The following is a 259,250-nucleotide window of genomic DNA, read 5'->3' as shown; positions in this document are numbered from 1 at the left end:
ACTATTTTCTCTATAATTGTAGATATATACCCACACACTCATACATTCACACATACATTTACCTCGTATTGTAGTTTTATAACACACTCTCCCTCCTACACACACACACACACACACACACATTCATAGAAACAAACGGACAAAAACTCTTAGTAAATTGTGCTTCATTTTCTAATTAATACTCTTATGTATTAATATGTTGGTTGTTTTGCAAAAACTTATCTCATTGATTACGATTAATGTGGACTTTGGAACAATTCAATGAATAATCTCCTCCAACTTGATTGTATAATTAGAATCTTGGCTTAACATTTTTATGATAGCATTTGCAACAACATGGATATCATTCCTACCTATATTGTGATTGGTTGTTGCACATTATAATGTTTTTCCTCATAATCATTTCTTGCAATGTATTGTTTGGTACTAACATATTGTACAGTTGTACATATTTTTAACTGTCTCTAGTGTTAGCTATCATATGGACCCATACATGTCTCTCTAAGTTTAGTTATACATACATACAATACGGATGACTAGATGAATGCAATTTTTTCTAGTATACTTTGATGACTTAGTTTACATTAGCTTTTCCATTGATCCCTGGCTGGTTTTATCAAATTATTAAGTTTTGATGTTTAGTCATCTTATCTTAATAATAATAGGATGACTATCGTTTACTAATTAAATAACTAATCTTTTAATTAATAAAGGGATAAGGTATAAAGTAGTATGGGCCCTCCTATTATTTCAATATGACAAACTGGTGCACCGCTTGGCAATTTATAGGATTTTCACTTAAAGCATTTCTTATTCGCAAATTGTTACATTAATCCTGACATAGTTTGGTAGTGTGATTAGGTGGGATCATTACCATATTAATAAGCTTTATGTGTTAATTAATAATTATACTAAGGTTTGCGCCTATAAATACTAAGGTTTGCGCCTATAAATGCTAAGGTTTGCGCCTATAAATACTGCACTATGCTACACATTTTTTACCTTCTCTACTCCACTGCTGCAACTTAGGTTGAGCCGCCTACTTCCATTTCATGTTATTTTGTTCGTTGTATATGTTAACAACTCGTGTGTATCCTTGCTATATAGTAGCGTAGATGTACAGTTTGCATGTTATCTCTTCATGGTTTTCAATCGTTACCTTCGCTACACTAATCTGCAATGGTAAATGTTGAGTTTTACACTAATAGCGCTACTTGACATTTCTTTAATTATGTGTTTTTTATATGCCTTCAAGATTATAGCCAATTACATTAAACTCTAATTTGCCTCTTTAATATCATTAGAATATAATTGTTTTCAATCTAAATGCTAAGTATTATTATTTTTTAACTAACATTATGATGTTATCTTAGTGGTGGTTATTTATTAACTTTTATACATAATACTACTCTTAATGAGTAACTAGGTAATGTTTTTCTTGTCCTCCCTAAGATGTTTCAATGAAATACTAATTAGCATAGGTATTTTTTACATTATGTTCTCTAACATTTGCATAGTATGGAGACCTTGATTGAGTTTCATTCTAATAAACCATTGGTTTCCAAGTATGTGTCTTTGCAAAATGGTAAACTCATTGTTAGTTAGGCATATTTGGAAAAATCTATTCCTAATGGTTATCAAATGTCAAGTTTCAATGCTATGTTGGATGAAGGTAAGGACACAACTATGCATGTTTCGATGGTACGACAAAGTGATATTGAAGGTAACCTCCATTTTGTTCTTGATGCTACCTTGTCCAAGAAGTATGTTGTTATTGTTGGTAGGCAGTCAAAGGAAGCTAGCACTTCGAAAACCCCTAATGTTGTGGATTTAGAGAGTCTTAAAAAAAACCACAGTAAGTCTCCTTGTCACCAAAAATTTCCTAGTGGGAATGAACAGAAAAGTATAGTACCTGTGATTTTGAATCACAAGAAAAGCAGCATCCTTAAAACTCATTTATCTAGCATCGATAAATGCTTGAAGGTGTCAGAGCTACCACATCATTATAATGGGAATCTCATTTTTTTAGTTTCCCGCTACAATGGGCAAAGTGAAGTCCACATATGGAATGGAGCAAAAGTATGATGGGCATTTGTGGACTAGATCAGCTACTTCAAACATGTCTATTGACTGCACTGTCAGAGTTAGCTATTGTGTTGGATCACTACAGTGTCACAGAATAACATGCCCTTTCTTTTTAAACAATAAGCAATACAACTCAACATTTTTTAAAGGTACAGTATAGAGAAAACCAGCCTTGGGTCTCATGACAGATATGGGAAGATGCGGATTGTTTGTCATTATTGTGAGAAACCTGCATATTGTATGGCCACATGCAATTGTTGTGTTTACTATGTTTTGCCCAATGATGTCTCTCTTACAAGGTTGATGATAAATATTGGGGAGCATAAGCATCCAGTACAACCAGGAACATTAAGAAGCAAGATAGATAAGACACGAGATCTTGTTGCTAAAGTTTTGGATGTAGACAAAAATGCACAACCAAGGAAGATCCAAATGACAGTAGCCAAGGAGTTGATCATGAATTCTCTGATGAAGGATTTGGAAGAGGACCAGTCTATACCATCAACCCAAGTTTGGAGATGCAGATCTTTCAAATTTCTTAGAGGAGTTAATTCCCCTAGTTGAAAGTCAAAGGTATGCACCATCATTGTTTCTAATTTATTGTTTTGTTTGAAAAGGGTCCATGATTTTAAAAAAATAGTATTAAGGGTTTTGAAGAATTGTCTCACAAGAGAAATCAGCCAAAATGCCTGCTGGAGAAGGAATGGACAGCCCACTATTATTGAAAAGAAGATCCATGTACTCATTCTTCCATGGAAGTAGATTTCTTGGTCAAGGGTATGAAGAGGATAGGCGTTTTGTATTCAAAATATCAATGAAGGGGCCTACATCTGGGATTGATTTGGTTAATCACATGAGGCGCACAGGCAATGGTGACTTAAGATGGTCGTAGATTCAATTTGACCACACACACACAGGGTGAATAATTGGTGTACTATGGCATGTCATGTTTATGACCCAAGGTAAATATGGGGTTCAAAAATGTCTACTAATTTGTCATGTCATGTGACATCTTATGTATTATCATTATATGAATCCTTTCAATGTGCAAGAACTTATGACAATTGTTGTGTGTGAGATGAAAGAAGAGGACACAAAAAACCAAGTTTTATTTTGGGAGATGTTGAATCGGGCAATGATGGATTCTAGCCACCATGAAGCAGCAGATTTTTATGGCTTTATGCAGATGAGGCTCAAGCTAAAGGGCAGTATGTCAAGTCTTCAATGGGTGCCCCTAATAATAAAATGGAGGATCAGGAACGTTCATTTCTATTCCATTGGAAGCAAAGCTTGCAACAACACACAAAGAAATACATCAAGAAAGACTTGCAACAAGAGCATACTACAATGTGTGATGCATGGAGAAATTGTAAAAATACAGAAGAAGCATTAAAGCAGAGAAAATTGATTAGAAGTTGGTGGAGAGATGGAGCAGTTAAAGATAATCAAGTTCTTGCCATGGATATATGGATGTCTTGGTGGGAAGTCCGTATTGCACATTGGGGTAACTTAATGACAACGGTATGTTGTACAAATTAGCTCATACTATTTTGTTCAGTACTAAGGGTTATTTTTATTGATGTCATTTATATGATACAAATTGCTTGCTTCATTACTAAAAATTAATTCAAAAGTTTTGGTGTGTGAAAATTTTAGGTTCAAAAGATTCCAGTTGAGGAAGCAAAAATGCCAAAAACAAATCTGGCTGAAAGTATGCATGGTAGTTGGCTTGTTGTGGTGGTGAGGGATATAAACACAAGATAAACCTATACAATGCATGTGTATCAGATATAGCAAATGCCCTTCTCTAAAGTGCAAAAAGCAATATGCATACATGGTTGGCAGACATGTAGGAGATGGACCAAGTTTAGCAACATTACTCAATAGGCTATAACTAGGAACTCACCCTTAGCTCCTCACATTGCACGTCATTCATAGTGCTGTTGCTGGGACACCAATGTATAAAAAAGAGCAGCCCCTACATGGAGATAAAGAAATGGTGCAACGCAAGCGGCATTCCAATGGAGTGATTGATGTGGAGGAGCTTGATTCACACCGACCAGGATATGTTGTGGAAAATAGATATAGGATGCAAAGAGGACGCAAGACTCTTCACTTCTCTTCACTTCTCTACTCTAGATGAAAACATAAGCAAGGAACCCTCTAAAGATGGCAAGCAACAAGAAGGCAAAATGGGAGCCTCTACAGATCTTCAACAACCATCCACAACACAATTTTCTATCACTGAGCAACATGTGAATCGTACCTTTTGGGCTATTCATAGAACCCCTTTGAATTCAAAGTTGAAATGCCTTGGCTGGATAATAGATAAGACAAAGTGCAACCGTTACATCCAAAACTCATCAAGTGGAGGAGTTGCTCCATGTTTTTTTAATGAGAGAAAACATCCTGGACCTAGCAGTGCCAAGGCACAACTAATGTGGTTCTATAATGATGATGTCGCCCACACATGGCACCAAGACAACAACATCATTCATAAGCCTCAATGATCCACCGAGTGGCCTGTGGACATTGGGATAAAAATCACTAAAGCCAAAGGCTGACATGCTAGAAGTAGCTGGGTTTTGTCTAAAAAGACCCATACAGTGAAAGTCAAAAGTCAAAAGGCCCATGTACAGTGAAAGTCAAAAAGGCCCATAGATACATAGCCATAGTCAAAAGTTTGGTGTATGTAGAGGCAACAACACTTCCTAGAAGAATTTACATGCTAAACTGTAATACATGGACCTTTCTATGTTTAGCATGTAAATTGTCTATATCAATCTGTTTTTATTCATAACCATTGAGAATGTTCAAATAAATTGCATGTATAAGCATGTAAATTCTGTAAGTCATGGGAAAATTATGTCAAATTGTGAAAAAAGCTCGCAAAATCTTCTCAGATACCAAAAAAGCTCGCAAGGGAATGCTCACAAAAAAAAAATCCCCAATGTTATGTCATATCTAGGATGTAAAAAATCCCAAAGATGCATGGGATACATTGGTGAAGATGTATGACACGAATATAAAGGCAAGGAAGATCCAGTTGAAACAAAAGATACATAGTATAGGAGTGTGCATGGTTATGTACAGTAGATCAAAGAATGTGTTGATGTATTGGCATCTATCAATGCACTAATGGATGATGATGATTTGGTTGTTGTTACATTAAAAGGTTTAGGCAAGGAGTACAAATCATTTAACACTTCTATCATTGTGAGAAATGGTGACCCCCCAAACTTCAAAGAGTTAATTTCATTACTTATTGTGGAAGAGTTGAAGCTTGGATTAGGTACATTATCAAGTAGCAGTGGGCATACAAGAGATGAAGCATTTTATACATAAAGAGGTGCAAGAAGCAAGGGGAGATTCTTATTTAGAGGACATACATGTGGACATGGTTGGTAGGAAAGATTGCCACAACAACAAGAACAAAAAATTTAGCCCTCATATGGTACACAAGAAGTTAGAGAATCATACTCTCAAGGCAAGGGGGGATAAATTTCTACAAGAAGATGTAGATGGCAACCTCAATAATAGTATGGGAGTGGCATTGAGTGTCATTATTATGGTAAGATTGGACCTATGGCCAAGGAATGGTACAAGAATCACAATGATTTACAAGGTAGCAAAATTAAGCATTGTAACTATGCATCCTCTAGCAATGCACATCATGTAAATGAAGATCATTTATTGTAATGAAGCATGTGATGGTGGGCACTATGAATTCACGTAGTGAAGAAGATGATAAATTATGGTGCATCAAAGCATATGACATGTCAATGACAAAACATGTCCTTATTAGTCGTGATGTGATATATGATGAGATGGCTAGTTGGTACAAGGAAAGTGAGAGTGTCATGGTTGATGAAATTGATGCCAATGTGGATGTGGACTTACCATTAGAGGAGTCTACTAGTATGTCTAGGCCACATGAGATATCTAGCAGTGATAATGTGAGTCCATGGTCAAGGAGATTGAGACATGATCAAGCATTGAGAGTAGTGCATTAGACAAAGGCAAGAATAAGATTGAAGGCATTGGCTTTGGAAATGCACGTTATGAATCATCTAGTTCAAAGAGTCTTGATGATGAGTTGGAAATTATAGTTATGAGGACTCCAGGTGTAAAGCATGATAGGTATGTATCACCACACATGCTAGAGCTCATGAAGCTTGTAGTGACCCCCACATCCATTGAGGATGTCAAAATGGGTGGGATATCGAGTGCAGAGGTTGACATATATAGGATATGTTATGCATTATGAATATATGACATCTATGGTGAAGCATGTGGAGCCTACCTATTTTAATCAGGCTATTGGAAAAATAAAGCTATGGATGAAGAGATGGATACATTGACTCATAATGACACATGAGGTTTGGTTGAGTTACTAAACGGAAAGAATGCGATTGGCTACAAATGGGTTTATAAGGTCAAATGTAAGCTGGATGGATCTATAGAAAGATATAAGGTAAGGTTGGTCATCGCCAAGGGACAAACTCATGGACTTGATTATAATGAGACATTTAACCCAGTGGTGTCTCAGATGACTGTAAGATACATTTAAATGTTGGGAATTACATCAAATGGATGTCAATAATTCTTTCTTAAATGGAGAGTTGTAAGAAGAGGTGTTTATGGAATAGTCAACAAGGTTATGTATACCCAAATTTTCCCACACATGTATGTAGATTGAAGAAGGCATTATATGGGCTGAAGCAAGCACCGTATGCATGGAGTGACATGATTAGTAGATATCTCATTAGCATTTTATTTCATGTGGAAAATTTAGATTCATCATTATATGTAAAGAAAACACAGAATGGTATGGTTGTGATGAGTTGGATATTATGTAGTGGGACTAGTTAGTCAGTTTATGCAGAGTCCTAGGAAGCCACATATATCATGGGATATGTGAAGACCACCACCCATTATGGTTTATTTTATGATCATGGAAAGGATGTGATGGTGTATGGATGCATTGATGCAAATTGGTAGAAAGTGCTTAACAAACGATCTACTAGTGGGTATGCATTTACAATAAGAAGTGTTGCAGTGAGTTGGAGTAGCAAGAAGCAACCCACAATTGCTTATGTGTTAACAATCCTAAAATGGGATTGATCATGGTGTTAGACATAGATTAAGCAACATAATTAAGGTGGATTAAACCATACTAAGAACTCCATACGAGAGAGAGAGAGAGAGAGAGAGATTGCACACTCAACACTCAATTCTATTACATTTTACAAATGAACCATACAATGATATAGGCTTTCTAGCCTTATCCCACTTTACACATCATCATCCATGTGGCAACTCCTTTTTCACTCTTTTAGTTAACACTCACACACCATACAATATCACATGTGGCATTCTTATCTTACCACAATATCTTGCACCCCTAGGGTGCGTTCCCACACTCAACCAAATAACCCATTCATTTTACATTGCACATTTCAACACCCCTCCTCAATGTAAACTTGGGTGTGTGCATACAATCTCTCCAACCGATTTGATCAACTCACCTCTCACCCCATCAATTTGGCATTACCAATCTCAACACTCCCCCTCAATGCAAATTGGAGTGTTCTAACATGTGTGTCTTGTGCCTAGCCAACCTAGACACAAAGTCCATTTTGAGCCCACTTGCTCACAGCGGAACCACTAAGTCCAATTTGAATATAAATGTTTAGGTGGGAACCAACCCATGAAGTGCAATGCCTATGTATGCACAACTCAACGCACACCACAATCATATTCCTTTTTAAGTACCCATGGACTCACGCATGGGACCCTCATAAAATCTAGGTGAGGGAAAATACAATCCTTTTTATACGTGCAAGCAAGGGTAGGGTACCCACAAAATCCAAGTGGTCAAAACAATTTCCACGGCTTTATATTTACAAGCCAATATTTGTCCGCTATTTTAGGGCACTGGGAGAGAAACACATACAAGTCATTTTGGCCATAACCGAGCAGCGAACCCATTGAGAAATATTAACCATAACAATCCTAAAAGGGGATTGATCATGGTGTTAGACATAGATTAAGCAACATAATTAAACCACACTAAGAACTCCATAAGAAAGAGAGAGATTGCACACTCAACACTCAAATCTATTGCATATTACAAATGAACCATACAATGATATAGGCTTTCTAGCCTTATCCCACTTTACACATCATCATCCATGTGGCAACTCCTTTTCCACTCTTTTAGTCAACACTCACACACCATACAATATCACGTATGGCATTCTTATCTTACCACAATATCTTGCACCCCTAGGGTACGAATCACACTCAACCAAATAACCCATTCATTTTACATTGCACATTTCAACATTATGGACAAAATATCTACTAGTGAGTATGCATTTACCATAGGAAGTGTTGCTAGTGAGTTAAAGCAGCAAGAAGCAAGAAGCAACCCACAGTTTCTTTATCTAGCACACAAAGGTAGAGTATAGAGGAGTAGCTATGACAAAAGATCTATAGTTGCTTTATCTAGCATGGAGGCAGAGTATAGAGTTAGCTATAATAGAAGATGTACTGCAGTACTTCATATGCATTTAGCATAAGAAGTGCTATAGTAAGTTAAAACAGTAAGAAACAACCCACAATTGCTTTATCTATAGCATGAAGACAGAGTATAGAGGAGTAGCTATAAATGCATATGAAGTGGTATGGCTGAAAAAGTTACTTTTGGTAATTTGGGACATCATCATGATGGAGGAATTATTATCATACATGAGTAGTATTCACTTGGCTAGTAATTCGGTTTATCATGTGAGGACAAAACACATTGAGGTCCATTATCATATCATTAGGGAGAAGGTATTGGATAGATAGGTTAACTTGACATATGTGAAGATAGAAGAATAGGCTACAGATATCTTTACTGAATCACTTGGTAAAGAGAAGTATGAGTACTTGAAGTACATGAGATGGACATGGTGAGTTTGAGGGGGACTATTGAGAATGTAAGTCCATTGACAAGCTGGTGGATAGCATTAGATGTGTGGATAATAATGGCCAACAAGTGTGTGTGGACATTAGTACTAGGGTATGCTATGTGTGAGCTTATCACTTGTAGAATGTGCTAATTTTGGTAAAGGAGAATGAAGCTAGATCTTCTCTACATTGTGAGAGATGGACTAATGATAGAAATTAAGGTTTTTGTGTGTCTCCTCTAGTCTCATCTATTCTCTTTTCACCCATCGTCTGGATTTTCCTTTACAATTGCAAACAAACCTCCTTATTAAATTCTTTGAGCTAAAATCAAATTTTGGAGAGTCACTCTCGACTCATCTGAATTACATGAAAAGTATTCTCACCCAACTAGCGAAGAATATCGAAGAAGACGTAATCATAGCCATCCTCTTAAAAAGTTTACCTCAAGAGGAGTATGGTCACATAGTTACTACTCTCACTAACTTGCTAGCACTAAAGCTTATGGATATGGAAGCATCCCTCTTAAAAGAAGATGTAGGAAATGACTAGGGGTAGGGGTAGGGGTAGGGGTAGAGAGGATCATATTTTTGAAGAGGATTAGGGAGCTACTGATCAGGTAAATTAGAGATGTGCCACGAATTCTCATCTACTTCAGAGGATTAATAATCTAAATTTGTATATGATGCAAGTTTTGGGACAAAGATAAGCTATTCTAAGGGAACCAAATAGACTAATTAGGAGGCAACAACAACATGAATATGTATGCTACATTTGTAGAGGTCATGTAATGAACAATTTTCCATATCCTAGAGGAAATTTGAGGAGAATACTTCTTACCCAAATTTAACTAGGCATATTACAAAGACCGAAACAAGTATGAAGGGTGTTTAATCAAGAGGGTGGGCTACCCCCACCACTTGTGCAAGAAAGAAGACCTATGGAAGTAGGAGGACCAGCCCCAGTAAATCCACCTGTTCAACTAGTTCAAGGAGGTGACAAAAACATCAACATCAACATCATAGAGGTTGAGGAAGATGAATTGGAAGATGATGAGAAAACAGATGAAGAGGTTGATCTCATGCTAGTGCAAAAGAGGAAACTCATATCAAGTAAAAAATAAGGATAAAGAAAATTTTTTGAAGATTATGTAGTACGAAGGAAAAGGGGAAAGGATGATAAAGGCAAATATGTGGATATGCAAGAGGAACGAGAAACAAGTAAGGAGAAGAAGAGGATCAGAAGGAAGGTAACCCTTATTGATTTTCCATTAGGACATGGTCAAAGACCCTACAACATTTTACAAGATTTAAACACAGGAAAAGGACCAAAGATTACAGTCTCAGCTTTTAGAGTTAGTACCCAAGATGAGAAGGCAATGGAGTAGCGATGTTGGCATCATATTACCCAAGAAGAAGAGAATTGTTCATTCAAATCTAATCAAACTTAAGCCACAAGCTGATGTGGAACCCACCTTGGATGCTTGGATAAAAGAACATAGGATTTCAAAAGTCTAAATAGATGGTGGAGCACAAGTTAGTATTATGACTGAGAATATGCATAAACTTTGTTTGAAGACACACTTATCCTCTCCATTCAAAGTCAAGTTGGGCAATAACTCTAATGTAAGGTGTATTAGAGCTATACAAGCTCTGAGAATTACAATATGTGGTATAGAATCTAAAGTGGATATGCATGTGGTGATGCTAACAAAGGGAGATGGCTACCCCATCATACTTGGAAGGCCATGGTTAGCTATGAGAGGGCTATCCAAAAATGGGAAATAGGTTTGTTTGTACTCAAGCCAAAGATGGAAGAAAACAAAGGAATCCTAGTCATCCTATGATGTGAAGCAAGGAAAATAGGTTAAGATGAACTATGAGATTATAGTGAATGAAGAAAGTACAACTGTAACATGAAGCATGGAAAACAAGTTAAGATGAACTATGAGACTACAATGGATGAAGAAAGTACAACTGAATACATCACTACTGAGATGAAGAAGAATCTAACATTTCAGATGAAGAGGATTCTAGTGCTAAAGTATATGGTATAACTCTATGCAACCAAGAGGAAAGAGGGCCCCCAACTCTGAAACAAATTCAAAAATCAGACATAAAGAGAAAACATAAAGAGAAACTAAAGAAGATTATTTCCAAAGATCTCACCCCAATGGTGTAGGAGCAATACCTAGCCATGCTTAAGAAGTTCCCATATCTATTTATTATTGAGTATATTGAAATCAAAGGAGTTCATGGATTTTAGATCCATATAGATCTCAAGGAAGGAGCTAAGCCTATTGTTTAAAGATTGACGAGATTGGGAGTCATTCAATCTGAGGCTCTGTTGAAGGAAGCGAACAAAAATTGTTAGCTGTTGGATTCATCTATCTTATAGAAAATTCTGAATGGGTGTCTCATGTCGTCATACCACCAAAGAAGAATAGAAAATGGAGAATATGCGTGGACTTTAAACCCTTGAATGTAGTAACCACCAAGAGGGATCATTTTCCTCTCCCATTTCAAGATGAAATACTCAATGAGGTTGCAGGTCATGAATTATATACTATATGTGATGGATACTCTAGATATTTTTAGATTAGAATAGCTAAAGAAGATCTAAAAAAGACAACCTTTGTGACACCTTGGGGATGTTTTGTATACAGAGTAATACCTTTCAGATTGACAAATTGCCATGCTACCTTTCAGAGGTTTATGAACCATGTGTTTGAGCCTTTTTTTGGAGCTTCTATAAGGGTTTTCATGGATTATTTTTGTATATACAATAGTAGGTCTACACATTTGGAGAAGGTGGAACAGGTTTTAGAAGGTTAGATCAGTTAAGAGGTCAGCTAAATCTTGAAAAAATGTCATGTTGGAGAGAGGAAAGTTACTCTTTTAGGGCATGTGGTGTTTGAACAAGGTATATAACCTAATCCAAAAAAAGTGAAAGCTTTGAATAATATGCCTTCTCACAGAGATACCAAGCAACTCATGAGTTTCCTTCAAAAGGTAAAATATATGGCAAGGTTCATAAATCTTCTCTCTCATTTAGTCTTTGAACTTCAACAAATGGTGTATTTTGAAAATTCTCAATGGGGACATTATGAAGAAAATCAATTTAAACAAGTCAAAGAGGTGTTAGCAACTCTTCCTACCATCATGCCACATGATTGGAATGCCATATTCTACATAATACCAAGCATAGGATCTAATTTAGTAGGTGTAGTGTTGATGCAAAAGGATGTAAAGCAAGGGTACATGAAGACCTATCTACTTTGCAAGTAGAGTACTTCATACTAATGAAAGACAGTATTCTGAAGTGGAATAGATGATGTTATCTCTATTTTTTACACTCAAAAAATTTAGATCTTATATCCTTCCTAGAGATTTTGTGGTTATCACATATGACTCTACATTTCCTTTTGTGGCACAACACATGAACAATTCATCTAAAGTAGCTAAATGGATCATAGGGCTTTAGGAATTTCATTATACCTTCATGGTGGAAGATAGCACAAGAGCGAGCCTTTGACATTCTAACATACAAGTATCATAAAGAAACAAAACGGAGAAGATTTGAAGTCAAAGAGGAAAGTTTCATATCTGATTTACCTGATGCATATGCCACGTATTTTGATGGAGCTTATAGGAGGGCAAAAAGATAGAGTAGAGAGGGGATTATCATCCTTGACCCAGGTGGAAGAAAAGTAGTGGAAGAAACACTTCATCATATAATGAGGCACAAGATGCTACTCTCAAGGTAGGATTATAAAAATGTAAAGCAAGAGTACCTCTGAGGCACCTAAGTACTTGCATCCCTTGCTTCTAGTGACTCTCCCATGGCTTATTAGAAAACTTTCTCAAAACACCAATTGTGAAGATGATATCAACTCTAGTGTTAGTGAGAAAACTTAAAACTCCCCCACCAGCTTCCTGTACTTCTTGATGTCTACTAATGGTAAAGGATATTTTGTAAAAATCTTCGCATTCACCTCTATAGGCATTAACACAAGTTTACAATCAATCATCCTAGATGCACTATGAGAATCTCCCAAGCATGCTTTTGTTATGATACGAAGATCTTGCTTAACTCTTACTAGATTTCAATCCCCAAACAGAAATGCATAAGACCCAAGTCTACTATCTCAAACTCATGGCTCAACATATCCATTGTCTGCTGGATCATTTCTTCATTGTCACCTATGATGTTTAAGTCATCTACATATAAGATAACCAAAGCAATCTTGCCATGCCTTTTTAGAACATACAAGCTTGCATCAAAAACACTTCTAGTAAACCCAATCTTTTTGAAAAACTGGTCTATCATGTGATACCATGCCCGTATAATGTCTTCTTCAGCTTGCAAACTTTGTTTTATAATCTGGGCATCTTAAATCCATGAAGACTTCAAGGTGCTGTTCTTCTCATCAGCCTGCTTCTTTTTGCAATCTTTGATAGCGTGACCCTTCTTATCACAGTAAAGTAGCTCCCTTGAAACTTCTTCTTCTTTGGCTTCTTCTTCTTGTCAGTAGAAGATGTCGCACCTTTGCCTTTAGCATTTGCCAAAATGCATCATCGCCACCATCGCATAGGTCTTTAGCCGCATCTCCTCCTCAAGCAACATAGCACTAAATTCTTCAAATGATAGAGGTGGTACTCTAACCTCCACACTTGGGTTGAGTCATATGTGGCAAGATAAGAGACAACTTAAGTACGTTTGGTATAAAAGAAAGCAACCTTAATGTTACCACATTGGTTAACATGGCCACATACATTGGTGTACAAGGTGAACATGGCCATGCATGATGATCAACATAGATATAAGAACCAATGTCTACTACAATGGGTTATACAATGGTGCCCAAGGGCATCGTCCATCATACCAATTTAGGCATCCACAATGATAAACATAAATATAAGAATTTGTGTACATAATGGGTTTTACAACAAGTGACCAATTTAGGCATCCACAATGATAAACATAAATATAAGAATTTGTGTACATAATGGGTTTTACAACAAGTGTCCAAGTGGTTAAGCTGTCATCCATAACAATTTTGGCATCCGTAAAGCATTTTATACAAGTTGTTTCCAAATTATGTATTTCAAGGATTTATTATGAGAAAGCTTTATTATAGGCTAGGATATAAGGATGGACACTACAATGGGTTGTTTTAACTCAAGTATGAATAGAAGGCTCTTGTATATAAGTGACTATTCTCATAATGCAAAGGAGAACCCTTGCGAGAGAAATGAAATCTCTTGCTCTTTTACACTATCCTAGATAGTGTGGAATTGTTCTATTGGGTAGGATTTGGGGTATGCATTGCCATTGCCATTGCCTACTTGCCTTCTTCTTCTTCTCCCTTTTCTCTTCTCGCTTCCTATCTTTTTGAGTAGTTAGGCATTGTTATGTCTCTCACAAGGACTACCGTTGCCTGCTTGCCTTCTTCTTCTTTTGCTTCTTCTTCTTCTTCTTCTCCTTTTTCTCTTCTCGCTTCTTATCTTTTTGAGTAGTTAGGCATTGTAATGTCTCTGACAAGGACTACCATTGCCTGCTTGCCTTCTTCTTCTTCTTCTTCTTCTCCTTTTTCTCTTCTCGCTTCTTATCTCTTTGAGCAGTTAGGCATTGTAATGTCTCTCACAAGGACTACCATTCCAAAAGTCTAGTAGAAAATAGTTGCATTACCTCTTGGTTAAGGAGCCACCTTGTTGTGATGAGTTACAAAAGAGGGTAAAGCTCTTGAAGCATAGATTGACCTTGGCATTTTGATTAGTTCCCCATGACACATAGAGTTCTTGAGCTCACTTGTTGGGACCCTTCCCTGGTAGTCACTAGCTTGGAGACCCAGGCAAAAGCTTCTTGTGAATTCAACTCACCTGGGAAACCCTTTGTTCAAGGTGTGTGTGTCGAGGGCCCTTAGATTATCAAAAAAGTAGCAGGAGGGCATCAATAAGTTCCATGCACACCTAGCGAAGGAGGAGGCAAGAAGGAAGCCCTTTATCGAAGAACAACCTCATATTCATGGAAAGTGCTATCTTTAGTTGAATCAGGTGCTTCTGGATCAGAACTACCTTGCAGCAAGGCTTGAGAGACTCAAAAGAACATTTTTTTAATCCTGCGCAAAAAAACTTACAGTACATGCGATGTTATTCTTCTTGTAGTCCCTTGAACCTGCTCACTCACTTAGCATGAAGAAAACTTCTTTTTTTGAGAACTCACACACCCACTTAGCCCCTAATGAGCTTTTTTATGATACCATGTCATGATTTGTGGCAGGTACCATGCACACATACACACCGACATATCAATGGAGAGGTAGAGTCCTTGAGCTTTGCTATGATTATACTTAGTTTTCTCACATGATCCACCTATTCGTGCTGAGTTGCTGTGGATAAAGTCTTGAAACATCTCTAAACATCCTTTTGCCATTGTTGGGAGTGTCACTTTATTTTATTTTGTTGTGTTTCTCATTCCACGGCATTCCATAGTGGTGGTGTCTTGCAAAATAGTCACACTACCAATTGGATAAGGAATCACCCTGGTTTGACACAACAAGTGCAATGAATGAGCTGTCTCCAATAGAAGATAAAGAGCTCTTGGAACCGTGCTCTCGAGCTTGGCATTTTGGTAAGTTCCCCACAACATATAGAGGTAATGATTGGAATATGTCGTGGTATGTTGAGGGAAGCTAGAAACACTATTAGTGCAATGTTGGACAATGCAGAGAACCTCAAGCTTAAACTATATATGGAAACATTTATTATGAGATAATAAACAAATTCCATGGTAATTCCTCCCAATTAAATAAGGACCAAATGAACTTAGAACTCTTTTCAGAAGTCAAATGCTAAACCTGTGCTATAGAAGTGGACACCCAGGTAGTGTTAAGCACATAAACACTCAAAGGTACATACAAACTTGACACGGTCTCCGGCTGAGTTGATGATGATGAATCTCCAGACGACCATGGTGATACATGTCCTCCCTAAGAGAAAGAACCAAACCGAAGTCCAGTACTGGCACACCGGCTATAGGCATGTATCCCCCTTTGGAAGCGAAGTCTGATAAGCTCAGAGAGGAAGGACGAGATGCCAAATGTGTGAGTAGGTGTAGAATGCAAAATAGCCCCCTCTGGAAGCGAAGTCTGATAAGCTCAGAGAGGAAGGACGAGATGCCAAATGTGTGAGTAGGTGTAGAATGCAAAATAGGCAGACATAAAAAACCGACAGCAGATTGTTTTTTGGTTGGACGTCCGCCCAGTGTGAAGCCAGACACTTTTACGCGGACGGCTTCCTAGACCAAAAACTCCACGATGCGCCCGTTTGTGCGTGATGCTATGGGAGAGCAGGAGCTCGAGCTAGAGATACGCAGTCTGGATGGGCAGAGCACCAGAGTGCATGTGGAACCACATGATACGGTTGGAGGTCTCAAGAAGCTGCTGCAGGAGAAGCAGCAATTCACACCAGCTCTCCCGTTCCACCTTTTCCTCAGGGTACACTCAGCCTTCCACAACTTTAAATTCATGCAATGCTTACGTTGTTCATTTCAGCCAGGCCACCTGCACCGAGTGCCGAGCCTTATATGATATATCCCATCTTATGGATTACCTCGCCAGGTCCTACACCTGCACCGGGTATTAGTGGCTATTTTGGGGTACGACCTAACGGTACCAGCCATCCTGGACCCCACCATCTCCTTCCCTCCATGTTTACATGTCCAGAAATGCTTTTGCAGAAAAGACTCATTTCAATGAGTCTAATTACACCACCTGGGCTAACCTTATGGAATAGGTTTTCACGGACTTGAACCGAAACCCTCCTGAAGTCATCCACTATTGGAAAGCTAGGAATGCCACTGCCATAGTGGAGCTCATGCAAGGCCTTCTCCCGGAGTTTCATTCACAACTCCAGCAGTTCATGTATGTCTCTGACAGATGGGCGCACCTTGCAGAGAGATCTGTAGCACGTGATCACATGCGTCGCATTGATCTCGAGCATCAAATCCAAAAATTCTCTATCAAAGAGGGGGATGACTTGAAAGTCAAGGTTTCTGAGTACCGGCACCTTAACGTGAAGCACATCACCACTGGCTTTACCGAGTCTCAGGAAGACCAGGTCATCACATTATTAAACAAGTTGCCACCTAGTTTCTTTACTTTTGTCACACAGACCGTTAGTTTAGAACCTATGCCTAACCTGTATGAGTGTGAGTGCCAACTCCTACTCTCTTCACAGTTGCATGACCAGTTTCACCCTAAGAAGTCATCTTCTTCCTCCTCTACCCAAGAGGGTACCCTTGTTTCCGATACCACCTCTACCCACAAAGGGTAGCAAGGGAAGGGGAACAACAACCCAGGTAATCAAGGCAAACCACAAGGCATTGCAAAAACACTGCCTCGACACACTCTCCCTATTGGCAAAATATTCCGAAAAAGAATGCAAAAGTTTTTATATAATGGGTAGAATGTCACATGAGGGAGACCACCATATATTTTTGCAGGTAATCGGTCACCTGGTAGTGGTGATCTTTGGTTTGAACAGTAAAGAATACGTTGATATCACCTTCAACCATGAAAAAATCTAACCTTTAAATTAGACTTACAATAGTGAAAGTTTGTCAGATCCGTTTTGGGATGGTGTATTGGAGACACCATCAGAAATGCCAAATTGGAGCTGAAGCTTCAAGGTTGTTCTGGTAAGCACACTTCTACAGTTTCACCTTTTGTGACAAAGGATAACATTTTTGTCATCGAGTTCTTGCATGAACAATCCAACAACTGATCGGGTACATGGCACTATCACTGTTAGTGAGGTGCTTCTTGCTCTGATACACATGGTGTTTCCATATTCATAAATTAGACACAACAGTTTACTCAGGATCTTCAGCAACGGCTATCTCAGTTATGGATCTCACCTGCTCCATTGGCTCCGGACATGACAACACAGTGGGTGTGGCACCTCCAATAGAGGACCTAGCTTCTACATCTTCCTTCAGCCACTTGATCCCAAGCTTCTTAAGTTAGATTGGTCGAGTCTAGACCATCCTTTCACCAAGGTTGGTTGTACCTCTTCCCTCTTCAAAGTTTGGATTCTGGAAGATAGGCTTCTAAGCTGCTTTTGTCAAGCATACTTACAAGTTTGTTCTACCACCTTTAGTAGGCCAAATAGTCACAAACACCAAGACTCAAGATGCAACCATACCATATCCAGTCCAAGCAATCAACTGAAGACAAGTCAACATACAGTTCTAGGAAGAGCTGCAGCTGCCGCCAGCAAAGATATCAAGTGTATACTTGTACACCATCTCTGCCTCTCATGGGTGAAGACCCCAAGTGTATACATGTACATCATCTTGAGCATGAAGCTATGTGCATACACACCTAGACCACATTGCATTTTCAGACAGGCAGTTACTTTTCATTTGTGATGTTTAGAATTGTTATTGGTATCAACAATAGAATCTATTTCACCTTCTTGTTAGATATAAGCTATGTTTTTTTACTGCTTTTCTAAGGCTTGCTTTCTATTTGAAATTTGAATGATGCTTTCTATAAAATTTCCTGGTGGCATGCTAGGGATTGAAGCTCAGCGTGGGGAATTCCATACAGTCCCTTGGTTTGAGGGAAGGTGAATTTGTGGTGTTAATGCCATATTCGAGGAAAAAACAAACCTCTGGGGTTTTGCATTTCAATGATGGTTGTGGAACATTAAAGAGGGCCAGTTCTGAGGCCAAAATTTTGCCTGGTGAAGAATTTTTTTTCACAAGAGGTCTTTCAGATGTTGGGTCTGGGAATGCTAAAAGGGTCTCTCAAGAAGAAGCAATAGGCACGAAGAAGCATTCTCAAGAAAACCATGCTTTCGATTCAGCTGTGGATGTTTCAGATTCTGTTTGGAATGCAATTGCAGCTGATCTTTCTGCATGGAAACCTGCAGCTGATGAGGTAGTTTCTGTCATTGATACTGATGCTGCTCCAGATCTTATCCACGAGCCTACAGAGGAAAGAGAACCTATTGATTCCAACACTATGAATACATGCATGCCTATAAGTATGGTTTCCTCCTCCAACAAGAAGGAAAGAAAAAGGCCTTTGGATCAGCAAGTAAGTTTAAACTTGGAAGGTTGTGTCAAAGCACACACTTGCTCTGAAGAATCTGAAATCCTTACCAAACACAAACAACCTGGACTAAGCAAACAGAAGAGAGCTAGGAAGAACTGGTCGTGCCCTACAGTTCTGGAAAGATATTATCAAATCTTCAGGGCTCTTAATCTGGTTTATGGCTTTTTACAAAAGCAGCACATGCAGGGAACATGGCAGAACATGAAAGCAGCACTTCAGCAGCTTTGTGGAGCATCTGGGGAGAATATTCAAATCAATGAAATAGAGACACTTGTTTCTCTTTTCCCTAAGGTGATGTCAAACTAGGTGACCTTATCTTACTCTTCAACGCAATCTCCATGCCTTTGGTTTGACACTCTTTAAGTTGTGCATGTTTGCATGGGATGGGCAGCTGCTCCAGATTAGTTGTCGAGTTGGTGAAGGAGAGAGCGAGTCCTTCAACCTTGACTTGCTGGATCCCTCAAAAGTCCCTCATCAGGATGTGCCACATTCTCTGCACGAAGTGATGCCATTTGAGCTCCAAAAAAGAATTGGCCCATCTGACCACTTGCCAACTGCAGGTCTGCTCTCCATTGCAACTTGCAAGGGAAGTAGATGTTGCTGTCCAACGAAAACTTCTGGAAAAAGAATGATCTCATTGAATCGATTTCTAACCTTCAGGCTTGTTGCTGTCTGTCTGCTGATAATAGGTGTGAAGCAGATATCTGACAGCCTCATCACGAGCTCTATTAAAAAGCGTCTAACCGCTTTTGAGGCAGCAGTGACAACTTTGATGGAGCAATTCCAGGCAGTATTTAGGAAGGTTTGTTTCTTCATATTTGTTGTTTTTGAAGGCTTTCAACTTTTTTAATATTGAGCTTTTGGGCAGATTTTTTGGAGGGGTAGGGGTATGGTGACATGTGTATACATTTGGGGGGGGGGGTGGAGGGGGGGGGTTGAAGGATGCAGAGCTAGAGAGAGACTTTTCTCTACATGCTGTGTATGGCTTTGCTTGGATACGCACATGTTATTAGGCATACCTCTTTCATGCTAATTCGATCATTATGAGGATTAGGTCACTAAGGAGGCTGAGCAAAGCAAAGAGAAATAACAGAAGCCAACCATGCCCTCACCACTCAGGTCGAGGCACTACTTGAGCAGCTAGAAACCTAGAAGCAAGAGGTGTTCGCGGAAAAAACATGCCGGACACAACTACAGCTCCAAGTAGATAACCTTACAGAGAAGCACAAGACAGGTGGCTGAGTTGCAGGCAAGGGTGCACACTCAACTACTGGATGTACAGACAAAGCTAACCAATGAAGAGGATGATCGCCAAGCCCTGGAAAAGCGGTTGGAAGAGAAAGGTAAAGAGCTGAAGGCAACAAAGACGGGGCTCAAAGCACAAATGGCCCAACCACGTACTAGTGTGGAGACACCTTTCTAACACCTTTCAGGTCGATTTGCACTAGTTATTATTTAAATGGCACCTTTTCACATGTGGCACATCAGGCTGCCCGCCTACTGGTGGCTGGCCGACTGGTGTCTGGCTGCCCAGAAGTGGTCGACTATGGCCCTTCCCATGGGTAGCCGACCAAGGCCTTTAACCCCTATGGGCTGGCCGCTTTATGGTCCAGGCCCCTAGGCCTGGCCGGCTAGAGTGGCCCACAAGGGCTGCCCAAGGCAAGGCCCTTAAGGCCTTTTGGGGTGGCCTATAGGCGTGCCATAATATGTGTGCTACAAGACCTCTAAACTTATGACTGGTGTCCCAAGCAGAGCCCGATGCACCTCTATATCATTCTAGAGGGTGACTCACATCACGGACTGGCACTGCATTGACTGCAACATGTGTGGGACATGCACACCTGACCATGTACGGGACTTGTACACTTGACCCTGGACGCTTAGAGTGGAACTTTGGCTGACTCGTCTTGGACTAGGGCTCACAAGGAACCAGTTACCACTCCAGGTTTTCCTACACGTGTTGTACATATAATGTCCACATGACATCCAAGTGCGGGATGCACATGACATCCCCTTTTGCTTAACTTGATGCAAGCTACAAAGCCTCCTAGTAGTCCCTCAATAATGCTGGATAATCTTTGAAAAAATTCTTGTCAAGCCACATTGCTTCATGTGTTCCTCGGTCTTGAAACTTCGTGAGGAACTATCTTTCTCTTCGGCCGGAGCCATGCTTGAAACGATGTAAGAGAATATGTTTCGGAACTGTAACTTCAGCTTCGTCCACATTGTCTGGTTCCAGGGCTTGGAATTAGAAGATTGATTCCTTCTTTCTCCGGACTGGATTTCAGAGATCGGTTGCAGATCCCAACCTGTATCTCTTTCGGGAATGCAACATGGTTACGTTAATCATCCTTTATGTGGATGATCTCATTCTCACCGGCGGTCATGTGGAGCACATTGGAGTGATGAAGGCTGCCTTGTCAAAGGAGTTTGAGATGACCGACTTAGGCTTACTCCACTTCTTCTTGGGATTGGAAATTTGGCAGACCCAAAGGGGTTTTTTTGTCTCTCAGCAGCGGTATGTTCATGAGTTGCTTGAGGCCTTTGGGATGGAGAACTGCAAGCCTATTACGTCACCGATGGACCCAAACACAAAGTTAACAGTGAATGATCCTTGTGAGCCAGTTGATGCCTCACTGTGTATTGGAAGCTGGTTGGTTTATTGATCTGGTTGCTGAACACCAGATTGGACTTGAACTTTTCTGTGGCATTGTTGAGCTCATTCATACAAACGCCGCTGAAGTCTGATTGGGACGCAGGATTGCGGATCTTGCGGTATCTCCAGAGTACGAAGGATCTTGGACTCTTCTACACAGGAGGGGGATTGATGGATGGAGTCAGACTCCAAGGTTGGAGTGACTTAGATTGGGGAGGAGATCCAGACACGAGGAGATCTACATCAGGCTACAGTTTTACCCTCGGCTCAGGAGCAGTAAGAGGCAGCCAACTATTACCTTATCATTGACAGAGCCATAGTACCGGGCTGCTTGTGGTGTTGCTTGCGAGGTTGTGTGGCTGCGGAGGCTGCTAGGCGAGATAGGGTTTCCACAGAAGAAGCCCACAATCATCCAGTGCGATAACCAGATGTGTATAACTATTACTCGGAACCCGATCTTCCATGCCCGGACCAAGCACACATAGAGATACAATATCACTTTGTACGTGAGAAGATCTTGGCTGGTGACATCTTGCATCTTTATTGTTCGACAGAGGACAATGCGGAGGACCTCTTTACGAAGTCTCTACCTCAGGCTATGCTCTGGCGGCACTCCAGCTCCCTGGGGTTGGTTCCACATCCAGGAGCTGAGAGGGGGTGTTAGCAGTCATCTCCTGTCTGTATATTTACACCAGGGCCTTTGTTGTGGGTGTGCCCGCCCGATTTAGGTGTTTTCTCATTTTTTCCCACTCCCTATTTTTTCCTTATTTTTACCAGGTGTGGGAGGCTGTCCTGAGTGGTCCAAGTGATAGCCGACTGGTTCTGCTACTCCTTATCTTTCTCTGTAGCTAGCCGACTCCACACATGTGGTGACTGACAGACTGGAGCTGGCCGACTGCCATTTATGCAAGTCGGGTGTTATTTTGCTGATGTCGGCTGTCCTTGCTGTAGGTCGACTGGACCATAGGGGCCATATAAAATGGCCCCTTGCCCCACACATGTATTCATTCAGTCACACCGGGATTTTCTTGTGTATATATAGCAGAGTTACACGCCTCTCTCTCTCTCCTTCTCTATTGCTGTATTTTTCTGCAGTGCACTTGCTCTTGTGCTCTCAAATTTTATCTTCATCCCCGCTACATATTCTGACAACAACATCGGAAGGCCTTTCCAAAGAAGGCTACATAGCAAGCTACTGCACTGCTGGGATTGGTTCATGCGGATTTGTGTGGCCCAATGCGCACTCCGTCTCTTGGTTCTGCTAGTTATGTTTTTCTTTTGGTTGATGATTTTACCAAGTATACTTGGGCCTATTTTCTTAAATCCAAAAACGAAACTTTCAACAAATTCCAAAGATGGAGAACCTTAGTGGAGAAATAGTCGGGACACTCTGTCTTGACATTACGAGCCGACAAAGTAGGCGAGTCTACTTCTTGCCAGTTTAACCAGTATTGTGACCTCCATGGTATTCAAGGGGAGTTTGCCAACACAGGTACTCCTTCAGAGAACGGCATAGTGGAGCGGAAAAACTGAACGGTGATTGAGATGGCTCAGACAATGTTGGAACATCGGAGTCTTCCTCAAAAGCTTTGGGCAGTGGCAGTTGCTACGGTTGTTTACATTCTCAATCGGTCTCCTACTACAGTTGTTCGAGGGCTGACCCCCTTTTAGGCCTACGTGGGAAGAAAACCCTCAGTTTCCCATTTTCGGGTTTTTGGGTCAGATGCATTTGTTCATGTACTTGATGGCGATAGGGGGGAGCTTGACGCTAAGTCCAAGCATCATATTTTGGTTGGTTACAGCTAAGAATCCAAAGGTTATCGGCTCTACAATCTTGCAACCTCGAAGATCATCGTTAGCAAAGATGTGGTGGTTGATGAGACTTCATCTGCCACTGCATAGGGGGCTTCTTCATCTGCCACTGCATAGGGGGCTTCTTCATCATCAGGGGGATGATTCGACTCAGCCCCTCCTTGGTTCCTTGTTGGATCCTCTTGTTCCTCTTCCTCAACTTGTCCTCCAGCACCTCAAGCGGAGGAATCATCCAACAATGATCAGGAGGAGGAGATTTCAGTGAATGCTCCACAGTAGGCTACACCTTAGGAGCAGGGTTCGACTTCTCGGGGGGGGGGGGGGGGGGGGGATCTCGTATTCCCAATTCATTGTACCATACATTGCAGGACTCACGGGTAACACAATTGCTTTCACCTACAATAGGAGTCCCCGTCGAATCGGAGTGATTGTGTACCACGACATCACCTCAAGAGAACCTATGCGTCGATTATGCACTGATGTCATGCATCCAGGACTCGGAACCTACTCATATTGGGGAGGTACTCTCCAAACCAACTTGGAAGTAGGCCATGGAAGCAGAGCTTGAATCTATTGAACAGAATCAGACTTGGAAGTGGTTCCTAGACCGGCAAAGCGGAAGGTGATTGGTGTCAAATGGGTCTATAAGACCAAGTACAAATTGGATGGGACTTTGGATAAGCACAAGACCATGCGTGTGGCCAAAGACTATTCTCAGAAAGCTGGCGTGGATTTTGATGATACTTTTGCATTGACTGCTCAGATGGTGACCATACAGATAGTTCTTGCTGTTGCTGCCCACTCTCATTGGCCCATCTTTCAGATGGATATCAAGTCGGCATTCCTCAACGGGGAGCTAAAGGAGGAGGTTTATGTGGAACAGCCCCTGGGATTTCAGGTTCTTGGCTCCAAAGGTATGGTCTATAGGCTGAAAAGGCCTTGTATGGTACGAAACAAGCCCCTAGGGCTTGGTATGAGAAGATTGATGCATTCTTTCAACAAAAGGGTTTCAAGCGACGGCTGATCCAAATCTCTACATCTTTCCCGAGAAAGGATTGTATACTCTTTATCATTCTCTATGTGGACGACTTGATCATCATAGGCAGCCATACAACGCACATTGCTCAGACAATGGTTGCCCTCACTGAGGAATTTGAGATGACAAATGTACTTACTTCTTTCTTGGATTGGAGATTTTTCAATGCTTAGATGGCATATTCATTTCTCAACAACGGTATGTTTGTCACATGCACCCTGCACTGTAGTGCATGGTGACAAACTGGCTTATCATCAGCAGTGCAACATTTGTACAGTATTAGTTCCATTCAGGATGATATTTGTCGTACGCCGTGACCCCATTGTATATCCTCAGTCCAGGATAAGTCAGGCACGAGCTACGTAGGTCATTCTCACCCATAGTCAGTCAGTCAGTCAGTCAATCTAAGTCCCTTAACCCACTTAAAGAGACGCATTCATGCATATACAGTCAATAGAAACCTTAGAGTTTGCATCAGAAAGCATCCTGCATATTGCACATCATTCATGCATAACATCTAGACCATTGCAGGAACCTCAGATAGCATCCAGGATTTATCGAGGATTTTTCTGGTAATTTTCCCAGCATTTTTAGCATTTTATACACCATTGAGACATTTAGTTTGGATCTTGTCCATATAAATAGAGGCTTAGCATAATCATTTAGTCATTCATCATATTCAGCAAGAGAGCCATCAAGCGCTTACCATCCTCAGCCCTAGGAGCATAGGCGATTGCAGTTTCAGCCATCTCTCTTCAGCGTTTGTCTCCTACAGTGCTAGGTGCCTCAAACGCATGAGCATTCAGCCATCTACATCAGTAAAACGCAACAGTTCAGCATTCAGCCTTCAGTTCATCTTGCGTTTTCTGCATCCATACAGTTTTCAGCATTCATTCATTCATCGTTTTGCTCCAGCCACTCGGTGAAGGTAAAACGCAGCATTCTCATTTCATTTACAGCATTCATATACAGTCTAGAACAGTCCCAAACAGCCCCTCTCTCAGCCCTAGCTTTGCATCCCTCCCTCATACCACTGGGAAGAGTGCATAGGCTCGAGATTGGACATCTTTGGTACTTCTACAACAGTGTACAGTTCAGCCCAACACTTGGTCTTCAGAGGTCTTGCATTTGGCTTATCGTCAGTCACACCGTTAGTCTCTTTAAAGATAATAAAGCAAATACTATCTCGGTAACGGGATAGGGGGCCCTTCAGTGGGTAATTCGGGACCCCATACGGTGTACAATTCTCATCTCTCTCTCTCTCATATCTCTCTAAAGTTTGAAGTATTAAAGTGGATTGCAACTCAGGACACAGAAGATGGTGTGAGCATTTGTGTGACAGGATCCTCCAATACAAAGACTTCCGCTGCATATTACATTGGTATCAGATTCAGCTTGTACACACACATCGTATCCTAGTGTGAGGGCATCCTTGGATGGTCAGATTGCGATCCGGCACGACCACCGACTTCAGCATCATGTCTATAGAGGAGAGTACTCATCAGCTGGAAGACGTCCCCCCGAAGGAGACCTTGCTCTTCCGTCTACCGAAGACACCATAGCGCTTCTTAGAGCTCAGAATCAGCTGCTCATGGAGGGTCTCCAACTCTTGGAGGTAGCAGCAGCACGTTCTTCTCCGTCTCTAGCAGCACCCGACTACATTTCCCTCTTCTTTCAGATGGAACAACAAAGGAGAGAGGATGAGGCCCATAGGAGAGAAGATAAAGCCGAAGCAGAAGCTAGAAAGCAACAAGAAAAAGCAGAAAGATGGGACTATGAGGAAGCCCAACGCAGGATCGACGAAGACCGGCGCCAGGCTGAACTCGTTGCTAGGGAGAACCAACGAGAGCTCGATCGAGAACGTATGTTACTCGAGCACCAAAGGGAAAAGAAGGCCATTCATCTTAGATACCAGCACCTCTTTTTAGTATCCCCAGTCTCAGGTGCCACTAGCCAACAATCCGCAGCATCAACTACCGTCATTCGAAGTCAACCTAACTTTAGTAAGTATAATGGTAAGTGTGATCATTTAGCAGTGAATCAGTTTATTCTCAGGATAGAGTCCACGTAGCGGCTCCCCATCTCATTGGTGAGGTAGTCACTTGGTGGCAGCGTTGGTCTATTCTCTATACAGACTAGACCACAAGTGTCACAGCTTTCAGGTGGGATACCTTTGTCCATGACCTGAAGACGAGATTCCTCTCGGCCCAGTACATGACCGGTCTTGCAGATGAGTTCTATGGACTCAGACAGAACGGATCTCGAGTGCTTCAGTTTTCCGGCAAGGTTATCACTTTAGCATAGCAGTTAGGGTTATCTGCACACAGGCCAAGATGGAGCAATTCATTCGTGGATTGGATCCCCAGTGCTTCAGTTTTTCGGCAAGGTTATCACTTTAGCACAGCAGTTAGGGTTATCTGCACAGGCCAAGATGGAGCAATTCATTCGTGGATTGGATCCTAACATTCGGTTCATTGTTTGTAACTTTGAACCTAGTACATATGACCGGGCTTTGACCCTCGCTCAGAATGAAGAAATGAAGATGAACGGAGGCAAGCCCAAGCAGTCATCTCAGTCCAGTACCAAACCCCAGCAGCAACAATCCACTGCACAGTCGGAGAAAGGTAACGCATCTTCTAAAGATGCTAAGAATGACGGCAGTAATAGCTCCAGTTCAGGGGGTAAGAAAGACAAAGAATCTAAGCCTAAGAAAACCCCCTGATGAAAAGGCTAAAGCAGGCATTACTGGAGGTTATCTTCCTCCAGAGGAGCAAAAGAAGTATCGGTCAGAAAATAGATGTTTTTTCTGTCACGTCATAGGGCATGGTAAGAAGGATTGCCACAAATGGCAAGCGGAACAAGCCGCTAAAGCCCCTTCTGCCACAGTTGCCACAGGCTCCCAAGCTCCTCCAGTCCCGCCTACTACCACCAATGCGGTTCAACTTTTACCTTCTATGCATCCTATGCCATCAGTGGTATTTGATGCTAAGCAGGAGGGTGAGAGCGATGCTGCACAGAAGAGCCTCATTTGAGCTTATGGCTCTGCCAAGGGCTGCCAGTTTGTAGTCCTTTTCAATATGGCTAGTTCTGAAGATGCCATCTCTCCCAAGTTGGCTAATAAATTGAACTGCACATTAGTCCCATATCATCTGGATGTGGACGGGTTCACACTTGTCTTCGCACCCACATTTCCCAGGGGCCAGAAGGCACAGCAATTTGCCTTTCAAGTTCAAAAGGTCTCATTCCAACGAGATTTCATCGTCTAGCCTCTGTTGGGGTGTGATATGATCTTAGGAATTCAGTGGTTCCGTCAGTATGAGCCTATTCCCGATTGGGGGCAGGACACTTTTACTATCTGTAAAGGTTATCCTGAGCCTGTCATGATTCGTGGGGATAGAAGCATTCTCGGCATCCCATTGATTTCGCATCTCCAGGCTAGATGAGCTATCCGCAAGGGAGCAGAAGGAGCCCTACTTTATGTTCGTGCTCAAACAGCCTCTACCTGATTGGTAGCATCCATTTCATCTTCGGTCCCTCAGTTAGCAAACCTCCTGTCGAGACATCAGGACATTATGCTCAGGGATGATCTCTTGCTCAGTGTTTGTTTCTCAAGCATTGGTATCTAGTTTGTGGTTTGCCTAGCACCATAATATCAGATAGAGATTCCAAGTTTACCTCGCATTTCTGGAGGGCATTATTTGAAAACTTCGGAACTAAGTTGCATTTGTCCAGTGCATTCCATCCGCAAACAGATGGCCAAACAGAAATTTATAACCAGTTGGCCTTTGATGTTCTCAAGTCATACTGTCATGACCAGCAGTCCAAATGGGAACATTATCTTCCATTGGTCCAAGCTATCTTGAACGACACTCATTCATCCAGTGTCGGACGGACTCCATATGAAGCAGTCTTTGGTCACCGTTTCTCTTCTGTTTTGACGAGATTGGTGTCTCCATCTCTAGAGGCCAATAAAACCACGGAAGCATTTTCCGAAATCATCGAGTCAGTCAAGGACCGCTTGACCAAAGCACAGGAAGCATATAGTAGACAGGCGAATAAGTCTAGACAAGATGTCCACTTCAAGGAAGGGGATTGGGTCTATCTGCGTATCATGAAACAAAGATTGAAACAAGTGGGCAAACGTTGTTCCAAGCTTTCATTCCGTAGTTTTGGCCCTTTTCCAATAGTTAAGAAGTTAAGTGATGTCTCCATGAAGTTAAAGTTGCCTACCAGTTGGACAATGCATGGTGTTTTCCATGTTTCTTGGGTAAAACCATATGTTGGTCCAGAAGTGTTTGATGTTTCAGATGAACAGCAGCCAGACGTGGTAGACGAAGCAGAAGTCATTGAGCCCGAGCAGATCCTTCTTCATCGTTGGAAGCATGGTTCCGGTCGACGGATACGTCAGTTCTATACGGAAATTCCGAGATCGAGGTACCCACGAAGCCGTATGGCTAGACGAGCAGTTCTTTCAAGAGTACCCCTAGTTGTTGGCAGACTACTTGGAAGCCATGAACCTGCCGCCAAGCTAAGCAAGAGGGAATGTCACATGCACTTTACATTGTAGTGCATGGTGACAAACTGGCTCATCATCAGCACTGCAACATTTGTACAGTATTAGTTCCATTTAGGATGATATTTCCTAACCCATCTCTTTAGAGCTCCAACAATTAAAGGAGATTGGTACCTCAAAATGCTTCTCATCAACATATTTAATTAAGACTTTGAGGATGTGGACATCTCAATAATCAAAAGGGGTTTTGTTTTTTTATACTCCATTTTAACTAGAGAAAATACACTTTGGCGGTGGACTTATCAACACACGCTACCAAAGGCATTCCAATAACATGCTACTAATTTTTCATCAACCTTATTTATTTACACGGGCTCTCTCTCTCTCTCTCTCTCTCTCTCTCTCTTTGTGTACCATGCACATTCGCATGCATGCATCTATACACACATACACATGTGCACACGTGCACACACACACACACACAGAGAGATGTGCCCGCATTGTTTTCTTACGATTTCATGATCTTTAATGTTCAACCCCCTAGATTTTTCTACCCTTGTCAATTAAAATACTTGCCACTTTCACTTGTATTTTCTTGTGAACTTTGCGAAATTTCCAGGATAAGTCAGGCACGAGCTACGTAGGTCATTCTCAGCCATAGTCAGTCAATCAATCGATCTAAGTCCCTTAACCCACTTAAAGATACGCATTCATGCATATACAGTCAGTAGAAACCTTAGGGTTTGCATCAGAAAGCATCCTGCATATTGCACATCATTCATGCATAACATCTAGACCATTGCAGAAACCTCAGATAGCATCCAAGATTTATTTAGGATTTTTCTGGTAATTTTTCCAGCATTTTTAGCATTTTATACATCATTGAGACATTTTATTTGGACATGTGCAGTCGGCCAGCTTTGTAGCCAGCCGACTGGCACATCTTGTCCATATAAATAGAGGCTTGGCATAATCATTTAGTCATTCATCATATTCAGCAAGAGGCGCTTACCATCTTCATCCCCAGGAGCATAGGCGATTGCAGTTTCAGCCATCTCTCTTCAGCGTTTGTCTCCTACAGCCCTAGGTGCCTCAAACGCATGAGCATTCAGCCATCTACATCAGTAAAACGCAGCAGTTCAGCATTCAGCCTTCAGTCCATCTTGCGTTTTCTACATCCATATAGTTTTCAGCATTCATTCATTCATCGTTTTGCTCCAGCCACTTGGTGAAGGTAAAACGCAGCATTCTCATTCATTTACAGCATTCATATACAGTCTAGAACAGTCCCGAACAGCCCCTCTCTCAGCCCTAGCTTTGCATCCCTCCCTCATACCACTGGGAAGAGTGCATAGGCTCGAGATTGGACATCTTTGGTACTTCTACAGTAGTGCACAGTTTAGCCCAACACTTGGTCTTCAGAGGTCTTGCGTTTGGCTTATCGTCAGTCACACCGTCAGTCTCTTTAAAGATAATAAAGCAAATACTATCTCGGTAATGGGATAGGGGGCCCTTCAGTGGGTAATTCGGGACCCCATACGGTGTACAGTTCTCATCTCTCTCTCTCATATCTCTCTAAAGTTTGAAGTATTAAAGTGGATTGCTAAACTCACGAAACTCAGGACACAGAAGACGGTGTGAGCATTTGTGTGACAGGATCCTCCAATATAAAGACTTCCACTGCATATTACAATGTTACAGAGCAGTTAGAGGCTTTCATGATGACAAATTGTAAGCCCATGACTTTCCCCATGGATCCCAGCATCAAACTCTCCTCTTCTAGACTCGATCCAACGCCAGATACAGTTCTGTATAGCCAAATACAAAGCCAAAGATAACTCTCAAGATTCTGATAAGAACAAAGGCAAGGAAAAGGCGAAGGACGAGGGCAATGCCAAAGTGTTATATATAGCAGTTACAGATTTCCCCCTACCTCTCCACATGATATTTTCCTCGTGATCACAGATATAACTTCTTCCACAAAGGTTAGTGACACACCAACAGAGGTTGAGTGGGTCAGTGACAGCGGTGCTTTCGCCCATATGACCAAACATTCACATATTTTGGAGGATTACTAGCTGCTCTCTTCTTTGGTTCACATTGGAGATACTCTTCCTTACCCGTTCTTGGTATTGGTAATGTTTCTCTTGGTTCCTCTACTACTCTCCATGAAGTTTTACATGTGCCTCAGCTTTCAAAGAACTTGTTCACATGGCTTCTCGGAAGGGACTTGGAGTTTATTTTGATGATGAGGTGGTTGAGATCATTGACAAAAAGACACTCTCGGTTGTGGCCATGGAGTTCATGATGGAGGCCTCTACAAAATCACCAATTTCTCCTTAGATTCCCTCATCCAACTCTCATATCCAACAGTTATTCTCTCCTTCTCATGCCTTAGTCTCTGTTGATGAGACTTCTTTGTAGCATTCACGCTTTGGTCATGTACCTTTTTTTGCTTTGGAGAAAATTTCTTCCCAGCAGTTGGTTCTTGGTTTACCTAAGCTCCGACAACTACCACATATATGCTCATCTTGCATGACGGGCAAACATCACAGAGATGCTTTTCCAGTGGAGGCTACACATCAAGCTACACGAAAGTTCGAGCTTATATATGCAGACTTGGCTGGACCTATGGAGCTTGAGTCCCTTGGAGGGGCTAAGTACTTCATGCTTTTGGTGGATGATTTTACTTGAAAAGTGTGGGTATGCTTTTTGGCTCGGAAGTTTGATGCTTTTGCTAGTTTTAGGACTTGGATAGCCATGGTTGAGAATCAATCTCACTCTACAGTTTCATTCTTGCGGACTGACAATGGTGGTGAGTTTGTACCCTTTCATGAGTTTCTTGCAATGGTGGTGAGTTTGTACCGTTTTATGAGTTTCTTGCATCGAAAGGTATTCAATGGCAGATAACAGTTCCTTATACTCCTTAGCAGAATGGAGTAGGTGAGAGGAAAAACCAGACCGTGAAGGAGATGGTGAGATCTTTATTGCATCATTCTGGTCTTCTTCCCGCGTTTTGGGGAGAAGCTGTGGCTACTTCTGTTTATCTCATAAACCACTCGCTCACGAAGGCGGTTGACGGGTTTGTTAAAAGTAGTATCTCATGTGGGAACATGCCTTAACAAAGGGATAGGTTATTTAATTAATTTATGCTATTTGGGTCGGCCATTTCCAGCATGAGGGTATAAATACCCATGCCCACCATTGTATTATCTCATCTATTCATTGCTAAAGCAGTTCAAGCGTTGTTCGCCAAACTCTCTCTCTCTCTCTTTGCGTCAACTTCTCTCTCTCTCACAACGTGTATTCAAGCTTCCGCATGCACGATTCTGACATGGTATCAGAGCTTGAAGGCTTCTGATCCTCGGACACACACAAGGCACGAGGGAGGAGACGCACGGCAGACTGCGTCTGCATCAAGGCTAGAGCAAACCTGCGTTTCTTCTTGAAGCAGCCAAAGCACCCAAGGCCAGCAAAAGCGGGTATCTCAAGGCAGCGCACTATGCATGGCGGCTAGCAAGGGCAGCGTTTGCATAGCAGCCAGCAAGGGTGGCGCACATTGAGCGGGCAGAAGCAGGACTCAAGCAAGGCGGCAAGAAAGGCACGCAAGTGCGCGAGGCAGAGCAGCAGCAAAAGCTACGTTTTCTTGCAGGCGGCAGAGCAAGAGGAGGCCAGTGGCACCGCTCGTGCAGCAGGAGTGCAGCCGCAAGAGAACCGCCGGCTCGGCTGGGAGAAGAGAAGGCGAAGGGAGGAGACGTGCGTTATCGAAGACCAGGTCGACTGAGTAGAGGTGGACGGAGTTTTCGAGATGGGACTCCCGTGTTCGAGCAAGGATGACAAACTGAATGGCGACAATTATGCGCATTGGAACTTGATCATGAGGCTATGGTTTAGCAGAAAAGGCTTATGGGACATTGTTCAGGGCTCGGAGGAACGTCCCCGAAGGGATAGCAATCGGTTCACACGACTTCAGGAGGAGGAGTTTCTCAAATCTCTTGTGGATTGGGAAGCTCACAATGCGAAGGCGATGTCGGCGATTGCAGAATCTCTCACCAAGGAAATTTCCCCTGCCATTCAGACTTTAAAGACTGCCAAGGAAATGTGGTCAAAGCTTGCAGGAATGTTTGATCGAGACTCAACAATGCGAGCAGTAACCCTTCTCGGCCAGTTATTTTCCATCAAGTTTGAAGCCGGGACCTCTATGCAGTCATTTCTAATGAAGGCAAAGGTTATCCATGATCAGTTATCGGCTATGAATAGTGCATTAACTAGTACCCAGTTAGCTGCCTTGGTTCTTACGAAGTTGCCTGAGGAGTACGAGATGGTCTCGAGGGCATTACGCTTACAAGTCACGAAGGAAAAGCTGGAATTTGATGATCTCAGCTCTTTTCTCATTGAGGAGGAAGCAGTGCTCATTTCCCAAGGCAAGATTCAAGTTCCGAAGGATGTAGAATCGGCACATGCTGCATCGGAATCCAATAAGAAGTCTAGGAGCCGTTGTTATAAGTGCGGAAAGCGAGGGCATTTGGCTCGGGATTGCAAATCCAAAGCTAAAGCTCAAGGCTCGACGAATGACAAAGGCAAAGGCAAAGCTGACGAGGATGATAGTGACAATGATTCTACTAGGGATGCTACGGCGTCTGCCGGTGTGGCGAGGACTACACTGGCACATGCTCTAGCATTCTAGCTTGGTGGATGGATGCTACCACGTGCTTCAGCCAGAGAGAGGCATGTGAGTGGCAGAGAGGGGCAGTCTGTGCTCCCGTTTTGGTGATTTGGACCCGTGTGTCGAAGTTCAAGGCACATGCATCTGGCATGGAACAGCTTGACAAATCTAGGGACGTGATGTGTTCGTAGTTCATTGGTAGTAGACTATGGATGGGATGAGTTCCTGGTTCATTGTGTAGCAGAATTTTGGGCGTCGTGTGTGACAGTTCAAGCATTCAGAGATTTTTGGACGTGATGTGTTCTCAGTTCAACGAATGGGGGATCATGGACGTGGAGTCATCTGCAGTTCATTATTCTATGTGGCAGCTGAAGCTCAAGATGGCATTTTCTTGTGGAGACAGGTTGATTGGTGCATTATCCAAGGTGTACCTAGCAAAGGCCACGCTAGGGTGTCCATGGTTGCATCTGCATCGACTTGGTTTCTTCATCTATGCCCACTATGAGCTACAGAGAGGGTGTTAAAAGTAGTATCTCATGTGGGAACATGCCTTAACAAAGGGATAGGTTATTTAATTAATTTATGCTATTTGGGTCGGCCATTTCCAGCATGAGGGTATAAATACCCATGCCCACCATTGTATTATCTCATCTATTCATTGCTAAAGCAGTTCAAGCGTTGTTCGCCAACCTCTCTCTCTCTCTCTGCGTCAACTTCTCTCTCTCTCACAACGTGTATTCAAGCTTCCGCATGCACGATTTTGACAGGGTTGACACTGGAGGAGGCATTTTCTGGACATCAGCCATCTGAATCACATCTTCGTGTCTTTGGTTTGTTGCTGTTGTTCATGTCCGCAATAAGAAGCAGACTACACTTGCTCCTAAGTCCAAAAGGATGATTTTCACAAGCTATAGCTCGAGATCCAAAGGATACCGGTTTTGGGATCCGGATGTGGAGGATATTATCATATCTCGAGATGCTCGGTTCGATGAGACATTGGCTGGACTTGATTCTTCTTCCATGTCTTCTTCTAAGTAAATTTTGGACCCATTTCCACCTGATATTGGAGAGTCTTCTCATCTACCACTACGAGGTTCTTCTCCTGCAATGACTCCGGTGTCTTTAGCACCAATTCAGCCTGCTGTACCCTCTGTTTCAGCCCCTGTATATGCTGTGTCCAGCCCCTTACATAGTGCTGGATTGCCTCCTGCATCTTCTCCTTCAGTATTTGAAGCCTCTCCATTATCTTCTCCACCTTTGGCTGCCTCTTCTCCAGTGCTGGATGCATCCACTTTTGCAGCAGTACCTTCTTCTTCTTTCAAATTTGAAAGGTGGTCTCGTCCACCCCAGTGGGTCCAAAAATTATTACAAGACTCTGGCCTTTCTGACAGCCAATTGCATTCTAAGGCATCTGCTCCGTCTTTTGGACCTTGGAGTTCTTCTCGGCTTGCTTCTTCTGGTCATACCATGAATTATTGTCTTATGAGTCCCCTACAGGATATTGATGAGCCCGAGTCTCCAGAGGGGGCCCTTGCTTTGCCGCAGTGGCGAGACAAGCTATGGAAGTCGAGATGTCCTCTATCGAGTGGAACAAAACTTGGGAGTTAGTTTCTGACAGCCAATTGCATTCTAAGGCATCTGCTCTGTCTTTTGGACCTTGGAGTTCTTCTCGGCTTGCTTCTTCTGGTCATACCATGAATTATTGTCTTATGAGTCCCCTACAGGATATTGATGAGCCCGAGTCTCCAGAGGGGGCCCTTGCTTTGCCGCAGTGGCGAGACAAGCTATGGAAGTCGAGATGTCCTCTATCGAGTGGAACAAAACTTGGGAGTTAGTTCCATGCCCATTACATCAAAAGGTCCTCGGTGTCAAATGGATTTTCAAAGTCAAGTTTCATTGTGTGTGATGGATAAGTACAAAGCTCGCCTTGTTGCTCGTGGTTATGCTCAAAAAGCTGGCGAGGACTTTGATGAGACATTTGCACCTACAGCCAGTTATACTACCATTCGGATTGTTTTAGCCTTGGTTGCTCATTTTGGATGGCCTGTCTTTCAGATGGATGTTAAATCTGCTTTTTTGAATGGAGGTATATGTTGAGCAACCTCCAGGATTTGAGATTCAGGGACACACAGATCATGTTTATTTATTGCCGAAGGCTCTATATAGTCTCAAACAGGCACCCCGTGCTTGGTATTAGAAGATTGATGCCTTCTTGATTTCACTTGGCCTTGAGAGAGCTTATCCAGATTCAAACCTTTGTCTTTCTCTCTAATGGTGATATATGTATCATTGTGCTATATGTGGATGATCTCATCCTCCTTACAGGATCTACTTCTCAATTGGCCACTCATGTTCAGTCTCAGCTTTCAGAGCAGTTTGAGATGACTCATTTTGGATTACTTCATTACTTTTTTGGTCTTGAAGTATGGCAGCATGATGATTGCATTTTTATTTCTTAGGAGAAGTATGTGCGCAAATTGCTTTCTCTTTATGGTTTGAGAGACTATACTCCGCTCTCTTGTCCCATGGATCCTAGTTCCAAGCTTTCAAAGGACGATGATTCTCCTTTGGTTGATTCTACTGAGTATCGATAGTTGGTTGGTTCATTGCTCTACCTCAACAACACTCGTCTAGATATCTCTTATGCCTTGAGTATTCTTAGCCAGTTCTCCTCCGCGGCTCAACGATCTCACTAGCAAGCTGCTTTGCAAGCTCTTCGGTATCTTCGTCAGTGATTCTGATTTGGTGGGATTCACGGATGCTGATTGGGTTGGTTGTGTTGATTCTCAGCGATCTACTTCTGGATATTGTTTTCTGCGAGGATCTGGAATGGTTTCTTGGAAGTCTCAGAAACAGAGGACTATTGCTACATCATCTACTGAGGCTGAGTATAAGTCCTAACTTCTCTCCACGACTGAAGCTTTGTGGATTCATCGGATTCTAGAACATTTATGCTGTGCATAGGATTCTCCTGTCACAATTTTCTTGGACTCTGAGAGTGCTATTGCTTTGGCACAGAACCTGGTGATTCGAGGACAATCCAAACATATCTAAGTGCATTATCATTTTCTTCGAGACTGGATCGAACCTGGTCTTCTTCGCTTGGTGTATTGTTTTACCAAGGACAACCTTCCATACCTCTTCACCAAACCGCTCCCTCTGCTTCTTTGGAGGTCTTACTTTAGCAGGCTGGCGTTGGTCCGTCCATTTGGCGCTGAAGAGGAGGTGTTGGAAATATTATTCATCCCCAGATAGACTACTTGCATGCTTGCACCTGGCCCATTTATGAGGCCTTGCACTACATATTTTATCTGCTATTTTGCACCATTTTTAGTTGCCTTAAAAAAAAAAGCATTTTTCAGCATTTTATGGATTTTTGTCCAAGTCGGCCTGTAGGACTTGGCCGACTAGTGCATGAGGACCTATATAAATAGGTGCTTCATTCCCACATCATTTTATCTCTGATTTCAGCACTGCCTTGTACATACCAGCACTCACGGGCCTCCCTCGTGCTGTACCTTCATTCATATTCAGGTTCTTGATCATTTGCAGTCTGTTGTCTACACATATATGCTGTTATATATTCTTTGTTTTCAGATTTACAGCAGTAGCATAGATTTTTTCCAAGAACAAGCTGATTCTTGAATATAAGATTAAGTGGAAAGATTAAAGAGTGTGTGGGGAGAGAGAGCTTGAGTTCCTTGCAAACGAACACACACACACACACACACATAAGAGAGTGCAAGACCCAAGAGAGAGATGGATGGCTGAATTTTTTTCTATCTTCTTCTCTTCTTTATAACCATATAACTAAAAGATAAGAGTATATACATAAAGGGAAAGTACTCTCCTATAACATACAAAATAGTCGGTCCATAGTGTGAAGTTTGAACCGGACTATATGAGCTGGCGCTATAACTATGCCGTAACTCTAGTACTCCAAAGTGGCTGTTATACAGCCTGTCATCCACTGGTGGCATATTGACTGTAATCTCACCAACCATGCCAGTGGCATAAGTGCGGAAGCTGTTACCCAGGCAGGTCATCTGTGCCCAATGCCTTCGTGAAGATGTCAGCCACGTGATCCTCTGTGCTGACATATACCAGATCTACATCGCCCGCTGCTAGAACCTTCTCTCTCACAAAGTGATAGTGCACCTCAATGTGCTTCGTTCTAGCGTAGTATACTAGGTTACTAGCCAACTGTATGCTACTCATGTTGTCACAATAAATGACAACTGCTCTATCCATGGGCTCACCCATATCACCAAGTAGCTTCTGAAACCAAGCTACCTCACAAGTTGCCATAGCAACACCCTTGTACTCTGCCTCTATACTTGACAAGGCAACTGGCTGCTTCTTACTGCTCCAACTCAAAGTAGCACTTCCAAACGAGAACATAAAACCACTGGTAGATCTCCTGTCTGCAACACTACCAGTCCAATTAGCATTTGTGTACCCATGTAGTTGTATCTCTATACGAGCCTCATAGAAAATTCCATAATCAACTGTGGACTTTATGTACCTGAGAATCCGTCTAGCTGCATCCAAGTGTGGTTTCCTAGGGGCCTGCATAAACTGACTCATAAGTCCAACAACATAACTCAAGTTTGGTCTAGTAATGGTCATGTAGATCAAGCTACCCACTATGCGCCTGTATGGTCCTCCAAAAGCTCATGTGTATCTGTGGAAAGCTTTGTGTTCTACTCTAATAGCACTGAAATAGGCTTATAGCCTATCATACCATACTTGGACAACATGTCTAAGCCATATTGCCTCTGCAATAACAAATTGCTATGAGGTGATCTCACCGCCTCTATGCCCAAGAAATACCGCAGCTCACTTAAATCCTTTATCTCAAACTTTTGCTTCAAAAGCCTCCTGACATCATGTATGTCAACATCACTATCACCAGTGATAATCAAGTCATCCACATAGATGACTAATAGCATGATCCCTCTATCTGTCTTTTTCACATAAAGTGAAAAATCTGCATTGGATATGTGAAATCCAATACATTGGCCAAACTTTATGGCGCACTGCTCGAGGCAGAGTTGAGCTCATATGCAGAGAAGGGGAGGGACTGCGAGCACCAGGGCGGGCTGGATTCCGATGAGCTTTCTCCACTATTGACCATATATTCACTCTGAGATGTCTGATTGACCAGGCTAGGGCGCGGGAGAAGAGATTATACTGCTGATTTGTGGATTTCTGCAACGCATTTGACACGATGCTACGAGAGAGACTCTTCCAGCGCCTAAAGTCATTGGGGATCCCATCAGAGATGGTTTGGGGCATCTATGCTTTATATGAGCAGGTCTTTGGGCGCATACGATGCCCTGGGGGGCTATCTGATGTTATTGCTAGCACCATAGGTGTGAAGCAAGGATGCCCACTCTCTCCTACACTATTTGGGCTATACATCGATGAGGTGGTTGACATCATTGGTCATGGTAGTGAGGACGGGGTAGACATCTCAGGTACCACAGTCCACATTATGCTATATGCAGATGATATTATTCTGGCCTCTGAGTCGCGGATGGGACTACAGCACCATCTCCATGCACTCGATGACTTCTGCACATAGAGGGGGCTTTTACTACCTTAGATCACATACTGACACTTCGGGCATTTATTGAAGAGGGCAGGGCACAGAAGAGAAGGGTATACTGCTGCTTTGTGGACTCCCGCAAAGCCTTCGATACCGTACCATGTGCTAGGCTTATGCACAGATTGCATGACATTAAGGTACCTGAGGATATGCAGTGGGGGATATATGCTTTGTATGAGTCTGTGATGACAGGCAGAGTCCGAGCTCCAAGCGGACTATCCGATATGGTGACCAGCACGATAGGGGTGAAGCAGGGATGCCCGCTATCACCCACCCTCTTTGGACTGTACATTGATGTGGTCTCTGATTATGTAGACAGATTGGGAGGCCCAGGGGCATGCCTGGCAAGGGTGTTGATACCCATCTTGTTATATGCTGATGATATTGTTCTAATCTCAGACTCTCCGGAGGGATTACAGAGACACCTCAATGCATTACATGCTTTTTGTGCGGATAGAGATCTGACAGTGAACCTTGGGAAAACCAAGGTTATGGTGTTTAACACCACACAAGCATGGGTGACGAGATGAGAGCCTCAGTTCACTTTCCAAGGGGAGCTGGTTGAGTACGTCAGGTCATATGTCTACTTGGGAGTTACCTTCGCAGGACCACGTTTCTCCCTGAAGGAGGCAGTAGTAGCTAGATTAGCTCGAGGGCATGCAGCCTTGGGGGCACTTGAGAGGCAGTGTGCACACATACAGTTTCAGGAGCCACGCATCAAATTGTGGCTATTTGATACGCTTGTCACACCGACCCTCCTGTACGGAGCTCCAATTTGGGGGCCCAGCATACATCACAGATCTCAGAGAGGGATGGATGAGGGATGGATGCAAATGGAGAGAAGTAGACTCCACTAGCTGGTAGAGCACTACAAAAGGTTCCCTTGCTGTGCTCATAGCATCAGACCCCTATGAGCTCAAGAGCTTAGCTAGCAATTAGGCTGAGAGAATCATTTAGTCTTCTAGTGTCATTACTCTTTCTCTCTCTTCTCATCTCTTACATTGGCAATTTACTACTTTAAAGGGTCATGATCAACGCTTTGCACAATTCAACTCTTGCTTATGCAACTGTGAGAGAAGGTTCAGCAAGAAGTGATACACCAGATCTTGCCTGCTGGATGATTTGTGTTTCTATGACGATGTCTGAATGGACTGTGTCTCATAACCCATGAGTCCATAGTGGGGCATTAGTGTGATGCTTTAGCCAAGAGTGTAGACTGTGATCATGCAGCTTTGGATTATGATGATTGCCCGCATGATTCGGAGCAAATCATCAGTACCACATGAGATTGTTCGGGCTGAGCTGGGTGCCCCACTAGTAGTAACCGAGGCCCTATTCCAGGCAGTTACCTTTTTACAATGGCTATGGGAGCTCCCTCAGCAGAGGTACTCCCGATTGGCATTGACCTCATCCATACAGTTGGCAGAGGATGGAGATGCTCATTGCTGGTACGCTCAGATGAGATCATGGTTTGACCTACATGGTTTGCGGATAGAGGCACTACCACCCTTTCAGTACAGTCTGGATTGTCCATTTTTGGATCTCACCCGCTCGGCGCAAAACCGTGTGATCAGGATGGATATCATCAGAGTGGACACAAAGAGGACATGGACTAGCCTCCTTGAGCCCTTAGGCACGAAAATGGCTCATTACAAGAGCCATTTTCTACACCTCTCACGAGAAGATTTTATCACCCGCTCAGCGTACATGGATGTATACCTATCACATGGGATACGTTGTGCCATTGGACAGATCCGGACCTCATCACACCATCTGCGGATTGAGACAGAGCGATATGTGCATCAGATCTGTAAGATCCGTGTCCCCACCGCGCAACAATTCAGGGGTGCTAGCAGCGGAAGTAGCACTTCTTTGCGGGGTAGAGTCCCACACTCGGGGCCTCACCCACGGATATCCGGACGAGAGACTAATCCATCGGTTTTTCCAAAACCGAACTCGGAAAAACTTCCTTTGCCCGGAAAGCACGGGCGATTTCACCAGGATAACTTTTCCCTAACGTAGTCAAAAGCCTTAACTAACTGAGCTTATCTGACCGAACCCGTAAGTCCCATAGTCAGATCAGGGAAAGAGATTGTACTTGGATCATAGAGACCAACACTTTTTTCCTCATTGAGAGGCACAGCCGTTGATTCTTTTCCATAGAATAATTTTTGTCTGGAATTTAATTCATCTATCGAACTAAACAGAAATTGAGTCTCGATTTACGGATCCATCAGTCCAGCCTAATCCCATCCAGTCCCATGGGTTAGCCAATCACCTAACCACCGTAGTGATGGGATCCAATTAGGAATTTGGTTAGGTTTTGTCCCGGGTACCAGGGAAAAGAGTTTCCAGGCCCCCTAGCCGGATGTTCATGCAAACATAAAACTAGTCACACCACTTACACACCCAAAATTGCCTTTTTCTCAGCATCAACTATCTTTAAAACAATCCTTTAATGAAACCATTGTGTCACTTATCACAATCCTCAAAATCTTTGGTTGAATCCTTGTTTCCAATCATTCCTTCATCGGTGTACTTATGGCATCATTGGCAACCAGAACGCTCACCATCTGTTCACACAGGGGCCTTTTCGATAGTTCCTAGCTCATAGTAACCGGTAATATATTCACATAACAAAATGGAATCTCCGTGGAAGATCAGCAAGATCACCCAACAGATCCATATAAAAGAGTCATGGACTCATCCGTTGAGGACTAGCAAGGTCAATCAACTAGATCCATGCTCGGTTTCAGAAAACAACTCTTACTCCTTGATTCAATATCTTCCACGACGCACGTGTGGATATCTTCGGCGACCCAGAGCCCGAGCACCGTATGGTTAGCACCCTCTAGGATCCTTCGCAGGTCACCTAGCGCTTCACTCATAGGCCGCTTCCTTGGTCCCTTATCCACCGTACCAGAACCAAGATTGGTCAAGACCTCGGCCGACCATGCTACGCGAGACGTCCTCCGTTGACTCTCCGTCAACTTTTGTAACTTTATCAGTTAGGTCTCCACGATCTTAATCACAAGACGGTCAAAATGCTTCCCAAGCATTCTTGACATAAAACAATCATTTACAAACAGGTCACAAATACAGTTTTTATAATGAACTCTCGTCTTTCCACATTATCCCTCATCAGTCCACATTACTTATTCCACATTCCATTCATATGTGTACTCATTGTCATCCAATCACATCATTTTTCATCTTATCACCTCCGATTCATTCACATCACATATCATTTATTCACATCCCAATTCACATGTCATCACATCTCATCCATTCACTCATATCGACGTCACATCATTTCACATACACATTTGCATTCATTATTCTACACACACATCCATATTCGTACATCCACTTTCACATCCGCATTCATACATACACATCCATATCCACATCCATACATCCACATTCATACATCCACATCCACATCCACATCCATACATCCATTTTCACATCCACATCCACATCCATACATCCATTTTCACATCCACATTCCCATTCACATTCATACATCCACATCCACATCCATACATCCATATCCACATCCATACATCCATTTCCACATCCATATCCGCATCCATACATCCACATCCACATTCATACATCCACACATCCCCATTCATATTCATACACCCACATCCACATCCATACATCCATTTCCACATTCACATCCACATCCACATTCATACATCCACATCCACATTCACATTTATACATCCACGTTCATACATCCACATATCCATTTTCACATCCACATTTATACATTCACATTCACATCTACATCCATACATCCACATCCTTCAACCCACATCATTCACACATCAAACCACATCATCTATACATCCATCCACATTAATCTACATCATTCACACATCAAACCACATCATCCATCCATCCATTTAGATCAACCTACATTATTCATACATCAAACCACATCATCCATACATCTATCTATATTGATCTACATCATTCATATGCTAATTTACCGGACATCACATCCATTCATCCATTTACATTTATCTGATTCATATCACTTTCATCCATCCATTCATAGAATGTAAGAGAATTCTATTTTTTTTTTGATATAAAGATTCTTTACGCATCTAATTAGGCATAAAGACAACTTTAGTAGGAATAACACTTTTATAAAAATCCTTTTATGCATCTATTTATGCATAAATTCGATTTTAAGAAAAATAGCACTTTCGAATTAAAAATAAACCTTTTATGCATTTTACTATGTAATTTCATTTTAATGAGAATAACACTTTCAAAATAAAAATAAATCTTTTATGTATCTATCTATGCATAAATTCAATTTCAATGAAAATAATACTTTCGAAATAAAAATAAATCTTTTATGCATCTTTCTATGCATAAAATCAAAATTGATAAGAATAACTCTTTTGGATTAAAAGTAAAATTCTTTATGCATCTATTTATGCATAAAATCAAAAATAACGAAAATAACTCTTTTGATTCGAAAATAAATTTCTTTATGCATCTTTCTATGCATAAAATCAAAATTGATGAAAATAACTCTTTTGAATCGAAAATAAAATTCTTTATGCATAAAATCAAAATTGATGAAAATAACTCTTTTGAAATAAAAATGGATTTCTTTATGCATCCTTCTATGCATAAAATCAAATTTGATGAGAATAACACTTTTGGATTAAAATAAATTCTTTATGCATCTTTCCATGCATAAATCCAATTTAGTAGGAATTACACTTTTAGAATAAAAGAATTTCTCTTTGCATAAAAACTAAATCCAATGAAAAATAATTCTTTTAAAATAAAAACTTTCTTTTATACATCTATTTATGCATAAATTCAATTCTGATGAAAGTCACACTTTTATAATAAAATAATTTCTTTTATGCATCTAATTTATGCATAAAATCCATTTATGATGAAAATCACTCTTTAAATATAAAAAAAATCTTTTATGCATATGTTTATGCATACAAATCATTTATGATGAAAATCACTCTTTTAATATACAAAAATCTTTTATGCATATGTTTATGCATACAAATCATTTATGATGACAATCACTCTTTTAATAAAAAAAAATTCTTTTATGCATATGTTTACGCATACAAGTCATTTATGATGAAAATTACTCTTTTAATATAAAAGAATTTCTTTTATGCATCCATTTATGCATAAAAATCATTTATGATGAAAATAATGTAGGCATATGCTCACTTATGGTAGTGCTATGTGTGAACAGGGCTTAACCAAGGGCACTTTTTCCCATGTGGTTTTTTCCCTTGGACATCAAGTGTGAAAGGACACATCTAATATTTTGTAGTTCTATATTATATGGATGTGGCACACATGCAAGGGTTGACTTGCATTTTGTGGATACCACACTTTTGGCTCTCTCTCTCTCTCTCTCTCTCTCTCTCTCTCTCATTTCTGTGTGTGAGCTTCTCTACCCTGCACCTAACCCTAATATGCAGGTTTGTGTGTGTGAGTGTGTGAGTCCAACACCCAACATTTGGTATTAGAGCTGGGAGCTGGGAGCTGGCCTTGGAAAACTGCTGCTGGAAAATTTTTTGTGAAATTCCGTCCACGGGCTGCCAAATTTCGTCGCCTGCGTTTTTCCGTCCGTCAGATTCCGTCGCTGTTGTGTTTCCGTCCGTCGGAGCTCAGCCGTCTGGCCGCCAGAGACGGGCGGCACTAGTGGGGAGCCCACCACCTCCGCTCAGCTCGCGGGCGGTTCTGCCAACTCCAGCCGGCGCCTGCTCCTGTCACCGCCCAGGCCTCCCCTCCGCTCCGTCATAGCACCCGCTGGCCAACGTCGTCTCGACCTGCCATTCTGTTCCGGCCGACCACTTCCGTCCACGCCTCTCCGTTCTAGTCGCCGTCTGCTCACGTCCGGCGTTTCCGTCAGCGCTCGCTGTTCCGACCAGCGTCGTCCCCAGGCACCGGCGTTTCCGTCAGCGCTCACTGTTCCGACCAGCGTCGTTCCCAGGCATCGGCGTTTCCCCAGCGCTCGACGTTTCTGCTCCGGCCGCCGTCCATCCTCCACCAGTCGACTTCAGGCATCCGCGTTGGTCCCAGCCCGCCGGCACACCCTGCCCGACTCCTACGCGTCCGTCTGCTGTTCGCCGCCAGCGACCTCAACACCTGCCGCCAGCGCCTCGTCGCCTCTCGCTCGCCCGTTACAGGCCATTCGCGCTAGCTCACGACTCCAGCACGCCTAGCCGACGACAACGCTTACCTCCTCGCTAGCCCACGACTCTGCCTACCTCTTCGCTAGCGACTCCAGCGCTGGCCTCTCTCTTGTCCAACTCCAATGCCCAAAGCCCGCCTCTGCTGGTCCGCCACCGCCCAGAGCACGCCTCCGCCAGCTGCCACGTGCATAGGTGAAGAATCACCTGCAGCTCAGTGTGCTCTCCAGCTGCATCGACTCCCTCCAACGCCTTCACTTGCAACGACTCCCTTCAACAAGGTCTCTTCCCGGCTGCCCAGGTACCTTTGTTTCAGCAAACAGAAAAATAAACATTTGGTTTGCAGGCAGATTTTGCCAGGAAGATTTGTAAGCTTGCAGGTGGTACAGGATTAAGGCAAATTTGGGGGTTTTTGAAATTGAGGTCAAAATCAGCAAATTGAACCTCTCTAATTTGCAGAAATTTGGGGGTTTTCCAAATTGAGGTCAAAATTGGCAAATTGAAGCTCTTATATTTGCAAAAATTTGGGGCTTTTGTGAAAATTGGCCAATTAGATGCACATTGAAGCAATTGGAGTGCATAAAAATTGGGGATTTTCTGATTGGAGCATGTAATTGGGCATTTTTGCTGCGATTTGTCGCGTATGTATACACATTGGGTGTAATTGGACAATTTGGTGCAGGTTTACACTTGCTTTGGTTTGCAGGCATACATTTGCACAGGACATTTGGTTGCCTGGCAGTGCACATTGGTGCTTGGTTTGCTTGCAGTTATACTTTGTTGACATGGCACAGAATGCTACAGATGTATTTGGTGTGCTCACCCAGGAGGACAAACTGGATGGATCTAACTACTCCCTATGGAGTTTTATGATCCGTAATTTGCTGGTAGCCAAAGGGCTTTGGGGCATCGTGTGTGGTGATGACACACGCCCACATACCATTCAGCCAGCCACGCCTCAAAGGGGAGGTCCTGATGTAGATCCTGCTCCCACACAAGAGCAGAAGAGATGGGACTCTAGAGATGCACATGCCATGTCATTGATAGCCCTTTCAGTGAAAAGGACTATTATTCCGCACATTCGTTCATGCAAGACATCGAAGCTTGCATGGGACACATTGGAAGCAATGTATCAGGTACGCAACGAGGCAAGAGTTGCCTACTTGAAGAGGCAATTGGATCTTCTTTCTATGGATGAGGGTGACTCCATGGCAGATTATCTCACCAGAGTGAAAGATTTGCAGGAACAATTGCTCAACATTGAAGAGGTTATCCCAGACAGACAGATGGTCACCAACACTCTTCATTCTTTACCGCCTTCCTACTTGGGCTTTCACACCTCTCTCAACCTCTCAATGAGAGGAGGTGGTGATCCCGTCACTTTTGAAGAGCTCGTGGGTTTACTCTTGCAGGAAGAGCAAACAAGAGCAAACATATCGATGCAACCGGAAAAGGCATTTACAGCCAAGGATAAGGGTAAAGCAAAGAGCTTTAAGCATGGGGGACAACAGTCTAGCAAGGCTGGTCATGGACAGCCCTCTTCTAGTGGTGAAAAGTCTGACAAAGGGGATGCAAACAAGCCCAAAAAGAAGGGCAAATGTCACTACTGCCATAAGCCTGGACACTACATCAGTGAATGTAGGAAAAGGATTGCAAAAGAGAAAAAGAAAGAAGCAGGCAATGCAGTAGCAGACTCTTCGGATGACAAAGCACAGCAATCAGCTAATGTAATCCAGGAAGAGTACACTTTTTTGGTCACATGCACTAGTGACACACCAGGTGCTTCAGACACTAATATGTCTTGCATTGCATCTGACAGACAGAATGCATCATGGTATTTTGATAGTGGTGCTTCGAGCCACATCACTTCACGCAAAGATGTATTTCAACACTTGGTTTATGCTTCAAATGGCCGCACTGTATCATGTGCAGATCATACCACATATCCAGTAAAGGGAATTGGTAATGTCATACTTATTGCAGCCAATGGTGCCAATATATGTATGAAAAATGTATTGTATGTTCCAGGAATAAAGAAAAATCTGCTCTCCGTCTCAGCCATAAACGACCAAGGTTTAAAGGTTGAATTTGAAGACGGGAAGTGTTTGGTAAAAGACCCATCAAAGGGTTATGAAATAGTCACTTCTGGAACACGATACAAAGGCTTGTATAAGCTGGACAGCCATGACAAGCGCACTTATGATGCAAATACAGTGGCTGCCCACACTCCTGCTATGCATGATGCACAGCTATGGCATGCTCGTTTTGGGCATGTAAATTTTCAGAGTTTGATGCTTTTGCAGAAGCATCATATGGTTGATAATATGCCGCCTCTTGAGTCTCCACCAAGACATGTATGTGAGGGGTGTATTTTGGGAAAAATGCAACGAAAACCATTCCCCAAAGATGGAGCTGTTAGAGCTGAAACTAAATTACAGCAATTTTGGATGGAAGCTATAATGTGTGCAACTCATGTGTTGAACAGGTGTCCAACAAAAGCTTTGAAAACCATAACACCATTTGAGGCTTGGTATAGCCGAAAGCCAACAGTGGATTATATGCATACATTTGGGTGTTTGGCATATGCACATGTGCCAGAACAACTCCGAACAAAGCTTGATGACAAAGCAATTAAATGCATTTTTGTGGGCTACAGCAATGAAAGCAAAGGATACCATCTTTATAATCCAACTACACGAAGGATTTTTGTGAGTAGAGATGTGGTATTTGCTGAAAATTCAGAACAGCCCATGGTCAGCTTGTATAAAAGCAATGATACAGGCTTACAGGACATGTTTGATGGACTTTTACCCATTGCAATTAGGGGGGATTCAGATCAGCCAGCCCCTACACAAGAAAATACACATGTAGAACATGTGGAACAGCCAGCCATTCAGCCCCCTTCTGTGGAAGAAGTGGAAGATCTTGTCAGGGAAGAGCAAACAGCCATAGACACAGCCAAGTCAGTGCCAAGATGGTTGCTGAAAACTTTGCAAGAAAGCAAACTTGCAGCTCCACTCACAGGTAGAACAAGGGCTAGTTCCAGCCATGCTTTGAATGTACATCGTGGGGAGTCTGCATTCGCAATGGGTGGTCTCTTTGATTCAGAAGAGCCTTCTTCTTATGAAGAAGCACATGAGAATGAGCATTGGTTGCAAGCTATGCAAGCTGAAATTTCTTCTATCATGAAGAATAATACATGGGATCTTGTGGAATTGCCTAAAGGCAAGCATGTAATTGGCACAAAGTGGGTGTACAAAGTCAAAAGAAAGTCTGATGGTACTATTGACAGGTACAAAGCAAGACTTGTGGCTAAAGGCTACTCCCAGAAAAAGGGAATAGATTATGAAGAGACTTTTGCTCCTACTTCGAGAATGACCACAATAAGATCTGTGATTGCATTGGCTGCCCATAAAGGATGGAAAGTGCATCAATTGGATATCAAAACTGCATTCTTAAATGGGGATTTACAGGAGGAAGTATATGTAAATCAGCCCATTGGTTTTGTAGTTCCTGGTGAGGAACATAAAGTATGCAGGTTGCACAAAGCATTGTATGGGTTAAAGCAAGCTCCAAGAGCTTGGTATGATAAGATACATGCTCATCTAACCAGCCAAGGTTATGAGAATAGTCCAGCTGAAGCTGAAAGCACATTGTATGTGAAGAAAACCAATGCCGATATTCTCATAGTCATCTTGTATGTAGATGACATGCTCATTACAGGTACAAGCAAAGCACAAATTTCAGATTTCAAAGCTGATTTGAAAGCTGAATTTGATATGTCAGATTTGGGGCCTTTACACTACTATCTCGGCATACAGTTTATGCATACAGATGATGGCATTGTTATGCAGCAAACTAAGTACATAAAAAGTTTGCTAAAAAGGTTTCACATGGATGAATGTAAGCCCATTTCTACTCCGGTAGAACCAGGTATACGGCTTACTATGCATGATATTGGAGAGCCTTTTGACGCTGGCCTTTATAGCCAGGCAGTGGGATGCCTCATTTACTTGTGTAACACGAGGCCAGACATATCTTTTGGGGTGTCTTTGTTGAGCAAATTCATGCACAGCCCAGGCACAAAGCATTGGCAAGCAGTCAAACGCATTTTTCGATATCTTAAGGGTACCCTGGATCTTGGTTTGTTCTATCCCAGGGGGGACAGCTTGCAGCTTTATGCATACAGTGATTCAGATTGGGCTGGTGATTACGATACCAGGCAATCCACCAGTGGGAATTGTTTTTTTCTTGGCAGCTCATGCATATCTTGGTTGAGTAAAAAGCAACCCACTGTTGCTACATCTACTTGTGAGGCTGAGTACAGGGCAGTCTTTACAGCTACAGTAGATTGTGTATGGTTGAGGAGACTATTGGCTGATCTTCGTGAGTGTCAGGAGACACCCACCACCATTCTCACTGATAGCCAGAGTGCTATGGCCGTGGCACGAAATCCAGTATTTCATGCATGTACCAAACACATAGAGATTCATTATCACTATGTCAGAGAGAGGCTACATGCAGGGGAGATCAATTTATCTTATTGCCCTACACAGGATAATGTTGCAGATCTATTCACAAAGGCTTTACCTCGAGAAAAGTTTGAAGCTTTCCGCAAAGCGTTGGGCTTACTCTCATACAGAGAGTGATCTACTTCCTTGTACAGGTGCACACTTCCACTACAGGGGGGATTTGTAGGCATATGCTCACTTATGGTAGTGCTATGTGTGAACAGGGCTTAACCAAGGGCACTTTTTCCCATGTGGTTTTTCCCCTTGGACATCAAGTGTGAAAGGACACATATAATATTTTGTAGTTCTATATTATATGGATGTGGCACACATGCAAGGGTTGACTTGCATTTTGTGGATACCACACTTTTGGCTCTCTCTCTCTCTCTCTCTCTCTCTCTCTCTCTCTCTCTTATTTCTGTGTGTGAGCTTCTCTACCCTGCACCTAACCCTAATGTGCAGGTTTGTGTGTGTGAGTGTGTGAGTCCAACACCCAACAAATAACACTTTTATAATCAAAATAACAATTTCAATATGCTTCCTTCTATGCATAGAATTTAATTCTAAAGAAAGTGACACTTTTTTAATAAAATATTTTTAGTATGGATTTTTCTATACCTAGGATGAAAAATAACACTTTAAGAATACATATACGATGGGAATTACTATTTTGAAATAAAAAAAAGTAAAACTTATTTTTCACAATTTTAAAAAATTTCGTCATAACTTCCTTTGTATGGTTGATCATTTTTTAATTTTTAACTCTCTAAAATTAATTAGAAATTCACCAAGAGTATTTAAATCATTCTAATATAAATATTTTCTACTTTATCAAAGAGAAACATTATGAAAAACTTGATTTTATTCATTAATCATTCATCTAGGATAAAGAATGGTTGGATTTACTAAAGAAGAGAGGGGAATGCCTTTTTTCAATGAGGCATAACATCATATTCATTTTAGAGAAGACAAAAATCATAAAAACTATAAAATGAAATAGAAAAGAGGAGAATCTCCAACTTACAAGGAGAATTTGAGAGCTTTCCTTTGGCTTGATGGTTTGAGGGATCTACTCTTGTTTAAAACAAGAGTGGCCACCAATCTTTAGAAGAGAGAAAGGTTAAAAACTAATGAATTATGAGTAAATTCACAGTTTTTGGCTCTTGGGAGAAGCAGGGTAACAGTGCAAAAAACACTATTAAGCTTCAACAAAGAGGAAGGCTTCTATTTATAGGAAAAAGTGAGCTTCTAACCAAGCCAATTGATTCTAGAATTTTCCAGATCAGTTTGGTCAATTTTTGACTATTTTTGGGTCAGTTTAGTCCACTTTTTGGATCTAGTTGAAACAGGAGAGAGGAGAGATAAAAATATCTCATTATTTGGGAGTTTAAAACTCTCCCACACATGTGAAATAGGTGCCTCATTCATGAGGGGAATTCCTCCATACGGAGGTGTCAAAAATGCATCATTTCTTCTAAATATCTCTCTTTTTTAACTATCAACATTGTCCTTTAGTCAACTCTTCATCTTATATGAGTATTTACTCATTTTTGGAGGATTTTCCTTTTATTTTTCCATTTATCTCATCCTTACATTTGGATGAATCTTATTGGTCCATAGGAACCTTAATTTAAAATTTCAAAAAAAATCTTGACTCCTAGGATAAGGCCTCTTGAAGAGATTATACTTGATTTCTAATGCACTTTCTGAAAATCTTTTTGAACTTTTGTTTCGGGGAAACTTATTTAAGTACAAAGAGATATTTTTTATCCAAAAATATCCAAAATCTGAATAACCTCTTTCTAGAATATTTTCTCTCTCTAGGCTAAAATAGGTAGAAACAAGATCTTTTATATTTCTGAAGAGGGATTTGACTATAGGGGAAGATATTGGACATCTTGAGAGGCTAGGGAGGAATCTTACATTCTACCCCACTTAAAAAACGTGAGATGTCTTCATCTCGCAGGTGGAGTATGATCTCTTTCATCTTCTTTTTCTTCTTCAATCACTTTCAGCGTTACTGCCTTGGAAGTGGACGGCCGATTTGGAAACAACTCTCTTTGACTTCTGCTATTCTAAGGTGGAGGTCTTGCATTACTTTGGATTGAAACTGCAGGTTGGATAGAGGGTCTACCTCTGGGATATCCCTGATTTTGGCAGATAGAACCCTGATTGCTATGGACGAAAGGGACTGGAGTCTGGAATCTTGATCCCTGATTTTTTTGCCTTGAAAACCTTGATCCAAAAGGAGTTGGGCAATCCATACTGCGATGTTCAAATCCTTGACAGTTATAGTATTTCACTCTCTTGTTCAAGGGTGGAACTTCCGAAGTTGAATTCCAGGGGATTGAGTTTCGGAAAAACGACATTTCTTCCATTCTGGATAGAGGGTCTACCTCTGGGATTTCCTTGATTTTGGCAGATAGAACCCTGATTGCTATGGACGAAAGGGGCTGGAGTCTGGAATCTTGATCCCTGATTTTTTTGCCTTGAAAACCTTGATCCAAAAGGATTTGGGCAATCCATACTGCGATGTTCAAATCCTTGACAGTTATAGTATTTCACTCTCTTGTGCAAGGGTCGAACTTCCAAAGTTGAATTCCAGGGGATTGAGTTTCGAGAAAAAGACATTTCTTCCATTTTGGAACTTCCCATATCTTGGGTTTGACCCTGATATCTCTTAGGCGGAGGAAGGTTGGAATCACCTTCTGGGAATAAAAACCTTTTGAAAGGTGATGGTGTTGGCTTTGGCGGGACTTTGACATCAAAGGCTTTGGCGAAATCCTTTGCCATCCGAACTGCTTCGGCCATGGAAATAGGTTTGTCATTCTTGACTAAAGTATCCAATGGCTCGTTCATTCCCCGAATGAACCTGGCTATCAGCTGCTCTTCATCCAATTGAGGGGAATATTTAAGGAGAAGGGCAAAGCTTGATGGTACTCTTCAATTGTCCGGTTTTCCTGCTTTAGTTCCAAGAACTCATTCATCTTAGTTTCAAGAAAGCCTGGGGGACAAAACCTCTTTCTGAGGTAAGCCTTGAGATCGGTCCAGGTTTGGGTATTTCGGTCGAGACGGTTTGTCTCGCAGTGGTTTCTCCATGCCACTCTAGTTGTCTCCACTATCTTCAGCCTTGCAAGAACCATTTTGCTCTTCTTATTGTACCCGGTGACATCGAAGTATTCTTCCATTGATTCGATCCACTTCTCCACAGCCTCGCCCAAGTTTTCCCCTTCACCCTTGAAAGGTCCAGGCTGCGAACTATGAAGAGTTTTACGAACATCTAGGTCGAGCTCTTCTTCATCGAGTTGGGGGTTAACATTTCTACCACGACGACCTCGATCCATATTCCTATCAATACGGAAATTCTTGTTAAGTCTCTTTATTTATGATTCAATCCGATTTTTGATTCAACTGATTCTGGGGTTTCCTAAATAGGTCGGCTCCCCACAGAATCAAGGGATAAAGATACTCATATAGAATGCATTATCAATTAATAATTCATTCAGAATATCTCATTCATATCTTTAACACAATAATGGTCCATTAGACTGAATTTTTCCATCTGAATAGTCCTCCATGGGGGATTTCAATTTTTCAGATTTTTAATTTATCATCCCTTAACTTGATCCACTGATCAAAAGTTGACAGTAGTAATCTGCCAGCACAATCCACTAATCTCAGTGTGATTTGCTGAAGTCATTAACGTCATTCCAGTTATGAACACCATCACAGGGACTCGTCCCATTCATCCTCATTGTGGTTTTGCTCAGTTTATTACATTTCAACCAAATTTTAGGGATCATTATTTTTCAATCAAAATCCAAATCAACTCATCAGTTCTCAATCAGAATTTAAAATCATATCAACCACATTCGAATTCATCATCTAGATAGTATTAATACTTATAATTTCAAGTCTTAGATATACTCGTATATCCTGCCAGTAAAGAGCTGCAGTTATACCCTCGGTATATACTGCCAGTAAAGAGCTGCAGTTATACCCTCGGTATATACGGGTAGTCACGGGTCTTGGAACTATAAGGTAAATCCCATCATGTCTAGGCCTCAATCAAGCAAGTTAGGGATTCCATACAATTGCGGTACTTCCATCTGAAGACCCAATTATCATTTATGAATTTCAGTTTGAATATCAAATTGTATGAATTTTATTACACAATTACAACCTTTTAGTGCTTCTTGATAAATTTTTGACATATTTGGCTTCTCGGTTGATCCTCATTAGCCAAATAGCTCTGATACCAACTGTAAGATCTCTTTCCCCACCGCGCAACAATTCAGGGGTGCTAGCAGCGGAAGTAGCACTTCTTTGCGGGGCAGGGTCCCACACTTGGAGCCTCGCCCCACGGATATCCGGACAAGAGACTAATCCATCGGTTTTTCCAAAACCGAACCCGGAAAAACTTCCTTTGCCCGAAAAGCACGGGCGATTCCACCAGGATAACTTTTCCCTAACGTAGTCAAAAGCCTTAACTAACTGAGCTCATCTGACCGAACCCGTAAGTCCCATAGTCTGATCAGGGGGAAAGATTATACTTGGATCATAGAGACCAACGCTTTTTTCCTCATTGAGAGGCACAGCCGTTGATTCTTTTTCATAGAACAATTTTTATCCGGAATTTAATTCATCTATCGAACTAAATAGAAATTGAGTCTCGATTTACGGATCCATCAGTCCAGCCTAACCCCATCTAGTCCCATGGGTTAGCCAACCACCCAACCACTGTAGTGATGGGATCCAATTAGGAATTTGGTTAGGTTTTGTTTTGGGTACTAGGGAAAAGAGTTCCCAGGCCCCTCATGCAAACATAAAACTAGTCACACCACTTACACATCCAATATGAAATTGCCTTTTTCTCAGCATCAGCTATCTTTAAAACAATCCTTTAATGAAACTATTGTGTCACTTATCACAATCCTCAAAATCTCTGGTTGAATCCTTGTTTCCAATCATTCCTTCATCGGTGTACTTATGGCATCATTGGCAACCAGAACGCTCACCATCTGTTCACACAGGGGCCTTTTCGATAGTTCCTAGCTCATAGTAACCGGCAATATATTCACATAACAAAATGGAATCTCCGTGGAAGATCAGCAAGATCAACCAACAGATCCATATAAAAGAGTCATGGACTCATCCGTTGAGGACCAGCAAGGTCAATCAACTAGATCCATGCCCGGTTTCAGAAAACAACTCTTACTCCTTGATTCAATATCTTCCACGATGCACGTGTGGGTATCTTCAGCGACCCACAGCCCGAGCACCGTATGGTCAGCACCCTCTAGAATCCTTCGCAGGTCAACTAGCACTTCACTCATAGGCCGCTTCCTTGGTCCCTCATCCACCGTACCGGAAGCTCATCATTTAAATCGAACCGAGGCTGGTCAAGACCTCGGCCGACCATGCTACGCGAGACGTCCTCTGTTGACTCTCCGTCAGCTGTTGCAACTTTATCAGTTAGGTCTCCACGACCTTAATCACAAGACGGTCAAAATGCTTCCCCAGCATTCTTGACATAAAACAGTCATTTACAAACAGGTCACAAATATAGTTTTTATAATGAACTCTCGTCTTTCCACATTATCCCTCATCAGTCATTTACAAACAGGTCACAAATACAGTTTTTATAATGAACTCTCGTCTTTCCACATTATCCCTCATCAGTCCACATTACTTTTTTTTTTCCGAGAAAAGATCCTTTCATTAGTTATAAAAAACGCCCGTTGGGCTACAAAAAAAACTCTCCTGCACATATGAAGGCAGAGCAGAGATTCAATCCAGGCAGCTAGGGAGACTCTCCTTGTACAAATATCAGTACAAATAATTGAGAGGCTATATGATACAATAGGAGGGGGGAAAAGCCAAACAGGTGGCCTGTAGTGCCAGCGGGGGTACCCGCGTGTAGTGTATAGAAGGGGCCGCTGCGCCAAGTGGTGTGAAAGGCCTGGCGCCGCAAGATCGCCGCATCCGAGTCGCCTTGGATGCGGTCATACCCTCCTCGCAGGGTGTGGATCAGCTCCTGCCAAATCCCCCGAACAGTCTCTGCTGGTGGCTCCAGTCTCCCCTCAAAGGCCCTGAAACACCGGACTCTCCAGGTGAACCAGATGGTGAGGCTGCTGAGGAGCTCCCATCGTAGATCCCTCTCCTGTGTCCAGTCGTCGGCGGACGAGAAATCCGGTGAAGGAACAAGGCGAGGTTGGCCCCTAATGAATCTGATGGCCTGGCTGTCCTGCTCCGTCTCGTATCCCAGAGCAGGCCATGACGAAGTCGACCAAGCAGCGGCACCCCACGTATACATGCCCTCTGGAGAGAGGGGGGCCAAAATGCGCAGCATCCTGAGCCAAATCTGCTGCGCCTGTGGACAGTCCCATAGGCAGTGTTCTTGTGTCTCCAATGGGTGGCCGCATCGGACGCAGGCTGCCGGAAGACCACTGTAGACAAGCCAGTGCCAATTGCAGAGCCCCTGTGGGCAACCAGCCACTGGAAAGTCGAGATCCTGCGTGCTTGTCGACTAGCCCAGAGCCTGGCCCAAAAATCCTCCAGGAACTCCTGTGTGTAGCCGCCAATGCTCCGATGCAGCTGGAGAGACCATCCTCCTCGCAGTCAAAATATGCCTCCCCAACCGAACAGTGTACTGGAAAAAGGTAACCTCTGTGGCCTTGGGGGACGCATAAGGATCATGCCACTCGTACTCGCCAGGGTCCCACTAGAGCCGGGTCAAGGGGCGCGCGGCATATGCCCATATGCGCCAATCAGAGTCCACATCTGCAGGGTCTGGATCAATATGCCATTTGCGGGAAGCGGCGGCCACTACCCGTATCCTCTAAAAGATGCACTCTGCAACCAAAGGCGACTCCGCCTCCACTCTTTGAAGTCTGCTCTCATCCTGGATCTCATAGTAGAGGCATCTACCATCCTCAGTGCAAGCTCTGACAGCAATCAGGATCTCCAACTATGTAAAGGCTCCCATCCACCGTGGGGCTGCTGGCTCGAAAGGCGTGAACCACTCCTCAGTGAGTGCCTCCTGAATGTCATCCCTCATAATCAGCCCCCCTCTGAAGTGACTCAGCCTCTCCACCTGGACCTCCTCTGGGAGACTGCAGAAGGCCTGCCAGTCTCCAAAACTGTGTGCTGGGCCTGCCGCCAATGGTCCCCAGGCTAGATGAGGCTGAGAACCCAGCATATGATCCTGCTCAGTGCGTACCGCGGGGCTCCAGATGAGCGGCTGTCTGGCCCGCTCCTCATCACAAGTAGGAGGTCTGTGAGAAAGCCCCGGTCTCAGCAGCTCCCAAGCTCGCAGGATGCTCAAGGCAAATCTGTCCTCCCATCCTCTACTGAGGCCTGTCCTCCTCATCTCTATGAAGACCCATCGTACCTCTGGTGCCCAAGTGCCCCCTGCTGGAGGAGCCCTAGCCTGCAATCGCTGAAAAAGAAGCTCCTTCCAAGGCTCAACGCCTGGAAGCAGCCCCCGAACAATAAGCTTCCCCAATAAGGCTCTACTCTGATCAACTAGATCTATAATGCCCAAGCCCCCCCTGGGCCAGCGGAAGAGTAATAACTGCCCAAGCAACCTTAGCACGGGCTGGCTGACCATCCCGCCCAGACCAAAGAAAGTTCCTGATCAGCCTCTGTACCTGGCTGATGCAAGAGCTCGAGAAGATCCAGCAAGACGTGATGTACCACATGGTCGCTAAAAGCACCTGATTTGTCACCACCACCCTCCCAGCCAAGGATAGCCGAGCTGTACTCCAATACAAAAGCTTCTTCCGAATGCTCAGAAGAAGCGGGGCGATCTGCTGCTCAGGTGACAAATCAAGTCCAATCTGGCATCCCAAATACTGCACTGCTGTGCCAGGAGGAATCCATCTAAAACCCGGGTCTGGGCTCCATGCCGGAGTGGGAGCGTTAATGATCCAAAAGGCCGCTGTCTTGCGCCAATTGATCAATGCTCCCGAAGATGCACCAAAAACCTGTAGCGCTTGCTCTGCCCTCTGAAGATTGGCCTCCTGGCCATGCAAAAACAATCCCGTGTCATCAGCAAACTCAGAATTGAGCAGGTCCTCACCCCGGACTGGGAGCTGGAGTCCTCTCAAACCAACCTTCTCTGCTGTCAAATACATGCCTATAGCCTTAGCAAAGAAGAGAAAAAGAAACGGGGCGAGAGGGCACCCTTGACGGACTGATCTGGTCAACTCAAAACTCGACCCCCGTCCTCTTGCCATCAGCACCTGGCTACGAGCTGTGGAATATAGAGCCGCCACTCCTCGAATCCAGACTGGCTCAAAACCCAGGCGAAGCATAGTGCCCTCTAGGAAACCCCAATTGACTCTATCGTATGCCTTCTCAAAATCGAGAAGCATCACGACCAGGTCCTCACCGAGAAATCTAGCTCGGGCCGTCGCCTCCCAGAAGGTGAAAATGTTGTCAAGGATACTGCGCTCCTTGACGAATTCTGTCTGGGTAGCATGAATCAGCTCCCCAAGGAAGGGCTGGATCCTCAAACTCAAGGCCTTGGCCAGGACCTTGTAGACAGTATTAGGGATCGTAATAGGTCTCCAATGCCGAATATCATTAGACACTCCCTCCCCCTTGGGGATAAGAAAGATCAAGCCCTCTGAAAAGCTCTGTGGCATCACCCCAGTGTCCAAAACATACTGAAAGCCCCTGCGGAGGCCTAGCCCCAAAATGTCCCAATAGCGCATAAAAAAGGTAGGCGTCAATCCGTCCTCCCCAGGGCAACTATGGCGCGGAAGGACCCTCAGAGCCTCAACAAGCTCATCCTCCAAAAGAGGCTCACCCAAAACTGTGCGCATACGATCTGTGACCCTCCTCTGCACATGGGCCCACACAGTCTGTCTGCAAGCATCACGTGCCTCCGTGGCTGGCTCCGTTGAAAGCAGGTCTCTATAGAACTCAGTGGCAATGCTCTAATCTCCCCGGGCTCAGTGGCTAACGATCCGTCCTGTCTCCTGACCTGGCGTACACTCGCTCGAGCATGGCGGGGTCCGGTAATCTCAAAGAACTCCCCAGTCACTCTATCACCAAGCTGCGTCCACTATGAGGCCTGGCAATGATAGTAGAACTCATGTCTTTGCTCCTCTGCCTCTCTAACCTCCTGGCGTGCCTGGCTCAGTTGCTGGGACGCCACCCACTCACATGTAGGCTGCTGCTCCTGAAGGCGCTGGAGCGAAGCAAGGCTACGTCTCAAGCGACGCTCCCGCTCTCGTGTCTCTCCCAGCCGTGTCAAGGCTACAGTGTGCAAAAAAGAGCTGAGCTCGATGAGTCCCTGGGCACACTGGCCTGCTGCATCCAGGTCAGAGCTCTGGCTATCATGCCATATCCTCTCAATGTCCTCAGAAAGACTGGGATATGTAAGTATCCTCTCTGGGATCCTCAACTGCGAGCTGGTCTCCCGTGTCCTCTCCTCAAGTGTCAAAATAACTGGCGCATGGTCTGAAAAAGAAGTGCCAGCGAGAATGCCAACGGAGCCCCCACGCTCCCCGAACCTGTCGCCCACATAGAAGCGATCAATCCGTGATAGATTAGTCCCTCCCTGTCGGGCATCCGACCGAGAAAAACTAAGATTGTCCTGAGAGCGGGAGAAAGCCTCATGCCGCCATGCATCAGTGATCCGCAGTGTCATGCAAAATTGCTCCCAAGCTGCAAGCTCCGTGCCGTGCACTGTAACATGACTGCCTCCCACCCTATCGGCCGGGTCCTCAAGCATGTTGAAGTCTCCTCCGACACACCAATGTGCGGCCTCGGGCAATGCATCTGTAACAAGGGTCCAGAACTTTGCTCTGGCACTAGCATGGTTGGGCGCATAGACATTGAGCACACCAAAGAGCTCATTGTACATACTGTGCTCTACGAGGCACAATGACCCCGCAATCCACAATGGCCTGCCGCCATACATCCGCAATGACCATACATACTCCTCCCTGCCCACCCAAGGAGCCAAACCCTGCAGAGACCAAAATGTGTCCCATCTACGAGGCATCACCGAACCATATCTCCGAATCCTGCTCTCACTCAAATGGTGCTCCTGCATCATCAGAATATCAATACTGCCCCCAACCAGGCATCTCTGAAGCTCCTGCCTCAAGCAACCACGATAACGTACATAGTGTGCGCCGCCGAGGCCCTGTACATTCCATGAGATGATCCTCATGGATGACCTGCTGAGGTGGAGGCTGTCTTAGCCGTACGGCGGGCCTTCGCAAGCGGCTTAGATGGAGAATAGTCCCCATCCGAGCGGCTACGAATCTGCCCACCCGGTGTGCTGCAAGAATCTCGGATCAGGCGCGCGAGTGGCTGTGTCCCATGGCGACTGCCTCCCGCTCAGAGAGAGCAACCTCGTATATGCATACATAACCAGGGTCGCGTGCTAGGTCTGCCACTATGCGAACCACCAAGTGTCGAACCCCGGAGGCATCCGCACTCCCGGAATCAAAGAAATGAGCCAGCTCCCAGAGTCGGCCTATCACGTCTGTCACCTCTAGATCGCTCACATGGTGAGAAATCTCAACTGCCTGAGTCTTCAGAATACTAAGAGCGAGATCCAGAGTCCACTCCCGGTCGCTAGTGCCACAGAGAGGGAAGGAGAAGGCCACCCGCTGAATCAAGTGCCTCCTCCCCTCGGGCCGGAGGTATCACCACATGAACTTTGATGGGTGCTGGCTCATGGGGGCCCTCTGCTCCAAAAAGCCGTGTGAAGGAGTAGTCAAAAGCCTCCGAGCGCTGTCTAGTGTCGAGACTACTCAGCCGACTGCGGATAGAGGATATCCGTGAAGCCCGAATCGGCATGGTAGGTCTCCTCTGCGGTGCTCGATCAAGGTCGGTGCTTAGTGCCCGTCGGACAGCAGGTGAGCGCCAGGGTACTGCCAGGGCCTCCCGAGGAGCTGAGGCGAGCGGAGGGGGAGGGGGGGGGAAGGAGCCGCTGACAAAATGGGAGCGGGAGCGGGAGCGGGAGAAGGCGAAGGTGGAAGCGAGGCGGGAGGGGGGGACGGGGGAGGGGGGTGGGGGCGAAGGAGGGGGTGCTGGCATCTCCTGATCCTCGGTCTGCGCTGGGGTCTCCTCCTGGAGGGGAGCAAAGCTGTTCCTCACTGGAACTCAGTGATGCTGAGACTGTGACTGCTGCTGCATCGGTCTCTGGGCATGCTGCTGTGGCTGTCCCCCCCTACGGCGCCCTTGTCCAGGCTGTCGATCCAAGGTCTCTGTGGGCTGAGCAGGCGTCCCGGAGGCTGCCTGCTGAGCCGCATCTGTGGGCGGGCCATCGGGGGCCTGCTACTGCTGCGGCGGTGAAGGTCGGGGTCTCCTGCGAGGGCAGGCCTTGGCTAGGTGGCCGACCTGCCTGCATATAAAACACTGGTTCGGGAGCCCCGAGAACTCCACTCTCTGATCGATCCATCCCCCCCCTATCCTAGGTAGCTGAATGACCTTCGGAAGGGAGGAGATGTCTGGAACCAAAACTCTGACCGAAGGCAGGCCAGCTGCTCTAGCCACCACTGAAGCTGCTATGGGGCCAGTCTCAAGCACCGAGCCCACCAATGCTCCTATCCTAGAAAGGAGCGGAAGGTACTCGCGGTGGAGTCCAGGGAAGCAAACTGTAACGTGGAATAGGCGCTCTCCCTGCTCGGCCGCTGCTGGGTCGAAGCCATGCTGCCAAGGTCTGAAGAAGGCCCGAGCGCCCCTGATGTCAAGGGGACTCATGGCTAGTACCTGGGCCACGCTCTGGGCTGTCTCGAACTCAATCTGGTAGTGTCCGCAGCCCAGTAACTGAACGTCCAGAATCTTGCCCACATCTACAAGAAGGCAGGCCTGGAGAAGATCCCGGATCTCCCCTCTGCTGGGGCGAGTGCCGACTATACGGCAGATGGTGGAATGTGCCTGGAGGCGTTCCACCTCTGCGGCGAGGCTCGCTTCCTCTTCTGGCGAAAGAGAAAGCCAGATGGGGGTATCCTCAGGGGCGGGCAAGGGGCTGCGGAAGAGTCCTCTGAGGTGGGGCGGGAGGAGCCTCCATCAGTGTCTGAAGCTTAGTTGAAGGCAAAGCGAAAACGGAGTGTCTTGCAAGAACCGAGCTGCATAAAAGGCGGAGCGGGGAGGAGAGGCGGCGAAAAGGCAGGTGGGGGCGGAGGAAACATGAAAGGGGGGGGGAGAGGGCGGAGGCAGGCGGAGGGGGCGGGTCGCGGAGGAAGGGGAGAGGGCGAAGGAAAAGCGAAAAGGCGGGGGGGAGAGGGTGGAGGCAGACGAAGGGGCAAGGGGGGGGGGGGGGGGGGGGGGGGGGGGGGGAGGAAAACGCGACAAGGGGGGGAGGGGGGGGGGGGGGGGGGGGGGGAGAAGGCGGAGGGGGCGGGTCGCGGAGGAAGGGGAGGGAGCAGGGGGGCGCGAAGGAGATGGGCAGGGGGCGGCGTGCGCTAAAGAGAAGGGGCGGAGGCGGGGGGAGCAGACGCGAGGGTGTGGAGGGGGGTGTGCGTGCAGGCGGCAGCGCGAGCAGGGGGGGGAAGCGAAAGCTTTCACATTCAACAGACTTGATGAATTTGGTGGGTTCCGGCTTATATTTCCAAGACTGTTGATATCTAGTAGTACATGATGCATATCAAGTACACAGTGATGTTAAGATTGTCGTTTGAAGCAATGCATGGCTAAATCCGATCTTTTCTCAAGAGAGAGAATGAGTGATTTGTATTAGTGTGTTGGTAAGCTGAAACATGCCCTTGGATTTCAGGGAAAACAGACATGTAGCAAAGGTGAGATGAATGATTTCACATTGGATGACTTGTTGCAATTTACAAATGAGTTGCAGGATTCAAAATCAAAAGAGCAGGCAAACCACAAGCTACACATGGCTTTACCAAGGCCACCACGGCAGCATAAGAAGTTAGCTCGATGCATGGTCCTCTATTATCTCCTGTAGTGTTGTAGTTGGCAGAAAACTGTTCTTATTTTCTTTTTAGTTTTCCTCTTATGTATCTCAACTTGCAGGACACGACTGATCTCTCAGCTGCAGAGATGGTTGAGCATCTTAGACAAGGACTGGGCTCCCTCGGCCAAGTACTCCTCAAGCTTTGCGTCCTTGTCCCTTTTTCCATGTGCCTGCCTCAAAGCATTCTGATTATCGTTATTATTGTTGCAGATAGTGCATTGTGAGGTTATAGAGCGAAGAGAAGCAGGCTATGGTCAGCTCACAGTCACATTATCTGATCCTACAGCAGCTGCACTCCGAAGACTGCATATATCAAAGCTTTACAAACATCAGGTTTCATAACTGTTTGGGTCTCTTCAATTAGGTTTTATACATCAAATTTCAAATGTTGACTTTTGGTCTGGCAAAGCAAGGCTATGTGATGCTAACTTGTTTTGGTAGATGTTTGACAAAGCATTTGACACTCTGCTGCCAGGCGGAAGCCATTAATGCAGCTGTTACCAAACAGAACGTAATCATTGCGACATCCACGGCAAGTGGCAAGTCAGTTTGCTATAACATACCTGTCCTGGAAGACTTGTTTTCTAACACAGAGTCGTGCTCTCTTTATCTCTTTCCAACGAAGGTACTTTTTGATCTCCACCGCTACTATCACATTCATTTTCTGACAAGCTTTCCAATGGCTTCAATCGTTTATTGGTAGACCAATGTTGAACGTGTGTCTTGTTTGCAGGCATTAGCCCAGGATCAGCACCGTTCACTACTTGAAATGACAAGTGGATTGGATCCTCCCATCAACATAGGAGTGTATGATGGTGACACTCCTCAGCATCAACGGTTATATCTTCGTGATCATGCACGGCTTGTAAGAGGCTAGCTCTAAGCATGCCTTGTCTTCCCATGAACTAGTCTCTTATGCCACATGTAGGAGTTTGAATCAATGTATGTGTGCTGCTAAGCATGTCAAGCTATGAGCAATTGATGATCTTCGAATCTTGTGCAAACAGCTCATTACGAATCCTGACATGCTGCATGTCTCCATTTTGCCATCCCACAAACAGTTTGAACGTTTGCTTTCCAATCTCAGGTACAATCGAAACCTCTTTTCTATCACTATAATGTTGGTTGCACAATCATCTTGGCACCGTGAATATAGCAGCCGAGTGATGATACATTACATGCGTCCCACAAGAAAAACATGTTCGAGAGTATTACCTGTCCTGAGGCCTTCAGTAAGTGCAAGTATGTTACCCTCTCCTAAGGTTTCTCAACAATGCTGCATCAAAAGAGAGACTTGCTGGTGATGATGGTTGTTCGAAAGTGCTTAACCATCTGCCCATTCTTACCATTTATCTTCTTCATGACACCTGGTACATGTGAGCAATACATGCTGAAATGATCACTAGAGCACGTGATGAAGAAGCTACTAGACTAGATCGCACGAATGCTGGTGTGGCATGAATTAGTATCCACCTGAGAATAAGCAGGAAGAACCTTAGAAGACATGGAATCACTGTGAGGATGCGAGTAAATCCACAACCTTTGGATGAACATGCATTGGATCCTGTATCCATGAAAGAATACTTGACAGGAGGACTACTGAAGCACCACCATTATCATCTGATGACGAAACTCAAACGGAGTGATGTCTCTAGATTGGATTGTTTGCACCCTCTAGTGGATCTGAAAGCAATCGAGGAGAATTTTAAACACTTCTCATATAACACTCTTTTTCATGTCCTCGTATCCTTCCTCAGCAGCGCTCATGTTATATGCAACAATTAAGTGCTCTTATTATCCTTTCCCACTTGATGGTCATGACACAAACAACAGCTTGCCGTTGCTCAAGGAGAGTCTTTCATTACCATCTTAAATCTTTGTGTTAACTTTCTCTAGTGTGGCTTTGTCCTTGCACATCAGGTATGTTGTGATTGATGAAGCACATGCCTATAGAGGAGCGTTTGGTTGCCATACAGCCGTGATTTTGAGGCGGTTGCGTCGGTTGTGCCATCATTGTATGTGCTAAAATACCTCCATGGATTTATTCTATGCCAAAGGAAAGGTTTGTATATAAAGTAATTGACCTTAGTTTCTTGTGCAGTGTATGGGACAGACCCTACATTCATTGTTAGCAGTGCAACTGTAGCGAATCCTCGTGAGCATGCAATGGTATGGACCGTTTTCTATTGTTGTTTAACTTGGCTATCATGAATCTATCACTCAAGTGGAAGTCCAAGGTTGAGGTAGCATAAAGTTCTAAATGAGGGGCTCTCTCTCATCGCTAGCTGAGAGTCTTAGCCATGTGATTGAATCTAATTATCAGTGAAAGGCCTTCCTTCGCTCCTTAACTGACTCAATGATTTCCAAAATGTTTCGGTCGTCTTGTTGGCCTCTAGGGATGATGATACTTGTCTCATCAAAAGAGATAAGAACTGCCGACCAAATGCTTCCTTGTACGGCATCCCTGTCCAATACTCGATGAGTGAGTATCATTAAGGATTGCCCATACCAATGGAAGATATTGTTCCCATTTCGACTAATGGTCATGGTAGTATGATTTAAGAACGTCAAAGGCCAATTGATTATATATCCCAGTTTGGTTTTTTGTTTGAGGATGGAATGCACTAGATAGCTGTAACTTAGTCCCAAAGTTGTCAAACAACACTCTCCAAAAATAGAACGTGAATTTAGGATCTGTCTGATGTGATTGTTCGTGGCAAACCACCAATGGGATACCAAAACCGAATGAACAAGTGAGCTCTGTCCTCGGCTGTGGCTGTTTGCTTGCATGGAATCAACATGCAGAACTTACTAAATCTTTCCACAATAGTTATGCACTGTGTTTTTTAGATCCAAATGATGCAAGAAGAGGGCCTACGAAGTCCATACTGATGTCGTGAAAAGGTCCCTTTGGAATAGGCAAAGGCTGAAGTAACCCTACCCGTTTCATATGTGGAACTTTCACCTTTTGACATATCTGGCATGCTTGCACATGTTGGTAGACATCCCGTCTCATTTTGGGCCAATAAAATGACCTCTCTAACTTCTCCAAGGTACTATTGATACATCAATGACCTCCGACAAGAGAATCATCGGCATCATGGAGAAGGACTCGGCGCTTTTCTTGAAGTACACATAGGCGGTTCGTGAAAAACAACCAGCCATCCTTTATATTGTAGTGGCTTGGTTCTGAATTGAGGACCAACTAATACTGAGTCCCAAATTCGAATAGAAGAGAAAGTAGACAACACAGTATTGGGTCCCAATTACCCATTGAAGCACCCCCCCCCCCCCCCTGCAAGCAAGAGTATTTTCTTATATTACTTCTTTGGAGAACTGTTGCAATGCTTGAGAACAAGTGATATGACTGCCCAACGCAAGGACAAGGAAGACCGTAGTCGGTTGAGAATTCACCAATCCAAGGGCACTGCAGACCGTAATCGGCTACGAATTCACCAATCCAAGGTCACTGCACATGACTCTTCGGGGCCACTTCTGCAAGTCGAGGATACCTTAGGATTGCACATATGCTAGTTGAATGTGGAAGAGAAGCAATGTTTGCTTGAAGGAGGAGGAGAAAATTTGCTGACTTGATGCTTGAAATCTGCTTGTAGACTTGATTGTTGATGAATGATATGTGTTTGAATCTAGGCACATGCTTTAATATGATGCTGGGCTGCTGGTCGGCCAGTCAACTAGCAGTTGGCCAGATCACTTTGGACATAAAAATGTTAATTCAGCATTTAATGCTGCGCCTACAGCATTTAGTGCTGCGCCTACAGCATTTAGTGCTGTACACAGGTTCTGCTGTCCCTGAGATACTGTCGGCCAGGTTGTTGATGCTGGTCGGCCAGGCTTAATGCCCACAATGTTGGCCGACAGGAGCAACAAGGCTCCTTCTTGCTGTCGGCTGCCTCTTATGGAGGTTCAGGGCTGTAAACAGCCCCAACCAGGCTGCCAACTGGGCCACTAGCCATGGGCTGGCCTTTGGCTAGCCCATGGGCATGCCTTCCTAGCTTCCACATGCTTAGTTCATATGCTAATGCTTCTGATGCACAAACCCAATACTAAGGTTGACTATTACATGAACTTATCTAATGAATTCTCCAAGTGGGTTAAGAGAACTGACTCCAAATTGACCTCTATGGCTTGGAGACTAACCTACGTAGCTCGTGCTTGACTGTCCCTAGACTGAGGGCTCACAATGGGGTCACAGCGTACGACAAATATTCCTAAAAAGGTATTACTTCTGTACAAATCTTGCACTAATGATGATGCCAGTGTGTCACTATGTACCTCAGTGCAGGGTGCACGTGACAATCCAACTAAAGAATGTCGCAACTTTCAATTGATCCAATATATCATGACCCGGAAGAACAAAAGGAGAGAGACTTCAAATATGCAAACAGAGAATATATAGCAGGAAGCCACGAGAAATAAATAGACAGCACACTGAGCTAGAACAGCCGGCCCTCCGTAGGAACTTCTTTATCACGTAGAAGCTTTTACAAAGAACCCAAGGTGAGGGTGCAAACAACACCAAATTTCCAGAGTGTACTGGTCAGCTTTTCACAAAGCACAAATGAGACTCTGGCCAAGCTCTCTTCCCAGAGCCAAGACAAAACAGTCCCAAAGCAGCCCCAAAAACTGTCCAAAAACAGCCCTATAGGCGATTAGTAGAAGACAGGTTCTACGCAGCTGCAACCACCATCTTGAAGGCAGCCCGAAGAGAGAGAGAAACTACCAGTTTCTGCCCTTTCAGACAAGTTCTACTCACTGTTGTCAACTCGCTCAAAGACGGGAGAAGAAACAAAGAAACTAGGCCCTGTACGGCCAATGTAGAGCAGAGAGGTCAAAAAGCTGCTGCCTGCCTGTAGTGTTGGTCATGTCCAGTCCCGGCTAGTTCAGGTGTGAACCCAGCTTACTCACGGGCACTTTTTCCTTGTGACTGGACACAAGCTTTTCCCCCTGTGAACACACTTATGTGTGTTGGGCACTTAGCCGTAGGCCTTTTAGTACATCTTTTCCAGCCGTTTCTCTGTGCTTGAGGTTGTATGTGTGTGTGTGTGTGTGTGTGTGTAGAGGCTAGCTTCCCTCCTACCCAACATTGGTATCAGAGCTTGGTTAGGGTTAGGGTTTGCCTGCTGCTGCCCTTCAACCCTTGAGCTTCAGCCTATTGGCATTAGGGTTTTGCTGCATTAGGGTTTTGTTGTTTAGGGTTAGGGTTTTGCCCTCAGCCGCCTCTGCAAGTGGCCGCCCTTAGCTGCCCGCCGTTGTCGTCTTCAGATCTGCCGCTGCCCCTGTGCGCCGCCAGATCTGCCTTCGCCGCCGAGGAATCTGCCTTCGCCGCCTCTAGATCTGGATGAGTCGCCTCTCAGACTTGTGTGCCGCCGCCTCTGCCATCGCCCTCATGGGTAGCTGCCGCCTGCGCCGTCTTTGTTGACAGACCGGTGCGCTGCCGCCTTTGTTGTCGCTCTCACGGGCAACCGCCACCTGCGCCGTCTTCACCAAGGCATATGCCCTGTACTGCCACCCTGTACCGCGCTTGTACCGCCGTACGATTGTACCTGCGCCACCATACGACTGTATAGCAGCTGCCTCAGATCTGTCAGATCTGCATGTCTTGCCTCAAATCTGTACACCACCTGCCTATTGCTGTTGCCCAACTGCAACTCCAAATCCCTTACAGATTTTAGGTTTGTGGGATTTGTAAATTTTGACCTAAAATTGCTAAAAAATAGCAAATTAGTTGCATTAATTTTGGGGCTTTTCACCATTGAGCTTGCAATTGCAACATTGGCATTGATTTTAGCAGATTTGGTGCATAATTGCACTAGAAATTTGGAGATTGTGTAGAAATTGGCACTATTTGCAGACAATTTTGGGTATTACAGGCACATTTGGTTGGCATTGGGACATTTTTTCCAAATTTTTTGGGTATTACAGGCACATTTGGTTGGCATTGGGGCATTTCCTCCAATTTTTTGGGTATTACAGGCACATTTGGTTGGGATTGGGACATTTCCCCCAATTTTTGGGCATTGCAACATTAGGACAAGCTCAATCGGGATAACTACCCTATGTGGGCTTATATGATACGTCATGTATTGGTTGCCAAGAATGTACGGCTATATGTGGATGGCACTGAGGAGTGTCCTCTTGCACCTGCTCCAGCGGAAGGTGAAGTGATTCCCGCTCATCCTCTTGTAGGTCCACCTCCTCTTCTTCCTCCTACTCAGTAGCAGCGTACTTGGGATGCTAGGGATGCTCAGGCCCATGCATTGATTGCTCTCTTGTGCCGTAGGCATATCATTCCGCACATTCGTTCCTGCACCACTGCAAAGGGTGCTTGGGATACCTTGGCGGCGTTGTATTCAGATCGCAATGAGGCTTGTGTAGCTTACCTTCGGGGCAAGCTTGTGATTGACCGCATGCTTGAAGGTGACTCTATCGATCAGTACCTTACGCATGTGAAAGACCTACGAGAGCAGCTCATTAACATTGATGAGGTCTTGACAGATAGCGATCTTGTTCAGACAGTTTTGCGTAATTTGCCCGACTCTTATGAGACATTTGGCACCACTTTGCGGTTGTTGGCTAGTAATGCACCTAATGCGGTCACTTTTGACAACCTTGTGACTCTCTTGCTCAGTGAAGAGCAATCTCGTTCCAATAGGAACAACATGATGTCTGCTGAGTTAGGAATGGCTGCTCCCTTTCGTGGGAATGGATTTGGGTCTAAACCTAGCCCATCGAATCCTCCCAAGACAGAGGACAAACCTGAAAAGAAAAAGCGCTATAATTCATGCAGGAAAACAGGGCACACCATAGAGGAATGCAGGAAGCGTATTGAGAGTGAAAAAAAGAAGAAGCTGGCACCTTCTTCCATAGGTGCAGATCAGGCCAATTTGGCTACACATGTGTCAGCCTTGACCCTTACATCTTCATCCAACATGTAGGTATAAGCGCATGAGAAATGAAATGAAATGTTATATTAACGTCTTCAAAAGGCCAAAGTGACCTATGAGACCAAAGTTACAACCATGTGACATCTGATATACCAAAGTTAAAAGCGCATGAGAAATGAAATGAAATGTTATATTAACGTCTTCAAAAGGCCAAAGTGACCTATGAGACCAAAGTTACAACCATGTGACATCTGATACACTGTTTGGAAAAGAAAAGAGATAGCCCCACAATACATCAGTAGGGGGGAAGCTAATGCTACTAGTCAAAATGGGGTACATGAGTACATGGATACCTGAATACATGAATATGGGGGAGTACAAAAGTGACAATGAGTACAACAGTATATGGCTGGAGTCGTAATCATCCTAGGAGCTCTAGCATGGGTCCTGCCGGATGGCCTGGATATCTGCCATAGTGAGATGCCTGGTCGGATGAGCCCGATGCCTCGCAATGATGCTCTGAATCCTCCGGTGTAGGCACCATCTCCGATGTGAGGATCCACGAACCCTCGGGCGTCTAGATCTGCCCAACTAGATAGCTCTCTCAACTAGAGTCCCACGGGGTGCCCACTGCTGGGCTGTCGGCTGTGTCCTCTCCCGGGTAGTCCCTCTAAAGAAGTCAGTAATCTGTCTCTGTGTGGACTCCCTGCCAGTCGGGCGTCTGCTCTCCTGATAATGGACTCTCTGAGCGTGCGGATCTCCAGGAGATAAAAACCCAAGCATCACTGATCACAATAGTCCATGACTCTAGCCAGTGGTCCAAATCCCTCTCTGAAAAGGCAATGGTAGCGCCCTCGAATCTCATAATATGCTGTGCAGCGACAGATGTAGTGCTCCTCCATCTCTGGCTCTATCCAACAAATCTGACAAATCTTGTCCCTTCGAGGTATGCCTCTAAATCTGCCTGTCTCTATGATGTGAAGAGGTGCGGATGTGCCCAATGGCGCACCTCAATCCATGAGACAGATGGGTATCCATGTAGCTCGGTCTAAGTATAAAGCCATCCTCAGTGGTGTGGAGAAGATGGTCTCTATAGAAAGCCATCTTCGTCTCCCCAACTCATATGAGGGCTCTAGCCATGTCCTCCTAGTGTCCAACTAAATGAGGTCCTGTCTGATGACTGTACTCATCTGAGAATGTGTCAAGGTGAGAGAGGGTGCCTCCAGAGAGTTCTGGAAGGGTGGAAGTCTGTCTAAACTGAACCCGTGGAGGTCAAACCAGGATGCTATCTGCGCATACCAACATGAAGCGTCTCCCTCCATGGCTAGCTGATGAGAGGACTCTAAAGCAAGTCGTGCATACCGGTGTCGGGGAAGCTCGCAGGTGCTATGAATGAAGGACACTGATCTGGCAAGAGCCTCAACTACGATCAGTGGTGCTCCCATCTCGGCTCTAATAATCTCATGGGGTACCGAGGCCTTAGCCCGAATCATCCTGGAGATCATGGACACAAGTGGTCTCTCCATCGATCTCCATCCATCGTATGTGCGTCCTGATCGACTGTGACGATCTAGGCTAGGCCCCCAGATTTGTACTCCATATAGCATAGCCGATGTGACCAGTGTGTCAAAAAGCCACAGCTTAGTGCGTGGCTCCTAAAACTGTACCTGTGAGCACATCCTCTCTAGACCTCCTAGTGCTGCATATCCTCTAGTCAATCTGGCCTCTGCTGCCCCCCTCATGGAAAATGTGGGCCCAGTGAACACCACTCCAAGATATGTGTATGAGTCAACATACTCCACTGCTCCTGCCCATATGTGAAAATAGGTGCTGATCTCCAAACCCACTGAGCTGTAGTGTTAAACACCATAACCTTGGTCTTACCAAGGTTAACTGAGAGCCCACTGTCCTGTGCATAAGCATGTAAAGTATCCAAGTGCCTCTGCATACCCTCTGGTGAGTTTGCTATAAGCACATATCATCAGCATATAAGAGCAGGGGTATCCAAGTGCCAGCCAAGTGGCTTCTCTGTCCCCTCGTGTCCCAATATAATCAGAGATCTCATCAATGTATAGTCCAAAAAGAGTCGGAGAGAGCGGGCAGCCCTGTTTCACCCCTATAGTGGAGTGTACTGGCTGGGAGAGACCCTCTGAAGTCCGCACTTGCCCAACTACTGTCTCATAAAGTGCCATAATACCCCAAATGAGCTCACATGGAACCCTCAAGTCTTGCAGCCTGCGCATCAGTCTAGCTCTGGGCACTTTGTCAAAGGCCTTGCGGAAATCCACAAAGACACAGTAGATCCTCCTCCCATGTGCTCTGCCCTCCTCAATGATAGCCCTGAGGGTAAAGATATGATCCAAAGTAGAGAATCTCCTCCTGAAACCAGCCTGTCCCTGAGCTCGGACCCCTTGTCTCTCTGCCCATCTGCTCAACTCTTGCTCATAGAGGCATATAGCTTGGCCAGCGAGTGACCAATCATAATGGTGCGGTAGTTAGTCGGCATGCTCGGATCTCCAGACTTGAGTACCAGCACAATCGTGGAAGTACTCCAAGTCCTAGGAAACCCCTCACACATGGCTCTATTAAACATGAGAGCTAGCAAGTCTACAATCATATCTCTAGCATGTATGAAATGCTCGGCTACAATGCCCTCATGATCCTGTGCCCTACCTGTATGCAATCTGTTGATGGCCCTCCTCATGATCGCTGCTGTGAAGAAGGTAGAAGTGGGTGGACAAGGCTCTGGAGGGTTCGGTAGTGGTGGCTGCGATGGTACTGTGTAGAGGGAGGCTGCATACTTGCTCCATGTATCTGGAGAGGTAATGGCCGGAGGCGGGGGGTGCTCTCTAAGCAATCTCCAGGCCTCCCCAGAATCCTGACTCAAAAACAACTGATAGATGTCTCTCTCCAGCCGAGCTAAGAATGCTCTCTTCTTCCGCCGAATGAGGGATTGGAAGATGATGCGTGACTGTCTATATGTAGTAACACCTGTGGCCACCTCTCTCTGTAGCCGGGCTCTGAGCTCCGTACAGTCATCATCATACCAACTATTATGGGGCATGCTCCCAGGACGTGGTTGTACTATGGGCTGCGTGTGTGGGAAGGCCGTCGCTGCAGCTGTATGTAAAGCCTCTGTCAAGATCTGTGTGAGCTCTGCTAATGGCCTCTGTGGATCCTCTGCACTCAACAAGCTGTAGATCTCTCCTGTGTATACTCCATCAATCTCTCTACAGAAGGTATATCTCGGGTGATAGGAGGACTGCCCAACCTGGCGGGTACTGTAGTGGAAATCCACCGTAAAGGAGAGAAGTGCATGATCCACCGTAACTCCGATGGGCCTAGGGCCAATCGCAAAATCCAAGATACTCGGGATGAAGGTTGGCGAGGCTAGAACATAATCCACTGTGCTGGCCCTATGTCTGTGTGGAAAGCAAGTAAAGCCAGTGGCAAGTGGATACCTTTCTAGGCCATTTGAAATGGCCAGCCCATGTGCAGTCCCCATCTCCAAGAGGTATCTCCCATACTCAGTACACTCCACCTCATCCTGTGATCTCCGAGTCAAACACATCTCCTCCACATCTATCTCTCTCAACATCTCCTCCGAAGTGTCAAAGAAGGAGGTCTGGTACTGAGCCGTTCGAGCATTAAAGTCCCCAAGTATGATAACATCTCCCTCCCTGGAGAACTCCCATATGTCCTCATCTAGAATCATATATGGAGATTGCCCCTTGGGCGTCATATAGCAATGTATAGGGGTCTACCCTCATCTGCCCTCACTCTGACCCACATGTACCTCGCGATCTCATCACGGCGCATAACATGGATGAGTGGCTGAAGCTCCTCTCTAAAAAGAACTGCAACTCCTCCAGATCCGCGACCACCATGCTTCGAATGGGCCTCCTGTCTACAAGTCGTCTCCCATCTGTATCCCGCCACTCTCGGTAATGTGTTGCCTGGGGCCTGATGTGTCTCCGAGTAGAAGATGATGTCCCTATCTCTGAAGCTGTCCTCAAAGGCCCCCACATCCAGTCTCAATGCTCCGTTGCAGTTCCATATTGCAAGTCTCAGACTGGTCCCATAGGTCTTGCACCGTCAGGTGGTGCGTCTCTCTAGTATCACCACTCTGCCGCCTCTGTAAAATGCTAGCTCCCCTTTTTCTCTGGCTGCCCTAATCTCCGGCATGCACTCCCTCATATGTGCTAGAAGCTGTGCCAAGGTGAGGTCATCTCCTAAAAAGATGCCCGTTTTCTTAAGGGCGGAGCGCTTGGCCAAGAAATCCTTCTTGGCCTCCAAGGTGGGAAAGCGTACATGCCCATGTGTGCGTATAAGTCTTTGGCTTCCTCCTCTACATTGTCACTATCCTTAAGCCCCGTGATCCGCACATGAAGTTCCCTTGTCTTTCTTCTTTGTTCCTCCTCAATGGTTAGGTTGATAATCTTCGAGGTAGATGTGCTTTCGGCCTCCTTGTTCTTACCTTTCTTGACCACTTCTATCCATTTCTCCGTTTCATCTACTTGTTTTTGCGCCTTCGTGAGCACCTCCACCCACAAGGAGGTCTCCCGGGCCTTCTTTTCTTCTCCCTCTTGAAGTGTACTCACTTGGGCCTTGATGGTGTTCAGCTCCTCCATCATGACGGGCTGAATTTCACCTCGAGCCTATGTTGAGCACGTGCTTCTTCTATCTCTATCTTGAGATTTGCGATCTCTGCATCTTGGGCTGCTATCCGCGCTTCAAGTTTCTTGACTTTGTCAAGAAGGCTCCGGTTGACCATATTAATTGCATTGTCCGTCTCTTTCTTGTGTTGTTGGATGGCTGCCTTGATCAGGTGTTCAATGTCAATCCTCTCCATCTTGTCTTGGGCTGAAAAAGGCTGGTTTCGGGTTAGAAATTAATTAACCCTTGGCCATAGGAAGAGCTCTGCGTGTGTCTGCAGCGCTTCCCACAGAGAGAGAGAGGCTAGAGGCGGCTACACGAGAGAGCGAAGGACGCGAGGCGAAGGAAGCGAAGTGAGAGAGAGAGAGAGAGAGAGGGGCAGCAGGCGGGGCAGTAGGCGGGAGAAAGAAAGAAAGATTTTATTAACGTCTTCCAAAAGACCGAACTCGGCCTATGCGACAAATTGGTGTACCTTTATGGGGTATCCTCTGTCATCCCAACAAAATGAAAAAGTACTGAACTAAAAAGTTGAATCTGGGTGTGCAATAAGTACAATGAGTGGTAGAGGGGATGGAGCTCTACTACTAGGAGAATGCAAAGCTATATGCATGGAGTATACAATCATGATATGCAACCTAGCTAGCTCCATCCTGTACCATACTGGGGGTATAAAATGGTATACATCAATGAAGGGGGTGTCCACAGCTCCTTGAAGAACATGCCTGGGTGTGCTCTGAAGCGAGCCAGTCGCTCCGCACCCTCTCTGTGAACCTGAGCTCTGATCTCTGTCATCTCTCTCTGGTATAGGCGTGGTGTCCGAAAGCCAGGTGTCCTCTGTCTCCTGCGGGCTCTGAGTGTCTCTGCTCTCTGGAGAGTAATTCCCTGCCGTGTAGGGGTTGGGAGTGGGATGGATCTCTGAAAAAATGTAGTAATCTGTGTCTGTCGTCCCCCCTCTGGAGCTGTCTGAGCCTGTAATGAGTTCTCTCTGTGGCGTTGTATGTCTAGAATGAATCTCCCCAGTATGCGCTGGTCTGCTGCCTCAAAGATCTGGGGTAGGGAATGTGGCTCTCTGAATAAAATGGGATATCTCTCTCTCATGGCTGTATATGCTCTGCATCTGCATACATAATGCTCCTCACTCTCCACCTCCTCTCTGCACAATCTGCATACCCTCTCCTCTTGGGGGATCCGTGCTGCTCTGCCAATCTCAATCTCCAATCGGTGTGATGAAACTCTAAGCTGACCAATAGCCACTCGGGAGCCATGTGGTAGAAAGCCCTCCATGTATCTAGGCCTCTCTATAAATCCATCATCAGGGATACTCATGAAGTGATCTCTGTAGTATAGCATCTTCGGTGGAAGAGGCTGTGTAGGCGATATCCATGTCTCTCGTGTATAGAGCTGCCATAGATCCTGTCTCAGTACTTTGTTCCTCTCACTATGAGAGAGACGGATATGTGGTGCATCCCTGTCATACTGGAATGGTGGTAGATGATCCATGTCTAGGCCATGCTGTGAGAACCAATGTGTGACCTGTGCATACCATGATCCTCTGTCTCCTGCGCCTCAGCCAGCTGTCTAGATGCCTCAAAAGCTCTGTATGACAATCTGTCCTGTGGCATCTCTCTGAATCTGTCTAGCAGGCATATAGTCTGAAATATGGCCTCTACCATCATAGGAGGCGCAACAAACTCTGCTCGGATAATGTCATGGGGTACTGACGGTTTGCTGCGTATCATGCGTGCCATCATGAGGGCCTGTGGTCTCTCTATCTGTGTCCACCAATGGGTAGCAAGGCCTGGCGCCCATACCGCTGCTCCATACATCAATGCCGGTGTGACTAATGTGTCAAATAGCCACCCCTTTCATGCGGGGCTCCTGAAAATGCGCCTGGTGGCACTGTTTCTCTAGCATAGCCAATGCTGCATATCCCCGTGTCAATCTAGCTCTGGTTGCTGAACCCATGGTGAAGCGTGTGGCTGCTGCAGAGAAGGTAACCCCTAGGTACACGTATGATGTCACCACCTCCACCTGGCGTCCTGCGTGAGTGAATGTCAGCTGACTCCTGCCCTGTCTCGATGTATGAAACACCATAACCTTGGTTTTCCCAAGGTTCACAGTTAGACCCCTCTGTGTGCAGAAATCATCGAGTGCATGTAGATGCTGCTATAGACTACCTGGAGACTCAGACACTAATACAATATCATCAGCATAAAGCATAATATGTACTGAGGTACCTGCTAAATCAACTCCATCTCCGCCTCCCCGTGTAATGAAGTCAGCCACCTCATCAATGTATAACCCAAATAGCGTGGGGGAAAGTGGGCATCCTTGCTTCACACCAATGGTGCTAGCAATAGTCTCGGACATACCTCTTGGACATCTGGCTCGCCCAAAAACCTGCTCATAAAATGCATAGATGTCCCATGTCATATCTGCTGGTATGCCAAGAGATTGCAGGCGCTGAAAGAGCCTCTCTCGTGGTACTGTGTCAAATGCCTTGCGGAAATCCACAAAGCAGCAATAGAGCTTTCTCTTCCTCACTCTGGCCTGATCAATCATACATCTCAAAGTGAATACATGGTCAGTGGTAGAGAAAGCTCTCCTGTAGCTGCCTGCCCTGATGAGCGTAAACCTGCTCGCTCAGCATATAAGCTAAGCTCTTGCTCCAACACTGCACCATAGAGTTTGGCCAGCACGTGGCCAACCATAACCGTCGTGTAGTTGCTCGGGTCGAGCATATCCCCTGTTTTGTGAATCGGCACAATGGTGTGCATCGTCCACTCTGCAGGTAAACCCTCTGCTAGTGCCCTGTTAAACAGGTGTGCAAGAAAAGGAGCCAAAGAATCTACTGCATATATCAGATGCTGACCCTGCAGGCCCATATGGTCGGCGGCCCGTCCATGCTGTAGGCAGCGGATAGCTTCCTGTACCATCAAGTGGGTAAAGAAGCTAGCTGTGGTAGGTCGAGGCTCCTGTGGTTGAGGTATAGGTGGCTGCTGTGGGGCATGGTATAGGCCCTCTGCATATGTGTGCCATGTCTGTGGGTCTGCAATAGGTGTCGGTGTCCGGGGCTCTCTGAAGTGCCGCCATGAGACAGGGCTATCTCTACTCATGAAGAAATGAAAGATCTCTAGCTCCTGTATCTCTGCGAAGGCACGCCTTTTGCGGCAAGTAAGTCTCCTCATCTCTCTCCTCGACTCCTGCTCTGTGATGGCTCTCAAGGCTCTCTGTATACGGAACCGTAAGTATAGGGCTCTGCACTCATCATCATACCATCTGTTCTGGGGCATAGTCCCAGATCTCGCAGGCTCTCCTGAGTGGACACGATGTGGGAAGCTCTGTAATGCAGCCGTGTGTAGGAGTGATGCCAGCTGGGCTATAATGGTATCCATAGGTGCCAGGGGATCCATGAGTAGGAGCCCATCCTCTACTCTGCCAGTGTATATGTCTGCCATGTCATGTGTGAAGTAGATGGTAGTGTGTGGCGTCGGTATGTGGGGGGCTGGTGATACTGGTGATCCGGCTAGTGAAAATGCCAAGTATGTATGATCTGCCCCAATAGGACGAGGTGGAATGGAGAATGAAGGCCTCAGATTCTCATGCTCTCACGGATGATCCGCAGTAAACCCTCCGTCCCACATGACATTGTCTGAGCGGAGTTTGCTGCACCTCCTATTCTAGTAGAGGCCCTCTTCCAAACGATCTGCTTCATACAGAGGATCAGAGATATGCCATCAGATCGACTCTCACATAGAGCTTTTGAGGCGTCCAGGCAGCTCACAGAGAGTGGAGATAGGTGATCATGGTATTCACAGATGATACAGTGCCTCACTCAGCATGGTCTTGACATAGATCACCTGCCACCTTTCCAGTATGATATACATGCACCACACATCCAGCTCTCTCACAGTGAGGAACAGTCTCCTTCGGCAGGATTTACACCCATGAGACTTGGATTACACCCAGTCAGCCTCTATCGCCGAAGATGCTATACTACAGAGATCAGTTTATGCGTATCTCAGCGGATGGATTCATTCGGCGACCCGGATATATGGATGTGTACATACCTCACAGTGCCCGAGTGGCGATTGGCCAACTCAGAGTGTCATCACACCAGCTTGAGATTGAGGCAGGTAGGGCAGCACAGATCCCCAGAGCAGAGAGGATATGCAGACTATGCCAGGAGGAGGTTGAGAGTGAGGAGCATTATGTATGCAGATGCAGAGCATATAGTGTCATTAGAGAGAGATACACCACCATCTTTAGTGGACATCCCTCACTCCGCTAGATCACGGAGTCCGCAGATCAACGCAGATTTGACGAGTTCTTGCTGGAGACACAGCGCCACAGAGAGACATTGCTACAGACTCATACCGCAGCTGTGGTTCACTTGGGCTGTGAGTTCTTCAATCCTGTTGTTCTTTCCTTGTATCTCCTCGCGGAGGCCTTCCAACTGTTTTTCATGTTGGTTCAGAACCCTATCCAACACCTTCTTTTGTTCGCCTAGTAATTTCTTGGTGTTGTCCTCCACTGTTTTGGTGTATGCCTCCAACTCCTGTAGGTTCATTGTGTTATTTCCCCTAGTTGCTGCCTTGGGGGCTTGAGCAAGGGTGGGCGGGAAAGCGGTGTGATTGCTCGCTTTGGCCCATTCCACGGCCACCCAAAACGAGCAAATGTTATCGAAGGTGCTCCTTCCGTGTAAGAATCCATTCTGAGTATCATGAATGACATCCTGCAAAATTGGCTGCAGTTTGATGCTCAGAGCCTTAGCAAGAATCTTGTATGCAGTCCCAAGTAAGGTGATAGGTCTCCACTGGCCAATCAATGTCTTATCCCCCTTCTTAGGGATAAGATAGATAAGCCCCTCGGTGGGAGAAGAAGGCATAGAACCTGTGTCCCACATCTCCTGGAGAGCCTATGTGATCTCAGCCCAAATCTCATCTCAAAAAGTAATGAAAAAAACAAGGGAGAAGCCATCCTCCCCTAGACACTTACCATGAGGTAAGGCATGAAGAGCATGACAGAACTCTTGCATAGAAAAAGGGGCATCCAGAATGGCACGCATCTTCTCAGTGATAAAATGAGACAATCCTCTTACCTCTATGGTTAGGAGCATAGAGGTTGAGAATACCAATGCGTGTACGGTGTAGTACATTGCATAAGGAGGATCCACTGTGCTCTCGCAGGCGGAATGATACCATGTCCAATGATGCAAGGCAAGATCAAAGTTGAAACAGAGATACAAACACCACCTTTGGTACCAATAGTTGGTGACCAAAAGGTGTGTCTTGAGAGAAGCTCACCTGATCTCCCACACTGGCTAGCATCCAGTTTATGCTCTTGCAAGAGCAATACATCCATAGGTCCACCTCTAACTGCACGATGAAGTTGAGTTTTGACAATTTGTTTCTGCCGATGTGGAGAAAAGCCCCCAAGACCCTAAATGTTCCAAGACACAATCCTCATAAGGACTTAGAGTAGGAACAACCAGATCTCGTGGTCAATGAAGGACCCCCTTTAGAGACGGAAGTACATCTTGCATAGGTAAGGGAGGGAAAATCTGACGATGTAAACCTTACCTCTCCTTCCCACTCCGGGGAAAAGCCAGGGGTGGTCCTCAAAACATGGACTTCTTTTTTGACTTGCTGAAGTCAAATTTTGGGAATGATGGTATTTGGACCATTGTGGGATAGCTTTAGTAAGCAAGCTCATTTCATGGTGGGACAGCTTTAGTAAGGAAGACCATCGAGGTAGACCACATGGCAAGGGTTTTTCTGGCACATGTGTTCAAGCATCATGGAATGCCTAAGTCTATCTATCATTGGTGATTGAGATCCCAGGACCACTAGTTTGTTTTCGAGGACATTGTTTGAAAATATGGGATGAAATTAGAATTTTCTTCCTCGTATCATCCACCGATGGATTGCCAGAGTGAGATAGCGAATTCAGCCATATTGGATTTGTTGAAGTGCTATGTGTGGTAGAACAGAAAACGGAGTGGAAGAAATATCTTCCACTAGTAGAGTTTGCCTTCAACAATACAATGCATAGTTCCATAGGAAAGGCACCGTTTGAGGTTGTTTATGGCAAAGTTGTACTACCACCACTTCTAAGGACTAAGGATAAGGTCTTTGCACCATATGAGTATGTCAGAGATTTGGATACAGCTTTTGCATAGGTGTAGACAGCCATAGAGAGGTCAAGGACTAAGTAGAAAAAGGTTGCGGATAAGCATAGAAGGGTGGTGGAGTACAAGGAAGGTGATTGGGTATTATTGAAGTTTGAGAAAGCAAGGCTTCGAAAGAAGAAGGGCAAAGAGAAGGTTTATCCTAAGTTGTCCAACAGGTACTATAGACCTTTCCAAATATTGGAAAAGATCAATGATGTGGATTTCAAACTAGCATTACCCGATCATTGGAGGATTCACAATGCTTTTTATGTGAGTTTCCTAAGAGCTTATAAGGGTCCCGAACCTTTGGAACTAGTGAATGAGGATCTGCCAGAAGTTGAAAAGCTAGAGGAAGTTCTTCAAACAGAGCAGATTGTCTTTCATAAGGAAAAGGGGATCGTATGGCAAGATTATTGGAAAGTACCTTGTCAAGTTCAAGAATTATTTGGCTATGGATGGCAAGTGGGTGGATGAGAACTTCTTTGCGGAGTATCCATAGGTTTTACAGGTATATCAGGAAGCTTTTTAGTTGAGTACAACTGATTAGACGCCGAGGGGATGTCACCGGCCTTTGTATTTTGACATCGAAGGAACCAGGAACAAAGGAGAATGCTCAAGGTTTTTTTTTTTTCCGAGAAAAGATCCTTTCATTAGTTATATAAAAACGCCCGTAGGGCTACAAAAGATCTCTCCTGCTCCTAAGAGAGATAGAGCAGCGAATACCGCATGGCAACCTGGGAGACTCTCCCTAGGTGCTGCAAAATACAAACATCAGTACAAAGAACTGAGCGGCTAAATCATACAATAGGGGGGGGGAAGAGCCAAACAGGTGGCCTGTAGTGCCAACGGGGGGATCCCGTGTGTAAGGTGTAGAAAGGGCCACAGCGCCAAGTGGTGTGGAAGGCCTGGCGCCGTAAGATCGCCTCATCCGAGTCTCCCCGGATGCGGTCGTACTGTCCTTGCAGGGTGTGAATCAGCTCCTGCCAAATCCCCCGTACAGTCTCTGCTGGTGGCTCCAATCTCCCCTCAAAGGCCGAAAAGCACCGGGCCCTCCAGGTGAACCAGATGGTGAGGCTGCTGAGGAGCTCCCATCGTAAATCCCTCTCCTGTGTCCAGCTGGCGGACGAGAAATCCGGTGCCGGAACCAGGCGAGGCTGGCCCCTAATAAATCTGATGGCCTGACTGCCCTGCTCCATCTCATAGCCCATAGCAGGCCCTGACGAAGTCGACCAAGCAGCGGCACCCCACGTAAACATACCCTCTGGAGAGAGGGGGGCCAAAATACGCAGCATCCGCAGCCAAATCTGCTGTGCCTGAGGGCAGTCCCAAAGGCAATGTCTCTGTGTCTCCAGAGGGTGGCCGCATCGGACGCAGGCCGCCGGAAGACCGCTGTAAACAAGCCAAGTGCCAACTGCTGAGCCCCTGTGGGCGACCAGCCCACCACTGAAAAGTCGAGATCCTGCGGGCTTGTCGACTAGCCCAGAGCCGAACCCAGAAATCCTCCAGGAACTCCTGTGAGAGTCCCTGTAGTAGTCGCCAATGCCCCGCTGCCGCCGCTGGAGAAACCGTCCTCCTCGCCGTCAAAATATGCCGCCCCAGCCGAACAGTATACTGGAAAAAGGTGATCTCTGTGGCCTCAAGGGATGCATAAGGATCATGCCACTCCTACTCCCCGGGGTCCCACTGTAGCCGGGCCAAGGGGCGCGCTGCATATGCCCATATGCGCCAATCCGGGAGCACATCAGCAGGGTCGGGGTCAATATGCCACTTCCGAGAAGCGGCAGCCACTACCCGAATCCTCTGAAAGGTGCACTCTGCAACCAAAGGCGACTCCACCTCCACTCTCTGGAGTCTGCCCTCATCCCGAATCTCATAGTAGAGGCATCTGCCATCCTCAGTGCTAGCTCTGACAGCAATCAGGATCTCCAACTGTGTAAAGGCTCCCATCCACCGTGGGGCCACTGGCTCGAGAGGCGTGAACCACTCCTCTGTGAGTGCCTCCTGTATATCATCCCTCATAATCAACCCCCCTTTGAAGTGACTCAGCCTCTCCACCTGGATCTCCTCTGGTAGACTGCAGAAAGCCTGCCAGTCTCCAAAACTACGAGCTGGGCCTGCCGCTAAAGGTTCCCAGGCTAGACGAGGCCGAGAACCCAGCATATGACCCTGCTCCGTGCGAACCGCTGGGCTCCAGATGAGCGGCTGTCTGGCCCGCTCCTCAACACAAGAAGGAGGTCGCTGAGAGAGCCCCGATCTCAGCAGCTCCCAAGCTCTCAGAAAACTCAAAGCAAATCTGTCCTCCCATCCTCTACTGAGGCTTGCCCTCCTCATCTCTATGAAGATCCAGCGAATCTCTGGTGCCCAAGTACCCCCTGCTAGGGGCGCTCGAGCCTGCAGCCGCTGCAAGAGGAGCTCTTTCCAAGGCTCAGCGCCTGGAAGCAACCCCCGAACAATAAGCTTCCCCAATAAGGCTCTACTCTGATCGACTGGATCTATAATGCCCAAACCGCCCTGATCCAGCGGAAGTGTAATAACTGCCCATGCAACCTTTGCCCGAGCTGGCTGACCGTCCCGCCAAGACCACAGAAAGTTCCTGATCAGCCTCTGTACCTGGCTGATGCAAGAGCTCGAGAAAATCCAGCAAGACGTAATGTACCACATGGTCGCTAACAGCACCTGATTTGCCACCACCACCCTCCCAGCCAAGGATAGTCGAGCTGTACTCCAATACAATAGCTTCTTCCGAATGCTCAGAAGAAGCGGGGCAATCTGCTGCTCAGGTGACAAATCTAGGCCAATCTGGCATCCCAAATACCGCACTGCTGTGCCTGGAGGAATCCATCTAAAACCGGGGTCCGGGCTCCATGCCGGAGTGGGAGCACTACTGATCCAAAAGGCCACTGTCTTGCGCCAATTGATCAATGCTCCCGAAGCTGCACTAAAAACCTGGAGCGACTGCTCAGCCCGAATAAGATTGGCCTCATGGCCATGCAAAAATAAACCCGTGTCGTCTGCAAACTCAGCATCAAGCAGGTCCTCCCCCCGGACTGGGAGCTGCAGTCCTCTCAAACCAACCTCTTCTGCCGTCAAATACATACTCATAGCCTCCGCAAAGAAGAGAAAAAGGAAAGGGGCGAGAGGACACCCCTGACGGAGTGATCTGGTCAGCTCAAAACTCGGCCCCCGTCCTCCTGCAATCAGCACCTGGCTACGAGCTGTGGAATACAAAGCTGCCACCCCTCTGATCCATCCTGGCTCAAAGCCCAGGCGAAGCATAGTGCCCTCTAAGAAACCCCCATCAACTCTATCGTATGCCTTCTCAAAATCGAGAAGCATCACGACCAAGTCCTCGCCAAGAAATCTAGCTCGGGCCGTCGCCTCCCAGAAAGTAAAGATGTTGTCAAGGATACTGCGCTCCTTGACAAATCCCGTTTGAGTAGCATGAATCAACTCCCCCAGGAAGGGCTGGATCCTCAAACTCAAGGCCTTTGCCAAGACCTTGTAGACAGTATTGAGGATCGTAATAGGCCTCCAATGCCGAATGTCATCTGATACTCCCTCCCCCTTGGGGATAAGATAGATCAAGCCCTCTGAAAAGCTCTGCGGCATCACCCCAGTGTCCAAAACATGCTGAAAGCCCCTGCGGAGGCCTGGCCCCAAAAGGTCCCAATAGCGCATAAAAAAAGCCGGCGTCAGTCCGTCCTCCCCTGGGCAACTATGTCGCGGCAGGACCCTCAAGGCCTCGGCAAGCTCAATCTCTGACAGAGGCGCACCTAGAACTGTACGCATATGGTCTGTGACCCTCCTCTGCACATGGGCCCACACAGTCTGTCTGCAAACATCTCGATCCTCAGTGGCTGGCTCCGCTGAAAGCAGGTCACTATAAAATGCAGTGGCAATGGCTCTGATCTCCCCGAGCTCAGTAGCTACCGATCCATCCGGTCTACCAAGCTGGCGGACTCCTGCTCGCGCATGACGGGGTCCAGTGATCTCAAAAAACTCTCCAGTCACTCTATCACCAAGCTGCGTCCACTGAGAGGCCTGACGACGATAGTAAAACTCATGTCTCTGCTCCTCTACCTCTCTAACCTCCTGGCGTGCCTGGCTCAGCTGGGACGCCACCCACTCACATGCAGGCTGCTGCTCCTGAAGGCGCTGTAGCGAAGCAAGGCTGCGTCTCAGCCGTTGCTCCCGCTCGCGAATCTCTCCCAGTCGTGTCAAAGCTGCAGCGTGTAGAAAAGAGCTAAGATCAATGAGTCCCTGGGCACACTGGCCCGCTGCATCCTGGTCAGAGCACTGACTATCATGCCAGATCCTCTCAATGTCCTCAGCGAGACTGGGATCTGTAAGTACCCTCTCTGGGATCCTCAACTGCAAGCTGGGCTCCCGTGTCCCCTCCTCCAATGTCAATATAACTGGCGCATGATCTGAAAATGAGGTGCCAACGAGAATGCCGACGGAGCCGCCTCGCTCCCCTAACCAGTAAAAGCGGTCAATCCGTGATAGATTAGTCCCTCCCTGCCGGCGATCCGACCGAGAGAAACTAAGACTGTCCTGAGACCGGGAGAAAGCCCCATGCTGCCATGCATCAGTGATCCTCAATGACATGCAAAACCGGTCCCAAGCTGCAAGCTCCGTGCCGTGCACTGTAACATGACTGCCTCCCACCCTATCTGCGGGTCCTCAAGCATGTTGAAGTCTCCCCCAACACACCAATGTGCGGCCTCTGGCAATGCATCTGTAACCTGAGTCCAGAACTCTGCTCTGGCACTAGCATGATTGGGCGCATAGATGTTGAGCACACCCAATAGCTCATCATGCATCCTCAGAATGACATACTGTGCTCTACCAGGCACAATGATCCCTCGATCCACAATGGCCTGCCGCCATACATCTGCAATGACCATGCATACTCCTCCCTGTCCACCCAAAGGACCAAACCCTGCAGACCAAAAAGTGTCCCATCTACCAGGCATCACCGAACCAGATCTCCGGATCCTGCTCTCACCCAAGTGGTGCTCCTGCATCATCAAAATATCAATGCTGCCACCAACCAGGCATCTCTGAAGCTCCTGCCTCAAGCAACCACGGTGGCGTATAAAGTGTGCTCCGCCAAGGCCCTGTACATTCCATGAGATGATCCTCATGGATGTCCTGCTGAGGTGGATGCTGTCTCAGCCGTACGGCGGGCCTTCGCAAGCGGCTTGGATGGAGAGTAGTCCCCATCCGAACGGCTGCGAATCTGCCCACCCGGTGTACTGCAAGAATCCCGGATCAGGCGCCAGTGGCTGTGGCCCATGGCAACTGCCTCCCGCTCTGACAGAGCAACCTCGTGTATACACACATATCCAGGGTCGCGTGCTAAGTCTGCCACTATGCGCACGACCAAGTGCCGAATCCCTGAGGTATCCACACTCCCGGGATCCAAGAAAAAATGAGCCAACTCCCAAAGTCGGCCTATCACATCTGTCACCTCCAGATCGCTCATGTGATGAGAAAACTCAACTGCCTGAGTCTTCAAAGTGCTGAGAGCGAGCTCTAGAGTCCACTCCCAGTCGCAAGGGCCACATAGAGGGAACGAGAAGGCCACCGCTGAGTCTAGTGCCTCTTCCCCGCGGGCCGGAGGTATCACTACATGAACTCGGATGGGTGCTGGCTCATGGGGGCCCTCTGCTCCAAAAAGCCGTGTGAAGGTATAATCAAAAGCCTCCGAGCGCTGTCTAATGCCAAGGCGACTCAGCCGACTGCGGATAGATGAAATCCGTGAAGCCCTAATCGGCATAGGTCTCCTCTGTGATGCTCGAGCGAGGTCAGTGCTCAGCGCTCTCCGGACTGCAGGTGAGCGCCAGGGAACTGCCAGGGCCTCCCGGGAAGGTGAGGCGGGCGGAGGGGGAGGAGGGGGAGGCGAGGGAGGTGGAGAGGGAGCCGCTGCCGAAACCGGAGCGGAGACGGGAGGAGGCGATGGAGGAAGCGAGGCGGTGGGAGGGGACGGGGGTGGGGGGGTGAAGGTGGGGGTGCTGGCATCTCCTGGTCCTCAGACGTCGCCGCGAGGGTCTCCTCCTGGAGGGGAGAAAAGCTGTTCCTCACGGGGACCCAGTGAGGCTGAGACTGTGGCTGCTGCTGCAGCGGTCTCTGGGCGTGCTGCTGTGGCTGTCTCCCTCGGCGGCGCCCTTGTCCTGGCTGCCACTCCGAGGTCTCTGTGGCCTGAGCAGGTGTCCCGGAGGCAGCGTGCTGTGCCGCATCTGTGGGCGGGCCATCAGGGGCCTGCTGCTGTGGTGAGGGTCGAGGTCTCCTGCGAGGGCAGGCCTTGGCCAGATGTCCGACCTGCCTGCAAATGAAGCATTGGTTCGGGAGCCCCGAGAACTCCACTCTCTGATCTATCCACCCCCCCTATCCTAGGTAGCTGAATGACCTTAGGAATGGAGGAGATGTCAGACACCAACACTCTGACCGAAGGTAGCCCAGCTGCTCTGGCCACCACTGAAGCTGCTGAGGGGCCCGTCTCTAGTACCGAGCCCACCAATGCTCCGAGCCTGGAGAGGAGCGGAAGATACTCCCGGCGGAGACCAGGGAAACAAACTGTAACATGGAAGAGGTGCTCTCCCTGCTCCGCCGCTGTTGGGTCAAATCCATGCTGCCAAGGTCTGAAGAAAGCCCGAGCACCCCTGATGTCAAGGGGACTCATGGCAAGGACCTTGGCAACGCTCTGGGCGGCCTCGAACTCTATCTGATAATGTCCCCGGCCCAGAAGCTGTACATCCAGGATCTTGCCCACATCTGCAAGAAGGCGGGCCTGAAGAAGATCCCTGATCTCCCCTCTGCTGGGGCGAGTGCCGACTATACGGCAGATGGTGGAATGAGCCTGGAGGCGTTCCACCTCTGCGGTGAGGCTCGCTTCCTCTTCTGGCGAAAGAGAAAGCTTGATGGGGGTGTTCTCAGGGGCGGGCGAGGGGGCTGCGGATGAGTCCCTCTGAGGCGGGGCGGGAGGAGCACACAGAGAGGCGGAATACGGAGCGAAAAATGAAAACAAAACCCCCAGGGGGCGGAAGCAAGAAAAGGAGGGAGGGGGGGGGAGAAGGCGAAGGAGATAAAACCTAAAAAAAGGGGGGGGGAGGGCGGGGGCTGCGCGCAAGAGGGATGGGAGGAAAAAGCGAGCTGGCGGAGGGGGGGGGGAGTGAGTCGCTGCAAGAGGAGGAGGGCGCGAAGACAAGGGGGGGGAGGCGTAAGGGAGAGGAAGGCGGCGAGTAGAGCAATGGGCGGCAGCGAAGGCAGGCGGAAGGGGGGGGGCGCAGCAGCGAATGCAGACGGGGGGGGGGGGGGTGGGGCTAAACGCAAGGCGGCGGGGGTCAATGAAGGCGGCGGGCAATGCAGGGAAGGCGGGGAAGGAAGAAGCGAGGAGGAAGCGAGGGGGCGAGCAGGCAGGGAAGGCGATGGGCGCAGTGCAGCAACGCGAGCAGGGAGAGGGGGCGGGAGCTTCGAGAATGCTCAAGGTTTATATTCCACTATAGAGAATTGAGTATTCTAGAACTCGAGGGTTGTTGTCCAAGTTGTATCCAAAAGGAGCAACTTTGAGATTGAACAACACTAAATCTTTTGTACAAGAGTCATGGGACTAGCCATCTCATGGAGGCACTGTTTTGTCAGTGAAGGAAATCAGGATTGAGTACATGAATTTGAATACTGTTAGTCTACCATAGTCAAACTTTGACATGGGTAGTTGGACTACAGTAGGAATTGGTGTAAAAACCAAGGAACTATTTGTGCATTCATTTGTTCATTTGATTTATGCTTGTGAGTATATTTGTGTATGTGTGCCAAGGGTCGGGGATGTCCGGTTAAACCCAAGGACGAGCACGTGTGCACGTGTTTGTCTTTTGACATATAACGGGTGCATGTTGTTCTCTACAGGAAGGGAATCATGCTAGGAAACTTCTGCCTGAGGGCGACTCTAGACTCTAGAGGTGCAAGGGGTGGGAGTATCTGCCAGAGAGGTGAAACCCAAGGTCACTTTATGTGAAGGGTGAAAACCATGAGGGCAAGATGCTCCCCAGAGCCAAGCACAAGTGAAGAGGAGGACATTCCCCATGTAGAACCATGTCTCAAGAGCTAGAGACGAGAAAAAAAGGAGAGAAAAGCAAGACCTAACAATTGAGGACAACTGTTTAATAAGTTGGGGGGTTGTCACCGAGAAATCAAAATACAGGTTGTTGATATGCAAAAACGCAACGTGCAAAAAAAAGGGAGTTTTGAAAAAAAGTAACCGTGGCATTGATGATGTGGCAATGGTGACGTGTCACTAACACATGGGAGGATAGCAATGCAAGGCCACCTTATAGGCTTGGAATGATGCGACTAGCTTTTGGAAAGCAAAAGATTAAAAGCTTTTTAAATACTAAAAAAAGAAGAGCTTTTATTATTAAAAAGATGCTTTTCGGACTTTTTAAAGCGCTTTTCTCAAGTGCTTTTGGGCAGGAACTATAAATTCAGCTATTCTCTCATTGTTGAGACATGTAAAAAGACAAGAGAGCTCTCTAGCTCTAAGAACTTGTGCTCAAGACTCCTCCAAGGGGTTTTATCTAATATAACTCGGAGAGAAGGGGGGGGGGGGTCGGCCCAAGGCTATTTTGACCCCTAGTGTGGTGTTTTCTCTCTCTACTCTCTCTCTTGTTTTTTTTCCAGATTTTCTCAAGGTTTTACACGTGAATTTGTTGTTTTCTTGAAGATAAGTTAAGTACCTGCACCACAGCCCTTACGAAGGTCTACTACACTGCTCTTAGTCTGGCCTTGAAAATGGGGCTGTTGTAACGAAGGTGTACTCTGATGGTATCACACGTGAATTTCATTCTAGTTATGCATTTTCAGATTAGAGTGAGATTCGGGAACATCTCTAAGGCTGTTTTAGCCTCTCTTTCATGCTAATTAATCTCTATAATTCAAAGCTAGTAATACCGTACAGCTATCTTTTGTCTATTTCAATATGAGCTAGCTCTTCGATGCTCCTTGTTTAGCACCATGTGCAACTGGAAGATTTTGTTTACAGGAACTGATTGGTCTAAGAGCTATAAGAGTTGTTCAAGATGATGGAAGCCCTTGTGGAAAGAAATACTTTCTTCTCTGGGACCCTCCAGTCTACTATACCACTGTAAGTCCAGGCCTTGATATTTTTGGAGGTATACTAAGTAACTTTTCTGTTTTTTCTTCGAAAGTGTGTTTTTCTTGACGGATGTTTTTACTGAAAAAAATTGTATTGTGAATCTTCAGAAAGCACCTCCGAAAGCGCAAGATAATCTCGAGCGAAATAGACACGGCAAGAAAAAGGAGACACAAAATAAACAATTGCATTGCAAGCGCTCTAGGTACAGTTTTTTTTTTTTTGGGTTTGGAGACTTGAGTTGCATTTAAGAGCTGCAAGTAGTTGGCCATTTGATCAAATGACTTGCTTAGGGTATCTTCACAAAGGGCAACCATGTCCGGGCGGCCAGCCCTCTCCCAGGCTGGGTTGCTACCCATCAGATTGTGTCAGAAAAAGGGAAAATGGTGGTGGATGTTCGTCTGAAGCCAACCTTAGATATCTCAAATTAGAATATATGATGCACAATCTACTTTGTCTCAAAACTGCCTTCTATGTAATTGCACACTTGTTAGTTCAATCATTTGTGATTTTGTTTTTGTGTTAGTCCCATTGTGGAGGTGTCATCGCTTTTGTCGGAGATGGTGCAACATAACTTGCGATGCATATGCTTCTGCAAAACACGCAAGCTGAGTGAACTTGTTTTAAGCTACACGTAAGACAAGTAATCTGTGTGTGTCTTTTGTGTAAACGTTTGTGCTTATTGTTTTTGTCTTTGGTAGATCGAGCAATACATTCAGTTTTTTGTTGCAGACGGGAGATCTTAAAAGAAACATCTCCAAGCCTTGTGAACTCAATTCGAGCATACCGAGCAGGTTATACAGCCCAGGTAAGTGCAGCATATTTTTATATGTTTTGTATTAGGGTTTTTGCAAATATATCTGTTTTATCTGAAGAATGTGTGGTTTCTTACAAAAATATGGAAGTGAAATCAACCTCTTTTACTCTTTTTAGAGCAAATTCAAACCACAAACATTTATTTTGTCAATGAAGGATAGAAGGGACATTGAAAATGAACTCTTTGGTGGGAAGCTACGTGCTGTTTCTGCAACAAATGCTTTGGAGCTTGGAGTTGATGTTGGTAGCCTTGATGCAACCCTTCATCTAGGTTTTCCTGGAACTGTAGCCAGGTATGCTTTGCCTCTGGCTACAATTAGATTTCATTTGTTTTCCCTAATGAGGATATGGGAACTATGCATCATACTCTCTTTTCATGCCTGGGGGTATAGATCTTGAGATGGTGTATGTGAAATGTTATGATTAATTGTATAAACCCTTGTATTTTCAAAGGAGTGATAATGAGGTCAGCCTTTGTAGAGATTCACTTTGTGCATAAGCTGATCATTTCCAGAGAGGTCCACATGGTCTGCTGCCTGATGAGAGCAAGTGCATAGATTTCTTTACAAAAGCTCTTGTACAGAGATTAGATGAAGCGGCATCTTCATCGACACCGATAAGACCTTAGATTTAGTTTAGCTTCAATTTTTGTGGGAGTGGGGCTGGTGTTGTTAGAAAACGGTGCTCCACTCTTGGCACGTAATGCCTGGGCTGTGGCTACCTCATGTAAAGTTCCCATTATAAAGAGAGGGCATGGTTGAGCAGCTGGGATGCATGGCACCTTGGTTTGAACACCGGATCGTGGCCTATTCAGGTGAGATGGCTTGTAGACGGTTTAGGAATGTTTGGCACACTAGCATAGGCTACATGCTTGGATAGACTGATATGGAAGTGATTTTACATCACATCATGCACACGGTAGTAGGAAATATTCCGAGGCTGCGTGTCCTTAGGTTGTGGGGCCCAAAACAGCACTTGATTGGTTCCGTATAGGCCTAAAACATGCACCTGGATGGAAGGATTTACCTGTGGATGTGAAATGGCCATATTGACGGAGTAGGCTTCCATTAAATGGTGACCGCAGACTACCCAAGAATGATGGCAGTCTACAGAGGCTATTAAGAGACTTTTGGTGCTAGTCTATTCACACACTTAGTTATCTACCTTCACCCTAGTTTCCTTCTAGTATACAACTTGTGGCTACGTGATTCCAGTGTTGCCATCACAATTCCTTCCACAAGAGCACACAGAACTGGAGCTTACATCCACCTATTTGTATCAAAATTATTAGCAATTTGGTATTATTCTCATTTTGTTTTTGTGCTATTGGAGTTGTCAATTCCGCATTGTGAAGATCTTGTATTAGGTGAGTGTTATCATGTGTGCTCTGCAAGTTGTCTGCTTTCAAATACAACATTGTTTTTGTGAGGGAAAAACAGGTTATGTGCATCCACTGCAACATAGATCATCTAGGGTCTCGAATCTAGATTAACCAATCAATCAAAGATTGTGGAAGTATAGTTCTGGTTATTTGCTCATTCCTTTGGCATCCTATCCAAGCTACAATTTGATGATGTTGGTCCCGGTAAACCTTTAAACTCCGGAGCAGCAGACACAGATACAAAAACCAACATAAATATGGTGCTCAAAGCTTCTCACCCCAAGCCTGTATGACTGAGCTATTGGCTCATAAGTGCACATCCCCACTAGGGAAGACTCGCCAAGGGATCAAGACCCAAGCAAGGCCTTTTGCCAAGGCTGTAGCCACACCTGGATGGGTGGGCTCTGGTGGTATGGGGTCACGGAGGTTTGGGCAGACAGTATGGTCACAGTGTTGGTGTAACCTCATAGCTCAGGGGTGCTTCGGAGGGAGCTACGGTTGGGTAATATTAAAGTAGGAAATGACAATTACTGATATATATAACTAATTAAAGCTTTTCACATTAACGCTTGCTAATAAGCACCCACTAGTCACTTAGTCCACGTGTCTTACTGTGGGGCCACCCTAGGTATAAGTCTGTCTCAAAATTTGGGGACATAACCTACTCCCTCCTTTAAACTAGATCTGCCCCTCATCTTGGAGCAGCGACTAGCAAAAAAGTTAGGGAGCTGCTCCTCATGAGATTCTATAATCTTCTAAAAATGATAATCCTGAGTATGAATTGCCCACTTGATTATCAACTCTGGAACAAGTTCTTGAGTGCAAACTCACGAAATTCCAGAATCTATCCTGATTCTGGTGGTACACACGGAGTCAACCGAACGGGGTCATCAACTCAACAAAATTTTCTCCAAGTCGTGTTAACCAAGGAGAAAGTTTTTAAAATCTTCTAGCTGTGACAAACTCCGAATCCTCCAGGATTTTGAGATTAACCAATTGATCAAGCTTGGATGTAAACTTAATCCTGAGCTATGCGAAGACTTACTTTTTCACAACATCTAGTTGCACAAGGAAGTCAACTCATCTTGGTTCAGTAGAAGTCACCTTTTGTATGCATGTAGCTAGGCTTGCTGCTTGCACAACATGCACGATTGAGATATAAGTGTAGATCTATGGGAATGATTTTATTGGCATATATGCTATGAGTTATGCCACATATGCTATGAGTAGTGCTACATGTGAACATGGGCTAACCAAGGGCACTTTTCTCCCTCTGGGTTTTCCCCCTTGGATATTAGGTGTGAAAGGACACCACACTTATTTTATTGTATTATGATATTGTGGAGTCAACTCCTTTGCTCCACACATCTTGTATCTACCTACTTTGAGTAGCAATCACCATCTCTCACTCTCTTGAGAGCTTGCTCCTGTGTACCATCTTTGTCTGTGTGTGCGTCTTTGTTTCTCTGAAACCCTAACATCCAACAGTGGTATCAGAGCTTGGCTGCACATCCCTGCTCGTGGAGTTTCCAACGCCAAGCTTCCTACGTCCGTCCGTCGGCAGCTGCAGTTCCGACTGTCATAGTCCGTTCGGCAGTTGCTGCGCACTCTGTCCAGGCTCCTGCTGCCCCTCCTCCACTTGCTTGGCCTCGTTGCCGCCCATTTCAGCCTTCGGAAGGGGCGGAGCTACTGGGGAGGGCTCCACCACCGCCCCACCGAGTAGCGGCGGCCACCAGTGGCGCTCAGCCACCTTTGTACCCTACGTGGCATTTGACGGAACTTGGAGTTTTTGGGGGACATCTCTCCGTCCGACGTGGCAGATCCGTCCGTCGCCCTGTGCATTCTGTCCCACCGCCGTTGTTCCACGCGCCATCGCCGTCTAGTTCGCACCCGCACCGACCAGACGTCTTCACGCCCGTGCCGTCCAACTGTCTTCCACGCGCCGCTCGTCGACCAGTTACACTCGTAGCCACACCTGACTGACGCTGCCTTTTGTGCTTCGCCGTCAGAGCCCCAACTCCTGCCGTCTACTGCTTCAACCCCGCTTGAGGAGCCCACCGTCTGCATAGACTTTCTGCAGCTCGCCCGAGGAGCCCACTATTTGCAGCCCTTCAATGCTGCTCCCGCCACGTTAGCAACCAACAACACCACCTAGCCTGCAGCAGCTCGTCAGCAAATCCCGCCTGCTGAATTTGTACGAGGGTTTGATCCAATTTCGTCTGAGAAGTTGCCATCTCTGCAAAGTCAGTCCATGCAAGTAACTGATTTCCTTTTTGGTTCAAATCAAGGGGCTTTTGTACATTTCTTGCTTCATTACAAAAACTAGGTGCAAGCAACAGGGCAGGGCGACTTTTGGCTGCAAAATTCAAGAAAAATTGGGGATTTTTCAAAATTTGCACAATTGCATTCACAGGACACACAGAAAATTGGGGCTTTCCTGAAGTCATTGCTTAATCGCAAAATTGAAGCTCATTGGTACACAGAGTTTTTGGGGCTTTTGTGAATTATGTGCAATTGACACATAAATTAGCCCATTGGTGCTCAGAAATTAGGGGATTTTTAGCATTGCAGCTTGAAATTTGGGACAAAACATTTGCACAGGACATTGTGGTCGCCTGGCATTGCACTCTAGTGCATTTTGGATTTTGCTTGCAGGTGCTTTTTACAACATATTTGGTTGCATGTATTTGCATATCTCTTGGTGAAGAGATTTGAGCAAATGGCTGGAAATACAACCGACATATTCGGGGTTTTGTCCCAAGAGGACAAATTGGATGGAAGTAATTACTCCCTATGGAGTTTCATGGTCCGAAATCTACTCGTGGCCAAAGGATTATGGGGTTATGTGTCAGGTAATGATGTATGTCTTGTTGACATGGCACCTAACACGCCTGGCCGTGGTGCTCAACTAGCAGCAAGACCCACTCCTCCCTCAACACGAGCAGAAAAGATGGGATACTTGAGATGCCCAAGCGATGGCTTTGATTGCTTTGTCAGTGAAGCGATCAATCATACCGCATATTCGGTCTTGCAGGACCTCACGGCGAGCTTGGGATGTACATGAAACCATGTATCAGGCAAAGAATGAGACAAGGGTTGCATTTCTCAAGAAAGAGCTTGAGAACTTGGACATGAATGAAGGTGATAGTGTGGCTGATCATCTTACGAAGATCCAGGATCTTCGGGAGCACTATCATTTCCGAAAAGGAGTTGGTTTCCAGAACACCATCATCTTTGCCAGAAACCTTGCATGTTTGGAGCATATGTCTCTCAGTGTCAGTGAAACACACGACACATGATATTTTGACAGTGGTGCTTCTAAACACATCACCTCTTGGAGGGATTTGTTTAAGAAGCTTATGGCTGCCCCAGCAGGCAAGCAGGTAACATGTGCAAACAATTCTTCTTATCGAGTTTAGGGTGTTGGTGAGGTGATCCTCACAATAGCAGATGGTGTAGACTTATGTCTTTTAGATGTATTGTATGTGCCGCGGGGATTAAGAAGAACTTGTTGTCCGTCTCCTCTTTTGCTAAAATAGGATATGCAGTGAACTTTGAGGACGACAGATGCATAGTGAAAGACCGGGAAGGTGGTTATGCATTGGTCACTTCCGGCACATTGTACCATGGGTTATATCAGCTCGACAAGTTTGACAAGAGAGAGCATGATGCTCATGTGGTTACCACTCTTACACCTACCATGCACACGAGGCAGAATTGTGGCATGCCAGGTTTGGGCATGTTAATTATGGCAGTTTGATGCTATTGCAAAGACATAATATGGTACAGGGTATGCCTCATGTAGAGCTGTCACCAAAACATGTATGTGAAGGGTGCATATTGGGTAAGATGCACATAAATGCATTCCCAAAACATGGAACAACAAGGGCTGTCCGGAAATTACAACTTGTGCACAGTGATGTGTGTGGTCCTATTGGGACACCATCTTTTGGAAAGCATCTATACTTTGTAACCTTTATCGATGACTACTCCAGATTTGCATGGGTGTATCCCTTGAAGGCCAAATCTGATGTATTTGCACGTTTTCAGCATTTTGTGGCTCAAGCTGAAAATCAAATAGGTTGCAAAGTGCAGACCTTCCGTACAGATCAAGGGGGGGAATACATGTCCATTACTTTCCAAGCATTTATGGCAGAGAAAGGCATAAAGCATCAATGCACGATGCCATATTCTCCTCAGCAAAATGGTGTTGTTGAGAGAAAGAACAGGTCTTTGATGGAAATGGCTAGATGCATGGTTAAAGGCAAAGGATTGCCTGACAAATTCTGGATGGAGGCAATAATGTGTGCTACACATGTGTTGATCAGATGCCCTACCAAAGCATTGAAAACCGTCACGCCATATGAGGCCTGGCACGAAAGGAAACCTAAAGTTGACCACTTTAGAGTTTTTGGATGTATAGCATATGCACATACCTCAACAGTTGAGAGGTAAGCTTGATGACAAAGCTACTAAGTGCATATTTGTGGGTTATAGCAGTGGCAGTAAAGGCTACTGTCTCTTTAATCCTTCCACACAAAGGATTTTGGACAGTAGAGATGTTGTATTTGCTGAAAATTCAGACCAGCCATTGGCTGAATTTTTTGGACAGCCACCTTCGGGTCCACATAACATGTTTGAAGGACTTTTTCCGTTGGGAATTGATGGCTCTACAGATCAGCCATCAACTTTGCCCAATGGAGCATTTGGGTGCTCCAAATCAACCCATGAATGAGCTCATTACACCTCAAAATGTGGAGGAATCAGTGGAGCAAGAGCGGACAGCAACGGAGGAGGCTAGAGTTGTGCCTTGTTGGCTGCTCCATACTTTACAGGAGAGCAAACTTTCAGCTTCATTTGGTAGCAGGACAAAGGCTAGTTCACATAATGCAAGAGAACACGCAGATGTTGCTTGCATGAGTACACTTTGTGATGCAGATGAGCCACATTCATTTGAAGAGGCTCATGAGAATGAGCATTGGATGCAAGCCATGCAAAATGAGATGGATTCTATCGATAAAAACAACACTTGGGATTTGGTAGACTTGCCTACTGGCAAGAAGCCCATTGGCACAAAGTGGGTTTACAAGTTAAAAAGAAAGTCTGATGGTACCATTGATAGGTACAAGGCCATGCTAGTGGCCCAAGGATATGCCGAGCAAAAAGGCATTGATTATGATGAGACTTTCTCGTATGGCCACGGTTAGATGTGTTGTTGCATTGGCTGCCCATCATCGATGGAAAGTGCATCAATTGGACATAAAATCAGCTTTTCTCAATGGGGATTTGCAGGAAGAAAAGTGTATGTAAATCAGCCCATTGGTTTTGTGTTGCATGGTCGTGAAAACAAAGTATGCAAGCTTCAAAAAGCACTTTATGGTCTCAAGCAAGCTCCTTGAGCTTGGTATAAGAAGATCCATACTTATTTGACCACGCAAGGATTTTGCAATAGTCCAACAGAGAGCACCCTCTATGTGAAAGAGGATCATGGTACTTTGATTATGCTCATTCTTTATGTGGATGACATGTTGCTAACTGGGAATGATATGGATAAAATTTCAGCATTCAAAGCTGAATTGCAATCGTCATTTGAGATGACAGATTTGGGATTGTTGCATTATTATTTGGGCATACAATTTGTGCAGACAGATGTTGGGATTTATGTACACCAATCGAAGTACATTCAAAAGCTGTTGCACAAATTCGGGTTTCAAGATTGTAACCCATATCTACTCTGATGGAGCTAGGGCTGAAATTGAGCATGTATGATGTTGGAGAGCCTTTTGATATGAGTGTTTATAGCCAAGCAGTGGGCTGCCTTATATATTTATGCAACACACGCCGAGATATTCAGTTTGGGGTTTCCCAGTGTAGCAAATTTATGCACAGCCCAGGTACAAAGCATTGGCAAGCAGTGAAGCGGATCTTCCGCTATCTTTAGGGCTCCCTGGATCTTGCGTTGGTATATCCCAGGGGGGGACAGCTTGCAAATACATGCTTACAGTGATTCAGACTGGGCTGGTGACTATGAGACACGATAGTCCACTAGTGGGAATTGTTTTTTTTTTTGGGGCATTCATGCATATCATGGCTGAGCAAAAAGCAGCCCATTGTTGCCACATCTACTTGTGAGGCTGAGTATAGGGCAGCCTTTATAGCCACAACAGATTGTGTATGGCTGAGGTGATTGATGACTAATCTTCGTGAGTGTCAGCAGACACCCATCACCATACTCACTGATAGTCAGAGTGCTATAGCCATGGCACGAAACCCAGTGTTTCATGCACGCACTAAGCACATAGAGATTCATTATTACTATGTTAGAGAGAGGATTCATGCAGGGGAGATCACATTATCTTACTGCTCTACACAGGATAATGTTGCAGATCTGTTCACGAAGGTGTTGCCTTGAGAGAAGTTTGAAGCTTTCCGCAAAGCTTTAGGCTTACTCTCCTACAGAGAGTGATCTGTTATCGATCTTGTACAGGTTCACATTGCCACTAGAGGGGGGCTTATTGGCATATATGCTATGAGTTATGCCACATGTGCTATGAGTAGTGCCACATGTGAACATGGGCTAACCAAGGGCACTTTTCTCCCTTTGGGTTTTTTCCCTTGGATAGTAGGTGTGAAAGGACACCACACTTATTTTTATTGTAATATGATATTGTGGAGTCAACTCCCTTGCTCCACACATCTTGTATCTATCTACTTTGAGTAGCAATCACCATCCCTCTCACTCTCTTGAGAGCTTGCTCTTGTGTACCATCTTTGTCTGTGTGTGTCTTTGTTTCTCTGAAACCCTAACATCCAACAGATTTTATATATCATCATTTGAGCAATATATAGTAGTTTAGGCACTTCAGCCTTGTCTTTTGTGTGTTTGCAGAATAGAATAACATTAATCTCAATTAATTTCTGTAGGCATGTCAATTCGTCTAGAGTCAAAACATAAGAGCATTCAAGCCAGCCTAGAGGGGGGAGTACATGTCGAAATAGTTTACTGCATGCTTGTCAGAAAGGGGCATTTAGCACCAATGTACTGTACCTTATACACCATAGCAAAATGATGCATTGGAGAGAGAGAATTGGTCTATCATGGAGATGGCACGATGTACAGTTAAAGACCAAAGTTTGTCTCGCAAGTTTGGATGGAAGCTGTTATGTGTGCATCATATGTACTTAACAGGTGTCCAACGAAAGCCTTGAAGACTATCACTCCTTACGAAGCTTGGCATGATAGAAAGCCATCTCGGTTGTTTCTTGTTGAGCCATGATATGCATGAACCACCAAGAAAGAAACAAAATTCGCTAGTGGACACTCTGGTGTCATAACATCATGCCGAGTCCAAATCACTGAAGGCATGCAACTGTGACTCCCTCCCCCCCCCCTCCACCCCCCCCCGGAAGGAATAGAACAATCCAAGGAACAGGGAACCTTGTAAGTAGTGGAAAATTTCCTCAACAACCTACCAATGTCTAGTAACTCAGCAATGCATAAATCTACTCAAAGTGAAACCCGTATTGAATGTCTGGCCTCGTGCTGCATAGGTCGATCAAGCATCCAGACCTGTGCTAATATAGTGTCTATCAAAAGGCTCTCAAGAATCCTAAGTGCTAAGCCTGAAATTGTGTCACATGGTGAGACACAGGTTTGCAATCCTCAAGATTAAACCTTTTTAAGTAGTCTCTGTATGTACTTTGATTGCATCATGACTATCCCATCATCGCGTTGTCTGTGTCAAAAAGTCGAAAGAGGATTTGCTAGTCATCATCATCTTGTACGTTGATGACATGCTACTCATAGGTACGAATGTCGATCAGATTTCAACCTTTTAAGGCTGAATTATAGGCTTCTTTTGAGATGTCAGTTTTGGACCCAATGCATTACTATTTCGGGATTCAGTTCTTAGAGTGCTCTTTGTGGAACTATTATAAAACCCATGTGAAACCAAGTATGCATCTATTTTCTCGTACCAAGCTCGAGAAGCCTGCTTAAGGCCATACAAAGCCTTCCATAACCTGCACACTTTGTTTTCTTGACCCTTTTGAACAAAACCACGAGGCTGAGATACATATACCTACCTCATGAAAATCACCGTTCACGAAGGCAGTTTTAACGTCCAACAAATGCACATTCCATCCATGATATGTTGCCAAAGCAATGATGCACTTGATGGTGGTCATACTCTAGCTGTGAGGCTGAGTACATGGCAACATTTGCAGCTACCATTGAGTGTGTATGGCTGAGATGCCTTTGGCAAATCTTAGTGTTGGACAGTAGTCCTCCACTCCTATCTACACTGACTCTCACAGCGCATTGGCAGTTGCGAGGAACCTAGTGTTTCATGCTCGCACGAATCACATTGAGGTACATTATCTTTATGTCAGGGAGAGGCTCCATGTAGGAGAGATCAACTTGGTCTCTACACATGACAATGTGGCAGATCTATTCACGAAGGCTCTTTCTCGTAAAAAGCTTGAAGCTTTCCGCAAAGCTCTAAGCTTATTTCCTTTCGAGGATTGATCTTCTAGATCCCTGGCGTGAAGCATAGTCTGTTCACGACGTGAATTGCAGTCTGCTACTTCATGAGTTAATACTTCACAAGTTAACCCTTCGGGAACTAACGCTGCATGTGTTAGCAATTCCCGAAATAACCTTTCACGGAATTCTAGTTCATGAATTAAGGGTTGTCATACCAGAGATAAGAGAGTATCCTAATTGCACCATTGGAGTCTATGCAACTCAGATTAAAGTAATTCTAAGGTGAAAACTCGAAACGTGAAACACCAATTGCGGCATCATGAAAAATAGTTTACGACGTGAACAACGTGAACTGATGCCTGCTACTTCACAACGTGAACCATTGTCTGCTGTTTCACAGAGATCATCTATTTCATGAGCATAAAAGACGGATAGAAAAGTGAAGTCTGAAATACACAAAGTAAAGCATGCTGATAGATGCAATCATGCATGACAAATAGTAAACTAGAGGAGCTTGATAGCCCCAAAGACTAGAGTCCTCAATCCGAGTCTGGGCACCCATCCTCAACATCCTTGATGTCCTCATCAGTAGCCTCCTCGGTAGACTCTTAGCATCACTCTCAAAAGAGGACGATGCTGCCTCAGCTGCCGCACTCGTCTCAGCTGCTGCACTGGTACTAGCACCTCCTGATAAATCTGGTCCATGAACTCATATAAGAGTCCAAGAGTGTTGCCCTCCATGTCAGTGATGCGAAGAACACTATAGATTGGTTCAAGAGCGCTCAACAAAGCCTCTTCTTCCTTCCACCAAACTCAGCGTCACTCTCAGAAGAGGACGATGTTGCCTTAGCTACCGCACTCGTCTCAGCTGCTGCACTGGTACTAGCACCTCCTGATAAATCCGGTCCATGAACTCATATAAGAGTCCAAGAGTGTTGCCCTCCATGTCAGTGATGCGAAGAACACTATAGATTGGTTCAAGAGCGCTCAACAAAGCCTTTGCTTCCTTCCACCAAACTTCTTGCATCACTTTGTGTGCAAAAGCAAGTGTCTTTGGGTGCTCATGCTCCACCCAGCTCATCCACTCTCGGCAGACCACTATGCGCATGAGTTCCTGTCGGACTCTCACTACCCTCTCAACCACAATGAATATATATGCAAAACTTGGTTTGTGAGGGCTTCAGAAGCTTAAGGTCACTATTGACACGATACAGACCTTGGGCCTCTTGGTAACAAACTTCACCAAGCCATGCGTAGTGTCAAAGATGCCAGCAATCCACTTGATCTTTGCAAGATCTTCAATAAGAAGATCTACGCTATGGGATGCACATGGAGTCCATACAATTTGCGGGAACTCATCCTCTAGCATCTGTCCCATAGAGACACAGTTGCTACCATTATTAGTGACCACCTGCACTATGTTTTATGGGCCTATTTCCATGATAGTCTCTCGGAGGTGCGACCATACAAACTCTCCTGTCACCACCACTGTCCCATTCACAGATGCATCAATGGCACGCTTGTCCTTGCAAGAGGACACCAAAACATTGTACACATTCCTCTTGCGTATATCTGACCACCCATCACATAAGAATGTGCAACCATACTTGGTTAGATTGGCTTTTAATGGCTCCATCTCCACCTCCAGTGCTTGTTGCTCTCTTCTAAGCTCTTTAGTGCGCAAGGTCTCATAGTAGGGTCCCTCCCACTCACATCCAATGTGACTGTTAAAACCCTAAGATCTCTCTAGATAATTGTTATGCATAAACATGCATAAATCAGGCATAAACTCAACCACCCAACCACCCCCGAGCCCAAGGGATGCACACATGAATCATAAATGAAATACATCATACCTCTACCTTGATGTCCCATACCATCAAGAGGTATAACTCCAATCCAATAGCATGTAGCTATAGTGTGAAATGGTAGATGAGTAGATATGGATCTCTACACAAGAGACCATAGCATAAGCCTCAAGCTTCCTAGTCTCCAAGCCCCCAAGCTCCCCTTGAGTGTGCCCCATGCCCCTATTATATAGGAGGGTCCTCAAGTGACTCTTGACTTTCCATTCCTCATGTGTGACCCTTGGATGCCTGACCCTAACCTTAACCCTTAAGGTTAGTCCTAACCCATGCTCCACTAGAGCTTGTTCCCATGCTCCCATGCTCACAAGCCTAATGTGGGTTAGCCTCCTAGTATATGCACACATAATGTGTATATAACATAGCACACATAATGTACATATAACATACTTCCCCTCTCTCAAAACATTGCACTCTTGCAATGAAAAGAAGGAGAACTGCGCTGAACAATCTCAACCGACTCCCAAGTCGAATTCTCAATTTCCCTATCTTTCCACCTAATTTTAACCTCAGGGATTAGTCAACTACAAAGTTTCCTTTCCCTGAATTCAAGTACCTTGTCAGGTTCATGTGGAACATAGGATAATTCATCGACTTCAACGAGTTCTTGAGGAGTTACTGTGTCATCCTCACCTCCCAGTTTCCCTTTCAATCTATTGATATGAAAGACTAGATGAACTCTAACAATTGGAGGTAGTTTTAGTTCTTACGCAACCGTGCCCATCCGATGCATAACTCGAAATGGACCACAATATCTAGGAGATAAATTCGAGCATTTTTCCATTGACAAAGTCTGAGAATCTTTAGGAACATTAAAATAAACCAACGCTCCTGGTTCAAAAGACCGAGATGAGCGTCCCCTATCAGCATAAAACCGTGCCCTATCATGAGCACTCCTGATAGAATCCCGAGCTTCGGTCAGAATTTCCTGCATATCTCGCAAGAAATCCCTCGCTGCATCAAGCTCGATGTCCTTAAGATTGACATCAATAGGTGCCCTGGGTTAATACCCATACATAAGTATGCACGGACTAAAAACCAATAGCCGTATATTTAAAACTGTTATAGGCAAATTCCATCATTGGAAGATATTTCCCAATATGATGATTTTCTAGAGACATATGCACAAAGCATATACACTATAATCTGATTCATACACTCTGTTTGCCCATCAGACTGCGGATGATCAGAGTAATTCACATTCAAAGTAACTTTCTCATTGTAAACCAATCGGAATAAAGTAGGAAAGCATGGCATTATGACAGCAGAAACCAGGGATACATCGGCGCCCCGACATACCCACATCTGTATATGGAATAATCGACGTCTCGATTTACCCATATCAACATAGAGAATCATCAACGTCTCGATGAGTCACATATGTCCATCCGTAAGCCTATCAGGTTGATTGTATAAATCACCTAAAGTACGGAACTAGAGAAAGAAATGCCAACAAAGGAAGAATCCAAATTTCCTTATCCGAACACAACAAGATAAACTTGTTTGAACTCTAAAGAAAGAGATTTCAACAAGTGAAAATGCCGACGAGATTACCCTCATCAAAACATGTAGGCTATAGATAAAAGAAATTTATCTAGAGAATACCCACACTATAACTTCTAGTGAATTTAGAAAATAAGATTGTCTATGAATGTTGAGGTCAACATGCTAAGTGATGTAAGCAAAGCAACAATCTTGAGCCCAAATTATCCCATAAGATAATATATGTGAGGGATCCCTAGCGTCCCATACCACCATGATACCACCCATACATACCTTAACAATTTGAAACTCCCTAGTAAGCCGTCTAGGAAAATATGAATAAAATCCTGTATAAAAGGAATAAGATGGCGTTATCCAGACTTTCACATACTAAACCTGTCTCTATATACTTGAGACTACATCAAGGAATAAATCCTTCTGAGTACATCATTAGAAAAGAAATTGAATTATTGGCGCCTTTCTAATGATAACTACCCAAAACACAATAAAGTTAGGGTAGAAAAATAACTCACCTAGATATATAAGCAACTAGGTATCCGAGTTGGAATATATACAAGAGTACAAAAAATATACTCCAAAATTACGTGCAAAAAACGAAGGCAAATGCTACCTTCAAAGCACATGTAAATATTCAAAAGATCAAAAGATCCTTCTAAAACCATGGATAAAAGCATAGAAGCTCCTCGAATCTATAAAAACCATAGTTGATCATAAAAATCAATGCATACCATCTAATGGACATAAATCATGCCAAAAGAAGCATTAAAATTGGTGGCCAACTCATCAATCCAGAGTATATGAACATTGTGTTGTTCAAATAAAACTCCAAAGTAAGAAAGTGAAACACATGTGTGTAGCACTCAATAAGAAAACCCCTAGACACAAGTGATCTAGGCAGAACCTGATGAGTCCATATAAAACTTGGAAAACATCCAATAAAAATCCACCAAAACAAACCGATCAACTAACCCATGATAGAGGCTCAAGAAATTAAGCACAAACCACACTTTAATAAGTGCAAAATAAATTATCATGGAAAAGTGTCAAAGGTGAAACACACTTTGAACACAAATTATAGCCATCAAAAGAAATTAAGGAACATGTCCAAAAAGAATGGCTAAACAATGATAAAAAATCATGAATACATCGTTTAGAATTAATCCAAACATAAATATCCATAAATACGAGGTATAATCGTATTAATAAAATATGCGAATAACCCGCATCTATCTAATGTCAGCACGAGAAAACGTACTTCAACATTAAATAAACCTCAAAAATATTAAATTCTCGAGAAAAAGAATTTATCATGATTTTTTCTCAAATTTTTCCAAATTTTACAGGGCCTCAAAATATAATAATTTTGAATTCCACCAAACGTATTCTATGGCATTCCAAACCTATATTTTTTCAGAAAATTTTTAGCAATTAAATTTGCCAAAATACCATTGATATTTAAAAAATACCAATTTTTAGGATTTCTAAATATAATATCTAGAATATTCCTAATTTTCCCTGAGAATCCCATCGTTCACGAAATTTCCAATTCCGCCCGACAATTCTCAAATCCAATGAAAATTTTCAATTTTAATGGATTTTTCTAATTTTCTGGATCAAAAAATATATTTTTAAAGGAATTTGAATGGTCACGGGCGCCCGAATGGACACACCACATGCCAAACACCAACCCCACATTTTTCCAAAATTTAAAATAACCTTTGTCTAATTTTCCACTAATTTTCAGGAATTTTTTGAAATTTTTAATCAACCCCGAACGCATTTAGAATACGAACAGTCAAAAAATTTCGGAATTCCAACGGTTTTCCCGGAATACGGAAAGCCAAAAGTTTTGGGAAAATGAAAAGACAAAAAAAAAAATTCGGAATGTGAAAGGTCAAAGGTTTTTGGAATACGGAAGGTCAAAAGTTTTTCCGGAATTCGGAAAGCCAAAAGGTTTCGGGAAAACGGAAAGCCAAAGGTTTTCCGGAAGATGAAAAGCCAAAAATTTTCAATAAGAAATTTCCAAAGAATTTTCAGAGTTTTTTTACTCAAATCGAGTAATTTTCAGAAATTTCTAGGCTTTTTCCAAGCTTTTTTTTTTGGAAATAAATCCAAAAGCTTTTTTTAAATATAAAAAACTCATTTTTTAAAAAAATGAAAAAAATAACCTTTGTGGCTTTTAGCCAACTTGATTTTTTTTGTTACCATATTATAGTAGTGATGTGTGTGAACACACTTAGGACCGCCGGGGCACTTTTTCCCTCACTAGGAGGTTTTTTCCCCCGTGCATTGTATATACGCTCATTATCTTCTAGGGCTTGTTATCTTTCATTTTTGGCACTCATAATACACTACTGTGTTGTGCTCAAGCTTTCTTATCTTCTTGAAGTTGTGTGTGCATTCCTGCAACCCTAATTCCAACAATTGGTATCAGAGCAGGCTTCCACCTCCCGGGCAGCATCACCGGCACCTGCCGCTTCATCTCCTCCGATTGCGACGAGATTTCACGAGCGTCTGCAGGTTAGTATATGCCGTGGGGTCATTTCGCCCTCCGTTTTTGCATTCCAAGTACTGCGCAGGCAAAATCGTCCTACTGTGCAGATTTTCTGTCAGGATTAAAATCTGCAGGACAGGTGCCCATTCGTCTGTTTTGGGCTGTGCTACATAGCACAGGTCGATTTTATACAGGTTTTCCTCTTACAGACAGCATTTACATCTAGTAGTACAGTCATTGGCCATGGCTGACAACAATGATGTATTCCGCATGTTGGCTGCTGAGGATAAGTTGGATGGCACCAACTATCCATTGTGGGCATATATGATGCGACATGTATTGGTAGCAAAGGGGTTATGGAACATTGTGCAGGGTATTGATGCACGTCCTATTGTGGCTGGGAATGCTGCAAACACATCAGAAACAGGTACTGTTGATGATGGTGCAGGCACAAGTGCTGTAGCAGCTGTTCGAGAACCACCACTTTCAGCAGAGCAGATTCGTTGGGATGGTAGAGATGCGCAGGCTCATGCCTTGATTGCGCTGTCTGTCAAACGTACCATTATCCCACATATTCGCTCCTGCAGGACTTCTAAGGATGCTTGGGATGTACTTGCCACATTGTATCAGGCAAGAAATGAGGCTCGTGTTGCTTACCTCCGAAAACAGTTGGAGAGTGAGCATATGAACGAAGGTGATTCAATGGATAGCTTTTTGACAAAGATCAAGGATTTCAAAGAGCAGCTCATTTCTGCAGATGAAATCCTGTCAGACAGTTCACTTGTGCAGACTGTTTTGAATGGTCTACCAGATTCTTATCAGGGTTTTGCTTCCACTCTTCGCTTGATGATGAAAGGCAATCCCAATGCCTTATCATTTGAGGAGTTAGTTTCTGTTTTGCTGCAAGAAGACCAGTCAAGGCAAAACAGGAATATTATGCGTGTCGCAGATCAAGCTTTTGTTGCTAGTCAGAGAAGCGGGAAAGGTAAAGCTGGCTTTTCTTCTAGTAAGCAGAAATCTGCAAATGCTGCGCAACCAAAGAAGGAAGACAAAGATGAGAAGAAGGGTGACAAACAGAAGACATTCTGCAAGTACTGTAAGGGAAATGATCATGTCATCAAAGCGTGTCCTAAGCTGGCTGCGAAAGAGGCTAAGAAGAAAGAGGCTGGTATGGCTGTTGCAGATGCCTCTCCTTCTAACAATGAATCTGCTAATGTTGTGCTAGATACAGAATGGGCATTCAATGCGCAGTGCAGTTATGACCCATCTTTGCATGACACATGTATGTCTGCAGTAGATTCAGATGTATGGTACTTTGACAGTGGTGCCACTAAGCATATCACCTCGCAGCGCAGTTTATTCACTTTCCTTGAGTCTGCTCCCACAGGGAATACTGTCACTTGTGCCAATAACTCCTCTTATCCCGTTAAAGGAGTTGGAAAGATTGTGCTGAATGTTGCAAATGGCAACACCTTTACACTTTTTGATGCATTGTATGTGCCAGGGATCAAAAAGAATCTGCTGTCAGTCTCCGCATTTGCCAAAACAGGTTTGGTTGTAAAATTTGTGGATGACAGATGTACTGTTCATGATCTCTCTTGTGGTGACATCATTGTAGCATCTGGTTCACTATGTCGAGGGCTGTATAAGCTCAATATGGATGGCAAATGTGTAGAGGATTCAGCATGTGCTATTATGGATACGCAGGCTATTTCAGATGCAAAACTGTGGCATGCACGTTTTGGTCATCTGAATTTTGCAAGTTTGCTGCGCCTGCAGAAATCTGAAATGGTGTCTTCTTTGCCTAAGCTTGAGGCACCTGTCAAGCATGTTTGTGAGGGCTGCATATTGGGTAAAATGCAGCGTGCTTCCTTTCCCAAAGATGGATCAGTGAGAGCTGAACGCAGATTGCAGCTTGTTCACAGTGATGTTTGTGGTCCCATGCAAACTCCATCATTTGGAAACTACCTTTACTTCGTGACTTTCATTGATGATCTTACCAGGCATGCATGGGTATATCCTTTGAAGGCAAAGTCCGAAGTGTTTTTGTGCTTCAAACAGTTTTTGGTTATGGCTGAAAATGTGTCAGAAAGTAAGATGGGCACCCTCCGTTCAGATCGAGGGGGGGAGTATATGTCTTCAGAATTTAATGCATTTCTGGCTGAGCGTGGGATAAAACACCAATGTACAGTGCCGTATACACCACAGCAAAATGGTGTGGCTGAGAGAAAAAACAGGTCTCTCATGGAAATGGCAAGATGTATGGTTAAGAGTCAAAGTCTACCACATGGTTTTTGGCTTGAGGCTGTCATGTGTGCCACTTATGTACTAAACAGGTGTCCCACCAAAGCATTACAGGTTGTCACTCCATATGAGGCTTGGCATGGCCGCAAGCCATCTGTTGGCCATTTACGTGTTTTTGGTTGCCTGGCATATGCATTAGTGCCTGTGCAACATCGCAGAAAATTGGATGACAAAGCTGTCAAATGTATTTTTGTTGGATATAGTGCTGAGAGCAAAGGCTATCGTTTGTATCATCCACAGACAAAGCGCATTTTGGTTAGCCGTGATGTTGTATTTGTGGAAGATGCAGTTCAGCCCTTGGTTTCATGTACTAAGGAGACAAATATCAGCTCACGTGATGTCTATGATACATTGTTGCCTCTTTTCAGTGGTGCACAGTCAAGTGCAATACCTCATGAGGCAGTTTTTCAGCCTATGCAGGTTTTAAATGATGGCACAGATCAGCCTATATCTGATGCAGATGTGCATGATGCACTTGAGGATGAGAGACAAGAGATTGAGGGCTCTAGGAATATGCCTAGATGGCTAGTGCAGACTTTGCGTGACAGCAAGTTGGATGCCCCTTTGTCTAGTCGCACTCGTTCTGGCTCTCATGGAGCCTCTTATGCGTCAGATTGTTATGCATTGGCTGTTTCTAGTATGTGCGATGAAAGTGAGCCTGTTTCATTTGATGAGGCACAAAGTTCAGAAAATTGGATGGCTGCTATGCAAGCAGAATACGATGCTATTATGAAGAATGGTACATGGTCTTTATGTGACTTGCCCCCTGGCAAGAAGGCCATTGGCACTAAGTGGGTATACAAATTGAAGCGTAAGCCTGATGGCACAGTGGATCGCCATAAGGCTAGACTTGTTGCAAAAGGTTATGCTCAAGAGAAGGGCATTGATTTTGATGAGACTTTTGCTCCCACATGTCGTATGACCACTGTTCGTAGCATCTGTGCATTAGCAGCTCATAATGGTTGGAATGTACATCAGCTGGACATAAAGACTGCGTTCTTAAATGGAGATTTGCATGAGGAGGTGTATGTATCGCAGCCTCGTGGTTTTGTTCAAAGAGGGCAGGAAAACAAAGTGTGCAGGTTAAAAAAGGCTTTATATGGTTTAAAGCAAGCTCCACGAGCTTGGTATGAAAAAATACATGCATATTTAACTGCACATGGGTTTCAGAATAGTCCAACAGAAAGCACTTTGTATGCTAAACGTGTGGATGGTGTACATCTAATCATTGCTCTCTATGTCGATGACATGCTGCTCACAGGACCAAATGAGAGTCATATTGCTGATTTTAAGGCTGATTTGAATGCCTCTTTTGAGATGTCAGATTTGGGGCATTTGCATCATTATTTGGGGATACAATTTAAGCAGTGTGATGGAGGTATTGCTTTGTGTCAGACAAAGTATATTGAATCATTGTTGCGGAGATTTGGCCTTGAAGACTGCAAGCCTATTGCTACTCCAATGGAGACAGGTTTGAAGTTGAGTCTTCATGATGCTGGAGATCACTTTGATGTCACACTCTATCAGACAGCTGTTGGTTGCCTCATTTATGTATGCATTACGAGGCCAGACATTCAGTTTGCAGTCTCACAGGTGAGCAGATTTATGCATAGCCCAGGCATTAAGCATTGGCAGGCAGTGAAGCGTATCTTTCGCTATTTGAGTGGTACTCGGCATCTTGGGTTGTTTTATCCCAAGGGGGGATCATTGCCGCCAGATTTACATGCTTTTTCAGATTCTGACTGGGCTGGTTGTTATGACACACGCGTGTCCACGAGTGGTTTTTGCTTCATGCTTGGAAGCTCATGCATATCATGGTTGAGCAAGAAGCAGCCTACTGTGGCCACTTCTAGTTGTGAAGCTGAGTACAGGGCAGCTTTCACAGCTACGGTTGAGTGTGTGTGGCTCAGACGCCTTATGGCTGATTTGGGTGTTGGGCAGCCATCTGCCACCACCATCTTCACTGACAGTCAGAGCGCATTGGCAGTTGCGCGGAACCCAGTGTTCCATGCTCGTACGAAGCACATTGAGGTGCACTACCATTATGTCAGGGAGAGACTCTCTGCAGGAGAGATCAGTTTGGCTTATGTGCCAACACAGGATAACCTTGCAGACCTTTTCACAAAGGCTCTGCCTCGTGAGAAGTTCGAAGCTTTTCGCAAAGCTTTGGGCTTACTCCCTTTTGTGGATTCGTCCACATAGCTAGACACTTCCCTATACATGAGTGCTAGCTCTTGTTCACCGCATCACTCCAGGGGGGATTTGTTACCATATTATAGTAGTGATGTGTGTGAACACACTTAGGACCGCCGGGGCACTTTTTCCCTCACTAGGAGGTTTTTTCCCCCGTGCATTGTATATACGCTCATTATCTTCTAGGGCTTGTTATCTTTCATTTTTGGCACTCATAATACACTACTGTGTTGTGCTCAAGCTTTCTTATCTTCTTGAAGTTGTGTGTGCATTCCTGCAACCCTAATTCCAACATTTTTTAGGGGGAGGGGGCGAATTTTTCCGCCCGGCTGCAGCGCAGCCCCCCCCTCCCGCGTCTGCGCGCATGGAAAGAAAGAAAGAAAGAAAGAAAGAGAGAGGGAGGGAGTAGAAAATAAATCCCTCACCTCCTTCTTCTCCCCTCTTTCCTCTCCTTCCTCTCCCTTCCATTCTCTTTCTCCTCCCTTCTCTGTTAAACAGAGATTAATTTAATCCATTGATTAATTTTTTAATTAAACATATCTTAATCATAATTATTATTAATTATGATTAATGTTTAAAAAAAATCATTTTAAAGAGATTTTCTCACGGAAAAGAGAAGGAAAAATCAGATTTGAGAGGCGGAGGGAACCCCACGCACACGGGAGAGCAATTCATGCATCAACACGCTGTCCTCTACTGAATTTCAGTAGAAATTGACAGAAATTCGATCGCATTCCCGCGGAAAAAACCCACATTTTAAAACAAAAAAATGCTCAAAAAATTCCTAAAAAATTAGGAAAAATTTCTAAAAATTCTAGAAATTCAGGGAATCCATTCTCTCAAAAATATCCACCATAAACTTTATGGTAATTTTGAAAAAAATTCCATTAATGCTCGATTTTAACCATAAAAAATAGGAAAAAATAGCATTAACTCACGGTATTCCCCCGCAACGTCGATTCGTCCATTGAATTGTAGTTACACACGTTCCAATCACCAAATCGATGATCCACGTGCAATTCATCAACACAAATCAACAAAAAATAACATTTTATTAGTAAATATTAAAATTTACTAAAAAAAAATCAACAATTAAATAGAGATTGCTCTGATACCACTGTTAAAACCCTAAGATCTCTCTAGATAATTGTTATGCATAAACATGCATAAATCAGGCATAAACTCAGCCACCCAACCACCCCCGAGCCCAAGGGATGCACACATGAATCATAAATGAAATACATCATACCTCTACCTTGATGTCCCATACCATCAAGAGGTATAACTCCAATCCAATAGCATGTAGCTATAGTGTGAAATGGTAGATGAGTAGATATGGATCTCTACACAAGAGACCATAGCATAAGCCTCAAGCTTCCTAGCCTCCAAGCCCCCAAGCTCCCCTTGAGTGTGTCCCATGCCCCTATTATATAGGAGGGCCCTCAAGTGACTCTTGACTTTCCATTCCTCATGTGTGACCCTTGGATGCCTGACCCTAACCTTAACCCTTAAGGTTAGTCCTAACCCATGCTCCACTAGAGCTTGTTCCCATGCTCCCATGCTCACAAGCCTAATGTGGGTTAGCCTCCTAGTATATGCACACATAATGTGTATATAACATAGCACACATAATGTACATATAACAGTGACTGATTGCCCTCATGGCTTTTTTCCATCGTGGGGTGTGCACAATGTGAAAAGTCACTTAGAGGGCCCTCCCCTTGAGTGTGCCCCATGCCCCTATTATATAGGAGGGCCCTCAAGTGACTCTTGACTTTCCATTCCTCATGTGTGACCCTTGGATGCCTGACCCTAACCTTAACCCTTAAGGTTAGTCCTAACCCATGCTCCACTAGAGCTTGTTCCCATGCTCCCATGCTCACAAGCCTAATGTGGGTTAGCCTCCTAGTATATGCACACATAATGTGTATATAACATAGCACACATAATGTACATATAACATACTTCCCCTCTCTCAAAACATTGCACTCTTGCAATGAAAAGAAGGAGAACTGCGCTGAACAAACTCAACCGACTCCCAAGTCGAATCCTCAATTTCCCTATCTTTCCCAGAGCTGGGAGCTGGCCTTGGAGCGGTGGCTGTGCAGAATCTGCAGAAAAAAAAAAAAACTGCAAAATTCCATCGACGCTGTGTTTTTCCGTCGACTGCGAATTTTCGTCGCCGTCCGTCCGTGGTTTCCGTCTGCCGGTTCCGTCGGCGCTCCTCCGTCCAGCCACCAGAGTCGGGCGGCACTAGTGGGGAGCCCCCCACCACCGCCCAGCTCGCGGGCGGTTCTTCCACCTTTAGCCGGCGCCCGCTTCCGTCGTCGCCCAGGCGCCCCTCTGCTACGTCGCAGCAGCCGCCGGCCAGTCGTCTCAACCTGTCGCTCGTGTCCGGCCGCTCACAGACGGGCCGTCCCGACCCACCCGCCGTCGTCGTTTAGTTCCGGTAGACCACCCGCCCTCGCCGTTCGTTTCCGTTTCCACGGCGTCGCCCATCGGTTCCGGTCCAGTCGCCCGCTGCCGTTCCGTTCCGGCTCGCTCCTGCTCGCGACTAAAGTGGCTTTCGCTTCTGACCTGTTCGCTCGACACCAGCGCCGGGAGCCTGCATCTGAAGCGCCTACCGCCTCACGCCTGCTCGACAAGTCGACTCCAGCTGCCCGCCCGGCACCTGCCGCTGGGACCTGACAGCTGCACAACGTCCGCCTCTGCTGGTTCGCCAACGCCCAGAGCACGCCTCCGCCTTGCTGTCCTCTGCACACCTTGTGACCTATGTGCACCCGTCTGCAGCTCTGCAGATCTCATGACATCTGCAGCTCTGCACGCCTCCGTCTTGCCATCCGTGCTCTGCAACGACTCCCTACAACACCACTCCCTCCAACGCCTTCACCTGCAATGACTCCCTTCAACAAGGTCTCTTCCCGGCTGCCCAGGTACCTTTGTTTCAGCAAACAAAAAAACAAAAACAAAAAAAAAACCAAGGAAGATTTGAAAGATTGCAGGTGGTGGATTCAGGCAAATTGGGGGATTTCTCAATTTCAGGACAAAATAAAAAAAAATTGGGCATTTTGCTTTGCCTGCAATTTGGGGGTTTTCGAAATCGAGGTCAAAATCAGCAAATTGAACCTCTCTCATTTGCAGAAATTTGGGGGTTTTCAAAATTGAGGTCAAAATTGGCGAATTGAACCTCTTTCACTTGCAGAAATTTGGGGCTTTTGTGAAAATTGGCCAATTAGATGCACATTGAAGCAATTGGAATGCATAAAAATTGGGGATTTTCTGATTGGAGCATGTGCGCACTTATGATGCAAATACAGTGGTTGCCCACACTCTTGCTATGCATGATGCAGAGCTATGGCATGCTCGTTTTGGGCATGTAAATTTTCAGAGTTTGATGCTTTTGCAGAAGCATCATATGGTTGATAATATGCCGTCTCTTGAGTCTCCACCAAGACATGTATGTGAGGGGTGTATTTTGGGAAAGATGCAACGAAAACCAATCCCCAAAGATGGAGCTGTTAGAGTTGAAAGTAAATTACAGCTCATACATAGTGATGTATGTGGTCCAATGCGGACACCATCCATAGGGGGGCATCTTTACTTCGTCACATTCATTGATGACTACTCCAGGTTTGCTTGGGCTTACCCTTTGAAAGCGAAAGCAGATGTGTTTACATGCTTTCGACACTTTGTAGCAATGGCTGAAAATATGTGTGCATGTAAAGTCCAAACACTCCGCTCAGATAGAGGTGGAGAATACATGTCAAATGCATTCAAGGATTATATGCTTCAAAAGGGCATCAAACACCAATGTACTGTGCCTTATACACCGCAACAGAATGGTGTAGCTGAAAGGAAAAATAGATCTCTCATGGAGATGGCAAGATGCATGGTGAAAGCACAAAAGTTGCCTCACAAATTTTGGATGGAAGCTATAATGTCTGCAACTCATGTGTTGAACAGGTGTCCAACAAAAGCTTTGAAAACCATAACACCATTTGAGGCTTGGTATAGCCGAAAGCCAACAGTGGATTATATGCGTACATTTGGGTGTTTGGCATATGCACATGTGCCAGAACAACTCCGAACAAAGCTTGATGACAAAGCAATTAAATGCATTTTTGTGGGCTACAGCAATGAAAGCAAAGGATACCATCTTTATAATCCAACTACACGAAGAATTTTTGTCAGTAGAGATGTTGTATTTGCTGAAAATTCAGAACAGCCCATGTACAGCTTGTATAAAAGCAATGATACAGGCTTACAGGACATGTTTGATGGACTTTTACCCATTGCAATTAGGGGGGATTCAGATCCGCCAGCCCCTACACAAGAAAATCCACATGTAGAACATGTGGACCAGCCAGCCATTCAGCCCCCTTCTATGGAAGAAGTGGAAGATCTTGTCAGGGAAGAGCAAACAGCCATAGACACAGCCAAGTCAGTGCCAAGATGGTTGCTGAAAACTTTGCAAGAAAGCAAACTTGCAGCTCCACTCACAGGTAGAACAAGGGCTAGTTCCAGCCATGCTTTGAATGTACATCGTGGGGAGTCCGCATTCGCAATGGGTGGTCTCTTTGATTCAGAAGAGCCTTCTTCTTATGAAGAAGCACATGAGAATGAGCATTGGTTGCAAGCTATGCAAGTTGAAATTTCTTCTATCATGAAAAACAATACATGGGATCTTGTGGAATTGCCTAAAGGCAAGCATGTAATTGGAACAAAGTGGGTGTACAAAGTCAAAAGAAAGTCTGATGGTACTATTGACAGGTACAAAGCAAGACTTGTGGCTAAAGGCTACTCCCAGAAAAAGGGAATAGATTATGAAGAGACTTTTGCTCCTACTTCGAGAATGACCACAATAAGATCAGTGATTGCATTGGCTGTGCCCATAAAGGATGGAAAGTGCATCAATTGGATATCAAAACTGCATTCTTAAATGGGGATTTACAGGAGGAAGTATATGTAAATCAGCCCATTGGTTTTGTAGTTCCTGGTGAGGAACATAAAGTATGCAGGTTGCACAAAGCATTGTATGGGTTAAAGCAAGCTCCAAGAGCTTGGTATGATAAGATACATGCTCATCTAACCAGCCAAGGTTATGAGAATAGTCCAGCTGAAAGCACATTATATGTGAAGAAAACCAATGCCGATATTCTCATAGTCATCTTGTATGTAGATGACATGCTCATTACAGGTACAAGCAAAGCACAAATTTCAGATTTCAAAGCTGATTTGAAAGCTGAATTTGATATGTCAGATTTGGGGCCATTACACTACTATCTCGGCATACAGTTTATGAATACAGATGATGGCATTGTTATGCAGCAAACTAAATACATAAAAAGTTTGCTAAAAAGGTTTCACATGGATGAATGTAAGCCCATTTCTACTCCGGTAGAACCAGCTGTACGGCTTACTATGCATGATATTGGAGAGCCTTTTGAGGCCGGCATTTACAGCCAGGCAGTGGGATGCCTCATTTACTTGTGTAACACGAGGCCAGACATATCTTTTGGGGTGTCTTTGTTGAGCAAATTCATGCACAGCCCAGGCACAAAGCATTGGCAAGCAGTGAAACGCATTTTTCGTTATCTTAAGAGTACCCTGGATCTTGGTTTGTTCTATCCGAGGGGGGGCAGCTTGCAGCTTTATGCATACAGTGATTCAGATTGGGCTGGTGATTATGATACCAGGCAATCCACCAGTGGGAATTGTTTTTTTTCTTGGCAGTTCATGCATATCTTGGTTGAGTAAAAAGCAACCCACTGTTTCTACATCTACTTGTGAGGCTGAGTACAGGGCAGTCTTTACAGCTACAGTAGATTGTGTATGGTTGAGGAGACTATTGGCTGATCTTCGTGAGTGTCAGCAGACACCCACCACCATTCTCACTGCCAGAGTGCTATGGCCGTGGCACGAAATCCAGTATTTCATGCACGTACCAAGCACATAGAGATTCATTATGACTGTGTCACAGAGAGGCTACATGCAGGGGAGATCAGTTTATCTTATTGCCCTACACAGGATAATGTTGCAGATCTATTCACAAAGGCTTTACCTCGAGAAAAGTTTGAAGCTTTCCGCAAAGCTTTGGGCTTACTCTCATACAGAGAGTGATCTGCTACCCTTGTACAGGTTCACACTTCCACTACAGGGGGGATTTGTAGGCATATGCTCACTTATGGTAGTGCTATGTGTGAACAGGGCTTAACCAAGGGCACTTTTTCCCATGTGGTTTTTCCCCTTGGACATCAAGTGTGAAAGGACACTCTAACATATAATATTTTGTACTTCTATATTATATGGATGTGGCACACATGGAAGGGTTGACTTGCATTTTGTGGATACCACACTTTTGGCTCTCTCTCTCTCATTTCTTTGTGTGAGCTTCTCTACCGTGCACCCAACCCTAATGTGCAGGTTTGTGTGTGTGAGTGTGTGAGTCCAACACCCAACAATAGATCCATCTTGGCCTCGCAAATTGTGGATACCATCTCTCCGCTTGTGGGGGCCTGCAATCTCAAAGAAATTCCTTGTGATCATATCTCTTGCTTGCGGCCAAAAGGAAGCTCTGGCATGGTATCTCTACTCCACACTCCGCTCCTCTATGGATTTGAGCTCTGTACGGGCAGCAGCCAACTGAACCTTAATCCATGGGCTATCCGGGGAGCTCTCCTAAAGTCGCTGAAGAGAAGCAAGGCTTCAATGAATGCTCCTTTCCTACTCACGGAATCCAGCCAATCTGCTTTGTGCTGCCTCTTACAGTAAATTGCTAAACTCACCTAGGCCTGCATCCATGGTGCCTGTGGTTGATCTGAGAGAAAATCCAGCCTCTCCGTTATCTACTTTGTCATGCTACATATCTCAGGGTCCTAGATGAGGGTCTTAGGGATTCGAGTGCTCAAGTGTTTGTCTTGCCTCCAGGGATCCTTGAAAGACAAAATAACTGGAGCGTGATCAGAGAAATTAGTGCCTGCCAAAATACCGATCATGTCCCCCATGATTGCAAGCCCACTCATCCACATAGAATCTATCAAGTATGGAAAGATTGGGGCCAGTTCTCCTCCTGTCAGATCTCGAGAAGGACAAACTCCCAGGGCTGTGTCCAAACTCTGGTAAATGCCAAGGTTCCTGTCCCCTAAGAGCGAGGATTAACACCTCTGAAGGAAAGTACTCTACGCCAGAAACTGTAGCCATGCCTCCTCCGAGTCTATCCTCTATTGACTTTGTCATGTTAAACTCCCCACCCATACACCAAAAGGCGGCCTGTGGAAGGGATTGGCGAACTATACTCTAGAAGGTGGCTTTGCCTATAGTGGTGTTGAGCACATATACATTTAAAAAACCGACTGCCCTTTCCAATGTTGACGGTCACCCACTAAGCCCGACCAGTGTCAATGGTGCTTGGACCAACTATTGCTGGCAACAGTTGCTCGTTTTGCTGACAAAAATATAAACTACCCCCTATGTCCCGGAGGGCAAAAGAGAGAGACCAAAAAGAGTGACTCCTGTTGGGTAGAATCTTTGGCCAAGGGCCAAAGATGGGTAAGCACGTTGGTGATGTGCAAATCATGCAAATGTCGAGAGAGCTCGACTGCCTGCCCCTGGATGGTGATAGACACCAACTCCGTATCCCATTCCATCCTTGGTGCTGCACTCAGGGGGGAGGAGAAGATCATCACGCCACTCTTTGGCGTGGAGGGCCTAGAGTGGTGAAACACCACACAAATCCTAACGGGAGCCACCATCTCCTCAAAAATACCAGTTCCTTTGACGGGCAGACACCGGAAGAAAAACTGTAATCCACTAGCTGCCCTAGAACCGTGGCGGGGGACTGGTGACACTGGCGGGAGAGCCCTCACCGGAGAGGCGGTGATGGTCATCTCAACCAGCTACGAGGAATGATGAATCAAGCGGTGGACTGAACTCGCTGGTTGCCTCTGCTTGGGGTTCGGTGTGGCCGAAGGTTGGCGGGAATGCTTGGGAGAGGTGTAAGGAAGGGGGAGAGTGGGCTCCGAAGGAGTCGGGTTAAAGAAAGCTGCCGAGGGGAGAGTTGAAGACGAAGATTGGGGGGGGCGAGGTGGATAAGGAAGAAGAGGGGAGGAATCCTCCTCTAAGGGAGGGTCCGCTGAAGGCTCAGTAGGGCCAGAGGGCCTTATTGGGTCCTCTGGCCAATAAGGCCAGAGGACCCTTCTTGTGAGGAAGGGTCCGCTGAAGGCTCGGTAGGGCCAGAGGGCCTTATCGGGATATGGGAACCTGGAGAGGAATCATGGCAAGGTAATGGCCTCCAAAGAGGAGAGGCGAGAGGTGGGTTCCTTGAGGTAGCCACCTGCCGGGGGGGGGAGGGGGCATTACCGTCGGGTGGTTGCTGAGATTGCTCGAAACGGTTCTTAGATGAAACCGTGTCCTCCTGTGCTCTACTAGCCTAGCGCGCTCGGCGGTGCCGTTGAGCTCTGGAAGTCGGCTAGCGGCTCTGTTTTAGGCCAGTAGTCTGCCGCTCTCCGGCATTAGTATTGGTAGTGGTAGGATCTTGGTGCTTTGCTACTTGGGGGCCAGCTTCCCTCCCACCCCCCTGAAGAGGATTTGAGTTGGGACCCGAGGGGGGGGGAACATTGGAGGTGGTCTCTTGGATTGACGACGAGGACAAGCTCTAGCAAGATATCCCATCTGCCTGCATATGAAGCATTGGCTTGGGAGGCTAGAGTACTCCACTCTTTGTAGAATAGGGGCTCCTTGGAGGCAAGGAAGAGATATGGCATGTGGCACTGTCTCTAGAGAGGCTATGCAGATACGAAGGGATGGAATCTTGCCCACCCATGCAATATCCGTAGTGGCGATGGAGGGAGATTCTATCACTCTTCCGATAGCACCATCTATCATCGGGAGGAGTGGAAGGTATTTCTTCCTAAGGCTTGGGAAGTAGACTGTCACGGGAAAGCCTCAAATGCTAGCTAGAGGGTCGGATGTGGGGTTGAAGCCATGCTGCCACCTAGCAAAGAAGGCCTGGGCTGTACGCAATGTGACTGGGCTCAGCTGCATGACTCTGTTGGATGCCTCTGGCGAGTCGAACTCAACCTGGCAATAGGCACACCCCAAAGGATGAATATTAGTAATCTTTCCATGTGCGCCAAGGAGGCTAGCCTGTTAATAGATCCCTGAGCTGTCCGCACGCCGGGCGGCTATCCACAATCTTGCATACCAAGGAGGCGGCCTCTAAGGATGCGACTGTCGAAGCGAGGAGATGGAGGTATAGGCAAGGGACGGTGGGGATGACGGTGGGGGTTCAAGACCAGAAGAGGCCGAAGCTTGCCGAAAAGAAGAGCTGCCCGAGAACTGAAAACCTGACTTGAGAACACACTGAAAAAGGGTGGGGGGGGGTTTTGGGGGGGGGGGAGTACGGGTACGAGGAGGAGGAGGGGGCTTGAAAGGAGGAGGAGGAGGGGGTGTTGAACGGCTAGCAGGCGAGAGAGGAGAACACATTGAAAGGGGGGGGGGGGGGGGTTGGGGGGAGGCGAGTAGGGGTATGAGGATGGGGCTCGAAAGGAGGAGGAGGAGGGTGAGGAGGGGGCTTGAAAGGAGGAGGAGGGGGGGGAGTGGAACGGCTAGCAAGTGACGGAGAAGAGAAGTAGGGGCGCCAAGCAAGAAAAAGAAAAAAGAAAAGGAAAAACTGGAAAAAGGTGTTGGACGGGGGAGGAGAGAGGGCGGGCAGGAGGCAGGAAAGGAGCCGGGGGGGGTGTGGACAGAGGGCAGGAGGCGGGATGCAAGGGGGGGCAGGGGGAGGGGGCAGCGCAAGAGGGAAGGATAGGGCAGGCAAGGGGTGGAAGGGGCAGCTCGCAGGCGAAGGGGTGAAGAGGGTGATGGAGGGCAGGAGGGGGGAGAAGCACGAAGAACAGATGGCAGGGTGCAAGTCAGGGGGGCTCACAGCTCTGTGAACACCCTCCTGTACTTATCCTTTGTACCTTGTACTATTGCTGCTAACCCTACCTTGCAGGTTCCAACATCACAGTCCATGATGGCCAAGAGAGAAAGGAGGTTCCTCTTTATATGTGGAACCCAAAGAACATATGAATGACCTTTTGTACAAACTTCTTTAGACATAAGTGAAATAGTACATGAACCTTTGATTGGGCACTTTGCATCATTGTCCACTGCCACCATGATGTCATCTCCCACAGGCTTTGGAGGAATACCAATCCTTGTGACTGGTCATATGCCTAGAAGCCCTATAGTCGATTATCCAAGAATCATCATGTGCTGCAACATTAGCTATTTCACTGCACACTTCGTCAATGGCAACAAACCGCTCTATTTTTGCAGCATGGCGGGATTCTTCCTTGGTCTTTAGAGTGCCATTCTTGGCGTCTACTTGTTTTTTACGGAGAAAGCTTGGTTGTCATCATTGCGACTTTGCATCTGCAAACTTGTGCGCACGGAGTGCTCAATCGACTTTGATATCATTTGGAACAACCCCTCACAAAACTAACAAAGATATGAGGCTCCCTCTGAAGCACCCCCGAGCTATGAGGCTCGACAAGCTCGACAAACACTGCAACGCGTGGCATTCCAGACCACTACAGCCCACCCGTCTATGTGTGTGGCTGGGCCATGGCCAAAGCCTTGCTTGGGTCTTGATCCCTTGGGGAGTCGTTGGCCTTAATAAAAAAGTAGGAAAGCACACTTATTAATGAATATAACTACTCATAGATTTTCACATTAACCCTTGCCAATAAGCGTACATATGTCATTTATTCCCTATTAGTCCCATCATGGGCCACCCTAGGTACAAGCCTAGTCTCAAAATACACGTCAGCCACATAATGACCTTTGGGGCCATATATATCATGGGCAACTGCTACTGGAAGCAATGAGAATGTAAAAACAGTCCTTGGTGTTTCAGTCAAATCGTTGCACAAGATGGTTAGACATAAGCTGGCATAAAGCATAGCTACAACACATGCTTTTGTAGTATAAAAATGGCTTTTGTACTGCCATAGCAACTGGGATCTTGTAGGGTATTGGATCTAGATTAACCAAAGAACATCTTACTAATCAAATATCCCAAAAGTTTAATGCTACTTGTTTGCTTGTTCCTCTATCTTTGTGTCCAAGCTACAAATTTAATATTACGGGGTTTTGGTTAAATTATGGGCAACTGCTATTGGCAGCAATGAGAAAGTGAAAACAGTCTCTTGTATTTCAGCCAAAACTTGGCAAGAGTTAGTTATACATAATCTGACAAAAAGCATCAATGTTTTGCTTTAGTTAACATGGTTCATGTGTGCTTCACATTGTGAGTTCTAAGACCAAGTAGGCCAAATTAAGATTTTGATAGTAAGTGGACTTGATTCGGTTAGTTTGTGTGGAGTATTGAGCCACCTAGTTGTCAACACGTGCAGCTGAATCGCTTGGATAAACTGGTAAATTCTGTGCAGTTTATGGCAACAAGCAGGGAGGGCAGGAAGAAGAGAAAAACCGTCCTTGTCAATCTATGTAGCATTTGGGAGTCCACTTGATCAATACTTCATGAGGCATGCACAGAAATTGTTTTCGCGAGCCATTGAGCATGCACAAGTTGATGCTTCCAATCCTCAGGCATGCTTTTATCTCAAATATTCATTCCTTTTTGTGGAAGAAGTTTTCCTGCCTCTTTTTAGGTTGAAACTGCTTCCAACCTATAGCTGGATGTTGAGCAAGTAGCTGCATTTGAAACTACATAGGTATTGGAGGAGCACATAGCTTGTGCTGCTTTGGAGCACCCTTTGAATGTGCAGTATGACGAAGAGTTTTTTGGTTCTGGCTTGCAAACAAGCATAACACGGCTTGTAAGCAAAGGGCATCTAGGTCGCGAACCAATAAGCCGTGCTCCAGACAATAATTGGCATTATATTGGGCAAGAGGTAATGTTTACATTTTGCTGCACTCTTTTCGAAGGAGATATATTTTTTGAATCGTAAATATTGATATTTCTTTGGGCTAACCTGTTGCTGTTCTTGTATTGGTTTATTTTGCTATGCAGAGGTCTCCTGCTCAATCTGTGGGTATCCGTGCAGTCGATACAGAAAAGTACACCATAGTAAATCAAGCAACAAATGAAGTGATTGAGGAGGTGGAGGAGAGCAAAGCTTTCTTTGAGGTGAGAGTTCAACTTTTGCTGATGTAGGATGGTGGTGTATGTTTTGTTTTTTTGTGTATGTGAGATTGGTGTGAACTAGATGTTTGTGTAGGTGAGATGGATGTTTACAGGTCTTGACTTCAAAGCTTGTGGGAGCTTGGAGGTCCATTATTGCTATTGGAATGAATAGGAATATGTAAATTTTTTTGTAACTTAGAAATGTGCAACGGGGTGTGTTGAACAGGTATACGAAGGAGCTGTTTATATTCATCAGGGAAGAACCTATCTTGTGAAAACGTTAGACCTTGGGGCAAAGGTTGCCATTTGTGGTGAAGCGGATCTGAAGTACTATACTAAAACCAGGGACTTCACAGATGTGCATGTTATTGGTGGTGAACTTGTGAGTACGGAATACCTTGTAACTTTTTCTTTCAGCTAATGCTTCTTAGAATCAAGGAGGAAAAAGTGGTATGTTTAGGCGTTTCAGATTGAGGTGGAAAATGATTGACAGTGTGTACTTGTCACAGCTTTTTCTACTCCCCCCCATCCATGCACGCCCCACAGACACAAAATGTTCCTATTAGTAAAGAAAAGTACACCTGAGAATACATACAATGTCCCTCTTAAACAAGTTAAAATTTTAAAAAGGGTCACTGCCTCCATGGCTTGCTGCTGGCTGAGGGAGCAACCCACACTCAGGGCCTGTAATGCCAAGTGATCCCATCCTTGCCTCTTGAGAGAAAAGGTTGAGAGAATCTGCCAGTGTACTGCTGCCCGCTGGCGTACTATCAACCTCTGGCATCTAAATCTTGATGGACTGTGTACTCAAAGAAGGGGATGCCGGGGGCATCCTGGGGGGTGAAGGGATCATGCCACTGCCACTCATGGGGGTCCCACTGCAGCCGCATCAATGGTCGGCCCTCCCATAACCTTATTCTCCACAATCTCTCTTTGGCCTCTTTGGCTGGGGATGCATTGATGGGCCATCTATGGTCATGAAACCGGATCACTCTCACCCTTTGTAAAGTCCAGCTACTGCTGAGGTCCCCTGTCAAGGGAGGGAGAGGGGGGGGTGTAGAGGATCTGCTCAATCTGCCGTGTGGTCCTACAGCGAAAGTCACGAGGGTGCCTCCATCTGTACCATGGACTGCCATTGGATATCATGTCAAGTAAGAACCCCTACCCACTCAGGGGGAGGCGGGTCCTGGACTGGTGCGAGCCACTCAGGTGGGATGGAGGAGTTGGTGTCGAGGGTGAGCCTGTCTCTACCTGGGATCATAGCCAGGCTCTGCTCGTGAACCTCTTGGCGGGAGCCGCCTAAAGGTGAGCCACTCTCCAAGAGATCGGGTTGGTCCCTCGCTCATGAGACAACATGATGGGAGCCTAGCATGTGTCGGGATATGCTGGAAACCTGTGTAATGGTTCTCCAAGTCCTGGCGGGCCGATGCAGGTTCCCCGTCGCTGTCATTCTCTTGCATGCGGCGTTCCCCTTCATCCCTGCGGGCGCACCACGCAACAGAGGACAGAGCAATCTTAGAGAAAAGAAGAATGATTAAGAAATAGAAATTACAGCCAAGAAGAAACTTGAAAATTATCAGCCTTGTCAGTGCCGTGGAGAGTCAACTCTTTGAACTTGTCAGGTATCCCTGAGTAAGCAAGGATGGAAAAGCTCTTAGTGCCCGATTTTCCGGGTTCCGTTGGGATTGTAGAAACTACAGGTAGCATCCCATCCTTAGAACCCGGCACGTCGAACGGGTCTTTAGGACCGAAGGCACTCGTCCACTAGGAAAAGGGTAATCAAGGGGTTCCAAACCAGAGGGGCTGACGAAGTCTCCCCTCGTCTAGGACTTGGAGAGACTAGAGCTAACGTGGTACCACACCTGGGAGAGACTGGCGGCGAATTGGTCCTCAAAGGCTGGGCTCAGGCCGCAGGTGCTCATCTCTGTGAAGATGCATCTTGGGCTTGGGGATCAGCGACTGCCAAGAATTGGAGTGTGGGTGGGTGGAGATGTGGGCCATAAGAAAGTCCTTCCATGGCTCACCGCCTGGGAGGAGCTAACCCAGAATCCACACAACTTGTGCCAGTTGATCTTTATGCCTAAGGCTCCGAACAAGATCTCAATTGCATCTGCAAACCTCTGGAGATTCTCCACATCTCTAGAGAGGTAGGCACTTGTGTTGTTTGCAAACTTTGAATGGAGGAGCTCCTCCTGAGATCTGATAGGAAGCATGAGCCTCTGTAGTCCAGTCTCCTGGGAAGCAAAAAACTGCTCATCGCTTCCGCCACAAAGAGGAAGAGGAAGGGGCAAGGAGACATCCCTGGTGTACTGAATGAGAAAGTGGAAACCTGTCACCCCGAGAGCCCTGGATCAGGACTGGACTTGACTGTGAGAGGCTGATGGAGACACCTCGGATCGAGGTGGCGTGGAAGCCCATCCTGCACAGTCTGCTTGAGAAAGCTCCAACCCACCTTGGCGTTGATGCGTCGGGGAAGCCTTGCCTCTATAGCTCGTCCAAACACACCACCGTAGGGGGAACACAATCAACCAGCACCACAACACCAGCAAAAACACAAATCCAGAGTACCAATCTACTCAGCTGATATCCTCTGTCCTTCAGCCGACACAATCGGACACCTCAAAAACCCCTCAAACAGATTCAGCTAACTCCTTCGGCTATCCTCCTAGGTCAGACCCAACTTCCAATAGCTCTGATCTTCTCTTCTAACTCCTCAGCTAACCTCCTCTTGACACCCATTTGACCAAGCAAGCTCCTAACTGACACCTGGCTGACCAATTGCTGACTGTAACCTGAATCAGATTTCTACTGTTAACCCCAGTCAGATATATGTCCTCCAGGCTCCTAAAAAATCCTCCAGCCTCAGCTACCTTCAAAATCCTTGCCTCAGAACCTCATAGGAACTGTTAGCATCACCCTGCTGACTTCTTGCTGACTGAAATTTGACCTATCTACCTCAGCTGACTTAGTTCTGAATTAGATCTCACCACTCCAGTGTCCTCTGACACTTCCACCCCCTCAAATATCTTAAATCCCACCAAGGCTCCACTCCACACACTCAAAGCTGACAGCAGCTGACTGTTTGTTGACCCGGGAGTACCTTCCCCTTCTATTCTATCAAACTGACTGCCTGCTGATTAACCTCTGACAATGAAACCAAGCCCTGAAACCCTTACCTTCGAATCAAAAAGATTATATCTATCCTTGTACACCCTCAGCTGACTGCTTCTAATATTTAGTTGATCCTATCGGACACTTACAGATTTAGTTGATGCTATCTGTCTCAGACCTGACACAACAAGCTTCAAATCTTCACTCACATACGTTTTCTCTCAAACAATCTCAAACAAAACGACACATACCAAAGCATAAAAAAATCATCAATCCAAATTCAAAGACATGGGATTCAAACAAAAAAAAGAAAGCACCACGTAACAAAGGGATTCTCCACAAATATATCCTAGCAACAACTCTTCAAATCGTAGATACAACCATCAATAGAAACTGCAGCCACCTTCTGCACATCCCCACCTTCAAACACAACAAGGAATTCCGAATACCTGAGCAAAGCATTGGATTTATCCAAGTTCTAATAGAGCTGCACTCTAGAGATCTTAGGGCACCACAACCTCCTACAAGATCCTCTGTTTCCCTTGCAACAGCTGCTCTAAACAGACCCAAGCTTCCTCACACTATTCCCGCGTCTTCTTCCAAACAATCTTTGTCGTCTCAACGACCTTCAGCCCACAGAAATAAAACAACAAATACACTGTCCAACAAGCTTCCACAGGGCTTCTTCTTGAGTAGATGGGAAGAGAGAGAGGGCATACGTGCATCAGGGCAGGCAGGGTTCAGGAGAGGTTTCTCCACTCTTGACACTGTCCAACAAGCTTCCACAGGGCTTCTTCTTGAGTAGATGGGCAGAGAGAGAGGGCATACGTGCATCAGGGCAGGCAGGGTTCAGGAGAGGTTTCTCCACTCTTGACCATATCTTGACACTCAGAGCTATTATTGAGGAGGGCAGATTATATGGCAGGAGGATTTATTGTTGCTTTGTGGATTTCCGCAAAGCTTTTGACACAGTACCGAGAGCCAGACTGATGCGCAGACTACAGGAGATGGGAGTGCCCACAGAGCTGATTTGGGGAATCATGGCTTTATACAAGACAGTTGTGGGGCAGGTACGTACTACTCAAGGTATATCTGAGATGGTTCACTCCACTATTGGGGTGAAACAGGGCTGCCCCCTTTCTCCCACCTTATTTGGGATGTACGTGGATGAGGTTTCAGACTATGTAGAGCGGGAGGGTGACAGAGGAGCACAGCTAGCAGGGACATGGATTCCCCTTTTATTGTATGCTGATGATATTGTGCTGATCTCAGATTCTCCAGAGGGGATGCAGCGTCATTTGAATTTTGGATGCATTGCACACATTCGCACAGGACAGTGGATTGTCTGTTAACCTTGGTAAAACCAAGGTGATGGTGTTTAACACCACAGCACAGTGGGTTAGGAGGTCAGTACCCACCTTTACATATGGTCAGGAGACAATGGAGTATACAAAGGCATATACTTACCTTGGTGTGGTTTTCAGTGGCCCGCTATTTTCCTTGAGGAGAGCAGCGGAGACCAGATTGACCAGAGCTTATTCAGCATTGGGGAGACTAGAGAGGATGTGTTCGCACGTTCAGTTTCAGGAACCTCGAACAAAGCTCTGGCTCTTCGACACTTTGGTCACTTCAGCCATGCTGTATGGAGTGGAGATATGGGGACCCTCAGTGGATCACCACAGCCGAGAGATATGGAGAGGCCCTTGGTTTCTATGATTTCCCGGATGATTAGGGCCAAGGCCTCTGTACCACATGATATTATCTGTGCAGAGATGGCTGCCCCCCCATTGGTAGTAGAGGCACTCACTCGATCAGTGTCCTTTATACATAGCACTTGGGCTCTCCCTAGAGACAGATATGCTCGCTTAGCCCTGGAGTCTTCACGACAGTTGGCATCACAGGGAGACGGATCATGTTGGTATGCACAGATGACAGCTTGGTTCCAGTTGCATGGCTTTAGTATGGAAAGGCTTCCTCCATTTCAGTACTCCCTGGATGCACCCTCCCTCTCTCTCACACGGGCAGAGATTACCAGACTTATTAGGCAGGACTTGATTCAGCTGGACACTAGGAGGACATGGATACAGCCGACACAGGAGCTTGGTACGAAGATGGCTTTCTATAGAGATCATCTTCTCCAGCTCACGCAGGATGGGTTTGTGATTAGACCCAGCTACATGGATACTCATCTTTCTCATGGGGTACGGTGTGCTATTGGTCAGATGCGCACATCCTCACACCAGCTAGAGATTGAGATTGGCAGATTCAAAGGAGTACCAGCTGAGGCCAGGATTTGTCAGCTGTGCCAGATGGAGCCAGAGACAGAGTTACATTACATATGTCACTGTCCAGTATATTATGAGATACGAGGCCGTTTTCACTGCCTGTTTAGAGAGGGTTTCGGACCACTTTCTAGAGTCATGAGATACCAGGATCAGAGATTGCTCGGATTATACTTGCTGGAGCTCCGTAGACATAGAGAGGGTCTCTTGAGAGGGAGGGGATCAGAGAGGGAGAGACACCTACAGAGGCAGATTACAGACTTCTTTCGACCAGAGATTGAGCAGTCAGGCCAGCAGGCATTGCAGCTAGCCCCAGAGTATAGCCGCACTAGAGGTACACTGATTGATCGGGCTATAGAGCTGGGGCGGTCCAGGCGCCCCAAGATGAGAGGCCCATCTGGACACCGGCGGAGACTACAACAGGGGATCAGGACCATACTAGCACGGCATGGGAGACGTCCAGTCAGAGTACTCACCATGGAGGACATTGAGGATATCCGCCATCGACCGATGAGAGACATCTTTGGATAGTGATGTGTATGATGCTTACCTTTGTTGTTGGAGTTTTCCTCCCAGATGTTATCCATTAGGAGCTCCTAGTACCGTACTTTTCCTCATAGTTATTTCAGTTTCAGTTAGTTGTTTTTAGCTTTTCTTACACAGACATTGTATCAGATCCACCAATTGTTGTAACCTTTTTGGTCTCATAGGTCATTTTGGCCTTCTGAAGACGTTAATATATCATTTCATTTTCTCTCTCGCGCGCTCCAATGGCGCCCCTCCGCTCTCTTGGTTGTCCTTGTCCACTACTACCCCCATTCCCCTAGGCATGCAAAGCTCCTCCTTCACTTAACTGGAACTGACAACAGTTGGTTTTATTTAGAAGGTGGCCATGCAACAGCCTCTTTATTCCTAAGGCTCCAACCATACCTGATGGGCTTATTCTCATTCCTATGGTGTGGGTGGGCACTTATTTTGGGCACAAAAAATCCTATCATCATTTGTCCAACTCCCTTGGTTAGCGCATTCATGCTCAACCACATCTTGTTGGTTCTCAAAGAAGAATATATCCAGATCCTAAGAAGTATCTTCAGAACTAGTTGGAACATCTGCATCAATATGCAGGCTGGTGTCCAGCACCACTGAATCCTTCTGTTAGTCATGATCCTGAACCAGTATGGCTTGAGCCTGTAGCCATTTACTCTTCTAGCATTTGTTAGCCCAAAGGGCATAACCCTTATAAGCAAAGCATTCCCATGGGGTGATAAAAGTAGTTTTCCTTTGGTCCTCTGGAGCAATAGAAATTTGAAAATACCCTGAATACCCATCACACACACTGTATCTCTCATGTCCAACAACTCTGTCCAAAATCTCATCCTAGAAAGGTAATGGTTAGTGATCTCTTTAAAATCCACACACACCCTCCATTTACCATTATTTTTTGAAGTAATGACCACTGGGGAAGCCCACTCAGAATTATCCATAGGGAAAATAAACCCTGCCTTTAACAGCTTATCTACCTCTTCTTTCAGCACTTGCTGCTGTATTATTCCCAACCTCCTCAGCCTCTCGACTACTGGCTTGGCTCCTGACTTCAACTTGATTTGATGTTGTACTGCAGATACTCCTCTAACCTGTGTGTAAGAAGAGCAAATCTGGAAATTTCTGCAGCATGCCCATATACTCTCCCTTCTCTGCCTCAGCCAGTTCCTTGGCCAACATCTTTTGCAAAACCTCTTCCCTACTTGGCTGCACTTTAGTTTTAGACTTTAACTTCTTTCCTTCCTCTGCACATAGCTGCACAGACATGCACAAAAGGTCTGAATCTGGCTCTAACAGTTAGACTTCTACCCCATCATCTTCTGAGCTAATTTCCTCAATTTCCGAGTCTTCTGCAGAGCTTGTTTCTTCATCCTCTTCCTCTGATGTACTTCTGTCTTGAATCACCTCCCTTCCCTTGGCCATATCATACCTAATCTGTCTTCTTACAGGCTGATCCAGCCCCAAACTCAAATGCCCTCTCCACCAATCTTGTCTTGCCCTCATAGCAATCAGCCATGGCCTCCCAAGGATAAGTGGGTAAGCGTTTGACTTGGCTGGCATCACATGTACATCCATTTCAGCCTCTTGTCCCAATACATTTACCTGTAGCTTCTTCACAATTCCTAGACATCTAACGTTTGCATTGTTAGCCATTCTAACTCTAAATTCAGAGGGTGCACTTACCTTCAATCTCAAAGCTTCCATTGTCTGTTGTTTCATCACACACCCCTGTGCACTGCCATCTATGTACACTTTGGGAACTTTGTGGTTATTCATCGAAACATCCATGATTGGCAAATAGTCTGTCTCCTTTCACTCTCACTACATTGATCTGGCTTCCTCCCTTCTTCTCTTTTCTGGAACTTCTGGTGCTGACCAATTTACTCCACATTCTCCTAAGTCTGGGACATAACAATAAGAGTTGGGGCCAAGTCAAGGTAGGTCCTTTCTACTGAAGATCTCTCATCACATCATAGGCCTCCTCATAAGCACCTAAGGGAAAGTCCTGCATGCCAATGTGTCTCCTGGATCTGGTCTTTTTCTTACCCTCCTTGGGATGATCTTCCACTTGCTTCCCCTTCTTCCTTTTGGAAGGTCCTGGCTCATTCTCAATCTCTGTCCCTCTAGTCCTCTTATCAGCTAAGATATCTACCTCTTCATCCAGCCCAATCAGGTTCATCTCTCCTAGTCTAGGACCATTCCTTGGCTGTTGTTGAGCCTGTGGTACCTACTGGTTTGGCATCTCCTCTTCCCTCCTAGCATCCTGTCTGTCTTCTCTTCTAGGTGGCAAAGGATAGATATCACCTCCCATCTTCCTGGGATAAGGGTAGCGAGGGGAAATATGGCCTCTCTCCTTGCAGTTGAAACACTGGACATTCATATTAGGTCCTCCTCTTCCCCCTGCCTCTTGGACCATCACTGTCTCCTATCCTAGGAGCATTCCTGCCCCCTTGCATAAGATTCAAATTCAGGTTCTCCATTTGTTGAGTTAGATGAGTAATTTCCATGAGCTGGTCTGTGACTACTGGAACCATTGGAGCACCTCTCCCTTCTTCTGCTCTTCTCTCCCCGGGCATGAATCTCCGTTTGTTTATGAGCCATCCTCTGCAACTTCCATACTTTCTCCCTAGCAATCCTCAAAGCTTCTTCAAAAGTCCTTGGCCTCTTTAGTTCCACCTTCTCCCTCAAGTCTACACGGCGATATTGGATGAACATGTCCTTCTTTAGAAGAACTGGTGGGTGCTCTGTCTTTAGGCAAGTGTCCCACCTACCCCACAAATTTCAAAATGATCTACAAACCTGTCAAAAACATTAGATAAATTATGCTTTAAGGTTTGAGTTTCTTGCCATAAGGCATCATGAGATTCACTCTGCTTGTAGTGCTGCACCAAAGCCACCTTAATATCCTCATATGTTTGCCCCCGGGTTGGCTGGGCTCTCCATTCCTGCAACCATCTTTTTGCATCACCTTTCAGCAGCATAGTCAGCAAAGTCAGCTTATCATTATCCCTTTTCTTACAAAAGGTGAAGGCTGTAAGTTTTCTTGCCAAGAATTCTTCTGGATCTTCACTTGCATTGCATCCATCTCAAGTGCTGATAATTTCTTCAAACTTACAAGTAATGTGAAGGGTGCTTCCAAAGCCCTCCTCAATGGGGGCACCAAAACAATGATGCGTCGGGGAAGCCTTGCCTCTAGCTCTCGTCCGAACACACCACCGTAGGGGGAACACAATCAACCAGCACCACAACACCAGCAAAAACACAAATCCAAAGTACCAATCTACTCAACTAATATCCTCTGTCCCAAGGTTGATGTGTACGTACTGTACGTTGTGTATATGTACGTATTGTACGTTGTGTATATGTACGTACTGTACGGTGTTTCGTACAGTAAAATTGTTTATGTACGTAAAAATACGTACCATTGGCAAACAATAGGACATTCAACACCTTTCTACATTTAAGGTACATAAAACATTCAAGAATCAAAATAAACCACTTTGCATGTACTAATTTCAAAACACACATCATATACTTGACACAATGGCACATTGTATATCTGTCAAGACAAAATAGACGTAGAAAGGCTCATACTAGAGCATACAAATAACAAATGTCTGATGTCAACCTAAAAGGCTCATACTAGAGCATACAAATAACAAATCATAAATGTCTGATGTCAAGAGTCAAGACTCAAAAGTAAAAAACACTAAGCAATAACAAAGAGTCTCGACTCGACTCTCGAGTCTCTACTCTCTAAATCTCAAAACTCCTCATCGGATGAGGATGATGACACTCCTGAAGAGAGCAAGTCCCCATCTGTCAGGACGTTGCCCTCTTCATCATACTCTGGCTCTGCCATCATACTCTGCTGTCCTGGATCATCATCCTCTGTAGGCTGAATGAGAGGAACAGCCTCATTTGCCCGTCTCCGAGGAGTACGGATAGGAAGCTTTCCTCGCCGAATGGTCTCTCGTCCTCGTGAAACTTCTGGATCTGCATCTCGCCCGACTAACGGGAGATTGAGAACTCGCGCACGTGACCTCGTCACATGTCGATCCACACTCTCCAGCTCTCTGTGCAGCATGCGAATAATCTCCTCCTGATCGTTTCTCACAAGCTGCTGCTGCTGCTTAGTCTCCTCTGCACTCCCCTCCGAGACCAACTTCAATTTTGATGGATCTATCTGTTAAAAAACAAAATGCAATTCAGTGTTCACATTATTAACAGCGTAGAAAGTAGTAATTAGTAATTACAAATATTCGCTTGTAATATGTATAAACGCTAGCCCAAAGTTTCAACTTTCTAACCTGCTTGGGTGTCCCCAAAGCGTGGTAATCTCGCACAAGCTTCATATTTGCTCAGCAGTAGACTAATCTCTCTAGCTGTGCAGTGCTGAGTCGATTACGGATCTTCGTGTGAATTAGCGAATAAGCGCTCCAATTGCGCTCGCATCCACCAGCAGAGCAATCCTGCATGTCACATGTGACGTGTCAATGGTGACAAATTACAATGGACATTGGACATGGTCATAGACAATAGACATTGGACAATGAACCATGGTCCCAGGTCCATAACACATGTATGGAAAATGTAAAGATAGAAAACTTTACCTGTGAGAGGACACGTAAAGCGATACGAGTGAGCTTTGGAAGACCTTGTCTTCCATAACTCTGCCACCATGTAAGAGAGAACTTCGTTGCCTCCGGCCTCAACGCCACAGCTCTAGTAAAGGATGACCCTAAATTATTTTCATAGCTAGCGATCTCTGCATCAATGTCCAACTGCTCATCCTCCTCGCAAATCAAGCCAATGTACGCATCCTTGCCCTTTAGTAGACTCCTGTCATTAAAAAGAGTTGGCTTCTTGTAGAAAGGATGAAGCAATGCAGCCATCGCATGAATGGGCCGACTCATAAATGTCCATCTCTTGTCTACAATAGCCAAGATCTCTTCCCGACTGTAAAAGCATTGACGCAACATTAGTTAACAGGCTGAATTTTGATTATAGTATTATACATTATAGTATTATACTAAATATTTAATAGATTAATCATTACAGAAGCAAGTACATACCGATCAAGCGCCAATGATCTGCAGCCTCTGATGTGTGTCTTCATTTCTGAGAAGAGATGATAGACTAGGCCCATGGTGGAGCCCGCCATGTTTGTGACACGCAGCAACACATAGATTGGCTGCAATGCTGCTATCATAGCTTGCACCTCCGACCAAAAGGACTCATCAAGCACCCGCCGCTGTATGTATCTAGTGGACTCCTCTTGTGCGTGATGCATCTCTCTCCACTTCGGGTCCACTACTGTCTGTAGAAGTGGATCCCTCACTGCATAGAGTCGCTGCAACACAAGATACATATATGCAAATCTGGTCTTCAAGGGCCGCACCATGTCAAGTGTACTGTGACTCCTAAAGATAGCCAATGCCTTGTGCTTTTTGCGGAAAAAAGTAGTCATTTTTGTGGCATCGGAAACAATAGGCAACACCCATGTTAACATCCCAATGTCCTCCATCAACAAGTCAAGACAGTGAGCTGCACATGGATTCCAAACAATGTTCTTAAACTCTGCCTCAATCATCTCACCCATAGCCTTGCAATTGGAGGCGTTGTTAGTAATAACCTGCACCACATTCTCTGGGCCAACCTCAAGTATAGCCTGCCGGATGTGCTCATAGATAAACTCACGTGTAATCCGCTCTCCAGCCTTTCCTGCATCAACAGCACGCAAGAAGTACGTGCCAAGGCAAGACGACACAAGAATATTAATGATGTGTCGCCTACGAATGTCACTCCAGCCATCTGAAATGATGGTGCACCCAAACTGCCCCCAATCTGCCTTCACTGGTACCAATGCCTTATCTATCAATGCTTTCTGCTCCTCAAGCATAGTGGTCCGCATCTTATTGTATTCCAACCTTGACCAATCCTCTGTGTGTCCAACCTGGGCTATGGCTCTGACCATCCTCTGCCATTAATGGCTCAGTCCTCATCAAGACATGAAAGGAGATGTTGCACTCAATGAGAGTGCGAGCAATCTCCATCTCAGCCACTCTCTGGCGCTCCTTCACCCAAGAAAGAGAGGCCACTCGAGAAGGCAAGGTAGTCTGCCTTGGTGCATGCATCTCTCCATCATCCTCCACATAGTCCTGCTGCTCATGCATGGTACGAGCCCTCTTCCTACTGCCAGAGGGCTGCTCCTCCTGAACCTGTGAAGAACCACCCAAGTCTCCCAAGAGTGCATCATGGAGAGCATCCTGTGTCTGTTGACTACCTTTCACCTTTTTCCCTGCACCCATTGCTGGAAAATTCTCAGCAATCAACTTATCCCTAATGTCCTTTGGTACTGCCTTGCACCCTGCACAGTTATTGGTTGTGCCAATGCCTGTCAAGTGCATAACGACGCGAGAAATGGTGCTAGTGAGCTGAAAGTTGCAATACTTGCATTGCCATCGTCGCGTGCCAGATCCAGCTTGCCCTGGCGTGTTGACAATGCGGATGACATTGGTGTGCTCTTGCCAATACGGGTTAGTTGGCTTAGGCATGATGGCTCTTGAGACTTTTGTCTGCACCTGCCAAGTGCGCAGCACAAATGCAAAGGACTCAGGAATAACTTATAAGCGGCAAGCCAGAGGTCTTGCGTGACGCGGAGAAAGAGATAAGACTCAAGAGGGAGAGAAAGAGAGAGAGAGGAAGATGCTCAGTTTACCTACACGCACGCCAAAGTTCCAACGCTGTGCAAATGTGTTCGCCTGGTCTTTTTCGATAATTTTCTGCTCTCTGTAACGCACGCTCTCTACAATAAGTGTATACAATACAAAGCCCAATAATCAAAGGCCTAGTATGTACCCAAAGGCCAGGCGGGCGCCCAATCAGACAACGCACGACGATTTTTAGTCCCAAAAAAACCTCACGTACGGATCGATCCGTACACGTACGGATCCGTACAGTACGGCCGTACGGTACGGATCGGATCCGTACGTACGTATATGTCAACCATGCTCTGTCCTTCAGCGGACATAGTCGAACACCTCAAAAACCCCTCAAACAGATTCAACTGACTCCTTCGGCTGTCCTCCCAAGTTAGACCGAACTTCCAATAGCTTTGATCTTCTCTCCTAACTCCTCGGCTTATCTCCTCTTTGACACCAGCTGACCATGCAAGCTCCCAGGTGATACCTAGCTAACCAATTGTTGACTGTACCCTGAATCAGATTTCTGTTGCTAACCCTTGTCAGATATATGTCCTTCAGGCTCCTAAAAAATCCTCCAGCCTCAGCTACCTTCAAAATCCTTGCCTCAGAACCTCATAGGAACTGTCAACACCACCTTGTTGACTTCTTGCTGACTGAAATTTGATCTATCTACCTCAGCTGACTCAGTTCTGAATCAGATCTCACCACTCGTGTCCTGTGACACTTCCGCCCCCTCAAATATCTCAAATCTCACCAAGACTCAACTCCACACACTCAAAGTTTACAGCAGCTGACTGTTTGCTGCCCCGGAAGTACCTTCCCCTTCTATTCGATTAAACTGACTGCTGCTGATTGACCTCTGACAGTTAGACCAAGCCCTGAAACCCTTCCCTTCAAATCAAAAAGATTATATCTATCCTTCTACACCCTCCACTGACTCCTTTTGATATTTGGCTGACCCTATATGACCCTTACAGATTTAGTTGATGCTATCTGACTCAGACCTGACACAACAGGCTTCAGATCTTCACTCACATATGTTTTCTCTCAACAATCTCAAACAAAACAACACATACCAGAGCATTAAAAACTCACCAATCCAAATGTAGAGACATGGGATTCAAACCAAAAAAAAAAAGCACCAAGTAACAAAGGAATTCTCCACAAATATATCCCAGCAACAACTCTTCAAATCGCAGATCCAACCATCAATAGAAATTATAGCCACCTTCTGCATTCAAACACAACAAGGAATAACTAAGCAAAGCATTGGATTTATCCAAGTTCCAACAAAGCTGCACTCCAGAGATCTTAGGGAACCACAACCTCCTACAAGATCCTCTGTTTCCCTGGCAACAACTGCTCTGAACAGACCCAAGCTTCCTCACACTATTCCCGCATTTCTTCCAAACAATCTCTGTCGTCTCAACGACCATCAACGCACACAAATAAAACAGCAAACACACCGTCCAACAAGCTTCCACGGGGCTTCTTCACAAATCCCCCATCTCTCTCTCTCTCTCTCTCTCTCTCTCTCTCTACTCTCTCTTGCTCCAATGCGCCCCTCCGCTCCCTTGGCTGCTGTCCTTGTCCACTACTCCCCCCATTCCCCTATGCATGCAAAGCTCCTCCTTCACTTAACTGGAACTGACAACAGCTGGTTTTATTTAGAAGGTGGCCATGCAAAGCCTCTTTATTCCTAAGGCTCCAACCATACCTGATGGGCTTATTCTCATTCCTATGGTGTGGGTAGGCACGTATTTTGGGCACAAAAAAACCTATCAGCGTACGCTTTTTTGAAATCCAGAAAGAGAATAGCTAAGTCTTTCTCCTATAGACGGGCTGTGGCTGTCACCTCCCAAAAAGGGAAGATATTATCTAGGATTCACTGATCTTGGATAAAACCTGTTTGCATGCCATGGATCAGATCTAGGAGGTGGGGCTACAATCAATGGCTGATGTTTTTTGCTAGGATTTTGTAGGCTGTCCCCAAGAGGGTGATAGGTCTCCATTGGCAAATCTCCAACTTGTCATACCCTCTCCTAGTCTCTTTGGCATAGATCTGGAAATCATGATCTCATTGAAGGCCGCTTAGGAGCCGGCCTCAATGAGCTCCCAGTGTCAAAGAAATAGTGGAACTGGAAGCCCATCCTTACCTGGGCACTTGCCCCAAGGGAGCACCTACAAAGCCTTGACGATCTCCTCAAAAAAGAAGAGTGTCATCAAGACACTTTGGAGGGCTGGTGGGACCACCTCACGTAGGTGCTGCCAAACCCTCTCTCTCGCATCCTGTACGAGTGGGGGAGTGAGGCTTTGCAGTGACGAGGGAAGTGAAGAAGCCTGTGGCTATGGCTCGAACTTGGGGTGGTTTGGAAACAATGGTGCCATCCGATCCTACAATCCTCTGGATGCAATCCCTTCAGTGGTGAGGCCTTGTCCTTTCAAGAAATCCCTTGCGTGCGTGTGTCCATCCCGAGTCCAAAAAGACACACGGTCATGGAATTTGTAATCCACTCTCCTCTCTTTGTGGAACTAATCATAGTGCGGGATGTGGCCATTTGAGCCTCAATCCAAGGCCTTTCATGAAAGGCCAAGCTCTCCCATAGCTCCTCGATCCTTTGCAAATCTGTGAGTCTTGGATTAAGCTCTCGGCTATGTGGAGGCTCTGTTGACTATCCTGTCACCAAGGGTCCTCTAGAGAGAGGATGACGGGTGAATGGTCTGAAAAGGTAGTGCCAGTTAAGATACCAACGTCCACAGGCCTACTTATCAACATAGAAATGGTCCAAATGGGAGAGGTTGGGGTCTGCGTTCCTCGTGTCAGATCTGAAGAATCTCAGACTCCCTTGCTACGCCCAAACTCCAGAAGATGCTAGGGGTCATGTTGTCTATCCTTCGTGGTCTCCAGCATATTAAAGTTGGCCCATACACCAGAAATCAGCCTGAGGGAGACCCTACCAAATCATGCTCCAAAAAACTGCTCTACTTGCCATGGAGTTAGGGGCTTAAATGTTGACGAGGCCCACCCGGTCCTCTCCAAGTCTGATAATCACCCACTGCGCCCACCTTGGGACTATGGTGCCGGAGTCCTCCACCGTCAGAAGAACCTGCTCACAAACTGAGATGCATACTCTGCCCTGCCCTGGACCCCGGACTCCAGGGGGGCTCTCATCGGGGAAGCAACAACTGTCGCTACAGGCTCTGAGAGGTGGTGGATCAGTCTGCAGGTAGAACTTGCCTACGGCTCTTCCCAAGGTCAGAGGCTGGTGGTGGTCGTGGGAGTGCTCAGGAGAGGTTAGGGGGGCTGAGGGGGGGGCTCTACAGCGGAGGATGGGGAAGAGGTTGAGGGCAAGGGTGGAGGGGGGGAGAGCCCAGAGTGGTTCCGAAAAATCGGGAAGACTAGTATCGAACCACTTCATGGGACCAGTCTGTGGTTGGACTTGACGCTGGGACCCTCTGGGGGGCGGGTGGGACCTCCACTTGAGATGGGTGATTCTGAGATAAATGCTTGAAATAGTTCTTTGACATGACCATTTCCGCCTGGGTCCCCTCGCCTAGACTGGTGACAGGGCAAGCTCTGGCGAGGTGACCCATGTGATGGCAAATGAAGCAGTAGCCTGGAAGCCTGACCGAGGCCACCGCCCCCTGCTGCTTCTTTGAAGCTGAAGCCGACCTCCAACTTCCGGCATCAATAATAGTTTCCCTTGAATTCTCAACATTGGTTTGCAAGATTGTGGGTAGCAGTCCATCGCATAGCCACCATCTTCGTGACTTGCTCGAGGCCAGCCTCCTTGGTGAATTGGGCAAGAACATAGATATCCATACCCTCAGGCGTGGCTACTACTAAGTGGAGTTTGACACTCTAACAGCTTCGAACCATGTGCTTCAGCTGAGCCCTGTTGCATTGTGCATGGGCTAGGTGTTTTTCGCACGTTGGCAGCACGGTTTTGATCCTGCCTCGAGTCATGCAGCTGAGCCCTCTCGCACTGTGTACGGCGCAGGCCTTCTTTGCTCGGTGGCAGCACGGCTTTGATCCTGCGTCTGACCCATTGGCTGGCGTTTTAGGCTTCCCAGTTACAGTTTGCTTCCTAGGCATAGGAAGGAGTACCTTCTTCTCCCGGTGATTGGTGGTGCCATTGGGAGAGTGATGGAATCCCCCCCCCCCCCCCAACCGTTGCCTCGGCCCTCGCACGAGCAGCCAAGATTCCATCTCTCCGCATCCGTGTTGCCTCACCGGATTCTGTGCTTCACATGATATCTATTCCCAGCCTTCGGGGCGACCCCATTACGCAGAGAGTGGAGTATTCCGGTTCCAGGCCAATGTTTCATTTGCAGGCAGATGGGTCCTCTAGCTAGAGCTTGCCCTTGGCGTCAGTCTAGGAGACCGCCTTCGGTGGTTCCCCCTCCTACTTCCCACTCAGATCTGCACTAAGGGGCCGAGGGAGGTGCAGGTTCCCGGGCCGTGGAGCCCTAGGTACCGACCAATGACCATGGATGACCCATCAGCCGGAGAGTGGCAAACGGTTGGCCCTTGCTCGGGTCGCCGGCCGAGCACCAGAGCTGAGCATCGCCACCGTGCGCGCCAGGCCGGTAGCATGTAGGAGGATTCAGTTCTGTCAGAGAATCGTTACGAGCACTTATCACAGCACCTGCCTGCAGACGGCGGTCGCCCCTCCCGCGGCTTGATGTGGCGGTCGATTCCTCGTCGCGACTCCTCTTCGGGCCCTCAGTGCCCAGTGCGGCCGGTTGACCCCACCCTCTCTCCGTTGAGGTCTCCCAAGAAGCCTTCCTCTCCGATGGATGCCTCTCAGCATCGTCCCTCTCCGCCATAGTTGTTACGAGGCGCGCATCTAACCGTTCAAGGCGTTCAAGGCGTAAGAGTCCTCCGAGGCATTCGAGGCTTTGTTCGAGGTGTTTGGGCATAGTTGATTTTTTTTAATGACCGTTTTTGGTTTCTGCCCATTTTTGACCGTTTGGGATTTTCCCATTTCTGCCCGTTTTCGTCCATTTGAGTCTCTAGACGAGGGCTATAAGGGTCCCTCTAAGCTCTCAAGACTCTCACACACTCTCTCTTGAGTCTCTCCCTCTCTCATACACACTCTCTCCCCCCTCCTTAAGGCTTATTTCATTTCTCACTCTCTCTCACACACTCTCTCTCCCTCTCTCATACACACCCAAGTGACACCCTCTCTCGAATAATCTATCTATCTATATATATATATATCTATCATTATATATATATATATAAAACAAACGTCTCTAACACGCCTCTAACGTCTCTAAAAAATATGAGTCTTTCGAGGCGCATACCATACCCGCCTCGTACCAAACGCCTCTGACGCCTCTAACAACCTTGCTCTCCGCCCTCCCACTCCTCCCCTGCCTCCTCCCCCACCCCCCCCTCCCCCACCCTGGCCTCCGACTCTACACATAGTCGCTTCATCTGCCCCTTCCTCTTCCTCTGTGCCTTCCATCCCCCCCCTCCCCCCTCGGCCTCTCTAGAGCATTCCGTCGGCCCCCTATAGCCCCTGATCCGTAGCGGAAACACCCGGCGAGTTCCGTTTGTCGCCTGATTCATCGTTCTCAAAGCCGGTGGAGATGATTATTGCAGCCTCACCGGTGAGGGCTCGCCCACCTGAGTCTCCAGGTGGGCCCCCCAAGATCTTGGGGCAGCCTGTGGATTATAGTTTCTTTCGGTGTCTTCCAATGAAAGGGACAGACAGGTTTGAGGAGACTGTAGCCCCTTTTCCCCTTGAGCACAGCCCCAGGGACAGAGTGGGATCCATAGTCGGTAGCTCTTTTTCTCTCCCAAATGTCTCTTTCTTGTGTCTTCACGAGGGGCTATTGTGCCTGAGCCTTTGCAGATGTGGGATGACATCACACCTATAGAAATATAAACTACTCAGAATCTGTGTACATGTCTGGAAGGTAGAGAAATACAAGCTCATCAACAAAAGTGCTGTGCAAAGGACTTAAAAAGGCACGGCCACCCAAGAGCTTTCTTGAAGCTGTGCAGTAGCCCTTTTGATGCTATATAAAGTCATCAAAATGTCATAAAATGTGCGCATATGATGTGCCCAATACTTGGGCACCTCGGGGCGCCTAGAGGACCGTGGACTTAGATCAGCGGAAGAGTCTCAATGGGAAGGACAGTTATTGAGACTCTTCCACTGATCTGAGTCCAGTCTATTGGCAGGAAACTAGAGGACTGTGGACTTAGATCAGTGGAAGAGTCTCAATGGAGGGACAGTTATTGAGACTCTTCCACTGATCTGAGTCCTCAGGCTATTGGCAGGGAACTTGTAATTCATTTTTCTTTCTTGGATGTTTTCTCTTGTTCTCAAGCATGAGCTGGATCTTTGCTTCACTCTGCACAGCTGCGAGACTGCATGAGATAGCTCTCTCTCTCCCAAATTTCTTTTTCTTGTGTCCTGGCCCAGGGCTATAAAGGACTGATGATTCGTCCAAATCTGAAATTCCGCTCCAAGACGATGTGAGAGAGCTCTTTTTCTCTCTCAAATGTCTCTTTATTGTGTCTTCACCAGAGGCTGTTGTTCCCGAGCCTTTGCAAATGTGGGATAGCATGAGACCTAAAGAAATATGAACTCCTTCACAAAAGCTGTGTGCAATTCTGGAATGTAGAGAAATACAAGCTCATCAACAAAAGTGGTGTGCAAAAGACTTCTTGAAGCTGTGCAGCTCAGGTCAGCCAGTATAATGTGCCCAATACTAGTGCCAACCATTGGTGCATGTCTTGGGCACCTCTCTAGGCGCCTAGAGGGTTCTCAAAACTGCTCCAAACTGCTCATACACACCTCTAACTTTACCAAGGCAGCTGCAAGGAATAATTTGTCTGTGGGGCACGGGATTAAGGTGTGCATGTGACATTCTCCTCTTGCTTAACTGGAGAAGTGGGGCAACATGACTACTTATGCACGATGAAGATTAACGCTAATCACATGTGCATGATGACACAGAGAAGTAGACAGAAGAGAAGAGATTCTCTTTACCTAACCTACTCCTACTATACATTATTGAAAGAACAAGTAATTGTAACGATTGCAAATCATAAATAGCTTTGCATGAACTAACGCTTATTGTTCTCCTTTGTGTGTTAATGGAGAACGCTGATTTGGAGAGGTTTTGCTGATCCAAATGTCATGGTGGCATGCCCTTGGTCTTGGCTTTGCATCCCTTGTCATTGAATGCTTACAAATGACTCATGATCTAGGAATTTTGATGGCGAGTCGTATTCAGGTCGGCCAGCCCATAGAAAGTCATCAAAAATGTCATAAAATGTGTTCATATTGTGCCCAATACTTTTCTCTACCATTGGTGCATGTCTTGGGCACCTATGGGGCTGTCAAAACTTCTCCAAATTGCCATATACCGCCTCTAACTTTGCAAGGCAACTGCAAGGAATTATTATGTTTACATGGCACCGGATTAAGGTGTGCACGTGACAATCTACCACTTTGTAGGGTTGTTTATTGCAATCAAGTGCATGTACGAGGTGTTCCTATGGACCATAAAACAGAGTTAATGGCCAAAAAAGTGTTAATAACTCAAACACTTAACAAACAGGCCTTTAAAGACTCTATACAGTGTTGTGGCTGCTTGGTTGCGTCTCAGACTCTATGTCGGGTTGAAGGGGGAAACAGCCTTATGCAATTTTAGGTTCCATGAACATGAAGACCTTAACTTATGCATTGCATGGTTGATTTCTAAGTACAGGCTTTGAGATGCTAATCCTTATAAGTTGTGTGCGCCAGTCAGAATCATTTTCTGCCTTTTGAGAGGTATCCTACCTATAAAAATGCTTTAGTAAATTTGCTTTCATACTGACTTCTCTTGTCATGCGTTTACTGCAAGCAACCATCTTTTATCTCTCTATAGCTTGCTTACCTCTGACATAAAAAACTTTATTTGGTTGTGCTTGTATTAGGCATATCCAAGGAAGGCAGTTGATTGCAAATGCCCAGCAACCACAGCACAAGCAAGCTTATGCACAGTGACAACCCGATGGATTGGGTTCCGTCGAATATGGCAAGGAACTAATCAAACATTTGATTCTGTAGACCTCTTTCTTCCGGATTATTCTTATGAGTCGCAGGTATGGACATCACCTTTTTTTTTCAATCGACGATTACACTCATGTTAAACATACCATATTCCGGAGTGAAGCATTTGCATCTCTTTTTCCCTCCTATCATGTTGTAAAATTGCTTTTTGTCGTTAAATGTTTTTTAATCTTTACTTAACATGTGCCTCCATGTTTCTTGATGGATGGTGTAGGCCACATGGATCAGAGTGCCTCATGCAATCAGGTTTGAGTTGGATAAAAAAGGGCTCCCCTTTAGGGCAGGCCTGCATGCAGCATCTCATGCACTTTTGAATATCATGCCCTTGTAAGTGCATTCTGTTCATGAGTCCCACATTTCTTTGAGGCTAACCTTTCATGATTGATTGGGAATGCATGTGGTTGGATGTGGTTCTGTTGAAAAGGCTTGCTTATTACAAACTCCATAATGTTTTTCTTTTCCGGGAAAAAGATCCTTCTAATAGGGCTAGACATACATGCTCAGAACCCTCAAAGGAGGCAAAATACAAACTGGGGTGGGTTCTTTCCCTCCACCAAGCCACTCCTGGGAGGAAGGATCCTGGAGGGGGTCCACCAATCAGGGAGTTGATGACGAGGGTAATCTGATAGTGGCCCCTGTGTGAGGCGTCTGTCTTGTGTTTCTTGGGGGAGCCCCTGGAAGCTGGCCCACTCCCCCAGCGACTGAGCAGGACTGGTGCTGAGGGGCCTCACGCAATGTGAGAGTGAGTGCCCCAGGGGTGACCACTGGTGGGCGTCTGAAGAGGTGGGGGGTTGCTTGCTAGTAGGTCTAGCCTCTGGTGAGAGCAGTGGCAGACCGGACATATTGTGCTCTTCATGTGCACATACACGTGGTCTACAGAATTCTAGCTCACCTAGCCCCTTCTTTCTTTAGATGGCAATGTATAAGTTTAGATTTGGCCTAGCACAACAGTACTGGTTTGATAGTATTTTAATTTCTAGGTGCAGACATGCATTGATGGAAGTGCATTGCTGTAGATGTCTAGTCTAGTTTGGCAGCTTAGTGTACTTTGAGTTCTGTGTGGAGGCATTACATGGTATTTGATCTCTAAATCACTTTGCACGTCTTCCTAAGATGCAAACTGGTTTTCTACTGCAGATACATATTATGTAACGGGTCAGATCTTGGTACGGAATGTGCTAATCCTCATGATACAAGATACTTTCCAGAGCGGCTTCTTGTGTTTGACCGCCATCCAGGAGGCATCGGTATAGCAGCACAGGTAGATATAATCAAAATAGAGATGATCAATGGAATGTGTAGATCCTTGCTGTGTTTTATACATGGTTACACATTTTTTTTGTGGTTTTAGGGTTAGGGCTTGCAAATGATTTTTATTTGATCTCCTTATTTATTACACAGGCGCAGCCTCTATTTGCAGAACTGCTACAGGCGGCTGTAGAACTTCTCTCTTCATGTGACTGTACACTTGAGATGGGCTGCCCGAATTGTGTCCAAGTGAGTTATCTTGTTAATCATCTCATCTCGCAGCTGATAGGAAGCAAAGTAGAATTTCCATTTATTGTGTTGAAATTCGTGAGACCTGGCTCATGAACTTAACTTCGCGTGCAGTATTTAGCATGCAGTGAATATAATGAGATCTTGAATAAACCTGCAGCAATAGCCATACTTCAGGTAGGAAAATCGGATTGGTTGCATTTGGATTTTGTTAAGTTATGACATGCCTCAATTTTTCGTAGCTGAAGAAGCCTTTTAAGCCTAATGAGGAACTGAGCTTTCACTATGGACTTGGATATGCATGCTGAGTATAGGGTGTTATTGATGTTGAGGACTCCTATCGACAAGGCAGAAAAGACAATCCTTCAAGATAGGGCTCATGAATTTGGGAACCGTGCTAAATATACACTCGAGAAAGGGTTCAGAGAATATTGGCATTAACAAGCTTGGCAGTTTCAGAAGCAGCGACAAATATGCCATAAAAATGAGGAAAGAGCTCAAATGTGTGTCACACTCAGGAGTGCATTTCTTTGAGTTATCAATGCAAGAGACGAGTGGGAAAGTCTGTTACAAATAATGTACATGGTGTAAGAAATGTAAGCATTAAGAGGAAGGGCTTGCATGCCTTTTATTCTCCATTTGATCATCTGTACTGGTGAGTGTGATCAGAACCTTCAGGTGCAAGGAAGATTGCATGGTGAATTTGAGGCAATCAAGCACTAAAGCATACCAAATTATGGATGATGAGCTCTCAAACAAGGAGGCTTAGGGGGGGCTTCAGAAATGTTTGAGGGCAGTGTGCATGCATTGCCCTTTCACAAGCATCTGGCTGTTTGTAGTGTATACTTCAAAAAGGTCTCACATGTAATACCAAGAAATGGTGGGCCAGGTGGTTGAGATGGTGGAGGTCTCGTTGGTCCCACTTGCAACAAAACTTGTTGGTTGTCCGGACGCATTCGGCTTGACAGAGACTAGACAAGAATTGGCAACACGCCGTCTGCCGGACGATGGTGAAATGGCCCTTAGAGCTTGAGGAGGTCAGGGTCCCAGGAAAGTAGGCATTGTTTTAGAAGGAAGGCAAGCTCTGAATTGAGTATTCCATATTTTTTTTTGCATAAGATCTTTTGTCTAATAGGATGACTCAATCTCCAAGGAAGGATGACATATCATGTGATGACCAGCAGGCTTGTGTAGTGATTTTATTGAAATAAATTAATTTTTCATAGGCATTCCATGACACGCTTGCAAAGACGTGAAGACGTGTGTTGTTGGGGGGGTTGTGGGTGGGTTAGATGCTTGCTTTTATTGCGCATTGGTGCAGTGCTATGATGTGGTATCTCAATACATATGTCTAGGGCATGTGGTATCTCAATACATATGTCTAGGGCATTGTAGTCTTACAATGCCCTAGACATATGTATTGAGATACCACATCATAGCATGTTTTAATAAAAAAACAACTGGGAAAATTTTGCATATATATTGTTTTTATAAATCACAAGTAAAATTTCAATGGAATAGGTTCACTAAGACCAAAATTTTAGCCTTTTGAGACTAACACAAGTCTCATTTTTAAACATGTTGGCGAATACCCATTGGAATAGCCTGTTAAACTAAAATATTCTCTTTTAATAGAAATCAATGATGAGATCAAGTAGCAATTCATTAGAATTACTGGATATCATTACTAACATGATTGCAAATATGACATTCTATAGAAATTAATGGAATAATTTTCTATATGATGGAAAGAGTGACATTTTATACTGATATTCAAATACGGTTAAGACCAAGCAATATTAACACATAATCAATCTCCAATTAACCCAATTACATTTTGCCAAGCTAGTGAGAAAATACAAAAAACTACCTTTGCATTTGGAAAGTAGTAAGAGTACAATGTCTTAATGCTTCTAGCACATAGAGTTTCTTTAGCCATGTCACGTATCTATAGTTACCAAAAGCTAGTACTTCTTGTTGGGCTAATTCAACTCCATTTCATCGTAGCAAAGAACTTGAGAACCGAAAAATAACAATAAAATTGAAGTATTGAGTATTTTAATAAGTTTTTTTTTTAAAAAAATAAGTGAATATAAAAGGTACCTCAGACATTCTTTTATTTTTATTAAAAGAAAGTAAAACACTTGCATGGAATAATGTTCTCCAACTACATGAGTGTGCATCTATTTGCCTAAGAGCTTAAAAATAGCATTATCAATGTATTTAGCCACACAAAGCAAAGTTGAATTATTTTTATATTAGCCTAGATGAGATTCTAGTTTTAGCTCAATTTTTATAAAATCCATTTGTGAAAGGAGGTTTTTCATTGGAAGAAAAAGCTCAACAATTACCAAAAGCCTTTTTACACACCTACAAAAAATAGCTGATAATACACTTTAAAAAACACCAAATGAATCACTAAATAGTTGTAATGTTCAAAGTTCAAAGAGAGCATTAGGGTACCATAAAAACAAGGTTCATCAAACTAAAAGAGTGCATAAACCATGTCTACTTATAATTTTACTTCGTCATCTGTGCTTGACAATAAGGAGTTAACTAAATAGCATTTTGTTTGCTCAAGGTGAATGACTACAAGACTCCAATGTAAGCTACAAGAAATCCACATATTGATTGACACTTTGTCTCTTCAGACTTAAAACTTATATAAAATTTTGTTTGCTCAAAGTGAATGACTATAAGATTGCAATGATGTAAGCTACAAGAAATCCACGTATTAATTGACACTTTGTCTCTTTAGACAAACTTATAAGTTTTTTTAAAACATACTTTGAGTGGTAAGGAAAGATAAGCACTTTAACCTTTTTAAAATTTGCTTTTTTAAGCAAGTGCTTAAGTTATTTATTTGAGAGTTATCCTCTTCAACATGGTTATAAAGTTGAATCTATAATGAATACTAATTTTTAGTTAGCATTCTCTTAATAGCTTTAAAAAATAGTTTAATTCACTATGAATATAAGGGTGTTAAGATGTTGAAAGTAAATCGTGCGAATATGAATAACACGTCAGAATGATAGCCTCACACTTATGCCACTGGCGTGGTTGGACAGATTAAGGTTAATATATCCCTAGTTCTTTATAGGTTGTCGAACAACCACTTTGGTTTAGTAGAGGTATGGCATAGTTATATCGGTCTTTCATATACTCGGGTTCACACTATAGACTGACAATGTATGTTGTAGTAGGAGAGTACTTTCCAATAATTAGACTTCCAAACCCAATTGGAGCGATAAGTAGCGCTAACTCATATACTCAGGTTCACACTATAGATCGACCATGTACATTTTAGTAGGAGAGTACTTTCCCTCTTATAGTATGTACTCTTACCAGTTTGCTGGCCAATAAACTTATAGTATGTACTCTTATCACAGTTGGTGCCAATAACCTTATAGTATGTACTCTTATTAGCTGGTTCCAATAATCTTTGCATGATGATCCATAAGATCCTGGGTCTTCATGATGATCCATAATAGACTCTGAGTACATGGACCCCCTTAATGCTTTCACCAAATTGGCTAGCTCTTTTGTATTTTCATTATCTCAGTCACATCAAGGCCACATTGACAATGTGAGCGGAGGTCCTCTTTTGCTCTTCTATTCACTTAGATCTATGAAAAGCTGCTAGCTCTTCCGTTATTACTAGCGGCTTTTCTATCTAAGAGCTTCTTTATCAATTCAGGATATGGCCCCTTCCGTGGTGCTCCTTCTATGGTGCTGTAGACTTCTCTTCTTTATCATCTTATGAATCCACCTCTTTTGGAGTTGGTACTATTACTAGTGGTTGGGCTAATTCTTTATTGAAGGATATTGTGGACATAGCTTTCTCTTCCACTTGATGAGGCTTTTCTACGAACACCACATCATGATCATCTTCTTTTCTCCCTAGTGGTAGTACCCCTTTGATTCCATACAAATACACTTCCTTCTTCTCTTCGAATCCCTCTCCATATAGATACATATCATGCTTTTGGAATTCCCATTGGTTTTAGATGAGGTTTGGAGCATGCATGAAAGAGTCACATAACCAAATGTCATGAAATATACAACTGAAGGTTTTTTACTAGAATAAGCTTCTTGAGGTGTCTTGCCCTTCACTACCTTTAACTTTTGTGCATTGTAGGGTTAACCCAAAAAGTGTTCAACATTTATTTCCCTTTAAGAAAACTTTGTGCTATCTCTAGAATTGTACACAATTCTTATAATACATATTTGTTAGAGTATGAACATCTATCTTTATCACATGCTCCTTACAGAGAGAGCAGGCATTGAGTTCTTATGACGTGAGCTCTTCTCCTGGATCTGCTACTTCTTCAACTTCTTTCGTCTCTTTTCAGCACAAAACTATGCCATATTTTGGATTTTCAAAAAGCTTCAACCTTATCTCGAAGAAAATACATTTACATATTTCTATTGAGGTCATCAATTAGTAACAAACCCAGTGCCATGATTGGTATTTTTTACCACAAAGATCTGCATGGATAAGCTCTAGTGGAGCCTTTGCACTATTCTTGCTCTTTTCTAAAAATGCATGCAGATGCTGCTTGCCCATCAAATAAGCTAGTTCACATGCCTCTGACATCTCAAAATTGCTCGTGGATATGTGCCATAATCCCAGTCCTTTATATCTCTTTCAAGACTACAAAACTCAGGTGCATAAATCTTTCATGCCATACCTTTCTTGTCTTGACAATGGCTTGGTCTATAAAAGCTGACATCTTATACAAGATATTGCATTAGATTTCTCCTCCCATAATATTATTGCTAGCATTTTTGATGACTGCACTAGCCTTATTGAAGAGATTCTCGAAGTCATGGTCAGCAGATTCCTCTTGATGTCTCGCACATAAAGGATATCGAATAACTTCTTAGTGTCACCTTACTAGAAACAAAAGAAATAGTACCTATTTCCATGGTGTCTTGGCATCATTTGGCATGGTTCTCGATTGCTACCATGATGGAATTCTCCAAAGGTCTATGAGGAATCTATACTAGATCTTTCGATTGGTCACACCATTGTCAATGATCCATGAACCATTAGGTGCTGAGGAATGTCCTACATTTACACAGATCTCTTTGACTCCCACAAACAACTCCGTTTCTTATATACTAGCTAACCCCAAGGATCCTGTTCACACCTGGATGGCCATGGGAAAAAACTCAGTGTGGGACAAAAGTTCCCATGGCATAAGTACATGTTCTCATAAGTAGTACTACCATATATCTAACAAACCTCCCCCTGTAGCATAAATGTGAGATTTAAAAAAATTAGATATCTTAGTCTCTGAGAAGGAGGAGGCTCAAAGCTTTACAAAAGGCCTCAAACTTTTCACGTGATAAGGCTTTAGGGAAAATATCTGTTACATTGTCATGTGTACTGCAACAATAGATCATATTGATCTCTCTTACATAGAGCAAGTGGTAACGCACTTCAATGTGCTTGGTCTTGGCATGAAAGATAAAATTCTTTACACTACCATTGTGCTTTGACTCTCAGTTTGAAGGCACATAAAGATTCTCCATCGATCGTCTCTCAACCATATACATTCAACTGTCACTGTGAATGCTACTTTGTATTCAACTTCACAGGAATCTATTGCCATAGTTGTCTGCTTCTTGCTTAGCCAAGATATGTACGAATTTCTAAGAAAGAAATAGTGGACTATCGTCAGCAGTGAATGCTTCTCTGTATTCATCTTCACAGGAAGCTGTTGCCATAGTTGGTTGCTTCTTGCTTAGCCAAGATATGTACAAATTTCTAAGAAAGAAACATTTGCTAGATCATGTGTATCGTAATCGCTTGCTCAGTTAGAATCATTGAAGGCCTATAATTGCAAATCCCCCCCCCCTTGTTGGTATAGAACAATCCATCTTGAGCACATTGCAAATATCTAAAAAGGTATGTTTAACTGTATGTTGCTTAGTGCCTGGGCAATCCATAAACTTTGAAAGTTGTGACACACTATACTGGATGTCTGGTGTTTCTCCGCTGATTTCTCTCTCAACAGAATGGCAAGACAGCAGTTTGAAGTAATAGACCAGTCAGGCAATGCCATGGGAGGCGAGTACCCACCTGCCATAGCTTCTGGATTTAAACACCATCTCTAGAGTGGTCATGGGGACACGCAGAACACCGCACACACTCTCACTCTGCTCTCACTCTACTACACTTTGCTATATAACTCTCTCGCTCTCTCTCTAGTGCACAACATGTTTATTAAAACAGAGACACAACACTCTTATTCAACACATTACAAAGAGTAACACAGAGACATATTGAATGGCAACATTGCTTGATTACTTCTAGAATCATTGCAAGATCATTATTACAGAGAAACTGCTCAACATAGAGACTACTAGTTCCTAAGGACTATGACCATGTTTGACTTCCAGAAATGTGAGCAGAAATGCACTAGATGTTGTGCATTCAGATGTATGGGGTCCTACGAAGACCATGTCTATGGGAGGTTGGGGATGCACAAGATGTGAATGCACTAATTGTATCCACCGAGAGATCGGGGATGCACGAAGAGTGGGGATACACGGGAGTGTGGGGATGCACAAGATGGGAATGCACAAGTTGTATCTATGGGGATGCACGAGGGGGTCCACGGTGAGGAGATGGGGATGCACTAAGTGCGAGGATGCACAAGTGGTATCCACAGCAATGCGGGCGTGTGGGGATGCCAGGAAGCAGCACAAGGGGGATGCACGAGTGCGAGGATGCCGAATGGTGTCCACGGGGATGCACAAGGGGGTGCACGGGATGCATGAGTGCAGGGATGCCCAGTGGTGTCCACGGGATGCATGAGTGCAGGGATGCCCAGTGGTGTCCACGGGGATGCGCCAGGGGATGCACGGGGATGCATGAGGTGCAGGGATGCCGAGTGGTATCCACGGTGCATAAAGTGGTGTAAACCCAAAGTAGTGGTTGTATCCCAAAAACTTTGGGTTGTATCCCAAAAAAGCTGCACACCAAGAGGTAAGGTGAGGATCAATGATGGGGCTATCGAAATATGGGCACGGGACCCCAAAGTGATGCGCCTGTTTTTTTTAGCTTTTTTTTTGAGCTACCTCATGTGAGGAATGAAAGCGAGGTAGGATGGGGGGTTGAGGCGAGGATCCTAGGTAACTGATACAATTTGAGACGAGAGCCGTTGACTAATCGGAGTGGCTGTCCACCCAAGATGTGGAGCTCCATCGTGCCTTGGGGCAAGATCGCATGTACTTGGAATGGTCCTTCCCATGATGCACGAACAAGTTTTTTGGCGCGCTTGAGGTATCAGCAGAGCTTTCTAGAGTGGATGGGAATAAAGCCAAGTAGGCATCCTCCTGCTCGAGACCATGGCTTTTGCACATAGAGATGAAGTGCCGCACGTGGTCATCCCCATCTTCCGAGGTGGAACCCTTGAACATGGGAAACTTGATGTTAATCTGGCCCAACACCACTGACAAGGGTTCTCGAATTTGAGGGTTGTTCCCGAGGTTCATGGCGGCCATGGGTAGAGGGAGAGGAGCAGGAGCACCTTTTGGAGGCACAAAGTGGACTGGCCGCTTGGTTGCAGCTTCTTGAACACCTAACATAGAGGGGACTCTTGATGGGACTGATAGAACTAGAGCTTCGAGAATGGGTGTTGGGCATGCAGAGATGATGAACTATTACAGACTCAAAGGTGTTTGGCATGCAGAGATGTACAGACTCAAAATCTTGGGAACTCCTGACTTGCATGAGTCCCCAATAAGATCACTAAATTTTTAGTGTACCTGTAGTAGCGGACTGGGATGCCCGTTGTGCAGGCACACTAAATCACTAGGGTCTTCTCTAGGGAAGTATACCCTCAGGAGTTGGCACAAGCTAGGGAGATGGCGACCTCTTTGTCCCACTCCACTACGCACTCACATAGACTCAAGAACGGGACACCACACAAGAGCTACCTAAGTGATATACACGCAACGCAAGATAGAAGTAAGCAATAGTTGGGACATCACAAGACCATGTATTGCATTGGGGATACTCTCTCAATACAACAGGCTCTCTATATACAATGGGCGTGCCCCTTGGGCTATCATGAGCTAGGTGCTAAAAGTGGTCACTGATAGATGCCTTTGGAGTAGGTGACCGCGCTGAGCACAAGTAGGTGACAGATGTCGTTGGAGTGGGTGAGAGGCACTTATGAGTAGGTGGGTACCGCTTCGACAATCAAGTGGGTAGCCAAACTTGGAAGTGGGTGCCACTGGAGATTCCCACTTTGTGTGGGTTGGCCTTGTGGGCACCCTTGAGGTTCACGAACTTTGGTATGCTTGATCTTGGGGGTGCCCGATCTTGGGGTTCACACAGTGAGGATGCCGACTTAGGGATGCTCGATCTTGGGGATTCACAAGGCTTGGGTGGCAAACCCCACAGGCAGTGAGGGGGGTGACTATAGGGTGGTTATTACTGATGCATTTGACACCATGATCTTTAGCCATTGGAATGCCTTTTGACACTCCGAATTCCATTCATACTTTGCATCTTTCTTGGTAAGTTCATACAATGGGTTAGCCACATGTGCTATAAATATTTTAAAAGTCTAGCATGCCACTTAACCTTACCAAGGAACCTCTCTAGTTGCTTAATATTCTGAGGAGTAGACATCCTGGATACGGCCTCTGATTTAGTAGGATTTATGGCCAATCCTTGGGTTGACACAATGTGTCCTAATAGTGTTCTTGATCTCATTGTGCAAATGAAAACTTGGCTGGATTTAGCTTAAGCCTTGTATCTCTGTATCTCTGCAGACATAGCCTCAAAAGATAGACATAGCCTCAAAAGATAGCTTAAGCCTTGTATCTCTGTATCTCTGCAGACATAGCCTCAAAAGATAGATGTGCTTTGCTTTATCTCTAGACACACTGAAGTCATCTACAAAAGCTTTCATGAAGTTTGTCAGGTAACCATAGAACATCTCTTGCACCATTCTTTGAAAAGTAGCAGGTGCATTTTTCAAGACGAACATCATGATAGTCACCAACAACGAAGACACCCCATTCAGTGATGAAGGTTGTTTTTTCCCTATCTTCTGGCACCATTTTTACCTGGTTGTACCCATTGAATCCATCCAAAAATGAGTACATTTCCTTTCTAGCTACCTCATCTAGCAAAGAGTCCATAAACCGGATATTAATCCAATTCTAGGATTAACAAGAGCTACCGCCATTATCTTACATCATCAAGGAGTCACGATAGATACACCAAAGGGTCATACATTCAAGATATCAAGCAATAGTGTCCAAAGCTATAACTTCAAGAGCGCGTGGTGGCAAAATAGGATGAAGTCCTAAGTGATTTACTTCATGGATATATTATGAGAGTAGTCATTGTAATAGCATTAGGCCTCCTATGAGCCTACAGTGCCCGGCTGGCCACAGTTTAAGTAAGTGTGAACACTTATGGCCATATATATAAGTGAATTTCTCTCATAATACAACATACTTTCTCATTGTGCAATTGAGTCTTGCTCTTGCTAATCTCTCTCCCTAATGCATGCTAGTGAGTGTGTGTGAGTGAATTGAGGTGAGAGGAGGGACAAGGAGCCATAGTGCAACACGGCGGTGTGACAACGCTCGCGGGAGACGCGGTGGAATTGCTTCTCAAGGAATTGTAGAGTTTTAACCTATGACGGACATTAAGACGTACTATGTTTTACGTCATTAATTTAAATATTCTGAGTCATGGGCCGGGCTTGTCATCGGCACCATATGTTAAGGATGAAGGGATTGGGTGATCTCGCCGATGAGAGGCGCACCTTAAATATCAGTAGGATACGGGTTAGGGTCGGCCGGCCATGTATGGGCGCCCAAGTGTGAACGGCCAAGTCACCTATAAGAGTCAAATGTAACCCTAAAATCCTCATTCTCATGTGTTGTGAATACAAGAGTGCTCTTGCCTTATCTCCTTGGTTTCCTTCTCCTGCATGTGAGAGAGAGAGAGAGAGAGAGAGAGAGAGAGTGAGAGAGCGATCGAGCACTGTATAGCGGCACGGCAGAGCGGAGAGGCGGTAGAGCGGCGAAGGCGGCTCCTTCTTCACTGCGACGCGGGAATCCTTCAAGGCGGCGGTTGAGCGGTGAGTGACACACCCTTTGCATTCTGTTTGAGCTTCCTTCCCTGGTTGTATGCTTGCAGCCATTCGTGGCTCGCATACGGTGTCCGGCAAGTCCCCAGCCGCGACAAAAGCGCACATTTTTGGCGCCGCTGCCGGGGAGTTGCCCTGCACCAAGCTCCAGTTTGCAGCTCGGGTTGCTGCGTGAAGTTTAATTTACACTGTAGGAAAGCGACTGTGTGTTTTTTGTTGAGGTGTTTCCGTGTTTTGCAATCTGTTTCTACAAGTTGTCTTCTGCATTTCTGTTTCTTTTGTTATTTTTCCGCTCCGCGTGTGGGCGTGTGTTCTGTTATCTGGTTTTCTGCGTGTGAGGGGGGATTTCTGAATCCCCAGAGCTATGCTGTGTGCGAACCGCGCCGCGGCCAAGGCTGAAACCCTAGAAAACTTATCTCAAAAAATAAAAAAATAAAAAATAAAAATTCTAAAAAAATAAAAAATAAAAAATAAAAATAAAATTTTATTTCTAAAGAAAAAACCAAACGTATGAAGAGGAAAGATTTTTTAATTGGAGAAAAAAAATTTTGAAAAGAAAAACCCGGCCCCGGTCTCGGTCTTTTGATATATATATATATAGGAGAGTGAGCCTCCATAGCTTTCTTTCAAGTGAGAGCTTATGGGAAGTTATGCTCTATATGTAGCCCACTTCCCAAGGAGTAAAGTGAGCATGTGGGATAAAGCCCTCACCCTTTCCTCCACAAGCAAATAGGCTTTTGCTCCTTCTCCCATAGGGAAACGGACTGATTTGAGGACCACGAGAGCTCTGGATAGGCGAACATGGTGCTGTAAAGCACACTAGGACCCTTTGAACGATACGCTCGTTTCGAGCTATCACACGCCCTAGTCCAAGTTCGACCATAAGTAAGGGGGTCAAAAATGGGTTAAAAACAAGTAAAAACGGGGTACGAAATACCCAAGAAACCACTTGTGTGAGTTTCAAGGGTAGTTACCAACGCACGTAGGGTACCCACGTCACATGCATCTACGCTCTGGTCGGGTGCTAGAGTCTGAGCCACTAGAAAGTATTTCAGTTTACACAGGCTCACACCATCCCTCCATGTTGGCATCTTGGCCTTCAGCTGGAACCTAAGGGAGTGCAACCCAAGATCCACGAATAGTGGATAGTGACTCGTCCTCTGACTCAAAAGCCATGGAAGGGCACCCTACCAAGAATCCTGAGAAGACAAGCCAAAACATGCCAGGTTGGGCCCCACAACCCGGATCTAGCATGTTTAGTCGTCTAATAGAGACCTTTAGTAGAGCTACACGCTCTGAACATGCGACAAGCAAAGTAAATGAAGAAGGAGGGGTAGTGGATTCGCCATTCACATCTTATGTAGACCCTACCCTCCCAAAGAGTGTCCATGTGGATATTCTACCCACTTCGTTTAATGAGGGCCCTACTGAGCTACCACCTTCCGATGCTCTTCCTAAAGTGGAGGTCCCTAGAAGCCAATCCATAAGAAGTGACATTGCGTCCACTTCAAGAGAACCGTTTGGCACACCAAGTCTGGATGGGATATTTCTCAATGAAAATTGGGAATATGATCTACATACAGAGACTGTAACTGACCTATACACGGGTTACACATACCATGTAGGTTGGTTAGAAGTCCTACGATCTACATCTAGCGCCACTAATCTAGAGGAGCAACAACACATGATATGTGAGGTTATTCATAGAATCATCCAATTTGAGAGGCAAAATAGGGGAGTGAACCTAGTTTCCACTGGCCCTATGAGATTTTTGGATACGGGCAAGGCCAAACAACCAACCCTATCACAATTGGAGACTCCCTCGGTGAGTCCCATAGACCCTTCGTATGTTGTTTCGCCTGGAGTCTCAATGCAGGTTGAGCCTACGAGCAGTAACTTTAGTTTTCCAACCTTGGCTCAACTTTCCATTAAGGAATCCACAATGCCTACCCCAATGATGAGCATGACAGAAAGCGCACCTGTTACCACTGTAGTCAGTACGACACCGCTACCTAGTGGAACAGTACCTACAACAGTGCGTGCCAGTGCCTATCAACCATATGTACCTATCGCTACTCATGCTCATGTAGCTCCTACGCCTCTTAGTATGCCAATGGCGTATGCTCCACGACCGCCTTATCACAACCCTTATCCAAGAGGAGCTAGGCCTAGCCACATATCATATCCTACGTCATTTGCCAACATACTCAGACCAACGCCAACTCCTATCAGCCAGGCTATCCCAGAAGTGCCTCCACCAGCTATGCCTGCTCACCTAGGTGATCTTGCAGCGTTTGCTCAGACGATCGGACGATCTATTGCTGAAAACATGCAGGGCATGCCTGAGAGAGAACCTAGAAGCAAGGCAGTACAAGTGGCTAAGCTCACTCAGAACTTCAGTGGTAACGAGGATGTTAGGAAGCACATTGAAGTCTTTGAACACGTGTGTGATTCCTTGGAAGAGCACAATGAGTTGCATAAGTGTAAAGCCTTAGGCTTAACCTTGAGTGGGAAGGCCGGAGATTGGTATCGAACCTTAAGGGTTGAAGAGCGCACTCACTACCCCACTCTCAAGAGATTGTTCTTGAAAGAATATATACGTGAGGGTGTGCTTTGGGGAGTAGCATCTCAACTCCAAAAAGCTGAACGCGAGGAAGGGGAGTCAGTGAGAGACTTTATAAGTCGATTGAAGCATCTGAATTCTCGCTGCACTCCCGATGAGTGCTTCAATAACCAACTGCTCGATAGATTCATCCGAGGATTGCGCCACGAGGACATATACAATGGCCTAGTCATTAGAGGTCTTACAACATGGGAAGCAGTCACTGCCAATGCAATCCAGTTAGAAGACAACTTGATGATTTTGCAGGTAAAAAGGTGTCTTCGGAGACAAAATCCGTTAGTTCACAAGTATCTGGGCACGAGCCAATGACGGTGAAACCTATTGCCAAGGAGCCCAAGATATCTGAAATGTCTTTGATGACCGACCTTACTAAGGCTCTCCAAGAATACTTTAGGGGTAATCGAGCTCCTCAGAATAGCCATATGTACCCAAGGAGAGAGCAACAATGGTGTTCGGTGTGCTTAGGACCACATAGCACGAGTGAATGTCCCACATTCAGAGTCAAATTCAATGGGAATTGCAATGCATGTGGTATGGCCATCAATCTAAAGATTGCCTAGTACTTAAGCGAATGTTGGCAAATCAGGCACCACTAGCCTGGTCAAACACACCTCAAGTACCCGCGCTAATGCCTGCACAACCTATCGAGCAACCGTCACAGCACATAGTTCCAAGGAATCCGAATATAGTCCAATCTGTGCCGTTACCACCGCCAGTGCTAGGACCACAACCTCCACATCCAAGGATTACCCCTGTAAACCAGATGGGTTGCGAGAGTCACATAGTGCATGTGGGGATTATGAAGAGGAGATAGACCCCACTGCTCCATACGGGATTGATACGTTTGAAATGATTCCCCAGTACTACATGGAGGATCATTTCGGGCAAGTTAAGCCTGTATATCAAGCGGCTGCTCTCGCCACAAGAGGGCAAAACCTTAATACCTTGGCGAGGAGACCACCTCTTCAATGCTATGAGTGTGGTGGACCGCATCGTGTAGCGGAGTGCCCTAATAGGCTACAGAAGATCGCTACTCAAATGCAACCAAATCAAGGGAGCACATTGGGAATTCCGGTACTTACATGTAATCATTGTGGCATAGATCATTTGATCGCTCAATGTCCACATAATCCTAATGCACCCAAGATTACGCCATTGAATTTGGTTGAGGTCACCAACCAAGCACGAGGAACCACACCTGTTGTACCCGCGAATGTAGTTACACGGTCAATGCTTCAAAATCAAAACTACATTCTTGAAGAGAGGGATACTGCATCAATCGCTCAGGCAAAGAAAAAGAAAACACGACGAAAGAGATCGCTTAATGCCACGAACTCCAAGCCCAGTTCAAAGACTCGTGTATATGAATGATCCTGAAGATGATTCTGATTCAATAGAAACCATGGGGACCAAAGCCACTACCTTAAGGGAGGAACCCACTCGGGAGCTCAATGAAGGAGAATCAAGCGAGTACATAAATAAGGGAAAACAGAAGGAAACTTCCTCGGCCCCACAACCAAGTCAGTTAATGCTCTCTCGACCACCCAAACTGACTGAGACTCCCCAAGACAAGCCACGTGGGCCAAAAACCCTCAAGAAAAAGATTGGAACTTACCCAAACCCAGTTGAGGAGATTGAACAAGTGCAACACTTAAGGGGTTTGCTGGAAGAAACACAAAGAGAAATGGAGCCAAACCCGATAAAAATCAAAATTCTAGACACCGTGTTTCCTACGCAAGTTCAGCCTCACAGGAACCATAAACCGTTAGCTATACCTAGTATCATTCGGGAAGAAAGTGAGGATAGGACATCAGGAAGTGGACAAACACCCTTTTTGCTGGAAAGAATGTTTAGTGAGGGAATACTTGACCCCATCGAAGAGGAAGTGATTCCATCTTCACCAGTCCCTAGTCAAGGGGCGATGTCTCGAAAAGTACCGTTGAATGTGTCCAAGCTAATGGATTTCATGTCCTCTGAGATCAAAACCACGATCATATCCAAATTATACGGAGATCCTGAGCTATTCTTAGCTCTTCGGGCATTTCTCAATGGAGAACTAAAGGCGGGGTTACCATAATTTGCAAATATGGATAGACCCGACATGCTTCAAGATGAGGAACATTGGGATCTACAACCCAACCTAGATGAAGACTCGGTCGTTGAAATACCTGTGAACAAGTTGGGACAGTACTTTGAAGGTGACGAATCTAATGCCACCCTCCCCATTACTACCAAGGGATTAACTCTAAAGGGAATCCTTGATGGTGGTGTTGGAGTGAGCATTGTGACTAAAAACTGTTGGAAATCTATGGGAAGACCTCACCTCGAAGTCACAAACATAGTGGTTAAAATGGCAAATGGAACTATTGCTAAACCTATTGGACTGTTAAGGGACCTTAAGATCAAGGTCCTGGGATACAAGGTAAAACATACCTTCATTGTAATGGATTTCTCCAAGCATCCTATGTCATATCAAATGATCTTAGGATGTCCTTTCATGAGGGAAGCACAAATGGTGCATGATTGGTCGAAAAACCATGTCTACCTACAATTCCAGGACTCTGTCATTCGAGTTGATCTTGAGAATGGTCGTGCACATCCTTTAGGAGGCAAGGTTATCATTGATAATCGATGGGATACCACTGTTCACTCCGCCCCATTAAGGTATTGCTATACATGCAAGAAAGAGACGGATGATGGGAAAGATTCTCCTTATATGGATGTCCTACCGGGTATGACTGAGTTGGATAACGTGGATTGGGTACACCTAGCGGCAACTATAGACACATGGGGAAATAGAGGCACAAGTTGGGTAACACCTAAGGGGCAAGATATGCCACCGTTAGTGCCAATAAACATGATAGGTATTATGCACTTGACTCCTGATGGCAAGAAAGTGGCAAACTCAACTGACAGTAGCGAAGACTCTGACCAATGTAACTCTGAGTATGAATCTCAAGAAGAAACTGACTCTGAGCCTAATGGGGGGGATGAATCAAATATTCACCCAAATGTGGAAGCAAGGTGCTCAAGGCCTAGGACAGTGACCTCCTACAGTTCATCCGAGAGTGAGGGGGACACAAGTGAAGATTGACCAAGTGAGTTCGAATTTGATAGAAACAAAAATCAAAAACTTGGTAAGAAGAAAACGAGACATAAGCGCCAACGCTATCGAGCTAATGTACGCACTGCAATAAACAAGGAGAGATCCACCGCAGAATGGCTTAGTTATGTAGGAGCTATTGACGCTCATCAAAAGTTAGCAGATAATGAGATGCCTAACTGGGATTTACTCTTCCATGTGCATATTGATGTATCAAACTTTGCTATTGGGTGTGTGTTAACTCAACCTGGAGAACACAAGCTAGACTACCCCATTAGCTTTGCCAGTCGCCAGTTGAAAGATGCTGAGATGAACTACACCACTACGGAGCGAGGGGTTGGCAATGATATATGCAGTAAGGAAATTTCGTTATTACCTTCTTGCCACCAAGTTTGTTTTCTATGTGGATCATCAAGCATTGTTGTATCTGGTAAACAAACCATGCTCCACAGGAAGAATCACACGATGGCTATTGATTCTTCTTGAGTTTGATTTCACTGTTGTTGTGAGACCTGGCAAAAACATGTTATGGCTGATCATTTGTCTCGCATACCTAATGGTGAGGCTCCTATGGGGGTTGATGATGACTTACCTGACACTTCCCTGTTCATGGTGGAGACAATGCCTGAATGGAGTGAGAAGATTGTTAACTTTTTGGTTAATGGCTTTCCACCCAAGGAGCTTCGTAAAGATCTAGATCGAAAGCTGATCAAAGAATGCGAACCCTATTGCCTGATATAGCAGGGACTCTTTATAAAAGAGGAAAGGATGACGTTCTTAGGCGTTGTGCCCGAGAGGATGAGTATCTATACATTTTGCAAGAGGCACATATGGGTGTAGCCGGTGGTCACTTCTCAGGAGACTTAACTGCGCGAAAGATCTTACAATCAGGGTATTGGTGGCCCACTATGTTCCAAGATGCATCACTCTTTGTGAAGGGTTGCGATGAATGCCAAAGATACAAGAAACCCTAGTGGAAAGATCAGATGCCCCTACATCCGATCAAAGTAAACCAACCATTTGAAAAGTGGGGTTTAGACTTTGTAGGTCCAATTAGCCCAGCGGCCCGCAACACACAATCTTGCTATATTATTGTGGCCACTGACTATATGACCAAATGGGCTGAAGTGAAGGCGACACGTAAGGCAGATGCAAGGACAACAGCCAAGTTCCTCTTTGAAAATATAATCACACGCTTCGGTTGTCCTTTTGAACTTGTGAGCAACAATGGTACGCATTTTATAAATGAAGTGATTAAGGAGCTCACAACAAATTTCATGATATCCCATCATAAATCTACTCCTTACTATTCGCAAGCGAATGGCCAAGCCGAGAGTACAAACAAGACTTTAATCTCTATTTTGACAAAGACAGTTGAAGCTCATCGCACAGATTTTGATCTAAAGCTTACGACAGCTTTATGGGCCTATCGTACTGCGTACAAAGTGGCTATTAATTGCACACCATTCAAAATGGTATATGGCCAAGAAGCAGTCATGCCGTGGGAATTTGTCATTCCTAGTCTTCGTGTTGCTACTCAAGAGGGTTGGGATGGTAATCCCTTAGCAGAGCGTATGTATATCCTTGAGCGGCTAAACGAAGAAAGACAATTGGCTGTGTACAATGCCCTTGTGGAGAAGGATAGAAGGAAACAATGGTTTGATCGCCACCTCAAGGACAAGGACATCAAGGTTGGGGATTAAGTCCTGATGTATGGAGTGCGTAACGAAAAGAAGAAGCTCAAATATGCTGGTAAGGGACTGTATAGAGTATGTGAAATTACCCCGCAAGGTACCATCAGAGTGGAGACTCTCGACGGAGTTGAAACCATTGGATTCCTTAATGGGAGTAAATTCAAAAGATACTATGACCCCCTGAGCCAAGAGGAGTTACATGCAATCCATCAAAAGAAGGCAGCTAAAGAACAAGCTGAGCTTAAAAAGATACAAGCTAAATTCAAAAGATACTATGACCCCCTGAGCCAAGAGGAGTTACATGCAATCCATCAAAAGAAGGCAGCTAAAGAACAAGCTGAGCTTAAAAAGATACAAGCGAGAGTCGAAGCCAAAGAACATCAACAGCGTGCTAGGCGACAACGAGAAGCCAACTTGGGAATTCCGCAAGTATTTTTCGAGGAAGCAGAGGAGGATGCGTTGGAATCTGACCCGCCTCTAAGATACCCAATTGAGTTATAGAGTACTTACGGGGAGGTGCTATATAATGCATTATTGGATACAGGAGCTCAACACAATTTGCTATCATATGGCGTGTGGTGTCAACTTGAAAAACCACCTTTATCCAAGAGCGCTATCCAAGTTCAAGGAATCAACAAGAAGAAAATCCCTGTCTCAGGAATTCTACACACTCCGGTTGCTTATGACAAGGGGACCATAATTTAAAGCTTTTTGGTTATGCCTGCTGGTACCATGGAAGGGACTGTAAACTTAGGGTGCAAATGGATGATGGCCACCAAGTGCAATATTTATTGGGCAACCAGACAAGTCACAACGCAAGAACCAACACTCAGTTTGACCGCTCAAAATCCCGCACCTAAGTCATCAACTCAAATGCTAGATAATGAAAAATCACAAAGTCCAGAGGCAAAACCATCTTTGATTGTTTGCCACCCCTCTAACGCTTCAATGCCAAGAGTGGAAATAGGCAGTGTGGTCTCTAAAGCTCCGCTTACTATGCCAAAGCGTATATACAAATGGGTCCCAAAAGCTTCGTTAACAGCTACTTCCCCTGCTCAATCTCGTACAGACAAGAAGCCTCGTAGGAAGAAAACAGCTACCCACTCGAGAAAGGGCAATGTAACATTACGATGGATCCCTAAAAAATTATTAGTAGCCCAAGGGTACTACGAGGGGAATGACCAGATTTGGGTCCCTAAACATAAGCTGAATCCCTCTACATCACCTATAAAACCTTGCAAACCAATTGTTGCCACCCCAATGACAATTCAAGACCGTGGTAATGATCGATATCGTTTGGGAATCCAAACTAACTCTGGAAGAAGTGGTGCGGAGCACTCTGTTACCTTTCCCTTTGGCTAGCTCAGGAAGGGGGGAGCCACATGAAGCTTCTAGCTCCTCATGCCAGGCACACACTCATATAGAAGTTTCTACATCCTCTACACCTACTCTTGTCAACACCCAACAAAAAACCGATGAGTCTACGTCTCCCCTTGTAATAGTATCGTCGGAAACCATTTCCTCCATTCGTCAATGGGAGCCTACACTAACATCTCTGCAATTGGATGTGGCCACAAAGGTCATAAAAAGCTATCTGCCCACATCACAACCTATGACCTGCTGGACAAATTGGTTCCAAGAGGCTGCAACATCATTGTAGAAAATATGATCTATCCAAGGAAAGGGGGAGCATGTACTCATGCTCGACATTCTATTGCTTCCTCCTTAACCTTCTCCCCCCTGACCATGTAATTGCCAAATTCAAGGGGATATATATATATAGCTTCATACATAGAAAAGAAAAGAGAAAAACAAAAAATAGTAAAAAGAGCAAGAGCACAAAAAGAGGAGAAATATCCGTATATACAATCAAGAACTAGATTGACCTGTCATAAACCTACTGATGCTATATCTGTGTTTGCAGATATGGCAGATGCACGATCATCATACACTTCATCCACTCCCACCTTTGGTGAGAGGTATCATCTATACCTTTCTCAGATATTTCACATGTGCTATCCTGTTAATTGAAACTGAATGGGATCATATAGATGTACTAGCCAGAGAGGAAAATGTTGAGGAATTAGAATGGCTAATTCGCCTATTGACCATGATTGACCCCTACTCCGTAGAGGACATATCCCCATTAGCCCAATGCTTTCCTTTTCCACAAGATGACTATCCTTGCATGGTTACATTCTTGATGAGTTTATGTGGATGGAAAATTGAAAAGAAAATATCTGACAATGATGAATGGACGGATGAAACTCATGGCACTACTGAGGTTGACTTTATTTATTTGGATGATGCGGATAGAGGCTTAGCCTTAGGGCTAGAGCCAGGACTCTACAACATCATCTTACCATATCCTCAGTACTAGTGTGGTGACTGGTAGGTAGGTTAGTGTTTTCAAGTTTTTTCTAGTTTGGATTCCTTAAACGAGTCTTTAATTTTTCACACTGATGTGCCTCTCAAGGTATAGTGCTTGTTAGTTGATTGTACAGGTTAAAAAGTTTGAGGTGGGTTCGCTTTCAAGTCCTGAGACTGCCGCAACGTTCATCAAAATATATCTACATCAAATTGCAAGCTGTCTCGTCAAATCAAGGAGATCTCCAATTACAGGTGTAATTCTTCCATACCCACTCTTTCGTTTTTACTGTTCAATTAATTGCATAAACTATAATGCATGACCACATGGGAATTGTCAATGTACTACTTAGTTTTTGAAGTTGCTTGCATGCTAGTGTAAATCATTAATGAGCTTAACTTTATTGGAAATATTCCTAGGCAGCATGACGTCTTTAATTAACCTTGGAATACGATTGTCTTAGGTCTAGGGTCAAATCATCTTAATGTTTGACACTTGGCCATGTGTGTGTTGACCTCTAGGACATAGCTATTACCCCTTTGTCGAAAGGATGCAAGACAAATTATAGTTCAGGAGCGAAGATCAAAAGAAATATATTAAAAAAAAAAAGCCTACAATAAATGGCAATACAAGTCTATGATGTGCTTTAATGTTGGCCTATCGCCTTATTGATACTTGGTAGGCGAGGAGTATTCTACTCCAGACCGATGCCTTGGTTGGTAGGGGGTAGCCTTGCCTAAGGTGAACTAATAGATTCCTGGATAATGCCTTGTGTTAAACATGGTACCAGGATCGATGTTAGTTTTGCCTTAGGAAGGTCGCCATTGTGTGTAAAAATTGTCACGTGCTCCTGTAACTCTAATGTTTCTTGTGTCCCTAGACTCGTGGTATTAACTTGTTCTTAGAGTAGACACAGTGTGGTCATCTGTTTATTTATTAAGCTTGGTTATTTTCCTTGACTTAGGCCAGTTATAAACCTTGATTAACCTTTGACACCTTGCTAACTCTTGATTTACTTTCAATAATTTTAAACTCATGTTAATTTGCTACACTAGCTCATTCATGTGACCCCTTAAACTAAGTTCTCATAGCAACATCCATTGTGGTCTAACATGCTTGAATTTATACACTTTATATCTTTTGAATTCCAGCATACTTTCACTCTACTTCCCTGTTTTGCAGACGGTCCACCACAACAACCCTATCGAGCTTACCATACCATAGCTTCCGAGGACGGAATCTACATCAGGAAGGGGAGCATGTTAACCTATGACGGACATTAAGACGTACTATGTTTTACGTCATTAATTTAAATATTCTGAGTCATGGGTCGGGCTTGTTGGCACCATATGTTAAGGATGAAGGGATTGGGTGATCTCGCCGATGAGAGGCGCACCTTGAATATCAATAGGATAAGGGTTAGGGTCAGCCGGCCATGTATGGGCGCCCAAGTGTGAACGGCCAAGTCACCTATAAGAGTCAAATGTAACCCTAAAATCCTCATTCTCATGTGTTGTGAATACAAGAGTGCTCTTGCCTTATCTCCTTGGTTTCCTTCTCCTGCGTGTGTGTGTGTGTGAGAGAGAGAGAGAGAGAGAGTGAGAGAGCGATCGAGCACTGTATAGCGGCACGGCGGCGGAGAGGCGGTAGAGCGACGACGGCGGCTCCTTCTTCACTGCGACGCGAGAATCCTTCAAGGCGGCGGTTGAGCGGTGAGTGACACACCCTTTGCATTCTGTTTGAGCTTCCTTCCCTGGTTGTATGCTTGCAGCCATTCATGGCTCGCATACGGTGTCCGGCAAGTCCCCAACAGCCACGACCTGTGCGGCAAAAGCGCACATAGAGCTTGGAGACCTCAAGGGTTACGAGCTCGGCCATTGGAAAGATCCTCACACGACAGTTGCGGTTCACTAGGTAAGCTCTTTTTGGATGTGTTTCATGGAGGGTTAGGGTGAACCATAACATTTTTGGCACCGTTGTTGTTGCCGAGGAGCCATGCCTTGGCTTTTTCCATCGTTTTGTCTCTAATCTACGCATAACCCATTGCTCATTATCTTGATTAGTGGTTTTCCATGAAAAAGATGTGGATTTGATGGTGATTTGTGTGAGATTTGGTGTAGAATAGCTCTTTTTTTTGTTTTTGAAAAGAATGCTTTTTACTTATTTTTTAAATTAATTTATTTTTTTTGGTTGTTTTTGCGGTTTTTCATGTTCTTAGGGCTTGCACATAGTTTGTATTAGGCTTAGTTTGCATCCATTGCATCAAACAACGCAAGAGAATGTATTTCTTAGTGATGAATGTTAGCTCTCTTTAGTTTTAACATAGATCTAAGATCATTAATTCTAGTTTAATTGTGTGTTTTTTGTTGAAATTGTTTGGATTAGAGTGTTAACAAGTATTAGGAGTAGCTTAATCTTTTAAAAAAATTCTTAAAACCATCAAAAAACCCTTGAATTTGACTAATTTCTCTTAATGGATTGATTTTTATCATTAAGGGTGATTAATCTTATTTAAGAGGCTTAAATTTTTTAGAAAATATGTTAATTGGAATCTAAATTGATCATATAATAAGTATGTGAAATTGGGGTTTTTGAGTGTTTTGAGAGCATCTAGATGCATCAAAACACCTAATCACATCAATTGGAGAAATTTGACTCTCTTTACTTAATTTTGCCTTAAAGAGGAGACTATAATTAGGAGTCTAATTAATCTCCTAATTTAGATTAATTTACACAATTGTTGATGCACAAAGATTAGTTTTTCCTTGCTCTATCCAATGGTGTGCTCAATTGCAATTTGTCCATTTTGGGGGTCATTTATGAAGGGTGTAAGGTGTGTCATTAAAGGGTTGACTTTTTTTTTTCCACTTACCTTTTTTGGAAAAATGCCCATATCCCTTTCATTCTAAATTCAAAAGAATATTCCTCCTCAAAAGAATATCCACGTGAAGTCCGATTCACGCATGAAAAGTGTTTCACGACATGTAAAACCAGTTCACACGAAAAAAAATCAAAATTAATTCCCACGTGAAGTCCGGTTCACGCAAGAAGACGTGAAACAGCAGTTCACGGGAAAAAAAAAGTCTGGTGTTTGGAGAACCGTATCTCCTAAACCGTATATCGGATGAAGGCAATCTAGGGCTCATCGAAAAGCTGACATTGAGCTCTTCGACTTTGGACTCCGTCGTCCGAAGTCAAAATCGATCATTTTGGCCTCCGACCAGCAGCCTCTCAAAATTCGACCCAAAAATCGAGGCAAAAAACAGCCCAAAACCATGAAAAATCGTAAAAAACAACGACGAGCCATATTCGGGCTACTTTGAGGGTCTAGACAAAATCACGAACAACTCAGGGAAAGAAAGTTGTAGTACTCCATAAATACTACTCCCTCATACAAAGTTTTTCAAAATTCCTTTTGGAACACCCTCAAAAATGTGCTGTGAAACACGAAAAAAATTCTCAAAAATGTTTTTCGTCTTGAGACAGTGATGGAAAATGGGTTTTAGGACCTCCTCTTCCATATGGGAAGTTCCTAGCATACACTTTTTTTGGAAAAATATCTTAGGTCGTTCACGTGCGTATAGCGCTTAAACTAATTAGGGGAAACGGACACCCGTTTGATCCAACAAAGAGTACGCCAAACCTCTTGAGGCTGTAACGAGGTATGGGAAAGTATAAAAAGCAAAAAAAAAATAATTGTAATTGCTCATTAAGGAGCATTTAGGCACTCTGACATGGCCACAATAGAGGGAGTACCACAAGGATTACACAAGGACTAAACCCAATGGCTGACATCTTTGAGCCATTGAGATCCATGCCACAAATTCACCTCCCAATGCCATTGGCCATGCCTATAACAAGTGTGTCATCGGGTTTTACACCCTCTGTCACTTCGATTCAATTGGGGCTTTGGTCCTTTGCCTAACATTCCGGAAAATCTTATAAGTACCAACTCTCTCCTGGATGTCCACACCTTGGACATACTGACTAGTCTAGGAGGGGAAGGACTCAGTGAGTCTTGCCTTACCCTCTAGTGTTGCCTCAAATTGATGTTGTTTTTTTGCATCGCCATACACTCCGTCAAATCTGCTAGCCTGCCAAATCGCGTCTCAAATTGGGCGACATGGCAATAAGGGTCTTGTTTTGATTTGCCTTGAAATCTTTTGAACTTGACTTTCAGGTTAGCGATTGCAGTAGCCATGTTGGGTTGAACTACTGGCTTAGGTTTTCGCGTTGGTTTTGGCTTCCCTTTGAGCGGATCAAATTGTAGCTTCCTTCTGACACCAACAGAGGTGATAGGGCTAATGTGCCCCACCAGTTGATGAAAACCTCGAACAACTTCTTCTTGCTCTTCACTCAAATGTTCTTCTGAATCAATGTAATGTTCTTCTTCTCCAGCAACATCTCCTCTCCTACTTAACTCCCCAATGTAAGTCTCCATTGATCCTCCACTCGTCGGTTGGTCCATATTGCCCACATCGTATCCAAACGGATTTGGGATTTCTACCCTTGATTGTGTTCTCTGATTCCTTACTACAAAGCGAGTAAAAGAGACTTGAGCGGTACTCATGCAAAAATATCAATTAGACACTCCACTTACGTACCCAATATGAAATTTACCTTTTTCACGAATTCAACTACTTTCAAGTCAGAATTGCAATAAAACCACAGTGTTTCCATCATAATCCTCAATATTCCAGCTCCATTATTTTTATAAACAAGTGTCATTCGGACTCTCCATTGTTGAAAACCAGCTAGTCAACCAACGAGATTCAATTTCATAGTTCCAGTTCACTTAAATAATTTCTCGCTAATCCATGAATATCTTCCTCAACATACGCATGGGTGTCCTAGCAACCCCGCGAGCCCATGCATCACCTGGTCAGAACCCTCCAGGATCCTCCTTAGGTGTCCTAGCACTTCATTCAGGGACCGCTTCGTCGGTCCTCACCCATTGTACCGGAAGCACACCATTTTTAACCGTGAGGCTGGTCAAGACCTTGGCAGGCTTTGCCCGCGAGAGACGTCCTTCGATGACTCCCCGCTAGCTGTTGCAACATAGCTCTCTTAGATTAAACTATAAGCCAAATGCTTCCTCCAACATTCTAGCGTAAGACAATCCTTTACAAAAACATAGTTTCTATGCAAGTAAGATTTTCTCGTTGAGTTTACTTTCATCTCACGAAAACCATTTCACAAGGAAACATCTCTAGTGTTGGTTTCACAAGACCCTTTTTTTCAGACCCAGACTTTCTCAATGAAAATCATGAATCTCGTATCTCGATGATCCATCTATCCATTATAATGGATTTCTAACTGATTTCTAGATGATTTCGGGTCTTAGGGAAAACTTTTCTAAATCAGCCAATTATCCGTTCTTCGTAGTAGTACTGAAAAAATGGGAATGGTCACAAGACTTGGTTTAATTTCTGATTCAAGAGATGGGCAGGCATCTTATTGACCCACCTTTCTCACGTGGTCATGGTCTAGCACCGAAATACTTGAATTTATTCCTAAAGATAATTCTCCATTTATCTGATAAAATAACTGTAATTTCTAATCATAAGGGTAAATATCCAAAATTATGAAAATTCATTCTTTCTTGGACATAATACAATTATAAATAGTTCTATTCGTAAATAATGGAATTTAACAAGGATATTTCTTTTTTCAATGATCCTTTAATGAATATGCATACATCATTTTATTAAAATATTCACATAGAATTATACTAAAATATTCTTTTCTCGATTTGGACCTAGGCATGAACATGCCATAATTATCTACATAGAAATATGATGAAACATTCTCTTTTTGATACCAAAATTAATTTATGCATTTTCCTATTTAAAGATACGATGAAAATTTCTCTTTTGATAAATAAAATACCCATGTATATACATACCATGAATATACATCTTAAAATATAGCAAAAATTTCTCTTTTAATATTTGAAATATTTGTGTATAGAATATTATGAAAATTTATCTTTTTGCATCTAGATTTTTATGCATGCACATACTATGAAAAAATGTAAAAAAAATCCTTCTTTTAGCATTAAAATGTTTATGTATAGAATACGATGAAAATTTCTCTTTTTGCATTATCAAATTTATGCATAATCATAATTACATAAAATATGGTGAAACTTTCTCTTTTAATATAAAAAATATTTATGCATAAACCTAAGCATAATTTGCATCTAAGCATTTTGTTTATTTTAAGAAAAATACCTAATATCCCTTTCCATATGAAAATAAATACAAGAATGTTAGCATAAGCTCTCTTTCATTTTAAAATGAATAAATATGAATTCTCTTAACATCAAAACAACCATAAATGAATTAACCTTGTTTTTAAATAGATTAAAAATTATAAAAATGCTTAATCTCCATCTCTAGCTTGTTAGGCCTAGAGTTTTGGGTAAGAAAATGATATTAGAACTAAGATCTATCCTTCCAAGAAGGATTTAACCATATAAGGGAGTATTCTTTCAAAAAGAGAGATTTACAAATCAAAAACATTACATTTAAGCATAAGAGATTAACATTAATGCATTTAAACAAAAACATTACATTTAAGCATAAGAGATTAGCATTAATGCATTTAAACAACATAAATCAATAAGAGCATGGTTTTAAGAAGAACCATGGATTAAAATGCTTCCCAAGCATTAGAGAGGTTGGGAAGAAGATTACCATTCAAGAAGAGAGTAAAACACCATTGTTTTAGGCTTACCCTTGGTTTTTGGCTTGATTCTTTAGGGAGATGTGAAGCCCTCAAGAAGAAGCTTGGCCACCAAGAAAAAGAGGGTAATCTCCAAGAGAAGAAGAGGATTAGTGAAGCTCCGAAGCTTCTTAATGGAGAGGCAAGGTAGAGGGATAATAGAAATACACTAAATTAAAAATTACACTGGCACTAAGATGAAAATACAAAGGAATGGGGCTCTATTTATAGGAGAGGGAGGCCACCAACCAAGTCCAACTGGGATCTAGAGGCTTCCAGCTTCAGTTTGATCTAATTTGGACAAGTTTTGGACCAGTTAAGCTCACTTTTCTGATCTAGTTTGAAAGAGGAGAGAGGAGAGAGGAGAGATGAAATATCTCATTTTTTTAAATTAAAAATTAGGGATAATGATGAGATTCTAGGCGCCTCATTCATGAGCCTGTACTAGTCAACTCTTCATCTTATGTGAGAATTTACTAATTTTTAGTGGATTTTCTTTTATTCTTGCATTTTTCTTATTCCAACACTTGGATTAACCCTATTGGCCCTTTAGAACACTCTTTGGACCTTAATCCATAATTTTCTAAAAATGTGGACCCTCGGCTAAGGTGTCTAATGCACATATTCAATTAATTCCTAATGTATATTAGAAAACTCTTTTTAAACTTCTGTTTCAGGGAATTCATCTTAAATTTAAGGGATAACTTTATATCCAAAAATATCTCAAAACTGTATTATCTCTCTCTAGACCAAAAACAAAGGAAAACAATGTTTTCTTGCATTATGAAATAGGGGATGATTACAGGGGATTGAGAGGAGAACTTATACATCTTTTAGGAGCCGAGGAAGAACCTTACATGGTCTAATTTTGAGTACAAATATCTAGGTAGGCAAGATGTGATATCTGAGTATTGTGTTAAGATGGAGGGGATCTCTGGATCTTACCTAAAGTTGTTGGGTAGAACTTGAAGAAAAAATCAAGAATAACTAGGCAAGTGATCAAATTTATAATTCGAAACTCAAAGAATAAGGTGCAGGTACAGGTGACATCTAGAGATATGTCATCTAACAGTTAGTCCACCCAATATGTGATAAAGGCCTGAATTAATTAATTAGAGAAAGTTGACATGCCAGAAGAAATTAAGGCTCTAGTGGTAGCAGAAAAAGAACATGAGAAGGAAATGAAGCACACCCACACTGAATAAAGGAAGATATTCTAGAAGACATGAAATTTTTACATGAGAAGGATCTGAAGATGGGTAATAAGCAGTCAATTGGATCTAGAACTCAGAAAGGAAATCCATTGGTATGGGTAAGCAGTTAACTAGATCCAAATTTTAAAAAGGAGTCCCGTTACTTATTAAAATCATATGTGGATGTGTTTTCTCAAAGTTACAAAGATATAAAGGGGGGTATATCCTCAGTTTTATCAACATCACATCAATCTAAAGGAAGATGACCTTCCAGTCAAGTAGCAGAGATACTGGATGAACCTTAATTATGCAAAATAGGTCAAGGAAGAGATTGATAAACTCTTAAAGGTGGGTTTCACCTATCCAGTAGATAAGGTGACTTGGTTATCGCCCATAGTAATAGTTCGAAGAAGAATGGGAAGCTACAGGTATATGTGGATTGCAATGCAACAACTCAGACAAATCCTTTTCCATTTCCATTCACGGGCTCGATGATACATGCTGTAGAGCAAGTCATGAAATGTATTCTTTCATAGATGGCTTTAGTGGATATAATTAGGTTCTTGATGGCCCTAGAAGATCAGGAGAAAACAACCTTTGTAACAAAATGGGGAGCTCTAGCTTCCAACAGTGATGCCTTTTGGGTTAAAAAATGCTCTAGTAGCAACATTTCAAAGAAGGCCCAAGAGATATTTTATGAATACTTGGTCACTTTTATGAGAGTGTTCTTGGATGATTTCAGTGCTTTTAACAAAATAGTGGAGCATCTCTTGTGTCCTAGCACTATGTTTGGAAAAATGCTATTTTGCTTGCCTAAGCTTGAATTTGGCTAAATGTGCCTTTGTGGTGGTGGCCAAAGGAATTAATTTGCAGCCCAAATAAGTATCAAGAAGTTGCCACATGATGAGTAAGATAAGTTATCCCACATGACACATGAGCTAGCAAAGCCAAGATGTGCCCACCTCATATAAGCAATCAAATGAAGCAAGCTCTCTAGAATTTTTATGAGTACAATTCTCAATCTTGTAACCTAATTGTGCTTGAGTATAAAGGTTAATTAGTTTAGTTTATTCATCATGATTGTACTTAGATATCATCCACCTTATCTTACCTTAGCAATAATCACATTATAACTAATTTTCCCTCACCATAACCATGGGAGCTTAGATCCTCATGTTTTAACAATCCTCGTAAGGGGATGGGTTGTGTAGTTAGATGAAGAAGAAGAATTGCAGCACTCAAGCTTCCCCATAGAATAGTTATTCTACCCTTGGTGGACACTGTCAGGCGTTTTTCTGAGAGGTGTTTTGGGCTTGTGTACATATGAATGCGTGGCATGTGTGAGAGTTTTGCTCGGGAATGCGTTGGCAAATGTATAGGGTGGACGGTTTTGTTTTGGGCTTGTTGCAGGCCTATCTGGAGCATGGTTCGATGGAGGTGGTATCAGCCGTTTGATGGCTTGCCTGTGTGTGCGCGTCCAAGAGATAATTGGGCACTTGAAGCTGTAATTGAAGGTGTGCGTGGATTATGGGGCCAATGTTGCCTTTAAATTGGTGAAATGGAAGAGAGAGAGCGGCTACATGTGGATAGTAATGGCACAAAATCATTAGTGTGAAAAGGTATTTTGTGTGGCCATCTTCTAGGCCTTAGAAGAAATAAATAATAATAAACATTAACGTGGCCCATAAAATAAAGACCACGTGGAGGTTTCTTGGGCTGCCAATGTGACGTTCTGGAAGTTGGCGAGTGCGGGTGATGCGCAGCTGAAGAAGAAAAGGTGTACCGCCTTGTAGAAGGTTGGGGGCCCTGGTCATTCTGTAGAGAAGACAGTGGAGGAGAGCCGACGGGCCGTCGTGTAGAGACTGGGGGGCCTCCCTTGTGAAGAGCAGCGAAGCGGACTTTGGAGGTGCCGACTGCTGTGCAGGCGATAGCTGTCGACGAACAGGTGGTCGTGTGGCTAGACGCCTGGCGTTTGGGTTTATGTTTGGCAGCCAGAGAGTGGCTGGCGTCAAGGGCGATGGGCTGGTAAGTTGAAGGCATGCGTGGCAATGGTTGGCGCAGAGAAGTTGGCAAGGGGTTGACAGGCTAACTAGCGCTAGAAGGTGCTAGATACCAGAGTGCGGAGAGCAGCTGCTGGCGGCTCTTGAGGTGGTGGTCGTGTGGCTGACCAACGTGTGAGAGAAGAAGAGCCGTTTTGGGTGCAATTTGCAGAGGGTTGTGGACAAGCGGACAGAGGTGACAGGCCGGCAAAGGGTGGCTGGTGGTGCCTCCGTTCGTGTGTGTGTTTCCAAGTTTGGGAGGTGAAGGGCTATAGAGGCAGTTGTCTTTCTTCTTTTTTTCACCTCACAAACGCAGACTTCCCAAAACCCCCTTTAACATCCTAAGCCGGCAATTATATAGCATCATCCCACGTAACCCTTGACACTCAACACTCCTCTTACCTCGATGTGTCAATCACCTCCTCAACCCATAAATGGAGATCTAAAACCTCACTAATAGAGACAAATTACACCCTCTAATCATAAACATCAATGTACCTTTGTGAGGAGTCCACTAAAAAGGAGTGATTAGTACCAAAGATTACCTTGGCTAGCCAAGATTCGACAATAAAGCACCAAATACTAAGAAACTACCATTTGACCCACTGAGGCCTACCTTATGAGCACAAATTACCAAGTGGGGCCCTTAAGCAAAGGTGATAAACTCATTGCTAGCCATGCTAGATCCCACAAATTTACCAAGTGGGACCCTCAAGAGAGAAAAGGTGTTGTATCTCATCCTAGCCCCACCATAGATCCCAGTCAAGGTGTTACAAGCTCAAGGTTTCTAGGAGGGAAATCCCTTTGTTTGTGTCCTAAAAACCTCACCCATCTACACCACAACCCCCTAATCTAAAAATAGTCAAGTGATGTGTTAAGATATCAAGATTAACTAGTGAATGACACCTCTGCACTTATGCCACTAGCATGGTTGGTGTATTATGGTTGACGTGTTACCAATAGTTTACGTGCTATAGAACACCCGCCACTTTGGTCACTATAATTATAACATAGGTATAGTGCCAGATCTCATATAGTTAGGTTCACATTATTATATGGACCTTATATGTTTTAATAATAGATTACTCCCGCCACTTTGGTCACTACAATTATAGCATAGGTATAGTGCCAGATCTCATATAGTTAGGTTCACATTATTATATGGACCTTACATGTTTTAGTAATAGATTACTTTCCCTTATAGTATGTACTTTTATCTTTATGTTAGGGTTATAGGAAAGTAAGAAGAAAGAAGAAAATTTAGCCATCCATCTCTCTTACGAGCTTGTCCTCTTCTCTTATGAGCTCTTACATCTCTCTTATGAGCTTGTCCTCTTCTCTTTGTGTGTGAAGAGGTTTGCTTGCACACAAGAATCTCAATCTTACCCTCTCCCCCCCATTCTTCTCATGGTATCAGAGTGATGGTTTGTATAACGATCTCAAGTGGCAAAAGCAAGAGGAAGCAATACAAAAATAATGGCAATTCCATCTCTTCTCCTTTTGATGTAGAAGCAAATCTTTGTAAGTATCCGCTAGTCAAGGATATAGCAATAATAGGCACAATAGGAGGGGGCAGTGTCATATCCTGGGGAGCCTAATTCATGAAGCAAAATCACATTTTATACTCTATTTGAGGCTCAAAGTGCCTTTTTATTGTTTTTGGACCATCCAGATTCATTTCGGACCATGTTTTGGCCTTGTAAGGTTTTTGTTAGAACTGTTGTTGAAGGTGAAAGCTTTTAGCTATGCAGTGTTGTTTCCCTATATGTTTCTTACATAATACTGTTGTGCAAAGTGGTTAATTTGAAGTTCCTATATAGATTTTGGTATCTGCACATGTATGTGATAGATGTTGATATGATTAGTTCACATAAAGTGGCTGCATAACAATGTTTACAGTATCGCTAGCGGGTAATTAAAAAGGTATCTATTGATAGATTATTGTGAGGATTTGCAAGATTCTTGTGAGTGTAGAATCTACCACAAGTTTTTTTTGGCCTATAAAATACCATATTTGGTGTAGGTGAAATTTAATGTAGGTAACAACGTCTAACAATCTATCCCAATTATAAGCAATAAGTTGTGGACAAAAACAACTTCCAAGTGTAGAAGTTCAAGATTTCAAACTTCCTTAGCGGAAAAGGATATTGGGAGCTTATAAGTGACAAAAAGGAGTTTCAAAGTAAGATGCGAAAAAAAAGGGAAACCAAAAAAAGTGGGGAATTGAAACAAGTGATATAAAAGTCACAAATTCTGTGGATGTTATTGACAAGGAGGGACTTGGTGTGCGGTGGATTTGTCCTAGGCCTATTTTTCTTAAGGGGTTTGTTATTGGAAATTCCAAACTCAAATTGTATTTTACGTACTGTGGAGGTTATGGCACCATGAAAGTAGTACTTGAAGATATATTATGAAGCTATTTTACCTAGTGTGGAGGTTTCCAATGGCACCACGAAAGCAATACTTGAAGCTATGTGCGCTTTTGCCGCACAGGTCGAGCTGGGGACTTGCCGGACACCGTATGCGAGCCACGAATGGCTGCAAGCATACAACCAGGGAAGGAAGCTCAAAACAGAATGCAAAGGTGTGTCACTCACCGCTTTAATGCCGCCCTGAAGGATTCCCGCGTCGCAGCCGTGAAGGAGGGGTCGCCGTCGCCGCTCTACCGCCTCGCCGCCGCCGCCATGCCGCTACACAGTGCGCTCGATCGCTCTCTCACTCTCTCTCTCTCTCTCACACACACACGCAGGAGAAGGAAATCAAGGAGATAAGGCAAGAGCACTCTTGTATTCACAACACATGAGAATAAGGATTTTAGGGTTACATTTGACTCATATAGGTGACTTGGCCGTTCACACTTGGGCGCCCATACATGGCCGACCGACCCTAACCCTTATCCTACTGATATCCAAGGTGCGCCTCTCATCGGCGATCACCCAATCCCTTCATCCTTAACATATGGTGCCGACAAGCCCGGCCCATGACTCAGAATATTTAAATTAATGACGTAAAATATAGTACGTCGCCATGTCCGCCATGGGTTAACATGCCCCCCTTCTTGATGTAGATTCCGTCCTCGGAAGCTATGGTATGGTAAGCTCGAGAGGGTGTTGTGGTAGACCGTCTGCAAAACAGGGAAGTAGAGTGAAGGTATGCTGGAATTCAAAAGATATAAAGTGTATAAATTCAAGCATGTGAGACCACAATGGATGTTGCTATGAGAACTTAGTTTAAGGGTCACATGAGTGAGCTAGTGTAGCAAATTAATAGGAGTTTAAAATTATTGAAAGGAATTCAAGAGTTAGCAAGGTGTCAAAGGTTAATCAAGGTTTATAACTGGCCTAAGTCAAGGAAAATAACCAAGCTTAATAAATAAACAGATGACCACACTGTGTCTACTCTAAGAACAAGTTAATACCACAAGCCTTGGGACACAAGAAACATCAGAGTTACAGGAGCTTTTTGCCTTCTTCTTTTTTTAAAAAAAAATTAATGCACGTGACAATTTTTACACACAATGGCGACCTTCCTAAGGCAAAACTAACATCGATCCTGGTACCATGTTTAACACAAGGCATTATCCAGGAATCTATTAGCTTACTTTAGGCAAGGCTACCCCCTACCAACCAAGGCATCGGTCTGGAGTAGAATACTCCTCGCCTACCAAGTATCAATAAGGCGATAGGCCAACATTAAAGCACATCATAGACTTGTATTGCCATTTATTGTAGGCTTTTTTTTTATATAATCTATTTCTTTTGATCTTCGCTCCTGAACTATAATTTGTCTTGCATCCTTTCGACAAAGGGGTAATAGCTATGTCCTAGAGGTCAACACACACATGGCCAGGTGTCAAACATTAAGATGGTTTGACCCTAGACCTAAGACAATCGTATTCCAAGGTTAACTAAAGACGTCATGCTGCCTAGGAATATTTCCAATAAAGTCAAGCTCATTAATGATTTACACTAGCATGCAAGCAACTTCAAAAACTAAGTAGTACATTGACAATTTCCATGTGGTCATGCATTATAGTTTATGCAATTGATTGAATAGTAAAAACGAAAGAGAGTGGGTATGGAAGAATTACACCTGTAATTGGAGATCTCCTTGATTTGACGAGACAGCTTGCAATTTGATGTAGATATATTTTGATGAACGTTGCAGCAGTCTCAGGACTTGAAAGCAAACCCACCTCAAACTTTTCAACCTGTACAATCAACTAACAAGCACTATACCTCGAGAGGCACATCAGTGTGAAAATTTCAAGACTTGTTTAAGGAATCTAAACTAGAAAAAACTTGCAAACACTAACCTACCTACCAGTCACCACACTACTACTGAGGATACGGTAAGAGGATGTTGTAGAGTCCTGGCTCTAGCCCTAAGGCTAAGCCTCTATCCGCATCATCCAAACAAATAAAGTCAACCTCAGTAGTGCCATGAGTTTCATCCGTCCATTCATCACTGTCAGATATTTCCTTTTCATTTTCCCATCCACATAAACTCATCAAAAATGTAACCATGCGAGGATAGTCATCTTGTGGAAAAGGAAAGCATTGGGCTATCGGGAATATGTCCTCTACGGAGTAGGGGTCAGTCATGGTCAATAGGCGAATTAGCCATTCTAATTCCTCAATATTTTCCTCTCTGGCTAGTACATCTATATGATCCCATTCAGTTTCAATTACAGGATAGCACATGTGAAATATCTGAGAAAGGTATAGATGATACCTCTCACCAAAGGTAGGAGTGGATGAAGTGTATGATGATCGTGCATCTGCCATATCTGCAAACACAGATATAGCATCAGTAGGTTTATGACAGGTCAATCTAATTCTTGATTGTATATACGGATATTTTTGTTTTTAACGTGCTCTTGCTCTTTTTACTATTTTTTGCTTTTCTTTTCTTTTCTCTTCTGTGTATAAAGCTATATATATATATCCCCTTGAATTTGGCAATTACATGGTCAGGGGAGAAGGTTAAGGAGGAAGCATTAGAATGTCGAGCGTGAGTACATGCTCCCCCTTTCCTTGGGTAGATCATATTATTTGCAATGATGTTGCAGCCTCTTGGAACCAATTTGTCCAGCGGATCATAGGTTGTGATGTGGGCAGATAGCTTTTTATGACCCTTGTGGCCACATCCAATTGCAAAGATGGTAGTGTACGCTCCCATTGACGAATGGAGGAAATGGTTTCCGACGATACCAGGGGAGACGTAGACTCATCGATTTTTTGTTGGGTGTTGACAAGAGTAGGTGTAGAGCATGTAGAAACTTCTATATCAATGTGTGTTTGGCCTGAAGAGCTAGAAGCTTCATGTGACTCCCCCCTTTCTGAGCTAGGTGGTAATGATCGATATCGTTTGGGAATCCAAACTAACTCTGGAAGAAGTGGTGCAGAGCACTCTGTTACCTTTCCCTTACCACGGTCTTGAGTTGTCATTGGGGTGGCAACACTTGGTTTATTAGGTTTTACAGGTGATGTAGAGGGATTCAACTTATGTTTAGGGACCCAAATCTGGTCATTCCCCTCGTAGTACCCTTGGGCTACTAATAATTTTTTAGGGATCCATCGTGATGTTACATTGCCCTTTCTTTGGTGGGTAGCTGCTTTCCTTTTACAAGACTTCTTGGTGGCTGAACGAGATTGAGCAGGGGAAGTAGCTATTAACGAAGCTTTTGGGACCCATTTGTATGTACTCTTTGGCATATTAAGCAAAGCTTTAGGGACCACTTTGTCTGTTTCCACTCTTGGCGTTGAAGCGTTAGAGGGGTGGCCAACAATCGAAGATGGTTTTGCCACTGGACTTTGTGATTTTTCATTATCTAATATTTGAATGGATGACTTAGGTGCGGGATTTTGAGCGGTCAGACCTAGTGTTGGTTCTTGCGTTGTGACTCGTCTGGTTGCCCAATCGATATTGCACTTGGTGGCCATCATCCATTGGCGCCCTAAGATTACAGTCCCTTCCATGGTACCAGCAGGCATAACCAAAAAGCTTTGAATTATGGTTCCCTGGTCATAAGCAACCGGAGTGTGCAAAATTCCTGAGACAGGGGTTTTCTTCTTGTTGATTCCTTGAACTTGGATAGAACTCTTGGTTAAAGGTGGTTTTCCCAGTTGACACCACACGCCATATGATAGCAAATTGTGTTGAGCTCCTGTATCCAATAATACATTATACAGCACCTCCCCGTAAGGACTCTGTAACTCAATTGGGTATCTTAGAGGTGGGTCAGATTCCAGTGCATCCTCCTCTGCTTCCTCGAAAAATACTTGCGTAATTCCCAAGTTGGCTTCTCGTTGTCGCCTAGCACGCTGTTGACGTTCTTTTGCTTCGACTCTTGCTTGTACCTTTTTAAGCTCAGCTTGTTCTTTGGCTACCTTCTTTTGATGGATTGCATGTAACTCCTCTTGGCTCAGGGGGTCATAGTACCTTTTGAATTTGCTCCCATTAAGGAATCCAATGGTTTCAACTCCGTCGAGAGTCTCCACTCTTATGGTACCTTGCGGGGTAATTTCACATACTCTATATGGTCCCTTACCAGCATATTTGAGCTTCTTCTTTTCGTTTCGCACTCCATACATCAGGACTTTATCCCCAACCTTGATGTCCTTGTCCTTTAGATGGCGACCAAACCATTTTTTCCTTCTATCCTTCTCCACAAGGGCATTGTATACAGCCAATTGTCTTTCTTCGTTTAGCCTCTCAAGGATATATAGATGCTCTACTAAGGGATTACCATCCCAACCCTCTTGAGTAGCAACACGAAGACTAGGAATGACAAATTCCCACGGCATGACTGCTTCTTGGCCATATACCATTTTGAATGGTGTGCAATTAATAGCCACTTTGTACGCAGTACGATAGGCCCATAAAGCTGTCGTAAGCTTTAGATCCCAATCCGTGCGATGAGCTTCAACTGTCTTTGTCAAAATAGAGATTAAAGTCTTGTTGGTACTCTCGGCTTGGCCATTCGCTTGCGGATAGTAAGGAGTAGATTTATGATGGGATATCATGAAATTTGTTGTGAGCTCCTTAATCACTTCATTTATAAAATGCGTACCATTGTCGCTCACAAGTTCAAATGGACAACTGAATCGTGTGATTATATTTTCAAAGAGGAACTTGGCTGTTGTCCTCGCATCTGCCTTACGTGTCGCTTTTGCTTCAGCCCATTTGGTCATATAGTCAGTGGCCACAATAATATAGCGAGATTGTGTGTTTCGGGCCGCTGGACTAATTGGACCTACAAAGTCTAAACCCCACTTTTCAAATGGTTGGTTTACTTTGATCGGATGTAGGGGCATCTGATCTTTCCTCTAGGGTTTCTTATATCGTTGGCATTCATCGCAACCCTTCACAAAGAGTGATGCATCTTGGAACATAGTGGGCCACCAATACCCTGATTGTAAGATCTTTCGCGCAGTCAAGTCTCCTGAGAAGTGACCACCGGCTACGCCCATATGTGCCTCTTGCAAAATGTATAGATACTCATCCTCTCGGGCACAACGCCTAAGAATGTCATCCTTTCCTCTTTTATAAAGAGTCCCGGCTATCAGGCAATAGGGTTCGCATTCTTTGATCAGCTTTCGAGCTAGATCTTTACGAAGCTCCTTGGGTGGGAAGCCATTAACCAAAAAGTTAACAATCTTCTCACTCCATTCAGGCATTGTCTCCACCATGAACAGGGAAGTGTCCGGTAAGTCATCATCAACCCCTGTAGGAGCCTCACCATTGGGTATGCGAGACAAATGATCAGCCATAACATGTTTCTTGCCAGGTCTCACAACAACAGTGAAATCAAACTCAAGAAGAATCAATAGCCATCGTGTGATTCTTCCTGTGGAGCATGGTTTGTTTACCAGATACAACAATGCTTGATGATCTACATAGAAAACAAACTTGGTGGCAAGGAGGTAATAACGAAATTTCCTTACTGCATATATCATTGCCAACCCTTCTCGCTCCGTAGTGGTGTAGTTCATCTCAGTATCGTTCAACTGGCGACTGGCAAAGCTAATGGGGTAGTCTAGCTTGTGTTCTCCAGGTTGAGTTAACACACACCCAATAGCAAAGTTTGATGCATCAATATGCACATGGAAGAGTAAATCCCAGTTAGGCATTCTCAAGATTGGAGCACTCGCCAAGGCCTTCTTTAATAGCTCATAGGCACGATCACATTCTTCGGTCCAAATAAACTCGATGAGAAGCTTATACAATGGTCGAGCTATCTCGGCGAAGAATAGAATAAATCTTCGATAATAACCAACGTGGCCCATAAAGTGTTGGACTCCCTTGTAGTTGGTGGGTGGGGGTAATTCCAGAATGACCTTGATTTTACTCTCGTCAGTGGAAATCCCATTTTTGGACACTATATGCCCTAAGATAACTCCGTGTTTAACCCAGAATTGGCATTTGAAAGGATTCAATGAGATGCGATATAATCTACACCTTTCAAATATTTTTCGTAAACACATCAAGTGCTCATCCCAAGAGGAATGAACACAAAGATCATCTAAGAAAGCTTCACAGAAGTCCCTTAGATATTCCTTAAAGGCCGTGTTTATCAATCGTTGGAATGTTGCAGGTGCATTGGTCAAGCCAAAAGCCATGACGCGAAAGGCAAACACTCCAAACTCCGTGATAAATGCTGTTTTAGCTTGGTCCTCGACTGCAATTGTGATCTGATTGTAACCCGAGTACCCATCTAAAAAGCTATATGCCTCCTTGCCTGCCACTCTTTCAAGCACATGTTCAGAATACGGCAAGGGGTAATGATCCCTTCTGGTGGCTGCATTAACCTTTTTGAGATCAACGCACACTCTGAGTTTCCCATTCTTCTTTGGTACGATGACTATCGGAGAAACCCATTCTGAGTGCTAAATAGGGTATATGAATCCACATTTTACAAGCTTTTCAATTTTCTCTTGTACAATCTTTGCGTACTTAGGATTCATTGGGGGTAGGGACGTTGCTGGACTGGTTTAGCAGTGCTAATCATTGGAATTGTGTGTTGCACCACCGAGGGTGGAACACCCTTCATATCATGATATGTCCAAGCAAATATGTCCTTGAATTCTTTAAGAAGCTTCGTAAGTGTAGCTTCTTCCGCCTTGGTGAGGTCTTGAGCAATAAAAACTGGTTTAGACTCCTCACCCGGATCTGCTAAGTCTATCTCCTTAACTACCGCAGGGCCATCGTAGACACCGCTACTCCCATTGGTAGGCGTTCGTTGGGCTTTTGTGTAGACTACTTTACGTTCCCCTGTGGTGAATGATTTGAAATGCTCGGGTGCGGGGTGTAAGTCTACTGGTTCTTGTTGTGCCAGGCTTTTTTCTTTCAATTCCGCTTCCTTTTGTTGTTGAGCCAACTCTTGGTTTTGCCGCCTTCTTGCAGTACGACTTAGTTTCGGCTTCTCTTCGATTTCTAATTGGGCGACGTCATGAGGTTGCGGAATACACCACATGACACTTTGGAGGTATTGTCCCCAATTATCCGCTATCTTCCGATGAGCATCAATGGCTCCTACATAACTAAGCCATTCTGCAGTGGATCGCTCCTTGTTTATTGCAGTTCGTACTTTAGCTCGATAGCGTTGGCGCTTATGTCTCGTTTTCTTCTTACCAAGTTTTTGATTTTTGTTTCTGTCAGATTCGAACTCACTTGGTCGATCTTCACTTGTGTCCCCCTCACTTTCGGATGAACTGCAGGAGGTCACTGTCCTAGGCCTTGAGCACCTTGCTTCCACATTTGGGTGAATATTTGATTCATTTTTCCCTTCAGGCTCAGGGTCAGTTTCTTCTTGAGATTCATACTCAGAGTTGCATTGGTCAGAGTCTTCGCTACTTTCAGTGTCAGTGGAGTTTGCCACTTTCTCGCCATCAGGAGTCAAGTGCATAACACCTATCATGTTTATTGGCACTAACGGTGGCATATCTTGCCCCTCAGGTGTTACCCAACTTGTGCCTCTATTTCCCCATGTGTCTATGGTTGCTGCTAGGTGTACCCAATCCACGTTATCTGACTCAGTCATACCTGGTAGGACATCCATATAAGGAGAATCTTTCCCATCATCAGTCTCTTTTTTGCATGTATAGCAATACCTTAATGGGGCTGAGTGAATAGTGGTATCCGATCGATTATCAATGATAACCTTGCTTCCTAAAGGATGGGCACGACCATTCTCAAGATCAACTCGAATGACAGAGTCCTGGAATTGTAGGTAGACATGGTTTTTCGACCAGTCATGCACCATTTGTGCTTCCCTCATGAAAGGACGTCCTAAGATCATTTGATATGACATAGGATGCTTGGAGAAATCCATTACAATGAAGGTACGTTTTACCTTGTACCCCAGGACCTTGATCTTAAGGTCCCTTAACATTCCAATAGGTTTAGCTATGGTTCCGTTTGCCATCTTAACCACTATGTTTGTGACTTCGAGGTGAGGTCTCCCCATAGATTCCCAACAGTTTTTAGTCACAATGCTCACACCAGCACCACCATCAAGGATTCCCTTTAGAGTTAATCCCTTGGTAGTAATGGGGAGGGTTGCATTAGATTCGTCACCTTCAAAGTACTGTCCCAACTTGTTAACAGGTATTTCAACGACCGTGTCTTCATCTAGGTTGGGTTGTAGATCCCAATGTTCCTCCTCATCTTGAAGCGTGTCGGGTCTATCCATATTTGCAAATTGTGGTAGCCCCACCTTTAGTTCTCCATTGAGAAATGCCCGAAGAGCTAAGAATAGCTCAGGATCTCCGTATAATTTGGATATGATCGTGGTTCTGATCTCAGAGGACATGAAATCCATTAGCTTGGACACATTCAATGGTACTTTTCGAGACATCGCCCCTTGACTAGGGACTGGTGAAGATGGAATCACTTCCTCTTCGATGGGGTCAGGCATTCCCTCACTAAACATTCTTTCCAGCAAGAAGGGTGTTTGCCCACTTCCGGATGTCCTATCCTCACTTTCTTCCCGAATGATACTAGGAATAGCTAACGGTTTATGGTTCCTGTGTGTAAGATTCCTCCCCCAACCCCTTTTTGATGTCTAGTATCTTCCCTTGTAATCAATCCCTCTTCAGAAATATAAAGACCTTGTTTCTAATTGTTTTAGCCTAGAGAGAGAAAATTATTCTAGAGAGAGAATATTCAGATTATGAATATTTTTGGATAGAAAAATAACTCATCTTATTAAAATAAGTTCCCCTGAAACAGAAATTCAAAAAGAATTTTCCAATGTGCAATTGGAGTTAATTAGAAATAGGTATAAAGAACCTTAGTCTAAAGGGTTTAGATTTTCAGAAATTTTTTGATTATGGTCCAATTAAGGTTCCTATGGGCCAATAGCATCAATCCATGTGTAGGGAGGAGATAAATCCAAATTGTAAAAGAAGATACCCAAAATTGAGTAAATGTTCACATAAGATGAAGAGTTGAAAATGTACAAGGTTTATTAGTAAATAAACACATATGTAAGGAAGGGAAGTTCTTTCAAGGAGGTGCATATTTCACATAAGATGAAGAGTTGAAAATGTACAAGGTTTATTAGTAAATAAACACATATGTAAGGAATGGAAGTTCTTTAAAGGAGGTGCATATTTCACATAAGATGAAGAGTTGAAAATGTACAAGGTTTATTAGTAAAAAAACTATGAGCAATATTAAAAATATGAGATATTTTGGGAATAATGATTTTATTATGACACATATGTAAGGAAGGGGAGTCCCTTAAATGCTCACATAAGATGAAGAGTTGAAAATGTACAAGGTTTATTAGTAAAAAACTATGAGCAATATTAAAATGATTCCATTATGACACATATGTAAGGAAGGGGAGTTTTTTTAAAGGAGGTGCATATTTCACATAAGATGAAGAGTTGAAAATATACAAGGTTTATTAATAAAAAACTATGAGCAATATTAAAATGATTCCATTATGACACATATGTAAGGAAGGGGAGTTCTTTAAAGGAGGTGCATATTTCACATGCTTGAATGAGTTTAAAACTCATAAAAATTGAGATATTTTATCTCTCCTCTCTCCTAATTCAAGTCTAGTTCCAAAAAGTTAGCTTAAGTGACCTAAAAATGGTCAAAAAGTGACCAAACTGACTTGGAAAATTCTAGAATCAGTTTGTTTGGTTAGGAGCTCAAATTTTCCTATAAATAGAAGCCTCCCCTTGTTGAAAAAAATATAGTCTCTTATGCTTTGTTACTCTACTCCACCTAAGCCAAATTAGATAGAGTCTTATGCTTTGTTACTCTACTCCACCTAAGCCAAATTAGATAGTGTCTTATGCTTTGTTACTCTACTCCACCTAAGCCAAATTAGATAGAGTCTTATGCTTTGTTACTCTACTCCACCTAAGCCAAAATATAGAGTGTCTTATGCATTGTTACTCTACTCTACCTAAGCCAAGAACTGTGAATTCTTTAATAATTCACTAGTTTTTGATACTTCTCTCTTTCTTCAATCCCCATTGGTGGCTCCATCAACACACTAAACCAATTGATTGGTTGGGGGCCTCTACCGTGAATAAAGAATCAAGCAAATTATAAGGTAAGTATATTGAATTTTGATCTTTCTATAATTACTCAATGATTCTCTCTTCTCAACCCCTCTCAAGCTTGAGAAGTTTAATTGGTATGGTTTTTTTAAATGCTATTGAAGTTAATTGGTGAATAGTAGTGAAGAGTTACATAATTTAATAAATGCTATAAAAGTTAATTTCCACTTATATTTAAATTCTAATGGTCAAGAAATGGTCATACTCATGACCCATTCTCAATCCAAATGAAGCTTTTCATAAAGCTTTTTCTTAATCCAAGATTAAGCTATGCTTGAGGCCAAATTAATGGCTTTTTGCTATACTTTTAGTTTATGCACATTGATGATTCAATCCATTATGGATTGATGACCCAATTAGAGACCATTCTAATTGTTTTCTTAATGATCCAATTAGAGACCATTATGGATTGATGATCCAATTAGAGACCATTCTAATTATTTCTTTAATAATGAGCTTTATCCCTTAGAAAAAAAAAATTGAGATTTATCAGTCATAGTAGCGGAGCTATGGCAAAATTTTTATAGAAATCACGCATAAAATAAATTCATTCAAAGCATAAAAAGAGGACTTCCTACCATATCCTAGGAACTATCATCCTAGATTAATTAAAAGAATATTATTATGCATGGAGATATGGATGTTTGCATGTAGATGTAGAGGTATGGATGTGAGTGTGAATGTGGAGGTGGATGTATGCATGTAGATGTAGATGTATAGATGTAGATGTGGATGTGGAGGTGGGTGGATGTATGAAGATGTAGATGTATAGATGTAGATGAGAATGGAGATGTGGATGTATATATGTAGATGTAGATGTATAGATGTAGATGTGAATAGAGATGTGGATGTATACATGTAGATGTAGATGTATAGATGTAGATGGGAATGGAGATGTGGATGTATACGTAGATGTAGATGTATAGATGTAGATGTGAATGGAGATGTGGATGTATGCATGTAGATGTAGGTGTATAGACGTAGATGTGGATGTAGAGGTGGATGTATGCATGTAGATGTAGATGTATAGATGTGGATGTGAATGTGGAGTGGATGTATGCATGTAGATGTAGATGTATGGAGGTGAATGTGAATGTGGATGTGGATGTATGCATAGGGATGTAGATGTATGCATGTAGATGTGAATGTACGCATATAGTTGTGGATGTATGGATGTGAATATACGATTGTGATGTGAGAGAATCTGAAGTGATGAGATGGAAATGAGGTGATGGGATGAGTATACATATAAATGGAATATGGAGTAAGTAATGTAGATTGAGGAGGGATAATGTGGAAAAATGAAAGTTAAAATAGAAATTGTATTGTAAACTGTTTGTAAATGCTGTTTGTAAATGCTGTTTGTAAATGATTGTTTTATGTCAAGAATGCTGGGGGGAGCATTTTGACCGTCTTGTGATTAAGGTCGTGATGAGAAAGTTGCAACTGCTGACGGGGAGTCAATGAAGGACGTCTCGCGTAGCAAGGTCGGCCGAGGTCTTGACCAGCCTCGGTGCGATTAAAATGGTGAGCTTCCGGTACGGTGGATGAGGGGCCAAGGAAGCGGCCTATGCGTGAAGCGCTAGGTTACCTGCGAAGGATCCTAGAGGGTGCTGACCATACGGTGCTCGGGCTCTGGGTCGCCTAGGATACCCACGCGTGCGTCGAGGAAGATATTGGAACAGAGTTGGAGTTGTTTTCTGAAATCGAGCATGGATCTGGTTGATTGACCTTGCTGGTCTTCAATGGATGAGTCCATGACTCCTTATATGGATCTGTTGGTTGATCTTGCTGATCTTCAACGAGAGTCCATCTTGTTAAGTGATTATATTGCCAAGTATTATGGGCTAGGAACTATCGAAACGGCTCCTGAGCGTTCTAGTTGCCAATGATGCCATAGATACTCTGATGAAGGAATGATGGGAAATTAAGAATCAATTGGATAAATTGGAAGATGGTGATCAGTGATACTATGGTTTTATTAAAGGATTGTTTTAAACTGGTTGAATCTGGTTGAAAAAGGCAATTTCATATTGGGTGTGTGAGTGGTGTGACTAGTTTTATTTTGCATGAACATCCGGCTAGGGGGCCTTGGAACTCTTTTCCTTGGTACCCGGGACAAAACCTAACCAAATTCTTAATTGGATCCCATCACTACAGTGGTTGGGCGGTTGGCTAACCCATGGGATTGGATGGGGTTAGGCTGGACTGATGGATCCGTAAATCGAGACTCAAACTTTTGTTTTTACGATAGAAAAAAAAAATATAAATCCCGGACAGAAACTGTTCTATGGATAGGAATCAACGGCTGTGCTTTTTGAATGGGGAAAAAAGCGTTGATCCCAATGATCCAAGTGCAAGTTTCTTCCTTGAACTGACTAAGTATCTTATAGATGTAATCGGATCCTCTCGATCAGAAATGATCTTGACTACGTTTGAGTAAAAAGTTATCCTGGTGGAATCGCCCGTGCTTTCCGGTAAAGGAAGTTTTTCCGGGTTCGGTTTTGGAACAACCGACGGATTAGTCTCTTATCCGGATATCCGTGGGCGAGGCCCCGAGTGTGGGACCCCTGTCCCGCGCGAGAAGCGCTACTTCCGCTGCCAGTACCCCGAATCCGTTGCTCGGTGGGAACAGGGATCTTACAGTTGGTATCAGAGCCTTTGGTTAATAAAGATCGACTGAGAAGATAAATATATCAAAAATTTATCAAGAAACACAAAAAGGTTATAATTGTGTGAGATAATTCATACAATTTGATATTCAAACTGAAATTCGTAATTTGGTAGTTGGGTCTTCAGATGGAAGTACCGCAATTATAGAGAATCCCTGACTTGCTTGAGGCTTAGACATGATGGTATTTACCTTATAATTCCAAGGGCCGTGACTACCCGTATATACCGAGAGTATACTGTAGCTCTTTACTGACAGTATATACGAGTAAATCTAAGACTTGAAATTATAAGCGTTAATGCTATCTAAATGATGATTTCGAATGTGATTGATATGATTTTTAATTCTGTTTGATAATGGATGAATTGATTTGGATTCTGATTGAAAATTCTGATTGAAAAATGATGATTTTTAAAAATTAGTTGAAATATAATGAAACCACAATGAGGGGGAATGGGACGAGTCCCTGTGATGATATTCATAACTAGAATGATGATAACGAATTCAGCAAATCACTATGAGACTAGTGGGTTGTGCTGTCAGATTGCTACTGTTAATACTTGACCGGTAGATCAAGTTAAGGGATGTCAAATTGAGAACTTGCTTGACTGAAATTTCCGTGTGGAGGAATGTTCCGAAGGAAACTTTTCGGTCTAATGGACCATTATCATGTTAAAGATATGAATGATATAATCTGAATGAATTGTTATATAATGATGAGTTCTATATAAGGGATAATTATCCCAGTGTTCTGTTGGGTTGACCAGAATATAAGCAACCCCAGAATAAAAATTAGATCTTAAGAAAAAGAGTTATCCTCTACCTTGCGAGATGAGGACATCTCGCACTTTTTTAAGTGGGGTAGAATGTAAAATTTCTCCCCAGTTATTGAAGTATTCAAAAATAAGAATCTCCCTTCTGATCTTATAACTATTCTCTCTCTAATATATAAATTTTGACAGAATCATGAGACGAGGAAACCGTAGCCGTCAGCAGCTAGACCCTGTCTCTGAAGATAACGAACTTGACCCTGATGTTCGCAAGGCTCTTCATAGGACTCAGCCAGGACCCTTCAAAGGAGAAGGGGAGAACCTGGGTGAGGCTGTGGAGAAATGGGTGGAAGCCATGGAAGAGTATTTTGACGTCACAGGTTATAATGAGTTGAGCAAAATGGCTCTTGGCCGGTTGAAAATAGTGGAAACAGCCAGGGTAGCATGGAGGAACCATTGTGACACCAATCGTCTAGACAGAAATACTCAATCCTGGAATGATCTAAAAACCTATCTAAGAAAGAGATTTTGCCCTCCTGGATTTTTAGAAACCAAAATGAACGAATTTTTAGAACTAAAGCAGGAGAACAAAACCATTGAAGAATATCACCAGGCCTTTGCTCTTCTACTCAAATACTCACCACCTCTAGATGAAGAACAGCTCATGGCCAGGTTCATTCGGGGAATGAACGAACCCTTAGACACATTGGTCAAAAATGCCAAACCAGTGTCCATGGCTGAAGCAGTAAAAATGGCAAAGGATTTTGCCAAGGCCTTTGTAGTAAAGGTCCCGCCAAAGCCTGCACCCTCTAACTTTAAAAGATTCCAAGCCCAGGAAGGTACTTCAAACTTTCCGCCCCCAAAGAGGCAGCAAGGACCAATTCAAAATCAAGATGCAGGAAGATTCCAAAGTGAAGGAAGATCCTTCCCCCAGAATACTTTCTCAGGAGGACCATCTATTTTAAGGATGCAGAACAATGAGACCAGAAGTGAGAACCGGTGTTTTGGATGCCAAGGTTTTGGCCATCAGTTAAAAGACTGCCCAACTCCTGCCATGTCAAGGGGGCAGGGAAGTCTAGGACCCCGAATTCAGAGACCAATTCCTTCATACCAGTCTAATCAGGGTCCGTCTCGCCCAAGCCAGGATAACCCCAGAAGAACTCCAAATCAACCATCTGGCTCTACCCAGAGTAACCTCAGAACTCCTTTCCAGAATAGGGGCAACCAAAGAGAAAGAATTCCACCTCAGACTGCAGCAGCCAAAGCAGTCACAATTGCAGAAGAAGTAGAAGAGGAAAGAAGGGCAGATCCTTACTGCAATTGAAAAAAAAAAAAAACTAAGGGCTTAACCGACAATTCTCAAGTCATCCATAATCCAGCAGAATACCAGGGAAAAATCGACCGTCCACTTCCAAGGCGTAACGTTGAATGTGATTGAAGAAGAAAAAGATGATGAAAGAGAGCATACTCCACCTGCGAGATGAGGACATCTCGCGTTTTTTAAGTGGGGTAGAATGTAAGATTCCTCCCCCAACCCCTTTTTGATGTCTAGTATCTTCCCTTGTAATCAATCCCTCTTCAGAAATATAAAGACCTTGTTTCTAATTGTTTTAGCCTAGAGAGAGAAAATTATTCTAGAGAGAGAATATTCAGATTATGAATATTTTTGGATAGAAAAATAACTCATCTTATTAAAATAAGTTCCCCTGAAACAGAAATTCAAAAAGAATTTTCCAATGTGCAATTGGAGTTAATTAGAAATAGGTATAAAGAACCTTAGTCTAAAGGGTTTAGATTTTCAGAAATTTTTTGATTATGGTCCAATTAAGGTTCCTATGGGCCAATAGCATCAATCCATGTGTAGGGAGGAGATAAATCCAAATTGTAAAAGAAGATACCCAAAATTGAGTAAATGTTCACATAAGATGAAGAGTTGAAAATGTACAAGGTTTATTAGTAAATAAACACATATGTAAGGAAGGGAAGTTCTTTAAAGGAGGTGCATATTTCACATAAGATGAAGAGTTGAAAATGTACAAGGTTTATTAGTAAATAAACACATATGTAAGGAATGGAAGTTCTTTAAAGGAGGTGCATATTTCACATAAGATGAAGAGTTGAAAATGTACAAGGTTTATTAGTAAAAAAACTATGAGCAATATTAAAAATATGAGATATTTTGGGAATAATGATTTTATTATGACACATATGTAAGGAAGGGGAGTCCCTTAAATGCTCACATAAGATGAAGAGTTGAAAATGTACAAGGTTTATTAGTAAAAAACTATGAGCAATATTAAAATGATTCCATTATGACACATATGTAAGGAAGGGGAGTTTTTTTAAGGAGGTGCATATTTCACATAAGATGAAGAGTTGAAAATGTACAAGGTTTATTAATAAAAAACTATGAGCAATATTAAAATGATTCCATTATGACACATATGTAAGGAAGGGGAGTTCTTTAAAGGAGGTGCATATTTCACATGCTTGAATGAGTTTAAAACTCATAAAAATTGAGATATTTTATCTCTCCTCTCTCCTAATTCAAGTCTAGTTCCAAAAAGTTAGCTTAAGTGACCTAAAAATGGTCAAAAAGTGACCAAACTGACTTGGAAAATTCTAGAATCAGTTTGTTTGGTTAGGAGCTCAAATTTTCCTATAAATAGAAGCCTCCCCTTGTTGAAAAAAATATAGTCTCTTATGCTTTGTTACTCTACTCCACCTAAGCCAAATTAGATAGAGTCTTATGCTTTGTTACTCTACTCCACCTAAGCCAAATTAGATAGTGTCTTATGCTTTGTTACTCTACTCCACCTAAGCCAAATTAGATAGAGTCTTATGCTTTGTTACTCTACTCCACCTAAGCCAAAATATAGAGTGTCTTATGCATTGTTACTCTACTCTACCTAAGCCAAGAACTGTGAATTCTTTAATAATTCACTAGTTTTTGATACTTCTCTCTTTCTTCAATCCCCATTGGTGGCTCCATCAACACACTAAACCAATTGATTGGTTGGGGGCCTCTACCGTGAATAAAGAATCAAGCAAATTATAAGGTAAGTATATTGAATTTTGATCTTTCTATAATTACTCAATGATTCTCTCTTCTCAACCCCTCTCAAGCTTGAGAAGTTTAATTGGTATGGTTTTTTTAAATGCTATTGAAGTTAATTGGTGAATAGTAGTGAAGAGTTACATAATTTAATAAATGCTATAGAAGTTAATTTCCACTTATATTTAAATTCTAATGGTCAAGAAATGGTCATACTCATGACCCATTCTCAATCCAAATGAAGCTTTTCATAAAGCTTTTCCTTAATCCAAGATTAAGCTATGCTTGAGGCCAAATTAATGGCTTTTTGCTATGCTTTTAGTTTATGCACATTGATGATTCAATCCATTATGGATTGATGACCCAATTAGAGACCATTCTAATTGTTTTCTTAATGATCCAATTAGAGACCATTATGGATTGATGATCCAATTAGAGACCATTCTAATTATTTCTTTAATAATGAGCTTTATCCCTTAGAAAAAAAAAATTGAGATTTATCAGTCATAGTAGCGGAGCTATGGCAAAATTTTTATAGAAATCACGCATAAAATAAATTCATTCAAAGCATAAAAAGAGGACTTCCTACCATATCCTAGGAACTATCATCCTAGATTAATTAAAAGAATATTATTATGCATGGAGATATGGATGTTTGCATGTAGATGTAGAGGTATGGATGTGAGTGTGAATGTGGAGGTGGATGTATGCATGTAGATGTAGATGTATAGATGTAGATGTAGATGTGGATGTGGAGGTGGGTGGATGTATGAAGATGTATGAAGATGTAGATGTATAGATGTAGATGTGGATGTGGAGGTGGGTGGATGTATGAAGATGTAGATGTATAGATGTAGATGAGAATGGAGATGTGGATGTATATATGTAGATGTAGATGTATAGATGTAGATGTGAATAGAGATGTGGATGTATACATGTAGATGTAGATGTATAGATGTAGATGGGAATGGAGATGTGGATGTATACGTAGATGTAGATGTATAGATGTAGATGTGAATGGAGATGTGGATGTATGCATGTAGATGTAGGTGTATAGACGTAGATGTGGATGTAGAGGTGGATGTATGCATGTAGATGTAGATGTATAGATGTGGATGTGAATGTGGAGTGGATGTATGCATGTAGATGTAGATGTATGGAGGTGAATGTGAATGTGGATGTGGATGTATGCATAGGGATGTAGATGTATGCATGTAGATGTGAATGTACGCATATAGTTGTGGATGTATGGATGTGAATATACGATTGTGATGTGAGAGAATCTGAAGTGATGAGATGGAAATGAGGTGATGGGATGAGTATACATATAAATGGAATATGGAGTAAGTAATGTAGATTGAGGAGGGATAATGTGGAAAAATGAAAGTTAAAATAGAAATTGTATTGTAAACTGTTTGTAAATGCTGTTTGTAAATGATTGTTTTATGTCAAGAATGCTGGGGGGAGCATTTTGACCGTCTTGTGATTAAGGTCGTGATGAGAAAGTTGCAACTGCTGACGGGGAGTCAATGAAGGACGTCTCGCGTAGCAAGGTCGGTCGAGGTCTTGACCAGCCTCGGTGCGATTAAAATGGTGAGCTTCCGGTACGGTGGATGAGGGGCCAAGGAAGCGGCCTATGCGTGAAGCGCTAGGTTACCTGCGAAGGATCCTAGAGGGTGCTGACCATACGGTGCTCGGGCTCTGGGTCGCCTAGGATACCCACGCGTGCGTCGAGGAAGATATTGGAACAGAGTTGGAGTTGTTTTCTGAAATCGAGCATGGATCTGGTTGATTGACCTTGCTGGTCTTCAATGGATGAGTCCATGACTCCTTATATGGATCTGTTGGTTGATCTTGCTGATCTTCAACGAGAGTCCATCTTGTTAAGTGATTATATTGCCAAGTATTATGGGCTAGGAACTATCGAAACGGCTCCTGAGCGTTCTAGTTGCCAATGATGCCATAGATACTCTGATGAAGGAATGATGGGAAATTAAGAATCAATTGGATAAATTGGAAGATGGTGATCAGTGATACTATGGTTTTATTAAAGGATTGTTTTAAACTGGTTGAATCTGGTTGAAAAAGGCAATTTCATATTGGGTGGTGTGACTAGTTTTATTTTGCATGAACATCCGGCTAGGGGGCCTTGGAACTCTTTTCCTTGGTACCCGGGACAAAACCTAACCAAATTCTTAATTGGATCCCATCACTACAGTGGTTGGGCAGTTGGCTAACCCATGGGATTGGATGGGGTTAGGCTGGACTGATGGATCCGTAAATCGAGACTCAAACTTTTGTTTTTACGATAGAAAAAAAAAATATAAATCCCGGACAGAAACTGTTCTATGGATAGGAATCAACGGCTGTGCTTCTTGAATGGGGAAAAAAGCGTTGATCCCAATGATCCAAGTGCAAGTTTCTTCCTTGAACTGACTAAGTATCTTATAGATGTAATCGGATCCTCTCGATCAGAAATGATCTTGACTACGTTTGAGTAAAAAGTTATCCTGGTGGAATCGCCCGTGCTTTCCGGTAAAGGAAGTTTTTTCGGGTTCGGTTTTGGAACAACCGACGGATTAGTCTCTTATCCGGATATCCGTGGGCGAGGCCCCGAGTGTGGGACCCCTGTCCCGCGCGAGAAGCGCTACTTCCGCTGCCAGTACCCCGAATCCGTTGCTCGGTGGGAACAGGGATCTTACACTGTGAGGCTGAACTTGCGTAGGAAACACTGTGTCTGGAATTTTGATTTTTCTCGGGTTTGGCTCCAGTTCTCTTTGTGTTTCTTCCACCAAACCCCTTAGGTGTTGCACTTGTTCAATCTCCTCAACTGGGTTTGGGTAAGTTCCAATCTTTTTCTTGAGGGTTTTTGGCCCACGTGGCTTGTCTTGGGGAGTCTCAGTCAGTTTGGGTGGTCGAGAGGGCATTAGCTGACTTGGTTGTGGGGTCGAGGAAGTTTCCTTCTGTTTCCCTTTATTTATGTACTCGCTTGATTCTCCTTCATTGAGATCCCGAGTGGGTTCCTCCCTTAAGGTAGTGGCTTTGGTCCCCATGGTTTCTATTGAATCAGAATCATCTTCAGGATCATTCATATACACGGGGTCGTCTCCTGTCCCTATGTTAGTCTTTGAACTAGGCTTGGAGCTCGTGGCATTAAGCGATCTCTTTCGTCGTGTTTTCTTTTTCTTTGCCTGAGCGATTGATGCAGTATCCCTCTCTTCAAGAATGTAGTTTTGATTTTGAAGCATTGACCGTGTAACTACATTCGCGGGTACAACAGGTGTGGTTCCTCGTGCTTGGTTGGTGACCTCAACCAAATTCAATGGCGTAATCTTGGGTGCATTAGGATTATGTGGACATTGAGCGATCAAATGATCTATGCCACAACGATTACATGTAAGTACCGGCATTCCCGATGTGCTCCCTTGATTTGGTTGCATTTGAGTAGCAATCTTCTGTAGCCTATTAGGGCACTCCGCTACACGATGCGGTCCACCACACTCATAGCATTGAAGAGGTGGTCTCCTTGCCAAGGTATTAAGGTTTTGCCCTCTTGTGGCGAGAGCAGCCGCTTGATATACATGCTTGACTTGCCCGAAATGATCCTCCATGTAGTACTGGGGAATCATTTCAAACGTATCAATCCCATATGGAGCAGTGGGGTCTATCTCCTCTTCATAATCCCCACATGCACTATGTGACTCACAACCCATCTGGTTCATTGGGGTAATCCTTGGATGTGGAGGTTGTGGTCCTAGCACTGGTGGTGGTAACGGCACAGACTGGACTACAGTCGGATTCCTTGGAACTATGTGCTGTGAGACGGTTGCTCGATAGGTTGTGCAGGCATTAGCGCGGGTACTTGAGGTGTGTTTGACCAAGCTAGTGGTGCCTGGTTTGCCAACATTCGCTTAAGTGTTAGGCAATCTTTAGATTGATGGCCATACTTACCACATGCATTGCAATTCCCATTGAATTTGACTCTGAATGTGGGACATTCACTCGTGCTATGTGGTCCTAAGCACACCGAACACCATTGTTGCTCTCTTCTTGGGTACATATGGCTATTCTGAGGAGCTCGATTACCCCTAAAGTATTCTTGGAGAGCCTTAGTAAGGTCGGTCACAGACATTTCAGATATCTTGGGCTCCTTGGCAATAGGTTTCGCCATCATTGGCTCGTGCCCAGATACTTGCGAACTAACGGATTTTGTTTCTGAAGACACCTTTTTACCTGCAATCATCAAGTTGTCTTCTAACTGGATTGCATTAGCAGTGACTGCTTCCCACGTTGTAAGACCTCTAATGACTAGGCCATTGTAAATGTCCTCGTGGCGTAATCCTCGGATGAATCTATCGAGGAGTTGGTTGTTATTGAAGCGTTCATCGGGAGTGCAGCGAGAATTTAGATGCTTCAATCGACTTATAAAGTCTCTCACTGACTCCCCTTCCTCACGTTCAGCTTTTTGGAGTTGAGATGCTACTCCCCAAAGCACACCCTCACGTATGTATTCTTTCAAGAACAATCTCTTGAGAGTGGGGTAGTGAGTGCGCTCTTCAACCCTTAAGGTTCGATACCAATCTCCGGCCTTCCCACTCAAGGTTAAGCCTAAGGCTTTACACTTGTGCAGCTCATTGTGCTCTTCCAAGGAATCACACACGTGTTCAAAGACTTCAATGTGCTTCCTAACATCCTCGTTACCACTGAAGTTTTGAGTGAGCTTAGCCACTTGTACTGCCTTGCTTCTAGGTTCTCTCTCAGGCATACCCCGCATGTTTTCTGCAATGGATCGTCCGATCGTCTGAGCAAATGCCGCGAGATCACCTAAGTGAGCAGACATAGTTGGTGGAGGCACTTCTGGGATAGCCTGGCTAATAGGAGTTGGCGTTGGTCTGAGTAAGTTGGCAAATGACGTAGGATATGATATGTGGCTAGGCCTAGCTCCTCTTGGATAAGGGTGGTGATAAGGCGGTCGTGGAGCATACGCCATTGGCATACCAACAGGCGTAGGAGCTACTTGAGCATGAGTAGCAATAGGTACATAAGGCCGATAGGCACTGCTACGCACTGTTGTAGGTACTGTTCCACTAGGTAGCGGTGTCGTACTAACTACAGTGGTAACAGGTGTGCTTTCTGTCATGCTCATCATTGGGGTATGTATTGTGGATTCCTTAATGGAAAGTTGAGCCAAGGTTGGAAAGCTAAAGTTACTACTCGTGGGCTCAACCTGCATTGAGACTCCAGGCGAAACAACATATGAAGGGTCTATGGGACTCACCGAGGGAGTCTCCAATTGGTATAGGGTTGTTTGTTTGGACTTGCCCGTATCCAAAAACCTCATAGGGCCAGTGGAAACTAGGTCCACTCCCCTATTTTGCCTCTCAATTTGGATAATTCTATGAATAACATCACATATCATTTGCTGTTGCTCTTCTAGATTAGTGGCGCTAGATGTAGATCGTAGGACTTCTAACCAACCTACATGGTATGTGTAACCCGTGTATAGGTCCGTTAGAGTCTCTGTGTGTAGATCATATTCCCAATTTTCATTGAGAAATATCCCATCTAGACTTGGTGTGCCAAACGGTTCTCTTGAAGTGGACGCGATGTCACTTCTTATGGATTGGCTTCTAGGGACCTCTACTTTAGGAAGAGTATCGGAAGGTGGTAGCTCAGTAGGGCCCTCATTAAACGAAGTGGGTAGAATGTCCACATGGACACTCTTTGGGAGGGTAGGGTCTACATAAGATGTGAATGGCGAATCTACTACCCCTCCTTCCTCATTTACTTCGCTTGTCGCATGCTCAGAGCGTGTAGCTCTACTAAAGGTCTCTATTAGACGACTAAACATGCTAGATCCAGGTTGTGGGGCCCACACTGGCATGTTTTGGCTTGTCTCCTCAGGGTTCTTGGTAGGGTGTCCTTCCATGGCTTCTGAGTTAGAAGATGAGTCACTATCCACTATTCGTGGATCTTGGGTTGCACTCCCTTGGGTTCCAGCCGAAGGCCAAGATGCTAACATGGAGGGATGGTGTGAGCCTGCGTAGACTGAAACGCTTTCTAGTGGCTCAGACTCCAGCACCCGACTAGAGCGTAGATGCATGTGACGTGGGTACCCTACGTGCGTTGGTAACTACCCTTGAAACTCACACAAGTGGTTTCTTAGGTGTTTCGCACCCCGTTTTTACTTGTTTTTGTGTTGTTTTTAACCCGTTTTTGACCCCCTTACTTATGGTCGAACCTAGACTAGGGCGTGTGATAGCTCGAAACGAGCGTATCGTTCAAAGGGTCCTAGTGTGCTTTACAGCACCGTGTTCGCCTATCTAGAGCTCTTGTAGTCCTCAAAACAGTCCGTTTCCCTTGGGGGGAAGGGGCAAAAGCCTATTTGCCTGTGGAGGAAAGGGTGAGGGCTTTATCCCACATACTCACTTTACTCCTTGGGGAGTGGGCTACATATAGGGCACAACTTCCCATAAGCTCTCACTTGAAAGAAAGCTATGGAGGCTCACTCTCCTATATATATATATATATCAAAAGACCGAGACCGAGGCCGGGGCCGTGGGTCAATTGGGGTTCTTTCTTTTCAAATTTTTTTTCTCCAATTAAAAAATCTTTCCTCTCCACACGTTCGGTTCTTTCTTTGAAAATAAAATTTAATTTTTCCTTTTTTATTTTTTATAATTTTTTTATTTTTTATTTTCTGTTTTTTTTTTGTGAGATAAGTTTTCTATGGTTTCCTTAGGGTTCAGCCTTGGCCGCGGCGCAGTTCGCACACACAGCACAGCTGGGGATTCAGAAATCCCTCTCACACGCAGAAACCAGATAACAGAACGCACGCCCACACGCGGAGCGAAAATATAACAAAAGAAACAGAAATGCAACACAGAAACACCTTAACAACAAACACACAGTCGCTTTCCTACAGTGTAGATTAAACTTCACGCAGCAGCCGAGCTGCAAACTGGAGCTTGGTGCAGGGCAACTCCCCGGCAGCGACGCCAAAAATGTGCGCTTTTGCCGCACAGGTCGTAGCTGGGGACTTGCCGGACACCGTATGCGAGCCACGAATGGCTGCAAGCATACAACCAGGGAAGGAAGCTCAAAACAGAATGCAAAGGTGTGTCACTCACCGCTTTAATGCCGCCCTGAAGGATTCCCGCGTCGCAGCCGTGAAGAAGGAGTCGCCGTCACCGCTCTACCGCCTCGCCGCCGCCGCCATGCCGCTACACAGTGCGCTCGATCGCTCTCTCACTCTCTCTCTCTCTCTCTCACACACACACGCAGGAGAAGGAAATCAAGGAGATAAGGCAAGAGCACTCTTGTATTCACAACACATGAGAATAAGGATTTTAGGGTTACATTTGACTCATATAGGTGACTTGGCCGTTCACACTTGGGCGCCCATACATGGCCGGCCGACCCTAACCCTTATCCTACTGATATCCAAGGTGCGCCTCTCATCGGCGATCACCCAATCCCTTCATCCTTAACATATGGTGCCGACAAGCCCGGCCCATGACTCAGAATATTTAAATTAATGACGTAAAATATAGTACGTCGCCATGTCCGCCATGGGTTAACAAGCTATTACAATATGGGGCATGGAAGATTTGAGTCTTTAGTTAGCTAATTTTAGCTCTCTATTCTTTAGTTACAACCTTTTTTTGTAATTTTTGGTGATTCCTTTTGAAGATTCCTATGTTGAATCCTTGGATAGGCAACCATCTCTTCCTTTCTGGTGGCACAGAGCAAGTTGAAGGATTTCTTGCTCATATAAATTTGTTTCTTTGTACCCTTTCTTTTAGAATATCAAAATCCTCAATCAAAGCCTACATTTGTGACTCCTTCTATGGATAGATTCACACATGATTCTACCTTTCCATTGCTTCAATAGTAGGATAGAATTTACGTGATCATCTTCATCTGAGATCATTTTCAGGTGTAGTCGCTCGATTCTACAATTGTTTTTAGGATTACAATCGGCCAATTTAACTCTTGAATTGTGGGTTTCTCGATCAACTAATTCCACTTTTGGATCTCCTGATTCTCCTTTTTCAGAACACCGATTCCACTTTTTGGCAATTCCAGTTTGTCCGATTGCTCGATTCTAAAAGTCATCGTTCTCAATGATCCTTCCCTAGTGATCCTACCTTGATGATCTAACTTAAATGATTATTTATATAATAATCCGCACTCGCTAGGATCGCTTGATTCCACTTTTTGTGATCATCTAGCTCTACTCTGTGTGATCCTTCAATTTAACTTTCTTAGATCATTTTATTCTATTTTGTCGGATCGTCTAATTCTACTGCTAGTTTTTAGTAGTCTGTAAATTGTTCATTAGTACTAGCAAGCTAACTTCAATTTAAGCTTAATTTTTGCATCTTTCCTTCTCAAATTCAGTAGGCAATTAGGTATGGCCAACAACAACTCTACAAATGATTTGCTTGGTATTCTTTCCAAAGAGGATAAATTAGATGGGTCGAATTACTCCCTTATGGAGATATATAGTGAAAAATCTCCTTGCTATAAAGGGCTTATGAGGTCATGTCTATGGTGATGATCCTCATCCTTGTGTAATTTCTCCTGCTGCTCCTCAAGGGCCAATAGGTCCAATAGAGGGGTCTGGGGCCAATAGATCCAGACTTAAGTTCCTTAAACTACTACACCAACCAAAGAAGATGGGATTCACATGATGCTCAAGCTTTGGCCTTGATTGCCTTGTTAGTTAAAAACGGTCTATTATTTCACACATTCACTCTTATAAAACATCCATGCTTGCTTGAAACACTCTAGAAATTATGTATCAGGCTAAAAAAGATACAAGGATTGCATATCTCAGAAGGTAACTTGATAATGAAAACATGCAAGAAAAGGGGTCCATGAATGAACATTTAACAAAATTATAGGACTTGAGAGAGAGACTTCTCAATATTAATGAAGTCGTTCCTAAAAGGATATGATTAACATCACCCTTAATTCATTGCTTGAATCTTATCTAGTTTTAATACTTCCCTATGAATCTCTTTGAGAGGTAATGCAACTGCTCTTACCTATCAGAAGCTTGTTAGATTTACTACTGCAGGGGAAGAACAATCTAGAAAGAATGCCTCTGAGAGTTTTAATAGTGATCAAGCTCTAACAGCCAAGAATAAGGCAAGAAATTTTAGTTTTGAGGCCAAAGAAGATGACTTGCTGGTATTGTCAGAAGCTCACCCATGCAATTGAAAATTTATTCAACTTCAAAACAAGGGAAAGAAGAAAAAGAAATCTAACAAGGGCTCCAATAGTTTTGCCTCTGGCAATCGAGGTTCAAATAAAGAGGGTTGTGCTAGTGTTATTGTCCCAGGAAGACTTCTCACTAATGGTTGTTTGCAATTATAATCTTGAATAGGATGCATATCTCAATACAACTATCTTTGACACTTTCTTGACAATGGTGCTTCTAAGCACATAACTTCTCAAAGAAGTTTGGTCAAACATATGGAGACTATTACGTGTTATTGTGCTAGTGTTATTGTCCCAGGAAGACTTCTCACTAATGGTTGTTTGCAATTATAATCTTGAATAGGATGCATATCTCAATACAACTATCTTTGACACTTTCTTGACAATGGTGCTTCTAAGCACATAACTTCTCAAAGAAGTTTGGTCAAACATATGGAGACTATTACGTGTGCCAACAATGCCTCATACCCAATTAAAGGTATTGGTGAGATAGTTCTCACTAATTGTTAGTGGGTGAGGATATTAGTCTTCATAATGTACTTTTTATTTCAGGAATTCAAAAGAATCTACTTTCTATGCCCACTCTAACAAGGGGGGCCTTAAAAATGCATTCTTCGTGATAGAGAATAGGACAAACAAATTGTACTATTAGTGGATCTTTTAACCATTAGTGGTTTGTACAAATTGGACATATATGATAACTGTGATGTTCCTTATCACAGACACTTCTAATGCAGTAAAAGATATCCAATTGTAGCATGCTAGGTCTGGGCACACTTCTATTGTTGGTGGTTTGATACTTTTTCAAAAATACGGTACGCTAGAGGATCTTCCTCAACTTGATCCCACCACCAAGATATGTTTGTGAAGAATGAATTCTTGGCAAAATTTCTTGCCAAAATTTTCCAAAGTATGCAATAGATAGAGCTGATCACAAATTGCAGCTCATAGATAGTGATGCGTGTGGTCCAGTAGTAAGAACTACGTCTTTAGGAGGAAACGTATGCTTTATTACATTATTGTGGTCCAGTAGTAAGAACTACGTCTTTAGGAGGAAACGTATGCTTTATTACATTATTGATGACTACAACAAGTACGGCTAGTCTTACCCTATGAAAGAAAACTTAGAGGTATTTTCTCATTTTTAGGACTTTGTTACTATGGGTGAAACTAAAATTGGCTTAAAAGTTTAAACTCTCCATTCAGATTGGGGGGGAATATATGTCTAATGCATTTAAAGATTTTTTGGCTTAAAAAAGGCATTAAGCATCAGTGTACAACTCCTTATACACTATAGTAAAATGGTGTTGCTGAGAGAGGAAACATGACTCTCATGGAGGTGGTTAGTAGTTACATGGTTAAAAGTCAATAGATTCGACACAAGTTTTGGATCAAAGCAGTTCTTTGCACTACCTATGTGTTGAGCAAGTGCCCCACTAAGCTTTGAATACTATCACTCCTTAAGGGTTGGTTCAATCGAAAATCTAATGTTGAACACATTGTTAACCCGTAGATTTATCTAAAGCTTTAAAGACTATCACTCCTTATGAGATTTGGTTCAATAATTGTTAACCCGTAGATTTATCCTTAGTTATTTACCATTTATTCGTCGGATAAGTCATGAGAATTTAATCGACATACTGAATGTATGTGTCATTTTGTACCATACCTGTTAACTTCTTAAGGCGCAATGTGCAATGTTATGTACTTATTCATTCATTCAGAGTAGCAATAATATATGCAATCTCACTGATGGTTTGTCGATTACTTGTTCTTTATTTCTTTTATTGATTGTAATGTTATCTTTAATGTTCTATAATATTATGTATCTATGATGCTTTAATATGTGTAAGTATATTCGTTAGCTTTTCGGCCTTGTGCATAGATTTCTCATTGGTTAAGCAATTAGGTCTCCCAGCGAAGCGGATAATTGTGTCTAGCCTTTTCGAGACTGGCAATGTCAAAATCATCCATCGGCATTGTCGGGTTTTGTTCCTATTTTTGTCTGGATTATGGTCGTAGATGCCTATGTACCCTCATATGTTGATCACTGTTTTGCTGAATTCACCGCCATCCAATAAGCTAGTCATTGGGGTATTATTGATTACATTGAATTAAAAACCATTCATTTTTCAAATGGGTCGAGTTATTACTGTCATCAATTTTTACACTGTATTCCTCGTGCCGTGTGGTTTGATGATTTTTGTTAGTTTTTTCCTTTACTAAGTGGCATGCCTATGCTCTTTGATCCGGATACTAAACAGGCACTAGAAGATCTGGAAACTCTTTGGGATGAGCAAGGGTATGATTCCTGATCATTGTGGCCCGCATGACCGACTGGACACAACGTTACGTCACTCATCAAGAAAGACTTTGCCTTCCTGTGCTGGCTAACAATAATCTCCTGTTGGTTAGACGACGCCAACCAATAGGGAGATGTGTGGGAGGAGAATTCCACTAAACAAGAATCTAGAAGTAATCCCGACCACCCGGATGGCCTTGTTCGTGCACAGAACTTATTAATATTTGGTCTCCTCCTTGCAGGTCTCGGCGTTCCTGCCCTTGCTCTTCGGTTCCGTTGGGCTTTGGTACTACCACTTTTCCACATGTCAGAATGGCTCATCGGTTGTTCCTAAAGTATTTGAAGCTAAATGACAAGAAAAGGAAGATCCGGATACTCATGTTGCCAATTTCAAAAATATCTGGCGCGCTAATGGTATGCCACCCACTATTCCCACCACGGTTACCAAGCGCAATGCCTTTAGTGAAACTTTTGATGGAAAAGCAACCAATTGTCATGCTTAATATGTTCCTAGTCATTTTCTTACCTTTGAGGCCCTTTGGGATGCTTTCCTTCATCTTGGTATCGGAAGGATAAAACCTCTTCTCAAGTGCTAGATAAGCTTCGTTGGCTGGAATAGAAGTGGTTGCCTGTGAAGGATTATGCGGCTCATTTCTGTACTCTTCAGAGTCGGTGGATACTGCAGATTGGCCTACTGAAGCTTTAATGGGGGAATGGTTTATTTGGGGATTATGCAAGAATATGAAACCAGATCTCACTTCGGTGGATCTTATGGTCAGGGGCTCTGATGCATTGGTGGAAGCCGCCCAATGTGCTGAGTGTAGTTTGTCAAGTCACACGTTGTGAGGAGAAATATGAGCCCCTTCTAAACCGAATGTATAGATGGTTGATGTGTGCATGTGATGGTAGATGGTGAATCATAGGTGGCAAGAGATTTATTTGGCAGCCAAGAGTAAAAAAGCACAGGTGTGCAAATGAATATAGAAGGTGCATGGGGGGTCAAAGAGCTAGGGGGTGATAGTTTATGGAAGAAAATGAAGGCAGCGACGACTCTATGAAGGCAAGGGAATTTAATTTCCAAAAAAGTCAAGAGCGGCGGCAGCAGAGAGGGACCACTAGAGAGTTGAGTAGAGGAGAGACTACAGAGAAGTGAGTTCCTGTAGTGGTTGAAGGTACGCAGGTAGAGGGTTTGTGCAGTGAGAGAAGGTTCATTTTTGTTGTGCCAGAAGAGCAAAGGGAGAGTTGAGGGCCAGAGTTTTCTAGGATGTGTGTTCCCTAGAGGGTTTGTGCAGTGAGAGAAGGTTCATTTGTGTTGTGCCAGAAGAGCAAAGGGAGAGTTGAGGGCCAGAGTTTTCTAGGATGTGTGTTCCCTAGAGCTTTTGTGCGACGCCTTTATTACATACTTGGCCCGAACCATACCTTGCTCGACTGTTCATGCGGTCCACCATCAATTTTAAAATTTGGCTCATCACAAATAAATATTAAGTAGAGAAGAGCTGTTTGCTGGGGTTTATTAGAGGAGGACCCTATAAGTTTTCTATGCTTTCATCTATTTTCTTTGAAGCCCCCAATTTGAGGGCTATTGAGACATTGAGGAGTTCTTATCAATCAAAAGAAATCTGAGAGTTTGATTGGTGTCAACTCTAGATGGCTTGGGAGATCTTTGTTTTGGTGTTTGGTTGTGGTGTATGAGTAGCTTTCATAGAGTTTGTTGAGTTTGAGGGCCTGTGTATGTGAATCTTATAACTGGTGAATTGTTGCTGGGCTAGAACTGGCTTAGTCTATGCCAAAAGAGAGAGTACAAAGTCGGATAGTTGTCAGTTGGGCATTAGTACCATCAGTTGACGGTGTAGGGACCTAACATTACTTAAGAGTGGTGGTGTCTACCAGATTAACTTCCCATGAATCCAAAGCACACCGATTGCAACAATTATTAGCTTTGGAAGAAAAGAGATTGCAAAGTGTATGGACATCTGATGTTATCCAGCGCCAGAGGAAGCTGTGGAGGATTGATTGCAATATGAAATTCTAATTTTTTGATGTTAATGATCCGGTTTTATTGTTTAAAGTTGTGGTGGATGGGCCCATATCGAATATTTTCCAGAATTGGCACTGGCACTTTCGAGTTAGTGACACTGGTGTGAAACTTTCGAAGCTTATAAATGGTTTCTAGTTAAAACCTTATTTCGGACGATTACCTGAATCGACGTCTGTTCCAATGTACATTGTTTATAACATACATGCATCTCCCACGTGTCATAGTCCAAGTTGCACTCATGCATTGGTTCGTGCATTACCTAATTGGGCTATTGTTACCATAAAAAATAGGGCGGCCTTTTTTTACTCATTATTAATTCACGCCGCCACCCTGTTCTTTCAAATAGAGTGCATCTTCATTGTTGTCATTATCATGAAATCGTGGGTAAATCTTTTTTCTGTTTAGATTATCATTACCATGTTTTCTCTTTCCATTATTCGCCTTCAGCTTTCGTTGCCTGCAAAGCAAGTGCTGGAAAAGGAGTTACAGAAGTGCTCCATATGTATACTGGGGGTAAACCAGTGACTTACCTCTACCCTCACATTGGTAGTTGGTGCAGAAAATAGTTACACATTTTAGTAAACTTGTGCAATCGCCTACTGCTGAGCCACCCATTGAGCCAGCCCACCAGATGACTAGAAGAGGCAAAGTGCACAACATCCTAGAAGATTTAGAGAATTTGCATAGAAGGCATAGGGGAAATCTTCTAGAGGCATGGGGCATCCACAACATCGAGGTGTCGTTATCTGACTATATGGTTAGAGTAACTAGCCGGAAGCAGAGGAGTAGATAGAAGAAGCAGAGGAAGCTCATAATTTGAAACATTCTTTCTTAGATTATTTACAATCTCAATTTCATTCTTATAGGCAAACACATGCATCAACCCATATTATAGATATAGATTTTAGAAATCCTGTAGATAGATCTAGATTAGGATTTCAAGAAGATTTCGTTGAAGAAGTAACATAATCCAGATTTACTTTTACTTATCCTTGTTGCATAAGGATAAGCACAACAAGAAGAATCAAGTGCAAGGAAGTACCGCTCCTCCAGAAGAAACACAGGAGGAGCAACAACATAGAGGTGGAGGCACTCTTTCCAGATGGTCAACAAGGAGGCTCTACACAAATCACTTTTTTGGAAACAATATATAATATCAATCCGAAAAAGGTTCAAGCTACTTGTAGATATCTCTCCCTATGTGCAGATAGAGCTATTTCACTTCAACAGGGAATAGATGACATCAAAGAAGAGCTCCAAAAGACAAAGGAAGAATTGCAGACACTTACAGCAATCAAACAAAGAGTACAACTGTCGGAAGGAGAACAAACACATTTTAGAAGTATTATTGATTTGCAGGCCAAGGAGCTCTCTCAACTCAAATAGGAAAAAGTGTAGATGTAGCAGGAGATCAGGACCCTACAAAAGAAGTGTATAGATGTTGAACTGAAAAGTAACCATCTATTAAGCCATGACATGTTTACCATGGAGCATTATGAAGCTCAGGCAAGGCAAGATAGAGTAACTCTACAGGTATCGCAAAGTAGAGTCAGTGCTCTTCTAGGGTGATGTAAAAGTGTACAGTCTGTGAGTGAAGTTGATACATATGAAGCTCACATTTGGGAGCTTATGAATAGTCTTTACATGGGTTACATTTATGAATTCAAGAAGATTATTCAAATTACATGCTGTTTGGATGTTCTCCGACAACAACAAGATGATGAATCCGAAGCAGGTGGATCCAATAGAGGAGCTAAAGGAGCCAAAGGAGTGTAACCTTCCAGGCAAGCTGGACAGACTCAGCAGACACCTAGAGAGACAACTCAAAAGCAATCTATAGGAAAAGGTAAAGGTGACCAAGCTAGTCCATCAGAAGATCCGGCATTAAACCATCTTATAATGCAGTATGTTTTAATTCAAGAGCAAGCGAGAGCCTTTCACCATAATGTGGAGTAGTTCAAGAATGAAGCTAAAGCGTTAAAGCTGGCGAATCAACAATTGGAAGAGCGTAATGCCCAATTGGAAGATTTGGGAGCTCAAGATTTGACCAGATTAAACAAATTGAAAGAAAAAGGTGCAAGCAATAAGGATGCAATGAGAAGAATGGAAGAATACAAGTCAAATCTTCAAAGACTCCAAGAAGAGAACAAAGAATATGAAAAAGTAAGAAAAGAAAAGATAGGGGAGATCTGGAGGTCCATATAGGTGCTAGAAAAGGAGTTATAGAAGTGCTTCATATTTATACTAGAGGGAGTGGAAACATTGTAAATTAGTGATTTACCTCTACCCTCAAATTGGTGACGAGAGGGAGTGGAAACATTGTAAATTAGTGATTTACCTCTACCCTCAAATTGGCGACGAGAGGGAGTGGAAACATTGTAAATTAGTGATTTACCTCTACCCTCAAATTGGCGACTGGTGCAAAAAATAATGGCACATTTTACTAAACTTGTGTAGCCGCCTACATCGGCTGAGCCAACAACCACTAGATGACAGCAGAGACAAAGAGTAGAACATTTTGGGAGATTTAAAGAATCTACATAGAAGGCACCACATGGGAAATCTTCTAGAGAGGCGGGGGTCGTCCACAACAGCATGGTGCCATTACCTGACTATATAGTCAGAGTAACCAACCGGAAGTAGAGGAGAAGACATAAGAAGCAGAGGAAACTGATAATTGAGAACATTCTTTCTTCAATTATTTACAATCTCAATTTTGTTCTTATAGGCAAGCACATCCATCAACCTATATTATAGATATAGGTTTTGGAAATCCTTTAGATAGATCTGGATTAGGAAATCAGGAAGATTTCTTTCAAGAAGTAACAAAATTCTGATGTACTTTTACTTATCCTCGACATCAAGTGGATTCGACTTTTTTCCATGGGACAGACTGCACAACACTGAGTGTGGCAGGTGTTAACCCGTAGATTTATCCTTAGTTATTTACCATTTATCTATCGAATTAGTCATGAGAATTCGATTGACATATTGAATGTATGTATCATTTTGTACCACCCCTGTTAACATCTTAAGGCACAAAGTGCACTATTATGTACTCATTCATTCATTCAGAGTAGCAGTAATGTACATAGTCATTGATGGTTTGCCAATGACCTATTCTTTATTTCTTTGATTGATTGTACTATTATCTTTAATGTTATGTATCTGTGATGCTTTAATATGTGTAATTATATTCGTTGGCTTTTTTGCAAACACACGTGTGTTTTGGATTGTTTGGCAAATGCACATATGTGCCAACATAAATTAGAACTAAGCTTGACAAGACAATGAAATGTATTTTTATTGGTTATTGTGCTGAAAGTGAAGGTTATCATCTCTACAATCCTCTTACAAAGAAGATTATTATCAATAGGGATATCATCTCTACAATCCTCTTACAAAGAAGATTATTATCAATAGGGATATCATTTTTATAGAGGATTATGTCTATCCAATGATAAAATTAAATAAGCATGCATATGCCAAGTCTCGAAACATGTTTGATGGGTTATTACCTATGCTAATATCTATTGATGTTTACTAGATTTTTCCTACTGATCCTTGTTTGTTGTTGTAAGGGGGGAATGCTCAAGGATTTGATGCACTTACTTTAGATCAACTAGATAATACAATAAATTTTAAAAGATTGGCAATCAATGAATCTAGGCTCATGCCTAGATGGGTAGAAGCACCTTGAAAGATAGAAAATTATCTCCTCCTTTGCAAAGTAGAACCAGATCTAGTGCTAAAGCCACTTCTAAGTTCTCTACATGATGTAGTTTTGCATGATGTAGATGAACGTGAGTATTTTGAAGAAGCTCAAGAAGATCCAAATTGGGTGAAATCCATGATTTATGCCATTCAAGATAATGGTACCACTTGGCAAGGAGAGCTATTGGTACTAAGTGAATTTTCAAAGTCAAGAGAAAGATAGATGGATCTGTTGATAGATTTAAGGCCAGAATTGTTGAAAAAGGTTATGCCCAGTAGCAAAAAGGGATTGATTATGAAACTTTTCCTTCCACTTCCCGTTGTTGTGACCACTATTAGATTTGTTATTGCTTTGGTAGTCCATTATGAAAAAGCAGAAAGGGATTGATTATGAAACTTTTCCTTCCACTTCCCATTGTTGTGACCACTATTAGATTTGTTATTGCTTTGGTAGTCCATTATGAATGGAAAGTGCACCAATTGGACATCAAAACAATGTTCTCATAGGAAGACGCTTATGTAAGTCAACCAATAGGTTTTGTCCAACCTAGTCAAGAATACGTAAGAAAGCTTAATAAAGCTTTATATGGTTTGAAACAAGCTCACAGATCTTGTGGCACCCAAAGATTCATACCTATTTGACTGGACGGATTTTAAAATAGTCCCACGAAAAGCACTTTATATGTGAAAAAGGACAAGCAGGATTTGCTTGTCATTATCTATATAGATGACATGATAGTGTCAAGCACCAATGAGGATTCATTACAGCTTTCAAAGCTGACCTTGCCTTAAGTTTTGAGATGTCAGATCTTGGTCTTTTGCACTACTACTTGTGTATGCAATTTATACAACAAGATGATGGTATATAGCCATTAAGAAGTCAAAGTACATCAAGGCACTACTCAAGAGGTTCCATATGGAAAGTTGCAAACCAATCTCTACACCAATGAAACCTAGTATAAAGCTTAGTTTATAAGATGCTAGTGAACCATTCAACATAACCACTTATGATTAAGTTGTTGGATGCCTAATCTATTTGTGTAACTCATGGCCAGATGTTACACCTAGCGGCTTAGTGGTGACAGAGTGCACAGTCGGACCTCTTCCCACATTGTGAGCACCACCTTGGTACTGCACGTGTGAAGGTGGGCGGGCTGTGACAACTAGAATAGCCATTGCCAAGATCAATAAGACAAAGCTTAAAAGGGTGACTGATCACTACTGCAAGCAGGTTGCACGCTTCTAATAGCTCACAGCTATTGACAGCCAGTAGCGAGAAGTCAAACATGGTCATAGTCCTTAGGAAGTAGTAGTCTCTGTGTCGAGTAGTTGCTCTGTAATGATCTTGCAATGATTCCGGAAGTAATCCAATAAACAAAGAGCAATGTTGCCATTCATTATATCTCTGTGTTACTCTTTGTAATGTGTTGAATAAGAGTGTTGTGTCTCTATTTTAATAAACATGCTCTGCACTAGAGAGAGAGAGAGAGAGTTATGTATTAGAGTGAGAGTAGAGTGCGAGTGTGTGGAGTTCTAAAGCGGAGCAGTGTTTTGAGTGTCCCCATGAACACTCTAGAGATGGTGTTTGAATCCAGAAGCTCTAGTAGGTGGCTACTCGCCTCCCATGGGCATTTCCTGACTAGTCTGTTACTTCAGATCACTATCTTGCCATCCATTGAGAGGAAAATCGGTGAGAAACACTTGGTGATCATGTTGGGGAACTCTACGGCAACTCCATTGGAAAACTTCCTACTGAGGGAAACCACTACCACCAACTAGGTCAGAAATCTTTCCTTTTTGGGAAATTACGGCGGCAGAGCAGAAAAGTCTTCGCTGAGTAGCATTCTTCACCTTGAGAGGCACAAAGGAAAATTTGAAAGAGAAAGTTTTGGGTCCGCTCAAACTGATCTTGCTAGAATTAGATCCCTAAAATAAGTCTGCGGAGAATCCATAGCATGGAGGGGCTTTTCTGGGAAAGTCGATGTGCGGAGAACCTTCCACCACACAACCCAACCAAAAAAAATGGAGTCAATCATGCCTTCCACATGATTATGAACTCGAGGATGGAGAAAAGAAATGCCTTCCAAGAAAGCCTCTCTAGGAAGCTTGCAGAGCAGCTGGGAGTGTCTCACATCATTCCAATAATCAGGAAGATAGTGTAGAAACTTCTACAATCCCACACGAGCAAGAGGGAGCATAAGATTTCAAGCACAATTTGGACCAAGAAAAGGAGTGCCAAGAGCTAGAAACTGTGCACAGTCCAAGTCCAAAAAGCCCAAGAAGGTTGGAGCAACAAAACTAGGAAGAACAACCACAACAACAAAACCCCCGAAAAAGGATCAAGGGAGCCATGGCATCATTAGCTAAAAATTTCTCGGTGTTCTTAGGAGAGAAAGGGAAAGATGCAGATCTGCATGTAAGGAGGTTTGAGCAATACTGGAAAGTGGCCAGACTTTGGGATGTGGAAGAACCAGAGCTGAGTGAAATCCGCAAAGATGATTTCATGAACACCTTCAAAGATAGAGCCATGGAGTGGGTGTCAAGATACCAAGACAACCATTTCCAGACTTATGAAGAGGTCATGACTACTTTTCTGGGGAGATTCCATAAGATAAAGTCTGCAACTCAACTCTGTGTGATTAAATGATAGGCCTCCAACAAGAAGACATGGATGTGGAGGCCTATGCAGCAAAACTGTTGAGCTTGAGGCAGAGAGTGGCAAAATAGACTCGATCCTCAATGCAAATAGTTGCAGATTGGTTTGTCCAAGGGCTTTAGTTGGACATCCATGCAGCAGTCTCAGCACAAAGCAGACAAAAAATGAAGAGGAGTTTGAGGAACTAGTCAAGCTCACCAAAATTGTAGAAAAAAGAAGTCAAGGAAGAAGACAAAGGAGAAAGCCCAAAAATGTGTCACACAGAGCTGAGGAGGATGATTCAAGCGACACCTCACAAGACATTCCAATGGCAGTAAATAAAAGGAAGGAAAAAAAGAAGAAAACCACGAGAGGGCACAAATTAGCCCCAGAGAACTTGTGCTACAGGTGAAGCAACTGATGTGCAAGAGATGAAAAAGAGCAAAAGCTCAGAATTATGCAAAAATGTGTTCTGCTCTCAATGCAAACAGGAAGGCCACCTCAAGGAGGAATGCACAGTGCCACCCAATGTGTACCATTTATAACATGTACATTCATAGCACATGGAACTGCAGGTAGAACTTGAAAAATAGAGCTCCCATGGTGAACAGTATGAAAGGAGTGCGGGAAGAAGACCCCAAGGGATGGTGGGAAGGTATGGAAGGAGAGGCCGCAAAAATTACTTAGGAAGAAGAAGCCAAGGACATGTCGATGGTTCTACAACCTTCACATACTACTATTGTCAACAGCCTAGGCACACCAAGGCAGAATGTGCCATGAAGAAAAAAATGATGAAGAAAGACAGGCAGAATTAATGGAACTCAAAGAAAATATGCTAAGTGCCAACATGATGCAACGCAGATGACATACAGTTAGAGGTTCAAGACATCTTGGTAGTCACAAGGGCAGAAGCAAATGAATCTGGTGTAGTAATCACTCCGCTAGATAATCAAGACTCACCCAAAGCCTGCAAGAAGGCAGGTGTGGATTGGGAATAGCAAGAGAAGGCGAGGAACCAAACCACTAAGGAAATAGAAAGAAGGCAAGGCAAGGCAAGCAGAAGGAGGGTGGCTCATGTGAAGTCATCGCATCGCAGATCACTCGGAAGCAAGCGAAAATCTGCACAAGATGCGTGCACAGAGCACAACAATGAAATCTTCTTAGAAGAAAGCAAGAAGGATGCTAATTGGTTTCAAACCAATGTAGTATTAATGCTATTGGATAGATCGGTGATGCTAAGACAAGTGTTGGACTTATATCTGAGATTCAAGGCTAAAATCTTGATGGCAGGCATTGAAGGACTAAGCAAGGAATTAAAGCAATTAGAAGAAGAAGAAACCCCAGAATGCAGTAGAGTGCAAGCTGAGGAACTCCCAGCATCCAGAGATGATGAAGTGGCCAAAGTCACAATCCAACTGAACAATGTGCTCATTAATGATGTAGTACTAGATGGTGGATCTGGAGTAAATGTCATTATACGGAGGAAACTATAGTGGAATCGGGTCTCAAATGGGAGTCCATTCCATTCAACATAAGAATGGCAGATAATAGAGTGGTGGTTCCTAAAGGAATTATCAAGAATGTCTAAATGAAAATCAAACAAGTAGACTTCAAGGTAGACTTCGTGGTTCATAACCACTGAAAACCACACCAGGTCTTACTAGGTGTTATTAGGAAGGACCTGGTTGAGACATGGTAAAGTAAAGTAGGATTGGGGCAGGAACGTAATCTCTATCACAAAAAGGGGAAGCGAAAAGTTCATTTAGATCTTTCCGACGTAAAGGGATCAGCAACACCTGCTCAAAGGCCAGTTCATGTTGCAGAGACATTTAATATGTCAAAAGGCTTTGATGATGATGAAGAAGACATAATACTTCGTGAACATCCCAACCTAGTGCCCTTGTACATGTTACATGTGGATGAAGTGATGGGACACTATGTGAAAGAAAAAGATGAAAACACAGAAGCAGCCAAAGAAAAAGAATAAGATTTCGTAAAACCAAAGGACTCAAGGAGAACAAAACTGAGCAAAACCATATAGGAGAAAGCCTTGGAAGAGATTGAATGGGCCCCAAATTAGGATCAAGAAGAAGAGATTCAAGAGATCCATGATTGGGTGTAGAAGCAAAAAGAGAACCAAAAGAAAAATGCCGCGAAAGTAAGCTCAGACAGACTACAGGAGGTGAATCTAGGAGATGAAAAAGAAGAAAAGCGTGTGAGGATTAGTCTAGAACTGGAAGAATAATTCAAGCAAGAGTTGGTGCCTTTACTGCTGAAAGAATACCAAGATGTCTTTGCTTTGATCGTACAAGGACATGGAGGGCATTGACCCTAAATGTTTCTAACACAACATCAATTTTAGAGAACGAGCCATACCAGTCTCGACATTAGCAAAGGTTCAGAATGAACCCCAACTATGCCAAACAAGTCAAAGAAGAAATTAGCAAACTAGTAAGAGTAGGTCTTTCTTGGGCCTCCATTCTTGTCGAACTATAGGTAAAGTTATTGGGGTTGAAGTCGATGGTGAGGTTTTCTTCACATTGTTCGATTTTGGCAACCATATGATGGAATTACCATCATAGTATCCTTGTTGTTGAAGGACATGTACAGGTAACCATCTTTGACGAACATTGTAATTTGTTTGCTAATGTGCTTGGTGTTGAGGCTTTCTTTGTGCAAGCTTAGGGGACTTTGTGATGCGCTGGGGACCCAAGCTTTGGTATTTCTTTGGTAGTACCCTTGTGCTTGCAGTAGTGTTTTTGGTACTCACACTTGTTGGAAACTTGCATAGGCTTTTGTGGATTCTGTTGTGGATTACTTTTCTTCTTCCTTGGCTTTCGAGTGCTATGTTGAGGAAGAGATTTTGATTGTCGAGGCACCCGAATTTGATTGGAACCTTCATAGTAGCCTTGAGCTACAAGTAGCTGCTTTTCCACCCACATTTTGATACTATTAAGATATCTTGATTGTGGTTGTCATGGTGGAGTTTTGTTTTGGGGTGATGTGGAAGGTTTGGGACCCTCCTTGACTTTGGTTGGCACTGAGGCTGCAGGTTTGAGACTCATGGGCATTATTGATGATAATGAGGTTAGAGTCTCTTGTTGAGTGAAATGACGAGGCCTTTGAGCATGTGGTTGTCTCCTTTGATGAGGTTTGTCGATGAAGATGTATAGGATCCGGGGCCTTTACTTTGAGTTTCCTATTAGAGTTAGATGGTTGGGCTTTGGGAACTTCTTCAGGAATAGCTGCTGATTGCGAGATTTTGGCATCGAACTTCGTAGGTGAGGGTGGGGTTAGAGGAGTAGAGGCTTTATCGGAGTTGGTTTTGTTGACACAGATGGTAGGTCCTTGTAGAGGGGATTTTGTGGGAGAGACTTGTATCCTGTTTCATTCAGCATCATAGATATCCAATCATAGATATCCATTAAATTTGGATCCTCTTCCTGGTAGTATGGTATTGTCAATTTTTTGTCGTTGACCATCATGATGACTCTATCGCTAGCAAAGCACAGTGGTGCTTGGGCAGCAACATTCCATTTATGCCCCAAGATCAAATCTGCTTTTAATACATACTCAACCACAAAAAACTTACAAGTGAGGGGGTTAGTTTCAATATACATTGTATGTTCAAAGTACCCTAGACATGGCATGTTCAAGGTTGGATAAAGTTGTGCTTGAGCTGTGGTGATTTCATTTGCAATTTCTAATCCAACCAAAATCCTAGGGATCTTTTTAGTAAGATATGTTGGAAGTTCTAGATCGTGCAAGGTTTCTTCCTCCCCTAATAGCAATTGTACATTGCATACAGGAGTGTTTGACTATTTGCATGGATTCATCTAGTGAATACAACGATTCACTTATCTAAGGTCCGCCAATGATGACATCATACTCAAGGGAATCTAGGGTGATATGAAATGTAAATTCCATATCGCGAATCCATTGTTCGAGTAGTGTATTTAAAGTAACTTGGAACTTCAATGTTTTGTTCATTGGTTCCTTTTGCAAGACTATTTCTTGTCGGGGTGAGGTTAGGTTGTCCCAATGATACCCAAGTGTCTATTGTCATGATGTTATGACTTTCTCGAGGGCTAATCAATGCGTGCTTGCGCTGAACATCATTGCCTGTAGGGAAATCCAACCATACCATGATAGAGTCTTCCAAAGGAACCATGGGTGTTCTGGTTATTGTTTCAGCTTCAGATCCTATGTCTGTTTCATATTCCCATTCACTTTCATCCTCTGTTTGGGTCTCAGCTTTTTCAAAAGTACCCAATGCGTACAATGGCACACTTGGCCCTCTAACAATTCTTAATGAGGGTTGTTTGGAAACTTGTGAATCCTGACAGTCCTGTTTTATGTAGTTCGTTATGTCCTTGTATAACTCAGGTTGAGCCATTAAAGGTGCAAGTGTTGATATGATGCTGGCTTTATCTCATGAGAGGAGCATTCCTCTGAATGAGGTTTTGAGAGATTGTTTTAATCTTGTAAGGGAATTATTGAACTCCTCACGTGCTTTTTGAAGCCTATAATTCATACAGTCTGTCTCAAATGACTCTTCTGTAGAGAGTATGTCTTCCTCTTGAAAGGGAAAGCGGTACTCCTCTAGGCTTTGTATTTTGGTTATTGTTTTAGGTTTGGCATTATGAGGCTCAATCACAACCGGTGACCTTGTAAGACATTCAACCATGCTAAGCATGCACTCTTGAGCTCATTTTTTGCGTTTTGCATATGTCATGTGATTATTATTATCCATTTGGGGTGGTTGGGTGGGTTCTAGTTTCTTGATTGGTCTATATGGTGCACTGAGCGAAGAGTAAGAACTTGTCTCATCCTCACTTAGTGATGTACTAGAACTTGTTTCATTCTTTGACTTTCTTTGGTTTGTCAGTTTTTGATTATGTTTGCCCATGCGACGAGATCGAATTTTCTTTTGGGTTTTTGTGTCCTGTGTTGCACGTATGGGTGTTATGGTTTGCGTGGTGGTCTTTGAGGTGGCTGCTTCTGCCTCATGTATAGCTTTTGGCTCTTTTGTGTTTATGTCCCCTTTTGGGTTTATGTCCCCTTTTGGGTTTATTTTTGTATAGACTCCTTTTCCTTGTCTTTTAATTCGACCTTGGTTTCGACAGTTTTTCATCCCTTGTTTTTCTTGGGTTTAGAAGGTTTTGTTTTCTCTTTTGGGTTCTGTTTTAAAGCATGTTCTTCTACCCATGTTGAGATATTGTCTTTTGCTTTCCTTTTGACTGTTTCTCGTGCCTTAGCTTGTAAACATGTAAGCACATTCAATGGCACTGTGGACAATTACCCATTTTGTACACTTAAGATGTTAAGAGTTGTATTTTGTGAGACAAGTTGCATTGAAGCAACTCGTCTTGGGCAATCTTGGAACATGTGATCTATGCCACATCGTTCACACATTGGTCGCAAGATGTCAGGCATGGAAGTATTCCAAACTGTGCAGTCTGCCACCTTGTGAGGTCCACGATGACAATAGAAACATTGAAGTGTCCGATTAACTACTTCCTGAGCAGTTTCTACCCTTTGGACGATTTCTGTTTGGTGCACGGAAGATGGAGGTTTTGAGTCCATTGTGGATGAAGTGGGAAACTTTTTAGTATCATGGTCAAAGGTTTTACATCTCTGTAGGTATTAAGGATGTTCGGTTTTAAGGGTTTACATCCTCTCTTATAGATGTTGGCTATAGATGTTGGCTGTAAGGTTTTAAACAAGGCTACATAAAATTTTGGGAATGTCAATTCCAAGATCGATCTTTCTTTTGCCATTTCTTCACTTGGTTTAGATGAGGAACATCTTGTAGCAGTCTCATCTTCTAGCATGTTGTCATCTAAACGTATTGCTTCTTTGCAACATTGATCGAATGTTTCCGGATTGGTTACAATGATCAAGTTGTGTAAGCTGTTATTCTTTAAGCCCATCATAAAACATCTGCTTAATTGAACATCGTTTAATTGAGTCCAAGAGTTTTAGCCGAAGGATAAAATCTCTAATGGATTGGGTTGACGTTCAATTGAATAGAGTTTTGTTGTTGCACTCCACCGATCACCTTGTCTGGAAAAGCTATGTATAAAGGCTGATTTCAAGGTTTTAAAGTTGGTCTTGATCGCCGGCATCAATGTAATGAACCATCGACTAGCTTTTCCCTCTAAGCATAAGTTCAACGCATGTACCTTAGTGGGGCAGTTGGGATTTCCAAAGGCTTCACATCTCTGTTCAAACATTTGAATGAATTGAACAGGATCGGTTGTTCCGTCATATTTGCCCATAATTTTGGAAATTTGTATGGCTGTATTTTTGTTAGTCATTGAGGCCGTATGTGAACTTTGGTCCTAGTCATTTTGCAGATTATAATGCTTTGAAGATTGCATTCTTGGGGAGGTTTCGGAAAGAAAAGACTCCCAATGATGTCTTGGTCAAGATTAAAGAAATTAAACAGAAGGATATGTTGGTGGAAGACTATGCACAGAAGTTCAGACAGCTCATGAACAAGCTGGTGGGTAGAGAAAGACTGACTGATGAAATGTTAGCAGGATATTTTCTGACAGGATTAAGAAAGGATTTGAAGAATGCAGTTGCTGGAGCTGACATTGCAGGTGGTTTTGATGGTTGGTGGTAGTAGCAACAAGAGTTGAGAGAAGAGATTAGGGGTTAAATCCCCTAAGAAGGATAAGAAGAAGAAATCAAAATCTGATTAGGATAGTGAGACAGATAGTGAATCAGATGAAGATTGAGATGGGAATTCTAGTTATGATGAATCAGAGGACTCAGATGTAGATTCAGAAGATGAGGAGGACAGAAAGAAGAAGCAAAAATCTAAAAGAAAGAATAAGGAAAAGAATAAATATAAGAAGAAGACCAATGACCCAGAAATGGAGAAGCTCATTACAAAAAGGATCAAGGAATTAGGCTTAGCAGCCCGCAGAGGGACTTCTGAAAAACCTTTTTGTCGAATACGTGAAAGAACAGGGCATAATACATCAGGTTGTTGGTATAACCCTAACTTTAGGGGTGTAGTTCCAGAAAGAGGGAGGCAAAATGTGCAGGGGCATCAACCTGCAGCAAATCGGATTACTGCAGATGGGCCAATCGGGATCCTCTGATCGACCGAATGCCTGATCATCCAGTTTGCCATTGGAGCCATTTCAGAAGTGGGGTTTGGATTTTGTGGGCCCCATTAAGCCTAAAGCCAAGAGGATAGGTAGCAGATATATCTTGGTGGCTACAAATTATGCCACAAAGTGGGTGGAGGAAGTAGTATTGAAGGACAACAAAGCAGCAAGTGTGGCTAGATTTCTGTACAAGAATATAATGACCAGGTTTGGATGTCCGATTGAGTTGGTGTCAAATCAGGGCTCACATTTCTTCTGAATTCAGTCATAGTTGAGCTGACAAACACATATGATAGCCCATAAGAAGTCTACACCATATCATCCACCACAGGCTAATGGATAGGCTGAAAGTTCTAATAAGGTGTTGATCAGAATTCTGAAGAAGACTGTGTCTAAAAATAGGGATGATAAGTTAGATTCAACATTATGGTCTTTTCAGACAGCTTACAAAGTAGCAACAAGTATGACACCATTCAAATTGGTGTACGGCCTTGAAGCAGTGGTTCCGATGGAGTTTGTGGTACCAAGTCTCAAATTAACAGTTCAGCATAAGTTGTCACTAGAGGAGTCGGTTATGCAGAGGCAGTAGGAGTTGCTAAAGCTAGAGGATCGATTGCTCAGTTCGTATGTCGCAGAGGTGGTGCAGAAGAGAAGGCAGGCATGTGTGAATAGGCACTTCAAAATTGGGTCCTCACCCGGGTAAGCTTAAGCTAAGATATATAGGTCCCTATCAGATCATTGAAGATATTGGTCAAGGTACATTCAAAATCAGAGACTACTTTGGCACAGATGTAGAGAAGCCGTTGAATGGGTTTCGCTTAAAGTAGTATTTTGGGCGGATTCCACATACCTCGAAGGGGTCCGACGGGAAAATTTCGAGATCGGATTCAAATTCAAATTTTGTGATGTCCTGTCGAATCTTGGCTGGCGTGTGCGAAAGGTCGGCCGAAGTCGGCTCACAAACTCATCATTATACATTAGGGGCTGACAACAGTCCTCTCCTAAGACGTGACATTTGGAGCAAACTCAAGGTAGCATTTGTTGGAGTTCCGGTCGTCATGCAGGGCAGTGAGCACATGCAAAAACTCAACGAATTAAGGCAAGAGGGAGTGATGAAGACATGAACGGCAGCACGGTCGTCTTCTACAAAGCAGTTCACGGAAGCGCGCAAAGGAGTGTGCGCGAAAGGAACATGAAGAGATGCTGGTGGATTCGCAGTCAGAAGATGAGTCTCATATGAGCCCTATTGCGGAGGAAACAGAGCGGGAGGCCATCATAGAGTCTCAAAGTGCAGAAATTGATATATTGAAGACGAAGATATGAAGGTGTGGCTGCAGTGAGTGGGTCTATGGGAATTTGCCAATTTGCCCTGGAAGGAGTGGCAGTCGAAGGAGAACGTACAGGAGCAATGTGAAATTTTGTGGAGCAGTGGCGATTATGTATCTCTTCAGATACAGGTAACACCTAATTTTGTAACCTCGGTATTTAAATTACCTAGGGTGTTAGATCAGAGGTTGGTCAGAATCACAATCCCTATCATGAAATCTGAGTTCAGGATGCTTGAGGGTACAAGGGGTTATTTCCTGGTTAGGAATGTGGAGGAGAAACGCAGGAGCCACTTCAAGTGGTATCTGGTGAAATTGTGTCTGTTGGTAAAAACCAATTATATAAGGATGAATTTGCCCCGCTGTATAGCGCAGAGAGGGGAGTCGCTGGGTGAGTTGGCTGCATGACAGAATTCAAGTGGTTTAGGAGGTGAAGGACAAACGCAGAAGACAATCAGTCAACAAGCTAGCGGTGTATGTGGCAGCACTGTTTGCGTGTCAGCCGAATCCAGAGGTGGTTGGTAGCTGCAAAAGTACTCCTGCGGGTTCTGTGCAGGTGCGGGAAGGTAAGCTCCCAGTGGTTGAAGAGAGTAGCAGAAAACGCAAGATAACCTGGGAAAAGGATGACACAGTGGAAGTCGGGAATGTCAAAGAGGAGGAGCAGGAATAGAAATTGGAGTTTGTAGGAGGGAATAAGTTGGGACAAAAATTGCAGATTAAAAGGAAGAAGTTGGACAAGGAGGTTGTTTCGAGGAAGGTGCAGATGGAAGTCTTGGAGAGGAATGTGGGGACACCTGCTGTGGTTCCTCAAAGTTCAACCAAAGTTAGTGTCAAAGGTCTGAAGCAGGTCAGGGAGCTAGAGGATGTGAAGGATGTAGTTTCAACTTTGATGTCTGTGCAGAAGTTCGTGGTGGAACAGGTGGTGGATTTGGTAAAGCAGCAAAATAAATTCTCAGAATTGGAGAGTGAGCAATGATGTTACTTAGCAGTTGATTAAGGCTGAGGAATAGTTATTGAAGGTTAGGCTGGAACAAGAAAAAGAGCTGGCAGTATGGCAGTCTAAAGAACAGAAGTATAGAGATATGTTGCAAGCTGCTCAGCGGTCTGTGAAGGACTTCGAGGATTGGACGAAAAGGATGCAGCAAGGAGTGCATACGAAGTTGGCAGGTTTATCTGAGAAGATGGCGAGTTTGGAGGTAGAGAACAATTTCCTTATGACGAGAATCTCTCCATTGATGGCACTTGAAAAGAAGGTCATAGAAGAAGATATGGAGATGCAAGGAGTGTTGGTGTCTGAAGGAGATATAGATGTTTTGAAGCAGGCGGTGGGGCAACATGCTCAAAAGGTGTGGCAAGAATTTGCAGACAAGATGGAAAAGTGGATTGGCAAGCCATATGATTCTCTGAAGGTATTGTTCAGATCAGAGCCCGATGATGAACTGGTAAGTAGAGTCAAAGCGTTGGAGGAGGAGAACACAAAGCTTAGAGAGGAACTGTTGCAACAAAGTCTCAAGTTGGATGCAGATTCGAGCAAAGGAGTAGTGGCGGAGCAAAGCCTGGCGGAACCAGAAATTGTGGTTTTCACCACAAAGGAAGTGAAGGATGCACATGTTGCAGATCAAGCTGAAGAGCAAAACAAAGAGGAGGAAGCTCAAGAGCAGATGCAGATATCCTCTTCAGAGGATAGGGAACTTAATCCGGTACGAGCTAGTACGAGTGCAAGACGGCAAAGTGTAGGGCGCAGAAGCTTTAATGTCTGCAACCTTTCAGGTTATCCTGGATAATTACCAAGATTAAGCATTGGTTGATTAAGATCAAACTTTTTTGTTTTTTGAATTCAATATAGTCGGATCAAGGGATTGTGGGAACCAAGTCACTCAAGCCACCGAGCTGTGCCACGTGTTAGGGGCTGACTTAGGTACTCACTAGTTATTTACTTTTCACTATTTATCTGAATAGTCATCTCAGAAGTTCAGAAGGTTCTTTAGAAGTTCATCGGACTTTCAGTTAAAAAGTAGTTCTTCGTCTTTCCTCTAAGAGTCATGAAGCCTATTTGGGCAAAATCTTTTGTAATCTTTTCAGATGAATGAAAAACAGTAGTGTGTTTTCGAGTCTGTGTTGTTTTTCCATGTCTGATATTCAAAGTCATGATGTGATACCTCTCTTCATACCTGTGTAGTGTTTGCTATTCTGATGCTTGTTGAGTGTTGTTATAGTGTGGCTTAACACTCGCTATCATCCATGTGCTAGCATTCAACATCAACCATGGCACAATAGACTCTTGGCTATTACTAGGAGTGCACTTATTTCCAATCCACAACATCATTGATTTCGAAGATATGTTCCGACACTCGCTTTTGGGCCTCATAAGATGTTTTCACATGGCCTTCGATGCATCAATGGCTGCCCCACCACAAGTTCGTGATACTCAGTCATCCTCTTGTGCCTCAACGATGACTTCAAGGATGGAACCATGATTAGGCAGGGGGTATGTTAACCACATCGGTTAACATTACTTCAGATGCATGGCCACACATCATTTACACAATGCACTTATTTGTAAAAGACTTTGGGATATGTAACTTTGAGCTTACACCTTCTTGTGTAATGCCAATCGATCGTTAATTACCGAGCTTATGACTTGTGTAATGCTAATTGATTGTTAATTAATAAGCTTATGACTTGTGAGGTTCTATACATAGCCTAGGACATTAGCCTTGCGCTCTTATGGTGATAGCGTGTGTGCTTTCTTACTTTCTTGAGCTTGCGACTTGTGAGGTTCTATACATAGCCTAGGACATTAGCCTTGTGCTCTTATGGTGATAGCTTGTGTGCTTTCTTACTTTCTTGATGCTTGCATACTTGTGGATTGTGTGTGTGTTTGGAGTGATTGTTTGCTTCTCCTCTTCTTCCATCTTCCTCCATTCCTTATTACAGTCACGTAGACATTGAGGTTGAGATAGAGCTACTTTCCATATCTCTCTCCCTCCTTGCTCCATACCCATTTGTATAGCTCCATTGGAGTGAAACTAATGGAGGCAAGATTAAGGAGCCTTGCTTCTCCACAAGAGAAGGTTATTCGATCTTGAACGGCTAAGGGTGCAAACTGGTATAAAGACCCTGACACTCCTTTCCTTCTCTCCCCTTGTACAAGGCACAAGTGTTCCTGATTTGGTGAACAGAGGGTCACTAAGAGTGCAAGTAGTGAGAAGTAAAAAGCTTTTATCTCATCTATGAGGGCCATTGCAAGGGCAAGAGCTAATTGGGAAAGTGTGAGGCAATCCCAAGTGAGAGGGGAGTGTGTTCAAAAGGCTAGAAATGGGAGAAATGCTAGGACATTTTTTTACAGGCGAAGTAAGAGGCTAATTCTCTTATTCCAAAAGAGAAGGAAGTGCAAAGTTGTAGCATGTTGGAGAGTGCAAAAACACAAATGAATCCTGCAACAAAGAGAAGTAACGTTTTAGCTCCACCTTTAGAAATAGATTTATTAAGGAATGTTGCAGCTCCACCATTAGAAAAAGACTTTATGATACTTGACCGTTTGCAACTACCACATGACAAGGAGCCATGTAAACTCTTCTTAGAGCCCCAACCCACGCTCATCCCACAAAGATAGAGTTGTGAGCTGAGCTTTCTAGTCCCACGAATGGGAGAAGTTAGGGTTGCTTAGCAAAATCAGTGGGCATTTACCTCCAGCTGGTCATAAATGCTGCAAGGCCTTCATAGGACCATGTCATTACACCCCAAATTTATTCAATGACTAGTTGGAGAAGGTACACATCTCCGAAACTCCCGTATTTTCCACAGTTTTCATCAATTTAAGGAGCTTTCTCATCCTCTGCTATTTTTCCACTGAGATCAAATAGAACATGTGGGACTACTAACTAGCACCATCAAGGCAGCTTCACTGATGCACGGGGCTCTTAGTTGTGAGATGACACGACCTCAGTTGAGAGGCCTGGATTTACTTGAAAAAGCTTCTTCTCTCTAGTGTCCTCTCCACCCTTAGACAATTCAACTAGACGGCAGAGAAAAGTACACGTGTGACCGATCGGAGCAACGTAGCGTCGTAGCGTATAATCAAGACAATCGGAGCAACGTAGCGTCTAATCAAGACAAGGCGCTAGTAAAAGAGAGTGTGTACTCCTCGCAGAAGCCTAGCAACTCTCCACAGGCCTGCATTAGCCAGGACTTCGCCATAGCCATCTCTGATGGTCTCTTATGTGGTTCTCACGGCGTTGGCCGCCTGGCTGCTGGTGGTCTTCGTTTCCGCTAACCTTTTCCCCCCCACAGATTCTCTGATCCAACAAGTCACAGACCGTTCGCCTGGCGCAACCCTCTCCGGCATACCGATACACGGGCCCTCCGCTCTGCAAAACGCGGAAGCTCTCTTCAAGCGCTTCATTACGCAGTTCGGGAAGGCGTACGGGTCGGCGGAGGAGCGCGCCCACCGCTTCCGTATATTCCAGAAGAATTTGGCCAAGGCAGCGAAGCTTCAGCGACTCGATCCTTCCGCCGTCCATGGCGTCACGAAGTTCTCCGATCTAACGGAGGAGGAGTTCTCACACTTCCTCGGCCTTAAGCTGCCATCTTTCCTCCGATCCTCCGGCAACGACGCCCCAATCCTCCCCATCAACGACCTTCCGACGGACCTCGACTGGAGAGAGCGCGGCGCTGTCACTGACGTGAAGAATCAGGTATGCATTTGGTTTCTCAAGGGTAAGAATTTCGTATAATGAGAGCCAAGAAATCGTCGGCACTCTACGACAACAGGGAAGGCTTCTGCTGCTTAGGTTGGGTTTCTGGCAAGATATGAGGGTTTTGTGTTATTGTCGCTGCAAAGACTAACCTTTGAATGGTTCAACAAACCAGCAGCACTCAAAGGATCTTTGTGACTCTGCGTGGTTAGTTCCTCATGGGTTTTTTGGCTGCCACTATGTTAGCGGTCTCCATGGTTCATTTAGACAGTTAAGGGGAAACATCAGCCAAGAGATTTTGCTGTCAGCCTATTAAATCGTTCCTCTTGTATCCGTAGCACCCATCTCCGGTCCGTACAAACTACCAATGGAACCCTAACCGCTACTCCCCAGTGAAAAGGGTTCCAATAGCAATCTTTCTGGTTTGATGTTTGGAAAGCAACCAACAATCACTTGGGTAACAGTGGTGATTGTTCTATCAGTAGGTTCTAGTCATTTTTTAAGTGATTGGCTAAGGTTTGGCATAACTTACTGTTTCTCTTGGATTATTTGGCAAGGGTCACAGCAACAACAGGTCTTTGTGGCTTGGCTTGGGACTTTGTTTGGGTTGGAAGTTTATGAGCTATCTTTGAACATTGAACAATGAATCTAAGCATTCCTTGATTGCTTGCACAGGGTTCTTGCGGCTCATGCTGGACCTTCAGTGCTACAGGCGCAGTGGAGGGTGCCCATTTCATCAGAACAGGAGAACTCCTAAGCTTGAGTGAGCAGCAGCTGGTGGACTGTGATCATGAGGTATCTTGCTGTGATTCGCCCTACTCCTGTTGTTGCTTGTAGTCTTAAGGTTAAGTGGGGATAGGAAGCTGGAGATGACAATGTCTGTATTATGAGTGCAACATATGAACGGCTTTGTGCATATTGGTCATGCACATGCTGCATGCGGTGACTGTCATTTCAAATTGGTCATGTAGATGTGGTGACTGTTGTTTCAAATTTCACATGTAAACTGCCACATGTTACACCTTTTGTGCTGAAGGATTTTGGCAATATACCCCTGTTCTTACTTTACGATGTAAGTTTGGCTGATTTCATCAGAGCATTCAAACTTCTGTTGATGTTTGATTTGATTTATGCAGTGCGACCCGAGTTATGGCCAAAATGCATGTGATTCTGGATGCAATGGTGGGCTCATGACCAGTGCATATAGGTATGTCCAGAAAGCTGGGGGCTTACAACTGGAGGCTGACTATCCTTATCAGGGCTTAGTAGGAGAGTGCAAGTTCGACTCATCCAAAGTAGCTGCAAAGGTGGCAAATTTCAGCACTGTCGTTGTTGACGAGGACCAGATCGCAGCCAATCTAGTGAAGAATGGACCTCTTGCCAGTAAGCTTCCCACCATACCAATTAAGCTAATCAAGCTTAGCTACAGCAGTGCAGAACAAAGCTAAGTCCATCCTCAAGTACTTGATTTGTGTTTGTGCAGTGGGCATCAATGCAGTTTTCATGCAGACATACATAGGTGGGGTTTCTTGCCCTTACATCTGCAGCAAGCACCGGCTGAACCATGGGGTTCTGTTGGTTGGCTATGGTGAGAATGGCTACTCTCCTGCTCGCTTTAAAGAGAAGCCCTATTGGATCATCAAGAACTCATGGGGACCTTCTTGGGGTGAAGAAGGGTACTACAAGATTTGCCGTGGCCTCAACGAGTGTGGCATGAACAACATGGTCTCCGCTGTGGCTGCTGCAATTGTTCAGTAGGTTGCGTGGCCTCCATTATTCTAAACTAATTCAACATTGCACCGAGACACTGACACAGTTCTTTGTCTCCACCTGTTGATTGTGTGTTGCTTTGCACACTTTCTCCATTGTACAGTTTCTAGACTGGGCTATCTCATTAGGTTGTCTAAAGCTCTTAAATATGTACATTTTTCTTCACACATAAATGACAAGAGATCAAAACCCTTGACATTTGTGTTGTCCACATGAAACTGTCCAACCACATGATCACAAACTTGCTTTTCTTGACATTTCCTTTGTTAAAGTTTTCTACCCCTCTCCTCCGCCATGGCAATACCAAATTGGTAATTTGCACCAAATTTAGCTTTCCAGCATTCTTTTTCGAAGCACGGAAATAAAGTAGATAGAAGAATGTTTGGTCTAGTAGTGTTGCAGTTTTTCAAGATTTAGTTTAATTGAAAGAGAAGGTGAATCTCTTCCAAAAAATATGTAGACTCAGTTTGCTGTCGTCTTTTATTTTGCACCCATGTCAATATCAAACAAGAAAACCTTTGTTAACTGAAAGGAGGTCAAATGCTTCACTCAAACTACCCTATTTTGTTGGGAAATTTTGCCCTTGTTTTTGCAGTCCTTGTTGAGCTCAAATACTCACCCTATACGTATGCTCAGCCAACTATCCCCTAAGTGATCTAGGCCAAAGCCTTAGACCTAATGCTTGCACTAAATGCTTCAATTTAAAGCTACAATGTTGTCAGAAAAAACGTGTCTTTCTTTTTCACCTTGAACCAATGGGGGGCACTTGATCGCTCAAATGCAGGTAGGAGTATTACCTCATCAAAGTCTTGATTCAACTCTAGCACCTTGCTGTGTGCCATGAAAGTCGAGAATTTTCAGCTTCAAACATCTTTCTTAGTTAAGAGAGAAATCACTCACTATTCACTCCATTAACACTTATTTATGCAACTAATTACAACGGACACATGGGGAACTCAATGTAGTATGCAACTAATCACTTAACCAACACATCGTTGCACTTTAATGAACTCATGAATATAAACTCTTACAAGTATATTTAAAAACAACATATAATTGTCCATCAAACATCCACATTGCTACATAATTTAGAAAACAATCCCATTATGTAGCATAGCATAAGTCTTTCAATCCAAAAACTACGGAAGAGTTACTTAATAAGAGTTACATAGTATGAGTCAGATGTTGGATGTTAATGCTGCACTATCATATTTATTGTCTAGGCACAGGCTAGCTCATGTCATCTCGTTATGAGGAGTAGCTATGGTTGAGCAGCCCAGCCATCGGGCATCCCCATATTCACGCGGGAAGGAGGTCTAAAAAGCCAAATGGTTTAGAGACGGCTTGGATTAGATTTGGCACATTGCCAAATACGCTACATGCTACGCTAGACCATTATCTCATAACAATCCACACATGGAGCAAGTAGACTTTACTCTTGGACACCTTGTCCTAACATTGCCGGGCTTGAACGGGGCCTAAGCTTTTGGGGCCCAAGGTGAGCCTAGATAGCCATGGGTGGTGGGGTAATTGCTACACGGTTTGTTGTACATCTTTATGGACCGACTCTACACCGCAGACAGTGACACCAACTATAATTGCAGACTCACCACGACCAGCCCCTTCTCCACACTCATCACTATGAGTATACTCCCTAGCTTCTACTTGCATACAACCTCCGTCTTAGTAGTTCTAAATGAGCACCATCAAAGCTCCCTTCATAAGAGCACACGGATGTGTGGATTTTCCGTCTATTGTATCACTTTAGTAATACAATATTCTTCTCTATCTCTGTTATTGTGTAATTTGAGCTTTAAAGTTTTGTACTATGAAAGATCCTACTTCCTGTGAGTGTTCTCTTGTATACACTACACGTATTCTCTTGTATACGCCACACGTATTCTCTTACATAGTATCAGAGCTCTGAGTCGATACATTCTAATTGCTTTTTCTAGAGTAGTCCCTTAGAGAAATGGCATCTTCTACAAGACCACGCTCACCACCGTTTAGTGCTGAAATGACACCAATTATCCTCTCTAGAAGTTGAATCTTAAGGCAATTATTTCCTCCTATGAACTTTGGGACAACGTCATTGGTTTTGATGTTAACCTACCACCAACAATGAATACCCGCCACTAACAATAAACTTTGGGACACTCATTGGTTTTGATGTTCACCTACCACCAACAATGAATACTTGTCACACCACTAACAATGAATATAGTATACAATCTTGTGCCACCTACTGATGTGCCGACCTTGTCTAAGCTTGGAGATGAAGGGATTCAGATTCTCTCTGTGCCATCGTCTCACGACGGTGGAAGATAGTGTGATGACCATGGTTCAGCATGTTTCCATAGCTATAGAGTTGCAGAGCCACTACGAGACCACAAAGCTTGTTTAAGCTTGGAGATGAAGGGATTCAGATGCTCTTTGTGCCATCATCACGACGGTGGAAGATATTGTGATGACCATGGTTCAGAATGTTTCCACAGCTATAGATTTCCAGAGCTAGTATGAGACCACAAATCCCTCAAGGGATTCAGAATCTCGAAAATCATCTTCAACAAGAGAAGCTGAATGAAGGTGAAATGGTGGAGGTGTTTCTCACCATAATCAAAGATCTTCGTGACCAGATGGCTATAATTGGCATGAGTGTGTTCTCTCCGGATCTGGCTTGCTGCTGTCTAAGGGTATTGTCACCTAAGTATGATAGTTTTGTTATGTCTTTGAATGTTGGTGTTAGGCCTACACTCCTCTCACATTCAAGCAATTCAGCTCATTGCATGAGGAGATGAGGATGCGCAGTCATAATGGTGGGACCAAGCTTTCTCTACTAACAAAAGAGAAAAGTAAGGATTCTAACTCTTCAAATCATAAGAAAAATGTTAAATGCTTTGACTATAACAAGAAAGGGTACATAACCAAAGAATGTAGGAAAAAGTAAGCAGATGCTAAGAATGGCACCCTAAGACCAAAGGAAGAATCTAGTTATGCTACAAAAATTAAGCTATTTGTTGCCCATTGAAGAAGTGTAGAGTGAGACATCTAATGTTACAACAAATGATGATTGTTGGATCATGGACAAGGGGTCTTCTAGGCACATCATTAGGAGAAATTTGGGCTCATTTTTGGGCCCTCTAAGGGATTTTTTGCCATCTTTGCCTTGAAAATGGGGGCCGTGGTGAACATTTCTTACCTTATGTTTAAACCCCATCATATGACATATCATTAGAAAGATCATGAAAAGTAGATCTTATAATTTCAAACTCCGAAACATTTGGAGTTGCTAAGCTCAAGATATACCATTTTCCTCAAAATCAACTTTAAAGGCTACCATAAACGGTCCACATCATCACTTTTGCACCTACTTTTTGTACATCTTCTATGGGTCATGTCCAAACCCCATCATGTTATATATCAATGGAAAGATCTTGAAGAGTAGATTCTATATATGCAACCTCCGAAAAAATTGGAGTTGATTTACAAAAAATTTACCATGGCCCCATTTTTGATGATGTGGCATTCCTTAGAGGGCCCAAAAAAGAGCCCGCTAATGTGACCAATCCCAAGGATTGGTATTTCTCCGTAAAGCCTATGTGAGATGACATCATGGTGGTAGTGGGCAATGATGCAAAATGCCCAATAAAAGGTTTACGTACTATCACTTATGTCTAAAGAATGTTGTATAAAAAGTCTTTCAAATATTCTTTGGGTTCCATATATGAAGAGAAACCCCCTTTCTACCTCGTCCATACGAACTGTAAATTGTGGATAGAAGCAGTTTAGAACAGAGCGAGGAGCAGAATTCATGTCTAATGAATTCTTGAATTTCTACCACTTTATGCTTCTACCTCTTGATGCCTCTTTCTGTAAAGAAAGAGGCATAAAGTGGCAACTCACTACCGCTCACACTTTGCAACAACAAAATGGTGTTGCAAAAGCGTAAGAATCATGCTATTAAGATTGTAAGGAATATGATTGTTCGCAGGAATCTACCTAAATAATTTTGGTTTGAGGCATAAAGTGGCAACTCACTACCGCTTACACTCTGCAACAACAAATGGTGTTACAAAAGCGTAAGAATCATGCTATTAAGATTGCAAGGAATATGATTTTTGGCAGGAATCTACCTAAATAATTTTGGTTTGAGGCAGTTAACACAGTTGTGTACATTCTTAACAGGAGTGTAACAAAGGCCGTCACAAATGGATGACTCCGTACATGCCTACGCAGGCAAGAAAGCTGCATACTTGAAAGTTTTTGGGTGTAAATTTTATATACATGTTTCCGATACTAAGAGAACCAAACTAGATACCAAAAGCTAGAAATGCATCTTCTTGGGTTACAACATGGAGTCGAAGGGCTATCGGCTCTATTACCCTCAAGCAAAGAATATCATAGTGAGATGTGATGTGGTTGATTCTTACTTTGTGAGTATTGTTCTCTTATGAAGTCCTTCATATATAAATTTGTATGTCTTTTATAAGCAAGGGAAGTATATGGTCATTGTTCTATATGTATATGATCTCTTCTTGACAAGGGATCACCAAAAAAAGATCACACACATAAAACATGCTTACCAAAATTTGAGATGTTAGATCTTGGGCTCATGCATTATTGTTTCAGGATTGAGGTCTAGTAGAAGCTAGAAAACATTTTCATATCTCAATAGAAATATGTAGGTGAGATACTCAAGGCATTTGGCATGACTATATGCAAGGTAGGTGGTACCCGAATGGAGGTTGATCTAAAGTTGTCTAGTCAAAGACACCTCAAACCTTGTAGATGAGACCTTATACAAGAAATTGGTTGGTAGTCTTATCTTCTTGCGCAACACCAGACGAGACATCAGCAATTTTGATGTTGGCGTTTTGAGCACATTATCCAATGAGCCCCAAGAGAATCATTGGAAAGAATGTATGTGGGTGTTGCGATACATCCAAGGTACTCAAGGGTATGGCATCACCTATGCTGTAGTATGGGGCAAGACCCTTAGTGGCCTTTGTGACACATATTGGGCGAGTGATTTGGACACTAGGCACTCAGTAAAATTGAATATTGTTTTTCTCTTGGTTTGGGATGCATTTCTTGGATCAGTAAGAAATAGCCCACTATTGCACTCTCATCGACACGAGAGGCTAAGTACAAAGCTGCATGTGAGGCATTATGGCTAAGGAGAATTCTGAAGGATATGAGAGTGGTGTAGAAGAAACCTATAATGCTACAATGTGACAACTAGAGTTGCTTGGCCATTGCTCAGAATCATGTGTTTCATGCTCGAACAAAATACGTTGAGATTCATTATCACTTTGTGTGCGAGCTCATCATGTTCAAGGAGGTCACAATAGTCTATCGCCCGATGATAGAGATTTGTATAGACATCTTCACAAAGGCTCTTAGAAAGGATTATATGGAGTGGCATCTTCATCGACTCAGCATCGGACCTTAGAGGTAGTTCACCTTCGAAGGGCGGATGTTGGATACAATGCATCAATCTCATATTGTATTATCTAGGCACCGGCTAGCTCATGTTTGTACGGCCCCCATTATGAAGAGTAGCCATGATTGAGAAGCTTGAAACTTCCTAGATCTTCAAAGAAGACAAGCTCCTTCCAATTATACCATTAGCCCATTAGCCTCTTCCTCGACTATCTTCACTATCATAGTAAAAACTTCACCACCAAAGATATAATACGCAATGAAGAAGCCCAATAATCTTCACTATCATAACAAAAAATTCACCACCAAAGGTATAATATGTAATGAAGAATCCCAATCATCCTCACTATTATAATAAAAAGTTCACCACCAAAGGTATAATACAGAATGAAGAACCCTAGTCTCTAGCGCCACCATGCGATCTGAGAATCATATCGTGTTGTGCCAAAAAAATCATTCACCATTGATCATTGCTAATCAAATGAAGGTGGTCTTGGTGTATGGGTCCTTAAAGAGAAGTCACGGACCCTCTTTCTTTGTATGGGCCCAAACAACTCACAACCTTGGAGATGAGGCCTTGCATCAAGCTTTGTTACACCAATATTGCCCCACTTATAGCCTTAACATGCTTCCTAACTCAAGGGCTACCTAACCTCTATCTCCAACATTCCCCAAAGCACCTAGATTTGTCTCTTCATGTAACTAACCTCTATCTCCATATAACTAACCTCTTCATGCAACTAACCTTTATCTCCATGTAACTAACCTCTTCAAGCAACTAGCCTCTATCTCCAACATGCCCCAAAGCACATGGATTTGTCTGTTCAATAATTACATCTTTGACCATTCACACCTCTCTAGAACTGGCAACATCATCACAACACATGCGCTTATCACCAGGATAAAATCTGTTGCCATTTATATAGGCAGTGATGTGTGTGAACACACTTAGGACCACCGAGGCACTTTTTCCCTCTTTAGGAGGTTTTTTCCCCCAGCTTGTATATACGCCCATTATTCTGGGCTAACTTATCTTTTGTACATTGACACAATCTAATACACTTTGTGTTGTGTGCATTCTTGCTTCTTCTTCTCCAAGCTTTGTGTGCTTTCCTACAACCCTAATTCCAACAATTGGTATCAGAGCAGGCATCGGCTCCCAGGGCTACGCCGTCGGCACCCTCCGACTCACGTTCTCCGATTGAGGTGAGCTTTCACGAGCGCTAGCAGGTCCCTATACTCTGCAAATTATCCTGTAGGGCTCGGCGTTCTCAGAAATTGCATCTGAGGTCCTTTCGGGCTCCGTTTTTACATTTCAAGTTCTGCACAGGTGTTTTCGTCATTTTGTGCAAAAATTTCGACAGTGCAGTTTTATGCAAAACAGGCATACGTATTCTACTGTGGACTGTGCTACATAGCACGAGTTGTTTTTTGTTCAGTCTTTGCTTCATTACAGGTAGCTTTTGCATCAGTTTCAGTCAGTGGCCATGGCTGATAACAGCAATGATGTATTTCGCATGTGCTGATGACAAACTGGATGGAGACAGCAACTACTCACTTTGGGCATACATGATGCAGCATGTTTTGGTTGCAAAAGGAGTGTGGAACATTGTGCAGGGTATGGATGTACGTCCAGGTTCTGTGGATGTAGGATCTGTTGAGGATGTTGCAGGTTCTAGTAGCTCTACTGTTGCTGCTGTTTTACCCACTGCGCTGAACAAGCTCGTTGGGATGGTAAAGATGCGTAGGCTCATGCCTTGATTGCACTTTCTGTCAAACGTAACATCACCCCACATATTCGTTCAGCTAAAACAGCAAAAGAGGCTTGGGATATTCTAGCTGGTTTGTATGCAGGTCGTAATGAGGCAAAAATCTCTTACCTGCGTAAAGAGCTAGAATCGAAGATTATGCAGGAAGATGATGACATGAATGTTTTTCTTGCTGAGATTAAAGATCTCAAGGAACAGTTGATTTCTGCAGGTGAGATTATTCCTGATCATTCTCTTGTGCAGACTGTTCTTGATGCTTTACCTGAGTCATATCAGACTTTTGCTTCCACGTGGAGACTTGTTACTGAGGACAGACCTGATGTTGTCAAGTATGATAATTTAGTCAACAAGCTCTTGCAAGAAGCGCAGTCCAGGCAAAACAGGGCTAGGCAGCGTGCAGTTGATCAGGCATTTATTGCAGCAGAGAAGAAGTGGTAAGGCAACCCCTTCCACTATTTCTTCTCCTATTAATAGGTCTGCAACTTCTTCTCCTTCCACAGGTAGCAACAATAAGTCTGAGAAGGCTCTTGATAAAGGCAAGAAAAAGATTAGGTGCAACTATTGTAAGGCAAATGATCATGTCATTAAGAATTTCCCTAAGCTAAAGGCTAAAGAGGCAAAGAAGAAAGAGTCAAATGTAGCCACAATAGCGGATGCTTCTACAAATGCAGATTCTGCAAATGTTGTGCAGGATATAGAATGGGCGTTTAGTATGTATTGCCAGTATGACCCATCTGTACATGATGCATGTTTGGCAGTTTCTGTTGACTCTCATGTATGGTATTTTGACAGTGGTGCTACAAAGCACATTACCTCGCATCGTGATATGTTCACTTCTCTTGAGGCTGTCCCTAATGGGAATACTGTCACATGTGCCAATAATGCTTCTTACCCAGTGAAGGGCATTGGTAAAATTATGCTTACTGTTGCAAATGGCAGCGCTTTCACACTTTCAGATGCTTTGTATGTGCCAGGGATAAAGAAGAATCTATTGTCTGTCTCTGCACTTGCTAGACTTGGACTTGTAGTCAAATTTGTGGATGATAGATGTACTGTTCATGATTTGACTTCTGGTGATACGATTATTGTATCTGGCACCTTGTTTCGTGGGCTGTATAGGCTCAATTCTTATGACAAGTGTGTGGAAGATTCAGCAAATGCAGTTTCTGATGAAAAGGCAGTTTCAGATGCAAAACTATGGCATGCTCGTTTTGGTCATCTAAACTTTGCTAGTTTGCTGCGTTTGCAGAAATTTGATATGGTTGCTTCATTGCCCCCTCTTGAGGCACCATTGAAACATGTTTGTGAAGGCTGTATTTTGGGCAAAATGCAGCGTTCTGCGTTTCCAAAGGATGGTTCTGTGCAGGCCACTCGCAAATTGCAACTTGTACATATTGATGTATGTGGGCCTATGCAAACTCCGTCATTTGGTAAACACTTGTACTTCATGACTTTCATTGATGATTACTCAAGGCATGCATGGGTATATCCACTGAAGGCAAAGTCCGAAGTGTTTTTCTGCTTCAAACAGTTTTTGCTTATGGTTGAAAATGTATCCAATTGTAATGTGGGCACCCTCTGTTCTGATCGATGGGGGGAGTACATGTCTAAAGAGTTTGATGCATTTCTGGCTAGTCGTGGGATAAAACACCAATGTACAGTGCCGTATACCCCTCAGCAAAATGGTGTTGCTGAGAGAAAAAACAGGTCACTTATGGAGATGGCACGATGTATGGTCAAGAGCCAAGCTTTGCCACATGCATTTTGGCTTGAGGCTGTCATGTGTGCTGCATATGTACTCAACAGGTGTCCCACTAAGGCCTTGCAGTCTATTACTCCATACGAAGCTTGGCATGGCAGGAAGCCTTCTATTGGTCACTTGCATGTCTTTGGTTGCTTGGCCTATGCTTTAGTGCCTATGCAACAACGCAGAAAATTGGATGATAAGGCTATCAAATGCATTTTTGTTGGTTACAGTGCTGAGAGCAAGGGTTACAGATTGTATCATCCATAGTCAAAGCGTATCTTGATTAGTCGAGATGTTGTTTTTGTGGAAGATGCTGTACAGCCTTTGTTATCATGTACCAAAGAGACAGGTGTGAGCTTACGGGATGTATTTGATATGCTGTTGCCTCTGTTTACAGGTGGGAATTCAAATGTAAGTCCTAATGAGGCAAATATTCAGCCTATGCAGATTTCAAACGACATCATAGATCAGCCTATTTCTGATGCAGATTTATAGGATGTAATCTATGAGGATAGGGCTGAAAATGAGCAGGCTAGAGGTATGCCTAAATGGCTGGTGCAAACCTTGCGTGATAGTAAAATTAATGCACCTATGTCTAGTCGTACTCGTTCAGGTTTTCAGCATGCCTCTTATGCATCAGATTGTTATGCTTTGGCTGTGTCTAGTATGTGTGAAGAGGAAGAACCTCTTTCATTTGATGAGGCACGAAAATCAAAAAATTGGTTGGCTGCAACGCAAAGTGAATATGATGCTATAATGAAGAATGGTACATGGTCTTTGTGTGATTTGCCCATTTGTAAAAAGGCCATTGGATGTAAGTGGGTTTTTAAGTTGAAACGAAAGCCAGATGGCAGTGTTGATTGCTATAAGGCTAGGCTTGTTGCAAAGGGTTATGCTCAAGAAAAGGGCATTGATTTTGATGAGACCTTTGCCCCACTTGTCGTATGACTACCATTCGTAGCATTTGTGCATTGGCAGCTCATAATGGTTGGAATGTACATCAGTTGGACATAAAGACTGCATTCTTGAATGGAGATTTGCATGAGGAGGTGTATGTATCGCAGCCTCGTGGTTTTGTTCAAAAAGAGCAGGAAAACAAAGTGTGCAGGTTGAAAAAGGCTTTATATGGTTTAAAGCAAGCTCCACGAGCTTGGTATGAAAAGATACATGCATATTTGACTGCACATGGTTTTCAGAATAGTCCAACAGAAAGCACTTTGTATGTTAAACGTGTGGATGATGTACATCTAATCATTGCTCTCTATGTCGATGACATGCTGCTCACAAGACCAAATGAGAGTCATATTGCTGATTTTAAGGCTGATTTGAATGCTTCTTTTGAGATGTCAGATTTGGGGCATTTGCATCATTATTTGGGGATACAATTTAAGCAGTGTGATGGAGGTATTGCTTTGTGTCAGACAAAGTATATTGAGACATTGTTGCGGAGATTTGGCCTTGAAGACTGCAAGCCTATTGCTACTCCAATGGAGACAGGTTTGAAGTTGAGTCTTCATGATGCGGGAGATCACTTTGATGTCACACTCTATCAGACAGCTGTTGGTTGCCTCATTTATGTATGCATTATGAGGCCGGACATTCAGTTTGCAATCTCACAGGTGAGCAGGTTTATGCATAGCCTAGGGTCTTAGCATTGGAAGGCAGTTAAACACATCTTTCGCTACTTGAGTGGCACCATACATCTTGGGTTGTTTTATCCCAAGGGGGGATCGTTGCCGCCAGATTTGCATGCTTTTTTGGACTCAGATTGGGCTGGTTGCTATGACACAAGAGTATCCACAAGTGGTTTTTGTTTCATGCTCGGTAGCTCATGCATATCTTGGTTGAGCAAGAAGCAACCTACTATGGCCACTTCTAGTTGTGAAGCTGATGAGTACAGGGCAGCTTTCACAACTACGGTTGAGTGTGTGCGGCTCAGACGGCTTATGGGCTGACTTGGGTGTTGGACAGGAGTCTTCCACCTCTATCTTCACTGACAGTCAGAGCACATTGGCAATTGCGAGAAACCCAGTTTTTCATGCTCGCACAAAGCACATTGAGGTGCATTATCACTATGTCAGGGAGAGACTCTCAGTAGGAGAGATCAGCTTGGCCTATGTGCCTACACAGGACAACCTCGCCGATCTTTTCACAAAGGCGCTTCCTCGTGAGAAGTTCAAAGCTTTCCACAAAGCTTTGGGCTTGCTCCCCTTTGTGGATTGATCTACTTCGGGCATGGCACTCCCCTATACATGAGTGCCAGCTCCCCTATACATGAGTGTCAGCTCTCGTTTTCACACCATCACTCCCAGGGGGGATTTGTTGCCATATATATAGGCAGTGATGTGTGTGAACACACTTAATGAGTGCCAGCTCCCCTATACATGAGTGCCAGCTCTCGTTTTCACACCATCACTCCCAAGGGGGATTTGTTGCCATATATATAGGCAGTGATGTGTGTGAACACACTTAGGACCGTCGGGGCACTTTTTCCCTCTTTAGGAGGTTTTTTCCCCCGGCTTGTATATACGCCCATTATTCTAAGGCTAACTTATCTTTTGTACATTGACACAATCTAATACACTTTGTGTTGTGTGCATTCTTGCTTCTTCTTCTCCAAGCTTTGTGTGCTTTCCTGCAACCCTAATTCCAACAAAATCAACATTAGGAAAAGTGTATAATAATCACTTTGTAGGTTAAAATGGTTTCACCTTCTGGTGTGCTGATGTAAGGCACTTAGCCATCTTACCTACATGTAACAAAAGGCCATTGCTTTTGTAAGACAGTGCTAGACCCTTTGAAGTGACCTTATCTTGAGATTAATTCCAAATAGGGAAGCCATAAACGCTATGCACATACTTGCTTAAGACTGGCACTAGTGGCTAATGGACCTTCTTAAGTTCTATCTGCCCTTGTGTGAAGGCTAGTCATTTTGTATATAAGTCATTATTTGGACATTAAGCAATACATTCTTTCCCTTGCATTAGAATACTTCTGAGTTCTCCCTCTTCTCTACTCTCGTGCTTGCTTACTTCTATTCTAAATAATTACATTCATTCCCTTGCGTTAGAATACTTGTGAGTTCTCTCTCTTGTCTATTCTCATGCTTTCTTGTATATCCTGAAGGGTCTTTGCTTAGCTTGATGGTTCGCTTGCTTAAATAGGGTTGAGTGCAAGCTTCTCTCTCTTCTTTTCTTCTTTTCTTCTTTTCTTCTTTTCTTTTTTTACCTTCAAAGGCAAAGGCAGCAGTTTCCATGTCTCATTTGCATCCATTGCCAATCTCAACATAGCCATAGTCATAATATGAGTGAACAACAATAATGTCTAAAACTAATATATTTCAAACATTACAAGCTACTGAAATACATCAGTACGGACGTCGGACTCCCCAGTGGATGGAGTGTTCAACAAGTGTGTGTGCATGTGTCTACCATCCTAGACACAAAGTCCATTTTGAGCCCACTTGCTGACAGCGGAACCAATGAGTCCAATTTGAACATAAATGTGCAGGTAGGAACCAACCCATGAAGTGCGACGCCTATGCATGCACAACTCAACGCACACCACATTGCACACCGTTTTGAGCACCCATGGGCTCAGGCAGGGGACCCTCATAAATCTGGGTGAGAGAAAATACAATCTTTTTGGCTGAAGCTGAGCAGCAAACCCTATGTGTGAACAACATATTCGTAGAAGATTTTCCCAAGATTTTCCCTTATGTTTGTAAGGCATGTGAACAACCTCATATATGGGGTCTTTTTATACCAAAAAATAGAGTAAAAGAAAAAACTTTATTGAGACTTATCTCAATAATATCTACCACCACGCTTCGCTGCTAATCTTCCGCCAAAAAAAAACGTGTGGTCTCTGACCAATGTTCCTTCTCTCTTCCTTGCTCTGGTGGCTCTTGAGTCTCTCGGTCTCTTCATCGTCTCACTGGTGCTGGGGAGAAGGAGATGAGAAGGCCTTTCCCCCCTCCTCCTATTATAGTAGACTGCGCCTTCAACTCAAATAACACAGATAACAACGAATGCCTACACTGCTTTCTCTTCCTTCCATGTAGGCTTTATGCTGATTGTCCATGCACATGAGCACTTCTTTACTCCTTCCGATTGCTATTGCCTGTTGTTCGCTATTTTTTGTGTGTGTGCCATTGTAACCCATCGGTTGTTGTTTCCTCGTCTCATTCTGTCTTGCCAACTCATCTTCAGTCCATGTGCCATTGCACCCGTAATCTGCACGCTATTTCTATACAACTACAGTTTGCTCGATCTATGGTATTGATGTACAACTACAGTTCGCTCTAGCTATCCTGTCGGTGGTTGGTGGTCCGTGGTCATGTTCACAAATGATTCCTTGTGAGGAGTGTAGAGTATGGGTCGATGCTTCATGGTGATAGACACAAGATTAAGCATAAGATTAAGGTGGAGTAAACCACACAAGAAACTCCATGACTAGAGAGAGAGAGAGAGATTGCACACTCAACAATAGCTCTATTGCATTCCCCATTGAACCATACAATGAGGCTTCTAATATATATAGCCCTCATCTCACTTTACATGTGTGCATCCATGTGGCACACTCTTTTGGTCAACACTCACACACCATACAATATCACATGTGCCATTCTTATCTTACCACCACAATATCTTGCACCTCTATGGTGTGTTCACATACTCAAGCCCAAGATTCACTCTCATATATTTTACATTGCACATTTCAATAGACTCTCCCTCCATGTGTGAATGCCACGTTGAAATGTCAAGCATTTCTTGAATCTATAGCACTAGGATTTTGGTAAAGCCTGCCACTCCTTGGTCTCTCAATAGACCCCACTGCTAGAGGACACTCCTCATCCACTCAATGACTGTGATTGATGGCTTGTATTTTGTGCAACCACTTGTTCATTAGCCCCAATAGAGTCTTTTATGGCAGCATATGATCATCTCAAGATCCTCATCTCATGTGAGACAGGGTTGTAAATATATGTACCCTTTTCCTTGTGGGAGTAACCAATGTGAAGACACATTTTGTAGCCTTTAGATCTAGCTTACTACGTGGCACATCAAGGATGTGTACATATGTAATGCATCCACACAAATTTTCAAGTGTGACAAATCTAGATTTTTTGCTAGTATACTTCTCCTCTAATGCATTGTTGTTATGGTGGTCTTGTTCATAATCTAAACCGCACTCACAAATTGCTTCAACCTAATAGTGGGGAGGCATGCTCTTCTCAGCCAAATGCATGAGAAACCTTTGCAATGTGCTTGTTTTTCCTCTTAACAACACCATTTTGCTACAGTGTATACCTGTATGCGAATTACTTTTGAATTCCATGCTTCTTCAAGTACTCATTGAACTCATTGTTGGGATAAGTACTCTCCCCCTCCTTCTGACCTTAGACACTTGCAAACCTTTTTTGTTTTCAACCAACATTCTCAAATTCTAAAAGTAAGTAAACAATTCACTTTTCTCTTTCATGAAATATACCTACACATTCTTTCTATGATTATCAATGAAAGATACATTGTAACGACATCCTCTTGTTGATGCGTTCTTTGTTGGCTCCCATACATCCGAGTGCAGCACATCAAGTACACTCTTACTTACATTCTTGTTATGTGGAAATACATTCTTTATTTTCTTTCCAAATTGACATGCTTTGCAAACCTTATGCATTCCATCCACCTTAAATGTTGACAAACATGTAAAAACAATTCCAAAAGCGTGCATAGACTACTATCGCTATTCATTCACATGACCAATATGTTTATGCCAAATATCCATATCGGCAACAACACCTGCACCTCATGCAAACATAGGAGCTTTTACCTCAGGCATTCTCACATCCAAAGTAAACATTCTAACCACTCTTTTTTCCTTTGCAACTAACTGGTATTTGTTGTTTAAATCATCTACCCAATAGAAACTAGATTTTTTATCATGATAAGCACATGAAGTACATCAACGAAGTAATTTACCTTTCCATCTTTCATAGGGCTAATGGCACTTTCCCAATGTGAGCAATAGGATGAGCCTTATCATCTCTCATCTCTACATAACCTGATTTTTTCAAGTTTCTCACATCTCCAAACCACTTATCATGACAAGTCATGTGGTTAGAGGCTCCTCTCGAATATGCATACCATGCATCATCACCATTTGTGGATACATCTATAATCATTGAATTTAACATGTATTGCATAACAAACAAATGCTTACTTTTATCTTCATCGTGTTTGAGACAAACAATTATTTTGCTGCAGCTTACCATTTTCGATATCATTCTTGAATGGTAGACACTCACCAAGTAGTCATCTTTCCACTAAGATATTAATAGATCTTAAGGATTCAGCAATACCCTTGATCTTCAACTCATAATCATTGATAGACATGTTCTTCTTTTCCACTATATCGACCTCCCATTTTTGCTACAACTTTCCTACCTTTCTGTTTGTTTGAAACATCTTCACCAAGTTCTTCCACGCAATGGTTAGAGTGTTGGCATCCCGTATACACCTGATTATAGTATCTGCCACATATTGACTGAGAGCCATTACATGACTTTCCTTGTACCGTTCTAATTTTTGAACACCTTTAGCTATGCTAGAGAAGGGTTCTCTTTAGGAAATTCTAGAGGCTCTTCATTGTCTCCTTCAACATAATCCTAAAATCCTTTTCCTATCAAGAAATTAGTCATTCTAGAGTTCCATGCATGGAAGATGTTCTTGTCCAGCTTCTCACACTGACAATCTCATTGTGTTCGTCACATACATATTTGCCTGTAAACAACTAAAAACATACAATTATATATTTTTTGTATGCAACATGTAAGTGTTATAGCATGTGCATGCATTGTCTACACACCCAAAACACACTACTACTCTGCAATAACTAGAGTTAAGACAAAGACAGTTCCAAATCAAAACTTGCAAAAGAAGTCGAGAGACACGTCCAAAATGCAGATTTGTGTACCACTTCTTGTGCCTTTGTAGCCTCCTTTTTTTTACCGTTTAGCTTATTAGCCTAAACCAAGCTTTGATACCATAAAAAGATTGTGGGACGGATGAGAGCTTGAGCACTTACAAGCACACAGAATCTCACATGAATGAAGAAGAGACATCTCACATGAATGAAGAAGAGACACACATAGATAAAGGCTAAAATTTCTTTCTTCTTCTTCTTACTCACAAAAGAGTTCTACAAATAATAAATAAAACTCAACATAAGTACTAGAGTACTATGTACAAACGCTCCATAGTGTGAACATGCTAAGTAGGTGAGCTGGTAAGCTAACTCGAGTGGACTAGGTAGGTGTAGTTCATCTGTAGAATCACTAGCAAACATCCATCGTATCAGCTACCCAAGAGGCCAGTGGTGTAAAGGTGTAATAAGCAAAGCATGACCGTTACCTCATATTGAGCTTGACATCTCAACAATATAAGGTACCTTGAAAAACATGAGGATTTGACTCTGCCATAAGCCTAAGATGGCTCGAAATTGCTCAGGCAAAGACTCAAGATGAGGTCCAAAATACATATAGTCAAAATTATTTCATGTTGGCCATGCTAATGTTTACTAATTGTCTTTCCAAGCATTGTGGTCACATGGGTGGCATTTATGAATGGAGGAAATAGACAAAAATTGCCATATATTTGAGAATGGAGTGATGACATAGTTTAAGCAACAAAATCAAACAAGTGCGCCCATGAAACAAATACCTTTAAGTCAAACTTAAAATATCTTGACTTGATCCACGTTATTTTGGAATAAAAATGTCAATCAAACTTTCACAAGTTCATCTTGGATGTGTAGAGGTTTAAAGTGATTATATGAAGGGACAAGGTGCAACAATCCAAAGATATACATCTCGAAATTCGTAGAAATTGACTCCGCAAAGTTGTGGACTGCTCTACGTGATTTGTTTGTCCTTCTAGAATATCGTAAACAAGTATAAATAAATGGTGTATTGATAATAATTAAGTTGTGGTTGCATAAATTTAAAACATATATACATATAATTTGAGGATGTTAATTATACATGGAAAACTAAATCATTAGGTCATTGACAAACCGAATCATATGGAGCAAAGGTGGTGGTACATTCTTGAATATGCTCCTCATCATTCCAAACAAATTTATAAAGACAATGAGTTTTTTCAAGGACCTTTAGATACAAATACCACATGGATCACTTTTTTCACTTTTTAAGTTAAGCTTTTATGTATGTTTATGTTTATGTATATGTATGTATATATATATATATATATAAAATTTGGGTCCATCTCTCTAAGTTTTCGGTATTTAAGAGAGTAAGTGAAAAGGAAATGTGTATGTTTTGTAAAGCTATTCACACTGACACAAAGAGACTACCTAACCTACCAACTGACCAAAAGGCAATTAGTACAAGAGCAATTGGCAACACAAACAATTAATATGCAGTCAATTCAGAAATTAGTGATTAGAAAAATCAAACAAAACAGATGATTTGACTTCATAGCAATTGGGACAAGTAGTGACTAACTCCCTTACACAGCAGAGTCTAACAATAAAAAGAACAGTAGTTATCGGTTCAATTGAATGCCGTGTTGGCGAAGCTGCCACTTGTGTGTAGGTTCTCTGGGCGATTGCATTGTTGGGCGCGGGTGATTGTGGAAACTAAGCAATTGGCTCACTTACCCAACAACAAAAGTAAAGGATTGAAGTGCAGCAATTGAAATGCATAGATTAACACCAATTAGGTTTAACTATAAAAGGCACAAATCAGCCACTCAAAATGTGAAAGTCACTAGCAAGAACTTTTAGACATTTTGTCCCACCAAAATTCCCACTTTTCAGATGGATTACGACAACATCATGAGCTTTTGCAGGGAGGCACCACATACCTAGCTAGGTGCAGTGGGGGACCGTCAGTCCTGGCATGGGGGACCGGCAATCCCTCCTAGCTAGGCATGCGGTGCCTCCTCTGCAGAAGCTCATGATGTTGAATACTATTAGGGGAAAAAGAAGGGAAAGGGAGCCCTTTCCCAAAACTTCTTATGACTGAAATTGGAGGCCAATCTGGTCATAAACACACTCCTCTTATGCGCATCTAACGTGAAGTTTTTGGAGAAGATGTATGCAAATGTAAAACATCAATGCTTATTAGAAGTGGCTTATCCTGCATTTCATCGATTTTAAATGCAAGAAAAAAGAACAGTGCATGAGGGATTTGTACCTAGCATTTTTCTTGTGTACCCCAATGGTACGTGAAGCTGGAATCAGAAATGGCCTACGTGTTCACACTTGCTGCATTGGGAAAGCCAGCCAATTATGATTTTGCACCCTTCAGCTTGGAGGATGTCTTAAATGGAAGGTTGAGAGAGCCAAATAAACAAGGCTAAAAGAATTCTTGCATATTAACCAGGATTGCATATACAAGCTTGAATGCCATTGGAATTCCTGTGTGTGCTAAGTACCGCCTCAGACTCAAAGCTCCCAGACAAGATGAAGGAAGTAGATGTAGAGGTAGGAAGAGTCAAGGGAGTGTTAGAACAGGACTGAATAGGTTGCAAAAATACTTCAAGGGTCCTTCCTTCTAGTAGGCGTGCTCGACCTATCACCGCCTACTGACTGCACTCAAACTAAGCATGGAAGATGCCTTACAAGCATTAATAATGCTTGGTGAAATGAGGTATATGTGAAAGGAGATTAATGCAAGGATACAAGAGGAGATAAAAGGTGTAGCCCTCTAGTTCTTTTGCAATGAGCTAAAGGCCCATTACATGAATCAACAACAAAACCAAGCTCAATTGCTGATAGAGCTCAAAAGGCTCAAAGAGAGCAAGCATATATTTTGCACACAAATGGGCTTCTTGTGATGATGACAGGCTCCGATACAACGTAGCAGCTTCTTATTAGCAAAACTCAGTAGTATGAGAGCTAAAGGAAAAAGAGCAGTCTCTCTTGGAGCTTGCAACCATCATGGAAGAATGATCTCACCTGAGACGACAAAGCCCCACCTCGAGGTTCCTGCAGAGCTCCAAGTCTTGTTGTTTTGCAGCAAGATCAATTGCCTGATTGAATAACACAAACAAAGACGACTAGGTTATGCATCTCCTTTTTTTTTCGGGGGCACATTGGGAGTTATTATGCTGCACACGCATAGCACCCAAAAAAAAAGCACAACTTTGAAGTATCATTGTTTAGGCGCAAAACATAAAAATGCCATAGTTGGACAACTTGCATCCCTAAAATATATAAACAAAACGCCACGTCAGCATCCACCAGAAAGATCATCCATTACCACACCACATATCTTGCAATGAAAATTAGGCAACTTTCGCACATGCAGACTGTAGCTTGTCGCCACTAATATGACAACTATCCATCATGATGACAAGCAAGATAAAATCTATATGCAAACTGAAAAAAATAGCCATATCCTTACTTACGGAATCACGTGATGCCTGGGGGCTTAAAGGGATATTCAGCTAGAAATTTCACTTTCCCATGATATACACCACCTGCATAGAGCATTCAAAAATGGATATAAGAACAAAATTAGACTAGGTTGCATTTAAAGGACATCTATCACGTGCATCCTGCACTTGCATGCCACGTAGACATATCTGAACAAGAAGGTGCAGGACCTGGAGGGGAAACAATGTGAAAACAATGGAATAAAAGGCATTTTAGTGCTTTCTGACCTGGTCGTGATGTTGCCAGTAAACAACAGGCTGACCCCTGTTCAGTCAGTTGACCTGCAGTATTTGAGGGTATAGATAACCACTCCAGAAATCAGTCTTTATTTTAGATTTACATCATTCTAATAAAGCAAATACACCATTCGTGGTGGGGGTCCTAAAAAGGGTATTCGTCATGAACAATTGCTGAATTCTGAGCATTAAAGTTACCGATTCTTCCACAGAGCTTCCACATGTTACATTGGTATCAGAGCCTTCTTCAAGGGGCGTGAAGATTTAGCCAGAAAACTAGAAAAAAGAAGAATTTTTTTCTTGCTTGTGTGGTTGGTTTCTAGACTCCGGCGGACCACTCCTTTCGGTGTGACTCCTGTCCCTAGAAGGACGGTTGGTTTTTAGCCTCTGGAAGTCTCCCACACGCATAGTGGATGGTCAGATTGCGTTCTGGAAAGGAAGTGCAGATTCCCGCTATGGCGAGCTTTGACGAAGAGAGAACGACAAACTTAAGGAGGTGGCGGATCTTGGCCCTGGAAGAACGCACCCGTTTTCCAACCCCTTTTTCTCCGTCTCTTCCTCCCTCTCCTTCCGTTTCCCAGATTTCAATAGCAGATCCTCTACCGAACCACAACCGAATTTGACACTCGAGTTACAAATGCAAGCAATGGACATTCGATTGATAGAAGACCATGCAACAACATCCCGTGCTGCTACACAAGAGGATGCCAGACGACGCGTGGAACACGAAAGATATCTTGCGGCTTTAGACACAAGAGAAATACCAGCAGCTTCCTCAAGTCATCCTCCCAAGAGGACTAACTTCAGTAAGCATAATGGTAAACTCGACCCCACACGTCACCATTGTGACTAACTCTCTTAATCTCTCCCTAATTACTCCTTAATCTCTCATTAACTGTAAAGACACTTGTGAAGGGTCACACCCTTGCACACGGGTCACTATCAAAGGACATGCCTATTCATTAAAGACACACCCCTAAGTCCTAAGGACATGACTATTGATTTAAGAGCCACACCCCTTCACAGGGATGTGCCTCTTCATTTGTACCTTTTCGGCCTCTATTTAAGAAAGGCCCCTGTCTCAATGCAATCATTCAGTCTTTTCCTGCAACATTTGTCTTATGTTCATTAATCAAGTCTTTAATCATGTTAATTAAGCTATGAAAGCTTTACAATGGTATCAGAGCGAACTTTTTTCCGCCTTGTGACATGCCCAAACCCTAACCCTAACCCTAACCCTAAAATCGATCCTAACCCTAAAATCAGTCAGCCCAAACCATAAAATTAGGTCTAGGAGGTATTGAATGGAACAGCAAGAGAGAATGCCCCATCAAATTCAGCCCCAAACTCCCAATTTTTGCTGATTAATGCCGGGCCAGCCATATGCAGACAATTCTTAAATAGAGGCAAGACAACATGCAACCTATCAATAAGGGAGCTTACCTCTTCATCCGGTACCCCTTCGTGGAAAGGCACCCCTCCTACCCCTCCATCGAGTAGCCACACCCCTTCGTGGGTTCGTTCCAGCTGGCTTCCCGTTTGTTGTCACACGAGACGAGTAGATGTTTTATTATTTTAAAAACAAAAACACACAACACAAACAAAAAAACGTTACGGGCCTAAGGTGTAAATTGCCACGCATACAAAAAGAAAAAGAAAAAAAAGAACCATCAGTGAGCCACAACTACCGGCGGGGGCGCCACCTGCTCGTTCGGTTCGTGCTTCTTTCCGCGTGCGCCAGCCTGCAGTCGTCGCCGCCTCCTTGACGGCTCCAGCCCGCCTACGCCCTTCGCCATGTGCTTCTTGCTGTCCACTCTCTCTGCTTTGACCAGCCGCTCCCCTTTGAAGATTCTCGTATGATCGACGGCCACCTTCTCCCTGGTGCTTCTCCCACAGCAGCAGCATCATTTATGGCAACATTTCCAAGTGTGATTTTTCCATTTTCTTGGGCATTAAAATCTCACATAATGTGGCGCATTAGAATATTGAAAACCCGTCACTTCATTCTTTTGCGTGCTCTCCACTCATCAGGGGCCAATATCACTTTTTACGAGTTTAAGAGCACCTCCCAGATCACGTGGACTCACATTACCCTCTTCTCCGACGGCTTATGGCAGAGGAAACCTATAAGTTCAGTTATTTGCAGGATACACGCTCACAATCCATAGTGCCCTCTCCTACCCGTGTTTCTCCACCGGTCTCTACCCCTGTTTCCAATGAGTGTGCCCCCCTCTTTACAGCCCACTCATTACCGTGTTCAGATAGCCACACCGACTTCTCACCTCTGAGAGTTCGACGTGTGGGCCATCCGTGTTCGTACTTTTGCATAGGATCTGGATCATTACTATTTTATACACGGGTGTCATCCTTATCTGGGCGTTATCCTTCCTAAGTGCAGCATCATTTTTCATGAATATTGCACCCTTTCTAAGAACATTTATCCATCTTCGTGCATGGTGCGCCCTTCTACACCAGATTATACACCTTTAACACATGCAACTACCCCTACCCCTATACCTTCTTCTCCAATATCAGACTCTTGTGCGAGCCCAGTCCTCGCAAAGGATCACCCTCATTATACTAGATGGTCCATAGCCGCTTCACCAGCATGTAGCCTCTCCTCACTGGATTTACAGATGCCGCACCCTCTAGCCGATGGTTCTTTCTAGAGCCCAGCGGCATCATCGACAGCAAAAACCCCCAGAGCCTCGTCACGCTGCAGCCTCTACATCAGCATCTTCTCTCATGGCTAAACCTGTTGACACATCGGCTCCTCCAGAATGGCAGCAAGCTTTGCAGCAACTTCAGGAGCAGTTCCAACAGTAACTCCAGGAGTCCATGGCACCCTTGGCTTCACAGATCTAGTAGCTCCACACGGACCGCCACTCCCACACGAGTTCAGTACCAGCAGTAGATGCTTCAGCACCAGTACCAGCAGACGAAGATGTCATTCCTTCCGAGGTATAAGGCCATGACCTTAAAACTCTGTATCGTCTTTTACAAGCCAGTAAAACAAAGAAATTGAAAATAAACCCCTTGAATCTTATGGTGGTCAGCGCAATAAGCGCATCTTAGACCAATGGCTCTACAAACTGCAGTTATACTTTGAAACCATGACCCTTTTTGATTCCAAAAAGGTGATTTTTGCGGTATCCCTCCTTAAAGACACTGCTTCATTGTGGTGGCAACGACGACAGCATGCCGGAAAATAGGTTATAACGTGGGAAAAATTTGAGCGGGTCCTTCGTAAGCAATTCATACCTGCCAATGCGGATTTCCAAGCCTGTACTCGCTTACGCCATTTGGACCAAAATGGTTCCTTGGCCTCTTATATCTCCTAGTTCACCAACTTGATACTGGAGATTGACTCCTTGTCTCCCCAGCGGACGAACTCCATGCCTTCGTTGAAGGTCTTAACCCCACACTGCGTGACGATGTTCAGAAATATAATCCTGTCGAGCTTGCTGATGCCACACCTTACGCCAAGCGTGTTGCAGACATTAATTCTCAAAATTCGGCCTCTTCCGGTCGAGCTAATGCCTTCAAAAAGCCAATGGGTCTCGTATGAACCGAGATAGTCGAAGAGAATCTTCTGGCACTTCTACCTCCCGGCCTAATCCCCAATGGAATAATTCTCAACAACCTTGCCAACCAGAAGGATCATCCTCTTTTCAGTCCCGATGTCCTCAATCCTTCCAACCATGCAATTCGGATCGTGGACGGGACCAAGGACGTGACCAATCTTGCAATCCTCATCCTTCCACTGTTCCTTCTATACGGGATCAACAAAAGATAGGATTGTGCACAATTTGCAATGGACCTCATCGTTGGTTTGAGTGCCCCAAAAGACCAACCCATCGACAGAATTCTAATGCTGAATCCTCCACTTCCGAGGAGAAACCCCCAGTTGTTTTGCTGATAAAGGAAAGCGTGCGGTTAATCACCATGCTATTGCACATGCTTCGGTGATCACCGCTACCGCCACAGCTCAATCTACCTCTTCACCGTTACCCTAGTGGTCTACTCAGGATTTGGTTCTTCAAGGTTCTATTTCCAATCACCCCATTCATGTGCTCATAGACAGTGGGTGTTCTCACAACTTTGTTGGAACCACCTTGACCCAGAGATTGAATATTCGGACTTCTCAAAGTGTTGTTATTTATGAAGTGGAGCTTGCTGATGGTTTCACATCCTTGTGTAACACCGTTGCCAAACACCTCTCCTTTCGAATTCAACACTATTGTGACAAATTGGATTTCCAAGTCATGTCTTTGGCACATTATGATATGATTCTTGGTGTTGTATCAATATGATCCCCTCATCAGTTTCCAGAACCGTTCCATACAATTTGCGTACAATTTGCTAAAAATGATAAGCTTGTCGCACTCGAAGGCATCAGAGACCAACCCTCTACACCAAGCCTTTCAGCTCTTCAAGCAAAATGGTGGGTCTGCAAGAGTGGTTTTTCCTCAGCACTTTTAATGGTCTATTTAGCCAAAGATCCTCCCGAGGACATGGATACGAAGATGATGTATCTCAAGCAACCTTTCTTTGCTCCATACTTGGATCTTTTTCCTTAGGAGCTTCCCGCGGTTCTCCCACCTCGGTGACTAGTTGACCATGCTATTGATCTCCTTCCTAGCAATGCTCCCTCCATATTGAGTTTCTTTTACAGAATCTCAGGAGATGCAAAGATAACTTACTGAACTTTTGGAGAAAGGACATATTAGACCAAGCAAAATCCCTTTTGAGCTTCAGTACTTTTGGTGAAAAAGAAGGATAAGTCTATGCGCCTTTGCATTAACTATCGTGCCCTTAATAAGTTGACTATCAAGAATAAGTATCCTCTTCTGTGCATTGATGAATTGTTTGATCAATTTCTCCATGCAAAGGTCTTCTCCAAAATTGATCTTAAGTTTGGATATCATCAGATTCGCATTCGCGGCGAAGGTGATGAATATGACAGCTTTTCGCAAAAAATACTCATGTTCGAAGAGTCTTGGTGAAAGAACATCACGAGGTCACTTATGCTGCACATCCAGGCATCAACAAGACATATCGTCTTTTGGCGGCTACATACTATTGGCCTAAAATGAAACAAGATGTTATTAAGTTTGTCACAGCATGTCTTTCATGCCAACGTATGAAAGCTAGCAAAAAAGTTCCATCTTCAACCACTTCCAGTTCCTAATGAACACAGGGAAAGTATTAGTCTAGATTTTATCACTTCATTGCCACGTTCTTCTAAAGGCAATACACAGATTCTTGTAGTGGTTGACATATTTTCTAAGATGGCACATTTCATTCTGTGCAAGAAAGAAACCCAGGTTTCGGATATTGCAATACTGTTCATACAGTAGATCTTCAAACTTAGTGGGTTGCCAAAATCTATAGTTTCTGATCGAGATCCAAAGTTCACAGGACATTTTCGGACTTCGATATTCAAGTCTCTTGGTACGAATTTACTCTTTAGCTCTGCTTATCATCCACATATAGATGACAAACGGAACGAGTTTAATAGATTGTGGAAGAAATGTTGCGTCATTATGTTAAGTCTCGATTAGTTTCATGGGAAGAATATTTACCTTTGGTGAAATTTGCTTACAATAATTCTTATCATTTAGCTATTGGAATGACACCTTTTCAAGTAGCTTATGGCCATACTCTGCTTGTTCCTCTGCCAACTTTGTTCTTCAACATAAAGTGGCTTTAGCAGACCAACTCATTCAAGAGATGCAAGATATTATGTTACAGATTAAGGATAAGATAGTCAACGTACAAGAGCAATATCAGCGCATCGTTTGTCACATTGAATTTCAAGAAGGAGACTTGGTATTACTATATATTACCCCTGATTGATACAAGACAGTGAAATCAGTATTTCCAAAGCTTCACCCAAGATATTATGGACCCTTTTGTATTATTACGAAGAACTCATCTCTCAGTTATAAGTTGGAATTACCCCCTTCTTGGGTTAGAATTCATCCAACTTTCCATATTTCTTGGCTCAAGAAGTTTGTGGACAGTGATTTTCCAATTTTAGATAGATGTTTTGTGGACAATGATTTTCCAATTTTAGATAGATGTTTTGGATTATGTTCCAGAAATCGAAGATGAACACATACTCTTAATTCCAGAGACAATTCTTGATGTCAAACAAAAAGAAACACGACATAAGCTCACTACAGAATTTTTGGTTAAATGGGGAGATCTTGATGATTCTGACTCTACTTGGCAAAGTGATGAGGACTTACAAGAATATCCAGAACTTCTTCGGGAATTCTTTCAAAGACAACCATCTCTTCTTAGACAGAGTCTTATTTTAAGTGGGAGAGAATGTCACGATTGTGACTAACTCTCTTAATCTCTCCCTAATTACTCCTTAATCTTTCATTAACTGTAAAGACACTTGTGAAGGGTCACACCCATTGCACATGGGTCACTATCAAAGGACATGCCTATTCATTAAAGACACACCCCTAAGTCCTAAGGACATAACTATTGATCCAAAAGCCACACTGTCATGTGCACAGTGTGTATCTACCGTGTGCTACACGCACACAAGACTAGCTTCGAGGTTGGGGAAGCTTTGGAGCTAGGCAGGCTGATTGGCGAGCTGAGTTAGAGATAGACTAACGGGCGGGTACCTAAGTATAGACAGGCGGGCGCCCGATGACCGACCAAGAGCCTATAAAAGGGTGGCCAAGGTTAGTCATTAGTCATATAGAGTCTCACCTGACTTGTGAGAGCTCTATGGTCAGGAGCCTGGATCTAGTGTAAATGTGCACCTACTTCATGTAGCAGCCGAGGCCGACAGCAGTCTCGAGGCTCGCGAGGGTAGCTTTGTGGCGGTATGGGATGTCACGAGGTAGAGAGATTGGTCAGTATGTCCATCTAGTTAGCTCAGCTCGTGGCTCGGTGGGGATAGCCAAGTCTGTGGGCTTGCCCACGGTTGTTTGCCCACGGCTGTCGAGGTTGGGAGGTGAGTCAGGCCTGCACCCCCTTCTTGTTTGGTTTGTTTGTAGGTTTCGAGTCTCGTACTAGGAGCGTTCCACAAGGAGATCCTTTGGGGACTTGACAGTGGTATCAGAGCATGCCTCGTGAACGAGCAAGGTGGTAGGTAGAGAAGATGAGGTCGAAGAAAGGTATGAGTTCGAGAAGCTTGCTATTTTTTCTATGCATACTGTTGTTTTTTCATATTAGTATGTTGCTTTTTCACCATAGGAGCCCGTGGTGGTGATGGAGATTGTGGTCTAGAAAGGGTTGTTTGCTTAGCAAGAAGAAGGCTAGATGTGTTTTTTGCAACCGTATGAATAGTTGAGAGAGAGAGAGAAAGAAAGAAAGATTTTATTAACGTCTTCCAAAAGACCGAACTCAGCCTATGAGACAAGTCAGTGTACCTGTGTGGGGCATCCTCTGTCATCCCAACAAAATGAAAAAGTACTGAACTAAAAAGCTGAATGTGGGTGTGCAATAAGTACAATGAGTGGGGGAGGGGATGGAGCTCTACTACTAGGAGCATGCAAAGCTATATGCATGGAGTATACAATCATGATATGCAACCTAGCTAGCTCCATCCATACTGGGGGTATAAAATGGTATACATCAATGAAGGGGGTGTATACAGCTCCCTGAAGAACATGCTTGGGTCTGCTCTGAAGCGAGCAGTCGCTCCGTACCCTCTCTGTGGGAAACTGAGTTCTGATCTTTGTCATCTCGGTTTGAGAGAGAGAGAGAGAGAGAGAGAGAGAGAGAGAGAAGGTCGTCAGCCGTGTTGTGTAATGCTTGTATGCGCAGCCTGGGCGGGTGCATGAGCTATAGGCCTCACACGGCTCTTCCTGAGAGCTTAAATCCTCACTTGCTCTACAATCCCTGATCAGAGAGCCTGGACATTCAGTCGAGGCCTTGGGGCGGGCGTATTTATACGTACGGTTAAGAGTCTAGGGGGCAAAATGGCTGGAGCACGGGAAAATAACGATCTCCACTAAAGCTTTTGGGGATTTCCGGCAAAGGCGTACTGCAGTCGGCAAAGTATACGCATAGGCACACAATCATTTGCAAGACCAGTGCGTAGGCGACAGCGATAGCCAGGCGGACGCAAGCGCACATGTGCAGTCGACATGGGCTACGCATGCAGGCAGACAGGCGGCCAAGCCAGGCGCAGGCAGGTGCAATCAGCCAAAGGTACACGCACGTAGGCGGCGACTTCAGGCGCACACAGTAGTCGGCAGCGGCAACTTCAGGCCCACGTAGTAGGCGACGGGTGGCGCTAAATTCACGTGGGCGAAGGAAAAAAACGTGAAAGCATACCTGCGTACGATTTTAGCTTTTGTTTTTTTTTTTGGAAAAAAAAAACAAAACACACGCTTTGCTTTCGTTTTTTTGGGTTAAACATTAGTAAAGGGTTTAAAGACCCACTTAATGCTTAAAGGTGTTTTTTTAAAGAAAACGGAATATATATATATATATATTTTAAAACACAAAAGCAAAAGCTCAAGATTGCTTTTGGGGAAGCCTATATATTCCCCTTAAGCGGACTTCTTGCCACACATCTCTCAAGTTTTCATGCTCTCAAGCTCTCAAGTTCTCAAGCACTTTTCTTGTGCAAGATCAAATTTTCTCTCCCCTAGCCCTCTCCCCTAGCCCTCTACAAGATGTCGACCCAAGAATCTGAGTTGGAGCCCCTTATCGAACGTGAAGGCCTGTCTACAGAAGATACCGATGCCGAACTTTTCGATGATTATGTGTCAAAATCAGATTTCCAAGAGTTTAAAGTTGCTCTCGAAGCTTCTTCTTCGGAACGTCAAGCACAAATCGCCACGCAGATGCAGGCTTTACAGAACTCCATCTCTTTGTTGACCACTACCTTATCTACTCTTTCGGATATGGATACCTTGGCATCTGCTTTAGGCCCCAACATTACTCTGGAACAGTTCAGGGGCGAGCAAAAGTAGTGTACGAAGGAGATAGTGGACACTTGGCTACATAAGTGGAAAGTCCATTTTCAGCTCCATCCATATGATGATGGGAAAAAGATCCAGTTAGCAACAGGTTTCCTCTTAGGCAAAGCTTTGCTTTGGTGGAAGGAACTCAACCCTAAGCCAACGACTTGGGCACAGTTTGAAGACGTCTTCAAGAAAGAATTCCTCAAGAAAGAGGATGACTATGATGTTGTTTCCCGGTTTACTGCTTTGACCATGACCTCACACAACCTCACTTATGAGGTCTACCTCCAGAAGTTTAGGTACTTGCAGATGAAAGCTACGAAGATGGATCCCACAATTCTTTTGGGGTTCTTCGTAGCCGGTTTACTCGACTCATACCGTTTATAGGTTAAAAATAACAAATGCAAAACTTTGGAGGACGAGGCCATTCATTTAGCTCGTATCTATGATGATACAATGGTCTCTTCCAATTCTAAACCCGTTATTACTGAGCAGGGGAATGAGCACAAAATAAAGTTCTCCGCACCAATGGCTAACACGACCAAAGGAAATTCTTCGGACCAACCTTCGAAGAATTCAAGTTTGACACCAGCGAAGAAGAAACGTCTCCTTAAAGCTTTGAAGCTCAAGAAGGAGGGAGGTTGTTTCATCTATGAAGAAAAAGGACACATGCATAACGAGTGTCCGAAGAAAAAGGGTGCAAAGACCAACGTAGGACCCAAGCCAAAGGCAGCTAACCAGTTGTCTTTGATAGGTACGTCAGTTTACTGTACTTTCTCGCCCTAGTACATGTTCTGATTGTTTGTTCAACTCTAAAGTTTTTGGCTTGCATGACCTTCTTCGAGTTTATGGAGAAGTGAGTGGCCATAGAATCCAGATTCTTCTAGACCTTGGCAGCTCACACAACTTTGTTAACTACAAACTTGTGCAGAAATTGGGTCTTAGCAATCATACCTATGAGGTACGCCTACCTGCGGGTCGGCAAGTATGGGATCGAAAGGTGGAGATGCTACCAATCCGGATTCAAGACTACAAAGATACTCTCGACGAATGCTATATTATGCACCTAGAATATGTAGACTTGTCATTAGGGATTGACAAATCCAGATTGATTGGTCTAGTCATATTTTTTCTTTTCAACATAGGAACACCCAGTATAGTATCTTAGGTGATTGTATACATCCCTCTCAGGGACCTCTTGTAAATACAATTTATTTTGGAAATATAATGAATTCTTCTTTATATACCGCTTTCCATTGTGTATTGATTCCACTTTCTTCATTTCTCATACCTTCTATGGATGTCAATGAATTAAGTGTATTTGAAAGCAAAGAGTTACAAAAGATCCTTGATTCGTTTCAAGATGTATTTCCTAAGAAATTGCCATCGGGCTTACCACCTGAAAGGGCAGTAGATCATCATATTGTCCTCATCCCTGGTGCTCATCCAGTCAGTATTCTACCTTA

At 43.7% G+C, this 259,250-nt stretch overlaps 3 protein-coding genes across 6 annotated transcripts; 2 read left to right on the top strand and 1 right to left on the bottom strand.

Annotated features, from left to right (window-relative positions):
* Nucleotides 1-16,291: 16,291 nt before the first annotated feature.
* On the top strand, nucleotides 16,292-146,621 carry LOC147616156 (uncharacterized). 3 transcript variants are annotated; one of them, XM_086778782.1, is made up of 27 exons: nucleotides 16,292-16,537; nucleotides 18,620-19,453; nucleotides 19,563-19,722; nucleotides 19,852-19,964; nucleotides 62,913-63,080; nucleotides 63,170-63,238; nucleotides 63,321-63,443; nucleotides 63,586-63,735; nucleotides 63,844-63,975; nucleotides 64,118-64,197; nucleotides 65,031-65,125; nucleotides 65,212-65,279; nucleotides 89,887-89,988; nucleotides 90,108-90,202; nucleotides 90,524-90,631; nucleotides 90,730-90,805; nucleotides 90,970-91,106; nucleotides 122,474-122,633; nucleotides 122,759-122,938; nucleotides 123,058-123,174; nucleotides 123,398-123,553; nucleotides 143,760-143,927; nucleotides 144,110-144,222; nucleotides 145,033-145,156; nucleotides 145,297-145,392; nucleotides 145,507-145,569; nucleotides 145,707-146,621. In XM_086778782.1, the coding sequence occupies exons 1-27, from the start codon at nucleotides 16,358-16,360 to the stop codon at nucleotides 145,764-145,766; spliced, it is 3,927 nt and encodes a 1,308-aa protein (XP_086634908.1). In that variant the 5' UTR covers nucleotides 16,292-16,357; the 3' UTR covers nucleotides 145,767-146,621. The 3 variants fall into 3 exon arrangements, with proteins under 3 accessions (XP_086634908.1, XP_086634907.1, XP_086634909.1); XM_086778781.1 differs by having other exon boundaries at nucleotides 19,554-19,722; XM_086778783.1 differs by lacking the exons at nucleotides 18,620-19,453; nucleotides 19,563-19,722; nucleotides 19,852-19,964 and having other exon boundaries at nucleotides 16,319-16,537.
* On the bottom strand, nucleotides 132,801-134,176 carry LOC147616157 (uncharacterized). Of its 2 annotated transcripts, XR_015262689.1 has the most exons (3): nucleotides 133,721-134,176; nucleotides 133,418-133,579; nucleotides 133,163-133,293 (listed from the first exon to the last, which is right to left on the bottom strand). XR_015262689.1 is itself a non-coding variant. In XM_086778784.1 (2 exons), the coding sequence occupies exons 1-2, from the start codon at nucleotides 133,460-133,462 to the stop codon at nucleotides 132,871-132,873; spliced, it is 468 nt and encodes a 155-aa protein (XP_086634910.1). In that variant the 5' UTR covers nucleotides 133,463-133,576; the 3' UTR covers nucleotides 132,801-132,870. The 2 variants fall into 2 exon arrangements, 1 of the variants encoding a protein (XP_086634910.1); XM_086778784.1 differs by lacking the exon at nucleotides 133,721-134,176 and having other exon boundaries at nucleotides 132,801-133,293; nucleotides 133,418-133,576.
* An 80,217-nt stretch (nucleotides 146,622-226,838) lies between the features above and the next one.
* Nucleotides 226,839-229,381, top strand: LOC147616155 (putative cysteine protease RD19B). The gene is made up of 4 exons (XM_086778780.1): nucleotides 226,839-227,411; nucleotides 228,087-228,206; nucleotides 228,548-228,794; nucleotides 228,895-229,381. The coding sequence occupies exons 1-4, from the start codon at nucleotides 226,926-226,928 to the stop codon at nucleotides 229,167-229,169; spliced, it is 1,128 nt and encodes a 375-aa protein (XP_086634906.1). The 5' UTR covers nucleotides 226,839-226,925; the 3' UTR covers nucleotides 229,170-229,381.
* The last annotated feature ends 29,869 nt before the right edge of the window (nucleotides 229,382-259,250 follow it).

This window comes from Cibotium barometz, chromosome 39 (genome assembly GCF_041138505.1).
Source record: "Cibotium barometz isolate CiBa-2024 chromosome 39, ASM4113850v1, whole genome shotgun sequence".
Classification (NCBI taxonomy): Eukaryota; Viridiplantae; Streptophyta; class Polypodiopsida; order Cyatheales; family Cibotiaceae; genus Cibotium; species Cibotium barometz.
The sequence above is the reverse complement of the archived record's forward strand: the minus strand, read 5'-3'. Positions and strand labels throughout refer to the sequence as shown.

Coding starts and splice junctions, on each gene's coding strand:
- LOC147616157 (XM_086778784.1), bottom strand. CDS start 133,462: ATGAAGCTTGTGCGAGATTACCACGCTTTGGGGACACCCAAGCAG. Junction 133,294..133,417: donor CTTTGGGGACACCCAAGCAG/GTTAGAAAGTTG, acceptor GTTTTTTAACAG/ATAGATCCATCAAAATTGAA.
- LOC147616155 (XM_086778780.1), top strand. CDS start 226,926: ATGGTCTCTTATGTGGTTCTCACGGCGTTGGCCGCCTGGCTGCTGGTG. Junction 228,207..228,547: donor TGGTGGACTGTGATCATGAG/GTATCTTGCTGT, acceptor TGATTTATGCAG/TGCGACCCGAGTTATGGCCA. Junction 228,795..228,894: donor GAAGAATGGACCTCTTGCCA/GTAAGCTTCCCA, acceptor GTGTTTGTGCAG/TGGGCATCAATGCAGTTTTC.
- LOC147616156 (XM_086778781.1), top strand. CDS start 16,358: ATGCGCCCGTTTGTGCGTGATGCTATGGGAGAGCAGGAGCTCGAGCTA. Junction 63,081..63,169: donor AGAAGTTAGCTCGATGCATG/GTCCTCTATTAT, acceptor CTCAACTTGCAG/GACACGACTGATCTCTCAGC. Junction 63,239..63,320: donor GACTGGGCTCCCTCGGCCAA/GTACTCCTCAAG, acceptor TTATTGTTGCAG/ATAGTGCATTGTGAGGTTAT.